Source organism: Dromiciops gliroides, chromosome 2 (assembly GCF_019393635.1).
Source record: "Dromiciops gliroides isolate mDroGli1 chromosome 2, mDroGli1.pri, whole genome shotgun sequence".
NCBI classification, from domain to species: Eukaryota; Metazoa; Chordata; class Mammalia; order Microbiotheria; family Microbiotheriidae; genus Dromiciops; species Dromiciops gliroides.
Window position 1 is genome coordinate 22,968,353 of NC_057862.1, and position 288,358 is coordinate 23,256,710.

The window sequence follows — 288,358 nt, forward strand, 5'->3', positions numbered from 1 at the left end:
TCAGCACTCTCCAAACAAGCTGATGATCTGGGTCCGTAAAAACAATCATATTTATTTCATGTTTCATTATCCCCGCTAATGGAGGAAAGCAGTGATATGGTTAATTCAACAGGGAACAGCCCTGAAATTACTTACATTAGCACATATTACGTGTTTGCCCCTGCTTTTGATTGCCGATTTCTTTTTCATAACCAAAACCATAGGGTGTTGGAGCTTGAGGGAACTCTAGAAATTCTTCTGGGGGCAGCTAGGTGGCACAATGGATAAAGCACTGGCCTTGGATTCAGAAGTACCTGAGTTCAAATCCGACCTCAGACACTTGACAGTTACTAGCTGTGTGACCCTGGGCAAGTCACTTAACCCCAATTGCCTCACTCAAAAAAAAAAAATGGGGGCAGCTAGGTGGCACAGTGGATAGAGCACCGGTTCTGGAGTCAAGAGGACCTGAGTTCAAATCCAGCCTCAGACACTTAATACTTACTTACTAGCTGTGTGACCTTAGGCAAGTCACTTAACCCCAATTGCCTCGCCAAAAAAAAAAAAGAAAGAAAGAAAAAAAAGAAAAAAAATTCTCAAGATCCCTCGGACAAATAAATACATTTAAATAGGTATGGTTTTGAGAAAGAAGGGAGCACAGGCTGCATCCCTTAGAGAGGTCAAGGGAGCTGTTGGAATCACAAAAGCTGAGGATTTTAGAATTTGAATGATTAAGGATTTTGCTGCCTTAGGTGGCTTGGTCATAACAATCATGGAAGCTTGTTTGTCCTGCCACTTGGCACCAAATGCAATGATGATGGGGTGGGGTGTCAGGGATTACGTCATGCCCCAGCTGGTCAAAGACTCTCTCTGACTTAGCCTAAAACTTAATGTGGACCTTAGGCTCTTTGCCTACTCCAGTTTGTCCTTCGTTCTCAAAGAGGACCATGACATCGGGAGGTGATGTCATGACTTATAGTGATTTGAATTCAAGTGAGGCAGGACTTGCAAGGTCATTAACCTCACGCTCTCCTCTAGGGTCATCTGAGTCCAGTGGCAAGACACATTAGGATGACTGGAGATGGCCCTGATGTTTAAAGCAATTGGGGTTAAGTGACTTGCCCAGGGTCACACAGCTAGAGTCTGAGGTGAGATTTGAACTCAAGTCCTCCCAACTTCAGGGCCAGTGCTGTATCCAATGCATCATGACCTAGTTGCCTCCCTATTCTAGTTTGTCACATACCAAGGATGGGAAGGGACAAAATCTTCTCCATCAGGTTCACATCAGATTCAACAAATTAAGGGTCTTCTTTGTACAGGGCCCTGTGTTAGGTACTTGGAGATATAAAGGGTAATGGGAAGTAGTTACCATTCTCACAGAGCTTATCTGACAGGCAAGATGAGAGGTACAAAGCCTCAGACCTATGCAGAAAAAGTGCTTTGAGGCTTCAGAGGGATAAGCAATCGTTTCTGGCTGAGGAGATAAGTGTCATGGAAGAGTTGGCATTTGATAATATCTCATTCCATAATGCTTTATAGCCCATGAAATATGTCATTTGATACTTATTACCTTATGAAATGGGTAGCTACATGGTGTTATGAATGGAACGTCAGGCCTGGAGTCAGGGAGATACGTCTTCAAGTTCAAATCTGGCCTCAGACACTTCCTAGCTGTATGACCCTGGGCAAGCCATTTTACCCTGTTTACCTCAGTTTCCTCATCTGTAAAATGAGATGGAGAAGGAAATGGCAGACCGCTCCAGTATCTGTGCCAAGTGCATGACTGAAAAATGACAACAAAACCCTTATGAAATAGTAAACCCATTTTACCAATGTTGAAAGCCTTGGGTTCATTTTTAAGTAACTTCCCCAAGACCACACAGCTAACAAATATCCTAGCTTTAGAACCAGAAGAATTCTTCGAGGTCATTTAGTTGAACCCCCTCATTTTCCAGAGGTGTGTGTGTGTGGGGAAACTGAGGTCTGGAGCCTTTAAGCAACTTTCCCTGGAGAGCCTGGGAGCAAGGTGCAGATCCAGGATTTGAAGGTAGGTTCTTTGACTCCAAGCCCACACTGCTCTGCATGCACCCCTGTGTCTGCAGAACTGCCAGGCACATGACTCAAAGTTCAGTCGCTGCAATCCACTGTTGATTTCTGCCTTTTGCTCTGATTCTGGTTGGCAGCTTGGAAACAATGACTGAACACAGTAATTGGATGGTTTGGGGGTAAAACAAAACCAGCTTGCCTCTTTCTGAGTTTGTATTTCCATTATTCCTGATTCTTTCTCTGGTCTCCCTCCCTTCCCCTGACATGCAGGTTTGAGGCTCTTTCCCCAGTTAATACAGACACCTTGTGAATGGCCTCAGTCAATTAAACAGTTAATCCCCCACCCTGTAACTTCTCTGATGCTGCAGGTAGCATAGATCCCACTTGACTCCCATGTGCCCCCCTCCTCCCCATCTGGAGCTGTGCACTCTGGACTAAGTCTCCAGAGACCACCGCCCCTGACACCTTCCATAGTAGCCTCAGAGTACCTGGCATAGATTAGCCCCTCTCTCACTCATTAGTGAAACTTGGATAATGAAGAAACATTCCAATCTGTTCTTCACTCCCCCAGCCAATAACTGTACCCCAAGTGTATGTCAAAACAAAGGTGAGAAAGAACGGCTCATTCCCCACCCCTCATTCTGGAAGCCCTAGAAAGGAGAGGACATCTTGATACACATGAGAGATGGGCCTTTTTCATGTATATAAAAAGGAAAATCTGGGAATCCACTGGAGTTGTCATATCGCCCCCATCTGGGGAACCGCCCATATGACCACCCCAAGCTGGTTGCAGATTTGGAAGTCTACAGCACTCCATCTTTTGGGGGCATCTACATCTTTTCCCCTCTCATGCAGACACTTGGGTTACCACATAATCACTTAATTGGAGTCATCTGCCACCACATGAAGGAACTGAAATGGGCAAGATAAATGGATCAGGGAGTCCTTATTCCAATTGCTGCAGAGTGGCCCATTATTAACACTCCCCTCAGATATTGTCTTCCTTGAGTTACTAGAGATTCTAAGGGTTAAAATGGAATAACAACCCCCAAATTTTACAAAAACCAGTAAGTTTTGTGAATTCTGGGCATTGGGAATGCTAGCTGAAAGATGGAGAGCGTTTTTCAGCTCCCTTCCTTTTAAATGATAACCTTGTGGTTTTCCTCAGATGCCTCAGATATTTTTAGGCAGCTGTATTCTAAAAGACTCTAACCAACTGAAATTTAATTAAAAGTACGCTACTGTATAATAGAGCATCCGATTACAGCTGACATCACATATTCATAATGTCTATGGCATAGAAATGTCAAATCCGTGTGTAGCGAGTGGGAAAAGAGAGGAAGACCAACCTCACCTCTTATCCTTTCTTCAAGAGAAAGCTCTCGTGTGTTGTGGCAACGTTTTGGAATATTTTACAGCACAGTAGAAAAGCACGGAATAAACACACCCATAATTCAACGTGCCTGATGGCAAAAAACGAAAGGCTTACTCAGAAGCAGAGGAAAAAATTGGACTCTCCTAGCAGATGTTTATTTAAATACAAATAACAACTCCTACTTTTCCCGTTATCTCCAATTATGTGGTGCAACATTTTTTACCAGAAGAAGGGCTTTTAAAAAGAGCTTTCCAGGGAGTGGATAAACAATAACTCTATTTGGCCAACAGCTGCCTTTTGAAAAGGAAATGTCAGCAAAGCTGACTGTTGTTTAAAGAAACTTAATTATCCAGCCACCTTTACCTTGGATGGGGAGAAGTAGGGCATTCTTCTATTTGCACCCAAGTGTTAGTGTAGCGTTTAAGTCAGGGATTGCACCCCTTCCATCATCCACCATGTATACGGATAAGATTGGATGGACTGGGGAATTCTGAGCCCATTCAGAGGCACTGCCAGCTCTCCGAAGTAGTCTGAAGCCAGACATTATGATTGTTCCTTTGCTCAGTTTTCACCACTGACCACTTACTATGGGATCATAAATCTCTCAGAGACCATGTAGTTCAAGCCTCTCATTTTGTAGATGAGGAAATGGGTCCAGAGATGAGTGACTTGTCCAGGTTCACGTTTCCTGTGATGGAAAGAGCCAACATTTCAAACCAGGTCCCCTGGTTTCAGATCCTACAGAGAATCCATTGTACTACACTGCCCTGTGATATCAAATGAGATTCATTTATAATGTACATATGTCTTGTGTGAATATGGGACATGACTAGTGAGGCAGCATGGTACTGGGGAAATGACACCAGGAGACTAGAAACCAATCACTTTCTTTTCTTTAAGATTGTTTCTTTTTCTGTTAAATGGGATTTTTATCTAATTTTCTTCCTAGAAAATGATACTGCAGTGACAGAAAGGAAAAGGAACAGAACACAGGAATCAGGCGACCTGGGTACTAACTAGTTGATAATTAAGGAATTCATAATATTGGGGGTGTCTAAGGAGGGAGAAACGAGAAGCGAGCCCTTATTTCTGGGATCTAGCGCTGGAAGGGACTGAAACCTAGGAAGATTAGATGATTATAAGCCAAAGATCAGGGATGGGATGCAAATGAATGCACATAAGTCAGGTGAGTGCTGACAAATGTTTAATAACCAGCTCTCCAGAAAAAAACAAAACAAAACAAAACAAACAAACCAAAACCAACCCAATGTCCTTGTGATACACTTTAAAGTTTGATCGGCATTCTTTACATTTTCCCATCACTTTCTTACATCTTGAAAATCAACAAAACAATAAGTCGATCCCCATTTTGTAACACTTTTGATTTTTCAGGTGTAAATGCTCACACTGAAAATTTAATATTTGGCTCTTGTAAGAGTTAGCTCCAGGATACCCCTGAAAGTACCTACAATATTGGGGTTGGGGGAGATGAAGAGGAGGCTTCTATGGGGGCTTTATGATTTACAAGGCACTTCTACATGTTATCTCATTTACTGAAGAATCTTCATTAAGCACCAAGTCCCTCACAACAGTCCCATGGGAAAGGTAGATTGTCTGAACATAGTTTTGTGGCCTCTTTCCAAATCCCTAAAAAAAATTTTGGTCTAGATAATGTCGCTGAGGTCTTTACCATCTCTAACTCTCAGACTTCTATTGTTCTCCAAGTTCCTCCCAGTTCTAAATTTTGTGAGATTATGATGATGGTAACTGGTCCACCAGCTTCAAGAAGTGTCCTTGGATTCAGGACTAGCTGTCTCTCAGGAGAAGGTGCTATGTACAAAATGGAAGAGATATGGGTAAGAAATGTCTTTGTTCTGTTATTGTTGTTGAGTTCAGACCTATAAGTTTTGTAGTGGGAAAGAATCCCACCATTATGTCAATCACATATTGTCTTAGCTTTCTGCAGCACCCAGAGTTTAGGTGACCAGACCAGGGTCACACGGCCTCTATGTTTCAGAGACAGAGAACTTGAATTCAGGTCTTCCTGACTCCATGGCTGCCTTTCTGTCCACTGCTCTGCTCATGGAACTGCCCTGTACTTGGATATGTGAGTTGACATCATGTTGGTTGCCAATTTTATATGTGGTGTAAGAGCCAGTATCCCTGAACAAAGAGAAGGAGGTTTTAAAATTTTGGCTTAAATATTTCTCATGAATTAGCCTTGACCTGATGACAGTTGATTTTTAGCAGTAAAACTTAAAAGAGTTGTAAGGAAAAGGTGAGAAGAAAGGTTTTCTGAGTTTAAAATGGCATACACCCCAACTGCTCAAGAAATTCTAGGGGCTCCTTGATGTCTCTAGGATAAAAGAAAACCCCTCAACTTGGCATTTAAAGCCTTTCACAATTTGTTCGAACCTGTCTTTCCAGACTGGGTCATATCACTTCTCACTGTACAAAAAAGCTACTTGCAAGTCCCCAAACATGAAATTTCATCTCTTACCTTAGTGCCTTTAGTCAAACTTTCCCCATCCTACTAATGCTTAGAATGCACTCCCTCCCCACCTCTTCTTGGAAAATCTGGCTCCATTTATCTCCCTCCTGCATGGATCCTTTGCCAGCTACCCCTGTTGCCTCTCCACTCCTTTATATTCGCTCTGTATTCATATTTTATCATCTATCTATCCATCCATCCATCCACTTACCCACCAACCTAACTCACCATATTTTATCATTCATCTATCTATCTATCTATCTATCTATCTATCTATCTATCTATCTATCTATCTATCTTATACCTTTTATTTATTTATTTATTCATTCATTCATTTACTTATTCATTTTTTTATTTATTAATTTGGTGAGGCAATTGGGGTTAAGTGACTTGACCAGGGTCACACAGCTAGTAAGTGTTAAGTGCCTGACGCCGGATTTGAACTCAGGTCCTCCTGACTCCAGGGCTGGTGCTCTATCCACTGCTCCACCTAGCGGCCCCATACCTATCATTTATTTACAAGAAGAATATAAGTCCGTTGACTGACAGGACTAATGCCTGTTGATTAACTGATTTGTAAAAAATGTTATTGATATTTTTGTTTTTATATCATCCACATTCCCCTTTCATCATTTGACATGTAGTAGTACTTTTCAGATAATTGCTGGATCTTGATAAGCAAAAAAGAAAGAAAAATGAAATGGAGTACAAGCCAACTGAGCTGAAAGGGTTTTCTTATCTTTTGTTGGTTGTTGTTAAAGATAAATCAAATTTCCTTTAATTTAATGAGAAGAGATTCTTCAGGAGGAGGAGTCATCAATTCTCTCTACCTTAGCCAAGGTAATGATTCCAGGCACCAAGTCCATTGTAGCTACTTGAGATCAGGAGTCAGTCTTTCCTATAATCAGTGTCTTCTCACAGAATCTACTTCAGAACTGTGCACAAAAAAAAAAAAAAAGCTTAATCCATGTTGTTGTTCGGTTTGATGTTTTCATTAACTACCTTCTGTTCAGAAAGCTATCTTTTGTTGGGAATGCGTATCCTTGAATGGAAGGTGTTCTAAGAACATGAATATTAATTTAATGTACATTTGTGTCTCATCTGGTACCAAACAAAAGCAATCTGGTGTCATCTGGGACATAGAGTTCAATTCAACAGGTACTTAACGAAGGTTTCCTATGGGCTTAATGTTGTTCTAGGTCCCACAAGGCTACACGAGTGTGATCCAGCCCTTGACTTCATAGAAATTTCAGTCTTCCTGGGGAGAAAAGATAACTGACACCTCTATAGTCCAAGAATTCACGGTTTTCATGGTGTGGGTGGTCTCTTCAACTTCTATAGTTAGATAGGCAGACTTTGTGATGAGTGGGCCAAAAAATTCAACCCTCTTGTGTCAAGCCCAGTGATGAACCTTCCCACACTTAGAAAGGCACCAGGTATGAATGATGGACATGCAGACAGCACATGGCTGGGACTAGGCTCAAGACCTTTCTAGGATAGGCCAGAATTTGAGAACCCAGGGTCACTTCTGTCTCCTGGGATAAAGGATCAGAAGAAATCTTTAGAGGTGACAACAGTAGTAATTTACTGAGTCATTGATGAGCCATGATAAAAAATTTTTTTTAAATGACATGTACTTTTATATACACACATACTCTGTTAGAAGGAATGGAGGTGAGGGTGGGTCACAAAAAAGAGAATTATAAGGGAGAATATTCTCTGATACAAGAAAGGCAACATGGCATAGGAGATAAAAAGACATCCTTGGCGTCAGTAAAATTTGAATTTAAGTCCTGCCTTTAACATACAGTGGTGTAGTGACCCCAGGCAAGTCACTGATCTTGTCAGTGACTTAGCAACTTGCTACAATGTTTGACTTTCCAAGCAGTTGCTAACCCAAACCAGGAGTGGGATTTTATCATGTAGTTTGTCCTTCAACTTTTCTGAAACATGTCCTCACACTATGCCCACATATCCAGTTGCAAATCAGGGGCAGGTGACTGTTCTTGTAGGTTGTGCTTATTCAGATGTTTCACAGGCAGGGGCCATCTCCAGGTCTTGGCTGGTGGAAGAGAGACATCTGAAGCATAGTGAAAAGAGCCTGTAGCCAATACAAGGTCCACTTCTAACTGTCCGTGTAACCTGGGAAAAGCCAGCTTGTTACTGTGGTCCTCGTCTTCCTTAAAATAAATGAGTTGCTCATCCTAAGTTATCATATTTATTTCAACTATATCTTCCCACTGGAGACTGGACTTTTGCTCTAACTCTTGCTCAGCCCAGAGCAGATAATTCCAAAATGCCCGGTCTAGTGCCACTCCTCGGGCTCAAAATCAACCGAAGACTTGTTTTCATTTCATTTCACAAGGGAGTCTGGGTCTGAAGTGCCAGAAAGAAGGTATGCTCTTCTTTCCCTGAGGTCTTTATTGAAGCAGTTATCATGAAAGTCATTTTTCTACTCATTGGTACCTTTAGGAATCTGGTTGGTGATTTGTTCTTAGAGGGTTTGATGTTTGTATTATTGAATAATCAGTAAAGTTTGATTGGCAGCCAGGTGGCATTGCAGTAGAACTGAAGTCAGGAAAACTCATCTTCCTGAATTCAAATCCATCCTCAGACACTGGCTGTGTGACCCTGGGCAAGTCACTTCACCCTGTTTGCCTCAGTTTCCTCATCTGTAAAATGAGCTGAAGAAGGAAATGGCAAATCACTCCAATATCTTTGCCAAGAAAACTGTATATGGATTTACAGAGTTGGGCATGACTGGAAAAAAAAATGACTGAATTACAACAACAACAACAAAGCTTGATTGAATGTAATGGTGATTATAAATTATATTAGCATACCATCATCTTCAATAAGCACACTAATGGTAGTTTTAAAAAATACTTTATTTTTAACATTTTTTAAAAGTTGATCCCAAATTATCTCCCTTTCTCCTGCCTGTCCCTCATCCATTAGGAAGACAAGCAATATGTCAATTATACATGTGAAATCATAAAAAAACCATTTCAATATTAGCCATATGGGGGGGGGGGGAAGCAAGAAAAATAGATCGGAAAAAATGATAAGCATAGTAAGGATAAATTGGTTTTACCCTCCCATGCTACCTCACATAAGAGGATGGGTTGAGGCAGGGACCCAAAGGAAGGTCACACCTGATGAGACTTCCTAGTGGGAGAAGAGAAGAATCAACTCCCCTTTTTCCTCTTTGAAGGTGAGTAAAAAGAATGTGTGTCCAGTCAACTTTGCTCCACAGTGACACCTGCTGGTCACAACTATGACATCTCATTTGTTTATGGGATACCCAACAACCTACTAGGGGTAGGGGTTGCAGGTATTTTTCTCTATCATTTAAGATATGGAAATTGATGCCAAGAGGCGAAGGGACTGACCCCCAATCACAAAGCTCCGGAGTGTCCGAGGGGAGATTTGAACCTTGGTTTCTTCTAACTGTTGTTCAGGGCTCTTTGCCCTGAGCCACATCGATGACTCCATCATTGTCTAAGCACAGAACACATTTCCCTATTGAACTAAAGATTTTCAGAAGATCAGGGAATGTGCACACTCAGAGAGCAGGCAGAGGCCTCTCATCAGCTATTATAAATATTAGCATAAGTCATATTTCCTGTGCTTCATGAGCCATTTCTTTTCTGTGAACACCTTAAAAAAGCCAATCCACAGATAGCCTCCCTTTAACTTGAAGCCAGGAAAATTCAGGTCTTTGTAAATAAAACGGTTCTTCCTAGCATCACATTCCTCGCTATCTCAGAGGATACAGGGAGCTCCTTTAGCCAAGAGGGAATCAACAACCTCTCTCTAATACAGGCCAAAGAACAACCTGAGCCACTGGGGAGAGAGTTTTCAGTGCGATGTTTTGAGGAAGCCCCACAGTGTTCATTTCAGTGTGACTGAAGTCCCTGAGATAAAAGCATTTCATAATCTCATTGCCTAATGACCACACCATCTGAAGACTCCCATTTACAGGGTCTGGCCCTTCATGGGGAACATGCCTTGATTAAGTTCCAAGAACTGACCATCAGTTTGCACCAGGCAAGCCAAAAGCAGATACAAAAGGTGTACTGAGTCTCCATTGAGAATAATGAGGGTTGGGATTGGGGGTGGGGGGAGAGGGGTGCACTGGGCAAGACTTTGTACATAGCTTTGGTTCTCTCCGCCAACTGTTCATTTGACTTCTCTTACTTCTAATTCAATCCTTTTTAAAATTGAGGTCATCTTGACACTGACCAAAGAGACAGCAGCCTAAGACAGGTTAAGTAACTTGCCCAAATTCACACAGTAAAAGGACCAGCCCAAATCCTTGAACTCCAAATATGGTATGATTTTTCCCTTTAAAAATACGTTTCTGGGGGCAGCTAGGTGGTGCAATGGCTAGAGCACCGGCCCTGGAGTCAGGAGGACCTGAATTCAAATCCAACCTCAGACCCTTGACACTTACTAGCTGTGTGACCCTGGGTAAGTCACTTAACCCCAATTGCCTCACCAAAAAAAAACCAAACAAACAAAAAAAACAACCCCCAAAATAAGTTTCTGTTTTTTATTTTTGCATCACCTTAATTGCTCAATGTAACCCTCTCTTAAATGACCAAGAAAGTCATCCCTTATAAAAAGAAGGAAAAAGGAAAGGGAAAAAACCAAGCTGTTCAGCAAAACAAAATGGCATCTTAGGGAAGTGCAAAAGTATACGTGGTATTCCACAGCTGTAGTTCCCCACCTCAGCAAAAAAAAAAAAAAGTTTATTTTTTTTCCTCTTCTTCAGGATCCTACTTGGTCATGAGATAAAGTATTTGTTCAATGGAATGTAAACTCCCTGAAGGCTGAAATGCTTATTTGCTTTTTTTTTTTTTTTTTGTCCTGGTAACCACAGTGCCTGCACATAGGAGTTTAATAAATTGAATTGAATTGTTCCCAGAAGGTTGGGTTCCAACAGTGTGGCTTTGAACATTTGGACAGATTAAACCATCAGATATTCTCCCAAGAGCTTGCCTCCAGTTGGAATGACAATGCCCTGATGTCATCTCAAGGCACAATTTCAACTTGGCTTCCTGTCTCCTTGTTATTTTGTGGGTTTCATTTTTTTTTTCCTGTTAGGATTTCATAGTGATTTGAGAAATCATAATGAAAGATGATGAAAGACTTCTTTCTTTCCCACTCTCAGCCATGCAAGACACAGATCTCTGGTGGATCAAGTGAGCTCATGTCTATAAAGGACTTCACAACTATTAAAGTGCTATAGAAATGTGTGCTGTTGTTATAATTGTTATTGTTATTTTTATTGGGAAAGGGAACTCTCAGTGAGATCACTACTCATGACAATGCAGATCACAAATGTTTTGCTGTTTATAGTCTTCCAGAGCTACCTGGGGTTACTGAGAGTGTATATGACTTGTCCAGGGTCACACTGCAGATATGTGTCACAGGAAGATGTCGAAAGCAGGACTCCCTGGAGTAGTCTGGCTCCTTTCTCACATCTCCTTCCTGCCTTTCATTAAGATCAGTCATCGTGATCAATGAGTCAATCAAACAAGCATTCTTTCAATTATCACCACATGCCAGAGGCTGGGGGCAGAAAGACAAAGAAGATTGTTGGCCTCAAGGAGCTTGCATTCTATCCGAAGAGACAACATGCACATAAACAAGTGTATGTCATCCAGGGGTAGGGATTGGCCCTATGATTTCATTGCTACAGGGGACCATTGACTGAGGAGCCTCTATCAAGGCAGGGCAGCACCTTCTAATCCTAGAGGGTGTCATTCAGTAACCTCATCAGCTCTCATGGGTTTAATGATTGTCTCTGGACAGATGATTCTCAGATCTATTTGTCCAGCCCCAACTTCTCTCTTGACTTCGGGTCTTGCTTCTCTAATTATATATTGAGAATCTCAAACTCAACCTATCCAAAACGGAACTCATAATCTTTCTTCCCAAGGCGTCCCCTCTTCCCAACTTCCTTATTACTCTTGAGGCTACCACCATTTCCCAACCCAGTCATCATCCTCAACCTGAGCACCCTCTTGCACCCACCACGTCCAATCAGTTTCCAAGTCTAGTTGATTGTCTGTCCTCATAATATGTCTCATTCCATCCTGCTCCTTTCCCCACACACACTTTGCTCTGGTCACCGCCACTATCTTGGGATAGGACCACATTACCTCAGGCAATAGTCTGCTGGTCAGTCTCCATACCACAGGTCCATCAGTGGAGGGCCAGGATAGACACTTACATTTATATAATAATTTAAGGTTTGCAAAGTATTTTATAAGCATCTAATTTTATTCTTATAACACAGGGATGGACTGTTATTATTCCTTCTTTTTTTTTTTTTTTTTTTTTTTTTTTTGCAGGGCAATGGGGCTTAAGTGACTTGCCCAAGGTCACACAGCTAGTAAGTGTCAATTGTCTGAGGCCGGATTTGAACTCAGGAACTCCTGAATCCAGGGCCGGTGCTTTATCCACTGCGCCACCTAGCCGCCCCTATTATTCCTTCTTTACAGATGAGAAAACTGAGACAGAGGGTAAGTGACTTGCTCAGGGACACATAGCTAAAAAGTATCTAAGGCCGGAGTTGATCTCATGTCTTCCTGAATCCAGATTTAGCACTCCATCTGCTGGGCCTTTGACTAGCACCTGGTTTCTATTGTGCTTCATTCTGGAAAAAGTCCTCCACTGCTTAGTGGCCCATCTAGATCCCCACATCTACGTTGATTTCTAAGTCCAACGACCTTTCTTTCTGAGGCAAAGGCTTTTAAACTGATGTTTTAGAAGAAAGAGTTGCAACTAGGAATTCTGGTTTCTCAAGCAAGCATGGTAGGAAGTAGGAGGAGCCCTCAGGGAGATACCAATAATCTACTTTTAGGGAGTTTGCCACCAGGGAAGAACTCCCATGGAGCATGAGAAGGGTTCAGGATCCTACCTTTGGCCTAGGCTATGCTGATGGGACCTTTACTGCAGAACAGGTAGGTTTTCAGCCAGCCACTTAGATTCACATGCTCAGGGAGGGACCTTCCTAATATCTGAGAGAAAGAAGACAGTGGAGGGTGGATTGGAGAGAGGGCTGGTGGAGGCATAATTGTATTAGTAAGCCTTAACCCTGGGTGATGGGACAATGATGATGGAAAGGTGGGGGGAGGGGTAGGGAGGAACCAGAAGACATCAGGACTACCATGGAGGAAGCATGACTAAGCTTTGTTTCAGTAGGACAAACCTCTAGTTACTACACCCCAGTAATGGCTCTGATGAGCACCGGTTCACCTATAAGTACAAAGAGTATCATTATTTTTTGAAGTCATAAATACGAAAGATTGTCCCTATATTTGGGTGGTTGGGGGAGGAGCTTAGGGAGAATGGGGTTATGTGATTTTGCTCCTGTCTACTTGAGAGCCTGGAAGAAAAATCAATCAAGTAAGCTTTGCATTGTTTTCCGAAATCTTCGGAACTAGAGAGATCCCCAGATGAACTGAAGAGCCAATTTTTAAAATGTCCCCTTTAGATGTTTCCATATTTAAGAGTTGAGGGATTTACTGTGCCAAGTTGTGTAGCAATGATGTTTTTAATACTGGTCAAACAAATTAAAAAAAAAAAACAACTGAAAGTCATGTCCTCTGCTTCCTTCCCAGAACACATCTTGTTTATCACCCAGTGGGTCAGAGTTTAAATTTCTCCCCTAAAACAAAAACAACCTGAAAACCTGGAGTTATTTCCAACTAGTAAATAAAAGGCAAAGCAAAGTAAATGAAGAAATAATTGTGGTGCAATGAATCATCCTCGCCCCTCCTCCCCATCCCCTTCATATTATTGCCACAATGGAGTTTTTGTTGTGTTTCGGGTCGGTGACCACAAGATGTCGCCATGACATCTCTAACTCTCCCCATCACCTAGAGGTGGGGGCTGGGGGAGGAGGCGAACAATCTGGCTGTTCTATGCAAAACCAAATGGTATTTTTTCTGGCCAGCAGCCAGACTAATATAAATTTTATTTTATTTTTTTGAAAAAAAAATTCAATTTGAATTGAAAAGGCTTTCAAGAAACATCTGCACAGTGAAACCGTTAAGCCCAAAGAAGTCCAACATCATATTTATACTGTCTAAATTGGAAGCAAGAAAGCTTTTAGGCCAATGTGCAAAATCTCCAAAGCTCGAGAGAAAAACGCTTTGGAACTGCAGAGCCATTTGCAGAATGAGGACATCAGATGCTGTGGCTGCAACAACTGAAAATGTTATTCAATCACAATACAGTGAAACCTCAATTAGACCAAACCGACTGAAAGGGGAAATCTACTGAATTCCACCCCCTCCATCCTCCCAGCCCCTTCTCCTTTCCTTGTTGGACTTGGGATCAGGTAAGGCTAGGTTCAAATCCTGCCTTTGCCCCTTACTGGGTCTGGACCACTGGCAAGTCGTTGAATCTCCCTGAGCCTCAGTGTCTTTGTGTGTAAAAAGAAGATCATAATGGCACCTACCACATAGGTTGTTGTGAGTCTCAAAAGAGGTGAGTGTGAGGTACTTTGCAGCTCTATATAGATATGAGCGATGATGATGGTGGTGGTGGTGGTGATGATGTTAACCACCTTCTTTCCCTTCCTCTTACATGTTCTTTCTTCCTCTTTCTTCCTTTCTTTCCTTTTCTTCCTTCCTTTTCTTCCTTCCTTCCTTCCTTCCTTCCTTCCTTCCTTCCTTCCTTCCTTCCTTCCTTCCTTCCTTCCTTCCTTCCTTCCTTCCTTCCTTCCTTCCTTCCTTCCTTCCTTCCTTCCTTCCTTCCTTCCTTCCTTCCTTCCTTCTTTCCCTCCCTCCCTTGCTTCTCAATGCACCAAACTTTTTTTTTGGTAGAGCAATGAGGATTAAGTGACTTGCCCGGAGTCATACAGCTAGTAAGTGTCAAGTGTCTGAGGCCAGATTTGAACTCAGGTCCTCCTGAATCCAAGACTGGTGCTTTATCCACTGCACCACCTAGCTGCCCCAGCACCAAACTTTTAAGTGCCAAAGACAAAGAGCTAGAAAAATTAATTCACATCAGGGGGTCAAAAAGTTGCACTTTGGGGTCTGTTCCCTTTCATCTTCAATCTCCTCTTCCTTTGACATCCACAGCTACAGTCCGTATGAGGAGAACCAGTGTTCTGAATGATGCCCCTCTAAGGCTTTCCCAATTGTTTAGTCAAGAAAGATTGAATAGTGTCTACTCTGCTTATTAAGGGAAAAAAACAGACTGAGGCAGGGGGTGGGGGGAGGACAGGAAGATTCATATGTTCTGACATTAAGAACAGTATTCTGACTGCTACATCATAGTGCTTCTCTGTGCCTATTTCCTCAATTACAAAATGAGGAAATTGGATTGTGCTGCCTGTAAGACTCCTTTCAGCTTTCCACAGTTCTGATTCTACAATGTTCTTAGAAGACCTTAGTCTCCTTCTGGACCGATCAGAGAAAGGAACCCTGTAGGGATCCAGGAGATACCAACTTTTGCAGAACTGTATAAATAAACCACTAGAGGGAGGCCGGGCAGCTACAGCTGCTGAACAAAAATATGAAAGGGTGGAGACTAGCTCTTTGAAAAATAATCAAATCACTAAGGGGTTATCAGGGATATGAGGTGCCTTTAGTCTTATCGAGCATCAGGTGCTTTTAATGTGACTTGGACAAAGACAAAGGGTGGATAGAGGGGAGGGGGGGGAGGAGAGGAAGAGAGAGAGAGAGAGAGAGAGAAACAGAGAGATAGACACAGAGACAGCCAGTTATAGACAGAGACAGCAGAGAGAGGGAGGGAGACAGAATCTCTAGACCAGAAGAGACCTCTGTCAGAATTTATCCCTCATTCCACAATGCTCTCACCAGGAGGTCCCAAGCCTCTGCTTGGTGATATCCCATGAGGGCCAGGGGTGCCACAGTATAAAGAACACTGATTCTGGAATCCAGGAACCTGCACCCAAATCTCACATCTGACATTTGCTACCCGTGTGACCTGGGGCAAGTCACTTCACCTCAGTTTTCTCATCTGTAAAATGAGAGACTTGGGTGAGATGCCTCAGATCTCCTTCCCATTGCAGAGCTTTGATCCTCAAAGACTGCCCACTTTCACTTTGGGATCCTTCAAATGAGCCTGGGAGTTTGGTCTAAGTCTGCATCTTGACAACTTCCAAATGTCACTTCCAGCTCTGGGAATGCAGAGGCTTTCTCATCCTAGAACTAGGGTTAGAAGCCACCTTAGAGATCTGCCCATTTTATAGATGGAGAAATGAAAGCCCCAAACATTGATCATAGATTTCGAGCTAGAATAGATCTTTGAAACCAGTGAGGCCAACCCCCTCATTGTGCAGATGATGAAACAGGCCCAGAGAGGGGAGACAATTTCCCCAAGGTCACATGTAAACCCCATCATAGGTGGAGTTCAAACTCAATCCTTGGATTCCAAGCCCATTTTACCATGAAGTCAACCCATTCCTGAACAATACCCCCTTCCCTTTCTATGTGTCCCCCAACAACTTCATTTCCTTAGCTTTCAACCTAAAAAGTGAGAAATTGTGAGGCTTGGGAGGTTGGGTGTAGTCCCTAATAGAACTACCCTTTTTGGGTATCAAAGTGTTTGATTTGAGATGTTTTATGCTCCCTCTCTTCTCCCTTCCTCCCCTCCTCCTTCTCTCTCTCTCTCTCTCTCTCTCTCTCTCTCTCTCTCTCTCTCTCTCTCTCTCTCTCTCTCTCTCTCTCTCTCTCTCAGTGCAATGCAAGGGATTTTGGGTCTGAAGTCAGAAGACCTGGGTTCAAACCTTATTTCTTCTACTTACTACCTGTGCGACCATGGCAATTCAATTCCCCTTTTTGGGCCTTGGTTTCTTTGGGCCCAGAGATTAGGACAGCATCTGACACATAGTAGGCTCTTACAAAATGCTCATTGACTGACTGGTTTCCTCATCTTCAAAATAAAGGGTTGGACTGGATGACATGCAAGATCACTTCCAACTCAATTTCTGACCCTTCTTTCTATTAGGTTCTTTGTGCAATTCCCATTCCAAATTCTGACAAGTAGCATTTGTGATTATAAATTTTTGCCTTATCCATTGTTCTATCAGAATTAGAAGTAGATGAATAAAGAAGACACAAATAGAGCAGTTTTGTTATTACCTTGTGAAACTTAATATACATATGTATTTCTTTAAAAAACAAAACAAAACTCTATACAATAGAAACTCAGGGTTTTTTTTATTCAAACTTCTTCCTTAGTGTTTGTATTTTGAAATGTTTGTGTTTATTAATGATTAAGCTTACAATAAAAATGGGGAAAAAAATTAAAAGTGGGTAAATCCCATACTTCCTCCTAAAAGGAGGAGGTTTTGGGTTAACCCTGCCTTAACCAGAGAAATCTATTAGCCAGGCTCTTGCATCCTTTCCCTTCTGTTCCCTTCTGTTCCCTTCGCTTCCCTTCCCTTTCCCTTTTCTTTTTTCTTTTCTTCCTTCCTTCCTTCCTTCCTTCCTTCCTTCCTTCCTTCCTTCCTTCCTTCCTTCCTTCCTTCCTTCCTTCCTTCCTTCCTTCCTTCCTTCCTTCCTTTCTTTTTTCTTTTTCTTTCTTTCCTTCTTTCTTTTGCAAAAAGTCTTTTTTTTTCTTTAGAGAAGAGAAAATTCCCAAAGGAACTAACTTTTGAAGGAACTTGTAGGCAAAGTAATGAATACTATTTTTGTAACCACAGCTTCAATAGCCTCTCTGACAGAGATCATAGATATTGTTACTATAGCTTTAAGAAGTAATGAAATCTTGAGAGACTGTTAAGTATTTTTTGGAAAGGTTATTTTCCTTTTGTGGATGAAGAGAAACTGAGTGAAGGTACAGAGAAAAAAGGATGAAGGGAACTTCTTTCCTGAGAGAACTGTTTAAACTTTTTATCTTGTAAAGACACGTTGTAAAGAGAATTATTTAAAGAGTTTGTCTGCTATTCTGTGAGAGCTGGATGGTGGGACTGAATCTGAGATTGGAAAACCAGCAGTTGTAGTCATGGTTAAAAGTTACTTTGGCTGTAATCTTTCTCATAATTGATATATTATAAATAATCATTTCTTTGTTTTTACTGATTTTTACTGTTTTAATTGATTATATTGTTAACAAATAGTATAATAGATACAATATATATTTTAAAATATCATGTTACATAAACTATAATAATCCAGGACCTTTAATGTTCATTTAAACAAGAGACAAGGGGACTTGAGATAAATGATGATATAATCAAACACTGGAAGAAAAAAGAGGCTTCTTTAGTTTATTAAATTTAATAAACTAGTGTGGGGACTCAGAGCCAATTGTTTACTTAATGTGAGAAATGTTGAAAATGTTGATATTAATATGGGAATAACAGAACATACACCTTTATTACCTTAGAATTCTAGATGAGAGTGAATAAGAAAAATATGCCAGTAGCGATAGAGAGAGATGACTTCTCTATCTGGGATGCACATGGAATGATTTAACTCTAAACCTGCTAGATTTGTAAATATAATGATTCTTGACTGAAGTCTTCATTCAGTGTTATCATGACACAGCGGTGACACTGAATTCCTGAAGGCTCCCTCAACAAAGTGTCAGATCTAACTGGTTATACCAGTTTGGGAAGGCTTCAAGTACTGCCTCATGACCCACTATGTGTCTTTCAACCAAGGACTAGCCTAGTTTACTGTTAACTTTAGAACCTCATCACCAGAAAATGAGCTTAGACATTTCATATTGACTGATTCAACTTTTGAAAATAGCAACAAAGACAACTTTTATTTCTGTTGTGCTTTAACATTTGCAAGTCACCTTATTTATGATAACCCTGTTAGGTAAGTAATATACATTTTAAATTCTTTATTTATTTTATTACATTCTGAGTTCCAAGCAGTCTCCTACCTTCCCAACCCCATACTAGATAGGGCCAACATTTGACACAGATAAATATGTGAAACTATACAATACATATTTCCAATTATCAGTTCTTTCTCTGGAGGTAGATGGCATCTTCCTTCATAGGTTCTTTGTTGTTTATTTGAACATTCATCTTGCTTAGAATAATTTAGTTGTTCACAATTTTAAACAATACTGCCGTTACTATATACAACTTTCTTTTGGTTCTGCTCCTTTCACTCTTCATTATTTCATGTAAGTCTTTCCATAGTTTTCTAAAATCAAGCACAGTATCATTTCTTATAGAACAGTTGTATTCCATCACAATCATATACCACAATTTGTTTAACCAATTCCCAATTGATGGACATCCCTTCAATTTCCAGTTCTTTGCCACCACAAAGAGAGCTGCTTTAACTATTTTAGAATATGAGTTCTTTTCATTTTTCCTTAATTACTATGGGAAAGAGACTACAGAAAAGTGGTATTGCTGGGTCAAATGGTATACACAATTTTATAAAAAAACAAAACAAAACAAAACAAAAACAAAACTCCTTGGGCATAATTTGAGATTGCTCTCCAAAATATTTGGATCAGTTCACAGTCCTACCAACAGTGTATTAGTGTCCCAATTTTTTCCACATCCCCTACAACATTTGTCATTGTCCCCTTTTATCATTTTTTTTTCTATGTGGTGCAGAGGCTGGAATGCCTGAAATCAGGAAGACTCATCTTCTTCATGAGTTCAAATTTGGCCTCAAACACTTATTAGCTATGTGACCCTGTTTGCCTCAGTTCCTCATCTGTAAAATGAGCTGGATAATGAAATAGCAAATTACTCCCATAACTTTATCTAGAAAATCCCAAATGGGCTCATGAAGAGTAGGACCTAATTGAAAAATTACTAAACAAAAGTAATTTTGGCCAATCTGATAGTTATGAAATGGTATCTCAAAGTTGTTTTAATTCACATTTCTCGAATCAATACTGGTTTACAGCATTTTTTTCATATAACTATAGATAGCTTTTATTTCTTCTTCTAAAAACTGCCTACTCATATCCCTTGACTATTTATCAGTTAGATAATGATTCACATTCTTATAAATTTAATGAAGTTGTCTATATATTTGAGACATGAGGCCTTTATCTGAGAAATTGTCTATAAATTTTCCCTCCAATTTTCTGTTTTCTTTCTAATATTAGGGATATTGGTTTTATTTGTACAAACCTTTTAAAAAATTTAATGTAATCAAAATGATCCATTTTACATCTTGCAATGCTTTCTTTTTAATTCTTTTTTTAAAATTTTAATTTTTTTTTTTTGCAGGACACTGGGGGTTAAGTGACTTGCCCAGGGTCACACAGCCAGTTAAGTGTCAAGTGTCTGAGGCCGGATTTGAACTCAGGTACTCCTGAATCCAGGGCTGGTGCTTTATCCACTGCACCAACTAGCTGCCCCCTTGCAATGCTTTCTATCTCTTATTTATTTATTCATTCATTCATTCATTTATTTATTTTTTGGGTGAGACAACTGATCAAGTGATTTGCCCAGGGTCACACACCTAGTAAGTGTCAAGTGTCTGAGGCTGGATTTGAACTCAGGTACTCCTGACTCCAGGGCCGGTGCTCTACCCACTGCACCACCTAGCTGTCCCTCTTGTTTATTTATAAATTCTCCTATCCACAAATCTGATTGGTAATATATTCCATGTTCTTCTAATTTACCTAGATCTTTCTTTAATAATAAATAATAAATTCTGCTTCAGCCCCTTACCTTTACTCTGTCTGTGTCTCTCCAAGTGTATTTCTTGTAAACAACATACTGTAAAATTCTGGGGTTTTTTTTTAATCCACTTTGCTATCTGCTTCCATTTTATAGGTGAGTTAATCCCATTCACATTCACAGTTATAATTATGAGTTGTGTATTTTTCTCTATCCTATTTCCCCTCTTTCCGCTTTCTTTTCTTTTCTCTCTTTTCACCCTGTCCCTTCTCACCAGTGTTTTGCTTCTGATAACCAGCCCCCTCAATCTGCTCTTCTTTCTATCAGTTCCTCCCTCCCTCTTTTCTTGTTTCCCTCCCCTGCAACTTTCCTATAGGGTAAGATAGATTGTTGTAAAACTGAGTGTATATGTTATTCCTTCTTTGAGCTAACTCTGATGAGAGTAAGGTTCAAGTGATGCCCACTGCCTCCCCATCTTTTCCTCCACTATAATAAGTCTTTTGCTTCTTATCATGTGAAATAATTTACCTCCCCCCACCCCTTTCCTTTCTCTCTTCTCATAGAGCAATCCTCTTTCTCACCCTTAATTTTTTTTGGGGAGGGGGTGGATGTCATTCCATCAAAGTCAACATATCCACACCCTCTGTTTATGTATACTGCTGTAAGAAATTGTTATTTGGGGTTTCCATAACAACAACAACAAAAAGGCAGTTTGGAAGGGAGGAAACTTTGGACCTAGAGGTCTCTCATTATTTTCTGAACCCCAATATTATGGTGAACTGCCCAATTAAAAATTTGGCCCTTCCACTGCCCTAATAGTGATATAGTTCTTAAGAGTTACAGATATTTTCCCATGTAGGGATGTAAACAATTTAACCTTATTGAATCCTTTACGCTTTTTCTTTCCTGTTGACCTTTTTATGCCTTTCTTGAGTCTTATATTTGAAAATCAAATTTTCCTTTCAGCTTTGGTCTTTATTGAATATCTCTTTTTTCTCTGAAGAATTATGCTCAGTTTCACTGGGTGGGTAATTCTTGGTTGTAATCATAGCTCCTTTGTCTTTTGGAATATATATGTATATATTTTGTAATTTAAATTTCTAATTGTAGGTTCTAATCTGTCCCCCCAGTTTTGGGGGGGAAACTGACTAAAAACACTGATAAACAAGTTTAAGATTTTTAAGGGTTTATTGAAAGATAGTAAAAGAAAGAGAAAGATTGAGAACAGAATTCCTACAACTTGGCAATCCTATCTTTTCTCAACTCCTCCGTGTAGTCCTCTGCTGCCGCCACGATGTCAGGAACCAAAAGAGACAGAGCTCCCTGTGCAGCCTCTCCTTCCTCCTTCCTCCTTCCTGTCCCCTCCCAGAAATGGGAGGTTCTTCAAGCTGGTTGGTTGACTGGGCCAGAAGTTCAAAGTTTGTTAGCTTCTGAGAATCATGCTTTCTTAAGTACTCTCAAGTACCAGCCAGATATGCTTAGAATCTATTCAACTAGTAATCCAGTCAAATCAGCCAGTAATCCACTCAGGTGGGCTCCTGAGTATCTGCCAAATCTCATCTATCACATTCCATTATCTTGACAATATACATATAAGAATTCACACTATTCAGAATTATGATTGGGTGAAATATGGTAACTGGTTCTAGCTTGGTGGAAATATGCAATTTATTTTGTACTATACACAGGAAATTCAGATTTTAGTAGTAAACATGGAGGGAAATAGAAAGTATTTTTTTAATGTTCAAGCTTATGTATCCAAATACATGATTAGTAAAAAGGACCTAGAAAAGTACTATCTGGCAAAAGAAATGATTAAAAGGACAGTTTCCAAGAACCCTGGGAAAACTCATAAGAACCAATGAAGAATAGAATGAGCAAAACCAGGGTAATTTATACAATAACCACAATATTATAATAACAGACATCTTTGAAAGTTCCTAAAGAACCCTGATCAATGTAGCTACTAACCAAAATTCCAGAGGATTGATAATGAAGCATGCTACCTATTTCCTAACAGAGGTGATAGACTTAAGATGTAGAATGTGACATATTTTGGATATGTGCTATGTGGAAATGTGTTTTGTTTGACTCTGCATATTATTTTTCAAGGGCAACTCACTTTTTCCCTGTACAAGAGTAGGGGGTGGAAAAAGAGAGAGAGAATAAGTTCTTATTAATTGAAAATTTTTTTCAATAAAAAAATTATCTAGAAATGCTAGTTCACCTGTCTTCTTGGTACCTAAAAAGCAAATAAAGTATTGTGCTTTAAATAAAAAAGAAAAAGAAAAAGAAAAGATTTAGGAGATTTCATTTACTAGAAATGTCCTTTTTTTTTTTTTTTGTAGGGCAATGAGGGTTAAGTGACTTGCCCAGGGTCACACAGCTAGTTAAGTGTCAAGTGTCTGAGGCTGGATTTGAACTGAAGTCCTCTTGAATCCAAGACCAGTGCTTTATCCACTGCACCACCTAGCTGCCCCCAGCAATGTCTTTCTGATGCTGAATGATTAAACTACAAAGGCCTGAATTCTGAATGAGGAAATAGAAAAAGGGAAAAATCTTAATCTCAATAATTGGTTATTAATATGAGATAAATATTCATTTCTCTCATCATAATCTTCTGCTTGTCCAATTCTAATTTTTAAGGAAATATTTTTTTCAGATAGCTTTTTAACCTCCTTTACTATTTGACCCATTCTACTTTTTAAGGAATTGTTTTCTTCTGTGAATTTTTATACATCTTTTCTTATTTTTGTACTTTACCAAGCTGTTGACCCCTTTTTTAATGAATCTTTTGCATAACTTGTTTATTTTCCCATTTTTCTACCTCTCTTATTTTATTTTTAAATCCTTTTTGAGCTCTTTCATGAGTTCTTTTTGGGCCTGAGACCAATACACATTTTTTTTTTTTTTTTAGGTTTTGCATGTAGGTGTTTTAACATTGTTGTCCTCTTCTGAGTTTGTGTTTTGATCTTCTCTGTTACCATAGTAACTTTCTATAGTCAGGTTCTTTTTATCTTTTCATTTTTTTCCAGCCTATTTCATACTTTTTAAAGTTGAGCTCTACTCCTGGAGTGAAGGGGGTATTGTCCCAAACTTCTTGCACCAGGGGGGCTGTGGGCCTGGTGGCTCAACTGCTCCTATGATGGGACTGTGGGAGGCCTCAGTTACTAACCTTCCTTTGGGGTCCAGACCTCCTTCTGGTTTGCTGGGATATGGCCTGTTGTTGGCTTGTCAGGACACTGCCTGTACTGGACTGTACTCTCCTTTTACCTAAGTGAGACAAAGCTTTCCTCTCAATCTTCTAAGTTGTCTCGGGCTGGAAAATTGTTTCACCCCATCTTTTTGTTGGGTCTGCCACTCCAGAATTTGTTTTGAGGTGTTATTTTATAGTTGTTTGGAGGTGGATTTTGGAAAGTTCAGATGTTCCTATTTTATTCTATCACCTTGGCTCCTAGAAGTCATTCTATCCATTTTAAAGGATGAGGACAATGGCCATCAGAGCATGAATTGTTTTAGGCCATGTCAGTATTTAAACTCATTTACTAGAATATTGAATGCAAGGGGCAGGTGTGATCAGACTCAATGGAAGGGTACCTCCACAGATGAAATCACGACTTTTTGAATGTCTTGGATTATAAATCTAATGACACTAAGCATTGGTAATACTTCTTTTTGTCCCCTCCTTATGATCCTAATGCTTTGGCCCAAATCCTTATGGAGCTTAGAAAGGGGAAAGAAAGGGATTCTTTAAGGTGAGGGGCCCAAGGAACCAATAGGGAACTGATGGAATATTGTTATACCATCCCCTGTAGTCATTTATGCACCAAACCCGGGTTTGGCTGAGTTGCTTCTAGGAAGAGAAGATTAATTTTCCCTTTTTGAATTTCTTAGTAGAAGAGGGAATTTAAAACTACACATTTTAGAATCTGGGAACAATCCCAGCCCCATATTAAGAGATATTTTGCAATTACAATTTGAGTTTTGTAGACACCAGGGGTTCCACTTGTTGAGATATTGCCAAAAAAAAAAATATGGTTCCAACTCTTGCCTAGTAACACACATTTGACTTTATTACAAATAAACTTGGGCTCTGTCTTTCCTGATTTCTTCATTTGGTAAGGACTTTTAAGTTTAGAGCTGGAAGAGAACTTACAGATCATTTAGTATGACCCCTTCATTTTTATTGTAGAAGAAAGTGAAGTGTAGATTGGTTAAAGGATTTGCCTAAGGTCCCCTAAGCAAGAAATGATGGAGTGAGGCTCTGAGCCCAGTCCTTTGAGTGAGCAGCCAGTATTCTTTCCACTCTATTGTATTTCCTGCTTTTTAAAAGGCCAAATAGAAAAGAGATGAACTCTATTATTGGATCACTATTAGGACCAACATCAAGTTTCACAACCAGAATGTTAAATGAACAAAAGACTTTCAATATCTATTCCATCACTCATTTTTTCCTATTAAAACGTTATTTTTCCTATTAAAATATTTGTTTTTGTAGTCACCTTCATTTTCCAGTATATCTTTCACTTTTCTCTCAAAGTTTTGAGAAAATAATTATTAATAATGGATTTATTGGAGGTACCCAGAGACCCAGTTTTAGCCTTTCTACCTCCCACTTCTGGAAAGCCCAGTGTTTAAAAAAAATCTAATCTCTTTCAGGGCTTAATCCTGTTCTAGGGGAGTACAATGGAAATGGAGAATAGAACCTTTTGACTGGCTCAGTGAGTTTATGGATTATACCACACCCATCTGAATGCACTTTGCCCCTCTTGGGGTCTCTCCCATTAAACATCACAGTAGAGCTCATTTTAATATGGGCCACTCTCAAGTCAAGTCAACCAATGGAATTGAATGACTCTAACCAACTAGCTTTGATCACTGTGTAGTGTCACACCTCTATCAAAAGAGCATAAAAGTCAAGAACACATGAGGCTCCTAGCCAGTGCCATCTTGAAACACGCTTGGTCTGGATCCCCTGTCGGTTGGTGAGCACTCCCCTCTTAGGAGAGGGTAGGCGGTTAGGACATGTGCTCTCTTAAGAGAAAATATGGCACTGGGGGTTTCTCAGCTTGTGTTAAAAGCCATTAATGATATGTAATGTTAATTAATAATAAATGCTTAGTGCCAAAAATAGTGCAATAGCCATTATTATATAAATAGCAATTAATATTTAAGTAGCAAATAATTTAGAAAACCCAGCTTAGTCACCCAATAATTTAGAAAACACGATTAGATGGAACCACAAAAAAGAGTTAACAACCAAATAATTTAAGTAAAACAAAGTGAAAAAAGGAGTCCGGCAGAACCAACCAACACATCAACCAAATGTGACAGCATAAGCATTATTCCACATCTGTTGGTGTGTTTTAGAGCTGGTTTGAACCGGCTAGCGAGAAAAGATTTTTAAATTTTTAGTGTGAGTATTTACACCTCAGAAATTGGCAAACATTATAAATCAGGGCTTGATTTTTTTTTAATTCATTGTTATTAAAGTTTTCTGTACCAAAGTATCTCATGTATCCCACCACCTTCCCCACCCCAAAAGCCATCTTATATAACAAACAGTATTTTTTTAGAGAGAAAAAAAATGCAAAAGCATTCAATACTGTAATTATATCTGACAATGGACAGCATTCTTTCTTAGTATTGCCCCACCTATTTGCTATAAGGAAGGTGATATCTTGCCCTAACTTTTCTCTAGGACCATCACTGGAATTTCAAATACTCAGTTTGGATTCATGTATTGGTCTTTGGGTTCTCTTTGTTTCACTCTTTATCAGTTCATCCGAATCTTCTCATTTTGGGGGGAACATTTCATATTCTTCATTTCTTATTTTGTTACACAATAATATTTTATCATATGGAATTTTATTTCATGTCTATGAAGGCAGACAATTTTATATAAACACCATTCTCCCTGTGAGTTTTTTGCCCTTCAGCGATGTAGGCTCCATATTGTTGGAAAAGAATAATGAAGGGTAAACACACTGTGGGGCGGGGGTGGGGTGGGGTGGGGGTGGTGGGGGTGGGGTGGTGGTGGTGGTGGTGGTGGAGGAAGGGAATAAGCATTTATACAGCACCTATTACATGCCAGGTACTTCACAAATACTATCTCATGTGATCCTCACTATAACCCTTCAAGACAGGGGCTATTATTATCCTTATTTTACAATTGAGGAAACGGACAAAGAGGTTAAGTGACTTGACCAGGGTCACACAACTAGTAAGTGTCTGAGGGTAGGATTTAACCTTTCTTATTTTTGTTTGTTTGTTTTTTTGTTTTGTGGGGCAATGAGGGTTAACTGACTTGCCCAAGGTCACACAGCTAATAAGTGTCAAGTGTCTGAGGCCGGATTTGAACTCAGGTCCTCCTGAATCCAGGTTCGATGCTTAATCCACTGCACCACCTAGCTGCCCCCATGAGGGTAGGATTTAAACTCAGATCTTCCTGACTCCAGGCGCTGTGCTCTAACCACTGCACCACCTAATCGTCCCATTGGATTTGCAGAAACAAAACTGGATTTGGAGTTAAATGAGAAAAGGATTTGGGGGCAGCTAGGTGGCACAATGAATAAGGCACCAGCCCTGGATTCAGGAGGTCCTGAGTTCAAATATGGCCTCAGACACTTGCCACTTACTAGCTATGTGACCCTGGGTAAATCACTTAACCCTCACTGCCCTGCAAAAAACAAAACAAAACAAAACAAAGAAAAAAAAAAGGATTTGGATCCTCCCTCTGACATTTAGTAACTAGATGTATGACCAGGGCAAGTCTCATTACCTCTAAGAATCTTAGCTTCAAGTGGATGGAGTGAGGAACGAGCAAAATAGTATCTATAATTGGACACCTGTAAGCCCTACAAACTCATAGGTTATTACTATTATTATTTGGAGACAGAAAACATGGATTTGACAAATCCCATCTACTTATTATTTATTACCCATGTGACCCTGGTCTGAGACTCCTCATTTATAAAACAAGGACATTGGACCAGAGTCCTTTTCTGCTCATAATCTGCTGTTTGTAAGATGAACTCTGGTCGTCAAAACCTCAGATGGATTCTGTGATACCAGATCTGTTTACAAGGCCACAAAGGCAAGGTCAGAGCCATCACCACCAGGAAGCACAGTCCTTGGTCAGGAGCTTTTCTTGCTGATTCTCTAGCAAATTGGGCAGACAATTTTGGTGGTAAGAGGGGAAGTACCTCATTCTTGGAAGTGTTCATTTTAACCAATCTGAAATTTACTAAGAGCTGTGTTTAAAGTCCTGGGAGGTGACATGTGGTTTGGGCCTCAGTCTCTTGGAAATTCAAATATTCATTGTGCTGATGGTATGTTTCCAAAGAAGGTTCTGAGCCATGATAAGCAGAGAGAAGCACAGAGCTCCCTGCCAGCCTGTGGTGAAAGGATGAAACCCCCCGGAAGCTGTGCTTGTCCAGAATGAATATAGTTTATGATTTTCTGGTAGTTTGGAATGATTAAAACCTATTAAAAAACTGGTGGTCATTTATTTTCTCTTCCAAAGCTGTGACTCTCTTGTGTGGCATTGCTTGTTAGTTTTTTGTTTTTTTCTGCGCCTTTATTTAATCCTTCTTACATTCTTTTCCAGTTATGGAATTTCATAAATTCAATTTCTCTGTGTTGGTCTCAACTTGAATTCCAGACATACTCTTAGAATGCTTGGATTCTTTTTTTAATTTCCTTATTCTCTGAGAGCTGAGCACCTGAGCTGGCATTGCAGACAAGGTTGGGAATGTATTTAAAATGCCCTTTCTCCAATTTCCATTTTCTAAGATTCAGCAGACTAGATTTGTGTAATAAGGTAACAGATGTGACAGTGCCTTGAAAATGTAAAGGTACTGTGAAGAGAAATTTACTCAGACACTCGTCAACTTAGCACTGCACTCATTCAATACTCATTCACTCATTCATTCATCACATTTACTCATTCAACATAGAATGTAAGTGAACTGGTTTGTAGTGGTCATTACCTGAAAAGTGTACAAATACTCCCTTCCTGGTTCATTGTGGACAAACTTGGAGGGAGCCTGATTCAGGTTATGTAGGACTCAGGGCTTGAAGTTATTGATGAGACAGAGTCCCTTAATTGACTACTGAGTTAGAAGAGCTGATGACTCAAGGGCACTTTAAAATGGAGACAGTTTCCAACTGGGCTCTCTCGCCTGTGGCTATTAACCAAACAACAAGCATTTATCAAACACCTATTATGTGTCAGGTACTAAGGCCAGTGGTAAGATGTAACTCCAATGAGTGGTGGGGAAGGATGTGGTCCTTTTCTGTCCCATGTGATGGTGATCCTACCCCCTGTGGCAGCCAGGGCCAGAGAGAATGGCATGTCCCCTACTACTGCAGTCATTCCCCGATGCTGTGCCACTGGGTATCCAGACCTTATTCATGCAGTTCATCTCTCCAGATACCAAAGTCTAAGAACACAGAAAGGGACTCCAAGAGGCAAAGGGACCACCTCCAGAATTCTTTGTTAAGATTTAGACTACCTCCCCATCCATGGGGAAATTCAATCTCTTCAACCATCTGTTACAAACAAATATTTATTGAATTCATTCACTCATTCAGCCAAAATTGAGCTAATACTACTTAAAGTACCTCTGCTAGGGGTGGTGAGGCTTCTAAAGATGAATAAGGCACAGGATCTTGCCTTCCTAGTAGAGAAGAAAAAAGACTGTTTAAGAATAATAATACAAGAGAGAAAAAGAGGGAACAGTGCTATATGCCATTCAATAGGAGAGATCATGTCTGACAAAGGTGTGTAGGGCAGGCTTCCTAGAGGAGCTGGCATTTAACCTGAACTTTGAAGGATGTGTTGGCTCTCCCTAGCAAAGGGGAGAAGCAAGAGGGAGTCATGCCAGTCCAAGATTTCAGGTTGAGCAAAAGAATGGTGTTTCGTTATTATCGCTAATGAAAGTAGTTTGTGAAAGAAGACTGTATCTCCCTGGAGAAGGCACCGCGGCCTCTTAGACAAACCCACCAATTTCATAGAAAAGGATTGTTTTATTCTATTCTCTTTAGTTTGTTCTCTTGCTGAATGTAGAGGAACAAATTGATGTGAGTTGTGGTCCATCCTTCATTTTTAAAGAGGAGAAATTGCCTGCGATAGATAGGCAATGCCTTGACTTGCTCATGAATTACATCTAAGTGAGGCAGGGTCACACAAAGTCATCAGATTCACTCTCTCTTCCAGGGCCATCAGAGTCCAGTGGTGAGACAAGAGCCAAAATGACTGGCAATGGCCCAGGATGCAGTGGATGACCTTGGAGTCTTAGATGCCCGACTGAGCTCCAGGTGCTTGTTCTTATCTGCCCATTTCTCTGGGAGAAGTCTTCACTTGCTTGGGGTAGACATCCCCCTAATTCATCGATGGGTTTAGCCTGTCTGTTGAGAGAGTTTGCTGGGAGTGTGGCTTCTGTGCAAGCTATAGCTTCTTGAAGCCACAGGTGAGAGTAGGGTACCAGGTAGACACCAAAGGTGGATGAGTTGCCCTGGAAAGAGCTTGCCAAGCCCTCACCCCAGAGGTGCTACTCCTCTCCAAATGCCTTGAATTCAGCTATTCTACCAAAGTGACAAAACAGAGCTTTGAAGAGACCAAATTCCTTCTAACAGGTGGTCCAGTTCATCTAGACAACTGCCCTGTCAACTGAAAGTTTGGATGGAGGAGTGAGTGATTTCAGGAAAGCAATGTGAGAAATTTTGAAACCTCCCAGTTGTCCTTCCTCTCTATTGTGGTCTTTGGTCACCATAATTAATGGATTCAAAGGTCCATGACAACATTGACTGGCTTGAGAAGTCTCCCAGGTTTGCAGAGGGCCTCTAGGGTGGCTTATTCCATTGATAAACATTGATTTAATGCCTGCTTAATCCTATTATGAATAAACTGTAGACAAGGTAGTAAATGCAAAGCATATACAGAATAATTTTAAGAGGGAGAGTGAGTTTGAACATGGGTCCAGAGCAGGGGTCCCAGTGGGAGATTAGGGAACATGGGTCTATAAAGTGGGATCTGAGATCTCTCTTAAAAAAAAAAAAAGCTAAGGATTCTATGAGGCACAGGTGAGGATGGAGTTCATTCTAAAAAGAGGGGCACTTGTACAAAGACATAGAGATAGAATATCTTATCCAGACTTAAACAAAAGGCAATTAATCATATTAAAAGACCATATTTTGAAGTAGAAATAAGACAAATTATCAAAAAATGCTCTGGGTAAAGTCTTCTAAAATTTCTAAGAAAGATTAATCTTTCTATAATAAAATCTATTCCTAAATATAATAGATGGTAGCATTCTAGATTGTCTCCCTGTCTTGTCTTTCTCTTCTTTTCCTAGTCTTATCTACCCTCCACTCAGTTGCCAAAATGATTTTCTTAAAATGCAAGCTTGACCATGTCTTTCCTCCTCTCACAACTTTGGTGGCTCCCTATTGCCTCCAGGATCAAATATAAGCTCCTCTGTTTTACATTTAAAGCCCTTCGTTCAACATCTCCCCCCTTACTGCCTTTCCATTGTAATGCCTTACTTCCCTCCACACACTCTAGTATCTTGCTATGCTGGTTTTCTTGTTTTTCCTCCCACAAAATATTCCAACTCCTGACTGTCTTTCATTGGCATGTCTCCCACATCTGGAATGAACTTCTTCCTCACCTCTGCCTCTAGGTTTCCTTAGCTCCCCTCGGCTCAGCTCCAAACAATTTGGATCTAAACTCAAAGGTCTATTAAACTATGCATACCCTTTGACTCAGAAATACCACAACTTGGAATATATCCCAAAAGATTTTTTAAAAAGGAAAAGGATGTATATATAAAAAAATATTTATAGCTGCTCTTTTAGTGGTGGCAAAGAATTGGAAACTGAGGGGATGCCCATACATTGGGAAATGGCTGAACAAGTTGTTGTATATGGTTGTAATGGAATACTATTTTGCTATGAGAAATCATGAGCAGGATGATTTCAGAAAAACTTCGAAAGACTTACATGAACTGATGTAAAGTGAAGTGAGCAGAATCAGGAGAATAGCATACATAGTAACAGCAACACTGTATGATGACCAACCATGAATGACTTAGGTATTATCATAAATACAATGATACAGTTCTGAAGGACATATGATGAAAAATGCTATCCATCTCCAAAGTGTGGGTGGGGTGGGGGAACTGAATGCAAATCGAAGCATACTTTTTTTGACTTTCTTTATTTTTCTTGTTCTTGTTCTTTTTTGTATGTGTGTTTTCTTTCAAAACAAGACTAATATGGAAATATGTTTTGCATGACTGCACAGGTATATCCTATATCAAATTGCTTGCTTTCTCAAGGAGGGAGGAGGAAGGGAGGGAGGGAGAGAATTTGGGACTCAAAATAAAAAAATACAAATGTTAAAAATTGTTTTTATATGTAATTAGGAAAAAAGAAAATATTAAATTAAAAAAGAAAAAAAATAGCTCAATTCCCAAGAGGACTTTCTTGGTTCCTTTCCTCCCATCCCACTCTGAGATTGCCTTCAATTTACACTGTATATATTGAGTATGTACAAAGTCATTTGTATGCTATTTCTCCACGAAAATGTGAGTTCCTCAAGTGCAGAAACAATGTTTTTCCCTTTCTCTCTCTCCCTAGCACAGTGTCTGGCTCAAAATGAGCATTTAATGAACACTTCTTAAGTGCCTTACTGAACCCTACTCAATAGCTTTTATGAAGAAAATAGGATGTTGATTTAGAAGTACAGATTGGCTAATATTAAAAAAATAAAGATGACTTTTCTTAGTGAATATTTCAACTTCAGGTGAATTGAAGCTGCAAAAATATTAAATAACAATACAGCAATGAACTTAAAAATTACTCACCATGACTAGGCAGGGTTTATATGAGTTATGCAAGACTATTTCAATGTCAGGAAAAATCAGTATAATACAATATATAAACTAAAAGAATAAAAGGAATATGATTATGTAAATAGATGCAAAAATCTTTTAATAAAACCCAATGTTAATTCGTGATAAAAACACTAAATATAGGACTATAAGGATTTATCTTAAATACTATAAAACTTTGCAAATATGTAGCCAACAAAGGAGATATGTTAAAAGGTCTTGCTAAAAATAGGAGCAAAAATTCATTATTTTATGTAAATATGTATTTTATTCCATAAATAAAAAATAAAATTAAAAAAACATTAAAAACAATAGAAGCAAAACCAAGGTGTCCATTAAATAAAAGGCATCTCTCAGTCTTCAGTGGACCCACAGTCAAAAGATATGAACAGGTAGCTTCCAAAGAAGGAAAGACAGATTATTAATAATCACTTGAAAAATACTCAACCTCATTAATGATCATTTTCCAGATGAGAACAAGGAAAAGGTTGTTGTTTTTTTCCCTTGTGCCTCTGAGATCCTTTTCTACCATGTATACATTTCCAGTTTGGTTGATTTCCCCCCTGTCCTTACATATAATATTCTATTTAAAAAATTCTTTCTGATCCTTCAGCTTATTAGTCAATATGTTGGTGAACTTCTAATCTCCTCCTCATTAGAATCATCACCTGTTACCTGCCTCTTTCAAGGTCTGTTTCAAGGCTCCTACTTTCTCTGTCAATGCATTCCCAAGTTGGAGAGCCAAAGAATTCACCGTCCAGCCTGACAGCCCTTAGAGGAAGGAAGAGAGCCACGTGGGAGGCAGATAGGGTTGGCTTGGGAATCCTATCATATGATTGCTAGTAGGCATGTTCCTAGTCTTGGTCCAGACTCAGCAACAGCCCTCCAGAAATGTTTTGGCTTCCTGGTCCCAATGCAGCTTGGATCTGTATTCCTCCTGCCCCTCATGACCTGGGTAGCTCCAGGAAATATGGTCATCCACAAGGTTCAGGGAACAACAGCAGGTGAGTGTGACTGACCTGTAACTGGAATTAAAAAAAATGTGGATGTGATATATGATTGTGATGGAATACTACTGTACTGTAAGAAATGATGAGCATGTTGATTTTAGAAAAATATGGAAAGACTTGCATGAAATAATAAAAAATGAAGTAAGCAGAACCAAGAGAACATTGTATATGTAACAACAATATTGTTCAAAAAATAATTATGAACAGCCAAGCAATTTTGAGTACTATAAAGACTCAAATACACTATTAAGGACCTATGAAGGAAGATGCTAGCCACTTTTTTTTGTTTAAAATTTTTTTTTGCTATCCACTTCTAAAGAAAGAACTGATAAATAGAAGTATTCCTGGTATGGTTGTATGTGTATTTATAAATCTGTGTCAAATGGTGGCCTTTTGTAGTGCAGGGGAGGGATAGAGGGAGGGAGGAAGACTATTCAGAACTTAAGATGAAACAACAAAATTAAATATTTAAAAAAGAAAAAAGGCAGATGGATTTAGGGAATCTTTTCCTACTCAATCAATTAAACATTTATTAAACCCCTACTATGCACCCAACAATGTGCTAAGTGATGAAGGTACAAAAGAGACAATGATATCATAAGCTGAAAGTTCTAGAATGGGAAGGGATGTCAAGTTCAGATCCACTCTAGCTTTGCTTCTGAGAATGGATGTCAGTTTATTCTCCTCCATCCTTCTTGAAATCTTCTCAACTTTCTGACCTACCATGCCCCTCCCTGTCCACCATTCCCATCTGTGGGTTGTCTCTCACTATCAGGATATGAACTCCTTGAGGGGAGGCATTGTTTTTGCTTTTAAAGTATGTCCCTAGTCTCAGCATGGGACTTGGCCCATAGTCAGTACTTAATGAATGTTTTTTCATTCATTCAGAGAATAACAGATGACACAGTCCGAGCAAGAAGAGACCTTAAAGGGCATCCTGTCCAACTGCCCCATTTTAAAGATGAGAAAATTGAGACCCAGAGAACAAAGCAACTTAGCCAAGGTCACCCAGGGAGCGGGTGCCAGAGCTGGAGGTCAAGCTCAGATCCTTTCCAGGGCACCTCATTGCAGTGGTCATGTCATCATCAAGTATCGATGCTGGAACTTGAACCCACATCTTCTGACTTCCAGTCTTCACCTATAAAACAAGCCCCTTGGCTAGATCCCTGGATGATCTGAGGAATCCCGGGGGAAGTGGAGAATCAGGAAGACTGTGGATTAATTCTTGCTTCAGAAACTTACTAGCTATAGAATTTTTGGAAAGTGGGTTACCCTTTCTGAATCTCAGGTTTTTCATCAGTGAATTCAGGATTATAATAGGGCCTGTCTTGGAATGGTTGTGAGGATAGAATTACATAAATATAAATAAAATGAATATTGATAAAATAAATGAGATAAAGTTTCCTTTGCAAACTTTAAAGTGCTCTATACATGTGAGTTATTATTCTTTTGATCTTTGATTTCAGGAGCTGTCCAACTATAGCCTACCAGCCCAAACCAGCCCCTTTCCTGTTGTCATAGGGCCCTAAGAATGGTTTTTACATTTTTGTTGTATTTTAAAATGTAAAATACATTCTTAGCTCACTGGCCTTGCAAAAACAGGCAATGGGCTGGATTGGGCCTTTGGGCTATAGATTATCAACCTTTATTATATTAGATTGGGTACCGAGGTGGCCCAGTGCATAGATTAACTGACCTGGAGTCTGGCCTCAGACACTTACTAGCTGTGTGACCCTGGGCAAGTCACTTAGCCCTATTTCCTCACTTTCCTCATCTGTGAAAATAAGCTGTGAAAATAAATGGCAAACTGAACCTGTATCTCTGCCAAGAAAAACCCAAATGGAGTCAGGAAGAATGTCATCCTAGTACAAATTACTATTCTGCTACTGTTTTTCTTATTTGGGGGAGAGGGTAGCATAATAATAGCTAGTTAGTTTTTATATAACCTTACTAAGTGCCAGACACCATACCAAGTGCTTTACAATTATTATTTCATTTGATCCTTGCAACAACCCTGGGATGTGGGTGCTAGTGTTATCATTCCCATTTTATAGATGAGGTAAGTGAGGCATATAGAGGTGAATGACTTACACAGGGTCAGCTCTCCCTGACTCCAAGTCTGGTGCTCTATCTATTGCTCTGTCTAGCTATTCTTCTTTTTTTTTGGGGGGGGGCAATGGGGGTTAAGTGACTTGCCCAGGGTCACACAGCTCGTAAGTGTCATGTGTCTGAGGCCATATTTGAACTCAGGTACTCCTGAATCCAGGGCTGGTGCTTTATCCACTTCGCCCCCTAGCCGCCCCCTATTATTCTTAATTATAGTTCTTCTAGCTGCCCACATCTGATGCATAGACGGTTTGGGGCACAGTGGATTATTGTTATTGTTATTATTCCTTCAGATCTAAACCCTATGACTTTACTTCTAGAAGTGCCATTAGATGCTTAAAATGAGTTTGATTTGGCTGTTTGGAGGCAGCAGGATGGAGTGAATGACCTCTCCATGGACCTGGGGCCGCAGGGCCACATGGAGCAGCTTGGGAGATCAGTCATGCCCTTCCTAGAGGGGGCCATCTACACCTGAGAGCAGCTTTCCAGTTGGTCATCAGGCACCACACGCATTTCTTTCCACTGGGCACTCTGGGGGGTCCCCACACTGGGGGCTCAAAAGGAAGCTTCGTGGTAATCAGAAGACTGGCCCAGAAAGATAACCCTCAATGGAATGTGACCTACTTAGGCAGCCAGGACCCAGCCCTGAGAGGAGAGGAAATGTAGGCATCATCTCACACACGAGGGCACAAACCACTCTACCAAATCATTCTGGTCCCTCTGGCCAAAAAGCTGAGCATTAAGGAAATTGGAAAACTTCATAAATAATGAAGATTCCACTCAAGAGCCAGGGAAGAAACAGGGCCCTGCATGAGACCCACTTTATCATCCAGGCAAAAGATAAGGGAAGGATGGAAACTACTGGCCAATAAGCCCATGCAGATGACAGACAGAAAGGGACTGGAGGCAGACGAAGGGACAACATGTTGGTGACTTGGTGCCACCTCAGGCTCTCCTGGGGAGAAAAGCATTTTCTTGAAGAATTTAGAACTTGGGGGTGGGGTTGGGATCTTAGAAATCACTTAGCTCAGTCCCTTATCTTAAAAGTAAATGATTTATAAATGTATTTTATTTTTACATAACATTCATAACATATCCCTTCCCTTTCCCAGGGAGACATCTCTTGCTTGTAACAAGAAATAAAACATGAAAGGGAGGAAAAAGCTATGCAGCAAAACTAATCAGACACATCTCCTGAGTTGAACTGTGTAAGTAGTGATTCCCACCCATAGTCCACCACCTCTGTAAGGACATGAGGGAGGTGCATTTTCTCAACTCAATTGCCTAGTTTGGTGTGGTGCTCACCCCTTAGATCACAGATGTTTTGGTCCCAGGACCCCTTTAACTCTGAAAAATGATTGAGGATCCCCTAAAGAGTGTTTGTTTGCCTGGGTTTTATCTATTGATGTTTACTGTACTAGAAATCAAAACATCTTAGTGTTATTATGAAAATAATTTTGACCTAATGAGGCATCCCCAGACCACATTCTGATGGATGCTATACTGGAGGATGGTTCTGGGATGAAAGCCTGTGTGTGGTGTAGCATTCCAGGGAGGACAATTTGCTAACAGAAGAATGAACAAAACTAGAGCCACCTGAGTAGGCATGGAGTAGACCACCTCCTAAGAGAATGCACTCTCTTTCATCAGGGACAGTCAAAGACAAGCCCAAGCATTTGGGCTGTAAGAGGTGCTGCAATAATACTGATGATAACTGGCATTTTATAGAGTATTTCAAGGATGTCAAAGCACTTTATAAATATCTCCTTTGATCCTCACAACAGCCCCCGTGAGGTCAGTATGGCAGATAGTACTATCTCTATTGTCCAAAGGAGGAAAATGAGGCACAGGAACTTAAATGACTTGCCCAGGGTCACACAGCTACTAAGTGTCTGAGGAAGAATTTGCACTCATGTCTTCCTGGCTCCAAACCTAGTTTTCTATTTGCCATACTACACTATTACACACATGTAACAAGAGAAGAATTTTAATTAGTAGAGAAGAGGAAGGAATATGAATTCATTCAATGTGTATTGACAAGGTGAGACAAATGGGGCTTTGACCCAGGATGCTGAGACTAGGCTAATATGGGGGAAGTGAGCTGATGATCTTTAACATTCTTTCCAGCTTCAAGTCTATGTCTATGATCCTACAAATGCCCCCAACCAGGGAGGATTGTCTTCTCTCCCACAAAGGATTTTGCCCAGCTACCAAAATTCCAAGTTCCTGCTCTGAAGAACATGGTGTTGGGTTTGGGGAGAGGCATGGAGTTTGGCTAAAACAGGGCTGCTGCCTCATGGAGCTCACACTTCAGTAGATAACCAAGATACTATACAAATATAATCATTTATTAACGATCTAATATATGCAGAGTGCTGGCTAAACACTGGGGCAGATGCAAAGCTTGAGTCCGACCTTCATGCAGCTTAAACTTTAGTTTTTCTGAAATGACCCACCCCTCTATGGAGAGAGATGGCATCATCGTTTGGCCACAATGAATCAGAACATTTGAGTGGCAAAATGTTAACCTGCTACTCAGTGTAGAAATTTCTTCTCTATTACTGTGGCAGGATGGGCAGCTGGGTGGTGCAATGGAAAGAGTCCTGGGCCTGGACCCAGGAAGACTTCTCTTCATGAGTTCAAATTCGGCCTTAGACACTTAACAGCTGTGTGACCTTGGGCAAGTCACCTTACCTTACCCTGCTTGCCTCAGTTTCCTCATCTGTAAAATAAGTTGAAGAAGGAAATGGCAAACCCCTCCAGTATCTTGGCCAAGAAAACTCCAAATGGGGTCATAACTGAAAAAGGACTGAACCAGAACCAGTGGGGCCTGGTGAGTAGAGTGTTAGACCTGGAGCCAGGAAGATCTGAGTGCAAATGCTGCTTTATACATGGAGAAGCTGTGTGACCCTGGACAAGTCATTTAAAGTAACTGGACCTCAGTTTTTCCATCTATAATATAAGGTTATTGAAGTAGATAACCATTGAGGCATCCATGGGTCCTGTTCATCTCTAAATCTCTGATCCATTCCCTATAATCCACTTTGGGCCCCAGTTTTCTCCTCTATTAGATGATGAGTTTTGATAAGATGGCCTCCAAGGTCCTACAAAAGTGGATCCTTGTGACAATACTATGGATTCGGCCGTGCCAATACCACCAGCCCCGTTTTATGGACAAGGAAACTGGTCTTGAGGGGTTAAGTATGGGGTTTGAGGCTATACTTGAACCCAAGGCTCTTGACTCCAAGTCCAATGCTGTGACATCAAGCTGTGTGTCTTGGTCTCTAGAACAGGAAAGCATTCAGTTGATGAGGGAGGGGGTGCAGGGGGAGATACCTTTGACCCTGCCATCCCTTCTGCCTCCCCAGGGGCAGACATCTCACATCTCATGACCAGGCCCTTCTTATACACCACTGGGTCAGATGGCCTACCAGGGTGCTCTGAGATTGCTCTATTGGCTCCCACTGCAGACAGATGCCCGGTGTCCTTTGGACCCCAGCAGAATAACTTTGCCTGTTAAACTTTAGCCAGCAAGTGAAATGATAAGAATATGGCCATGCCATGAAAGAGCCGGAGGCTGCGGGAAGCTTGGAAACCATCAATGGGACCTCGAGATAGCAACCATTCAGACTGTAGGAACATGGCTTGATGCTGGTGGGGTTGAATGGGATTGAGAGAGTCTACAGTGGGGCTTCTCTCATCCCAACCCAGGATCTCAGTCAATCCGAGTCAATAAACATTCATTAAGGGCCTGCTATGTGCCAGGCACTGTGCTGAGGATCGACACAGAAGCAGACAGTCCCTGAGAGCTCACAATCTAATGGAGGAGACCACAAGCAAACATATATACAGACAAGTGATCTACAGGATAAATAGGGCATGATGAGGAGAGGGAAGGCACTAGAATAAATGGGAGTGGGGAAAGGCTTCCTATGGATGAGATTTTGGTTGGCACTTGAAGGAACCCAGGGAGGCAAATAGGCAAAAAGGAGGAGGAAAAGCCTTCCATCGAGGACAGCCAGGGAAAATGCCAGGGAAGAGAGATGGAGTTTTGTTCATAGGACAGCAGGGAGGCTGGTGTCCCTGGACAGAAGAGTATGTGGCAGGATGTAAGAGATAAGACTAGAAAGGTAGGAGAGGGCTGGGTTGGGAAGGTCTTTGAATGCCATAAAATTTTCTATTTGATTTTGGAGGCAACAGGGAGGCACAGGAGTGACAAGATCAGACCCTCACTTTAGGAAAATCATGTTGGTGGCTGAATGGAGGATGGATTGGAGTGGGGAGAGACTTGAGGCAGGAAGACCCACCAGGGGCTATTTAATAGTCCAGGTAGGAGGTGACGGGGGCCTGCATCCGAATGGTGACAAATGGTGGGAGTGACACAGGACTAAGGCTTGACTGAGCACAATCGGTAATATGATAAGGGGGTTAGAAACTCAAGAGAAAAGAAGAGTGTAGAGTTTAACTGGTTCACCAAGGAATCAAGATGGGGGCAAGGGGAGAGAGAGGCTAATCAGGAGTGATGACCTGAGAGAGAACTGACGGGTCAAGGGATTCCAGGTCACAGTGTGGACAAAGGATTTGGTGAGAGAAAGCAGAGGAGGGGTGGCAAGTCCATAGAGTAGGGTCAGATAAGGGGATTGTGGAGTCTCTCCGTGCTTAGACTTTCCCATTGGAACTAAGGAAAGAGAATATTTGCATTTTAGAAATTCAAGTATAGCTTTAGAGCTAAAAGGGACTTTTAGGATTATTTTGTCCAGCTCCCCAATTTTACAAATGAGGAAACTGAGGGCCTCAGAGGGTAAAAGACTTTCCCAAGGCCTCATGGGTGACGAACCTTAAAGCTAGGGGTCAAACCCAGGTGTTTTGACCCTGACTCTTTTTCTATTATATTCAAGCTTTTAAAATTCTCCACCATGGGGCAGCTAGGTGACACAATAGAGTGCTGAGCCTAAAGTCAGAAAGACTCGTCTTCATGAGTTCAAATCTGGCCTCAGACACTGACTAGCTGTGTGACTCTGGACAAGCACTTAACCCTGTTTGCTTCAGTTTACTCATCTGTAAAATGATGTGGAAAAGGAAGCAGCAAACTGCTCCAGTATCTTTGCCAAGAAAACCCCAAATGGGATCACAAAGAACCAGCACTAACTGAAACAACAACGATACAATAACATTTTGTTTAAAAATATAAAAAACTTTCTCAGGTCAGGGACTATGTAAAAACTAGTATTGGACTGGATTTGACCTATAAGCAATAGTTTGCCAATGTCTGTTATATAGGAAGAAGCACAGACTTTGCCTCAAAGGACTGGATTTTGTATAATGGCTCTGTCATCTTGGGCAATTTATTTCACTTCTCTTGTCTTTCGTTTCCTCATATGTAAAACGAGGGGGTCAGATTCCTAGACCTCTGAGTACTATGAAATAATCACTTAAATGAGCACTGCAGCCAATGATTTCTTGTTTGTTTGTTTGTTTGTTTTGCAGGGCAATGGGGGTTAAGTGACTTGCCCAGGGTCACACAGCTAGTAAGTGTCAAGTGTCTGAGGCCGGATTTGAACTCAGGTCCTCCTGAATCCAGGGCCAGTGCTCTATCCACTGTGCCACCTAGCTGCCCCCAGCCCAGTGATTTCTGAACTCAGTTCCTTGGTCCATAGCAGGGCCGTAGTACTAGCACTTTAAAGTTCACAAATCGTACAAACTGATTTTTAATCTGATTTTTACAGTTATCTTTTGTTTTTTATCCCCTCCATTTCCCAGCATTTCCCTCCCTCTCCCCTCCCCATCTCTTGTAACAAAGATGATGAAAGAAAGAGAAAAAAGTTCAGATATGCCAAACAACACAACAGCAGCATCTGATAATGTAGACAATGTACTACACCAATAGGATCCCACCTTTAAAATTCTGGTTAATTTAATAATTTTATTAATAAGGCTAGCTCATTTATTAATATAAGGATGGTCATTTGGCCATATCTCTTAGACCAGAGACCTCTTATGGTGGTGGGCTCACAGTTTATATGCCCTTTGAAGAGTAGGTGTTCTGAGGGTGGCAATCAACTCTGATTGGCTAACAATTTTTTTCCTCTTACCCCTTAACTTAATTTAAAGATGACATCATGGGTCAGCTAGGTGACACAGTGGACAAAGGACCAGCCCTGGACCCAGGAATCCCCGAGCCCAAATTTGGTCCCAGACATAAGCCACCCTACCCTGCCTGCCCCAGAAAAAACAAGGTAAAACAAATAAATGCTTTACAAACATCATCCCTTCATATTCACACCTGTGCCCTCTAAGTATATTCCTTTCAGCTGCCCTAATACTGAGAAAATTCTTATGAGTTAGAAGTATTATCTTCCCATGTAGGAATATAAACAGTTTAACCTTTTAATATCCCTCATGAATTCTTTTTTCCGGTTTACCTTTTTAGGCTTCTTTAAGGTCTTGTATTTGAAAATCAAATTTTCTATTGAGTTCAGGTCTTTTCATCATAAATACCTGAAAGTCCTATTTTTCATTGAGGTCCCATTTTTTCCCCTGAAATATTATACAAAGTTTTGCTGGGCAGGTGATTTTTTAATTGCAATCCCAGTTCCTTTGCACTCTGGAATATCATATTCCATGCCCTATGGTCCTTTAATGTAGAAGCTGCTAGATCTTGTGTTTTCCTGACTGTAGTTCCACAGTATTTGAATTTCTTTTTTTTCTAGCTGTTTGCAATATTTTCTCATTGACCTGGGATCTCTGGAATGTGGCTATAATATTCCTGGAAGTTTTCCTTTTGGGATCTCTTTCTGGAGGTGAGTGGTGGATTCTTTCCATTTCTATTTTATCTTCTGCTTCTAGAATATCAGGGCAATTTTTCCTGACAATTTCTTGGAAGATGATGTCTAAACTCTTATTTTGGTCACAGTTTTCAGGTAGTCCAATGATTTTCAAATTATCTCTCTGGTAGGGGCTTTAACTTTGTTATCTTCCTCTGAGTGTGTATTTTGATCTACCTTGCCACCAAAGAAGTTTTTAATTGTCTGCTGCTTTCTCTGACTAATCATCTTGACTGCCTATTTCTTAGCTTTTAATTCCTTCTTAATGTGTAGTGCTGCTTTTAGGATGCACTGTCCCAAGCTACAGGGGGTCCCAGGTGGTACAATTAAGCTCATTCTCAGCCTGCCTGGCCTGTAAGTCACCACAGCCAGCTTTCTCTTTAACCCACAAGCAGAAGTCTGATTGACATCTGATTCTCTATGGTTGGAAGCTTGGTGTGCCTATGCCCCTCCCCCACTGGGCCACTGCCACTCAAGTCTGCTTGTTCAGAATATGAATGCTTAGCCTTAGCTCCAGCAGAGACCACAGCTATTTCCTCTGGCCAACCGCTGGATCCCCTCACTGGTCCATGAACTGAGTTTCAGAAGAAGTCATTGACACTGAAGATCCTGAGGCTCCAGAGGTGTGGCCATGAACTGAATTCCTCTCTCACCCCATATAGCAGATGACCCCAGATACCTATTTAAGCCATCTTTGGCTGAAAAATAGTTTCATTCTGTTCTTTTATGGGTTATGCTGCTCCAGGAATTATCTTATGGCATTTTTTGGAGGTATGTGGATGGATTTTCTCCACCTCTACAAAGAATGGAGAAAGGTGTACTTCTCAACTCTTCTCAGCAATTGGCCGTGGTCATTATATATACATAATGATATTTATTGATATTTTATTTTTACATTGCTGAGATTTCCTCTTGTATCCCTCCTCCCAGAGAGCCATCCCTTGAAACATGGTTTATTTTTTAAAGAAAAAATAATAATAATAAAAGGAAGGAGGAAATTTCAGAAAAATCCAACAGTATACTGGAAAAATGACATTATGTACATTATTTAGAATCAGTGGAATCTACTAGTAATATTGAGTGTGTCTTTTCCCACTGGCTGGTCTTGTCATTGTCCCTACTTATGCCCTAAGGTTTTAGTGCCAGCCAAAATGGTAGATTATAAGCTCCTTGAAGGAAAGACTATTAGCTTTGTATCCTCAACGCCTGGCACAGTTCCTGAAATATATGGAAATGAAACCCGTTCCTCTTTTAAACTTTCCTGTTTCTGTTGAGTGTGCCATCATCACCAGTTATGGAGGCATAAAACCCCATTTCATTCTGAACTCCTCCCTCTTTGCAACTCCCCAGTCCAATCAATTGCCAAGGCTTGTCTGGAACCTTGATTAAATTCTTCCCTTTCTCTCCACTCACTCATTTACCCAATCAATAAGCACTTATTAAGTACTTCTTCTGGGATGGGCATTATTCTGAGTATAATAGTCCCTGCCCTCAAGGAGCTGATATAATTTTTAAAATAATAAACATTTTTATTTAAAGTTTTGAGTTTGAAATTCTATCCCTCCTCCCCTCCCTCCCATTCTCCCTCCCTGAGGTGGTAAGCAATCAGATATGTTATACCTGTATGATTATGTAAAACATTACCATATTAGTAATTTTATATATGAAACTTAAATAAAAGAAAAAATTAGGGAATGTGAAAAATAGCGTGCTTCAGTCTGTGTTCAGTCAACATCAGCTCTTTCTTTGGAGGTGGATAGTATGTTTCATCAATAGTCCTTTGAGATTGTCTTAGATCATTGTATTGCTGATGTGTAATTTAAGATTCTAAATGTGGATTCTAATCTGTTCCCCCAGTTTTGGGGGAAACTGACTAAAATCACTGATAAAACAAGTTTAGGTTTTTAAGGGTTTATTGGAAAATAGAAAGAAAAAGATTGAGAACAGAATTCCAACAGCCTGGCATTCCTATCTTTCCTCAAATTTCCTGTGAAGTCCTCTGCCGCCACCACCATCCAGTCAGGAGCCCAAAAAGCCCCAGAGCTCTCCGCGCAGGCTCCCTTTCCTCCTTCCTGTCTCCTCCCAGACCATAGGAGGCCCCTCAAGTTGATTGGCTGGTAGCCTTGATAGACAGCACCCATGAGCAAATGTCATTTCCTGACACCAAGGAAAAGCCACAATGCCTCTGAGGCATTTTCCTCATGGTGGAGCTTTCCCACAGCAAGTCTCCAGTAGGTGGCATCATTCCAATTATTACACTGAGAATAGTTAAGTCTGTCTGTGCTCACTTCATTATAAGTCTTCACTACAAGTTCATACAAGTCTTTCCAGGCCTTTCTGAAATTATCCTGCTTGTCATTTCTTATAGCACAATAATATCCCATCACAATCATGTACTACAGCTTGTTTAGCCATTTCCCAATTGATGGGCATCCCTTTGATTTCCAATTCCTAGCCCCCACAAAATGATCTGCTGCCATAAATATTTTTGTACAAATAGGTCTTTTACCCTTTTTTGGGATGTCTTTGGGATATAAACCTAGCAGTGGTATTGCTGGATTAAAGGGTATGCAGTTTTATAGGAACTAACATCTTAATAGAAGACACAGGATATGTTTCAGTAGGTATACACAAGATGAATAAGAGAGTAAATACCAGGCAACCTTAGAGGGGAAAGCACTAGATGGGAATTTTGTAGAATGTGGCTGTTGAACTAAGTCTTAGTGGAATGCAAGCTCCCAGAGGGCAGTAATAATCTTGCTTGTGCATCAGTCTTCCCAGAACCTTGCATAGTGCCTGGCACACAGCTCTTGAGTTAACTTGAATCGAATGTCTTCTACATATAGAAACCATTTTTGGTGCATTTCCAGGCTCTTTTGTTCTCTGTTAGAGTCCTCCTATGGCTCATCATGATGTGGTGGTGATCATGAGTTCTTCATGGATAGCTCAGTGGAATACAAGCTCCTGTCAGGTCTTACTAAGCTGAAAAAGCTTTCAGTGTGGGCTCAGTGATGATCATTCGAACGAGGTAAGCTCAGAGAGCCCCATCACCTAGTTGGTCAGTTGGCAATCAATGATTTGTCCACAGGAGCTCTCAGAAACCATCGACTCAAACATGCAATGGCTGGGGTCTGTGGTGGTAGAGTAAACACCCACACTGAAGGAATCATGGATCCTGGAAATATGACACAGCTTTACTGAGCTAGAAATTTCCCCAAAAGTCCATATGCTTACAAGTCCTCATTAAATATTTCACATCCTCCTTCTACACCTCCAAGAACATAGTCCTTTCAAAACCTCCTTCCTCCATCTGGCCATGCTCCCTCACTGTGGCAAAGACCCAAAGCTTTGCTAATTTAATTCTGTAGGTTGAGCACCAATCCAAACAGACGAGTCCTGCAAATTTTCTTCTCTTTTTCTAGGGCATTTCCAAAAACATTCATTGAGCATCTACCTGGTCCTACCTGGTCAATTCCTTAGGGGAAACCCTCCTTGGGTCAAAACCCTCAAGGTGTTTACTATCTTAAAGGATAGATGAGGATTATACACAGGAAAGAAAAGGAGACAAGCATAAAATCTTTTTTCTTTCAGATGCTATAATGAATATTGTCAAGATTCAGTATGTAGGGCAGCTAGGTGGTGCTGTGGATAAAATACCAGCCCTGGATTCAGGAGGACCTGAGTTCAAATCTGGCCTCAGACACTTGACACTTACTTAGCTGTGTGACCCTGGGAAAGTCACTTAACCCTCATTGCCTTGGGAAAAAAAAGAAAAAGAAAAAAAAGAATTAGTATGTAAGGACAGAAAGTGTAGCAGGTAGTTTGTAAAAGGAGAAATGAGTGTTCAACCCACCAAGGGTTTATTAATCGCTTATTATGTGCCAATTAGCATCATGCTTCATAGCAAGGTACAAATATAAAGACAAAATAGTCTCTGCCCTCAAGGGACTTACATATTATGGACGGAAAATAGAAAATACAGATACACCAATATAATATATGCATATAATATATGCATATTATATATGCATATATAAGGGTGTGTGTGTGTGTGTGTGTGTGTGTGTGTGTGTGTGTGTGTAAGTTGAACTCTGAAGTACCAGAAGTAGGAATTAGGGTAATTTGTTTTGACCCAACAAAGAAAACAAAGACTGGGCAATTACTTTCCATCTAACTATATCATTGGGCACTAACATGAACTATAAAGGGAGCAAATAATTAGTATGATCCCTATCTCAATCAACCCCTGGTCTCATCATGGCTTGCAAAGTGAATGGCATGTTAGACTTGGAATTAGGAAGAATTGGGTTCCTATCCTGCTTCAGACATGCATTGGCTGTGTGACCTTGGCCAAGTCACTTTCTGAGCCTCTGTTTTCCCCTTTGTAAAGAAGGGCTAATAGTAACCTCCTACCTCCAAGGGTTTTTGTGAGGCTCAGTGACAGAGGATCATAAATTTGGAGCTTAGAGGTCATCAAATCCACCCCCCTTATTTTATAGATCAGGAAATTGTGGGTCAGAGAGGTTAAGCATGTACAAGATTTCACAGCTGCTAAGTGTCTGATGCCAGATTTGGGGCCTATGCCGGCAGAGTGAATGCCTTCACGGAAGGAGGAAGGATCCTGGATATATAGTCTATCTTCAAATTAGAAACAAATTAGAAAAATAACCTCTCAGATCCATAAAGAAAGGGGAAACTCATGAGAAATAAGGAAGAGAGAGTATCTTAGAAGACAAACTGGCTAATTGTAGTGACAAAATTAAAAAGCTATTCCACAGATAAATCCAATAAAGCTAAGATTAAAAGGAAAACAGTTAATTTGGAAGATAGCTAAAGCAAGTTTTTCTAATAAAAATCTCATTTCCAAGATATACAGTGTATCCCTAAAAGTCTTAATGTGGGTTTAAGCTTTAATATACTATCGAGGTTCAACATCTTAGAACTGTACTAAGACTTTTGGGACACTCTGTGTAAGGGACTTATTCAAATTTGTAAGAGTAAGAGCCATTTCCCAATTGATAAATACTGTAAGGATATGAATAGGCAGTACTCAAAGGAAGAAAATGAAGCTATCTATAGCCATATGAAAAACACTCCAAGTCCGTACTAACTAGAGAAATGTAAATTGAAGTAATTCTGGGATTCCATTTCGCACCTAACAGATGGGCAAAGTTGACAAAAACTGAAAATGACAGATGCTGGCGAAACTATGGGAAAGTAGGCACTTTGATGCATTTGCTGTTGGTGGAGCTGTAGATGGGTCCAACCCTTCTGGAAAGCAGTTTGGGATTATTCACAAAAAGTTTCTCAACAGTACATGCCCTTTGACCTAGTTGTACCAGTGCTAGGCCTACACCCTAGTAAACTCAGGTCTTTCTTTTTCAAATCCAGTGTTCTATCCACTGCACCACCTAGCTGCCCCCTTCAGAATCTTTCTAAACCAAAAAAGTGAGCCAAGGGTGAAGAACTACCCATAAAATATAAGTGATGAGGTGGTTGTGCAATTGACCACAGAGAAGAGGACATAGAGTCATAGACTTAGAGCAGAAGAAACCATGGAGGTAATTTAGTCCAATTCTCTCATTTTTTAGAGGAAGAAAATGAATGAACCCCAGGGTGGGAGAGTGACTTGGCTAAGGTCATAAACCTTGGCCAGCAAAATATTTTATTAAATCAGTCTGGGGGTTCTGATGGTGAAAGTCTAGGTGTTATGCAAAATGAATTCCCAAGATAGGAACATTCTCTGATCCCAGAATCAAGGCATGTTAGGGATTGTGGAGAGGTTCCAGTCACAAAGCAAGTCAGTGTTAAAGTTGGGATTTGAAGTTACCTCTGCCTGACTCCATCTATCACTCTATCTCCTTCACCACATCTACAATCATAACCCATCTCATCCTATGTGAATCTTGTCTATATTTTTCCTTTAAAAATTAAAAAATAATTATGAATTTAATACTTTCATGTGTTTCCATGAGATCCCTAGAGGATCCCCCTAAGACACTGGAGGTCTCTTCATATTTCATGAATATTAGTTTAACCTGAGGGCTGTCCTCTGTCTCCTGTTTTTTCCTGGGCTCTTCCCACAAGATTGGCCCATCTCATTCTCTGATTCCACATTCCACTGATGATATCTCTTTCAGTTCTCATATTGCAAGTCATTATGGGAAATATATTGCCTACCAGGAGAGAGTGTGCTTAGATTCATAGCAACAACTTTTGTCAGAAGAGCTCTTTGGAGGTGGAATTCCTAGATGTCTTGTTTTTTAAGATGACTAGAGCTTTAATTTTTATAAAGACACAATGTAGAAGGACAACTGCTTTCTGAGCCTAGGACTGGTGTGGCCTGGGCTTTTCAGAGTACATAGTCACATTTCTCCATCCATCCATTCACCCATCCATCCATCCATCCATCCATCCATCCATCCATCCATCCATCCATCCATCCATCCATTCCAACATTTACTAAACACCTTCTAGTGTATAGAGCATTATACTTGGAGCTGAGAATTGGGACATTAATTTCAGACAAGATGCAATACCTGACCTCATGGAGCTTACAATCTAGTAGAAAGTCAAGTTAGAAATCCTGTAGTCAGATATTACAGAGATGTAGCTATAATAATAGCTCCTTGGGCATAGGGATTGTTTTATTTCTCGCATCTGTATCTCCAGTACCTAGGACAGCTCCCAGCACATAGTAAATGCTTAATAAATACTTGTGTATAACTGGCCTTTTATGGGGTGTCCCAAAAGTCTTAGTGCTGCCTTAAGGTTTAATAGCGCTGTAAGGTTTACAAAGTGCTCAGCATATATTCTCTCATTTGAGACTCACAACAATCTCGTGATCTAGGAGGCACCAGGCATTACTATCTCTTTTTTATGGAAGAGGAAACTGAAGCATTCAATCTACTTCTAAGTGGCTTCTAACACTCCACCTTCCTAGCTAAACTGGACTATTGGGGTATCACATAAAGGACATTCTGTCTTTCCACAGTCTCATTCCACCATGACTAGAACTCTCTCTCTCTCCTTTCTTCTGCCTGTTGGAATTTCCAGCTCCCTCTAGATTCTATTGCCACCTACTATGAGAGGTCTTTCCCAACTCCCTCCTTCCTCTTGTTAAAGCCCTACCCGCCCCTCCCCACTTCCAAGAACTTGTAGATATTTTGTTTCCTTATCTGCATCCATGTTGTTTCCACAAGTAGAATGATCCTTGAATTCAGGTGTTATTTCATTACAGTAATAGGTGCTTGCTGAATTGAAATGAATAACATTTTAAAAGGTAGTTAATGTTACAGTCTCTCCTGGGGTTATTGCTGGTAACCCATATGACAAAACTTTATGGTCCATGGAAGCAAGGTGTTTCTGTGGAATAGCACTATCCCTGATGTCGGGAACACTTGAACTAACATCGACATCTGCTTCTTACAAGTTCTGTATCTCTGGAAAAGTAATTCTCCCTTTAGAGCTTTCAGTTTCCTCATCAGAAAAATGGGAAAACTACTACTTATAATACTTTCATCAATTTTGCACAAATTCCTTGTACTACAGTACTTAGCACAGTGCCTGTCACATAGTGGATGCCTAATGGATGCTTGCGGATTTGACTATGGGAGTAAGAGTTGCGGTCCATGACAAGGGCATGAAGATATTTTGGAAGTAACTCATAGGATCAGTGGTTTGGAAGTGAAAGCTTATTAGAGGACAATGAATCCAACCCTCCCTTTTACGGATAAGGAAAGTGAGACCCAGAAAAGTTAATTAGCTTGCTCAGGGTCACAGTGTTATAGAGTGTCAGAGGCAGGGTTGAAATTCAGCTCTTCCTGACTCCATGTCCAGCACTCTATCCACTATGGACATTTGCCATATCTTCTACACCCTCTGTAGTTGCTCAGCTATGTGACCCTGTTTGCTTCCCCCTAGTAGGATGTGAGTCCATTGACAGCAGGGGCTATCTTGATTTTTAATTTGTACCCCCAATGCTTTGCACATAGCAAGCACTTAAATCTTTTCATTCATTCATTGAGTCTCAGTTTCTTTACCTATAAAATGGGGCTAACACTATCAGTGGCACTTCCCCTCACTGGGCTGTTGTAAGGCTAAATAATAAATGAATAAATGTTTGTTCTGGTGAGTCAAATGAGAGAAGGTGTGCAAAGTGTACAAACAAAGCCTTAGAAGTCAGCTAAGGCCAGGGCTGGCACATTGTCACCCACCCCCTCCTCCTTCAATGCGCTCGTGGCGGCTTCTTCTCCCTGTCTGGGGGACCCACAGCCTTGCTTGGCATCCTCCTGGTGTCATCCATTTCTGAATCACTTCCATCATTTCCATATTTTGTAGACAGTCACCTGTAAATATGTGTCTGATGTGCCACCCGCACTGGACTTGTTCTAAAAGACCAGGAGCCTAAATAACCTGGAGGAATGACAGGAACAGTTTCTGGGGACATCTTGGGATTTTAAAAGTCAGATCCATGGAAGAGCATTTTTTTTTTCTTTCCTCTGGCAATTTTCTTGGGGAGGGAGGCTGGTCCCATGGCTATATTCAAGAGTTTCTTTCCAAGGTCAAACCTTTTGGGTGCCAGGATTCCAATGGGAAATGTACAAAATCAGAAGCTGACCCCTCTCCCCCCCCCCCCAGGAACGAAATGAGCGAGTTATGGGACAATCTCGTTAATGAGCATGTATGTGTGAGGTTTAGAGGGCTTACTTCAGTCAGCTTCCTTGGTGCACTGGCCATGAGCTGCTGGTGAGTGTTTTTTTAAAGCTTTGTTAGTACTTAAACACGCGCGCGCACACACACACACACACACACACACACACACATGCTAGAAATGAGGCCAACTCCATAGCTCTGAATCACATTTTTAGGACTGCTAAATTCCTGAGGTTTAAAAAAAAAAAAAGCCAACCCCAAACCAATGTGAAATTGCTGTTGCTTGGCCCCTGGGCTTGTATGTAGGGTATCCAATCTATGTTGGAATATTCATAGGGATATATCCCCAAGTATCCTCAAGGGATGGTGATGCCGGCAGAATGAGGGTTGGATTCAATTACAAGCACTCATTAGGCATTTTGTATGTTGCAGGCAGTAAGTGTGGGGAACAGAGAGACACAAGTCAAACCGTCTTTGCCCCTGAGGGGCAGGGAAAGGAATAAAATCTACAGACTAGGGAATTTTAAAAAAATGTTATTGTTCAGTTGTTTCAGTCATGTCTGACTCTTGGTGTCCCCATTTGGGGTTTTCTTGGTAGAGATAACAGAATGGTTTGCCATTTCCTTCTCCAACTCATTTTAGAGGAAGAAACTGAGGCAAACAGGGTTAAGTTACTTTCCCAGAGTCACACAGCTAGTAAGTGTCTGAGGCCAGATTTGAACTCAGGTCCTCCTGACTCCAGGCCCAGTGTTTTATTCACTGCATCACATAGCTGCCCCCTCCCATCCCTTACCCCTCAAATGCAAAAAGCAATTTGGGGAAGGTGAGGCAGCACTAACAGGCAAGACCTCGAAGAAAAAATCTGAAGCTGGATTTGAACTTAAGCATCTCTTTGCTTTTGCTTAGAGGTCCAATCGATTAGATATGGAATTAGTTAGGACCTCGGATCTATCCAGCACTGTATCAACACTTAGCACAATGCCTCTCCCATAGGCTCGGGATAATTGCTTATTGACTGACTGATCTAAGCCAAGCCACCATCCAAAGTTCCTCTCACAAAGAATTGCCTTGAAGCCATCTCCTTGATTTCCTAGGGCTCAGCCCAGACCCCCAAACTACTTAGCATGTATCTTGTATCTGCTTATGTATGTCTAATAGAATATACACTCCCTGAAGGCAAGTGATGTTTTTGTTTTTGTTCATTTTTGCATTTGTTTCCCCAAGGGCAGCAAACCCTTCATAAATGCTTGTTGAATGAAGGAACTCTGAAAAGCATTCTCTAATCCCCGGGGCCCAGGATCAAGGCTTCTAGAAGGCCAAGCCATATTAGTCTCTAATCCAACCCCCTCAGATGAAGAAACTGGAGAAGAAGGTGACTGGCCTTATTTCTGGGATGAAAGGCTATCTTCGTGGCTCCTCCCCAGCAGCATTTCATACTGACACTTGTGGAGATTTCCATACATGTTGTTTCTCCGTATGAAATATAAGTGCCTTGAGGACAGGCACCACATCATTTTGGGCAATCTATTCCCAGCCTCTTGCCCTTCATAAATTTGTGTTGATTACCTGGATCAAACCCCTTTCACAGGATTGTAGAATTGGAGAGCTGATGAGGCCATCATATCCAACTCCCTCACTTTATAGATGCTGAAATTGAGGCCAAGGGAGGCTAAATGACTTGCTCTGGGTCACAGAGCTATGTGTCTGAGGCAGGATTTGAACTCAGATCTTCCTGATTGTACCATGTATTTGGAGTCAAAACACTGGAGTTTTCAGTCGGCCTTTTGCCACTGACTCCCGGTGCAAAGACCTTTCAGCTTGGGCCTCATATTTCTCATCTGTAAAGTGAAGGGGTTTGTATTAAGTAGCCTCAGAAGAACCCTCCATCTCTGGATCTGTGATGCTCTACTCACATGACCCAAGGTTCAGTCTCAACTCTGTAACTAACTCTCCTGCATCAAGTCACCAGGTGCGAACCAGAACCCCATCCCAAAGGCTGCTCCCGGAAGACCCTCACTTGGAGGGGAGCTGGGACTTCCTGCATGCCACAATGCCCTTTATCCAGAGTCGCCTTTTACAACCGATACCTCTGCTACCCTCACAGGCACAAGGTAGGGTCCCCCCTTGGCAAACCAAACAGCCAGAGTCAATATGTTATAGCTAAACAATTTTATTGGCTTTTTGTGAAATAAAAAACATAAAATAAAACCACCAAGGGTAAAGGCCATAGCCAGCATTAACCAAATGAACCAGCCACTTGGTTTCAGCAGCTGAGAACAAAGTCGAGTGGAGATTATTGCATATACCCCAGGGCCACCGGAATCCAACCATTGTTTTTGTTTTTGTTTTTTTTTGGCAAGATTACATTCATACAAGAGCTTTGATTGTACAAAACCGACTAGCAATTTTTGTTAAAAACCCAACTGGCTATCATTTCGGGATAGAAGAGATGTTAATTTTTTGCTCATCTTGGCATTTCTCCTCATCTTTACTCCCCTCTTGCCCACCCCACCTACCAAGCAATGATTTATAAGCTACTGTGCAGGTAGTCATTCTTTTTCTATAGACCTCCTTCATCCAGGGATGATGCAAACTGCCAGAGTGGGGGGCACCACACACTCCTCTCGTTTTCTTTTGGGGAGTCTCTCCTAGAAGCTTGAGCCCCTACAAGCATGTCATCCAATGCTTAGTAGTTTCCATTGCCCTGGGGTGCTGCTACAGCCAGGAATAAATATCCATCTCTAACCTGAATATATATATTTTTAAAATGCATATGGCGGCCATCTGGAAATTCTTTCCCAATCTGCAGCACTGGGGTTTGTGTTCACCTGCCTCTTCTTCTAACCCTAGGATGAAAATAAAATAAAAAGTCCTTTCATGTAAGCATCCCAAGCAACCGATGGGATCCAGCCCTGACCCGCTGTGCCCAGGGCCATCATGGGTGTGCAGCTGGGTCCTTGGGATCCCGTTCCACAGCGGCTGGTCAATTCTGTTATGGGATGCCAATGGGAGGCTGCTCAGCTGGAAAGCTTCCTGACCCCCCTGCTCCATCAAGGGAAGCTAAGACTGGCAAACAGGCAGGCCCCTCATGAAGGACCTACTTCCAAACCTGGGGAGTTCTCAGTGAGTCTTCAGCTCCCCCAGTCTCCAAGAAGATGCCCCCTTTCCCAGTTGCCTTCTGCCTTTGGAAGAGAAGCCAGGCTTCCTGATACTAAGAGGCAGCTGAATGAATATTCCTTGGAAAGAATGAAAAAGAGGAACCAAATTCCGCACGGGGAAGGTCAATTCAGAGCAACCCAGCTCAGGAGGGTAAGATGGGAGCACGCTGCACCAATGAACCAAGGGCCAGGAATGCTGCCTGTCCATCCCCTATGTCTAGTTCCAGTCAACAGAGAAAGTACATATGCAGAAACTCTGCAAAGATCAAGGAAGACCCCACCCCACCCACCATGACATCCACCCAAGTAATACCAACAGCACAATTCTCTTTCTTTGTATTCAGGTCCACCAGTGAGTGGGCCCTGGATGATGCTGAGATTTAATAAGCCCTTCTAATGATTATGAAGATTATCCTCTCGAATCTAGACACTTTCAACAACAGAATATTGGATATCACTATATTTTACATGGCACACATAATCATAATTACTACCACTTACACAGCAAATACCGTAAATACCCGCTCCTGGAGTTGACTTGTTAATTATACCAACATTGCTCAGAAGGACAAAGATGAAATACTCCCTAACTCACAGTTTGGGAAATTTTATTCTGACTCTTTCCTTCCAACTGTGGGAATAACCATCTCATTATGTAATGATGCCTCAGTGATCTTGTCCGTCTGTGGGCCAATAGTTACAACTTAATTATGGGGCTGGCTCCTCGTGGTTAATTTGTGGCCTGTAAAATTAAGCAATACATAGTATTTTTGTCTCGACAAAATACACAAGACCATATAAAAATATTTTTTTTCCAATTTGGAATTTGAAATGTGAATGCTGGATTTTCTGTATAAAAAGAAATCGTCATAATGGACTAAGTTTATCACGCTCCCTAATCAAAAATATACATATTAGTCGAAGGAATGCAGTTTAAGCATCAGCGTCGGTCGTCCAGGCTCATTTCTAGGGAGATTGTGCTTTGATATTTCTGGAAGGGAAATGCACAGATAGAAAGTCAAATCAGTGCCTGAAACCTGACCTTTATCTCATCTCTAAGACGACGACTCATTTTACAGTATTGTTGTGGTTGTTGCTGTTGTTTGGGGGAATGGGCGGGTCTTTCCTGGGGTTCTCTCCTTGCTCACTCAGGCGACTGTGGCCATTGAGTGCCAGAAGCACCATTTCCGTCGGGAGTGGTGCTTATTCAGTGCGAGGTCTTCTTTCTCTCTCTCTTTCTTCACTCGCTGGTAATGATCTTCTTCCTTCAAGTACCAAACAGGTGGCCAGCGGTGCCTCTCGAAATATTCCTGATTGTCTGGTGGAGAGAGAAGCAGGCAGTGAGAAGAAGTTAGACTGTGAGCTGGATGAACCCAAGAAAGAGGGGGACATGGCAGATCTAGAAAAAAATGCCAGGTCGTGAATCTAGAAAGAGAGTCAGGCCAAGAGCTGAGACAAAGGGTTAGGTGGGTAAGTCTAGAGAGAGTATTAGGGCATGAGCCTAGGCAAAGTGAAAGCCGGTTGATAAGGCATGAATCCTGAAAAAATATTAGTCTAAAAAGAGTGTTAGGAAGAGTTCTGTGCTGTGAATCTAGAAAAAAAGTAGTATCCAGCTGAGAGCCTATAAAAAGTCTTGGGCAATGATTTTAGAAAATTGAGAGGTCATGAGTCTAGAAAAATGCTAGGACTGTGAATCTAGAATAAATGCCAGGTCTAGAAATATATTTGGGTAACACGTCTAGGAAAATTTAGAGGCCTCAAAAAGAAAGTGGGCTGAGGTTTTAAAAAAAGTATTAGGGATTTTCTGGGGTGGAGCCAAGATGGTGGAGGAAAGGCAGTGAGCTCCCGAACTCATGACATGATCGCTCCAAAAAACATCTAAATAACACCATAGGAAAATGCCCGGAGCAGCAAAACTCACAGAAGAATGTGCTGAAATCATCTTCTAACCAAGAATGGCTTGGAAGGTCAGAAGGAGGGAGCTGTTGTGCTGATACAGGAGTTGAGCCGAACCCCACAGTCACCCTGATACAGATCCAGTCTCAGGAAGGTCTCACTGGAAAGCAGACCCCCAGACCTCTGAATCAGCTGAAGTGCTAGTGTCATCTGGAACTAAGCTCACAGTCTGGTGAGTGGGCTGAGCCCTGGGCAGGGGGGAGACTACAGGGGTCTATGCTGGTGCTAAGGCAGAACTTGGATTTTACACCCCTGCTAAGAACCAGAAGGTAGGCTCAAGTAGCAGTGGCCCAGGTAGGGGAGGGGCACAGGCTCGTCGGAGCTAACAACCACAACACACAAAGCTGGTTGATTAGCAAATTGGTCTGGTGTCATCTAAGGACCAGGGAACAGGCCGGGCGAGGGAAGAACCTGATCTTCCTTAAATCATACCACCTGGGACTTCTGAAGCTTGGGATAGTGCAGCCTGGAAACAGTGCCCCAATTTAAGGAGATAAAAATCTAGTAAAAGAAAGGCAAGATGAACCGACAGAGAAAGGTGAGGCGCATAGAAAGTTTCTTCAGTAACAAGGAAGACCAAGGGGCACCCTCAGAGGAAGATGTCAACATCAGGGCTCCTATATCTAAAGCTTCCAAGAAAAATACGAATTGGTCTCAGGCCACAGAGGCACTCAAAAAGGACTTTGAAGATAAAGTTAGAGAGGTAGAGGAAAAAATGGAAAGAGAAATGAGGGTGATGCAGGAAAGACATGAGAAAAAAGTCAACAGCTTGAAAAGTCAAATTGGCCAAATGGAAAAGGAGGTACAAAAGCTCTCTGATGAAAATAATTGCCTAAAAATTAGGATTGAACAAATGGAAGCCAGTGACTTGATGAGAAACCAAGACACAATAAAGCAAATCCAAATGAATAAAAAAATAGAGGGCAATGTGAAATATCTTCTGGGGAAAACTGCTGACCTAGAAAATAGGTCCAGGAGAGATAACTTGAAAATTATTGGTCTACCTGAAAACCATGATCAAGGAAAGAGCTTAGACACCATCTTCCAAGATATTCTCAGGGAAAATTGCCCTGAAATTCTAGAAGAAGAAGCTAAAATAGAAATTGAAAGAATCCATCGATTACCTCTAGAAAGAGATCCCAAAAGGAAAACTCCTAGGAATATTATAGCCAAATTCCAGAGCTCTCAGGTCAAGGAGAAAATATTGCAAGCTGCCAAAAAGAAAGAATTCAAGTACTGTGGAGCCCCAGTCAGGAAAGCACAAGATCTAGCAGCTTCTACATTAAAGGACTGGAGGACATGGCATATGATATTCCAATGGGCAAAGGAAATGGGATTACAACCAAGAATCACCAACCCAGCAAAACTCAGCATAATCTTTCAGTGGAAAAAATGGGACTTTAATGAAAAAGAAGACTTTCAGATATTTGTCATGAAAAGACCTGAACTGAATGTCAAATTTGACTTTCAAATGCAAGACCCTAGAGAACCATAAAAAATTGGAGCTGGGGAACATACCTGGGGTTGTACAGTGGGTGACTGTCTTGTGTCTGAGGCTGGGTTTTGGCTGGGATCCCCCTGGCTCCAGGGGTGATACTTTGTCCACTGTGTCACTTAGCTAGATGATAACATCTTTAGGGTTAAATTGAGGGGTGAAGGGAATTCATTGGGGGAGGGGGAAGGGCAGAAGTGAAATCCTACATGAAAGTAACAGGAAAACACTTATGGAGTGGGGGAAGAGATGGGAGAGGAGCAGGGCAGTAAATGAATTTTACACTCATCAGAAAAGGCTCAAAGACCTTAAACTCATCAGAGCTGCCTCAAGGAGGGACTAACAGACACACCCAACTGGGTGGAGTAATCTGTTTAATCTGGGCAGTAAAAGAGCCTAACACTCATCAGAATTGGCTCAAGGAGGAAATAATGTACACACTCAATTGGGTGGAGTAATCTCTCTAACCCCGCAGGAAAATAGGAGGGGAAGGGGATAAAGAGAGAGGGGCAAAAGAAGGAAGGGCAGAGTGGGGGAGGGGACAGACAGAAGCAAATCCCTTTTGAAGAGTGATAGGATGAAAGAAGAAGGATAATAGAATAAATATCATGGGGAAGGGAATAGGATGGAAGGGAAACAGTTAACAATAGTAATCATGAAAAAGAGAAAAAGGAGAAAAATTGTACAAAAAATATTTATAGCAACTTTTGGTGGAGGCTAAGAATTGAGAATCAAAGGAATGTCCATCAATTGAGGAATGATGGAAAAAGCTGTGTTATATGATTGTAGTGGAATGGTCTTGTGCTACAGGAAATGACAAACAGGATGATCCCCGAAAAACCTGGAAAGACTAATGAACATCAGTGTATAGTGAAGTGAGCAGAACTGAGAGGACATTGTGCATAGTGACAGCAGTATTGTTCAATGAGTAATTGCGAATGACTTAACTACTCTCAGCAGTGCAATGATCCAAGACAATCCCAAGGAACTAACGAGGAAGCTCACTATGCACCCCATAGAAAGAACTGATAAAAAGAGCACTTGTGGGTTGTACATATGTAACCCGATTGCGATCTTTTGGAACGGGGAGGAAAGGGAGGGAGGGAGGGAGAAAAATTTGGAACTCTAAATCTTATGGAAATGAATGTTGAAGACTACCCTTATGTGTAACTGGAAAATAAAATAAATGTTTGTTGCTAAAAAAAAAAGTATTAGGCCATGAGTCAAGAAAAAGAATTAGACTTGGAATTAGGGTAAGGATTATGAATCTAGAAAAAAAAGCATTAGGTTGAGTCTAGAAAACATCCTGGGCCTAAAAGTGGAAAATATCAGTTGTTAATCTAGAAAGAGTGCTAGACAAAGAGCCTAGGAAAGCTGCCAGGCTGTGATCCTAGAAAACGTGCCCACTCACAAGTCTAGAAAACCCCCCAACTAAGTCACAAGTTCAAATAAAGTCTTGTCATGGGAGGATTATGGGCCCCAGTTACCCCAACAGTTCTCTAGGGAGTTCAAGGAACTTTTTCCTTGAAACCTCAGGGGTTTTCCCTTGAAATCAAGTAGGCCTCTCCTTGAACTCAATCAAGGACATACACACACCCAAAAGAGATAAGCGGCACCGGATTGAACTGAGCATGCTCCAGGACCACCACCCTACATTCCAGTCTTGAGCACCTGGATGAGGTAATCCAGGAGAAGACCACCTGGAACCGCCCATCAGCAGACTGCTTAGACCCATCCAGACAAAGTTGACACCCACCACACCGGATCGCTCAGGAGGGATTCCTCCTACTCCAGTGCAATGCAGGAGGACCCCCAGCCCCTCACCCAATAAGAGACTCTTACCCACCCCATCTAAACCCTATAAAATGGTGCTCCCTGAGCTAGTCGGGGAGGAAAGTGTTTTGTTCATGCAAAACCTTCCTCCCAGCCAGTTTCTCTTGTACCCCAATAAACCTGTTCTTTTATTCTGGATTAGGTCTTGTGCGAGAGTGTAATTCTTTACAGAGGAATCCTAAGGACCCGTGCTTTCTCCTCCCGGTTTTTTCCCCCCATATCATTCTTTTTTTTTTTTTTTTTGTGGGGCAATGGGGGTTAAGTGACTTGCCCAGGGTCACACAGTTAGTGTCAAGTGTCTGAGGCTGGATTTGAACTCAGGTACTCCTGAGTCCAGGGCCAGTGCTTTATCCACTGCACCACCTAGCTGCCCCCTCCCCCATATCATTCTTATGCTAGATGTGGGTTGGGGCGGGGGAGGAGGTGTTGAATTATGAGCCTAGAAAAGGCCTTAGGTGGTGAGACTGAAAATAGCATGGATCCAAGAGCCAATTGAAAGTATGAGGTCATGGGGCAGCTAGGTGGTGCAGTGGATAGAGCACCAGCCCTGGATTCAGGAGGACCTGAGTTCAAATCTGACCTCAGACACTTAATACTTACTAGCTGTGTGACCCTGGGCAAGTCACTTAACCCCAATTGCCTCACCAAAAAAACCCCAAACAAACAAACAAAAAAAGAAAGTATGAGGTCTTGAGATTTTTTTAAAAAGTACCACGCTAATCTAGAAAAACTATTAGGTGGTGACCCTAGAAAAGGTATTCTATTGAGAGGCTCAAAAAGATGCCAGGCCAAGGGCCTAGAAAGTCTTAGAGTCTATAGAAAAATAAGGCAATAAGACGACAAAAGGTCCAAACCCTGAATCTGGAAAAAGTATCATGTTTTGAGTCCAAAAAATGCACCAGGCCACAAATATGTGTGGATGGATAGAGAAATATAGACACACACATACATATATACATTTATACACACACGTATTCTTGGTTGTGAGTCTAGAGGGTTAAAGACTAAGTGTAGAGAAAGAATCTGATTGTGAATCTAGGAAATGGATGTTGGTCTGTGATTCTAGAGGACGTTAGACTGATCCTAGAACAGTGGCTCCTTCCTTGTGGGCTGCCAGAGATCCATGACAGCTTGCCAGGTGCTTATCATGGGAACTTTATTTAGCACCTCTATACTATGCAGTATGACTCTTCCCCTTAGAGAAGAACACACAGCTTCTGGAGAATGAAAAATAAAGCTCCTGTATCTCAGTGCATGGTGATTTTTCAAATATATATAAAGTTGTGATTTATGCTCCTGGGAGGCTGCTATTTCTGGTCAATATCATGTCCTCCTACCAGAAGGGAGGGAGGGAGGGAGAAAGGAAAGAAGGAAGGAAGGAAGGAAGGAAGGAAGGAAGGAAGGAAGGAAGGAAGGAAGGAAGGAAGGAAGGAAGGAAGGAAGGCGGGACAGAGAGAGGAAGAAATCAAGAAAGGAAATGAGGAAGGAAGGAATGGAGGGAGAGAGGAAGAAAGGAAGAAAGGAGAGGGAGGGAAGGAGGAGAGGTAGAAAAGAAAGAAGGAGGAAGGGAGGGAGGAGAAGGAGGAAGGAAGAGAAGAAGGAAGGAAAGAAAGAGAGAGGGAGGGAAGGGCATCTTGATTCCGAGAGTTTTCAGCCAGCCCCCAGCAATCTCCCTCTATTTTCTCTGCTGCCTTTCCAAGGACACTGAGTACCATGGGCACCATCAAGGAGTCTGGGGCTCCTTGGACAATCATTTCTCTCACCTGGAGATTTTGCTTTGATTTCCTTGCGAAACTTGGCGCAAACACTGTTGTAGTTGGTGCAGATGTAATGAAGGCACCATGCTGCCAACTGATGGGCATTGTGAAACTGCAGGGGGGAGAGGATCAAAGGTCATTCAGTGTCCTAAACTCTGAGCACAAAGAAAGAAGAGGAAAGTGGGGGGAGTGGAGAAAAGGGAACATTCAATTCATCAATCTTTCAACTATCCCATAACAGGCCACCACTAAGCTCTGAGGATTCAGATGCCTGCCCTATTAGACCTTTTTACTAAGGAGATCAAGTAAAAAAAAATGTAACCATAAAGTCTCTGTATGTGGGGATGGCATTGTCAGGATGGGGGCCCCATGTTCAGAGGAACACCTGAGCTGAGCCTTGGGTACATGCAGTTTGGAGGTTCAGTGACATTACTTGGTGTCAGAAAAATGAGAGTTCAAATTTCCCCTCAGGTGTTATTGTTCAGTCATGTCCAACTCTTCATGCAGGGTATTCTAGGTAGAGATAACGGAGTGGTTTGGCATTTCCTCTCCAGTTCATTTTACAGATGAGGAAACTGAGGCAAACAGGGTGAAGTGAGTTGCCCAGGGTCACCCAGCTCAGATATGTGTTGCAGATGAAGGGTGCCACCCTCTGGGACTGACTGGTGACATCATTCTGTGGATGCATGCAGGGATGGGCTGTTGGAAGCGTATCACAACCACTGGGGAAATGCACAGCAAGTGGGAAAAGCCACTGATGACAAACCTGGGCCACCTCCAAGTAGGACAGCACTTCCCCATCGATGCCGATCCCACTCATGGCTGCTTTGGTCAGCTCCTGCACCGCATGCTGCTCTGAGGGAGAAAGAGGAGGCAGGGACAGGTGAGCGCTATTCAAAGCTCTAGAAAAAGAATTATCCATCACAACCTCTCTAGAAAACTTTCAAGGTTTGCGAAGCACACTACACACTCGGCCACTAGGTGGCGCATCGGGCACAGTGCTGGACCAGTGAGAATCCACTTACTAGCTGGGTGACCCTGGCCAAGTCACTTAACCTGTTTACCTGTTTCTTCAATAGGGATCATACTTCAAGTGTATAATAGGCATCATATTTCTTGTCTTCTCAATGGATGGAGGAGGGAGAGATTTGGAAATTTTTAAAAAGTTCCCAAAGCAAAACCAAATCTTAACAATAATAAATCCTTGGTGTGGTTGTAAAAATCAAATGAGATAATAATTGGAGAACGTTTAGCACATTGCCTGACACACAGTAGGTGCCTTATTAGTATGATTAGGATTATATTAGTGCCTCCTTGAGGCAGGGGTGGTTAAGTTGCAATTCTTTGTCCTTGTGTCCTCAGCACCTAAAACAGAGCAAGTGCCTCCTAAATGGTTTGGATATGGTGGATTCTTCCAGCCATCCTGTGAAGCATGTGTCCAGGTGGGGAAACTGAGTCTCATAGAGGCAAATGGACTTGTTGACAGGCACCCAGCCAGAGCATTAAAAGTGAAGATTCAAACTCGGCTCTACCAACTCCAAGCCCACTTGATTGCCCATGACCCACAGGGATCTTAGGCCTCTTCTGAGTAGCACCAATTGACATGTGGTAGGCTGTTCCTCACATCTGGGTGATGGGCAACAGCTGGAGGCACCCTCTGCTGCCAGTCACGTGCCTTTCTACACCCTTGGCACCAGACAAGTTGACCATGTTGTTCCCCCTTCCCCCATGGGACGTGCGACTTCAGTTTGGGCAGCTCCCAATGAGGAATTTCATCTACCGACATAGATTGGCGTCTTCAATTTCAGGATCTTAGAAAGTTCTCAGGTCCACAATAAACAATCAGGCACAGGATCATGGGGTCATAAATTTTAGCCTGAAAGGGACCCCAGAGGTCATTGGGTCCAGTCTCCTCATTTTACAGATAAGGAAACTGAGGCTGAGAAAACATAAGTGACTTCCTCAGGGTCACAGAGCTAGTAAGTATAGAAGGTAGATTTGAATTCAGGTCTTCCTGAGTCCAAGTCTCACACCAAGCTCTAATCAATCTAAAAATATTTATCATTTTTGTTGATATCTTTTGTTTTTCCATCACCTAACTCTTCCTCTTCAGCGAGCATTGACTAAGGGCCCCCTGTTTGTCAGGTGCTGGTGATACAAACGCAAAAGTAAGACACAAAAGAAGTTTGCTTTATGGCAGTGGAAGACAATATGGTCACAAGGAAAAATAGAAATGAGGTAAATGCGAAGTAAATCGACCATGATTGGGCAGGGTGTGATCCACCCAGGGGATGAAGAGAGGCATCTTCCTAAGCTGAGTTTTAAGGGAACTAGGGAGTCCAAGAGGCAGTGTTGAGGAGGGATAGCATTCTGGACACTGGGCCCAGACTAAGCAAAGTCATGGAGGTGGGAGATGGGAAGTCAGGGATGGTGAGCAGCAAGTCTGCCAGCTTGGCTGGAGTACAAAGTCCTGAGGAGGAATGATGTTGAACTGATGTGGAAAAACAGTCTGGAGCCAGATGGAAAAGGGCTTTAAATGCCAAATTTGGGAGTTTATCTTTTACCCAAAAGGCCACTGGAAACCACTGAAGCTTCTTGGGCACAGGGATGACAAGGTCTGACTTGCAGAGGAGAAAGATTGGTTTGACATCTGTGTGCAGAGAAGGGAGACTGGAGATCAGTTGGGGGGGCTACTTTAGTAGTCTCAGCAAAAGGTGAGGAGGGCCCCAAGCAGAGTGGTTATAGTGAATTTTTTAAAATGGCAACTTACTAGATGGGAGGAGGGGACGGGTAATGAGCAAAGATACAAGGGTGACTCTTAAGTGGCAAATAGGTAAAGGGAAGAATGGCTGGGCCCTCGACAGGAGGCGGGTATTGGGAGGTAACACGTTGAGGGATAGGACAATCTCTCCCAAAGGCTAGAAAAATAGATTAACCCAATATAAAGACTCTTGTTCCATAAAGATCAGTGAGATCTTCAGTCGCCTGGAAGAGAAATCTGAGGGGCTAAATGAATGCTCCCTAGGACCATTCATTCAGGAACAGAATTTACATTTTGTTGCTAAAAATTATAGGACATAACAAAACAAAACTGGAGTCTTGCCTGAGTCTTTGCCCCACTTTGGCTTGGAATAGCTCATCTCTCTCCATCTCTTTATTTATCTATCTATTTATCCATCTACCTATTTCTTTCTTTCTTTCTTTGTTCACTAATTAATTAATCTATTTATTTAGTCATTCATTCATTTATTTGTTTATTTATTTGCAGGGCAATGAGGGTTAAGTGACTTGCCCAGAGTCACACAGCTAGCAAGTGTCAAGTGTCTGAGGCTGGATTTGAACGCAGATCCTCCTGTATCCAGGGCTGGTGCTTTATCCATTGTGCCATCTAGCTGCCCCTCTATATGTCTTTAAATCAAGGATTCTTAACTTGGGAAACTTAAAAAAAAAGTGTTTGTTGTTTTGTTTTGTTTTGGTACTTTTGCTGATTGTATTTCAATATTTCCTTTGTAATCCCAGTTACTTTATTGTATGCATTGAAAAGCCCGACTCTGAGAAGAGGCTCCATGGGTGTCAGGGACAGTCAAAGGGCCCGGGCACAGGAGAAGGTTAAGAATCTCTGCCTTATAGCCTGGGATTTTCTTGGCTCTGGATTTCCCTCTCTTATCCGTGGAGTGAATTTCCCTCTATCCAGGTATTACAGTCTCTTCTCTTCCAGATCATCAGGCTTTCTCATCCTGAGCCTCAACACACATTGGCTGACCTTGTTGACAGAGATGAAGGTATTTATGGCCCCCTATAGACAATACAGATACAAGGAGGGTTCAGCCACAGCAGAGCTGGGAAGTGGGCCTGGGAGGCAGGTGGGAGGCTCCTGGCCACCTCTTCATCCTTTTTACTTTATGATCTGGCTACTTCCCTATTGGAAGAAGCAAAGTCCAATGACAAGACCACTAGTTTTTTTGTTTTTTGGGTTTTTTTGGTGAGGCAATTGGGGTTAAGTGACTTGCCCAGGGTCACACAGCTAGTAAGTGTTAAGTGTCTGAGGCTGGATTTGAACTCAGGTCCTCCTGATTCCAGGGCTGGTGCTCTATCCACGGTACCACCTAGCTGCCCCAAGACCACTAGTTTTGATCCTACCTCTGGTACCACTTTGGGCAAGTCTTGAATTCCCCGTGCCTCAGTTTCCTCATCTGTAAAATGAGATAGTTGGGCTAGACAGCCTCTGAGGTCCTTGCCAGGTTCACACTCCTATGCCTGGTGTTCACCACTGGTCTCCAACCCCAGAAAAAACCCCTTGGCTGCCCTGAATGTGAACCTCCTTCCTCCCTATGCCACCCCCACAGCTTTGTTCACAATGTTTCTTTCCTTTCTGGAATGCTCAGGGTCTTGCCTTGCTGAAAGCTCCTGAATCCCCCCGGGGCTCATTTCCTCCCTTACTCAGAAGTTCCTCCCCCAGTGGGTAATGAATGACCTCCCTCAACACCTCATTTTACAACTCTCTAATGCAGGTCTATAATCTGGGGCTTTACAGCATCTTGGGAGAGGTAGTGCAGCCTAAAGTGCAGAGCGCTGGTGAAGAAGCAGGAGGGCCTGGGTTCAGGGTCTACCTCTGACATGCTGGCTACGTGACCCTGGCCAAATCTAAATTTCTTAGTGTTGCAAGGCAATTCTTTCTATTGTAAGTTTCAGAGCAGGAGGTGATGGTCTGCACTGGTGGAGGGAATTTATTCTGGGTGAATTCCTTCTATCAGTGGAATCACTGGTCCAAAAAAAGAAATTACCCTCACTTGTTCTAAGTTCCAGGAGAGCCGAGGCCATGCCTTATCTTATTTTCACCTAGAATCTATTTTAGAGCTATGTACACAATAAATGCCTAATATCCGTTTACTCAATTTGATGGTATAATGCTTTCTCATTCATCCTCAAATCATCTCATATTTACTTAACTGGGAACACATAACTCCCAAGTAGACTTCAGGGCAGGGAGGCTGCTGAGATACCCTACCCTGCCCCACCCCACCCCACCCCTAGGAGATGGGAAGCTCACCTGCAAGAGCAACCAAGTGTGGCAGGCAGAATCTGTTGGCCAAGGCGATTAATTCAAGTGTGTCCAGGTCCAAGCAAGATGCCAACTGCTTGGTGTACAGGTAATCCAGCACGGCCTGCATCGACAGCTTGTTGATGTTGGGCAGGGCTACCTGGAAAAAAAAATGCAGAAGCTGAGAGTCTTTCTGCTGAATGGGGCCCGGTTCAGCTGGCAGCAGCAAGGGCCAGCCAGCCGAGGGCAAGGCCCTGAAGTCTTAAATGATCATTATTTTTCCTCTGGTTTTTAAAAACGAGATGCCTCTCGTACCTATGGAGGGCGACTCCCATGGCCCAATGGACGGGTGCTAGGACTGGAGCAGCGTCAGATTTAAGCCCCTTCATTTTACAGGGGAGGAAAGAGATCCCAGAAGGAATCACACAGTGGAAAATGGGCTGAATTTTCAGGTGACCTACGTTCAGATCTCATTTCCAATGCAGGACCTTGGATTTCTTCTTTTATAAGATGAGGGGGGTGGTGGGTCCTTGCTAACTCCAGATCTAAGATTCTATGAATGCTGGATTTGGAGTCTGAATATCTGGGTTCAAATCTTCATTCTTTTACTTGCTATCTGTGTGACCTTGGACAAGTCACTTCACATCTCTCAGCCTCGATTTTCTCATCTGAAAAATGGGGGGGGGGTGAGCTAGCTGGCATAGGGGTTCCCTTCCAGCTCTAAAAATCTATGAGCCTCAATGAGTCATTAAACATTTATTATTATTTATTATGTACCAGCTCTGGGGATACAAAATGAATTGATTTCATCAAACTTAACCTGCAAAAAATGTTCCCCATGAAATTTAGCTATGATTTTGTGTCCAAAATAGGAACTGGACTAAACTTTGAGCTGCAAGAGGCTTGAGAGGTCCACTTAACCCCAATCTCCAGGGCTAAACAGAGGGAAAGGACTTGCCTGAGAACACATAGGCAGAAAGAGCTGGGATTCGAACCCAGACCCTCCCCTCCCCATCTGGTGTTCTTTCCACTACCACACTGCTGCAGCTGTCCTGCAGGCCAGCAGAATCAGCCACCCCCCAGGGCAACCCAGCTGGGGAAGCAACCTTTCAAATGTTGTGTCTTCAGCCCCCTTTTGTATGTTTTTGTTATGAGTGTATCCTGGGACATTTCTCCAAGAAAAATAAAGCAAATGTGTCCATCACAAAGAACATGCTAAAATGACATCAGTCCGCTCTCCCTTCTCCCCCACCTCACAGACTAAAACAAATCATCCCAGGCAGCACGTGATGACAGACACCAGCAGGCGGTGGTGCCCCGTGCTCCCCCATTCCCCGCTGGGCGCTGACGTCTGTCCGCCTGGGCCTGTGACCTGCTGTTTCCTTCAGGCTCTGCACGAATCTATCATCCTTGGTAAGTTACAGTTTCTGCCACGGTGAGCTAAGCACCTCAGCTACAGCAAGCAGGATGTGTGGCTGCTATTGCAAGGGAGAAAAAACTGAATTCACTGTGGAATCCATTTCCTTCCCAAGATTGATTTTTTTTCAAGGTGCTTGCTCTGGTTCCAAACTTTAGAATTAACTTTAAAAGCCCCAAGAAGCTATTTTTAACACCTTTTAGGGGGAAAGAATGTTGAGAGGGAGTTAAATACTTATCTAGGAATTGGATTTTTTAAATGTGCATTCTACTGAATGAAGGGAACATTTAAAAAAAAAAAAGATGAATGGATTCCAGGATACACTTCCCTTCTTTCCTTGGTTTGCTGGGGGACTGTGGGTGTACTATGACATATAAGCTGTGTGTTACTTGACTTTTTTTTTAAATAAGAGAAAGGTCACAGGGAAAATGATTAAAGGCATTAAAAACCTTAAAACCACAAAGAAGACTCTATTACATGTCAAGCTTGCACCACGTTTTGCATATTCAAGTTTTGTTGGTTTATAATTTTAAAATTGCAAAGATCAGTTCGGACTATGAGACTCATGATCAGAAATGGTCTCATGTGAGTGAGCAAGCATGAGCCTTGCTTACTCCAATCTGGGGATGTATTTTTAATGAACCCCTTGCTGAGTGCTTCTGGGGAGAGAATTATGCTTACTGCTACATTAAAAGTAATGGGAAAGATATACGTGAAATACAGCAGCTTCCAAGGTACTAAACGAAAAAAATAAAAAACCCCAAAACGCTAAAAGCATTACCAACAAGGGCATTCTTTTTCCCTTTACTGTTAGGTTAACCTGATACCATTTGCAATAATGCTATGGAAAAATAGACTCTTAATTGTTTTTAAAAACTAGAGCCTCTCCAGGAAATTCTGAAATAAAAATGATCTGGGACAAAGGACAAGTCCACAGCTTGACTTACTCCCCTCAATCAATCAGTGAGTGAGCCCTGACGTGACTGCTTTGCCCTCTCCTCCTTCTCTGAAAATAGAAGCCTCACCTTTAACACACATACCTGCTCTTTCCCAGGGAATGAAGGCAATGATTCATAGTATGAAATCTAGGCCTAGCAAATATTTCCTTCATAGTTTGGTTGGTACAGCACTAAATTTGTAAATGATTGAGGACTGCCATTTTAACTCTTTTGGTATGGCCCAACAATACACACTAAATAGCTCTCCGTTTATGTCTCTCTCTTTCAGTGAAGTATCTTTGGTAGTTTTAATTATGTGAGTGTCTTGTCCTTGATTTTTTATTCATTTTACAATGATTTTGAATGGAATTTCTCATTTTATCACTTACTCCTGGTTTTTGTTAGCTCTGTATAGAAACCCTCATGATTTTTTCTGTGGATTTATTTTGTATGTTGCTATTCAACTGAATCAACCAATTGATTAATTGATCAATAAGCATTTACTAAGGGTCTCTTATGTGTTGGGAGCAGCTAGGTGGCACAGTGGATACAGCATCAACAAGGAGTCAGGAGGACCTGAGTTCAATTCTGACCTCAGACACTTACTAGCTGTGTGACCCTGGACAAGTCACTTAACCCTGTTTACTTAAAAAGAAGACAATAATAGGAATTAGACCTAAGATTTTGAGGGCAGCTAGGTGGTGCAGTAGATAGAGCGCTGCCTCTGAAGCTGGGAGAAAGTGAGTTCAAATCCAGCCTCAGACACTTGATACTACTAGCTATGTATGACCCTTGGCAAGTCACTTAACCCAATTGCCTCAAACATCCAGGGCCATCTCTACTCATTCTGATGTATATCTTGCCACTGAACCCAGATGGCTCTGGAGGAGAGAATGAGGTTGCATAGCCCTCCCTCACTTAAATCCAACTCAGTGCAAGTCATGACATCACCTCTTGAAGTCATGATCCTCTTCCAGAATGAAGGACAAACAACAACCACCCAGGTACCAGGCATCTGGGATACAAAGAAAGCAATAAAACAATCCCTAATCCTTGGGGAACATGCATTCCATTGGGGGACACAACTTGTACATAGAAACAAAAGTATGTACAAAATGGAAACAAGGTGATTGTTACTGACTGAATCTATGGGTGGTCTGAATTAGTTCCTTTACTGATTCTCTGAAGTTTTCTAACTAAACTGTTATATCATTAGCAAAGGCCTATAATTTTTTGGAAGCAAGATATTCCAGGTAGGACATGACTGAGAAGATTCTCCTTCCTCTGCTCTCAACGCTACCACCCTCACAACCTTAAATTTGGCCCAGGGGGGTGGAGTCAATGGGACCACGAAAGGGGAAGCAGGAAGGAAGAAGGGAGGAGGAGATCTACAAAGTAAGAGAGGTTAATGAAATGTGGACTTTTTTTTTTTTTTAGTGAGGCAATTGGGGTTAAGTGACTTGCCCAGGGTCACACAGCTAGTAAGTGTTAAGTGTGTGAGGCCAGATTGAACTCAGGTCCTCCTGAATCCAGGGATGGTGCTCTATCCACTGTGCCACCTAGCGGCCCCTAAATGTGGACATTCTTAATAAGCCAGAGTTTTCCAAAGTGTGAAACATGAATCCGTAGAGGACACGGGACTCTAAGGGAAGGAGGGAACAGAACAAAGTGATGCCAAAGTTACCAGATATTGCCTGACCCAACTCCCACATAGAAGACCTGCTTTTTTTCACAAGAAAACAAAGTTCTAATCAAAAGTCAACAAGAATGACTCTGAAAGTGATGATGTGGGAGTGAGGTTAAATGTGTGTGTGTGGGGGGGGAGGGGGCTCCATCACCTGTATGGACTGAGTTATAAAAAGTATGAGTTGTCTATGTGTCTATGTGCACATGTGTATATGTGGGGTGGGGATGGCACAATTTTTTGATAAAAAGGGGGGGGGAGCCTTGCTATATAAAGTTTAGAAACCCCTGCAGTAAGCAAAGCAAATGCACCACAGTCACAGAACACAACTAATTGGACCAGCCTTGCCTTCGAGGTGAGAAGGCGAATGAGTGTCTATTACATAACTGAATGCTAGCTGTAGCGGTCTGGGGGTTTTATCGAGAGTCAAGAAAACCCTGAGCTTGAATCTTACCTCTGATACTTCCTAATTGGGTGACCAGAAGCAGGCCACTTTACTCTATGCCTCAGTTTCCCTATCTATAAAATGTGGATAATACTGTGCAAAGGATTGTTATGCGCCTCAGAGAAGAAAAGAGACATAAAACACTCTGCAAAGGTTAAAACACTCTATAAATGTCAGTTATATTATTATTGTTGTTTTGTTAACATTATTTTGTGGAGGAAAACACTAATTAGTCAACTGACAGCTACATTTGGGCTCCTTCTCCTTGGATGGATTTTTGTTTTGGTCCTATCTTGTATCATCTTAATCTAGGGACTATCTGGGTCTGTTCTGGGAAGGGATAAAAAGGATTAGCATTTGTGAAGTCAGCTCTGACAGCATTCCTTCCTGACTACGTGCTTGACCTTGACAATTGTGGGCCCCTGCTTAGTCTCCCTGGCAGCCTTTGGAGGCCAGCCGGCCACTCTTAGCTTTCAGCCCACTGGCAGGCCCCGGCCTTCCAATAACGGAAGGACAGGAGCAATCTCTGTTCTGTGTGGTGCTTTCTTATTTTGCGGTAAATGAAACTGTTCACAAATTCAGGGTTCAGAGATTTAGGGCTGGATGGAGTCTCAGAGCTCCTTCCCTTCTGCCCCTGGCCCTCAGCTTAGTCAAAGAGGCCTGTGCACAAGTGCCTGCTTTCTACTGACTTTGAAAAGTTTGTTATTTTTTTGGGGGGGAGGTGAGGCGGACACTTTCTATTTGAAGTCAAGCTGTCAGGTCAACAAGCATTTGTGCTGAGCACTATGCAAAATGATGCAAAGAAAGGCAGAAAATGGTCCTTGCTTTTGTTGCAGGGCATGGGGGAGACTCATATTCTAAAGGGGGAGAAAACATGCAAGCAATCATATATATAAACAATCATATATAAAAACAAATGATGGAAATATGTTTCCCATGATATCAAATTGCCTACCATTTTAGGAAGAGGGGAGGGGAGGGAGGAAGAAAAAATTTGGAACTCAAAATCTTGTAAAAATGAATGCTAAAAATTGTCTTGACATGGAATTGGGGAAAAGACTATTTAAAAAAAAAAGCATTTTGCAATATCATGACCACCAGCACTAAAAAGCAGACAATACAAACCAAAACAAAAAAGTTTATGAACAGGCTGAATGGGATGTCATCTCAGGGGGAGGGCAAGAGCTAGCAGGAAGACAGAATGAATGGTAGCAACCCAAGGGACGGATAAGGAGCCTCTCACATGTGCTGCTCTTGTCTTTGGGCCATAGATGGGAGAGCTGGCACCCCCCAGCCTCAGTGTGACAGAACAGCTTTCTGTGCCACCAGACCCTCTCTGTCCCAGACCCCCTTTGGGTCAAGATGAGGAACTCTTCCTCAGAATCAGGTTTCCAAATGCATAAAATAAGCCAATTATATTGAAATACAGTGAAAATATTTATAGTTTCCAGACCCCGGATTAAGAACCTGCTCCATAGAACATCTGCCCCTGCCCCACTCAGCTACTAAGAGGTTTTACAAAGACTTAGGCAGATACTCAGGGCCTTAAGCTAAGGAGGCTTCCTGCTTCTGGTCACATACACTTCATGGCCACCTCTAGGCATCTCCTGAATATTTACTGAGAGGTGCGGTGCACTCAGGAGCCAGAGGGCTGGGGCTCACTCTGAACCTTATTCCTAGGACAGCCTCACTTTCCTGATGGGGGTGGGGCTTGGGGGGTTGGGGGAGGGGGCTGGTGTCTATAATCCCAGATCTGTGGGGTTTCTTCCTGTTCTCTAGACCCAGCTTTTGGAGGGCAGGGTTCTTTCATTTTTCTCTTCATAATATGTGTCTAGCACATAGTAGGTGCTTGTGCTTAGAATGACCAAGTGATGGGCACTTGGGTGAGTTGGGGAGGAGAATTTATAATCTACAAACAAATGTGTGCTGCTATAATGTGGAGATGTATGAGATATAACAGTGGGTTAAACAAAATGTTCAGTCAAGAGTAGTTCATAGCCTTGTGGGATAATCCCAAACTGGAAAGAAGACATGATAAACTGGGAATGTTTGTTTAAAAGAATGTTTCCTGGGCTATCTATCACTGAAAGAGTAAGCTTGGTAAATGCCACCTGGTCAGGCATTTCCAGACTTCTGTCCTTCACATTCAGATACTACAGGCTGCTATCAACCCAGCCCCAGGATTCCTCAGGAAGGCCAGGCCTACAGCCTTGCTCTCAGTTCTAATCCCTGCCTTCCTCATTGGCAACTGGGAGATACATGTTGGTATCCCCTCAAAACACTAGGTCCCTGGTTCATCAGTCCCCTTCAACTTCAAATACCCTGGGGGTTTGGCCTTCAACTGTGGCACAGTGGATAGAGCACCGGGCCTGGAGTCAGGACTCTTCTTCCTGAGTTTAAATCTGGCCTCAGAAACTTACTCGCCATGTGACCCTGGGCAAGTCATTTCACTCTGTTTGCCTTGGTTTCCTCATATGTAAAAATAACCAGAGAAGGAAATGGCAAACCGCTCCAAGAAAACCCCCAATGGGGTCACAAGGAGTCGGACACAACTGAAATGATAACAACCACAACCATCTTGGTCAAATCCTAGGATGGCTATGTCCTTGGTCTGACTGGCTGAAAGAACTATGGGAGGGTCAATTCATAGGGTCATGAATTTAGATCAATAATCCACCTCAGGGGCAGCCAGGGGTCGCAGTAGATAGAGCATTGGCCCTGGATTCAGAAAGACCTGAGTTCAAATCCCGCCTCAGACACTTGATACTTACTAGCTGTGTGACCCTGGGCAGGTCACTTAACCCTCATTGCCTGCAAAAAAAAAAAGCGACCTCAGAGGTCACCAAATCCAACCTTCGTTCACTTTACAGATACGGAAACTGAGGCCCATAAGAGAAGGGACTTGGCCTAGGGCACACAGGTAAGAAGTGGTCAAGACTCCTGCCCGCAAATCCATAGGTTGCTCATTGTACTGTGTGGCTTCTATAATCACTTTGTGGCCTCGTGACCCTGGCCCCTCCTCATTCCTTACACAAGACGCCCCATATCCTGCTTGAGCATTTTCCCTGGCTGGCTGCCTGCTCCCAGGCCTGGAATTCTCTCCCTCCTCATTTCCATTTTCTGGCCTCCCTGGCTTCCTCTAAGTCTCAGGTCCCAACCTTCTGTAAGGACCTTTCCTAGTCCTTCTGAACCCTGGTCCTCCAAGACGACTTCCTGAGTTATCTTGTAACTATCTTCTTTGTACTAAGTTGTTTGTATGTTGCATCCCTCCTTGCATTGTAAACTCCCTGAGGGCAGGGATTATTGTTTTTGGCTTTGCATCCCTAGTGTTTCTCACTGTACCTGCCACACAGTAGGTGATTAATAAATGCTGACCAGCGGAGCTAAGGTGCAAATCATCAGTCCCAGTATGGGAGAGAGTATTAGAGAGCTCAGAGAGGTCCAGAACTGCAGGGCATCCAGGCCAACACCAGCATTTTCCAGAGGGACGAAACTCAGGCTTCTCAGAGGGGAAAAGTTTCTTGTCCATTCACACAGATCATGAGGAGCAGAGCCGGGGCTTGAACTGAAACTCACTGACTCAGGCACTGCTGCTGCTTCTCAATTTGGGGTTCAATGAGCACTAAGTAGTAACTGAGGCAGAAATGAGGGGTAAGTGCTTATCAACACTGTTTGGTGGTGGTGATGATGGAGAGGAATGTTGGTGAAGGATGATGGTGGTGGTGGGACTGGTGGTGAGGATAAAGAAGAAGAAAACCTGGAAGGTTGGGGAAGCTCTGATGCCACAGTGCTGCCCAAAGCGCTGCTTCAACGAACCACCTCGAGAAGTCTAAGTCACAGTTACCTAGAATCTTAGTTGGAAGGTGCTCTGGAAACCATCTTGTCCAACCCATCCTAGAGCAAGAATTCCCTCAACCATTTACCTTATCCTCTAGGGTGTACTCAAAGAACTCGATCGAGGGGGAACCCAGACTTTCCCAGGGAGTCCCTTCCACTCTGGGGCAATTTTTATGGCTAGAAAGTTTCTCCTTGCATCGAGACTAAGTCAATTTATCCCCAACGTTCTTTGTTTTGTTCTCTGGGGCCAAGCCAAAGCCTATTCTCTCTTCCACATGACATAAAAGCAGTGTCCTCCCCACCACCCTTCACTCAAGTCTTTTTTTCTCTCAGTTAAACACCCCCTGTTCCTTTGACCAATCCTAGTATGGCATGATGAACAGTCCTCTCATCCTCTGACAACTTGTAAAGAAATTATAATAAAATTTTTCTTTTAAAATATTGATGTACCTCACTGTTGGCGCTTTCCACAAATGATCCTCCAAACATGGCGGCCATCCAATCACAGCTACAGATAAGCAGTGGTTTGTGGGCATTTATGACCCCATCATCCAACTTAAACGTCACATCTGCTTCGGGAATGAAGAAACAGAGTCCTAAGTCCACCTTATAGATTGAGAGCTTAAATAAGAAGTGCTGGGTCCAACAACCCTTTCCCCAACCTCTGATGGCTTTGCTACCACTACTGTAGGATCAGAGATCCAGAGGATTAGATCTGGGAATGATCTTCAATTCAAAGTCATCTAGACAAATCCCCTCATTCTGTAGATGAGGTAACTGAGACTCTAGAGGGTAAAGTCTTGCATTAGGTCACAGAGGGAGTAAGTGGCAAGGCCAGGACTTATTGTCTTCTATTTCTAAATCCAGCCCTTTGAACACCAGTCCACATTGCTTGCCACATTTACTGATTCTTTTCTGAGTTCTCTATTACCCAGACCCATTCTATCCTGTTACTTTTGAAAGACAAAAATGCTAGGAGGGCCAAGTGATCAACTGGTCAAAAATATAATTGGGCTTTGCCTGTGAATACAGAGTTCCATCTGGACCAAAAGCATGAACAGAAAATAAGGGAACATGTTCAATCCATTTGATTTATTTCCACTGAGTGTTTTATTTTTTTTCTTTAAGGCTATCAGCCCATGTTAGTAACTTGGGAGGCCATGGTACTCTGGTCACCAAGGATTGGAATGCATTGTTCAATAATCTATAATACTTGTCAAAAGTAAAATTCATTCAACAAACACTTCCTAATTTATATCATGAGGAGAGGTAGTGAAGGAAGACATAAAAGAGAAAGCTTTGACCCCTGCCCTAAGAGGGTGGGTACCAAAATCTCTCTGTCAAACAGCAGTATGAAAACAATAATGAAGTAAAAATATAAAATTCCACATCCTCCAGGGGCCAACAAGATCACTGAATACCACCAGAAGGGTTAGGCAATACCTAAAGGTACCACACTACCAATGGTGGATCTAAGGAATAAGAAGGGGATGGAAAAAAGTGAGAGGAAGAGGAAAGAGAGAGTTGGGCCAGGGAGAGAAGGAAAACTAGACCTCAGATGGAATGAAGAAGGAGTGAGGGATGTAAGGTAGGGAGTAGTAGTGATACCATCAGCTTTGTTGAGTGCCCCCTCAATAGCACCAATGGCTTTTCCATTCCTGGTGAAGGTAAGTAGTGAGAGGGTAGAGAAATAGTTGAAGTAGAGGGAACATTTCAGGGAAGGCTTTTTGGGGGTGAATTTTGAGTAATAGCCTTGATGAGTATAGATGCCTTCCATCAAAGGTTCCCATTTTCTAATTCTCTTTCTTGTCTAAACCACTGTTTCATGATAACGTAAAAGGAACCAATGGGATGACCACCCGGATTACCACTGGAGCCACTCACCTGAAAATGTTCCCTTGCTGAGGCATTCCTTTATCCGGTTGGCTTTCCTGACGTGAAATGCCTTGGTGATCTCCTGATTCATGAAGGCCTCTTTGTTCATGATGTTTTCCACCATCATTCGCAAATCAAACACTTCTAGAATCTCTGCAATCTGAGCCAGTCTCATCAGATCCTTTTCCTTTTCATCCAGTTGCCCCGTATAAAGGAATTGAAGCAGGGTCCTGAAAGGTCCCAACTGAAGAGAAGAGTCCATTCTGACCACAGTCATGGAACCTACTCTATTTGAGACAGGGTTGACTAGCATTTCTTTGTGCATGTCAATGAACCCTTTGCTCCATGCAGACAAGTCTCTGGTGGTTGGAGGGAGGTCCCCAGCTCCCAGTTCTGGCTCTTTCAACACACCCTCACTTTGGGATGTCTGGCCTTCAGAAGCTAAGGGGACGGAGGCAGCCTCCTCACTTTCTTCATCAGCATCAAGACTCAAAGTTCTTGTTGGAAAGTCCCGACTGGGCTTTTCTTTTTGACTAGTGCCCTCAACGGAACTGGGAGACTCTTCACATTCCATTAAAAAAAGATCATAAAATTTGGAAGAGGAGGTAGCAAGGTAAATCTTGTGTGCAAAAATATGCTTCTCATCCTGAAGGACAAACATGACGTCGGCACACAGTGGATTGTCCAATAAATAGGCAGCTTCGTTCATACCCGTGGTGGGACACTCTGGGATTTTGATAACTGGTGGAGGTGCTTTCGGAGGTAGGAATGGTGCTTGAAGCAAAGGTTTTTGGACCTTCTTCAAGTGGGATTTCCAGAACTGCAGGTGTCTTCGGGAAATCAGTGCAGCTCGGATTGCGTTATCGAACACATCCTTGATCCCGAACTGGTCAAACACACTCGTTTCATAGTATGGGATTCCAAGCTCCTTGGCAACTTCTCTGCCTCTTTCTGGTGGCAAAATATCTCCTCGCTTTATAGGCCTGGAACAGAAAGTTGAAATGGTGTAAGTGATCTCATTATAAAAAGGAAAAAAGGGGCAGCTAGGTGGTGCAGTGGATAAAGCACAGGCCCTGGATTCAGGAGGACCTGGGTTCAAATCTGGCCTCAGACACATTCTAGCTGTGTGACCCTGGGCAAGTCACTTAATTAACCCTCATTGACCCACCCCCAAAAACATCACACACAAAAAAAGAAAAAAAGAAAAAGGAGTAACTGGGGTAACTCAAGTATTATGCTGTGCAATGATGAAATCATATATGTATATATATACATATGTGTATATATGTTTATATATGTGTATATATATGTGTATGTATAGTCTGAATTTTGATGAAGTTAGCATATTAAGTCAACAGGAATTTATAACTAGGCCCTGATTAGTATAAAAAATAGATCCTGTGAAATGGTTGTATTATTTGAATTCTCACTGCATATTTCCATTGGACTGGAAGCAATGATCATATGTTACCTATAATTTTAACTTTGAATAGTGAATTTGAATAATGTGACCCTTTCATGGGATTCATAGTCACATTAATCAGGACCTGGTTTTATTATATGTCAGACAAAAGGAAAGAGTCAGTGAATGTGTCTCTATTGATTGTGGCACTAACTGTCCCCGGTAACACTGTTTTACCCAACTTCCTGTTTTTAAGTGAGCAGCTGGGGCATGTTCACACCATCCAGAAACATTGCTGGTTTGACTAAAATTACATCAAGAGATGAGTGAAAAAATGTTAAGTCCCTACTATGTGCTAAGCCAGATAGTACTTGCTTCCAAGGAGCAATTAATTCATTAAGAGAGCACATAAAAGTTCAGTCACAGGTCAGATGGACAGGACTTACAGCAGAGAAGGTCAAGGATCCTTAGAGTCTCTCATTAAGTCACATGCTGGGGCCTCTGTCCCACAAAGTAAGCACATGGTAATTCCTGGCAATCCTCCATCTATCTCACTGGACAGAACAGCGCTGTTGGTCAAGGTGTCTGGATAGGTTTGGGGCGGGAGGGGGGGGGCTGTTTGGGAGGGGTCATAGAGGGGAGCCAAGTATTTATACCTTGACTCCCCAATTTGCTTGCAGGTAAAGACTTGCCTGGCATTATTTTTTTTCCCTTCAATGGATTCTCAATAAATATTTATTGATTGAGGTTTGTGATACCTGCACATATCTAAAATTATATAGCTACACACGCATACACATACTACACATATGTATGGGGAGTCTAAAAAAGTCAATGCACTTTTAAGCTGTGAATGTTGTATATCCCTTTATGATACACTAGTGTTTTCTTTTTTGTTGGGAATTGGAATACATGGCTGCTGAGGTCCCTTCATTCTCCAAAATTTAAAGACTCTCTGGCTGCTGTGCTTTATAGCTTGTAAACATCCCTTCCATACCCTATCTCATCTAATCTTTATAAAAATTCTGTAGGACAGGTAAGAGAAGTATTATTATGATGATTATTTCCATTTTCTGGAAATTGGAAATTAAAACTCAGAAAGGTGATGGGAGTTGCCCAACGTCACACAATAAGTGGCAGAGCTGTAACTCGAATCTGGGTCCTATAATGCCAGATCCATTGCTTTTTCTCCCACAATGCCATAATGCTTCCTGTAGACAAATTATTTAATCTCCCCAAGTCAAAATTTCCTCATTTGTAATTACATTTTTTATTTATATAGTTTGTTTTTACATCACCTCAATCTCTCCCCTTCCTCTTCCCAGAAAGCTATCCCAAACAAGAAAGAATATATTTTAAAGAAAAAGAGGAAGAGAAGATAATGGTCAAAACTGATCAATACATCAAAAAAGTCTGAAAAGACTTTTTGCATACTCCCAGCTTCCAGCCCCTGCCCTATCCATTGTCCCGGATCTCCCAGCTCTGCGAAGGAGTGGGTTAAGGCCACCTCCTCACGTCTCTTGTTGGGTACATAGTTTTACTTTGTAATTTTGTAACATTTGCTTTCAATTGTTTTGTGATAGTTGGTCTTTCCATTTAAATTGTTGATATCATCATTGTGAATATTGCAGTTTGAGGATGAACAGAGGATCACACAACTAGAAAGTGGCCGCCTAGCCCAACGCGTGTCAGGAAGTAATAGCTGCTTCAACACATCAAACCAATGTTTATCCAGCTTCCCCTTAAAGACAGAGGAACCTGCTCCTTTACGACGTAGCCCCCATTCCACCTTGGGAGAGTTCTCATCACAAGGAAGTCTCAATTGCCTCAGCATTTTCAAACACTGTTCTATTTCTGTTCGTTGAGGCCTAAGAGGACAAAGCTAAGCCTTCTCCATGCGACATCTTTCCAACTACCTAAAGACAGGTTGATATTATTCCCCTATCGGAATCTTCTCTTCTCCAGGCCACATATCCCCATTCCTTCAATGGATGCTCATGATCTGGGGACTGCTCATTATCCTCAGTGCCCTCCTGTGAACTTGTGAACTCCCCCCAGCTTGCCTATGTCCAGATTGGTCTGACCAAGGTGAAGTATGTACAGCGTCTTCTTTTATTCACCTGCCTGTGGTGAGAACCACAGGAGATCGCCCATGTCAGTAGACTTTCAAGGGCATAAAATATGAGAATGTAAAGCATCAGATTTGTTATTAAAACATTTTGTTAGCATGGTTATGTTTCTGAGAGCTCTCAAGGACATGGGCAGAGTACCAAGAATCTTTTCAATCCTTCACAGTATTGTCCTATTAGACTTAAGCTCTTTGAGGTCAGAGACCCTGTTTTTGGTCTTCCTTCTCTTTCCCTGGCTTAGCCCCCTGCCTGGCAAACAGCAGGCTCTTAATAAAGGCTTGTTGACTGTTGACTGTGAAGACATGTTTCTTGATTGTTGATCAACTTATAAGAGGAGCCATAAATGTCGACCAACCTAGTACCTTCCAGTTCTAAGCCATCACATGAAATGGTGATATTTTGCCTTTCTCAAGTCAGAAGCGTGTGCAATTGGTAAATGTAATATTTTACATACATTTTGGCACATTTTGAAAATGTCAAATGAAAACTATTCATAGTTATAAGATCAGAATTCATATTTGATTCAATTTATCATTGAGGTATCTGGGTGTTTTTTATACAGTCAAGCTTAGAATAAATGATGTGTGAAACCATATGGAAGCAAGGAGCGGTGTGTATGCACGTGTGTGTATGTGGCGTGTTGTCTGTCTATGTTCCCTTGAATCAGTTTCATCCAAAGAGTTTCCAGAAAGAAAAAAATACCAGAAGAACTTACTAAATAATTTTCCACTAATGTTTGATGCACATAGAGCCTTCAGTTGATGTTTGGGATTATTACTAGACATTTGCCTACAGTTGCAAAAACACAACAACTATTTACAAAGATCCTAAAGGGCAAAGAAAAGACCTGAAACATCATTAATATTGACCTTTGAAAAAATGGCAGTCTTTGTCTTGAAAGATGTGAAGCTGTTTTTCTATAAATTATGAAAAAACTGGGGGGGGGAATGATTTTTAAACTCCCTCTCTCATCATCTGCTTTTTGAAATTTTTTTACTTTATTCTGAACTTTATAAATACCAAATAAAATAAGCATTTCTTAATTCATTGTAGAACAGAAAAAGAGGATTGTCTATGACACTCAGTTATGCATGGCTTGCCTTTCTTTAAAAATATACAATAAATTCGGTATGTCACTGTCAAAGTTATCCTGTTCATCATTGTTCCCTTTTGGCCTGATCTCTTGAATGACCCTCTTTTCATTCTTTTTTTGCTTCTTTCTCTTTCCCCTTTCAAAATTTTTAATATAAATAAAACTGAAGCATATTTCCAAGACATTTGGGATGTCATCATATTTATACCCAATGAGGAAAAATCTCATCAAAAATTCTCATTTTGTAGTATTTTCATAACTAGCCCCTAGATGATTTTTTTAGTTAGCATTCCCATTCACCCCCTCCCCAGTTATAGAAATAAAGAAATTTAGGGTCGCAGCCAGGTAATATTAGCCTGACAGCTAACTAGGTGTTTTTTTGTTTGTTTTGGGGGAGGGGCAATGAGGGTTAAGTGACTTGCCCAAGGTCACACAGCTAGTAAATGTCAAGTGTCTGAGGCCAGATTTGAACTCAGGTCCTCCTGAATCCAGGGCCAGTGCTTTATCCACTGCGCCACCTAGCTGCCCCCCTGACAGTTAACTAGTGACAATAACCACATGCACAGAAATCAGATGCCTCTAACAAAGTATCTAGGTTTCTTTTGATACATAGAGATTTCTGGGATCTCTTATCTGGACTGGTTAGTCAGTTACATGATTGTGCTAAGAAGACAAAAGCCTCAGGGTCCTCCAGGGGATCCCATTATATTTTTATAGGAGTACAACAGTATAGATCCCAAGTTCTACTGCTTGAGTTCACTTGGCAAGCCACTTCGTGAAGAGGCCACTAGGTGGCCCAATGGATAGAGTACCAGGCCCAGGGTCAGAAAGAACTGAATTCAAGTATCACCTTAGACACTGACTAGCTGTGTCCCTGAGAAAGTCACTTAACCTGTTTGCCTCAGTTTCTTCATCTGTAAAATGGGTTGAATAATAGTATTTGCGTTTCAGGGTTGAGGATCAAGTGCGATAATGTTTGTATAGTACTTATCATAGTGTCTGGCACATAGTAGGTACTATATAAAATGCTTGCTATAGTAATGGTAGTAATGATGATGATATGTGGGCCACTATTATAAGAGATGTGGCAGGAGTTTGGATAATTCACTGAACACCCCTTGCTTGCTTAAAGCCTGCATCCAACTAATGAAAGGAGAGGTCATACCATTGTATTCTCCAAGGATGAGAAGCCTTGGCTGCTGGACACACTGGGCCTTACCTGGCTAATGGGCGTCGGGCTCGGTTGACAGCTTCCAGATCAGCATAGCGAAGGTCTAGTTGGCAGCCAACTAGAATGACTGGGGTGCGAGGGCAGAAGTGCTTGATCTCTTGGTACCACATGGTTTTCACATGATTTAGGGAGTTGGGATTAGCAATCGAAAAGCAGAGAACCACAACATCAGACCTATGAGGAAACCACACAAGAAATCCCCATGACATTTGCTTCATACGAGCATTTTGATCACTCCATTGGGGGTTTCGCAGACACTTTCCACACACCTCATGCCACATGAAAGATTGATTTTTTTAAAAAGTAAAGGGAATGTGGAGGGGAGAGAGACCTTTTGGAATCATGCAAACATACACGTTGTGATGATCCCCCCACGTCCCCCGTCACAGAAGCTCAAGGCCTCATTTCCATACTGCCCTGGAGAGTCCACAGGCATCAACAGGCTTAGAGTAATGGGATAGACAACAGAGAGTGATTTAGACTTAGCCACATCATAACATGCTAAACTATTTCTGTTCACAAGAAAGTTTCATCATATCTTCTGTCCCACAAAACAAAACCCTCCGCAACAGTAACATCCAACCCCCCATGAACTTCCACCAGCTGAAACATAAATATGAGAGGGAATAAACCAATCAGATAAAGCAAATGGCCTGAAATGTTGCTGACAATATCTGTTCTCTGTGACATCAGGAAGAAAACAGAAAGATTTACAACCCTACTCCTACCCCTGCCCCACCCCTGCCACCAGACACACACAGAAGGAGACCATACATCTTTTTTTTTTTTTTTTTTTTTTTTGCGGGGGCAATGGGGATTAAATGACTTGCCCAGGGTCACGCAGCTAGTAAGTGTCCACTGTGCCACCTAGCTGCCCCCCATAATCTTTTATAAATGAAAAAAAATAAACGTACATTTTAGAAAAGCTAATTCCCAGATGAATGCAGGACAAAGGGAATCCTATTTGAAAGACAACTAAACAGGAGAAGGGTTGATGGGTAAGACAGAAAGTAGAATGTTGTTTTGTGACCAGAGAGACTTGCATTCAAATCCTGCCTATCACCAGCTGTGAGGTCATGGGCAGGGGATTTAACCTATCTGTGCCTCAGTTTCCTCATCTGTAAAATGGCAACAATAAACCTACTTCACCAGGGTGCTGTGGGCTCAAATGATATGTTGCTTGTGATGCACTCTGCAGATCATAAAACACTGTCGAAATGACACCTATTTTCATTTTTTAAGAACGCAATGCATGCAGGTTTCCTGGCTACCTTTATCAATAAAAAAGCCTTGCTAGCAGGATGATTTCAGAAAGGCCTGGAAAAACTTGTATGAACTGATGGATAGTGAAGTGAGCAGAACCAGGAGAGCATTGTGCAGAGACAGCAATATTGTTTGATGAAGAACTGTGAATGACTTGACTATTCTCAACAATACAATGATCCAAGACAATCCCAAAGGACTATTGATACATACTCTCCACCTCCAAAGAAAGAACTGATATTGATGGAACAGATGAAGCAGGCTATTTTCTACTTTCTTTCAATTTTTTCCTTTTATTCAAGTTTTCTTGTACAAAATGACTAATATGGTAATGTTTTACATAATCATATATGTATAACCCATATCTGATTACTTGCCTCCTCTGGGAGGGGGGAGGGGAGAGAGGGAAGGAGAAATAAAAATTGAAACCCATAACTATAAATAAAAATGTTTATTACTTTTAAAAAAGCCTTGCTAGTCAGCACTGGGAATGAAAAAAAGTAACAATTGGCCAACAATCCTGATATGAAACTAACTCTCTCTTTCTCTCTCTCATATCTTTATACAATAAATTGCTATCTTCGTAGAGGAAAGAGCATTGTTATAAAACAGTCTCCCATTATACCATCAGAAATGCATATAGGCATTCTGATTGTGACTATATTTGCAAGATACCTATGGAAAAGGTTACTGATAAATGGGGGCGTTTAAAAGTCATGGAGGCAGAAGAGATAAGGGGAAGGCTTTGGATCATCTACAAAAATTAGCCCTTAGGGGCACAAATAGCAAGGGGTTAAAGTCACAATAAATAGCTCATGTCTGTTTTATCCACTTTTAATTTTCTGATAGATTACTCAGTTTCCAAGGGACAGAATACTGGAATAGATAGTGTATTGAACTTAGGAGTCAGGAAGACTTGAGTTTGAATTCCATCTGAAATATTGAGTGTCCCTGGACAAGTCATTTAAACTTCTTTTAATCTGCTTCCCCATATGAAAATGGGGATAATAGCAGCCCCTACCTCACAATGTTTTATGAGGATTAGATGAGACAGAGTATGCCAACCTTAAATTGATGAATCAATGCCAATTACTACTACTAATGTAGCAAATAGAATCCCATGCAGGAATCCAAATACTGTTCTTTTGAGTCACAAATGAGGTATCCTCTCTCCAAGTCTGTGGAGACAAACACATTTAGACACTGCCTCCTTCAAAGCCCCATCATCTTTGAGGAATTATTAACTTCCTCACTCCCCCTTGAAATTACTTGGCATTTACTTGTCCTATTCATTTCATCTGCCTGGTACAATGTTAACTCCCTGAGGGCAGGCACTGAATAGTGTCTGGCACAGAGTAGGTGCTTAGGAAACGTTGAATTATTGAACATATATAGGAGGACATGAAATGACTAAAAGTATTCACACGGGAAGAAGAAACTACTAGGGGCCTTGCATTAAATGTAGTATATGATGTCTGCCTCTCACTTAAGAACAAAGAAAAATGACATCAATTCATAGCAAGTATACAGAAAAAAATCTCTTTTATATTAAAATAGTTCGGATTTTAATGAAACTATTAGCCTGCCAGTGTTGGGATAGCCTTGAAAGTGAGGCTCAAATATGGGTGGTCTGTGATAGTACCATGAGAATAGACAGAAGCTTCAAGGTTACTAGAAATCAGCAAAGGACGGGAGTGAAGCCAAAAAGCCCAGGGGAAGACATGTTCTTTAGGCACTTGGATTGATCGAATAGCACCTTATGATTCAGCCATTTGGTAGTCAATTTTTCTACCCAACAGCATCAATATTTCCTGGAACGCAGCCCAAAGCACTCTCTACTAATCACTCATTAGTCCCTGAGTTTTTCTATGGCCCCAGGCTCTATTTATATCAGCTAGCCAGGCCTCTGCAGGTTGAATTTTGACCAGAGCATCGTATAAAAGGTCTGGGGCTTTAAGACAAATTCTCTGCTTCTGCACTAAAGGAAAGTGATGAGGAAGGTGCCTGGCTCTGCCGTGTGGCTCTCTCTAATTGGCACTCCCAGGAGCCTGGGTAAGACACGTCAATGGCACCCATAAAGGAAAACATTCTCAGTGCTGTAATCCACCTCCCTGACGTGGAGCTAAGAGTTCAGTGCCGTGATCAAATGATGCGAATGCATGTGAGGACTAGAAATCAGTGATGGACCAGTTGTCAAGGCAACCAGAGGCCTGCTTGTGTCACCAAACACACACTCAGTCTTCTCCAGATGACCAACAGTGGCAAGACCTTGAGGACAGAGAGAATGCCATCTACGTATAATCCCAGCACAATGTCCGCACACTAGGTCAGGTCGTCACGAAATGATCATTTTTAAATCTTTTATTTCTATGGCACAAAAACTTGAGTGTGAGACATGTTTTAGATGAAATGATTTGACTCAACGTTAAACACTCTGTAGGAAATGGTGGTCAAAGATTCATCCTGAACAGCACAGCTTTCTCAAAATTAAAATAGCTTATTGATTCAAAGATCCACTGGTGTCTTCCGAAAGGTCTGTCCATTTCCCCTTTTCACATTATGGTACTCAGTGGATAGGCCCCCTGGAACCGTCACCAAGCCTACTAGCTTACTCCTTTTCTGTTCCCCCACCCCACCCCCCATTTCTGTTTTACAGAGCCCAGTGAGGACCTTATTTATTTTTAATTTTTTTTTTAGTGAGGCAATTGGGGTTAAGTGACTTGCCCAGGGTCACACAGCTAGTAAGTGTTAAGTGTCTGAGGCCGGATTTGAACTCAGGTACTCCTGACTCTAGGGCCAGTGCTCTATCCGCTGCGCCACCTAGCTGCCCCGGACCTTATTTTTTTTTAAGGTTATGTACTTGTTATTCTAAATCCTGTATTTGTTATATAAATAAGGATACAAGGCTATTGCTACAGGAACAGGCCAGCAGAGAGCTGGTGCTCTGGCAAAAGCACCTCTGTCTTCACATCTCTCTCTAAATCCCCGTCCTCATTCTGTTGGCATCAACGCCCATCTATACAAGCTATTTTGGGAACGCCAGTCTGGATTCCAAGCCAGTTTTTCTATCTCTAGTCCAAGAAAGCACAGGACCTGCAGCTAAGAATATCTCTAGGCAGAACTCCAAGGAACGAGTGATATTCAATAACTTTTAATCAAAACACACATTCCGTGCAGAGATTGCTCAGTGTCTGACGCCAGGCTGTCTTAGAAATGCTGGTCCTGGGAATAAGAAAAGGGCATTTGCTATTATTCTCTCTTCCTCCTGCAGTGCAGGAGGGTGGATATGGAGCTGGGCTCAATGGGGAAAACCTACCCCTCATCTTGATTGCTTGGGTGATCCAGAGAAAGTTGCTATAGCTCTCTGAGCCTCAGTTTCTTCATCTGTAAAATGAGAATGATAACAGACCCAACCTCACAGGGTTATTGTGACAATTATATGTGAGATGATGTGTGCAAAGCACATTGAAAAAATCAAAAGTGATACAAAAATGACAATTATTATTTTAATAAATTATTAATTATCCTCCCAACTTAGATGCATTTTTAATTTAGAGCTTATTTAAAAACCAGGGGCAGACAGGGCAGGAAGTGGGGGGAATGAGAAAAAAACTGCTCAAATATTAGGCAGAGGAACTGATCTAGAAACAGTACAAGGACCCAAGGACAGTCTTACGTGGGAAGCTTTTCAAAGGTTTCTTAACTATCATATCTGTGTTTTGAGGGAGGCAAAATTCTGTCTGAGATAGTAAAATGCACTCTGTTCAGTTGTGTCAATTGTGTCTGACTCTTTGTGACCCCATTTTGGGTTTTCATGGCAAAAATACTGAATCGGTTTGCCATTTCCTTCTCCAGATCAATTTACAGTTAAAGAAACAGAGGCAAACAGGGTTAAGTGACTTGCCCAGAGTCACACAGCTAGTATCTGAGGCCGGTTTTGAAATAAGGTCTTCCTGACTCCAAGACCAGAGCTCTATCCAGTGTTCCACCTAGCTTCCCAATGTACTTCAGTCCTAGCCAATCCAACAAAAATTGATTAAATGCCTACTGTGTGTCAGATACAGGCATAAAAGACAGACTGGAATTCCTGCTACTGTATTGGGAGGAGGCAAATGAGCCGAGATAAAGCTCTCTAAGACATGCTCTTACCCCGGGGCTCAGAGCTGTTGTTATGCCAAAGCCAACTCAAAACCTCTGGAGTTCGTAGGCCTGGAATTGGAAAAGGTCTCGGAGGTTGTCTTGTCCCACCTGCATCTGAACAAGACATCATGTCTCTGGGTATTTGCACTGGGTGTCCCTTATACCTGGATTCTATCCCTCCTTGCCTTGGCCTTCTCTTTTCCCTGACTTCCTTTAAGTCTCAGAAGGCTTCCCCAGGCTCCCCCCCTCCATACCTTTAACATGAGAGACTTCTCTCTGTTCATTATCTCTGATTTATCCTGACTAGGTGTGGTTTATCCATAGTAGTTTCCATGTTTCTCCCCCATTAGACTGGGAATTCCTTGAGGACAGGGACAGGTTTTGTTTTTAACTTCGATAGTTCCCAGCACTTAACATAGTGCCAAGCACACAGGGTGTGCTTAATAAGTGCTTCATACCTGACAAAAACATGCCTTACAACATCTCCAACAAATGCTTGCCCTTTTGCTTGGGGTAAAACAGGGTTTTTCTGTTCCGGGGGGACGTGGGAGATGTTCCTATAATAGGTTTAACAGGGACACTTTCCCATCTAAGAAATCTCTGAGAATAAAGTTTAGGTCGGTTAAATCTGAATCAATTCGAATCTGAGTGAAAGAATATAGGGGGGTGAGTGGGAAGAAAAGAATAGGGTAGTTTCTCTTATGGTTGTTGAGTCAGTGAGAAACAAGACAATTTCAAAAAGACATTCAAAAAACTGGCTTCATTTGCATCCACTTTTCTTTAGGGGTGAAACCTTAAAACCCTCTCAAAGCTGAAGCATTCCTGTCTCTTTAACTGCTCTGCACCATGGACCACCAGGGCAGAGTTCATATGGGAAAGACTGGCAAAGGAAGGGGGAGACCACAAGGCCTAAACGGGTCTGCAGGGAGAGCTGGGCCCAAATGCTGTTGGACGTGGGGAAAAGTGACAAAAACTTCATCTTACCCACGTTTCTTGGCCCGAGGCAGACTCTGAGCAGCAAATGCCACAAACCCACAAAAAATTGTCTTTAGAATGTCTCCAGCCAAATTTAGCAAACTGGGTAGGGAAGAGTTCATGGAGGGAGCCAAATGCAGAGTTGTATCTCCCGTCTAGAACATCCAATCTGGCCTTTGAAGAAGCGTTTGGGAAAATGAATTAGAAAATCACCCGTCAGGAGCCGAACTAGGTGAGAAGGATACGTTTTCCTCAGTTTGTCTTTGCCTCCAGAATGTTCTTCATCCTGCCCAGCCCAGCCCTATTTCCCTTTTCTGTAGCAGAGAAGAGATCTCCGTTTTCTCATCTGAAAAATGAGAGGAGGGGCTAATGATCCCTATGGGCCCTTTTAGTTCTAAAATCATATGACTCTGTCCTCAATTAGGGCAAGTTACTACATGTATGATCTTGGGCAAGCTTCTTGACCTCAGTGGGTCTTCATTCCCTCATCTGTAAATGAAGGAGCCAGATTAGATGACCCCCTAGGACCCCTTCCAGTCCTAATTCTACAACTTATGACCAACATGGGTGAATCATCATCTGCTTGGAGATACCAGAAGGGATGGAGAATTGCATGAGGGAGAATGGGGAATGGGCCAGCCCAGCTGGAAGGTTAACAAGGGTTGATTTAACCCAAGAGGGCAAACCTTACACCCTCTTTTAGCCCTACCGCAGAGGGCTTTGATTTAAGGCCAGAGCATCCCATCCCATCCCTCTAAATAGTGGCTACTCAATCCACTGTTTAACAGTGGAGCCAAATGGCCATATCAAGAGCTTACTGGGTCTGTTGCTAGAGCAAAGTGCAGCTAGCAAGGTGAGAGGACAGCTATCCAGAAATGTGTCCTTTGCTAATTAATTTGTCTTTGTTCCCTCATCCCTTCTGCACAGCAGACAGTACCCCACCTCACTTTTCACCTCAGTGAGGCTATAATACCGTGGCTTCCCAGCTGAAGAATAACAGGGCTGAGTCCTCATCATTAATCCCATTCCAAGAAAGCCTGAATTGCAAGGATTGGTTGACATTGCCCTTCAGCTTTGGCACCCTTTCCTCCTCTGCCCCAACACTGGCTGTGGAATGCTTTAGACAGTGCTCAGAACCCTTTCTAGTTCTGTCACCCCTTCCATGCACCCTTTCCAATAGCGTGAGACCGAACGAACAAATCCACACAGCGCAGAACAGCACAGAGCAAGGCACAGGAGGGGCATGTGTTACATGAGAGCTTGGCTTTGGGTTGTTGTTGGCTTTTTAGTAGGGAGCAGCCAGTGTTGGATGAGATGGGAAGGGTTTTGGTCAGTAAGGACAAGCATAACAAGTAACCTGCAGATGGATGGCTGGGTCAATCCACACTCATGACAGATGAAAAGCCCTGTTGGGGACAGGCTGGCAGGGGGCACCGCAGGGGATCTGAGTAAGGCAGGGTAAGACCATGCAGCGCCCTGGATGTGGGCAGGAGAAAACATGTCCATACATTACCAAGAGCAGGGAGGCTTCTTAAGTACAGATGTTAAGTGGGGGAAACTGTCAAAACACCCTGAAATATATCCAGATTGGGGAGCAATTAGCATGCAGAACCTTTTCTTTCCCCCCAGGTCCCTAACTACATGTTTAGTAAGAAGCAACATTTTAAAATGCGGATTAAATCATCATCTTTCCTCCCCAAACATGGGATGGGGGCACTGTTAAAAAATGAAAGAAGGGACATTCATCAACTACATCGCTCTTTATCAGGGATTCTTAACCTTGGGCATCTATGAACGTAGACACATAGATAGATAGATAGATAGACAGACAGACAGACAGACAGACAGATAGACAGACAGACAGACAGACAGACAGACAGACAGACAGACAGATAGATAGATAGATAGATAGATAGATAGATAGATAGATAGATAGATAGATAGATAGAAGGATGGATGGATGGATGGATGGATGGATGGATGGATGGATGGATGGACGGATGAGTGGATGAGTAGATGGGTGGGTGGATGGATGGGTGGGCAAATGGAGTGGATGCATGAATGGATGAATGGATGAATGGATGGATGGATGGACAGACAGATTCCTGATAACTATTTCAATATAAATGTTTTCATTATTTTAAGATGGGATCCATTGGTTTCAAGTTGTCAGAGGGCTTCATGACAGAAAGAAAGTTAAGAACCCCTGCCTTTGAGGTTTTTCCAGTTATAGAAAAAAAAACCTTTTCAATGAAACAGCCCACATCAAGAGAGTCTTAGCCCGAACAGAGAGGGCTGATGGGAAAATCCCAAAGAAAATCAGCCGTGACTCATTTTGTAGGCCAAAGGTCAAGTGAGGAAATATGTGGGCTCCTTCATGTACTTTTCTGACACTATCCCTGGTCTGCTGTTCTTGACTAAGGAGAGCAAAGCACATGTCCTTTGAACACAAACATGGGCAACCTAATCAAACATCCAATTGTCAGTCAAAGCGTCAGAGAATGTCATCATTTAGAAGGCACTCAGTCACCATCCAATCCAACCCAGACCTGCAAAAGGCCCTCCATGCCGGCCCAGCTGATGCATGGGCATCCAGTCTTGCTTGAAGACTTCCTGAAGGCACCCCCTGGCTCCCAAGCCTGCCAATTTCAGAAAATAAATTTTCTTTCACACCTCACTTCCCTCCCTGCTGGATACCTGCTAGTTTCCCCAAAGCAGTATATGCAATGATGTTTCATTTAAAGTCGGTAACAATATCTTCTTGAGCGGGAGGCCCCAGCTGTATTAGAGACTCAACTAAAATAAAGACTGAGGTGCTTTGCCTGCTACTGTACACAAGTCTCCCAGCTGACTTCCAAAAACAAGGGTGGGACTAAATTTCACCAGGGAGTACGGCCCAGCCCTCTCAACCAATGCTTTTACCTCTGGAAGACAGTTAAGTGATTTGCTCAATATTACTCAATGCACCTGAGCACAAACTAAACTTAACCAGTATCATATGCTACAAAGACAGACACAAGAATGATGAAACCCTCAACTCAGAGGCAAGAGAGGGTGGACGCATAAACATAGAGACCATTAAGGTGAAGACTAAAACAAACCAGTCAGGTATAACTTTGCCTTTTGGACTTTTTCCCCCTCTCTCAGAAGTGGGAGGGGGAGAGGAGACATGTGATTTTGGTGGCATGGAAAGTCCCTCTGCTGATGTCGACTCAGCTCTAAGTGATAGTCTGAGAGCGCTTTCCTGGGCACTGAGATGGTGAAGCAACATCCATTTCCTTAGGGCAAATGTGTCAAAGGCACATCTTGAACCTGGGTCCTACTACCTCCAAGGCTGGCCCTCTGTCTACTGTCATGTGGCTTCTCAAGAATGCACTAAAGACCAAAAAGGCAGCCCACAGGAATCGGAGGGTATTTCTCCAGGTTCTGTCGTCTGCTAAGTGACATATGAGAAGGGATGGATGCTCAACATTTTAGCAAGCTGCTAATGTTTTGGAAACTGACTTGGAGGGTGGATTAACCCACTTGATTAGATGCTTCCGTGACACCAGAATGAGACTGACTTAATTTTCTGGGACTGAATGGTCCCTAGATGCCAAGGCAGCATGTATCAGAGTGTCGTAGACTCTTGGAGAGAGTCACTCTAAGCCACAACAGGATTAAAGCTTGGAGGGATCATCTAGTGTGAGGAACAAATGAAGAGACTGTTCTGATTTGTATTTATTTGGGATTTTCTTAGGAGTGTACAGTGGGATGTAAGTTGCTCAAGGGTGGGGCTTGTTGCCTTTTCTTCGTTTTGGCCAACCCAGTGACTGCCCCCACTGCCAGGCACAAAGCAGGTGATTAATAAATGCTTATTGAATTGAACTCTCTCAGCAGCTTAGGACAGTGAGTTGGGGCTTGTACCTGAAAGGGAACTACTCCTGGGTTTCGCCCCCAAACCACAGTACTTCCTTGTGCTGGACAAGGTCTGGCTGCCTAATGAGCATTCAGGAACTCAAGTTCTTTTTTTTGGAAACAATGGAAGTTAAGTTACTTGCTCAGGGTCACATAGCTATTAAGTGTTTGAGGCCAGATTTGAACTAGGTCCTCCTGACTCCAGGGCAGGTACTCTATACACCTAGCTGGTCCTAGGAACTCAATTAAAAATATGACCTCCAACACTTACTACCTGTGTGACCCTGGGCAAGTCACTTCAATGACGCTCAGTTTCTTCATCTGGAAAATGGGGGTAATAATAAAAATAGCAGCTACTTTCAAAGGCTGTTCTGAGGATAAAGCATAAAGCGCTTTGTAAACATAAAAGTACAACATAATTGCTATCTATCATCATACTGACAATTAAATAATTAATGTTGATTTTTACTAAATAATTACTTTCATCTTATTTCTAGAGAGAAAGACCATATGAAGGGGAATAATATGAAACAAGCCTAGGAAAGCAGACTAGGATAGATAGATAGATAGATAGATAGATAGATAGATAGATAGATAGATAGATAGATAGATAGATAGATAGAGATAGAGATAGAGAGATAGAGAGATAGATAAACAGACAGACATACAAATAGCTAGCCAGCTAAAGCCTGTTACTTTTTCACTGTGTGATCAGGGGCAAATCACTTCTTTTTTCTGGGTCTCCAGCTTCCTCATGTATAAAATGAGGGGGTTGAACTAGATCAGAGGTCTTTAATCTGGAGTCTGTTAATTAGTTTTCAAAAAATATTTTGGGGGCAGCTAAGTGGTGCAGTGGATAAAGCACCTGCCCTGGGTTCAGGAGGACCTGAGTTCAAATCTGGCCTCAGACACTTGACACTTACTAGCTGTGTGAGCCTGGGCAAGTCACTTAACCCTCATTGGTACCCCTCCCCCCTCGCCAAATATCTTGACAACTGTAGTTCAACATAATTGGTAATAATTTTCCGTGTAATGATGTTCCTTTTATGGTGTACATTTACATTATTCTGAGGAGGGGTCCATAGGCATGCCAAAGGGCTACAGAACGCGCAAGCCCATGAACTTTGCAATGTGACACTTGAAGGTAAAAAGCTTGGTGAATGTCACCCATCCCCATGGCCCTGTCACTGACCCCCTGGGCTCTTGCCTGCTCCCACTGCTGTTTCTCTGGGATTACACACCTTGGGCTCTCTCCTTCTCAACAGCAGGGCCTAGTGAGGGACCCCCACAGAATCTGTAGCCCTTAGGGCCTTGGAATCTGTGAAAGGTGAGGCACTGAGCAGTTAATGCTTCTCTCCCCTGACCCCCACTGTGGAGCCCACCCTTTGTCATTCAGCTATAGAGAGGTTGGGAAGAGGCCCAACCAGACTGAAGAGGAGCCTTGTCTTTATGTTTTGGCTTCAGGGGATGCCTGTTCCTGGCTGTCACACAGACCCCTTTCCTTTGCCTCTGCTTCCACTCTGGCCTCTCACCTCACACCTGGACTAGCTGCTAGTGGGCCTGTGGGCCTCAGGTCCCTCCCTTCTCCCATCTATCCTCCCCTTGTCCCTCCCTGCCCCCCTTTGGAGCCTGGAGATTCAGAAAAGTCCATCAGTATGCCAGGCAAAGATAGCAGCCCCAGGGGCAGCTAGGTGATGCAGTGGGTAAAGCACCAGCCCTGGATTCAGAAGGACCCAAGTTCAAATCCAGCCTCAGACACTTGACACTTATTAGCTGTGTGACCCTGGGCAAGTCACTTAACCTTCATTTCCCTGGAAAGAAAGAAAGAAAGAAAGAAAGAAAGAAAGAAAGAAAGAAAGGAAGGAAGGAAGGAAGGAAGGAAGGAAGGAAGGAAGGAAGGAAGGAAGGAAGGAAGGAAGGAAGGAAGGAAGGAAGGAAGAAAGAAAGAAAGAAAGAAAGAAAGAAAGAAAGAAAGAAAGAAAGAAAGAAAGAAAGAAAGAAAGAAAGAAAGAAAGAAAAGGTAGCAGCCCTGGTCCGGGATGTTTCCGCCAATTGCAAGCCTGTTTCGCGTCCCCCACAGCCCCACCTCAGTCCTGGGGTGGTTCATTTCCTGACTGTGTGGTCAGTGTGGTTCTCTGTAGCTTGTCCCAGAAGGCTGCAGGCAGACCTGAGCCCTCCCAGGGGGAGGTCTCCTTTCCTTGAGCCTCTAAGCTAAATAAACAGAAGAGGGAGTTGTTCATTGTTTGATGGAGAATGCGAGAGGCTTAAGAGAATGTCGTTTTCTGCGGTCTGCTTTCACCAAGCCCCTGATCACATGGGCTTATTTGGAAAACTATTAAAGAACTTCCCGTAGAACTTCAGCAAGGCTGTCCTGCACAGACCAATGGGGCCAGGCTGCTTCCTGTTCCTGTGCTTTCTGAGAGCCTGAGATAGCACGGTTTGGTGGAAGGGCCTGGGGGCTAAAGAGTCCTCTGGGATCACTTCCTCAAATGCTCCCATTTTACAGATGAGTCAAACAAGGCCGAGAGAGCTTCATTTAAAGCGTGCCATCACTTTAAAGTAACTTGTCTAAGATCTCACAGGTAATGAATGAATAGCAGTGTCAGAATGTGAACTCAAACCTCTGGACTCCCTGTTCTGTACTCTAGCCATTCTACCTGTTGCCTCCTCGTCATTCTCCATGATGTCCCTTCAGGGCAGAGATGTGTTCCCAGACACCCTCATTTCCTTTCATAACCTGTTCAGGAACCTACCTCCATGAACACATAACCTGAGCCTTGAAGAATCCTCCAGAAAAGGATTTCTGTTTGAAAGTTCAGTTACGCCATTAAGCAACACATTCAAAGGGTATTAACTAGTGTGTCCACTTGTCCCGAAATGTCTGAAGCTCCATTGCTTAGCTTGCGCCTATGCAGAGGTTGGCTACCCACCGTTCTTGGAGAGTGAGCAGCCTTCTTCATCAAAGCTCAGGCCAGACAACACCTCCTACATGAGGCTGCCTCTGGTCCCTGTAGCTGTCCACTCTTCCCTCTCCTCCTCCTTCTCCCCCACCCAATTACTTGTATTTACTGGGTCTATATTTGGCATATACTTACTACACGCATCCATGTTGTATCTCTCCCCCCACCAAAAAAAAAAAAAAAAGAATGGAAACTCCCGGAGAGCAGGGACTCGTTTTTTTTTGGAGGCCTCATGCTGAGTAAGTGCCAGCTGATCATTAATCTGCCAGTTCAATTCAATTTAGTGGAGATATTCGGAGCTTAGTGTTGGGAAAACAAAGCCAGAACAAAGTTCTTACTTTCAAGCCATTGGGATTCTGGTTCTTCTCTGACATCCATTTTTTTCTCCTCCCTGGCTCCGCTCCAGCCTCTGAACCAGCAGCCCTCCCTCTCCTCTGATTGGCTGAGTTCCTGTCCCGGACCATCACTACAGGAAGTGCCCTGGACTGTCCTGGCTCCACTTCCTGGTTCTCGAATCTTTTCCACTTGGCTCCTACATGGATACCCTGACCCCGGAACTCTTTCCAGATTCCTTTATGTGTTGCCTTCATTAGAGTGTAAGCCGCCTGAGGTTAGGGGTTACAGACACCCCCCTACACACAAATGCATATGTGTGTGCATATATTTACATACATGCATGTGTGTGTGAATGTATACATGTTTGTGTATTTTAATTTATAGACGTGTATAATGTGTGTGTATTACACACGCATATATACATACATAATTTTTGGCTTATACTGGTATTCCCAGTGTTTAGCACAATGCCTGGTATGTAGCAAACATTTAATAAATGTGTGCTTTTGGGGCAGCTAGATGGTGCAGTGATAAAACACCAGCCCTGGATTCAGGAGGACCTGAGTTCAAATCCGGCCTTGGACACTTGGCACTCACTAGCTGTGTGACCCTGGGCAAGTCACTTAACCCTCATTGCCTGGCAAAAAGAAAGAAAGAAAGAAACAAATAAATAAATAAATGTGTGCTCTCACACATGCACACACACACTCTCTCTCAATTCCTCTCCCTCTCTCCTTCCCTTAATATCTCCACAGATAAGTAAATGTCAAGTCATGTTTGTTTGTTTGTTTATTTTTTTGAGGGGGGAGAAAGAGTTGTAACAACTAAGTGGGATTAGGAAATGACTTAGGGAAAAAGTGGTCCCTCAGCTAAGTCTTGCAGGGAACCTGGAATTCTAGGAGGTGGCAGGGAGAAAGAATCATCCCGGGGATGATGGATGACCTGGAAAAGGCTTGGAGGTAGGAAATGGGGTCAAGCAGAACAGGCTTAATCCTTATTCCATATAACAACAGACTTTCAAGTAGCAGAAGACACCAATTGTGTGTCTCTCTCCTTTCCTCCTTGCTCTCTGACTTGGGGCTTCTCCAGGCCAGCTGGAGAAGTTCCTTCTGCTCGGTGGTAGTGCATGCAGTGCTGGGCCTGGAGTCAGGTGTCAGGTTCAAATCCAGCCTCAGACATTTCCTAGCTGTGTGACCCTGAGTAAGTCTCTTCACCTCTTTCTGTCTTAGTTTCCTCGACTCCAAAATGGGGATAATAATAGCACCTGCCTCTCAGGTTGTGGGGACCAAATAAGAGAATCTCTATATGGTGCTTAGCCTAGTGCCTGGCACATAGTAGGTGCTTAATAATGCTTCTTCCATTCTCTTCTTGCTAGAGCCCATCCTCATAAGGCAGAGCCTTAAGGCCCTGTACTAGCCTCACCACACACACACACACACACACACAATCTCTCTCTCTCTTATTTTTCTTGCCATTCCTGGTCAATATGGTCAATATCACCGGCTGTTACATCAGTGTAGAACAAATCTAGCAGACCCTCATTAGAATACACTCTCCAAACTGGTATATCCTGGCGCTACCTGGCGTCAGGGTAGAAGCAAAGTGGGCTCCAGAATCACCGGCATTTGCTCCCGGATGGATTTCTGAGCTTCAGGAGGCAGGGACAGAAGACACTTTCCACCCAGGACACAAACACCAGACCTGCAGAGTCCTGAATTTTTCAAAGGTCTTTAATGGAACCTCTACAATAGAAGGGCAGAGTGACTTCTGTCTACAATTACCTGTGCCCTCTATGGAGGAAACTTAACCCACCTTGCCTGAAAAGCACCCATGGGGACTTGGAGGGGGGGGCGCAACATTTATGGTTATTAGGAGCGGGAAGATTATCTGTCTGGAGAATTGAAGAATGCATCTCCGAAAAGCTTTATTTGCAGAAACGCGCCCTGAAACTTGGGCAGCTTTTTATTGCAGGAACTTTGAATACTAGCTACCTTTGTGGACTGAGGGAAGGCAGCTTCGAGTCATTCACCTATCACAGGTAAATGGTGCCTGGGAAAACGAGAACTAAGCCCACTGACTGCTTGCCTCCCTCCCATTTCTGTTGTTACTGGACACCTGAACTAGACTTTTCTTCCTGAGTGTTTGAGAGGTTTCGAAAAAAAAATGTGACTGAGGGCCGCAGGATAATGACTTGATGGGAGTCTGGCATTGTGCAGGCAAGCTGGGATTTAAAGGAGCAAGCTCCTGGAAGTGGGACAAAGGAGAGGGGGCACCCCAGCAATCTGTGCAGAGTGGCCCGTTAGTAGAAAGAGCAACATGTTTGGAGGGACAGGATCTGGCTCTGAATCCCTGCTCAGCCACTGACTAGCACTTGGACCTGGGCCCACTCCAGGAGGGAAGAAAAGTGGTGGGAAGAACATTGAATTTGAACTTCGTGGACTTGGGTTCAAATCCTGTCTCTGTCATTTGCAATCAGCATGAACTTAGCTGGGTCACTCAGTTTTTTCATCCATAAAAGGAATTGGTGGGCTAGATGAGCCCAAGATCACTTTCAGCTCGAAACTCACCATCCTACAACAGTATTTGCTGAGGGGGAGGAGGTAAAGGGAACCACATGATTCAGCACTTCCTGCCTGGGTGTTGACAGCTCCCTCCCCCCATCAGCTCTGTGAAACTTGCTTACTAGTTGTCTTATCTTATTTTGTGGAGAGACTTTTTCCATTTTTCATTGCTACAAAGTAGCTTTATCTGGTTACAGGTCCCATGAAGAGGTAGCAATAACACTGTACCTGACATATAGTAAATGCTAAATAAACTCTCTCTGTCTCTCTCTTCCTCCCTCTCTCCCATCCATCTATCCAGCCAACTACTATCTATATATCTATCCATTCATCTGCCTATCTATCCCACTCTATATCCACTTGTCCATCCATCCATTTACATATATATACATATATATTTATATAGCCATCCATCTACCTATCTCTACCACTCTATATCCATTTAGCTATCCATCTGTCTACCCACCCATCCATTCATCCATCTGCCCCATTGTTTTTGTTGTTGTTTTTGTGGGGCAATGAGGGTTAAGTGACTTACCCAGGGTCACACAGCTAGTAAGTGTCAAGTGTCTGAGGCTAGATTTGAACTCAGGTCCTCCTGAATCCAGGGCCAGTGCCTTATCCTCTGAGCCACTGAGCTGCCCCCATCTGTCCTATTGGTACTGAGCCCACTTCCAGCCCTGGATTTTTAAAGAAACTACAGAGATCCGGAGCAGAATAAGAAAAGCCATTGAAAAGATAGAAACAGGTGGCAGGAGAAAGGGTTAAAAGCAGGATGGTCGGCTAGCTGGGAGAAGAGAAGGCTCTCAGGGTAGGTGTGGAGGAGGCTTTGCAACACCCGTTTTCAGGAGAGAGCAATCATGATTCAGTAAATAAAATGCTAAATATCATAGTCAGGACATATAGCAGCTCCACTTACTAATCATATGATCTTAGGCAAGTCTTTTCACCTCTGTGGGCTGGCCTTAGTTTGCTCATTTGTAAAATAAAAGGGCCAGACTCAATGCCTTCCAGAAGTAGCATTCTATGATTTCATGGTCTGTAGTGAGCAGAGGCAGTATTCGAACCTGGCTCAGCCAAATCTAGGATCTTTCCACTCTCCTTTGGCTGGGGTTAGATCATTCAAAAATGAGGGGAAGGCCTAACTTGTTGAATCTCCCTGTCACTTGGTTGGTTCTGGGGTTCCTCTTCACAGAGGATGGATGAGACAGCCTGGGGGGGGGTGACAGAAGGGCAAGTAGGGGCTTCAGTTCAGCCAAAGGTTTTGGCCCCTTTTTTTATTTGTGCCTTACTTTAAAAAATCAGATTTGCTGGGAAAGCAGGTGGCTGAGCCCCGGCAGCCAGGGAGAAGGTGCTCCCCATGGAGGGCATCATTCCATAACTCTGAGGAAAATGGCAGGAGCTCTTTGAGTGTTGGCCCACTCCTGGTATCTCCATGAACCAGGAAGGACACACTCAGCAGATCGCAGGCTGGAATTCCAATTCCATGTATTACAAGGGACAACTTCTTACCCTTCATCTTTGTGACTTGGGGAAGGGGGGCTGGAGACAGAGTTCTGCATTCCACTAAGAATCTGGATTCTCCAACAGTCTTTACAGGAATACAATGAATGATTAACAAGGGTCCAGATGCACTTATTCAATAGTCCCAAGAGGGGCTGAGAGCAACACTGGATCAGTCATTCTTGTGGACAGCCCCAAAGAAGGCTGTGAACCCAATGGTGACAGAAAGTATAATAAGGATTCTGTCTTCTCTCCCAAATGATAAGTCATTAAAAGTCAAAATGAGTGGGGAATTGAGGAGCCTCCCTACAGCAAAATAATAATGATGGGGACGGTGATGATGATGCTAGTAATAATACTGTTTTTAAGGATTCCCAAAATAAATATGATTATTGAGTTAGGGTTCTTAACTAAAGAACATTGTATCCAAACCAAGTCTTTTGAAAGACATTGGGTTTTTAGTCCTATCAGCAAAGATGGCACAGTATTTGAAAGAGCAGTGGGTCTGGAGTCCCAAGACTTGGGTTCAAATCCTGCCTCTGACATGCTGGGTCTAATCTCAGGTAAGTCATGTAACATCCCTAGGCCTCAAGTTCCTCTTCGGTAAAATAAGAGGACTTCTAAGCACCCTTCTGGTTCTAGGTGTGTGGGTCCAATTTATTCTGTGATTTCTGTTCTCTCTGAGATATTTGGTACTAGAATGCTTCCCTGGGAGAAACAAATCAAAAACCAGCTTATTAGAGTAGGCCAAAGAGAAACAAAAAGCAGGGAATGAAAAGAACTAGGGGCAGCCAGGTAAAGATAGTGCATAGATGTCTAGTCTGAAGTCAGGTGTCTTCCTGAGTTCAAATCCCACGTCAGACACATACTAGCTGTGTGACCCTAAGCAAGTTGCTTTACTCTGTTTGCCTCAGTTTAATCATCTATAAAATGAACTGGAAGAGGAAATGGCAAACTCCACTCCAGTATCTCTGCCAAGAAAACCCCAAATGGGTGATGTAGGAGGCAAAAAAGGGGTTAATAGAAAAACCCAAGACACAAGCTTTAATTCAGATATTAGCTCTAAAAGGGAGTCAGACCCCAGTTAATGGATAACTTATACTAGGTTCTTGTACCCACAGAAATCAGTGTCCATAACGGGAACAGAGGGAGAAAGGCCATGATGACCTTAGACAAAATGACAAGGCTATAGAAACTCTAAAGAAAAATGATTATATTTTGAAACTAGCCACGGGAAGCAGAAAGAGACATGTGCCGAAAGGCACATGTCCCCAGATTAACCTTATGACGTGTAAACCCCAAAACACACCTCCACTGAAAGAGGTCCCCACCTCAGGGGTTGGCTTAGGACCCCAGGAACTCCAAATTAGGATGAGCCCTCCCCTGAAACACCCCTAGGTGGAGAATAGTATAATGAGAAGGACAGGCCCTCCCTTGTACCTCCCCAAGGTGGAGATTATTATAATGAGATTGATCATCAATTTATCCATAATATAAATATAACTGTCTTTCCTTTCCTTATTGGAGAGATACCTTTTCTCTTTTCTGGTTCTCTCCCTGTCCTGTGGTCACAAATAGCATTGCAAGAAAACTTGGGAGACTGAGTCACGGAGTCTTGTAATTCTTTTGGGATGACTCATGAGTAATTTGACCCTAAATTCTAGCCCACATCACCGTGACTGAAAATGACTGAATCACAACAGCACAGAACCCAAAGAATGATACACACTCTTTCAGGAGATACATGTTCTATCATCTATAGCCTATCAGAGCAATAATCAATAATGAAGAGGAAAAGTTGACTGAATCTGATCAATTGCAATGAAGACCTAGGATGAAGGAATGATCAAACACACAGCTAACCTCAGGAGAGACATGGGGGACTACAGGTGCAGAATGTGGTATATACCATCAGATGGGGATGCTCAGTCAGTTCCACTTGCTGATCTGTTTTTCTTTGTTACAGGGGAAGGGGAGGTAGATATAGGAGTTGGAAGAGTATAGTGGGAAACCTGGGGTATCTGTCTCACAAAACAATCAGGCTTTGCTGTTTTATTTGGATCTCACAGAAGAACCTCAGTCTTCCTACAGCTATAAGGTAAAAATCGTACTAAAGGCAGCAAGAAAGGATTCATGGATGCTTAAAACCAAACCAAGCCAAACCAAAAAGTGAGTGTATGGGAGCTTTGCTGAGGCATGTGACTGAGAGGGAAACTTGACTTTGAAACAATCCTCCCTCAGTGCAGAAGGGATCTCTTGCTCCTAAGAGAACTGACCCTCTCAGAGGGCAATAGAAGACAATGGACTTTGTGCAGTCACATGATGGAGCAGTTTGTAAATGTTGGGTGAGAGGCACAGGGATGACAGGACAGAATTTCTAATGCAATGAAGTGGAAAAACCCAGGGCCCTCCCAGCCCCTCCCCCACCACTTGGCAGTTCTCAGTCAGTATTTATTAAGTGCTTATGATGGGCCAGGCACTATGCTAAGATGTTGGAGATACAAAGACAGGCAAAGATATTTTGTTGTTGTTGTTATTGTTGAGTTCTTTCAGTAGCATCTTGACTCTCTGTGACCCCATTTGGGGTTTTCTTAGCAGAGATACTGGAGTGGTTGCCATTTCCTTCTCTAGCTCATTTTACAGATGGGAAAACTGAGGCAAACAGGGTGAAATGGCTTTCCCAGGGTCACACAGCTAGTAAGTGTCTGAGTCTGGATTTGAACTCAGGTCTTCCCGACTCCAGGCTCTGTGCTTTGTCCACTGTGCCATCTAGATGTCCCCCTCCTCAGCAACCCCCAACAAAATAAGAGTCCTTGCTCTCAAGTAGTACACATTCTAACTGGGGAGATGACATATGAATATCCAGGGCTAGAGTTCATTAAGTGACCTCTTGGCCTCGGTTTCCTTAGATGAAAATTGAGGTGGTTGTCTAGATGATCTTGAAGGTGCTATTTGATTCTATCAATCAAGAGGGGCAATAATGAAGCTATAGAGCTGGACAAGAGGATTCTGAGTCCCCTCTTCAGTATTTAGATCTGTGACACCTGGCCCGTGGCTTCACGGTACTCAGAGTCAGGCCTAGTTTAGGAGTCTGACCAGCAAGAGAGTCACAGCGTTGCAAGTTCATCTTTCCCCAGGGTCTGCACACTCCCTGACCTGTGGATCATGGGCTCATTAATTTAAAACTGGCAGAATCCTAAGAGATCACAGACTTAGCACTGAAAAGAGACAGTGCCTGCCACGTAGGAGGCCTTTAATAAATGCTTGTTCACTTGACCTGGCGACCAACCGGTGCAACTCCTACCTGAAGAAGCTCGTGGACAACATCCCCAACCAGTGGTCCCCCAGCCCCTCACTGAGGATCTCCCCCTATTCTTGTTCTGGGTCAGACGAGATGGCTGAAGTCCAGCCCAGCCTACCATTGGTCAGTTCTCATGGTTGGAAAGGTTATGTTTGCAAAAAGTAGTGATGTGCCTCTCTGAAAATCCCTTCCAGCCACTCCCTAGTTTTGTTCTCTTGGGCCAGACTGAGCCTTCCTCTGCAAGACAGGACTATTCAGTGGCTCCTAGCCAGGACTCTTGTGTTAAAACAAAACAATGTCATAACAACGATAGCAAGTGATCATTTATCTGGCGATTTAACACTTTACATGCACCCCTTGATCCTCACCACCCTAGGACAGAGGTACTATTATTATCCCCATTTTACAGATGAGGAAAAGGAGGCAGACACTGGTTAAATGACTCATCCAGGGTCACCGAGCAAGGAAAGTGTCTGAGCAGGACCCAAGTCAGGTCTTCCTGACTCCAGGACTGGTGCTCTATCTACTGCTGCCTAAGTATGCAGTAGGTACTTAATGAGGCTTGTTGAATGGGACTGAAATGTTGGTTTCCAGATGCCTAACTTATCTTCCTTCTTTTGCAGAGGTGAGATGCTTTGGCAAAGGAGAGAGCAGTGTCAGACGGTATGTGGCACATCCACATTTATATCCACTGACTGTTGATGCGTGTGGTCCTTATGGCTTTGCTATCTCCTCCCTTATTTTGTATTTTTCTGTTTGTTCCAAAGAATGGCTCTTGGGGGAGGGGAATAAGAAGGGACACACTGGGAAATGAAGATGGTATAGAAAGAAAATATAGCCAAGTTTTTTTTTTTTAAGTCAAACCTTAGCTCCTTTGAGTAACTCTCAAAGATTTTTACTGCTATCTTTTGTTTTTCCGTCACATGCATTTCGCAGAGTATCTTCTGAGTCACTTTCAATAAACTTCTTTTAAGTTGAAGATTCTCCTCCAGAGATCAGGGACCATCTCACTTTTTTTTTTTTTTTTGGTGAGGCAATTGGGGTTAAGTGACTTGCCTAGGGTCACACAGCTAGTAAGTGTTAAGTGTCTGAGGCCGGATTTGAACTCAGGTACTCCTGAATTCAGGGCTGGTGCTTTATCCACTGTGCCATCTAGCTGCCCCCCAAAAAGGCCACTAGATTTTTTTTTTTTTGGTGAGGCAATTGGGGTTAAGTGACTTGCCCAGGGTCACACAGCTAGTACATGCCAAGTGTCAGAGGCTGGATTTGAACTCAGGTACTCCTGAATCCAGGGCCGGTGCTTTATCCACTGCACCGCCTACCTGCCCCCCATCTCACTTTTGTATTTCCAAACTCAGGGCCTAGCACAATCCGAGTCATTTAGTAGGTTCTTACACACACACACATGTACACACACATACATATATGTAAATGTACACATGCACACATGTATGCACACACATATATGTAGGTGTAGATTTACACATATGTGTATGCATGCATGCAATATACACGCATACACACATATGTAGGTATATATCTACACATATGCATGCATACACATGCACATATATACATATATGTAGGCGCACATACACACATGTATGCACACACACATACACATATATGCATGTAGGTGTGTGCACATATACACACATACACATGTACACACATAACACATATGTAGATGTATATATACACATACACTTATATATTCATGCACAAATGCACACATATGTATGCATACATGCACATATAGATATATGTAGATATATACACATATACACATATGTATGCATACATACACATACACATATATGCTTGTGTGCATGTTATCCAGCCCATTAGATTGTGGGCTCCCTGAGGGCAGGGCCTGGTTTTTCTCTCTTTTTCATATCTCTAGTGCTTAGTACAGCCCTTGGCACATAGTAGGTTCTTTAAAAATGTTTGTTGATTGGCTTCCTTCAAGTCCTAGTTAAAATCTTTGTCTGCAAGAAGACACATTCCTGGTTCTCCTTACCACTAGCACCCGCCCTCTGGGGCTATCTCCAATTCATCCAATCTATATCTTGTTTATACCTAGTAGTTTTACACTCCCAGTATGGTAATGCCCTCCTCTGACTTAGGAGATAGATACTCGGAAGGCTCCAGAGGCAGAGAGAGACATGAGGTGACTTATCCAGGGCCTCACAGCCAGTAAGTATTGGAGGTAGATTTGAACCCAAGTCTCCAAGGCTCTAAGCCTAGCACTCAATCCCCCATGTAGGCTTTTTCTGGTTGTATTTATTTGGAGCTGGGGATTTGGTCCAGAACTGTGATTTTTTTCCATATGCAGAATACCTGGTAAGGGATACCACCCTCAACCCTTCTGCCAATGGAGACTGGCACCTCACCTGGTACTTCTAACCTTCAGTAGCTTGCCTGGGGCATGGAGAAGGTAAGTGACTTACCAGAGATCTCAGGATCACTGACTCAGCTGGGAGGCGTCTCAGAGATCATCTAAGACAAGAGTTCTTTTTTTTTTTTGGGGGGGGTGAGGCAATTGGGGTTAAGTGACTTGCCCAGGGTCACACAGTTAGTACATGTCAAGTGTCTGAGGCTGGACTTGAACTCAGGTCCTCCTGAATCCAGGGCCAGTGCTCTATCCACTGCGCCATCTAGCTGCCCCAAGACAAGACTTCTTAACCTTTTTTGTATCGTGTACCTTTTGGGCCAGCGTGGCAGAGTCTAGGGAGGCCTCGGAATTCTATTTTTAAATGCTTAAATATGTAGAATTGCAAAGGAAACTAATCAAAATTAAAGAATCATAAAACTACATATTTCTAAAAACAAGTTCATGGATCCTGGGTGAGGAAGCCCTACTCAGGTCCAATCCACTCCTTTGACAGATGAGGAAAATGAGCCATGGGAGGTGATAAAGGACTTTCCCACAGTCGCACAGTTGGCCTATGTCAGAGGTGGGCCTACAACCAAGGTCTCCTCAAATCCAAGGTGAGATAGGCCACACGGTTGAGATCTGTAGCCCCCTTAAAAATCTGCCCCCCACAGAGAGCTTCTGCTCAGAGCTGCCCTCGAAGACAGCGCCTCTCCTCCCTTACGCTCTCTCTGTGCATCGTGCTCTGATGCCCATTCCCCTTCTCTACCACACATCCTCTTTCCCCTCCCCCAGGCCAGACCATGTCTGGAATACAGAAATGGAGACACCTCTGTATTCCACCCCAGCGAGCGCCCTATCACCCAGCCAGTAAAGAAACATTATTAAGTCCACAGGAAGGGCTCCATTATTTTTTGCTTAGCATAGAGTAAAAAGAGCTTAATAAATGATTTTTTACTTCATTCATTCATTCATTTACTCATATAGTTACTGAACTGAATGTGAGGACATGGCGGTTTACGCCCATCTTCCTGTAAGAAAGGGGCCCCACTTTCCTCCTTTACGATTCACTTTTTCATTGCCATGTCTTTTTTTGTGGGGGGAGAAAAAAAGTATCTGGTACCAGTGCTGGTTTGGTATTTTGGAACTCCATCTAAAGCAAAGCCTTTCAGAGGAAAGGGAGGTCCCAATGGACTTGATAGGGTGTTCTGGATGTCACGAAGGTCCCAGGAAACCGGAGCGGCCTAATGTTGCCACAAAAAGGCTGGGACAGCAGATGGAGCCCAGAAATGGGGCTGCCCAGTCTCAGAATGCTTGGAAACAGTCTGGCAGAAGGCAAGGGAAGTGTTATTTAGACCCATGAGACAGGCAGCAGAAGGGGGAGGCTAGGGAACATCATGAGATGTGCCCCACCCACGGCTTCCTCTACCTCTTCAATGAAGGAGGAAGTTTAACCAAGAGAATAGAATGGTGACCTGTGGCTTCTGTGGACACAGGGGTCATAGCTTGTGTGGACTCGGCCGACATCTCACAGCTCTGCAGAATTCCCTGCTGCCTTATGTGGGTCAGGCTGCCCTGGGTTACAGCATGTTGGATTCCGAGCAGGGAAGTGCCCTGAGGCAGTGTGGGATAATACAAAGCATGCTCCATCTCCTGTTACTCACTACCTGGGTGACCGCTCTTGGCCTCAGTTCTTCATCAGTAAAATGAGATGGCCCCCGAGGGCCCTTTCAGCTCCAACACTGAGTGACCCATGATCCAGTTAGCAGATGAACACCAAAAATATGGAGTTGACTTTACCAAGGTCACACACATCAGCAGGGAGTGGAGCAGAATTTTAACTCAGGCTCAGGGCTCCAACCTTAGCACTCTGGCTGCTACCCTACAACCTCCTGGCAACGTTGTGGGACCACAGAATGAGAAAACCGTTATCATGGATGCCCACATTGGGGAGGGCCTGCAGAGGGCCTATGGAGGACACAGGACAAAAAGCCCTGGGGTTGAAATCAAAGAACCTGGGAGGTCAAATCCAGCTCCAGCCCTACTTACCCACGTGACCTTAGTCAAGTCTCTCACCCATCCGAGGCCTCACTCTCCTCATCCATAAAAGAGAGGCTTGTACTAGGTGATCCTGAAGGACCCCCAAGTCTATGATTCATTAACAAAATCCCCCCAACTGGCCAGCCAGAGTCCACCAGAACTCATCCCAGGAGGCTTCTACCTCTTTCCTTTCTTGCTCTCTCCAGTGCTTAGCATGGTGCCCTCACACACTAAGTGCTCAATAAATGCTTGTGGATTGAGAAGGATCCCACTGCCATCCACAACCTTCCATCTTGCTTTTGGGTGGCTCTGTTAAGAGGATTTTCCTTACATAGACTTGAAATCGGTTCTTTCTCCCCTGGTGCTGCATTTAATAAATGCTTATTGATTGACATACTGCTCTTCGTGTGGGATGATCCCCTACTTACCACTATGGAAACTGCCCAGCCTCTCAATGACCTTTCTAAAAAGTAGTGCCCAGACCAGAATATAATCCTGCAGATGTGTTCTAACCAGGAGGGAGAGTAAAGATGACCTCTCCCCTCCTTTTTCTCACATGCCATTGCTCTCCAATCTGCTTGGATCACTGCGGCACACTGGTCACTCATCTCAAGTTTGCAGGTGCACTAAGACCCCTCAGATCTTTTTCATATCACATGCTTTCCACATTGCCTTTACTCAGTTTTTGGTTAGGTGCTTTTGCAAACCCAAGTGTTGCATTTTTAATTAGACTAGATTTGCTTTACCTTCCATAAGCAAAACGCCTGTCTTTGTGGTGGTCACCAAAGGTATCCCAAAGCCTGAGAGAAACACTCACTTCATCGACAACATCTCGAGAACGTTCCAGGACCTGCAAGACAGACAGTGCAGGAAAGGTCACTTCTGCTCAGGAGGTCACCAGGCCTTAATGGGAACCTGACAGATTTGATGCTGGGTTTCCTTATTCTAAGAGGTTTAGCTCCAAGGACTTAGTCTATCTTGGACCTACTAATCTACAGTTTGTATCTACGCATCTGGTCCCTGAGGCCAGGGACCGCATTTTTGTCTTTCTTTGTATTCATTCCCATTGCTTAACACAGCAGGGCTTGGTACACAGCAAGTGCTTAATAAATGCCTGTTGGCAGTCTTAAAGGCTGTGGGACCCTGGGCAAGTCACTTCATTTCTTAGTGCCCAGAAAATTTTCCAAGACTATAAATGGCAACATAGTTACCAGCCTACATGGGTAGAGGGAGTTTAACTGGGAGCTCCCTTTACTATAAAATCATAGGGGGCGGCTAGGTGGCGCAGTGGATAAAGCACTGGCCCTGAATTCAGGAGTACCTGAGTTCAAATCCGGCCTTAGACACTTGACACTTACTAGCTGTGTGACCCTGGGCAAGTCACTTAACCCCCCATTGCCCTGAAAAAAAAAATCATAGGAATCGCTCCCCAAAGTGAGCCATTATTATTATTGCTCCCGATATGGCTTGACCTATGAAATAACTTTCTCCTATGAATGCTCTGAGAAAAGTGAGAGAGCCCAGGCATTCTTAGGTCATTTTTGTTTCCTGCTTTGCTTCCTTCCTCAACCACTCCATTCAGCATATTCAGGGGGTCAGTCTCACTTGGAAGGTGCCCAGGCCTTTGGCTTGGCAGGATGGCAGGTCCCCTCTTACCTCCTGGCAAACTCGGTACTGGTCAATGGCCCACACTGTGGGAACATGAGTGGCCAGCAACTGGTACTGGGTCAGGGTGGTGTTACAAGCCCTGGCACAGATCAATCGGGTCTTCCCCACAGCATTGTCTCCGACCACGACACACTTGATGGTTTCAACGTTGGGCCGTTCGTAATCCATATCAGTGTCCATTTATCCAAATCTGCAACAAGAGGATGATTACACAACTCCCCAGGGGATCCCTCCTCACTTCTGAGTCCCCAGATGGAATAGTCTCCCCCCTCCTTGGACAGGTCTTCAAAGCCACAGAAAGCTCCAAGTTCACCCCCCAGCTTGGCTGAGATCGGGGAAAGCCTTATCTGTACCCATGTTAGGACAAAAAAAAAAAAAAAAGATAAGGACACAGTTGTTTTGACCCCACTTGTTTTGGATTCCACTTAACATATTATTTTCTTTTCAGTTTTCTGTAAATACTAACCTGCCGAATGGTGGTGAATCTGGGTAGAGGTGGGGCGGCCACCACTAACTCCTGCTCATGTCTAAGAGCAGACGAGACTGGACTGCTATTGGCTTCACACCAACACTCTAGCCCAAACTGCCCAGGCATGGTCAGTCAGGCACGGTCATCGGCCTGACCTTGGAGATTTTATCTAATAGCAAATTATGAAAATGAGTCCTGGAGAGTTCTCCACAATGATGGGGGCAGGTTCAGCCAGGCGGCAACAAATGAAAAGGCAAAGTCTCATCTTAAAGGAACGCCAAGTGAACAGACCAGATGAATGAGCAAAACGCAGAGGCAGAGACCAAGGGGTTAGGGGGTGGGGGGGAGGAACAACTCAGTTTGTCTGTGGCAGTATAGCCACGGGATCATTCTCCAACAGCAATATTAGTGTTCTTTTTCCCCTTACTCTCTCTTCATCGAGAAACTGGGAAAATCTGATTATTGACCAAGGGGCAATAGAAAGACCGGGACCTAGAGGGACAGCAGTAGGTTCTGAGTTTGAATTCTGGCTTTATCATTTACAAGCTATGAGACTTCTTGCAGATCACTTCAACACTCAATCAATAGAAAGCCCTTCCCCCACCAAAGTCATTGGCCCTGTCAAATGGTTCAACATCAGAAACCGAAATCATTTCGCCAGCTGAAATGATAGTAGAGAAGAGGCATCATTAAGTGCTTTGCAGCTGCCACAACCCCAGGACTATGGGATGCTTCCATCTGACTCAGAACTGAAGCCTGCCATGTGTATGGTCTCCCCCACTAGAAGGGGGCTCATTGAGAGCACCTTAACCTTTCTATTTACTTCCCCACCATAGTGGATTGCGCATAGTAAGTGCTTAAAAAAGATTTCATTTGTTCATACATTAACAGGCACCGATTAAATGCTTACTACTGTACCAAGAACCTTTTCTCCATAAAAATAAAGACGCTAGAATAGAGGACCTTTAAATCAATCTGATCTCATTTCAACAAGGATTTATTAGTCACCTACATGATCAGGATCATGGCAGAATATATCCAGGGTCAGGACTAAGGTTTTCATCCTGTCTGACACTTATTCCCTGTATGACCTTGGGAAAGTCATTTCCCCCTCTCTTGGTGCCTCAGTTTCTTCATCTGTAAAATGACGAAATGGCCTGTAAGCACTACTTAGCTCTTGATCTATGACCTGTGGTCCTTCCCAGAGGTCATGGTGTCTACGAGAAGAGAGTAGGGAGAGGGCTGAGGGGCCAGGCCCTCTGCACCAAGTCTCTTTAACCCACCCCAGTTATGGGGACCAAAGGAAAAATAAGAGGTTGCTGAGTTGTTCACATCCTTTGGCCAGAACTATAAGGTGGCCAATCAATGCACATGCCTGTCCCTATCAGGCACAAGGACCAGTAAATACAAGTGGGGTGTATGGAGGTCTAGAAGAGGCTGCGGTGCCCCATGCGGCACAAAACCTATTCTGCAAGTGGTGGTTTCCCTCCTGTCTGTCAGTGTCCATCACATCACCAAGGCAAATGCCATTTTTTCTTCTCTAAGGATCATTGCCTTTTCATTAAAGGCCTGTTCTGAAGGTTCAGTGATGCCTTGGGACCATGTAGAGAGGGACTACCTGGAATCCTGTTTTTGCCTATTAAGCTGATGTGGCCTGGTATAAACAGTGGGCACTTAATAAATGCTTGCTGATTAACAGTTTGGAATTGGAGTCAGAAAATACCTAAGTCTAATGCTTGTCCCAATTCACCCTGTGACTAAAAGAACCCACCCTCTGAGCCTTGGTTTCTATGTACAACAGGATGGATCATAACACCTGTTATCACCTTCACAGAGTCATTGTGAGCAGTGCTGTAAGTAGCAATTTTGGAGCGTGGGGCCAGTGGCCTGGAGCAAGCAATTCATCATGTGAAAAAAAATACAATAAGCAATGTAGACAAGTCCAGTCAATGGGAAGAAGAATTAGAAACTATAGTGGCATCTAACTGCTAAAAGAGCCCATGTGTTAAATTTTTATACCCTTTAATTTTTGATTCCTTGAGGCAAAGATCCAGTTACCCTGACCTAGTTTTAACTGGCCATAAAGATCAAATGAGCCAATCAAGTAAAACACTAAAGAAATATACCAGTCTATCATTCATTCCACTGTTCCCCATTATCTGTATCCACTATAATGATTAAGCTAGGTGGTACAGTGGATAGAGTGCAGAACCCAGAGTCAGGAAGACCTGAATTCAAGTTTGGCACTTAATAGTTATGTGAGTGTAAGTCTCTTCACCTCCTGCCTCCCTCAGTTTCTTCATATGTAAAATGGAGATAATAGTAACACATACTTCCCATAGGCTGTAACAATAAAAGAGATAATGTTTGTAAAAAAACTTTTTATAACCTTAAACTGTATTATTATTATTATTATTAATTAATGAATGGACTATGGTAGGGGTCCTGAAGGAGATCAGGATTATAAATCATCACTCCCTGCCCTCAAGAAGTTTACAATACAAGAAGGCCCAGTCACACACATGAAATGAGAGGAAATGGACAAGCAAATGAATGAACAAATGAATACACGAACAAAAAGGCATTTATTAAATGCTTATTATGCAGCGAGCCTTGTGCTAAGTGTTGGGATAGAAAGAAAAAAAATGAAGGCAGCCTCTGCCCTCGAGGACAGGGGAAGAAGTATCTAGAAGGGAGTGGGGGCCACCTTGAAGGACATACAGGAATGATTTTTTATTTTGCAGATGGGGAAAATGCATCTCAAAAAGACAAAGTGACTGGCTGAGGGTCACCCAGTTAATATATATGGGAGCTCTGATTTGAACTCACAACTCACATCCACATCCTTCTCTTTTTCTACAACTTCATCTTCTGGCCTGATAAGAAGTATGGTTAAGTAGCTTGTTACTGCCTACCCTGAAGCTAAGAATGGTTTTACATTGATAGATAAAATTATTTTAAATCCTTGGTCATACAAAAACAGGCTCTAGGCTGTTATTTATTTGCTGACCCCTGGCATGACTCCCTAAATGAACTCAGCTCCTGTGTGGCAAAGGGGTGAAGCAGCCAGGAGATTTCTAGGACTGCCAGGCTCTCTCTGCCTTCCTTCCCCTTTCCTGGTGGTGGGTTATTTTTCCCCCAGTAAAAAGGGACTCACAGAAAGTGTCCTACAAACTCATTCACACTGAAGGCTGTTTTTAAAATGAAGAAAAGGCCCTTTAAAATGATTGTTGAATGAACTGATGCACAGTGAAGTGAGCAGGACCAAGAGAACATTGTGCACAGAGACAGGAATACTATTTGATTGACTTAACTATTCTCAGCAATACAATGATCCAAGAAAATCCCAAAGGACTATTGATGAAACATACTATCCACCTCCAAAGAAAGAACTGATATTGACTGAACACAGACTGAAGCAGGCTATTTTCCACTTTCTTTTTTTTTTCTTTTATTCAAGTTTTCTTATACAAAATGACTAATAAGGTAATGTTTTACATACTTGTACATGTATAATCCACATCTGATTGCTTACCACCTCAGGGAGGGAGGAAGGAAGGGAGAGAAGGAGGAATAAATTTTGGAACCCAAAACTATAAATAAAAAGATGAAATTATTTAAGATTTGGTGGAGAGGTGGGAAAGGAGACCCTGGACTTGCGATTTCATTGAGTTAGGGAGCTAACAATGAGGTATCTTACTCTTGGAGAGTTCTCTGAGTCACTGAGAGGGTCACATAGGCCAAGATTTACAAATAGCAGCAGCTGTTCAATAAATGTTCAATGAATCAAAATCAACCAATGACATTTATTTATTTATTTATCGGTGAGGCAATTGGGGTTAAGTGACTTGCCTAGGGTCACACAGCTAATAAGTATCAAGGGTCTGAGGCCGGATTTGAACTCAGATCCTCCTGAATCCAGGGCTGGTGCTCTATCCATTGTGCCACCTAGCTGCCCCAATCAATAATATTTATACCGATCCAACAATGTGTCAGGCATTGGGCTAGGTAGGCACTGTGCATAGAGGCAACAAAAATTGCAATGACCCCCACTCTGGAGAGGAGTGTACATTCTGATAGGGAGACAATATGCACACAGAGGTATGTAATGAATAAATAGGAGAAGAAATACACAGAAGAGAGCTAAGTATAAGAAAGGGGATTATCAGTGGGAGAATAGGAAAGATTTCAGGTAGAAGGTGGTTCTTGACTACTAAAATGAATCACGCTAGAGTTGAAACAAAATTATAATTTTGGTTTAAATTTCAAAAATATACCCCCAAATGGCTTAGAAATAGTTGACCAATAGGATACTACTTAGCAGAATTTTGAGTTAGAAATCAGAATTCTTGAATTTCAGGATTATTATAGAGTTTCCAAGCTTTGTTTAAGGTCCTTGTTTTCTTGGTAACAAAGATGAAATGAACAGTAGGAAGTCACTTAGTCTTCAAAAACATGGATAAAATAACAAGGGATGGATACAAAGCATAAACTGAGTAAAGGGAATTGACAAACGTTCTCTTATTGGCAGACTCCATGCATAACCAAACCTGGAAGGTTTTTATTGAACAATGGCCCTGCAGCGGATGGGAAGGGAGGGTGGTGTACCCATTTGGTTTCTTAATGACTGGGTTTAGCTCCACAGGAATTGGGAGAAATGGTCTCATATTTTATTCATGCCCATGTCAGGAAGCTCAGAAGGCCTAGAAATAGTTCCAGAGCAGAAAAGGAACCGGGTGGGATGGGCTAGCTGAGGGGAAAACAATTGCCTCTCACCAGCACAGAGGAGCAAACAACTCTTGGAGGAAGAGCCTTGCAGGTATCCAAGTCCAAAGAACAGAGCTGGTAAAAACCACTTAAGTGCCACCTTTTCTGAGGAAAAAAAGGAGTTCTGCAAAGGAGGACAAAAAGGTGGGAGAAATAGCTGGGACTTAAACTCAGGAGTCTCTTTTACCCACGGAGGAGCTGAGAGGACTTCATTTGTAATACCTCATTATCGAAGGATTATGAATGATAATAAAAATGGACTGAGAATTCTTTTGGAAAAGAGAGAGGGAAATGATACTGAGGCAGGGGTTCATAGTTGGTTAATGGGCTGCTAGGAAGACCTGAGTTCAAGTCTAGATTTTGACAAATACTGGCTAAGTGACCCAGAGCAAGTCATTGAACCAGGCAATTCTTCAAGACACTGAGTTGTCAGAAAAGGGGCTAATCAGCATTTATAGAGTTCCAACTTTGTACCTGGGAGCCTGGGCTCTGGTGAGCTTTGATGTGATCCTGTCTAGATTTGGGTCTCCTCACTAACGCCCATGTGGGAGCCCTGTTCTTTCCCTTTTCCAACTTTTGTTGTTCAGTTATTCAGTCATGGCCAACTCTCTAAGACCCTATTTAGGGTTTTCTTGGCAAAGATACTAGAATGGTTTGCCATTTCCTTCTCTAGTTCATATTACAGATGAGGAAACTGAGGCAAATAGGGTTAAGTGACTTGCCCAGGGTCATACAGCTAATAAGTGGCTAAGGCTGGATTTGAACTCAGGTCTTTCTGACTCCAGTGCTGGTGCTCTATCCACTATGCCACCTAGCTGCCTCAATTTTAGTTTCCCTTTCTGTGCTGTTTTCCTTTATTAAAACACAAGCCCGGGGGTGGCTAGGTGGTACAGTGGATAAAGCACCAGCCCTGGATTCAGGAGTACCTGAGTTCAAATCCGGCCTCAGACACTTGATACTTACTAGCTGTGTGACCCTGGGCAAGTCACTTAACCCCCATTGCCCCGCAAAAAAACAAAACAAAACAAAACAAAACAAAACAAAACAAAACAAACATAAGCCCTTTAGAGGCAAGGTACTATTTTGCTTGCTTATGCCTGGCAAACAGTAGGTATTTTTTAGTAATTTATTAGGTGCCTAAGGAAACTTTCTAAGACTATAAATTACAAGGAAATAGAGATTATACAAATGTGGAAAGCTCTGTTCCATTTCACGTATCTTTGTCATCCCCCTTCCTGTTTCATATTAGACTTAGAGCTGGAGAAGACTTCTGATGTTATCTCTTCAAAGTGTCCAGAAGTGGGCATTCAGCCTGACTCTAAGTGACACCAGCAATTTTAGCTCAGGGCAGCTAGATGATATCAATGGATAGAGTTCCGGACCTGGAATTAGAAAGACCTGAGTTCAAATAAGGACTTGGACACTTATTAGCTGTGTGACCTTGGGAAAATCACCTTACCCTGTTTACCTCAGTTTCCTCATCTGTAATATGAGCTGGAGAAGGAAACAGCAAACCATTCCAGCAGCTTTGCCAAGAAAATACCAAAATGGGTCACAAAGTGTCAGACAAGAGTAAACAAAAATTTTAGTTTATGCCTTTTGAGATCCCTTTGCTCCATTAACTAGCTCTGCTTTTTAGGAAGTTCTTCTTTACAGCAAGCCAAAATTTGCTTCCTGTAACTTAATGGATGAGAGATTTTAAAATTTAGAGTGAGAAAGGACTTTATAAATCTTTTCGCGCAACCCTCTTCATTTTGTAAGTGAAGACTCATGCTCAGAGAGACAAGTGACTTAACGTGGGTTATACAGGTAGACCTAGGTCTTCAAACCCAGCTCCTGATTCCAAAGCCATTGTTCTTAAAGACAATACAGCACCACCACACGGGTAGTCTCGGATTACATCAAGTCTCTTTCCCTCCTGGCTGCCCTTTAAAAATCCAAAGGCAGCTAAAGCACAAAGGTTCATACTGGATGGGTACTCAATACATACCTGGATTTGGCTAAATTCAACCGAAACATTCCACTTGCTATGACTGATCTTGAAATAGACATGGTTTCAAGTTCCAACTCCATACTGGCCAAATGCCTCTGAAACTGCCCCCATTAAGTCAGTTTCCCTGAAAAGCATGGCACTCACCACAGAACCCCATACTCCAGATGGGATTGACCAGCATAGTGGGACTATCAGCTCCTTCATTATTCTTTTAATAATACAGACTGAGAGTGTCGATGTATGGTCTTCTTATTTCTATCACTCTGGCGAGGTCCTCGTTTCTTCACTTCTTTTGGATGGCCTCCTGAAGTCTGTCATGAGCCAAGGTCAAGGATCCCCTTCCACAGGTGTGTCAATACCCTCTACATACTGCCCCCTTGTGGACTATTGGGTCACTTCACTTCTATGGTGCTGTCTTCCTCTGATTCTTTTTGCTGGTAAGAACACATGTGCTGTCCAGGGTCCCTTCTGTCATGGATTACATCTGTGCTTCATAAAATCCGTGTATGTTAATACATTTTTAGTAACTTAGGTAAGGGGTCTCTAGCCTTCCCTTGGGTCAGATGACTGCTGAGAGTTTGTGAGTGGTAGTATAGGCAACAAGTCCCCATCTCAGCTCTGAGGAAGGGAGTTACCACAAGGAAGACCTCAAATGTTGAGGTGCAAGGAGGGTCCTATGGTATAAGCTCCATAGTAATTTCCTCTCCACCCCCCAAACATTGTCTGAAAGGCTAGAAAGTCACAAGGAAAAGGGTATGTGCTTTCGGCATAAGCAGCCAAGAAGAGCTTCTCCATCAACTGGGTGGGGATTTCTGACTGTGTTTCTATTATACCTACCACCTAGGTATGCAGCATTTCATTAATTACTTTAAAATTATTAAAGGGGCCTGTTCTTGTCCTCTGTTATTTAACACCTACAACAGCTTGAATGAAGGCAGAGACTTATGCTTATCAAATACCCTGATGACAACGGGGCTGGGAGGGATAACTAATATGCTACTTATCAAATCGACAAATATTTATTAAGTACTTATTATGTGTTAGGTACTTGGCTAGGCACTGAGGAAGCAAAGATAGCACAAACAGTTTATACTCTCAACATATCTGAATGCCACATTGGATAACCGAGTCAAGATCCAAAGAGACTTCACAGTAGTCCTCTTGGTAAGAAATCGATGCAACAAAATCTATAGGGATAAAGTCTTATTATACTTGGGTTTAAAAAAATCACCTTCACACTTAGAAGATGGGGGATGGCTGGACAGCAATTCATATGAAAAAGAGGTGGAGATCTTCATGGCCCCAAGCTCAATGAGTCAACAACAGAACAAAGCTAAAAGCTACACTAAATGATCCAGTCTCCAGTGATCCATTACCCCAGACAGAAGGAAGTGGTAGCCCCATGATGGTCGGACCCGATCAGAAGTGTTGAGATCAGTGCTGGATGCCACGTTAGGGAAGCGCGCTAAGTAACTGGACAACATCTGGAGGTGAGCAACCAGGATGACTGAGGCGTGGAATCATGAGATTTAAAAGTTGTTGGAAGGAACTGGGGATCTCGATCCTGGAGAAGAGAAGACTTAAGGAAGCATAACAACTCCCCTCAAGTACTTGAAAGACAGTCCTATTTCTGCTTGTCTCCAGAGGGTAGAACCAAGAACAATGAGTGGAAGTTGCCAGGAGGCAGACTAAGAATTGAGATGAGCTACAAGTTTCTAGTAACGAAAGCTATCCAGGAGGGGAAGGCATCGCTTCAGAAAGAAGTGGGATTCCTTTCACTGGTGGTCCCCATACTAAGGCTGAATGGCTGACCACTGGTTTGGTACTTTTATAAAGGGGATTCTCCTTCAGATCTGGTTTCTGAGGTCCCTTTCATGGTTGGGAACCTGTGACTCTATCACATTTAAAATTATGACATTAGACGTCATTCAACATTTGTTCTGATTTCAGAATCTACAAGAAAGGGACACGGTGACCTATGTAGATAATACGATAACTTCCAAATGGATGGCACAATGGGAGCCCACAGCAGGAGGGGAAAAACATTCTCTCCACCCTCAAGTCAGTCCTTCAGAGACTTTTATTCACTGCTCTGACAATCTCAGGTGTTAGTTAAAAACTGTATGAGGACTTAATGAAGACCTCCAGGTTTTATGTGTTCCCAGTCTATCTTGTCTGTCTCTCCTCACCTTTATCCAGATCAGCATGCCCTGCACCTAAGGCACAATTCTGGCCTCCCAGAGGCCTTTGTAGTCTTGTCTAAATTGTTCTGTTCTGTGCCCAATACATTATGCTCAATGAGGCATTTAAGAAATATTCCCCAATGAGGAGGAAATCTTTTAAAAGCATAAATTCACAAAGTTCAGTCCATTCACCAAACCTGCTTTTCAAAAACTTAGTCGCACACATCTAAGTCAGGCCCTTCCCACAGGACTCAATTTTCTATTTTTGCTATTTAGAGATAGCTCCCAAGAGCTCTGAGGAAAATATACATTATTCTATCTACTTGAGGAGAATCCACATAGAAGTGGGGATTTAAAGTCTTATCCCAGAATCCCAGAGTTGGAAGGACCTTCAGAGGACAACTGATACAATCCTTACCTGAAGAAAACAGCAAACAAAGGGTCAGAGAATTTAACCTCTGTGTCCCCCCCCCCCACCTCCACCGCTTCTCCCCACCGATTTAGTGCTGGAAAGGAATGTAAAGGCTATCTCGTACAAGCCTTTCATCATATAGTTAAATCTGAGAGTTAGAGAGAAATAAATGAGTTACCCAAGGTCACACAGGTAGAAAGTAATAGAAGTGAGATCTTAACTCAGATGCAATATCTCTAATTCTTAGGATTTAAAAAAAATTTTCCCTCCATATATTTGGTCTGAATTTGTCTCTGCAGTTACTCGCAACCCTGGTTTGCCCAAATTAAATGATTTTCGTGACTGAATAGTGCTAACTACAGCCCTGTTTGGACCCAAAGTCTCTGAGTATATTACAAAGACCAATGGTTGTCAACTAAAAATATTTTGACTCAATATTATACAATTCAGTTTTAAGGACATCAATAAGGGGAAAAACAAGGCCAGAAAGGATTGTAGAAATGTCCAATAGACCACTGTAAGAAACCTTTGTCCCCTCCTGTCTTCCCATCCCAGCCCTAACCTATACCTTGTCTACCAGGAGAGAGAGACCACCAGATTTCCTCTTTCCAACCATGTTCCCTAAGAACTATTGGGGGGGGGGGCGGCTAGGTGGCGCAGTGGATAAAGCACCGGCCCTGGATTCAGGAGTTCCTGAGTTCAAATCCGGCCTCAGACACTTGACACTTACTAGCTGTGTGACCTTGGGCAAGTCACTTAACCCCCATTGCCCCGCAAAAAAACCCAAACAAAACCAACCAAAAAAAAAAATTAAAAAAAAAAGAACTATTGGACTGGTCCTGTCTGATGTCCCTGTTGCTGCACCTTCACATTCCCTCGGCCTCACCAGTCACTCTGTTGCTGGACTTCCTGAGATAGGCCATCGCCCCCACTCAGAACATGAGCTCTCTGAGAGCAGGGACTGGTGTTACTTTAGTTTTTGCATGCCCAGTGCACACTTGAGCAGAATTCTTGGAACACAGTGATTCATAAATGCTTCTCCAATGCATTCCATCCCGTTCTTGACTGTATGAAAGGGAGATAGATTCCTTTAGCTCTTATGGTTATAATGTGCGAGTTATGATCAATGTTGAGAGGAGATAACTGACATAACATAAGGAATTTCAACGAGATATCAAAAGGTATAGATGAAGTAAAGCTCCCGTGGGAAATATCCCAAGATCTGAAATGTGCTTTTTTTCCCCTAGAGATGAGCATAAATTGGTTAAGGGCTGGATTGGAAAGGACCGTCAAGAGGTCACAGGTTCATAGAGGTTAAGCTGGAAGAACTTCAAAGGTTATATAATCCAAACCCTCATTTTACAGATGAAGAAACTAAGGACCGGGGGAGAAATAAACTGCCCAAGGTAACACAAGTAGTGAGCATCAGAGGAGGGATCCGATGACAAGACCACTGGCACACACTCTCCGTCTCTCTGTCTCTGTCTCTTTGCCAATCACACACCAGCATCCAAAGCACTACAATTTATTAAGAACAGGTGAGTTGATAAATCAAATAGCAAAAATTTGAAACTGTCAGTTTTCCCCTGGGAGTCACTGAATCTCAGGATTTAACACGCGAGATTATCTAGTTACTTAAACATCCTTATTTTAAAGGGGAGAAAACGGACCAACCCATCACACTACGTGATTCCACATGACTCCCCCTAAGACACCCTATATGTTAACCAAACGACTTGCTGTTCCTCTTCCTCGTATCCCACTTGCACCCCCACTCACCTCCGCCTCCTGGGTTCTCCTCCTGGGTCCTCAGCTCCATGGGGACCACGTGCATGAGGTCCCTCCTGATCTGCCTAGTTAATACTCCCTGTCTACTGTAGAGAGTGTATGTATTGCATTTACTTCTCCATTTACATACTGTTTCTCCCCAGTAGAATAAAAGCTCCTTAAATAGTCTGACCGTCTGTCTGTCTCCCTCTCCCCTCTGTCTCTCCCCTCTGTCTCTTCCTTTTTGCATACTGCCTGGTACACAGTACACACTTCATAAGTATTTCTTGAATGAATAAAACATCCAAGACCATCCAGGCTTTAAAAAGCAGAAGTCGAATTGGAAGCGAGGCTAAGTCCAATGTTCTTTCCATTATTCTAAGTTAATATTAACCTAGCAATGGTACATATCGATGAGACAGGCTTAGAAAATCCATACCTGGAAAATAAATCTACAGAACGTTGGAGAACTGGCCTTGGAGATGGTCCCTGGTGACGTCCACTAGACTGGCTTCTCGAGCCTCAGAGAGACCCCCTGGTGAAAATGAGGTTCCGGCCCAATGACCATCAAATGATCCAGTTTAAAGATTTACCAGTTATGCAACGTGAGCATTAGAGTGCAGTATCTGGCTCAGTCAAGGGATCTGCCATCTCCAGATTTCTCAGCCAAGTGAAGGGGATGGCTGTGAGTGAGAAAGTATCTCTGGACAAGAGGGCAGACAAAGGAGGCAGAGTCTCAGCTTTTAGCAGAACTGTTGGAAAAGATGAAGAAATGGTCTCAGGATGGGAAAACCTCTTTTCCCCTGAGACTTAGGGAAAAACAACACCTGGGAGACCACAGTTGTTTGTTTGTTTGTTTGTTTGTTTGTTTAAGGGTGAGCTAGAGGAGGAAAAGAGAACTCAGGGATTGAACTTTAACTCTGAAGAAGTGTTTTGTTTTGTTTTATTCTGTTGGTCTCCATACAATGGGAAGGGCAACCAGAAGAGTCCACAAACTGAAATGAGGACTGAGCAACAGCAAGAAGAAGAAATTAGGTGCCTCCTTTTCGGTTCCACTGTTCATCAGAGTACTAATAGTTATCTCCGATAACGGCTCTTTTAAAGTCTGCCAAGAGTTTTATTTGTGTTCTTTTCATTGGCTTCTCCAAACAGCCCTACAAGGTAGACAAGACTATTATTCCCACGTTGGACCTACTCCCTCTTGCAGCAGGCTGCCTCTCCTCTAGATCAGCCTCCTCCCTCTTGTCTGTCAACCTTATCCTTTAATTTCCAGAAATTTCCATGTTTCTGGTTCCTATACCAGTCAGTTCCCTGCATCTCCCTCCCTATGACTTCAGAGATGGCAAACCAATGAGAAGTTTAATAAATGCTTCCTCTGTACAATGCCTTCTGCCAGGAGCTAGGAGTGTGACTGTTCCCAAGGTGGTTGCCATGCATGCGGTAGGATTCAGAGATTTGAACACAAATTTAGAACACAGGTGAACCTCCCATTCTAACTAGAAGGCTCTGTGGCAAAAATCAACTCATTCTAAGGCAATATAATGGCCCTTAAGGTCCCTCTGTCTTTCTCTTCTATCAGTTTTAGGAAGTTTATTTGATTTGATTTTTTAAGTTTATTTTTTAAAAAATAATAAACATTTGTATTGAAAGTTTTGAGTTCCAAATTCTATCCCTTCTTCCCTTCCCTCCCCCTTCCCTGAGGCAGTAAGCCATCAGATATAGGTTATACATGTGCGATTATGTAAAACATGACCATATTAGTCATTTTGTATAAGAAGACTCAAATGAAAAAAAAAAGGAAAGTGAAAACTAGCACGCTTCAGTCTGTGTCCCATCAATATCAGTTCTTTCTTTGGGGGTAGATATTAGTCCTTTGGGATTGTCTTGGATCATTGTATTGCTGACAATAGTTAAGTCATTCACAGTTCTTCATCAAACAGTATTGCTGTCACTGTGCACAATGTTCTCCTGGTTCTGCTCATTTCACTATACATCAGTTCATACAAGTCTTTCCAGGCCTTTCTGAAATCATCCTGCTTGTTATTTCTTATAACACAATAATATCCCATTACAATCACATACCACAGTTTGTTTAGCCATTCCCCAATTGATGGGTATCCCTTTGATGGGAAGTTTATTTTAGATAAATAGTTTTGAGTTTGCAAGTGCTCTAAACCTGCATTTAAATTTTTTTCTTATACCTAAGTAGAGTTTGGGCTCATTGCCCAACCTTACATTTATAACTATCTCTGGTAAGTCCCTGGCCCCTTTGTGGTGGAGTCGAAAGACAGTTACTAGAAATGTTTGGCTAATGAAACAGCAGATGAAATTATATCGTCTGTGGAAGTTGGGAAAAAAACTGAGGTCAGTTCTTGAGACTTCCCTTTCTTCTCTGAACCAATGACTCTGCTCACTCAATATTTCCCTTCTCCCTCCAGGATATTCTTGGCCACTGCTCAGTCATCTCCTTGGTCCTTTCTTGCCCCAACCTTTTGGATCCATTTGGAATCTCATGCCTGTTCTGATATAGCTGCTTTCCTCAACAGTTTCTCTGGGTATGAGCTGGTCTTTCACCCAATGGCTTTGACTCAAGGAGATTTACAATCCCTGTTTACACTTAGTTCTGATAGACTCACTTCCAAAAATTTTTCATCTCCTTACAGTATCAAAGCTAAGATGGTATGATTTTAAGACATTACAAGATATTCAGTTGTCTTCTAATTTATATTAGAACCTCTCCAGCCTTACTAGATGGTAAGCAGCTGGAGGGCAGGTAACACTCTCATCTCCCCATAGCCCCATAGCATTTACTAAATAACTATTGGATGTGCTGAATGATTTAGAGAAGATGAGATAGAAAGGCTTTTACCAAGAGCTTAGAATTTTCTTTGTGAATTTAGATCTATCAATGGATTATTTTTAGTTTTGTTTTTTTAAAATAAATAATTGTTACATTGTATTTGCCATAATAACTGCATTGAGCATTTCTTCCACTTTTCTAAGTTGGGACTAATTATATTTTATTCCCTTTAACCAAAGAATGTTGAATAATTGTGAACTATTTGAGTTGAAATTACATATGCAGTCAGTTCTGCTATAACCCAACACAAAAGCACCATACAATGCAAAATTGAGCAATAAAAACCATAGGATTTATGGGGGAAATGGGGTTAGGAGCACAATGCTCAAAAATTTCATCAGCGACGCATAAAAAAAGACAGCAACCTAATTAAAACAGTAGGACAGTTTTATGCATTTTAAATAGTCAAGAAATAAATAAATACTATAATAAAGGCTGCTGTTGAGCTAACACCCTGCTTCCCATGAGCTGAACCGGAGGCTAGAGGCTCAATGGCCTACAAGTCCCAGAAGAAGGTGGGGGAAGGGATCGGCTCAGCCCAGCCCCCTTCCAACCACAGCTCCTAGTGCCGCAGAAGACAGACAATAAATGTGGTATTTTTTCCTGTGTTCTCTCTCTTGTTTCTCTCAAAAGAAATAGTTTAAGTATAAGCAAACTCAAAATTTGAGTTATGCTCAAAATGTTCCTTAATGAATCTGTTGCATTTGTGTTTTGGAAATAAGAATTATAGTAGTACCATACATGTGTGTACACAGACATAGACACAGAAGAGAAAGTAAAGGCTCGAGACTGGGGTATGTATGTTATATATGCAGGAATAAATATGTATGTACACATGTATTTCCATACACCCCCCCCCCCGCCACAAAACCTCTAACGGGGTCCTTTATACCATTTTTTTCCCTTTCTAAAGGTGTTGCTTTGGGAACCTCATTCATCATCATGGCTTCATTGACCATATCCATGCAGACAACTCCCTCACTTTGTCTCTAGTCCTGACCTTTCTCTTCTAACCTTCAGGTCCCCAGGGCTAACCCCCTCAGTCCCACTGGTAGTTGAAATTCCCTCAGGTCCCAAATGGAATTCATTTGCTGAATTTCAGCTGAAATCTCTGTCCTCCTTCAGACACTGCAGTGTTGGTCTATGGTGCCATCAAATCACACTACGATCATCACTGCCCTTTTCTGATCTGGTCTTCATTTTGTTGTAAGTATAAACTTTATTATTTATTCAATTCAATTTGAAAAATATTTATTAAAAAAAGAAACCATGCCATTCATTTTCAGAAATCTCCAGTGGCTCTCTATGGTCTCCTATGTAAAGTACCAACTCCCCTATTTGACATCTAAGGCCTTCCATTGCCACAGTGCACAGAGCACCGGGACTGGAGTCGAGAAGATCTGAGTTCAAATCCAGCCTCAGATACTTCCTAACTGGGTGGCGCTGGGCAAGTCAGTTAAACCTCTGCCAGCTTCACTTATCTTATTTTTAAAACGGGGATAATAATAATAATAATAATAATAATAATAATAATAATAATAATAGCATCTCCCTTCTAGGGTTGTCAGGAGCCTCAAAGGAGATAATATATATAAAGTGCTTTTCAAACTTTAAGAGAAATGCCAATTATTATTGTTATTATTGTTGTTGTTCCACAAACCTGGTACCATCCTACCTTTCCAACCTCCTATTCCGCCCCTCCCCCCCCACTTGCATTACGCTTCAGCCAGGCTAGCGTCCTCTTTGTCCACTGACCAGGCTGTGCTCTCATGCCTCACTGACTTTGACCAGCCTTTACCCTGAGTCTAGAGTGTCCTCTCTGGATCCCTCTGCCCATTGAACTCTGACTCATTGCTGGATGTGCAACTCAGGGACCATCCTCTCTATGAACTTCTCCCGGATCCTCCCCCACCCCCCTCCACCCCCATTGGTAATGACTTTTCCCGTCAGACCTCATGGTGCTTTGCTTTGTCTCTAATGAATGTATCATGGGACAATGGGTAATGTAGACACAGCTCATAACCCTGCAAAGTAAGCTCCTTGAGAGCAGGGGCCTTGTCTTATGTAAACTATGGCTGCCCCCTAACACCTTCCACAATGCTCTAGGCCTTCAGCAGGGACGTGGAAAATGTCTGTTGAGGTGTCGCTATCTTTGTGCACATAAGAATATGAAATGCTATGAAATCAGAGGATGGAGAAATCCCTTTCATTTGGGGACATTAAGGAAGGCTTCCCAGAGCTGTTGTTGGGCATCTGTGCTGGACCTTGAAGGATCAGAGGGTGTCAATAGGCAAAAATTGGGAAGTAAAGGGGAGTGAAGGGGAGGACAGATTGGATGGACAATTGGGCTCCAAAATCACTTTCTAGACTTATCTCACAGAATAAAAGAATCTCAGACTTGGAAGAGAGTATCTCGTCCTATCCATACCTGAAAAGGATTCCTTTTCCAGCCTTTGCTTGGAGACTTCATTACCTTCTCCAAAGGCAGCCCATTCCACACGGGGGTAGCTCTCATGATTAGGAACATCTTCTTCACCATAGGCCACAATCTAACTTTTTACCCATTACTCCCATTCCTGCCATGTGGGGCCATTCCTCGACTCCCAGGATTCTCTACTCTCTGTCTACAATATTGGCCCAGAGAGGCAACGACAATTGCTCCAAAGCCTCCCCAAAACCAGGGTCCCCTGACCCCTCAGCCAGTACTCCTATGATTACCGTAAGCCACCCACAAGAGGTCCCTATTTGAACCCATGAAGAAATGTGCAAGAATCCCTTTAGAAAAACAGACATGGAGTCATCTTTCAAGGCTAGTGTTCCCATTCTGAGGGAATCTACATGGCTTCCTGAATCGAGTGCTGGGCCTGGAATCAGGAAGCTGAGTGATCCTGGGCAAGTCACTTTACCCTGTTTGCCTCAGTTTCCTCATCTGTAAGATGAGCTGGAGAAGGAAATGGCAAGCCACTCTGGTCCCTTTGTCAAGAAAACCCCAAATGGGTTCACAAAAACTTGGACACGGCTTAAATGACTGAACAATGACAATTATTCACATTCTTCTGAATGGGAAGAATGACTAGCTCTCTATCCATTTATTGATTACATCTCTATTTCACAGAGCATGTGGAATTAATAATGAAGAGAGTTCACATTTACATAAACAGAACTGCTGTGATTGGAATTGAAATCAGAATCGATTTGATTTTCTCAGAACCATAATCAGAATCATCAACTTACAACATTAGGAGACCTTACAGGTCATGTGGTCCAGCCTCTTCATTTTGCAAAGGAGGAAAGTGAAGCCTAGAAAGAAGGGAAGTGACTTGCCTAAGAGCACAGTTAATGAATGACAGAGACCAAATCGACCCCAGATCCTCTGACTCAGAGTCTGGTCCTCTTTTTAATGCAATGTGCTTCCTTGGGAGGCAGGATGGGTCAGTGGAGAGAAAGCCTATGGGACCCAGAGTCAGAAAGATGTGGGTTCAAATCTTGTCTTAGACAACTGCAAAGAAGCAGGGGAAATACTGAATAAAATAAACTGGAAAACTTGGCTCTCGAGAGAAACAACCTCTAAGTTTGCTAGTGGTTGCACATTTTCCAAATAGACTCGAGCTTTGGTTTCAGGACATCTGAATCCAGAGGACAGACCATGGAGCGAGATGGAGGCCAGAAGGCATTCCAGCCCAATATTCTGTCCTTTTATGAGGAAGAAGGTGGGGCTACAGAGAGAGATGATAAAGTTAGCATGTAATAGAAATGGGATTTGTACTTGTTTCCTTGAACGCCAACTCTGGATTTTAAGGATACATTGAAGATATGTAAAGCCTCCTCCCTGATTTCTGTGCTTATATGAAGCAGCTGGGCGGTGGACTGGATGGGGCACTGGATTGGGCCAAGGAAGACCCGAGTGTGAATATTGCATTGGCAAATCACTTAACCTAATCTTGGTCTGCTTCAGTTTCCTCATTTGTAAATTGGGGATAATAATAACAACAAATAATTCATAAACTGGGGATAACTTACCTTCCATGTCTCTAAATTGAGACAATATATGTAAAGGTCTTTGCCAACCTTAAAGCACTATAGAAATGCTAGTGGAAAAGCTCCCCTCAAAAGAGGCCCCTTTCTGATAGCATTAAGGACTGGCTGCCAAATGCAGCTCTTGGCTCTGGGTCTACAATGCCTGCTGTGACCTGGACCTGCTAAGGAGATGCTAAAGTCATTTGCTATTTACAATGGGTCCGAGGACAACCCCTTGATGGAGAGAGCCAAGGCTGGTGGTACCCAAGGAGCCAAGGATGCCAGGTCCACCTGCTTTCATTGTATAGGGTAAATAGAAAATTGGGAGGTGGGGAATTGAGAGCTGGATCTTCTTGTCCAACTCACTCAATTTACAGGGGAAGAAACATATGCAGAGAAAGCCTTGGAATGACCATCATGGGGTCTCCTTTGGTGTATGAGGTCAGTGGCTAGCCATTCGGGTCCCTGCAAGAACTGGTAGCCTGTGATGCTCTATTATGTTTTGAACTGTCCTTTGAAAAGTGGTGGGGAAGAAAAAGCCCAGTAAACTGTAAAGCCCCAAACACTGTGCCTCCTTTAATTGTGATTTGTGTCTTACGTGCTGTAGCAGGCATCCCCCTTGGGTTGGGTTATATGGTACAGTGGAAAGGGCACTGGATTAACAGTGAAAGGTCCTGGGCTGGAATCCTCACTGCACTGTGGACCCCTGTGATCTTGGGTGAGTACTTTCACCCCTATCAATATCCATCCATCCATCCATCCATCCATCCATCCAGTGATCCATACGTTTCTTGATTTGTGGTAGTGTGGCACAATGGATGGAGGGCAGAAGACCTAAGCTCAAATCTTCCTTCTAACAGTTACAACCTGTGTTAGGATGCTAGATTTGGTTTCTGCCACTTAATGTATGACACTGGGCCATCATCAGGTCATTAGCAGACACTGACCATTGGCCAGGCACTCCACTGAACAGTGAATTTACCACTGTGAAAATCAGCAATGAAAGCGAACCTTCACTTTTCCACACAGCAGTACTGGCTTGTGGTCATGAGAGAAGTCCACCGAAGCCTGCAGCCTGCTCTCATGTTTCTCAGCAGAGTAAGAGGCAGGAGAAAGTAAAGGAGGCCCAGCTGCCTTCTTTGGTGTAGCTGATGACAGACACCCAGAGCCAGCGGGCAGATTCAAAAATTCCCAGGCTGGGCACTGAGAGCTGGAGTGAGGGCAGCAGCTGGTGAGAAGAAAACATTTCCCAGGGACAGAAATGAGGGGGGCAGGCAAGTTATCAGATGACAGAGGGCGAAAGGGGAAAGTGTTACAAGTTTATACTAGCACTGATGCAAGGGACGGCACTGCCTGGAACAGGGAAGGGCTCAGCCGCACCCAGGGCTGGCTCTGAGTGGACAGCAACCAGGGAGGCTTCTCACGCTGGATTCTGGTGCTTCCAGATCAAGGCAGGGATGGCACAGAATTCAAGAAGAAAGTGAAAAAATGAAGGGAAACCTTGTCTACTGCTATTTTCTAGGAACTATTATTGTCATTATTATTTTTTAGTGCCTAAGGAGGATAATAATAACACACTTCAACAGCATTTGAGTTTTACAAAGTGCTCTCTATAAACCCGGTCAGGTAATATGAGCATTATTACTCTCATTTTACAGATGAGGAAACTGGGGCTTCAAGAAGGGAGAGAGGACTTAGCCAAAATCACACAACTGCTGAGTATTGTCGCTTGATCTCTCCCAGCTCCAAGTCCAGAGCCCCTACTAGGAGGGCAGATGATAGCTCTTCTGAGATGAAAAAAAAAAGACAGAACATTTCTATTTTGCTATAGTTTGGCACATTTCTTGTGTAACATTATTCATCCTCATCCCTGTAGCTGACCTTTATAGAGCCCTCTCCATTGGTCAGCAAAGTGCTTTGCATGCATTTGACAACAACCTGGTGAAGGCAGCAGTATTATGATGATTTCCATTTTACAGAACAGGAAACAGAGGCTCTGAGTGTTTAAGGGATTTGCACGAGGTCATCTGGATAATAAGTGATCGACAGGGAATTTGAACCCAAGTCTTCCCTATTCTAAGCCCAGCTCTCTTGAGGTTCAGTTTGGTTCTCTGTAAAATGGGAATATTAACACTTAACAGTATCTCCCTCCCCAGACTATGGCAAGGAAAATGCTTTCTAGATGAAACTTGTGACTGACATGAGAAATTGTTATTAGTTCACTACCACAGGATATTGTCAGAATTCTTAGGTTCATAGATTTAGAGCCGTGAGGTCCCTTGGAAGTCACCTCATCCAAGACCCTCACTTTACAGATGAGAAAACTGAGGCCTAGGGAGCTTAAGGGACTTGCTCAAAGTTAAGCCGGTAAAAAGGGGCCAGGCTGGGACTGGAACCTAGATGCTTCATCCCAAGCACCCACATCCAGCCTAATTTCTGCCTCTCTACCGGCATAAAGGACTTGCAAAGCCCTCTAGAGACACTCTGCCACGTGAGCCTCAGGACCTGGTGAGGGAAATCACCCACAGGCCCTATTAGACTATTTTATAGACGGAGAAACTGAGGTGTGAAGAGGTGGTTGTCAAATAGTCTTATCCTCTTGCCACTACATCCCTTGGCATCTTCCACAGTCTTGTGCTGCCTACTGCAGGACTCCAAGCTTCACGGGGGTAGCACGAATAAGAGCCTCAGGAGAGGCCCCTTGGGTAGGATTGTGGGCGGTGACACATTCACTCCCAAGAAAAGCAGCAAGATCAGCTCTGGACAAATGACAACAAAGGCTTCTGCATGTGGAGGGCCATCTCTGAACACCAATGGGATCCTAGGATTACTCATTTCTGCCTGGTCCTTAGAAGCCCTCAAATCCAACATGGGATCCAATGCCCATCTGGACTCCAAAGGCCATAATTCTGGAATAAGTTGTGAGTAACTGGAGCCTCTGCTGATCCACAAGGATCAGCCTGGGCTTGGCAAAGGAAGAACAGAAGGAAGAGCAGGGCATGGATCATCTGAAGACTAAAACAGCTCATTTCCACAAGGCATCTGACCAGTCTGGCTGCATGGGGACGAGTTTTTTGACCATGGCAGCTCTGGACGTCGTCAAAACAAAAAGCACGGATAAATCACCTACTATGCGTCAGTCACTGTGCCGGGCTCTAATACTATAACAATAGGTCCCTGCCCCAGCACTGTCCTAAGTGGCTGCCCTTCTGATCTCCTCAGAGCTAAACACAGACACCAGCAATGCCGCACATTTCCATCCCGCCTTCTGGTTTTGGGCATAGATGCATTCTTAGTGAGCCCCCTTGGAAAGATGAACAAAGATGGTGGTTCAGAAGGGGTCACACAATAACAGATATTGGAGGTGGGATTAAATCCTGGTCTCTTGAGTCCATATTCAATGTTCTTTGTAGAATAATAATAAATAATAATAATTAGAATTTCTATAACATTTTAAGTTTTGCAAAGCATGTTAGGACTACTATCTCATTTGACCCTCACAACAAATGTGGGAGGTAGGTGCTATTTATTATTATCTGCATTTTACAGATGAGGAAACTGAGGCAAGGCCTTTCCCAGGATCACCGAGTTATGTATACGTGTGAAATCAGGTCTTCCTGACTCCTAGTTCTGCATTTTAGCCACTGTGCCACCTCACCGCGTAAGGATATCCTGCCTCTAAAGTCACACAATTATAGGATCTCAGAGCTAAAAGTGACCTCGGTAGGCTTTAGTCCACCCCAGACCCAGTGGAGAGTCTAGGTTCTGCTTACAGATGTGCAATGAGGAGAGGCCCCAGCTCCTCCACTCTGGGATGGCTCTCATTGTTGGGAAGCTGTTTGTGGCACTGACCCTCCTTTGCCATTCTGTAACTCCCCGACCCTGGGTGGCTCCTGGTTCTGCCCTCCCGGGTCAAGGAGGATCAGCCTCTTCTCTCTCCCACATGCCTGCCCATACAGTACCTGAAGAGAATGACCACAATGCCTTCCGGCTAACCAGCTTCAAGTTCTCCAGATGATTCTTCTTAACCACATTCCCTTCCATAGGTCATGTACTGAAGGCACCACCATCTTTCAAGTTTCCCAGGTTCGACTCTCCACTCCTAAGGTGAGACTCTCCCTCTCCCCACATCGCTGCATCTCATCATGCTGACCTGTCCAACATCCCCAGGACTTAGGCCCTTCTTTCTACTTACATAGTCACTGACTCTGGTGCAGGCCCTCCCTGCCTCTTATCTGGACTATTGCAAAGCCCTTCCTGCCTTAAATCATTGTCCACACAGCTGCCGATCTGACTTTCCTAAAGCATAGGTCTGACCCCATCACTCCTACGCTCGATGACTCCCAATGGTGCCCTGGGTCAAATCCAAACTCCTCTGTTTGGCGCTTGAAGGCCTTGGCAATCTGTCCCCAACCTGCCCTTCCAGTCTAAGCATGGTCTACTCCCCCAGTTCAGCCACATTGGTCTTCTCATTGCTCCTCACACAAGAGAAGGTTAGAGCAGGCTGTGGCCTGTCTCTGTGACTTTATACTTGCTGGTACTCCTACTTCCCTTCAAAGCTCAGCTTAAGCACCGACTTCTTTGCCCATGAGCTTTACTGATCCCCACTCCCAAATGCCTAGTGGGCCCCTCTCCAATTTCCTTCTATTTTAAAAACATTATTTTCCCTATATTTATTTACATACAGATTCTCTCCCCTGATGTGTTCTATGCCCCTGGAGGGCAGGCGGGGATGGTTCCGTTTGTTTGGCTTCTCCAGGCCCCATCACAGGCCTGCGGTAGAGAAGGTGTTTACTATGTGCCTGTTTGTTGATTTAAAACTATGTACGCCAATGATTATCATCACCTTCTCATAATGCGTGTCCTCAAATATGCAGCCACTCCAGAGGTAATCTGTTACGTGAATAATCAGAGGATGGGATTCGGAGAGTTTTTGCTCACTAAAGGGCATTTCCTCAGAAAAAGGCCATCAGAACGTCCAAACGTCCTGGGTGAGCTATCCTAGAGAGCCTAGGTCAGGCAAGCGGAGCGGAGGCTTGGAGGTTAGGAGAAAGGCAGAGGCCCAGGAGTAGAAGATTCTGACGGTGACTCAGGCCCTTCTTGGCTCTTGCTCCTGGAGCAGCCGGGAGGTCAGTGTCACTAGATCAAAGACTGTGTGGTGGGGAGTATGGTGTAAGAAGACTGGAAAGGTAGGAGGGAGGGAGGTTATGAAGGCTTTGAATGCCAAGTAGAGCATTTTGTATTTGCTTGTAGAGGCTACAGGGAGGGGAAAAAGAGTTATTGAGTAGGGGAAGGAAGTGACATGGGAAGACCTGCACTTTGGAAAAGTCACTTTGGTGGCTGGAGGGGGAAGGGACTTGAGGCCGGTAGACCCCTCCCCCCCAGGCATGAGGTAATGAGGGCTTGGACCAGGAGGATGGAGGTGTCAGAGGGCAAGAGTGATATTGGAGAGAATGGAAGGTATCCAAGAGATGCTGCAAAGGTGAAATGGGCAGGCCTTGGTAACAGCTTCAAGATGGGGTGGGCGTGGGGGTAAGGGAAAGTGAGGAGTCCAGGATGACTCCTAGTTTGGGAGCCTGAGGGTCTGAGAGATGCTGTTGTGCTCAATGGTAAAAAAGAAGATGGGATGGGAAAGGGGGAGAGGGTTTAGGGGGAAAGACAGTGAGTTCCATTTTGGATATGTTGAACTTAAGCTGTCTACAGGACATCCAGTTTAAAATGTCTAAAGGTAGTTGGAGATGTGAGATTAGAGGCCAGCTGAGAGGTTGGGGCAAGACGCATAGACTGGAGAAACACCTGAATCTGGGGAGCTGAAGAGATCACCAAAGGAAGAGCAGAGAGCCCAGGACAAATCCTTGAGGGACATCTTTGGTTAGAGGTGACAGAGAAGGAGCAGTAAGAGAGGGAGGAGAACCAGGTGAGAGAGAGAAGTGTTCCTCTCTGACCTTCAGTTTTTTCATCTATAAAATGGGAATATTGATACTGTCACCTCTCACAGAGCTGTTTTGAGGGTTAAATGAGAGCAAGCCTGTAAAGTACTTGGCAAAATTTAAAGTGTAACAGAAATGTGAGCTATTCTTATGATGGGAAATGGTAGTGGCTACTATTTATTTCCTTTAAAAAGCACATATAGATTGCAAAAATATGGCCTCAGTTACAACCCAAAGCTAAGAAGGTGCTACTCCATCTTTGGATGGGACCTAGAAGTTTAATTAAGACACAGACACACACATATGCACATTTCAAAGGAAATTATGGTTTCTAATAGAAATTTGGCCCTCACATTCGTTGATGCCAGGCTGTTGTTTAAGGGGATATCTCTGGCTTCTATGGTAATACAAGGGAGCAGAAATGTGGTTATAAGAGGCCTCTTCAGTCCTCTTTGGTCTGGGATGACCAGAATAGTGCTTTATCAATAATAATAATAATAATAATAATAATAATACACCTATACTTCCAGAACTTGGCTCACACCACTGGATGTTGTAAAAAGTGGCTTACCTCTGGATGGAGACTGTGAAGATCTAAGTGTGGTCCTCTGTGGGTGATAGCCATTAGCTTAACTAACAGTATGTTGACAGAGAAACATTAAGCAAATGGCTGAATCACAGAGACTTATTTATAGGGAAGGTAGAGTTTATGATGTTGATCCAGGTCCAGGTCATCACCACCAGGAATTATCAATGGACTTGGACTAATGTGGAACACATTCCTGCAAAAATTAAGCGCCTTCCCAATACCTAGAGAGCCCTCTACCCAGTGGCTAGAATTATAGTCAGAAGGCTGCCATTCTTCCAAGATGGATTTATCCCTGAGAGTCCAACCAAAGGCTATCTTGGAACTGGGCCGTGATTATAGTCAAAACTGTTACTCTCTACCATGTCCACCGTGTAACACTGACCCATAGAAAAAACTTTTTAATCAATGTCGCCCCCACCAAAGACTCAGAATCTCTTAGCTACAGAGAAACATAGAGACCTAACAGAAGAAATCAAAACCACCTGCTAATACGATGGTATATAATATACATATAAGGTGATATATATATATATATACACATACGAGGTATGTATGTATATATTATATACATATATGAGGTATGTATGTGTATATATGTGAGGTATATGTGTGTATATATACACACATATATAATCATACATATATATATCCCACCACACACATATATATCATTTTATACACACACACACACACACACAATTCCCATCATTGGATTGTCTATGCGTGCTCTACAGAGGATATTTTCAATGAGCCAATAGAAGGTTGGTTCATACCCAGTCACTTTTGTTCAATTACCAACAGAAGCGGTGATTTTACCCACTAAGCAGTAAATATACAATAATACCCTGGCTATGATGGTCCCAGTACTGTTTCTATCTGAATGCCAGTGTATATAAAGATGAGAATGAAATCTTCTTCCTCCTCTTCATCACAATGTTTGCAAAACACTTTATACACAAGATCTCATTTGCATCATTCATACAAGTTCTATGACACAGGTCACTGGAGGGTTTAATATTCTCTTGGTCCACATGAACAAATTTAGGGTCAAGAAAGGTAAAGGACTACTTGCTTTGGGTCCCATAGGGCATTCTGAGCCCTTTCCAATCTTCTTTCGCCCTATTCCCTATCAAGTACTCGGTAATTCAGTGACACTGATCTCCTGGCTGCTCCACCAACAACACACTCTACCTCTCAGCTCTGGGCATTTTCTCTGGCTGTCCTCCATCCTGAAAGCCGCCCCCTACCCTACCTCCCATCTCAGCCTACTGCCTCCCCTGGTTTCCTTTAAGTACCATCTTTACAGAAGCCTTTCCCACCCCTTCTTCATTCTAAGGCCTTCTTTCTCTTAATTATCTCCTATAATATAAGAGATCGTTTGTATATACTTGTATGTTGTCCCATTAGATTGTGAGCTCCTTGGGGACAAGGACTGGCTTTTGCCTCCTTTTGTATCCTCAGTGTGCTCAGCATAGTCCCTAGCACACGAGAGGAAGTGAATAAATGTTGATAGATTGATTGGAAATGTCAAAGACAGGATTTGAACTCATATTTGTCCTAATTCCAAATCCAGTACTGCCACTGCTCCCATGCATCAACATTACCTGTTTATAGCTGAGGAAACTGAGGTGCACGGGCACAAAGGTAACTTGGCCATGGTCACACACAGCAAATAAGTGCTAAGGGTGGTGTTTGAACAGAGAGGTGATGGATTGAGCATGAACATATCTATTTTGTATATAGTCAATGAGGAAATCTGTTTGGCTAGATTAGGCATACTTGTCACAAGTCAGGCGCTCTGCCCACTCCATTACATGGCCTACATGGGAATGAAGGTCAAAGGTAGGATTTGAACCCAGATTTCTCCTGACAGGCCAGGCTATATGAGCTTCAGCTGGTCAGAAGCAGACTCTCCTTGTCTGGCTGTAAGCCAGAAATGGGTAACCCCATTCTCCCCTAAATGTTTACTCAGATGATATATAAGAGAATCCACATTGACACTCATTGTTTGGCATTTTCCCATGTCCATCCATGGGATACCACCAAAGTGCAACAGAATAGAACACTCTGACATCCTCCGGTATTTCTTATCTCTGCTGCACAACAGAGGATTGCATTATCTGCCCCAGGAACCTTTGGCACTGCCCCCGCTCATTGTTCTATTTCATTTTCATTGGCTCCATCTCCTTCCAAGACTGTAGGCACCCCAGGACCAGAGAACAAAGAGTACAGGGTCATGGTGTAGGGCTGGCAGGAGTGTCAGAAGCCATCTAGTCCAACCTCTTAATTTTACAGATGAGGAAAACTGAGGCTGGGGGCGGGGGAACATGACTTTCCCAAGATCACATGTAGAGTAAAAAATGTCAAAGAAGGGATTCAGACCCAGGTCCTCCTACTTTAAACACTAGATTCCACTATCTCACTATTCTGGTTTATTCTTTCCTCATCCTTCTTATCCTGTGCTTAGCCAGGGGTTGGGTCCTCCCTGAACAGTTATTAACTGACTTAATGTCCTACACAAACCAAGACTAGAATTTTTCTCCTTCATTGTTGAATTACTGGTGTGTAGAATGGAACCAAAATGAATGCAGTCAAACTATGGAATAAATCTTAATTCTCCAGCACTCAGTTTTCAGGTAGCTGCAAATATCTATTCCTGAAGTGAACAAAGAAGGCTTCCAGAGGTGTGACTGCCCCAAAACCAGGTAAGAAGAAAGATTTTTGGCCCAGAGATTGATTTCGAGGGTCTTAAGTGGCCACCTCAGAAGAATGAAATAGCTCTCTTTCCCCATGAAAGAGGATATGTGGAAGGAGATGTGATACTTTCCAGGGCAAGAAGGCAATGAAAGCTGATAGGGATAGTTATGGGGCTGGCTTCTGATGATAAAATGAAGTCCATTTTAAAATAGTGTTGATATGTCAAAAACAGCGATGAAAATGACAGGCAAGGGAATTTCACTGAGGTAGAGAAAACAACTTAGGAGAAGGCTGCTCCAAACTCAAACATCCTGTTATGCTGAAGCTTGGTCTTTATTTCATTTATGTTTTTGGGTTTCTTTTCATACCAGAAGGTAAGCTGATACTTTTCCAGTACATCGAGTTCCAGGGCATTTGATCTGGGGGTGAGTACAGGTTAAGCTTAATGCACCTCACCACCTATGGAGAAATGAAGTACATTGGCCAGTCACAATGGTTACCTTAGGCTAAGGTGGTTACATTCAAGTTAATTGCAGTGAGGCTTAACAGCGGATAGAGTGCTCCAGCTAGGAGACAGAATGATTCATTTTCCTGATGAATCTGGTCTCAGACTCTTACGAGCTGTGTGATCCTGAGCAAGTCACTTAAGCCTGTTTGCCTCACTTTCCTCATCTGTAAAATGAGCTGGAGAAGGAAGTGGCAAACTACTCCAATATCTCTGCCAAGAAAATCCCAAATGGGGTCATGAAGAGTCAGACATGACTGAAAAATGACTGAGCAACAATAAACATTTAGTTTATGTCTATTTACAAAGACAGGAAAGGTTATTAATTCCAGGCTTTAATGACCCATAGAGTTTATCCAGTCTAATCTGTTCACTTTGCAAAGGAAGAAACTGAGGCCTAGAGAAGTAGCAAGTTGCCTAGGGTCACCTAGTTAACAAATTGCAGAGCAAAGGTTCAAACCCAGGTCCATAGAATCAAAGTTCAGTGGTCTTTACCCAGGTCTGGGTCAATGTGTTGGGATGATAGAAAATTCAGAGGGTCCTGGGGGGCACCTAGGCCAAGCCCCTTCATTTTACAGATAAGGAAAGTGAGGCCTTGACCTCAGGGAGGTTAAATGACTTGGTCCAAGGTCACAGTCAGTAAGCATCAAAAAATAGCCTGCTTCTTAAGCTTTGACCTTAACTCTTGGGTAAAGAGGCTCATTCTCTCTTGCATGCCAGATATCTGAATTGGGCAACCTCAACCAGACTTGAAGTGGAAAAGAATCCTTCTTGGACACATGTGCATCAGCACGCCAGACAGAAACAGGCACTGAAATTTGTAGCTAATGTATTAAGTTAGGATGAGGCAGCTAGGTGGCGGATAGAGCACTGGGCCTGGAGTCAGGAAGACTCATCTTATTGAGTTCAAATCTGGCCCCAGACACTTACTAGCTGTGTGATCCTAGCAAGTCACTTAACTCCTGTTTGCCTCAATTTCCTCATCTGGAAAATGAGCTGGAAAAGGAAATGGCAAAACACTCCAGTATCTTCGCCAATAAAATCCCAAATGGGGTCACCAAAGAGTTGGCCATGATTCAACAACAAAGTCCTTCAGTTTCCTCATCAGTCAAACGAGAGGGCTGAATACATGGCATCCAAGGTCCCTTTTTCCCCTCTGACTACATGACCTGTTATCTTGGCCTTCTGAATATAGGTCTGACCTATATCTGCGTGTTTCAGACAAGGCCCAGGATGGGAAACAAAATCATAAAAAGCCAAATCTCTCAGGGCAGCGGTTTGCTTGGAAATACTGACCTGCTCTGCCTAGAGCAAAGGACTAAACACTGTTCCCAGCTGGCATTGCCTACATCAAAGCCAAGGTACTCTCCCAAGCCCATTGCCCACAGAGAGCACCCAGGGAGCTCAAAGTAGGGGCCCCGCCTCCCCCAAAGGGCAGAAGCTCTCCTCTCCTTTGAGGAGTGCCCCAGCTGAAGCTGCCTTTATTCCTCTTTTTTTTTGGGGGGGGGCATCAACTCTCTGACTTGATAGGTGTCAGAGAATCTGGGTATTTTTTAATTTTGTTGATAGTGTTTGGCGACTGCCCCACAGCTAAGTCTCTGAGAGTGACCTCCCCAAACATGAGACTTGCCTAGGGTCACAAAGCCAGTATGAGTCAGGGGTAGGACTTGAACCTAGATCTTCCTAACCACAAAGTCAGCTCTCTCCATCCACCAGTCCATGTTGCCTTTGTTTGGCTTTTGTCTGGTATATTCAGAAGTTGCTGCATAATATGCACATGTTTATTCTATATACCTTGGAGCTATTAAGAAAAATAAACACTTGGGAAACAGCAAGTACAAAGAGAGGGATGGGTATTAGGATCACGGATACGCACTGGAAGGCATCTCAGTGCTTATCCAGGCCAAGCCATGTACAGATAAGAAAACTGAGGCCTAGGGAGGGAAAGTGACTTGTCTAAGGTCACAGAAGTGATGAGGGTGGTGGGGCTAGGCCTAGAATCTAGGGATTCCAAGCTCCCACAGTGAATGTTGGCTGAGATGAGGGAGTCAGAGTGCTGGATATTTGTTCCTGCTTGGGTCCAGACCTGTGATCTCACCATATAGAGAAATCACCTCCACTGATGGAGACTGGCATATCCTCTCTATTTCCTCTTAGGGATGACCAATGCACGGAAGAGCTTTAGACTTGCCCAGGGCCAGTGAAAGAGTGTGTCAATATTCCACACTGACCCTCCCCACTGGATTTACTGTTTAAAACATCTGTTTTGCCTAGAAAATGGGATCAGTAGGTGGCAGGCAGGGCATTTTATCATGCAGATGATGGGGGCTTCCCAGAGTTACAGGAGAAGCACTGCTCCAAAGGTGATCTGTTACACTCTGAAGGAGCCCTTGGAAACACGTGCCCTGGGAGTCCTACCACACTCAATACACTGATGTCCTCCTTTACACATCTGCTCCATCACCCAAGACTGTCTGTGCTCCAAAATGCTCCCTTTAAATCAGAGGGAAAAAGCCATGGAATGAGAGAAGGGCCTTTGGATGCAAAACCCTGACAAAGTACAAGCAGAGCTCAGCACAGTGCAAAGCAATGGATTTGGAATCGGAGGGAGTGAGTTTGAATCTCTAACTCTCTTCTTTATTTGCTATGTTACTTTGACTCCAAATGTGGCTTCAGATACTTACTAGCTATGTGTCCCTAGGCTGGTCATGTCACCCTGTTTGCCTCAGTTTTCTCATCTGTCAAATAATCTGGAGAATGAAATGACAAAGCACTCCAGTATCTCTGCCAAGAAAACCCCAAATGAGGTCATGAAGAGTCAGACCCAACTGAAAAATGACTGAACAACAACAATTTGAGAAGTCACATCACCTATCTGGGGCTGTTTCTGCTACTAAAAAAGTTAGGGATTAGGGCAACTAGGTGGCACAGTGGATAGACCACCGACCCTGGATTCAGGAGGACCTGAGTTCAAATCTGACCTCAGACACTTGACACTTACTTAGCTGTGTGACCCTGGGCAAATCACTTAACCCCAATTGCCTCACCAAAAAAAAAAAAATAGCTGGGGATTAGACTACATAACTTCTAAGGTCTCTTTGGGAGGCAGCTGGATAGCTTAATGGATAGCTGGGCCTGGAGTGAGGAATATCTGAGTTTAAATCTGGTCTCAGATACTCACTAGCTGTGTGACCATGTGTATCTTTAACCTCTGTTTGCCCTAATCCACTTGAGAAAGAAATGGCCAACCCCACCACTATCTTTGACAAGAAAACCCACAAGTGAACAACAAGGTCTCTCTAAGTGCCAAACCCAGTATGTTTTATTGTCTGACATACACTAGGTACTTAATGTATGCAAGTTGATTGAGTTCCTGGTATCACATCCTGGACAAGAACTCTAATAAAAACATCCTTTTAAAGTGTGTCAAATGAACAAGAGTGCTTTGAGAGATATCCCACCAATGGCCTATTTTTCAGAGGAATGGAAGGATCAGAGGGTGATTTGCCTACAACTCTGTCTTCCTGATTTTAAGCCACCTTGCCCAGCTTGCCTCTGAATCTCTGCAGACTTCATTCCACATTATTTGAGCAGGAAGATTGTTAGATTTGCAATCAGAGAATCTGGTTTGAATCCTACCTCTATCATCTTCATGAACTTGGACAAGTTATTTCATCTCTCTGGGGCTCAGTTTCCCCCTCTGTAAACCAAAGGGGATGGGTTAGACAATCCCCAGGAGCAGGGGCAGGGGTGGGGGGGGGGTGACTTACAGAAAAGTTTCCTGATGTCACAACACAGCACGTTAGCAAACTCAGCATGCATTTCAGCTGTCCAGCTTTCAGAAAAGAAGCAGTTTGCTTTCTTTTGGAGCTATCAGTGGCCCAACTCATTCATTCATTCATTCATTCATTCATTCATTCATTCATTCATTCATTCATTCACCTATGGAGGTGTGTGCCTGGCCTGCTGTCTCTGTTTACATTGAAAATGCTCAGTTCTGTTTACAGTCTGGTAGCTACCGGTTCCCATAGGCCTCTGAGAAGTTTTAGGAGGAGTTAGAAGCAACTCCCTGATTCTGACAAGTGTTTGTAAACACAGTGTCTCCATGAGCCAGAAACTTGCCCAGAGGAAATCCAAGGAATCTACTTTGGCTCCCTCTCCCCTAACTGGGGGCAGGCAGGTGGATGCTAGTTGACCAGAAATGAAGCAGCTTGATCTTTTCCAGAACAGATAAGCGTCAGAAGTAAAAGCAAGAACAAAATTGAAAGGAAGCAGTGAAAGCATGAGTGGGGGAGCTCAGGGGGAGGAGCAGGAGTGCTGAGTGAGCCAGCCAGCCAGTTCAGGCTGACTATCTCCCCTGTATATCTTGTACCTAGAGAGGTCTTTGCACTGTTATCTCCCCCACTGCATTGGGAATGCCTTAAAAGCAGTGGCTGCTTTTGCCTTTCTTTGTCTTTCCACAGATGATTAGCACAGTGCCTGGCACATGGCACCAGCTGAATGCTTGCTGACTGACATTTAATTGGGGGCCCCAGGAGAGTCCTCCGGGAGGGGCGGGGGAGGAGGAGGAAGAGGAGGAGGAGGAGTCCCATGGCAGGACCATTCTCCGGGCCTCCCTTCCTAGATCTGCCCTGGACAGTGGCTGGATCAAACTTGGGCCGATGTGTACAGTCAGCTCCAAATGCACAGCTTGGGTTCGCCTGAGCCAAGCCAAGTCCAGGACCCTTTGCCTGACTCTCCTGCTCCAACTTTCTGGCTCGCTCAAGTCCAAATATTGACATTTCTCAGCACTGAGATGTTTGATATCGCAAGGGATAGAGACAGCCCAGCCAACAGAGCAATTTATTGGAATGCTTAAAATTCCTCCCCTCCCCCTTCCTCCCGGGTCTCCTGCGGTGGAAATCCCGTTCATCCCCGTACCTTTCCCTGGCGAGCCCCCTCGGAGAGTTCTGAGGACCGGGGTGAGGTTCCGTGGGATCTCCAAGCCCCTCATGCATGGCATCGGCCCTCAGCTGTTGTCACAGCGATCCACAACAGACTCCACAGGCACGGGCAGGAGTGGGGGGTGGGGGAGCACCAAACTCCGGGCTGATCGGTAAACTATCCCGAGGGTGCCAAGTGCAATCAGAGATGGTTTCTCCTGCATCCATGCCTCCCGAGTGCTCGGGGCGTGCCAGAGCGCAGCCCTTTGTCATGCGGGGCACTGGGAGGAACCAGCCCCATTTCGGAGGGTTCGGGGAAGCCCCGTCTTTGAAGAACCGGGGCATGTGGGGGGCAGGGAAGGGGGCGGTGCAACCTGTTGGGGGGGTGTCCTCTTGGAGCCCAGTGGCCCCCTGCTGGGGGAGGGGGTGGGGGCGCAGCTGTCACTTCCCTTTGTCTGCAGGGGCACGGTCAGCCGCACCGAAGACGCCTCTGCCCCTAAGGAAGGGCGGTAGGGGTACCGGCCAGCGAGGAAGCCGCGGCTGCTCCGGAAGTTTGGGACAATAACGGACCCACAAAACAGAACCTACCCTGGAGCCCTGGAGCCCGGGAGCCCTGGAGCCGGGGGCGGCGCTCGGTGGTCTGCAGGCTGCGGGTCACAGGCAGGGCCAGCTGGCTGGCAGGCCGGGGCCGGGGCCGGGGGCGTGCGCTCTAGCAGCCACAGCTCGGAGCCCGGGGGCGCACGGGGCGCCGCGCGCTGCCGCCGCCCGCCAGCCGCTGCCCAACTTTGCACAAAGGAGGCGGCGGCAGCGGCAGCAGCAGCAGCATGGCACGCCCGCCCCTCCCCTGCCCGCCGGCCCGCCCGGCTGGCTTCCTGCCGCCCGCCCGCCCGCCCGCACGGCCGGCCGGCCAGCCGGCCTGCCTGCCTGCCGTCCGCTGCTGGGCGCACGCTCACCCGCTCGCTCGACGCGCCCGGTCCCGTCCCGTCCTGTGCAGTCCCGAGGGGCTCCGGGCCCGGCCCTGCTGCCCTCCCGCCCCGCCCGGGCGGCTGCGCTGGCTGGGGGTGGGGAGGGGGCGGAGGAGGGGGAGGTGGTGGAGGAGGGGGCGGGGAGGAGAGAGAGGAGGGGGAGAGGAGGAGGAGGGAGGAGGGAGTGGGCGGCGGCGGCGGCGGCCACGGCCACGGCTCCCACTGTGACGTGAGCAGCCTTCGCGGCTATTTATAGGCACGCATTGGATTTCATTCATGAAAATAGGGCCTGGTGACCGGGCCCGGCCTGGGGCTGCGTGCGCGCCGAGAGGCCCCCCCGCCCCCCAACATTGACATGTGCCCCGAACGTCCGAGGTCCCCGAGATCCCCGCCCCCCCAGCCCTGCCCCCAGGCTCGGGGCATGCTCCACCCCTCCCCCAGGGCTGGACTGCCGGTCTTCCTGTTCTGTTCCACGGGGGCTCCAGCCCCGTGGCCGGGCCCAGAAAAGTTCGCCCACGCCCTTCCCGCCTGGCACCTTGGGACGAAGCTGCCTCTCTGCATCCAGTTCCTGGCTTTTTACTGCTTTGCCTACAAGCCCCCTTATTGGGGCGCGGTGGGGGAAGGGCGAGATGGGGCAACCCGTCCTCCAACCCTCTTCTAGTTCTCCCTCTTCTAACCCCTGGTCTCCAGGGCCTCTCCCGCCTTCTCGATCAAGGGAAGGGAGTGGAGGTGGAGGCAGTCTTTGTTGCTATTCGGAACCCATCTTTGCTTCCCTGGGCCTGGGTCTTCCCTTTTGGAAGAAGAGGAGGAGACTTCTGGCCCATAAAGTCCCTTCCTTTTCTCAATCCCATTCCATCCCGAGGCTTTCTAACTTTCTGAACACTTGTCATTTGATGCAAAGAGCTACACAAACATATCAAACTTTGTCAGTGGTTTAATTTTCCCAACTACTCATTGCTCCTCATGCTGGAAAGGGTCATTTACAGTGGGTAACCCCATTCCTTCCTGAAGGCCATGATATTGTTAAGAGACCAGACTGTAAGATATCTGTTACTTTTCTCTTGGAAACCCATGATAATGCCTTATGAAGCTTTGTTAGAAAGTAACAGCACACAGAGCCAGCCCATGCTGATCAGGCAGTTACAGTTGGCTTTGCACATCTGTTCTATCAGGGCTCTCTGTGAAGGGCATTTTGGGTGAGGAAGCCCAAAACGGACCACACTGGTTTCTCTGGCTCTCTGTAGCCTTTCTCAGATCACCAAGCCTTGGGAGCCTTTGGTTTCTTCATCTGCAAAATGAAGGGCCTTGCTAGGATTTGATCTGGGCTGCTCTGAGGTCTGATATTTCAAGCCCTCTAGAACCTCGACCCTTCCTGTCTTCCTAGTCTTCTTAGATTTTATTCCCCTCCACCTCCTCTAAGATCCAGGCACATGGGCCTACTGGTTGTTTCACACAGGAGGTTAGCCCACATTTCTGCCCTGCCCCACCACCCCCTGGAAGATACAGGGCTGTTCTTCCATGCCTAGGAAAACCTTCTTTTTCAACAAATCCCTGATTTCCTTCATATCAAACACTACCTTCTATGAAGCATCTTACCTGACCCAAGTACACTAGAACTTTCCCCTCAAAGCTACTTTGCATTTAGTATGTATTCATAATGCCGTATCCCCCATTAGGATGTAACCTCTTTGTGGGAAGAGATGGCTTTACTTTTCTCACACACATATTTATCTATATCTGTTTTTGTTTGTCCTTTGTTTTCAATGAGGACCAATGGCATCACTTGTTTGTGAACTGTATTTAAGTGGGGCTGAGTTACACAAAGTCATCAGGCTCGTTCTCTTTGCCAGAGTCATCAAAGTCCAGTGGCAGGACAAAAGTCGAAAGGACTGGTGATGACGGACCTTGGGATCTTCAAAATCTGACCAAGCTCCAACAACTCTACAGTGCCTGCTTCAGCTGCCTTCATGGCCATTGGGACAAATTGTTCTCATCTCATCTGTCACTGAGGGGGAAGTTGTGTCTGTGTCTGTGTCTGTGTCTGTGTCTGTGTCTGTGTCTGTGTCTGTGTCTGTGTCAATCATGTTTCTTGCTGCTTGTGTGGTATTCCCTGGTTCTATCACTTCCATTCTAATATGAAAGTGTATATATGTGTAACTTTGGGGGAGGGAGGGCAGGGAGGTACATGGAAAAATATTCACAGAATCTATCTAATCAAATCCAAGAATCCTCCCCAACAATGGTAGCATTCATCCTTAGCATAAAGACTTGTAATGAAATGGAATCCACAAGCTCTTGGGGCTACACCCTTTCCATACCTTGGATATTTCAAATTGAAAAAAAGTTTTCCCTTACATTTATCTTGCCTGATATATTACTCTACAAACTCTTCAAACAATTGTTGCTGCTTCTATATCAATCTCTTGAGAAAGCAAAGTATTTCTTAGTATTCTTATTGCTAGCCTAATGTACATCATAAAGTCAGGGATATTATGGATCCCAAGATTGGTTGGAGGGTTAATTCTACTACCTGGAATTTTTTAGTTCTTGCTTATTCTCTTTTTCCTTTCATTTGCATCAGAGTATTCAATTCAAGACATATTTAACATTAATCTCTCCCCCTCCCCTCTCCCATATGTGTGTGTGTGTCTGTCCCTGTCTCCTTCCATGTATCTGCTTAGACATTGCACTCCTCAGAAGCACTGGAGTTACAAATATAAAGGATCAAACAATCCCTATTCACAAGGTCAGGATCTTGGAGGCAGGATAGTGTTGTTGATCAAATTGGGGGACCAACATATCTTATAAGTGTTTTTTAAAGCAGATCTTCCCATACTCATGAAATGGGATTCAAAAACAAAGAATACACATTTACAGGGTTATGTCAGAGCTAGAAGTTATTTCTAACCCTAAGTCAGAGATAATTGTCTGGGACTTTGAGACAAGGCCACCAAACACAGTAGCTTAAAAGACAGATTAAAACAGGCTCTTACATAATTGATTGGTGTTCTGTGTTCTAAAAAGCTTGGCCAGGGGGCAGCTAGGTGGCACAGTGGATAAAGCACCAGCCTTGGATTCAGGAGGACCTGAGTTCAAATCCAGCCTCAGACACTTGACACTTACTAGCTGTGTGACCTGGGCAAGTCACTTAACCCTCATTGCCTCCCCCCCCCCAAATAAAATAAAATTTAAAAAAGTAAATAAAAAGCTTGGCCTCTGGAGGCAAGAATCCTCTTTCTGGAGGGGGAAAAGCTGAATAGTCAAAACCTGTCAGTTTCTAGGTTTTCCTCTCTTTATGAAAAGTGAAAAGCTAAGTGTTTCTCCTTAATCTAACTACAGTACTCTCACTAAAATAGTTAATGCCTACAATGTCTTAGGCCAATGGTACTCAAAGGTATTTTTTTAAAAAACCCAACAAAACAAAAGCAAACAAACAAAACCAGAGCAGCTAAGGTGGTGTAGTGGATAAAGCACCGAAACTGGATTCAGGAGGACCTGAATTCAACTCCAACCTCAGACACTTGACACTTATTAGCTGTGTGACCCTGTGCAAGTCACTTAACCCTCATTGCCCTGCAAAAAAACACAAAAACAAAAACAAAGGTATTTTGGTCATGGAGCCACACCCTTTTAGACTCTAAAAAAATTAATGAAGTCCTCTTTGTTTATGTGGAATTATAACTATATTTTCTGTTTTAGAAATTAAACCATCTTAGTATTGTTATTAAAGTAATTTTTAGTTCAAAACCCTCCAAAAAGGAGTCTTGGGGCATGTCCAGGGGTTCCCTAGACCACACTTTCAAGCACCATTGTTAGAAAACACACACACACATCTATCATTTGCATGGATGAAGAATGATGTTTCATATATGTGCTTACTATACAGTAGTATAGGTACTCTTCAGTGTATTTCCTAGGTTGGTCCACTATTTCCATTGATGAAGTGTGATTTGTGGGAAAAATTCGCTCAGATTGATGGGGGACATTTGATTGGTACTTTTCTCTTGCTATGCACTGTTTTATTAAATAAGTGCTTCTGTTTTGCACTAATTACAATTCTCTGGCTGAAAAGTAAATGTAACATCTGCGTACGGGACTTGTGATCTATGATTTTCTATCAAATGAGGTATATTTTTTGTTAGGTTCCACTTGTAAAAGGGATGTTTTGGGTACTTCTATTATATATACTGTCATCAAACTCTTGCTTCCCTAAGACTTCTTTTTTATAGGCTGAAACCTCAGCCCTAATTTCACAGATTTAGAGGTGGAAGAAATCCTTCAGTTTAAGCCACTCTATTTATAATAAGGAAACTGAAGGTCAAAGAGGTTAAGGGATTTGGCAAAAGTCTTCATAGGTTAGTAGTAAGAAGCAGAAATCTGGATTTAAAATTCAGTACTCTTTTTCACTGTGTGGTTATGACCGTGTGTGTGTGTGTGTGTGTGTGTGTGTGTGTGTGTGTGTGTGTGTGTGTGTGTGTGTGTATGGGGTTGGGGGAAGCAGCTAGGTAGTACAGTGGATAGAGCACTGGTCCAGAGGTTGGGAGGACCCGACTTCAAATTTTACCTCAAACATTTATGTGGCCCTGGGCAAGTCACTTAATCCGTATTGCCTAAAAGCTCCAGTAGTTCTAATGTATATCTTGCCACTGGACCCACATGGCTCCAGAGGAGAGAATGAGGCTGGTGACTTTGCACAGCCCTCCCTCACAAATCCAATTCACTGAGAGTCATGACATCACTTCCCAATGTCATGGTTCTCTTTGAGAATGAAGGACAAACAACAGCAACAAATGTCGTGAGAGGATTGTTTGTGTGGGTTGAGTGAAGGTTGCTTTTATTTTTGTCATTTTCCAATGACTTCAAAATTTCTCAAAAAAAAAAAATCCTTATTTTCCCCATTCTACCATCATTCGGTCTTGATCATCTAAGCAGGAAGTGTTTCCTCCAATATACTGCTGGGCACCACTTCTAGGGAAGGAAGCAGGCTAGACCCCTGCCTTTGATCCTTCTCCTCCACCCCCAAGAAGGGAGGTCAAGACAAAATCTTTCAAGAGCACATGTGTACCTACTTAAAAGAAATCCTGGAGCATCAGAAGTTGACCTTACAAAATAGAGGTATCCGTAAAGGGAAATGATTTCGAAAGGATTCTTTGTTTTACTGGAGGAAGTCCCCTGGAAACATTCAGCTTCTCCCTTTTCGTGCATTTAGCATTCAATTTGGGGGAAAAAACAGTTTTAGAGATGGCCTTTCAGGAATATGTTTTAGGCAAAATGGAGCATGCATAGCCCAGTGTCTATTGTAGGCTCCAGCCCTGTTGCTTACCAAGATCATAGGCTCCCTTGGCAGGCATTTAAAATGTCTTCCCCATGGGTTGGGGAGTGGCGGTGGGGGTGGTAGGGACTAGCAGGAGCAGAAACTCTGAGTCGGGTATTTTAATCCTTGTTCTGACACTAAGCTGCTGTTTGGCCATGTGTGACTTACTAAATCTTTTTGTGCCTCTGTTTCCTCAGCCATAAATCAGAGAGTGGCGCCGTTATAGGCATCAGGCACTATATAAATAGCCAGAATCTAGATTCTTGCTCCAGGAAATTTTCAGACTAGTGAGTGGTAATCATACCCTGTAATTTAATCTTTCCTTGCCAGGGGTAAAGGTCTTCCAGATCTAACATGAGAATCTTAGTCAAAATAACCAATCGACTTTGGCAAATAGAACTGTGTGCTGTTTATTACCCATCAGCTTACATTATTTGTAGAATTTAAGTTCATTGAAAGCAGGAACTGTCTCCCTTTTGTATGTTTCCCCAGTAGATCTAGGAACAAGCACACACCCAAACCCACACCCACACCCACACCCACACTCCCACAGAGTAATGTAATGCACACAATGATGACCTAATGAGTCTAAAGCAGAGATCCAGATAGTGTCCTAAGAACATCTGAGGAGGGAGAGATCACTTTCACTGGCTGTTAGGGAAAAATGATGGTAGGATTTTGATCTGGGATGGAGGAGGAAGAAGTGACAAGCTGAGGAGTGGCTGGGAGCAATTGCAGCCACGGACGGAGGGTGGAGGTGGTCAGTTAACAAGCGCTTAGTAAGGGCTTACTTACTATGTGCCAGGAACATAGCACAGATTATATGGAGGTGAAGAATATAAGAACATCAGCCAGAAAGCGGGGCACAAAAGGGGGAATAGCTACACGAGTTAGGTAGAACCAGTCCGGAGAGGCCCGTGTGTGAAATGCCCACAAGAGAAGTAGTTCTTAGTTAAAAGGGAGCCACTGAAGATTTTTCAGCCAGGGAGGGAGTCAGTGAGATCAGACAAGCGCCTTAGGGAGTTTACTTGATCGAGGACCAGAGAACAATCAGCAGAGTAGTAGAGTGACCTAGGTGAGAGATAAAGAGGACCTGAAGGATAAGTGTGGCTGGTGGATGGAGGGAAGAGGACAGAGGGATTGAAGAGATCCTAGAGGAAGAACCTGTCCACTGATTGAAAAAAAAAAGCCGGATGACCCAGTATAAATATCTGTGAATGGCCCAACTTAGAGACATCTGCACGCTGTAAGGAAAGTGTGGTTATAGAGGAAAGCCTGGAGAGCTAGGAGAGGACACAGACTTCCTGTCATTGGTTCCCTCCCCCATAATTCCTCTGCCAACCGCATGATTCTTTCTTTCTAGGTAGTGACAAGACCAGAGTACTTGGTTCTGACACTGGCTTGCAGTCACATCAATTTCCAATACACACATACATGCAGGTATCACTTTCAAGTCTGCAAAGCCCTCATGATGATCCTGAGAGGCAAGTGCTAGTATATTATGTCCATTTAAAGGGTCGGTAAACTGGAACTTCCACAGAGTCAGTTTTCCCATCTGTACAATGAGGGAGATTGGCTCTGCCTGACCCTTGAGGTTCCTTCAAGCAACAGTCTATGGTCCTATGCTCTCCTGGTTTTCAATTAAGACATCTTTCAAGCTTCAGCCATTTGATTGGGCCCCTAAGCTATGAGTCATAATTATCCATTAGTTATAATTTACTATACCTGGTCCTTTGCTGTATAAAGGTTTATTTAAAAACAAATAGGCCTGCTCTAGCAACACCGTCAGATTAGGTTGCTAAGGCCCTAATGAGAGTTGATTTCCTTCCTGGGAGGCTGCACAGGACTTGGTCCCCACAAGGAAGATAAGTTTGGAGGCTTCATTTTAATTGGCACCATGCCTTCCACAATGGCTCCTTGCCTTCAAAGCCATTAAGGGCTGACTTCCTTTTTTGAGCATTGAGCTGTGGCCACAGGGTCATTCATTGCCTCTGTTAATATTTGGGCAAACAGGAATGTTTTAGATGATAGGAAACCACCCCAGTGGTAAACTTGCCCGCCCGTGCCATTAGTTAAGTTCAGAAACAGCTAGTCACACATGAGTGGCATCAGTAGCTAAACTACTTTGGATCAACCATAAAAGAGTGTCTAAATCCCTCTGCTTCAAGGCATAAGCCAGTGACTATAGGAGGTCAGGGGCCCAGTTCCACTTCATGCTACCCAGTAAACATTATTGAGAGTCAGCATTCTCTGCAGTCAGCACTGGCCAGGCTTGAATTAATTTCAGTTTCTGAAACTCCAAGAATGATGATGAGAACAATGTCTCATCAATTATTCTTCCACAAGAGTGCTCTCCCCTTTCCATTTTGACGACTCACATGGCTCCCACAGCCTGCCAAAAGTCCTTCTTCCCAGGAGATTTGCAGGAGCCTGTAGGTTGATTTTGTATCTAGCTGGTTTCATTCCTTTTCAATACACCATCCACACAGTTGCCTACATAGGACTCTTTCCCTCATGCATTCTCCATTCAAGTCAAACTGTCTTCTTTGGTGTTCTCCATGCATAGAATGTCATTTAGTTCTTACTTGCTTTTGCACGGGCAGTGCCTCCTGCTGTCTTCAATGGTAGCCTCCTTTCACCTCTGTCTGCTGGAACATCTTCTAGCATCCTCCAAGATTTTGCTCAAGAGCTGCCTACTTCACAAGCCTGATTTCTTTATGTTCCTGCTGTTCCTTCATCCCCAAATTGCTTTGAATAACCTTGCATTTTCCTATCTGTATATGTGTGTATATATATATATACACATATACATACACACATATATGTGTATATATGTATACACACACACACACACACACACACATATATATATATTTATTTATTTATTTCCCCAGTGTAACATAAGCTCCTTGAGGTTAGGGGCTCTTGGATTGGGAGCCCAAGGGTCAGAGTTCAAGGCCTGCTGCTGCCATTTCCAACCACTTTGGGCTTGACCAAGTCATCTGACCTCTCTGAGCCTCAGTTTCCACATTCAGAATAAAATAAGGGGATTAGGGAAGAGCAGCTCAGGGCTGAGGTGTGTCTGGGGATGAACAAGACTTTCCTTCTTATTCTGCTTGGCCCCAGAGTAGAGATGTAGGAGCAATGAATGGCAGGACCAGAGAGGCAGCTTCAGGCTTGATGCCAGGAAGAGCTTCCTAAGAAGGGGAGCCATCCAAAGGCAGTGTGCCTGGAGAGATAGCAGCTTCCCCATCTCAAAAGGTCTTTGATCAGAGACTGAACAAGAGTGCAAAATAACTAGCGTAGAGGATGGATGAAGACAGGAGGGTCTCTAGACCATGGTACAGACCCCCTGCCCATGAACTTAAGTGAGGACATGGCCCAAAGTTGCATGGGATGGACAGGGTTGGATGGCTTGTGATTTGTGCTATTTGGAAAGAACATTCGTGATGAAGAGATCACAGTACTTGATATTTCAATTTCCTCTGAATGAACCTCCTGAAAATGAGGGGAAGGTGGGCTTTGGGGTCAACATGAGGAATAAACGTTAACACCGAAGGCAGCTTCCAAAGGATGGAAACTTTCTACCAAAGACAATCTGAGAGACAAGAAAAGAGAATTCACAAGAAAATATGTGCATTCCCACAAGTGTGGGCATCAATACCCAAGGACATTTCTTGTTGTTTTTTTTTTGAGAGGCAATGGGGGTTAAGTGACTTGCCCAGGGTCACACAGCTAGTAAGTGTTAAGTGTGGGGCTGGATTTGAACTCAGGTCCTAATGAATCCAGGGCCGGTGCTTTATCCACTGCGCCACGTAGCTGCCCTTGAATTTTTTTTTTTTTAAGAGTGGCTACTTTAGGTAGAATAGAAGCAAAAGAAAAGAAAAGTGGGCAATCAGATTCATGATGATGGGGAAGAATTAACCCTACACCAGGAGTTAGTAGATCCCTTTCTAATCCCAACTCCTCTGTCAATTAACTTGTCGACCTCTGGTCAATGGACAACCTTTCTTTATATTGTTTTCCTCAACTATAAAACAAATTGTTGTTGAGTGATTTCAGTGGTGTTTGATTCTTTGTGACCACATTTGGGTTTTCTTGGCAAGATCCTGGAGCGGTTGCCATTTCCTTCTCCAGCTCATTTACAGATAAGGCCGGATTGAACTCAGGTACTCCTGATTCCAGGGCCGGTGCTCTATCCACTGCGCCACCTAGCTGCCCCATGGTTAATATCTTAACATTGATGCAGTTCACCCATGAGTTATGCCTTTAGGCTAACCTTAAAAGCAAGACTGCTGAGACAGAAATCTCTTTGAGTGTTCAGTCAAACTAAATAAAATCTGTCTTATATTTGGTCTTGTTAGCCCTAGTGCTTGCAAAGGAGTAGAGGGGCCTTTCCCTTTGTTGGGGAAATTTAGACAGGACCCAGATTCTGAGATTCTCCGAAGAAATGGGAGATGGGGAAGGGAGCCCAAGACATCTTAAAGGAGATGTACCCTAAGATTTAACCCCATCTATGTAAACCCAGAGCATCAGTAAATAAATGACTTCTGACCCAGCTCCATTACTCTTCCCATGACACCATCCTCAGTAGCCATGAATAAAGAGGATCATGGGATTGTAAATATAGAGTTAGAGGGGACCTTAGGGCCCCAAGAAATCCAAACAAGGTCCAGAGAAGTGATCTGTCCAATATCAAACAGGGAATAAGCAGCAAAGTCAGAACTCATTTCATCATACTGTGCAGATCAACCACTGAAACGGTTCTTAATTTGATTAAAAGGGGTTAATATAGACAATGTTTCTATGGTTAATAGAATTAACAACCAACTAAGTTCAGGGAACAAAAAGCTGATCTCACTCTGACTGAGCTAAGAGCCCAGAAAGTTCTGCATTTCTGAGTGAGAAGTTGCTAGAAACTTGAGTTGATTCAGTCTCTTACCACAGGTAAGATAAGCAGCCTCAAAGGCTTTCTGATTTTGTATGGGGTATGTTTGAAAGGAAGATGGCAGGGCCCCAAGTTTTCCCCAAATTGGTCTCGTTGAACACAGATGGTCTTTCATTTCTGACATAAAACAAGGGGCTTTTGAGGTCCTTCTCCTTTAAGTCTGAGCCCTGGGTCTCTCTTTGTAAGAGTTGGGGCCTGTGGATCCTTGGGTCAGAGATGTGGGAAGAGTCTCAGTGTTTTGTAAAGCCTTGAACTAAAGGATGACAATCCATGATTGGGTCTCAAAGTGGATTGACAGGAATAAATACATCTCAGAACATGCAGATTAATAAAAGATCTTAAATCCTTCCCCTGTAGCCCCCTCCACAGGAATAGAAGATTTTAAAAAGATTCAAACCCCCACCCCATCCACACACATAAATACCTTCCCTATACTGAATTTAGCGGCAGATTGCAATGTTTGCTAGTGTATCGAATTTGTTAGACTTGGGTTTGAATCCTGCCTTAGAGGCCCTGGCCAAGACAAGCAGCCTCTTAATGCTCTCAAGTAACTCTCTAAGATGATACCTCAAAGAGGACATGTTCATTTTCATCCTTGGTGGAGGAAGTCTCCCCCTTCCCAGTGCCAGTGAAATCATAGGTTTAGTCCCAGAATAAAAACAATGGGTATAAGAAGAGCCTACCTCACAGGCCTGCTGTGGGAATCAAATGAGATAATGTCTCAAAATTTAGCCTCCCTAAAGTGCTATGTAAATGAGGCTTTTATCCAGCAGAATGTAAATTGCATGAGGACAGGGAGCCTTGATTTTTTAGTTCCATTTTTTATTAAAATAAATGTTTATTGATAGTTTGTTTTTTAACATCACCAGAATTTCTCTTGATGTCCCTCTCCTCCCCCACCTAGAGAAACATGCGATATAACAAATTTATAAAAAAAAGAAAAAAAGGAGAAAAAATTTAGGAAAACCAATCAATATACTGAAAATATCTGAAAAATACATGCAAGGTCCCAAACTCAGGGCCCTTACATTACTGCAAAGCAGTGGGAATGTCTTCTCATAGCTTTTTTGGAGCCATTTTTTGGTATCATTAGAGCCTAGCATTGTGCCTGCTGCCTGCCATACACTTAATCAATTCCTATTACATAGAATTGGGCAGGTGAGCTTATGTTCTGAAGGCTCTGGTCCAGCTAGAGGAAAGTCACTATTATCTAGCTAAAGGTCTAAGCATCCATTTTTATGCTTCTTCCAAGAAGAACATGACCTTTAGACCCTTGCAATCAATTAGGATGAAAAAAAGAAAGGCGAGGCAAGGGTTCATTCAGGCAAGGGCTCTGGTCTCAAATTCAGTATCTTCAAATCAGAAGGTTCTTTGGTCAGCAGTAAGCAATGGATGATAGTGCCCTATAAGAGACTTTGATCTAACTATCTACTAGGAAAAACAAAGTGGATGAAAAATGCCTCTTGTGTCCTATGAAGTTAGATGGACAACCTATAACCAGAAGTATATGTACCTCAAATGAACAATGAATAAGGGCAGGTTGGGTTGCCCTCTGGAAAATAGTAAAGTTTGTATATAGGCAGCTAGGTGGTGCTATGGAGTTAGGAAGGTCTGGGTTCAAATGCAGCTTCAGAAACTTACTAGCTCTGTAAAGGTGAGCACATCATTTAATCTCCAAGAGATTTAGTTTCCTCAGTAGAGAGAATACCCATACATAGAAACAAAATGAAGTGATGACCAAGGTACCTTTTAATTTTATTTATTTTTTTTTAAGTGAGGCAATTGGGGTTAAGTGACTTGCCCAGGGTCACACAGCTAGTAAGTGTTAAGTGTCTGAGGCCAGATTTGAACTCAGGTCCTCCTGACTCCAGGGCCAGTGCTCTATCCACTGCGCCACCTAGCTGCCCCGCCCCTTTTAGTTTTAAACCCTAGGAACTTAAGCTTGAAAAAATTACTCAGAGAGAAGTAAGATGAGATAGTTAATAGAAAGCTGTTTGCAGAATTGGAAATTAAGGAAATTCCCATCAATAGGGGAATGGCTAAACAAGTTGTGGTATATGAATGTAATGGAATACTATTGTGCTGTAAGAAACGATGAGCAGGAGGAGTTCAGAGAAACCTGGAAGGACTTACATGAACTGATGCTGACTGAGAGGAGCAGAATCAGGAGAACATTGTGCACAGTAACAGCAACATTGCATGATGAACAATGGAGATAGACTTGGCTCTTCTCAGCAGTGCAATGATACAAAACAGTTTCAAAGAACTCGCGATAGAAAATGTTCTCAACATCCAGAAAAAAACTGTGAATTATGAATGCAGATTGAACCATACTGTTTCTATTTTGGACTGTTTTTTTTTCTTCTTGTTTGAGGTTTTTCCTTTTTGCTCTGATTCTTCTTTCATAAGATGACTAATGTAGAAATATGTTTAATGTGACTGTACATATACAACCTATATCAGACTGCTTTCCCTCTTGCGGAGGAGGGAGGGAAGGGAAGGGGCGGAAAATTTGGAACTAAAAATCCTGTGAAAACAAATGTTGAAAACTATCCTTATATGTAATATGTAACTGGAAAATAATAAAATACTTAAAACCAACCAACTAAACAAACAAATAAATGAATGAATAAATAGATACCTAGATAAATAGATAGATAGATAGATAAATAGGGGGGGAAAGAAAGCTGTTTGCAAAGGCAGGAAGACCTGGGTTCAGGTCCCGATTCATATTTATGTGATACTGGGCAAGACAGTTAAATTCTCAGTGACCTCTAAGACTAAAAGTTGAGAATAAGGCGCTAATTGATAGTCCATGGAAGAGGACTTCCTATGACAAAGAAATCACAGATTTTGCAAATAAACAAACTGAATGAATGAATGAATGAATGAATGAATGAATGAATGAATGAATGGATGGATTAATATGGCCACAATTAACCAACAAAGAAGACAATTTGCAATCTCTATTTCCTCCTAAAGTCTGTTGCTGGAGCTGACATTATTAAGCTGTCCTGATACACAACCATTTGGTGGTAATAAAACACAAAATCATAGAACCTTAGAGTGAGAAAGGACTTCAGACATCATCATTTAATCTAACCCGAGCAGGAATCCCTTTAGACTATGTTTGACAAGTCAGATGTATCATGGACTCAGGACTAGAAGGGATTCAGATGACTAAGTCCTTGGTCAACTCTGGCTAGAAGACCTCTAGCCATGGGGAACTTACTACTTTCTGAAACAGCCCATGTCGTTATTGGATACTTTTGTTAGGAAATTTGTTTGTTTGTTTGTTTGTTTTTTAGTGAGGCAATTGGGGTTAAGTGACTTGCCCAGGGTCACACAGCTAGTAAGTGTTAAGTGTCTGAGGCCGGATTTGAACTCAGGTACTCCTGATTCCAGGGCGGGTGCTCTATCCACCGCACCACATAGCTGCCCCTTGTTAGGAAATTTTTGTTTCTATTGACCCTAAATCTGCCTCTTTTCCACTTTTGCTCATTGTTTTTGCCCCTCTAGGGCCAACCAGAATAAGTCTAATTTCTCTTTTATGGAGGGTTCTTCAAATAATTGAAGGCAGCTATCATCATCTTGCCTTGACCCTCTCCCCCAAACCAATCTTATCTTCTTTACTCTCAACATTTCCTTAAGGTTCCAGGCTTCTCACTGTTAGCCTGGTTGTCCTCCAGCATCTCCATTTACTTCCTTACATGTTGTGCCAAGAACTGTATCCAGGACTCCCAATATGGCCTGATAAGGGCAAGGTGCTGAGAGGCTATCATTTCCATCTATGATCAAGGAGCTTTTCTTTTCTTTTCTTTTCTTTTTCTTTTTTGCAGGGCAATGAGGTTTAAGTGACTTTCCCAGGGTCACACAGCTAGTAAGTGTTAAGTGACTGAGGCTGGATTTGAACTCAGGACCTTCTGACTCCAGGGCTGGTGCTCTATCCACTGCACCACCTAGCCGCCCCATCAAGAAGCTTTTGTTGGGTGTCATATTGTGCCGCTGACTCAGGTTGACTCTGAAGTCCACTGAAACTCCAGGTCTTTTGTACATGAATAGTTGTGTGGCCATGTCTCCTTCATCACCTATACTTCCAGTATTTTTTTAAAAATCCATTTTCCTTAGTAAGCTTCATCATCTTATGAGTTGGCTTTTCTGGCTTGCTGAGGTCTTTTGGGATCCTGAGGTGGCTATGGTATCCATAATGTCCAGGATGGTATCATTGGCAAATTCAGTAACTGTTCTACTAGACAGAACACTGGACAGGAAGTCCATGTTCTTCAGGAAGACTTGAATTCAAACATGGCCTCTGACACTGTGTGACCCTGGGCAAGTCACTTAACTGCTGTTTTCCTCAGATTTCTCTACTATAAACTGGTAAGAATAATAGCACATACCTCCCGGGGTGGTTGTGAGGGTCGGACAAGATAATATTTGTAAAGTGCTTAGCTCAGGGCCTGGCACATAGTAGGTGCTTAATAAATGCTGCCCTTCCCCATGTTCTCAGTGTTTTCATTCAAGTCACCGATGGCTATCAGAGCAGGGCTAATGGCTATTCCACAGGAAATGATAGTGTCTTTCAGGATGACACTAACCTTTTCATTGAGTCTGGTCTTTCCCTATGTGAAGTCTTCTCTGATCTCCCCAGCAACTAGAGCATACTCTCCACAAACATCCTCCCCTTGAATATATTCTGGGGGTCCTTATCCCCTAACTCTCAGTGGTGATTCAAATCAATCAGCTGTTACACTAGTCTGGGCATGGCCAATTCAGGATAAACCACTTCTGCCTCTGAGAGATCATTGCTACCCTTTTAAAATGCTAACAACACACTCTAATAAGATATTTCAGAATTTCACCAGGAATGGATGGCAAACTTAAAAGCCAGTTTTAAGAATCTACTTCCTTCTACTCTTTGAAAATAGGGATTATATTTGCCATCTCTCTTTTCTTTAAAAAAATTTTTTTGGGTGGGGCAATGAGGGTTAAGTGACTTGCCCGGGGTCACACAGCTAACAAGTGTCCAGTGTCTGAGGCCGGATTTGAACTCAGGTCCTCCTGACTCCAGGTCTGGTGCTTTATCCACTGTACCACCTAGCTGCCCCCTAATATATTTGCCATCTTTATCCCCTCTCTAGCAGCTTTACGATGATCCCATCAGGGCTCAGGAATCACAAATCCACCAATTCACCTAGGTCTGATGACCTGAATTCATTGAAGGCATTGAGGAGCTCTCTGGCTCTCTCTCTCTCTTTCTCTCCATAAAAATGTTTTTTTGGATACCTTGTGATTTCTACATCACAGTCACTTCCCAATATCCCCTTCCTCGATTTTACTCTCCCTTTTACCAGTTGAGCAAAACCAACAATATGATTTTATCTGCCAATGCATGTAACACTCTGCACCCAGGGCTCTCCACTTCCCTGTAGTGTGTGCTATCTTAACCCTTTCTTCATGAATATGGAGTTCTGAGTCACCACTAATCATTTATTTCCTTGAAACAATCCACTTTATAAAGTCAATGACGCTCATACCATAGATTGTCATTTCTGGTTTATGTAATATAGATCAAAATGCACAGCATAACAGCTGCTATTGTTGTTGCTGCTGTTCTTTGTTTGACTTCTGATGTCATCAATAGAGTAAACGCCTTACTAACGCTAATTGGTGCCTGCTCTGTGACTCACTGTCTCTGAGAGTTGCTTTGGATGCTGGGAGGTTCAGGGACTTGTCTGGCTGGGGTCAGAAAGCCGGCATGTGTCAGAGATGGCACTTGAACCCAGGTTGTGACTCCAGGGCCTTCTCTCTATCCAGTAAGTCAAACAACCTCTCTGAAAATAGTACTTGTCTGAGGAGCACTCTGCTATGCACTACTAGCTCTATTTTCATAATGACCATATCTGGCAATAGTCATTTCATTCGTAGGTTCACAACAACTATAAATGTGTGTGTATGGAGGTGTGAGCTGCCAATGTTCAGTGATGCAGATGACCCTTAACTGGGCTGCCCTTGTGGGATTCTCCATAATCAAAGAATTTGAATCTAAAGAAATAAACTCATCGGTGGTCTGAAGGAATTCACTGAATGCAATTTTTTCTTTTTAAACTAACTTTATTTTCCTCTCTGGGCTTTATCTGAGAAACAGACCAGCTACTAAAAATTTCTTAAGAAGATTTACTGCTGTCTAGAGAATAACAGCTGGTCCAGTTATCTGAGGTAACTAGACATATTAATAACTGCTATGGTACCTGACCGGGCTGTGCTTTCCTTAAAAAGAGCCTTAGGATTGGCAGAACCCTAAGAGCCCTTCAGTGCAACAAGCATTTATTTACCTTTTTCCCAGAATCTGTTTATACTATTATATTTTTCCATCTCACCTCCACATCCCAGTATAGGGAGTCATTCCTTATAATGAAGTAAAAATAGAGGGGAAAAGAAACAGTTCAACAAAACTAAACAGAACATCAACCAAGTGTAATATTATATATACTGTTCCACACCCATAATGCTCCATCTCTACAAAGAATGTATCCTCATATCTCACCCTTCAACAATATTAGCTATCCACTATGGAAATGGCACTGGGTACACAAAGACAAAAAACATTTGAAATAATGTCTGCCCTCAGGAAGCTTATATTCTACTTAGGAGAAATAACGTTTAAATAGAAAAGAAAACAAAATATGTACAAAGTAATTATGTGTGTGCACATATGTGACAGACACAGAGAAACAGAAAGATACACAGAGACAGAGAAACACAGAGACAGAAACATAAAGGGGCATAGAAAGAGATAGAGAGACAGAGAGATGAGGTGCACACAGAGACAAAGAAAACATACTGAGAAACAGAAGCATCAGGAAAGGCCCTGTTTAAGAGGAAGCACTTGAGCTGAGCCCAAAGGGACCTGGAGAGTCCAAGGGGCAGAGGTGAGGCGGGATGGCATTCCAGGCATCGGGGAGAGCCTGTGCATAGGCACAGGGATGAGAGATGGATTACTGTGTGTGGGGAATAGTTCTATGATTTTCCTCATTTATCTAATTAAGAATCACTGCTTTGAACAAATAAACAAATCTTGTTCCTAGTATAGTTCCAGGAAAGGAGGGCATAGAGGTTCTTCTCATATGACTTTTGGAGCCATAACTAAACTACAATAGCTAATTTCTCCATCAGCTCAAGAGATTATTGTCACCTCTCAAATGATGGTTGTTAAGATAGGGGACTGTGATTCCTGCCCCTTAACCAGGACATGTTCAGTGATGCTTGTCCCAGGAGCTAATTTGGTCTTTGCAGGTCTGCTAGCTACACTAATTAAAAGCATTCCTTCCCCCCACCCCCCAAGAAGTCTTAACTGGAATAGAGGTATTCATTTCCATGAACAGTAGCAGGTGATTCTGATAACCATGGCAAAACACACACAAATCATGTGAAGTTGGTGAAGTCACATGTCAGCCCCAATCAGTGGGTCTAGCTGAAAGCTGTCATATGAACAGGTTTTTAGGACTTTTCTGTTGATGGTAGGGGATGGGGGTGCAGCTAGATGGTGCAGGGGATAGACTGCTGGCATTGAGTCAGAAAGACCTGAGTTCATATTTGGCTTCAGGCAGTCACTAGTGATATGACTCTGGGCAAGTCACTTCACCCTGTTTGCCTCAGTTTCCTCATCTTCAACCAAAAATTAATAAAGCACAGTACACTTATGGATACCACTTCACCCTGTGTGCCTTGGTTTCCTTATATGTAAAATGAACCAGAGAAGGAAATTACACACTACTCCAGGATCTCTGCCCCGAAAACCCTAACCCAGGGTCACAATGAGTTAGTCATGACTGAAAAATGACTCAACAATGAGTTGATATGGTGAAGAAAGCGTTTCATCATGACCCCTTCACTACATGCTAATCTGAACCTAGTGACTGATAAAGACATCTATCGTCATTTTATACCATATACCCTGCCCCTCCTCCCTCATTTCCTATGATCCAGTAACACTGGCCTCCTCTCTGTTCCTCAAACAAGAAATCCCATCTCCTGACCCTTAGTATCTTCAATGGCTGCTCCACATGCCTGGAATTCTCTCCCTCCTCATCCTCACCTTCTGGCTTCCTTTGAGTCTCAGCCAAAATTCTTTTCTCTTCAGGAAGGCTTTCCCAATTCCCCTTAATTCCATTGTCTTCTCTCTGTTGATTATTTCCAATTCATTGTCTACTGATTGCTTGGACACTATTGTTTGCTTGCTGTTGGTTTTGTTAGACCGAAAGCTCCCTGAATACCTTTGCCCTGACTGTCTCCCCCCGCCCCACCAGCTTGGACTTCTGTGACCCTTAACCTCTGCCTCCTGCCTCTTCCATGACTCAGCTCCAGTTTTATCTTAGGCTGAACACTGTTCCTAGCCATCGTCTCCTCCCTCTGAGACTACCTTCCATTTATACTGTGTGTGCTAGAGGTATTTTTACACGTCATCTTCCCCATTAGAACGAGCTCCTCCAGGGCAGGGAATACTTTTTCCTTTCTTTGTAGCTCTAGAACTTGGCACAAGAAAGGCCCTTAATAAATATTGATTGATTGATTCTGTGTCATTCTGACTCAAATTCAATCATCCCAAATAGGTTGGAATACAAACCCATTGCCTTTAGAGACCACTCTAGGGTAGCCTGGTGAACATGTGGCATTCAAATGGCATCTTTTGGATAAAACATCTCCAAATGGAATTGGAATGAAATTTGATGGCCGTATGGACTTAAAGGCCATGTGGAGAGGGTGGGGAAATGCTCTAGTGTTTGTTTCAAAATATATCTAGGCACCTCCATTTTGGAAAAAGTAGGTCTCCCAATAAAGTTATAACAACATCTTTAAAAGGAACAGGGCACTCCCTTTGTCCACCTCATAGTTCTTAAATGTCAGCTATTGATAAGCTAGAGAGAGCACTGTTTAGAACTTTGAGCCTGGAGTCAGGAAGGTTTGAGTTAAAATCTGCCTCAGACATTTACTAGCTGTGTGACCTTGACCAATGCATGTGAGCTTTTTCAGCCTTGGTTTCCTCATCTGAAAAAAAGGAGGGAATTGTACACTCTGGCAATCCAGGAGATACTCAGCATATGCACTATTTTCCTATTTTAAGCTAGTACTTAATTATGTAGATTATATATTTTTTTGTATTTAAAAAGAATTTAAATTGCTTCCAGTTTTACATCCTCAGAATTTCTTCTAGTATCCTTCACCTTCCCCGTTCCAGAGAACCACCCAATATAAGGAATGATATGTACAAAAGAAAAAGAGAAAAATCAGCAAAACAAATCCATTATAGACAAAATTTGAAAATATATACAACATTCTGCACCTGTGGCCTTCTCACTTAAGCAAAGAATGATATTTCCAGTTCTTTCATGTGTTGGTTTTAGTTCCCCAACTATAAAAGTAGTATTTATAATTTGCTCATCTTCTTTATGTCCCATAGGGCAAAGCTTCTTCAACTGTGGTCACAACACCATATGGGGTCATGTAACTTAAAGTGGGGGTTGAGAAAAAATTGGCAACAGTAAAAGGTTATGTATACCTATTTTATCTACCTATATACTAGGGGTTGTGTAAAAATTTATTGGGTGAAAAAGTTTTTTAGGGCAATGGGGTTTAAGTGACTTGCCCAGGGTCACACAGCTAGTAAGTGTCTGAGGCTGGATTTGAACTCAGGTCCTCCTGAATCCAAGGCTAGTGCCTTATCCACTGCGCCACCTAGCTGCCCCCTGCAAGTGGAAAAAGTTTAAGGAGCCCTGACATAATGTCTAACACAAAGATCAGGTTATCACTGAAGCCTGGAAGAGACTGAGGTGTCATATTGGCTTGCACATGGTCTGCTCCTTTAGATTGTAAGTCCCTTGGAGACAGTGGTTGGTTGTCTTTTGACTTTTTGTATCCCCAGTGCTTAGCACAATGCCTGGCTCATAACAGGTGCCAAATAAATGTTTGATGTCTGCCTGATACTGACTGCTGCATGTTGAGTCAAAGGACCTGGATTCAAATCCTGGCTTTTCCACTTATTTATTTTGTGTGACCTTCTTTTGGGTGTCAGTAGTTTCCTCTGTAAAACAAGGGCATTGGACAGAATACCTTCTAAGACCTGTTCTGCTCTAGATGGGTGACTGTGATCTGCTCCATGTAACAAGGTGTGATGATCCAGCTCTGTACGATCTGGATTCACCATTTAAATGGATGTACTGCTTGTATCCTCAGAACCTGTGATGTCATTGGCACTAAGCTTAAAAAAAAAGAATCCGGGTGTTGCCCCATCCACTCAATGGAAAGATCTGTGAGCTTCACAGTACAATATGGAAGAGGAAGTCTGTTGGCCCCAGATGAGACAGTCAAACCTTTTTATGTGTTTGAGCCTGTGCTGCCCTCTAGGGGACACCTGAGAGATAATGTGAGAATGGATGCTTGTGGGAAACAAAGTCAGTTCCACAAACCTTATCCACAGTGTTCTGTGAGCAGAGATCAGGCATGGTCCTTGCCCTCATGGACTGTGTGAATGGTGGAAAGAGTTCTGGACTCTATGAGAGCCAGAACTGTCTTATTATTACCCTTGTATTCCTAAACACAGCACTCTTCAAAGAATGCCAGTAAAGAGCAGGTTTTTAAAAAAATGCTTGGTTTTTTTTTAGGGGGGGCAGGGCAATGAGGGTTAAGTGACTTGTCCAGGGTCACACAGCTAGTAAGTGTCAAGTGTCTGAGTCTGGATTTGAACTCAGACCCTCCTGAATCCAGGGCCGGTACTTTATCCACTATGCCACCTAGCTGCCCCCCCAAATGCTTGTTAATTGACTAAATGATTGGCTGTGGATTCATGAGAGAATTCGGTTTGAAAGCTGCTTCTGACCCTTATTAGCTGCATGACTATGGGCCAATCATTTAACCTTTGTAGCCTCAGTTTCCCCATTTCTTCTAAATCTCAGAACCTACGATCAGGTTGGCTCACAGGGCTGTAGGGAGGATCCCTACCTTCTGCAGACCTTTCCTGCCCATTCACGCCATCTCCCCATTCTCCTTCTCCTTCCTCCAGGAAGTACCTTCCATTTACACTGTGTGTATCTCATATGTATATAGTTATTTATATCTTAGAATGTGAATTCCCTGAGGTCTTTCTTCCTATTCTTAGGATGTTGTACGGTGTCTGATATACAGTAAGTGCTTAATGAATGCTTGTTGACTGACTAGCCTTGGAGGATAAAACTGTGAACCTCAAAAACCAGCATGAGCACAGCACCGACAAAGGGCTGGGAGATTAGAAAGATTTGTGTGACAGAGGATACCCCGGAACCCTTGGGAAGCAAAAGAATTTCCCTCCAACAGTGAGAACGTTCCCCTTCTCTCAACTGCAGGACTTGAGATCAAAGGTCCTGGGTTTGACGACTGCCTCTCCTACTGCCTAGTTACAGGCTCTTAGGGAGGTGACCCTCTTCTCTAGGTCTTAGTTGCCATAACTGGAGAATGAGGGGATGGGTTTAACTCCTCAGGTCCCGTCTAGCTCTAACTGCTAGAACAGAAGTGGATGCAGCATGAGGAGGAAAGAGGTGGCCTTGGACCTAGGCAGTCCTGGGTTCGAGCTTGCCTCTGATGCATACGGGCTGAGCAAGTCACTTCATCCTCTCAATGGCCTGGGCAAATCTCTCAGATGACAAATTGAAGAAAAGGTACCAATCTGCATTGTATCCTTATCTAGGAACTTTCTGCCCTCATGGATCCTAGGTCCTGATTCTTTTATTATCTTGCCAAATTGTTGAGCCCTGCATGCAGTGTGGTTGTTTATGGAGGGCTCTCATTCTTGCTATTGATTCCCAATGGGGTGGAGGGGCTTCTTGCTGAAACTCCAATACGGGATGGTAGTAAGTCAATAACCATTGATTTAGTACCAACTGTATACCAAACACTGTTCTCTGTGCTGGAAAGTCAGAGATGAAAAAAAATCCCTGCCTTCTAGAAACTTACAGTCTATGGAAGAAATGATATACAGCAAAATATATTGGACCTGGAGTCAGGAGACCTGACTGTCTCTTACTTACTACCTGTGTGAGCTTGGATAGATCATTTCACCTGAGTGGGCCTCGACTTCCCCACAAGCCAGGCGCTCTCAATCCCTCTGGCAGTTTGCTAAAACCTACTGGGTTCTTCTCAGGATAATACTTTTAAATACAAAAAAAAAATAAAAAGGAAACAAGTTGTATCGAATGTGATTATCAATGTAAAAAATGTTCCTAGATTTTAGGTTAAACTTTGTGATAGGTTAACTTTTTTAAAGACCTCAAAATCATTCAGAGCCAAGCCTGGTATAGACGGTGCACCCTCCAGGTGAATATGGTTGTTTGGAGTTGGCAAAAAATAGACAGATCCCTGAATATCTCAAAAAGCTGGGCTCTGAAGCTAAATCTGAGGACCTTCTAACCATGCCATTTCTTTCTTAAGGGGTCATAGACCTTAGTATATGAATATAAGTCCTTAGCAGGATTACTTGTAGGGCAACAACACTCATTTAAATGCAAAAACTCCAGTATGTTTGCTGAAGGAATGAATGAACAGAGTAGAAATGTGATTGTTGAATAAAAAACATTAAGTGCCCACTGTGTGCAGAACTCAGCATTTGGTACTGAGGAAGATGCAAAGGGTCAATAGTGTGTATTGGAAGAGAGTTGAGAGGACCTGGCTCCAGATATGCTGTAAGTGACTAGCTGTGTGACCTGGGACAAGTTGCTTCCTTTCTCTAGACCTCAATTTCTTTAGCTGCAAATGGAGGGTATTGAACTATGACCATGAGGGTTTTTCCCAGCTCTAAAACTATAATAAAAGTTTATATAAGACATAGTCCTTGACTTCATAGAGCTTATTGTCTAGTGGGGGCAGGGAAACAAAGATCCCAACAGAGATAACTGTAATACAAAATATTTTAGGAAAACTGCATGACCAGGTTTCTCTAAGTTATAACTTCTACAAAGCGCTATATGATGTCCTAGGGGCAAGAAGGCTAGTCTCAATGGATGGATGGGGTGGTGTAGTGTGGTGGAGGATAACAAAGGTTTCATAGAGGAGTTGATGATTGAGTTAGACTTTATTATTTATTTTTTGGTGGGACAATTGGGGTTAAGTGACTTGCCCAGGGTCACACAGCTAGTAAGTGTCAAGGGTCTGAGGCTAGATTTGAACTCAGCTCCTCCTGAATCCAGGGCCAGTGCTCTATCCACTTCTCAACCTAGCTGCCCCTTAAGTTAGACTTTAAAAGTAAACAGGAATGCTTCTTTAGGACTCAGAATGAGATGCTGCTTGTGTGACTCTGCCACCCTCACTCATGCACTCATTCATTTCCCCATTACCTCATTTTCAACCCTCTTCCCTCCTCAGTCAAGTTGTATATACAACCAGGTGCTAGGGATAATGCTCACTGGTAAGAAGAAAACCTTAGCATCTCCCTATTTAGTCCCCTGGGAATCTGACTGAAGAGGCTGAGGTGACTCCTAGCCCCATCCTCCCAGCCTAACAGAAGTAAGCAGCTTGGTGAAGCCTGGGGGAGGAGGGGCAACCTGTGAAGTAGGAGTGGACAACTAGGAGAACATTTGCCACTGAAGTGGGAGAAGAGCTGCTTTGAGGAGGCTGCCAGTGAAGAACCTCAGGGCCATGATAAGTGACTGGGTGGAGCCTGTTTTGGTTCCGATTACCCACAAGGGCAAACCCAAGACTGGTGGTTTCTCACTTCCCTTGTCCCTGTTCCCTCCCTCTCCTTTACTAGGAGAGACATTTCAGGTTCCTAAAATCTCCATGTCTTTCTTTCTTTCTTTCTTTCTTTCTTTCTTTCTTTCTTTCTTTCTTTCTTTCTTTCTTTCTTTCTTTCTTTCTTTCTTTCTTTCTTCTTCTTTCTTTCTTTCTTTCTTTCTTTCTTTCTTTCTTTCTTTCTTTCTTTCTTTCTTTCTTTCTTTCTTTCTTTCTCTCTCTCTCTCTCTCTCTCTCTTTCTTTCTTTCTTTCTTTCTTTTCTTTCTTTTCTTTCTTTCCTTCCTTCCTTCCTTCCTTCCTTCCTTCCTTCCTTCCTTCCTTCCTTCCTTCCTTCCTTCCTTCCTTCTCTCTCTCTCTCTCTCTCTCTCTCTCTCTCTCTCTCTCTCTCTCTCTCTCTCTCTCTCTCTCTCTTTCTTTCTGTTTAGCACGGTGGATTACTGCAGTAACTAGCCAATGAGTGTCAGTGTAAAATGTTACAGAGAGAGGGAGGGGGATGACACCCAAGTGGGAAGAGCAATAGATTTTGACAACTGCAGTGGATATTTCAACAGAGAAATTCTCTGCCTGGGGGCTCAAGCTGTAACAATGGAATTATGTATTCATTTTTACAGCTTCTCTGGGCAGAGGAAGATATGTAGACTTGTATCTTTCTAGGTGAATGAGGAAGCAATATAAGCTGAGGGAGGCTATGATGAAGTGGGACTGGCATAGGAAATGAGACTTTGGTCCCTTTCCTTTCCCACTGTTTTTCTGTAGCTGATTTCAAAAGCAAAACCTCTCCTCCTGAGGAGTGGCTAGGAAGGAGAAGCCTAATCCACAAGAGGTTAGAGGCAATTGAGAGGGACAATAGATCCCTGGCAACTATCTCACCAACCTGGCACAGGTCAATACCTCCACCATATCATTCTGCTGCTAGACGCTCCGAGGTCATTTCTATGTATTATAAAGATCTGAGTTCCTTCCACCCATGGCTTCTATTTCTGGTACCTGTGTCCAAATAGAAAAAGCCATGTTGACCATGGATCTTCATGGTTCTCTATTCACTGTATTGTTTTGTTTTGTTTTGGGTTTTTTTGGTGAGGCAATTGGGGTTAAGTGACTTGCCCAGAGTCACACAGCTAGTAAGTGTCTGAGTCCAGGTTTGAACTCAGGTCCTCCTGAATCCAGGGCCGGTGCTCCATCTACTGTGCCATCTAGCTGCCCCCTATTCTCTGTATTGTTAATGGCGGAGGAAGTCAGCATCCCATGGGCATCCACGGCAATTTATATCTTTGATGTGAGCTTATTTGCATGTTGATCAATTTTTCCTTCCTTCCTTCCTTCCTTCCTTCCTTCCTTCCTTCCTTCCTTCCTTCCTTCCTTCCTTCCTTCCTTCCTTCCTTCCTTCCTTCCTTCCTTCTTCTTTTTTAAAATAATTGAGTCTTTTCCCCATATCTTACTTTTGAACTTTTTTCCTATCTAGATTTCAAATAAATAAAATTTGGTGTAGAAAATTTCCTCCAAAATTTATTACTTCTCCCTACCTCCCAATTTGCACTAAGGATACTGCCATTCTCCTAGTCACTCAGGTAAATAGTCTTGAGTATCTCCTGTTCCCCTCACTCCCCCTATGCACTTATTTGTCAGGGTCTTTTCAATTCTATCAATTGTTCATTCATCACCTTTACACCCACATAGCCTCCCAATTATTTTCAGGCTCCCACCAACTCTATCTGGACTAGTATAATGCCTCTTAATTGGGGCTCCCTGATTTCAGTTTTCCCTCTCTCTAATTTATCCTCCACGCAGTTACCAAATTAGTATTCCTAAATTTGATCATGTGTGGTAGTAGGGGATAGAGAGCTAGCCTCAGATTTAGGAAGACCAGCTACATGATCCTGAGTAAGTCCCAGTTAACATTCTAAGATTATACATTGCAGGGGAGGTGCTAGTCATTGGCAGGATTTTTCCTCCTAGGAGTACCTTACAGCAATTAAATCTTAAGTACAGTCTGGGGGGAAATATCTAATCATGTCTCTCCTGTACTCAGAAATCTTTAGTTGCTCTCTACTTGTTTCTAGGATAAAATACAAATGACCCAACCACATATTTAAAAGTTCTCCCCAATCTGGCTCCCACCTACCTTTCTAGACTTCTTCTGCATGGCTCTTCTTCATGTCCATCACATCTCAGCTAAACCAAGTCAGTGGTTTTTCCAAGATTTGACATAAGATGCTCGGAATTTATTTTCCTCCTCACCTCAAACTCTCAACTTCCTTCAAGGCTCAGCTCAGGTTTGATGGGCTACATGAGGTCATTCTTGATTCTCCTATTTGTTCATATTCTCTCCTTGAAATTGCTTAGTTGTGTTCTTGTAGCTATCTGAGGGCAGGGACTATATCTCCAACAAATATTTCAATTGAATTGACCTATAGCAACACTAGGCTTGATGTGTTCTTTAGGTATTGGTGAAGTACATGCCATCTATATCTGCTAAAGTAATCAGCACATAGGATCCTCAGGGAGCCAAGAGAAAACCATCCTATCTAGCATGATTTCTTAGGAATATTTCTTTTTTTTTAGAAAGGAAACATTGGGTTCTTGAAATTAAAGGGTGACTGTATATTTTGGTATTTTATTATCCATTATAATTAGTTGACTAATTAAAAGGGTAGATTATAATTCAGTGGAAATTTCCCCAGGTAAGAGAAAACAGTGGGGGGTTTGAGTAGGAGCTGTCCTGGTACATCTTGACTCCTTTTTTCTAATCCAATTTGTTCCAAGATTTAGTTCTGCCATTTCTCTAGGGTCATTATCTCATAACTTAATCATTTTGCCTTACTATGGAGGCTGAGTAGTAATTCTACATTTTCCTTTCATCAATTATATCCCATTTTTCTGTATTCCCCTGAAACATGCCCACCCATTCTTTGGTAGCTCGAGCTTCCAAATATTTCCAGGGAAGCAAACCCTGACAATTAAGCCAAAGTCAGATTCTGCTGCCTTTGTTAAGTAGTTTTACATTCTTCCTTGCCTTTAACTACTTACACCCATTGAGAAGCAAAGAATTGAAAGGAATCAGAAGACACCAATTAGTCCATCATTCATTTCCTAAATAAATCATATTTAAGTCATCCTAAATATATTCCTGGTAGTATGACTAAAATCTCATACTCCCGAGACTCAGAATAAATAATGCCAAGAAAACTGGTTGCTTTTGTTAAAACAAAGGCAAACAAGCTATCTGGTACCTTTTGAAATGCAAGTGGTGATCACCAGGAGCCCCCAAGGGTTCATCCAGAGTGGGCCATGCCAGACTGAACTTATTTCATTTTTGGACAGTTACTAGATTCTCTGATCAGAGAAAGGCTGATGCTGTAGTATGCTTGGGTTTTTGCAAGGCACCTAAGTCATCAAGTGGAGAGAGCACTTGATCAGGAGTCAGAAAGACCTAAATTCACATCTCCAATTCAAATCTAGCCTCAGACACTTGCTAGCTATATGACCCTAGACAAGTCATTTAACCTAAAATGGATGTAATAATAGCACCTCTCTTCCAGGGTTGTTGTGAGGATAAAATGAGATATCTGTGAAGTGCTTTGCAAACCTTAAAATGTTATATAAATATTAGTCATTTTGGTGGTCATGATGTTGTTATTGTTACTTACAAAGTCTCATGATACCTTTGGTTCTATTTACTTCATATTTTCTACTTTCAGGTAACAGGGGCAGAGCAGGAAGGGACCTCAAAGGGCATCTTATACAAGCCCCTCATTTTACAGATGAGGAAACAGTCCAGAGCAGTTAGAATGATAAACTCACAATCATAAAAGTGGTAAATACCAGAGAAGGGATTTGAATCCAAGTCTTTTGACTCCTCCCACAATCCAGCCCATTGATGTTCAGCTGAATCATCCACACAGGAAGAAACAAGTGAATGACAATGATGTGCAGTTGTATGGGCAACAGCTAAAGCCAATCCATGAACTGTTATTTATTGGGCTGTGGATGGATAATAACCTGGGTCCAGAATTGAATAAGAGGAAGAAGAGGACAGCACACTGCTTAGTGCTTTTGATGACTCCAAGGTTCTCACACACAAAATGGGTCAGCTTTTGATCACCAGTCTTCTTCCTATGACTATGTGACTCATGGAACACCACAGACTCTGGACAACTAGAGTTGAGGGTCACCCAGAGGACAAAGTAAAGCTCCCATATATCACCAACAGAAACTTGTACAGCAGTGGGGATGTTGGGGAAGTCAGTTGAGAGAGAAACATGATCAGAGAGGAGGTGGTCCTGTCACATAGCAAGGACCAGGGATAACCATTGGATAGCTTGTTGGTGTAGCCACATTGCATCAAGAGATCTAGAAGAAAGTCCTCAGCAAAGTTGCTCTGTATGAGTCTCACAAGAGGAGGAGAGGCTCCCATTTACAACTGGAAGTTCATAGCACCATTAGTGAGACAAGAGCTTTACCAAAGCAGCAGATAGACACAGTCTCTGTCATTGCTGATTTTGTTTTATTCCATCAATTTATTCTGAAGTCCCTCTTGTAGGAGAGCATTGTAGTGCTTGCTTTATTGGTGGGAAACTTGTGGGGGTAAAGAGGGTTCAGTTTGGTTAAACCCATGTTTCATTGGAAAACCCTAAACTTGGCCTGTGGGGAATAGATTTATCTTATGAGAGTGAGCAGGGATCCCAATTCATGTAATTTTCCTTTATTGATATTCTTTGTCAATTTATAGAATTTTACTTATTGACTCTTCAGGCAACTAGGTGGAGCAGGGAATAGAGCACTTGGGCCTGGAGTTTGTAAGGGCTAAAATTCTAGCTACACTGTCTAAAATATCTAATGAGTGGTCGCCAATAAATTATAAGCTTTAGCAAGAGTTAGGCTTTTAAGCATTTATTAAGGAGAATAAGAATTTGGTTAAGAGAGAGAGAAGGGCCTAGATTCATCTATCTATTAAAGGGAGAGAGCATTCCTAGCTCCCTTCTCCACCACAGTCCTAAGGAAAGAGCGAGTGAACCAGTACGCCAGCCTCCCCCTTCTTCCCACAAGCAAACGTCACTTCCTGATGCCAAAGAAAAGACGCATGGTCCTGCCCTCAGAGGCCTTCTCCTCATGTTGGAGCTTTCCTACAGTAAGTCTCCAGCAGGTGGCATCATTTCAATCATTACAAATTAGTCAGGAAGACCTGAGTTTAAATCTAGCCTGCGATAATTACTAGCTGTATGACCCATGGCAAATCATTTGACCTCTGGATGCCCAAGTTTCCTCAACTATAAACTATAACTACCTCTCAGGGTTGTTGTGAGGATCAAATAAGAAAATACTTTGTTAAATGCTTAGAACAGAGCATGGCGCATAGTAGGTACTTACTACTTATTCACTTACCCCCTTCTCTCTTGGGTGATTGATTGTACATTACTCTCTCTAATGCATGATCCATGCCACCCAAACTGACTCACTTGTGGTTCTCCAAAGGCAACAATCTCATCTCCTACCTTTGTGCCTGTGTACAGGTTGGCCCTTTCTTTCCTTACTCCTTCAATTCTTTGAATATACCACCTTCATATTGTTGCTCTTAGAATCTCTTATTTCAAGGCTTACCTCATGGAGGTACAAAAAGTCCTTCCTAATCTGCCTTTCTTGATTGTGTCAGTTGTTAGTGCTTTTTCCTTCCTTCTTAAATGATCTTAAATTATCTGCTTACATTCGACATGCCATCCTCAACATTCTATGCATCTGGCCCCTTCTCTCTACTCACATAGCCACCAACCACATTCAGGTCCTCCTTATCGCTCACCCAGACTACTGTGATGGTCTCCTAGTTGGTCTCTTCTGCTTCAAATTTCTCCCTTCTCCAATCTGTTCTCCTCATGGCTGCCAAAGTGTAGGCAACAAGGTGGTTGACATGGAAGAGGCTGGGGAGCCTGCTTTTGGAAAGAGATAATTTGGAATGGAAGGGCTCTGCTCATTGATTTGGAGTAGGAACATACATTCTGTAAGTGGTTCTTGTCTATCAGCCCATGATGAGCCATACAATTCACTGGTTGTATGGCCAGAACTGGGGTGCATGTAAAAGTCACAGGCTATTCTGGGCTAATTTCTTAATCTCTGGTTCTTCCCAGATCATCAGGCAATGGAGAAGGCAAGGACTAAACCCTTGGTGGGAAGGAAGTCCTGTAACCTTAAGCCCTTATCTCTCCTCCAAGGCTGTCATATGAATCAGAGAGAATTTGAGGTCATGTGAGCTAAGGTCTTGCTATCGCTTTTGTCTTCTCTGTCTATTCCTTCTTGTTTTCAGTGAAGGAGCCTAGAGATGGATTCAACCTTGTGAGCTTCAAAAAGTCTGAATGGTGAGACACTAGATGTCTGGGAAGCAGAGACTTGATGGTGAGCAGAAAGGTCCCAAGCATCATACTCAACTTAGGCCAGAAGTACCTAAGATGCAGATTCATTCACCTATTGAGATGGTCTCTGGCACATGGTAAAGAGAGGAACAAATTCTTCTAAACTAACTGAAAGTGAACCTGATAGGACAATGATATATATATATATATATATATATATATATATATATATATATATATATATATATATATATATACACACACACACATATGTATATATATATGTATATATATATATGTATATATATATGTGTGTGTATATATATATATATAAATATATATATAAATAAAAATTGTATATGCCCAGGTTATGCTATGTTAGCATAGGGGAAAATGTGCTCCCAGGTGATGGGAATAAATGATTGTTCTTTCTCTGCTTGTTATATCTTTGGATTAAAGCTAGGTGATGTTAATTGGTTAGATGAGGTACTAATTATTGAAGATCAGTGGGGAAGGGGAAGGAACACCAGAATGCTGCTGGACCTGATACCACCAGAGAAAGGAAGGCTAACCCCTTAGAGGCACCCTGAAAACCCTGAATAGGAATTAGTGTCAGCCTCATTCTGGAAGGGCAAGCCCAGAAGATTGCTTCAGGTGGATCCCTACCCTGCTTGATGAACTCCAAGGCTCTCTATTACCTCCAGGATTAAATGTAAATGCCTTTCACAACCTGGCCCCGACCTAGCTTTCTGGACTCATTACACATTCCTCTTCTTTCTCTGCTCATGTAGCCAAAGTGGCCTTTTCTCTATTCCTCACCCCGATGCCTCATCTCCCCTCTCAGTAGAATGTAAGTCCCCTTGAAGCAAGGACTGGCTTTTCTGTTGGTTTTGTGTTCCTGGTACCCAACACAGTGCATGGCTAAAGGCTTCTTGAACATCTGATTGAAGCATTTCCTCTTGGTGAACCTTTAAAAGCCAGCCTACTTCCACACTGGTGGGGGAAGGAGGGGACTTGGATTTTATGGAAACTAACCCGCTGGTTTCCTTTCCCAGAACCATTGCTTTGCACAAGAGGTTAATTGTCTGATGTGGAATAATTGATCCTGAAACATACCAGATTGGGTCCAGCTGTTAAAGCCAAGCCATTTGGATAGATGGGGAAAAGGATGCTTGGCTCTGATTTCCTTATGGGAGCCCTACCCAACGGCTTAGTGTCAGAGCCTTGAATGGGGTTCAAGAAGCTCTTTCCTGTCTGTCTTCTCCTCAGTACAATTCAGGTCCATGGGCTCAGAATTAGAGTTAAGAAGGACCTTAGAAGCCATTAAATTCCACTCCCTCATTTTACTGAGGGAGAAACTGAGGTCCAGAGGTTAAGTGACCAGCCCAGAGTCACACGGGTAAGCAGCAAAGCCAGGATTGCTTCTCCCCATGTCACTACTTCAAAATTCTGCTATTTTGCCAGAAGGGAGCTCCCTCCTGTGCCACAAGTAACGCAAGTTAGTAGAATCCAAGTTCTAGCCTGAGTTGCCAGAGGTTCTGAGGGGTCAGTTCAATGTCAGAAGCATTTATTAAGGTCCAGCCATATGCCAGACTTTGTGGTAGGCAGACAAAGACAAAAAAAGAGTCTTGCTTTTCAACTAGTATAAGAAGGGAGAGTTTGCCCCCATATTCCTGACTCCAAGTGCTCTGATTTGCCCCTCATGTCACACGGCTTCTCCATTCTCCAACCAAATGTGAGAATAAATGGTGTCTCAACTCTATTGACAGCCAGTGACATCATCATTATCATTGATGCCACCACCACCAGCCTTTACAGGGCACCTAGTATGTGCTGGGAGCTGTGCTAAGTGCTTCCAAATATCCTATTTGATCCTCACAATGATCCTGGAGGGGTAAGTGCTAATATTCCCATTTTACAGTTGAGGAAACCAAGGCAGACCAAGGTTGAGTGACTTTGCCAAGGTCACATAGCTAGTGGCAGACAGAGCTGGCATAATTTCCACTCTCTCCAACCAACAAATCATCATGGTAAGGGTGAAGGAAGACACTTCTCAATATTCAGGATCTTTGTGGAGGAAAGTGACACAGGAAACTCGGGATAACTGTCATTGAGAGGCAAAAAGATGTGGACTGTGAGACAGCTCTTCCAACAGGGAGAAGTTCATTGAGGGGCAATGTCTTTTATGGTTGGGGCTTTCACATAAGACTCCAGTTCTCTTTTGTTTTAAACATAAGGTATGCTGTTTGTTGTAGGCTTTTATTTGTTTGTTTGAATTGCCTTTTAAAGAGATTTTTTCCAAAGGGATAAAGTTGTTCAAAGATAGAGGCATAAATGTTTCTGGAAGCTGGCTGAAAAACACACGTTGGCTCTCCTGTCGGGCTGAGTGTTTGGGCTCCCTGACACACAGATGCAGGGGGCTTGTTTCTGGACTTATGTTCAAATTCTGACTCTTAGGAAAGGCACATCACTCCTCTGGGCCTCAGTTTACTCATGTGTAAAATGAGAGATTTTGATGATGACTGACCTTTCTAAAGTCCTTTGCAGCTCTAGACCTGTGATCATACAATCTCAAGGGAGAGAACCAGTCTAATCTTTTCTTTCTTTCCAAATAAGGAAAGCGATTCCTAGCAAACAGAAGTGACTTGTCCAAGATCACACCAATATGAGAGAGATAACCCTGGATGTGACTGCAAACGGCCTGATGACTATCCAGACTGTTTCTGATACACTCTGCTTGGATTCTATATGCAGCCATTCTTCCAGATGACCAGTAACTGACACACTGCTTTCCAGGGTACTTTGAATGCCACGAAATACTGAAGACCTTCTAAGAGCAAAAAATAAAAAGCTCTCAATTGATTTTGTCTGTTTCAATAGGAACAAAGATCTATTTATTTATTTATTCATTCATTCATTTATTCATTCATTTATTTATTTATTTGTTTATTTATTTATTTATTTATTTATTTATTTATTTATTTATTTATTTATTTATTTATTTATTTATTTATTTATTTATTTATTTATTTATTTATTTATTTATTTTTAAGTGAGGCAATTGGGGTTAAGTGACTTGCCCAGGGTCACACAGCTAGTAAGTGTTAAGTGTCTGAGGCCGTATTTGAACTCAGGTCCTCCTGACTCCAGGGCCGGTGCTCTATCCACTGCGCCATTTAGCTGCCCCAACAAAGATCTATTTAATACAGCGAGTGCTGAATCAGAATTAGGACAAATATTATTAATTTCACATTCATGATGTACTTTTACATGATTGCTATGTCATTTATAACACATCTATTCATTTTTTCTCTTTTCAGCTCCCTGGTAAAAATCTATCAACGTCTTATTTTTTTTTCTATTTTATAGATGAGACAACCTTTAATAAGTGATCTATTTATTTCCTGTGCATATTGGCTAATGGGTAAATGATTAATTTATGTCTCCCTGAACCTCCTCATGCACTGTATTTATTTTACTGTGGGACGGTATTTATTTTCCCAGCAAAGCATTACTGTATCTAATTACATTTGCAGCTTTTAAAGGCAGTAAAGCAGCCACCAGCAGTTAATGCGGCATTAATTCAGAGGTGTTATACACCTGCTCAGTTCCAAGCAGTGGTGCCCCAAACCAACAGTCCATTGCGCATATGTATGTCAGGTCAAGTCTCTCTTTAATGGTCCCATGGGGGCTAAGCAATGCTTTGCAGCTAGCAGGCCATGAATAAATATTTGTGGGATTGAATTAAGCTAGAATGCAGAGATTCAGGAGGCAGATTACACTAGTCTTTTCCTCTCTTCCATTGTCAATGTAGGAAATCACATTTGGTGAAGAGAGAAGAGAAGAAACGGTCAATGTATCTTTGTATATGTAATAAGAGACCCAGAAACAAGGAGCTTTAGAGATGATCTATTCCAGTCTCCTTACTGTAGCAATGAGGAAACTGGGGCTAGGAGAAGTGAAATTAATTGTCTAAGATCACCTGGGTAATAAGAACCAGAGCAGGGCTTTGAAGGCAGGTCCTTTGAGTCAAGGGCTAGTTCCTCCAGTCAGCTAGAGGCAGCTGGATGGCTTGGTTCAGGAAGGCCTAAGTTCCAATCTGGCCTCAAACACTTACTAGCTTTGTAACCCTGAGTGGATCACTTTCTCTCTCTCAGTTTCCTCAACTGTAAAATGGGGGAGAGTAACAGTACCTACAGGACAGGGTAATTGCAAGGATCGAATGAGTTAACATCTGTAACAAGTGCTTACTTATCGCAGTCCCTGGCACATAGTAGGCACTATACAAATGCTTCTTCTTTTCCTACCTTCCTATTCTACGCTGCCTCTTTTTTTCTGAGTTGGTTGTGGCCTAAGTCCCTTTTATTAGTTTTAAAAACTTCATTGTTGCTTTGTTAAAATTTGAAATGCCAGTCATTTCTAAATATTTCCCACCCTACAATCAGACTAAGAAAACATTGAACAAAGCCAACCATCAATGACAGTGTGGGTGACTCTCCACACCCAGAGCTGTCTACTTTTTCCACAAGAGGTGAATTTCCTCAGTCCTTTTCTTAGCTATGACATAACAATAAACTTCAGTTTAACGTCCTTTTAATTTCCATCACTGTAGCTATACACATCCCCCCAACCCCTTGGCCTGGCTTACTTCCCTCTCTTTCAGTTCACACACATTTCCACATTTTTCTTTGAATTCCTTATTGTCCTCCTTTCTTATGTCAGAATAACGTTCCATTTCATTCACAGGCTGCAGTTGGTTCAGTCTTTCCTTAACGGACAGATGCCCACTTTGATTCCTATTCCTCAGCATCCCAGAGGTCATGCAGTGAATTTGGCGTCAGGCAATATGGGCAGAGATCTCAGCTCTGATAGTTACTGGTTGTGTGACCTGACGTATGTTACTTCATGTCTCTGGCTCTCAGATTTCTCATTTGTAAAACAAGAGGGTTGGTCTGACTACTTGATCTCTTAGTTTTAAATATATGATCTTAGGGACATGCTACCATCAATATTTTGATAAACAAGAGATTTTGATTTTTTCTGATTTTGACCTCCTTAGGGTATGTGGGTATGAGCCATCTTTTTGAACAGACTGAATTCTCAGGTCTTCCTTTGCTTTAAGCAAAGATTTGTTTTGGCTGTTTATTAGTCCGCTCTCGCTCTCGCTCTCGCTCTCTCTCTCTCTCTCACACACACACACACACACACACACACACACACACACACACACACCATGGGACATGAAGATAAGATAGTCCTTTAATGAGAAAATTCACTAAAATGGCAAGAAATCTTAATTACAACCAGATTTTTTCACAAATTTACAGGGAAAGAATTCCTGGAAGTTTTTCTTTGTTGGCTTCCCCTCTCCTCCCTAACCCCATCATATCTCTTGGTGCTTCAAACAAATAAGTTAGAGGTAAGGACAGAGTCATAACTAGGATGTGATCATTGGGGCTTTGTCCCAGGGTGCCTGATTTAGAGAATTTAGAGAAGGCATTTACAATCTTTCAGAGAATAGAAATAGAGCTTATAGGGGCAGCTAGGTGGTGTAACGATTGGAATGACGCCACCTGCTGGAGACTTACTGTAGAAGAGTTCCTCCCATGAAGCAAAGGTCTTTGAGGGCAAGACCAGGAGTCTTTTCTTTAGCGTCAGGAAGTGATGCGGGCTAGTGGGAGGAGGAAGGAAGAGACTGGCGCTCGGTCTCTCTTGCCTTTGGACTCTGGTGGAGAGCGGAGCTAGAAATGCGCTCTCCCTTTAATAGATAGGAATCTAGCCTTTCTCTCTCTACCAAATTCTTATTCTCCTTAATAAATGCTTAAAAGTCTAACTCTTGCTAAAGCTTATAATTTATTGGCGACTACTCATTAGATATTTTAGACAGACTAGCTAGAATTTTAGCCCTTAACAGTGGCACAGTGGATAGAGCACCGGCCCTAGAGTCAGGAGGACCTGAGTTCAAATCCGGTCTGAGACACTTGACACTTACTAGCTGTGTGACCCTGGGCAAGTCACTTAACCCCAATTGCCTCACCAAAAAAAAAAAAAAGAAAGAAATAGAGCTTATGTTTCTGGGTTTTGACTTCATCAGTATAGGGAGCTGGGGGCAGGTTGGCACTTTGCCTGCAATGTCTTTGAGAGTTTCTAGAGGCACTGGGAGAATAAGCGACTTGTTCAGAGTTATAGAGCTGGTATGTAGCAGAGGCAGGACTGGAACCCAGTTCTTTCTGCCTCTAAGACAGTTCTCCACTCTGCCAAGCTGCCTCCTGGTACCTAATTAGCAAGCATAATTGGATAAACAGAACATTTCTAGAGGGAGGGTCTGATGCCTGTCCTTCCTGGACTCCTACCATGGCTACTTCTGCATCAGTCTCATGCCAATGTCCTGCAGTCTATGTCTCCTTCCCTCCTCTGGCTCCATTGATGGAAGCCCTTCATGTCTCTTGCCCTAGGTGTGGTACTTGTCCTGGAAGAAAACCCTTAGTGATGGCTCTTAAACATTCCCTTCTCACACAGCTCTTTAAGGTCTATGGTTTTGAAATTATTTTCTAAGGGCTAACATATCTTTCCAAGCACTGACTCAGCAGATAGTCTTTTGACATCATTAAATGACTCAAATCCTGTGACTCAGAGTGAAGCCAAACCTGGTACAATAAAACTGCTAGTCCTGGTCCCACAGGCCAAGACTTTGAGCTTCTGGAATTCTTTTTTTAATAGCTAAATTAAATTCTATTTCTTTTTTTTTTTAAGTGAGGCAATTGGGGTTAAGTGACTTGCCCAGGGTCACACAGCTAGTAAGTGTCAAGTGTCTGAGGCCGGATTTGAACTCAGGTACTCCTGAATCCAGGGCCGGTGCTTATCCACTGAGCCACCTCGCCACCCCAATTCTATTTCTTTTAAAGGTATTTCTAATGAATTAGAATTCTTTGTTTAGAAATATTAAACTACTTAATTTACACAGGGAAACCAAGATGTAAAAATGAAAACAGACAGTGGAAGGCATTCAGAGACCCTAATTTCCCATGCAGATCTCACTGGTAAAGTCTAAATATTAGCCTGAAGATTGTCAAAACCAGATGACACAGAACATGCTGAGTGTTGGGTAGACTTTACCCTTCCTAGAATCCAGAAATGGTCTCTGCTTAAATTAAAATGCTTCATTGAGCACAAAAAATATCATCGGGATTTGGAGCTCTGATATGAATTTAATGAAAATATTTTTCTTCTTAAGAGCTAGCTGGAACTATGAAATACAAAAAGCCCATTATAGGAAAGCAGCCAGGGAGGCAGTCTTGGAGGCCATTCTAGTGTGTTGAGGATGCCACTGTAATCTGGAATGTTGGAAAGGTGAAAAGGAGGGGGGACTGTGGGACATAGACAACATGAATTTCATCCTCAGCTGTATCAAGAAAAACACAGTGGGGGCAGCTAGGTAGTGCAGTGGATAAAGCACCGGCCCTGGATACAGGAGGACTTAAGTTCAGATCAAGCCTCAGACACGACACTTATTAGCTGTGTGACCCTGGGCAAGTCACTTAACTCTCACTGCCTTGCAAATTTAAAACAGAAAAAGAGAAACACAGTATCTGGGAATAAGGAAGTGGAAGTCCATGACCCTGGTCTCTGCTGGGTATGTAATATTTGAGGAATGACCTTGGTAAGATAGAAAATGTCCACTAGAAGATGAGCAAGATGGTGGCGGATCTCACATTCATGCACATGAACACTGGTCGCAGGAAATGCCTTGCACATGGTAGGTGTTTATTTAATTGAAATGGATTGAGTTGGGAATGATTGGTCGATTGATTGGGATGATTGACCCAGAAAAGAGAAGCCTCAGATGGGAGCTCAAGTTGACAGCAAGTTCTTGAAGGGTTGCTATAACAACAATAACAACAATCAATCAGTCAATCAACATTTGTTAAGTGCTCATTCTTGCCAGGCACTGTGCTAAGCCCTGGGGAAACAAAAAGACAGTCCCTTCTCTCAAGGAGCTTATTGTAAAAGAATGGGGGAACAACAAGCAAACAAATCTGTACAAACAAGCTACATACCAGATACATAGGAAATAATTATTAGAGAGAAGGCATTAAAACTAAGAGGGATTGGGGAAGACTTCCTGAACAAGTCGTGACTTAAAGGAAGCCAGAGACATCCATAGAGCAGAGAAGGGAGAGTGTTCTTTCTAGGCATGAGGGATGGTCAGAGAAAATGCCCAGAGCTCAGAGATGGAGGAGTCTTGTTCATGGACCAGCCAAGAGACCAATGTCATTGGACTGAAGAGCACATGTCAGGGAGTAAGATGTAACAGGGCTGAAAAGTAGAAGGGGGCTGGGTTATGAATGACTTTGAGGGCCAGACAGAGCACTTTGTATTTGCTCCTGTTGGCAATGGAGTTTACTGGATGGTAACAGCTCACGTTGACAGAGTGTCTTAAGGTCTGCAAAGCACTTGATGTATATCATTTCATTTGATTCTCACAACCACCCGGAGAGGTAGATGCTGTTATTATCTCTATTTGACAGATGAGGGAACCAAGTCTCAGCAAAGTCAGGCATCTTGCCTAGTTCAGAGGCAGAATTCCTGACTCCCAGCCTGCCACTCTGCCTATTGCTTCTCTTAGGAGGAAGATGCATAAGCAATGCATGGAACTCACAAAGATGCTAATTTGGATTTGATATTGGAAAAAACAAACAAAAAATCTTCCTACTACTTAGAATTGTTCCAAAGCAGAAAGAGCTGATTCAAGAGGTCATGTGTTTCTTGTCATTGAGTGTCTTCAAATCAAGGCTGGAGGGTCACTTTTGTTGTTGGCACGGATGCTTTATTTGGGCACAAGTTGGGCTCTATCTCTTTAGATTTCACTGATTCTGTCTCACGAATCTTTGTCAATAGAGTAGCAGGAAGCTTAGAAAATGGAGAGCTTTTCTTATAATGTTCTGGGGTCTTCAGGGTCAAGGTCATAAAGTGGGTTCTAAGGAAGCCCTTCAGGTGTAGTCCCAGCTGGACTTCTGGGGTGGCCAGTGCTAAAGATTTCAGTCACGTGAATGGGGGAAGGGAATGAGTATTTCCAGGAGCCTTCTGTGTGCCAGGCGTGCTGTTAAGTGTTCTTTTCAAATATCTCATTTAAGTCGCTGCTATGTCAGTCTTCACAGTCACATTGTTTACAGAGTCAGCTAAGACACAGAATCTTCTTTGAGATTCAAAGTAAGCTTGGGGCATAACTTGTGTGGGTATTGTTAAACTCCCTGAATCTCAGCCCCCTTTGACATTTACGAGCTGTGTGACCTCAGGGAAATCACTAAGCCTGGCCAGCCCCATTTTCCTCATCTGTGAAATGAGGGGGTTGGCCTCAGGGATCTTCCAGATCCCTTCAACCTCTAGATCTATCATCACATGATCCCATGGCAAATGTGGAAACTAAGCAACTTGCCCCATATCACACAGCCTGGAATCAAGCCTCAGATCGGAGTCCAAGTCTTACAGACCACAGGACCACTGATTTGGAGCTGGGGGAGACCTTAGAGATGATAGAAGCCCCAAGCTGAAAAGGCCTTCATTGACCATCTGGGACCACCCATCCCTGACGAAGGACCAACAGGAAATTGACATTTCTTAGGAGACAAAGAGACAGAGAGGGACAGAGACAGAGAGAGAGACAGAGACAGAGATACAGAGAGAGAGAAACACACACACACAGACACACAGAGAGAGAGAGAGAGACAGAGAGAGACAGAGAGAGAGAGAGAGACAGACAGACAGACAGACAGAGACAGACAGAGAGACAGAGAAAAAGAGACAGAGAAGAGGTAGGGAGGCAAGGAGAGAGACAGAGATGCAGAAACAGACACAAAGACAAAGACAGAGGGTGTGTAAACATACATATGTGTATGAATGTATGTACAGGATAAATATAAAGAGAATACCAATAAATGGAGGGTAGTTGAGCAGGGCATCAGCAGTGGGGAGAAAATCAGAACAAGCTTTATGTTATAAGGTGGCACTTGAACTGCATCTTTTTTTTTTTTTTTTTTTTTTTTTTTTTAGTGAGGCAATTGGGGTCAAGTGACTTGCCCAGGGTCACACAGCTAGTAAGTGTTAAGTGTCTGAGGTTGGATTTGAACCCAGGTACTCCTGACTCCAGGGCCGGTGCTCTATCCACTGCGCCACCTAGCTGCCCCTTGAACTGCATCTTGAAGGTTGTAGGGGATTTTCTGAGCTATAGGCGAGGAGGGAGAGCGTTTACATTCGGGTCATGGGGGATGGCCACCTGGGAGATGGAAGGCCATGTGTGAGAAAGAGAAAAGCCTCCTTGGCTAGACTGCCGAGGGCAGGCTGGAGAGTCATGGCCACTGAGGCTGCAGAGGTGGGTTAAGGCTCTACAAGCTAATGGGGAGAGTTTTCATCTCATCCTAGAGGACATAGGAAGTTAGGAAGGACTGGAGGGTGAGAGACTCAGAGCAGGAGACCATTTAGGGGACTGCAGCAATAACCTGGGTGGGTGGGGGCTGATGAGGGCCCAAGCTCTGAGCTGGGACTGGAGAGAAGGGAGGGGCCTGCTGTAGGAATCCCCTTTTGCACCCCAGGGAGGAGCAGAACTGGGAATGCAGGCTGGAAGTGAGAGATGCTCACTCTGCCTTTACCTGAGGCCTCTAGCAGGGAGGGCATCCACTACTCCCAAGCAAGCACCTTTGAAGAGCTTCAATTCTTAGGAGATTTTCTCTGGCAGTTAAACCTCAAGTTGTCTTCTCTCCCCTTCCAGTATCTACCCATTGCTCCTTGCTCTGCCCACTGGGGCCAAGTCGACCAATTTCACTGATTTTCTAAGTGAAAGTCTTTCCACTCTCCTTATTGTACACATGAAGGCTCTGAGGTTCAGAGATAAAGGGACTTGACTGAGGTCACACAGGAAGTAAAATAAGTCTGGATTCAAACTCAAGTCTTCTGACTATAAATCAAACACGTTCTTTTCTGTTCTCCTAATGGCCTTTTCTCCTATGTCATGATGCCTGTACTTGAAAAATAGGAAAAAAAAATCCGATAAACACAAGAGAGAACTAAAAATAGAAATCACAATGCATTTTTTTTTTAACAAATTGAATGGCTGCCATTGAGCTATTTATGAAGACAGTAGTTTGGCAAATGTATTAAAAATCAGTCAAAAAGAGACCTTCAAAACACTGCAGAGAAGAATGCATTAAATGTAGGATCTAAAAATCTCCCCTTCTCCAAAGACTCTCTGAAGCAGCCAATAAAATCTCCCCGTGAGGCTCAGTTTTTTTCTCTCCCTCTGCAATAACTCCAATATTCTGACCCACAAGAAAAGCCGAAGGTGCACAGTGATTTGTTGGGTTTTGCTGCTGCTGCTGCTGCTGCTGCTACCCCGTCTTTGACCCACCTTGCAGGTTTGATATTTGAATGTGATGCTTCCTCTAGAGAATGGGGTGTCCTGATGTAGCCTTACAGGAGAATTTAGTGTTCCCAGCAGCATCCATCCCATGCTAGCTTGGATTCACGGCTGCACTACACGGTGAGGTCGTGTCCCTCACAAGGCTGCTTGTCCTATAGGCCCTACCTAAAGAGGAGAGGTCCAAGATTTAGAGAGAGCAGAAGCCTTAGTCATTTTCTACTTCATAAGCCTCATGTTATCAAGAAGGAACAAGGGCCTGGAGTGGGAGAGTCAGAAGGACCAAGGACACATGTGGAGTCAGCAGCAAAGCCAAGACTGGGACCTAACTTTCAGATCTAGAAATTTCTTTTTTTTTTTTTCTTTTCTTTTCTTTTTTTCTTTTTCTTTTTCTTTCTTTCTTTCTTTCTTTCTCTTTCTTTCTTTCTTTCTTTCTTTCTTTCTTTCTTTCTTTCTTTCTTTCTTTCTTTCTTTCTTTCTTTCTTTCTTTCAGGGCAATGAGAGTTAAGTGACTTGCCCAGGGTCACTCAGCTAGTAAGTGTCAAGGGTTTCAGTTCAGATTTGAACTCAGGTCCTCCTGAATCCAGGGCTGGTGCTTTATGTACTGTGCTACCTAGCTGCCCCCCAGAGATTTCTTTTTATTATACTCCATTATGCCATTGAGGCAGGAAAAACTGAACTGGGCTTATGTCTCAAGTTTTAAATAGCAAATTCTTAATACTTGCTGCTTATAGAGTAGAATTCCTATTCCCCTTCCCCTTCCCCACTGCCAAGGCCCTTCCTGTGCCCAAGTGATCTTTTATTTATTTTGCAAAAATATAATGTCTCCATAACGGAATGTAAGCTCCCTGAGAGCAGAGAGCAGTTCATTTTTGTCTTTGCCAGACCCATGGCACAGGGCCGAGCACAGGGCATGCATTTAATGAATGCTTGTGGACCCCCTGCTTTGTTCTGGAATTCAGTCATCCCGAGTTTCCCTTCTCTAATGTTTTATGGATGATCCAATTCAATGTACATTAATCTAAGGAGACAGGATGGTACAAAGCGAAGAGGAGCAGATGTTGGGGAGAGGCCTTGGCTTAAAATCCCAGCTCTGCTAATTATAGGTGTGGTCTTAGGGAAGTCCCTTAAATGATTCTCTGACCCGTTAAAAACATTGAAAGGTTGGACTCAGTGGCCTGCAGGGTTCCTTTTAGCTCTAAATCTGTGGCCTTAAATGCCTATTAGGCATCTGTCACTGTGCTAAACCTCACTTAAATCCAATTAAGGAGGAAATCGTCACCCTTGTGATATCATTGGTCTTCTTTAAGAATGAAGGCAGCTAGGTGGCACAGTGGATAAAGCACTGGCCCTGGGTTCAGGAGGACCTGAGTTCAAATCTGGCCTCAGACACTTGACACTTACTAGCAGTGTGACCCTGGGCAAGTCACTTAACCCTCATTGTACTGGAAAAAAATGAAGGATGAACAAATCCAATGCAATGGGAAAGTGCTAGCCTTAGAACTAGAGCACCTGAGTTCAAATTCTGGTTCTGTGAATAATTACCTGTGTCATCCCGGGGGAAGAGAGTCCTTGGTCTCTTTCTTCATCTGTAAAGTAAGTGAGGGGCTTGGGCCCATTGAGGTCCATTACAGTGAGAGAGCTATGACCCTATTATCACAAGTTGGTCCAATGGATTAATGTATTTTCCTATTATCTCACATTCCTCTAGTGCTGCAAGATGTTCTAGTACTTCATCCCAAACAATGAATGCTATGAGGTAGCTGATGTGAGGATTATTATACCCACTGTGCAGATTAACACAAGGTTTAGAATTTGAGATTTCCTTGAAGGACAATGGCAACTGACATAGTGCATTTTCTGTATGCATAAGGCAAAGGAAATAGAGATAGAGTATAAAAATGTTTTATTTCAAAGAAAAATTCCAATTTTTTTGTAACAACTGATATACCTGGTCTTTCTAGTATTGAGGCACTAAGGCCAAAGGAGGTATAGTGACTTGTCTAGAGTGATACAGCTGGTAAAATGTCGGAGCTGGGCTGGGGTTTGAACCAAAAAACAAATTACAAAAATAGTTGGTGTTTGTCTTGTGATTGAAGTTCTTACAAAGGGCTTTACAAAGTCTCCTGATGGTGCCCAGTCCTCTTTTGACCACACGATTTTGCCTGATGCCAGAGGACATGAAGAAGCAGGATGAACTTGTTCCAAAGTCAAGGTGGCATCTGCCTATAGTCACCACCTGGCATTTAAGTGCTCACTGATGCTGATTTTCATTAAAACTCTGTTTACCTTCCATACCATCGACTCACCAGTATGGAAGATTTTAGATGTTTAAAAATCCCTTCTTAGGGGGATTTTTCATCTTTTTAAAAAACAGGATAGAGTGTAAGCAGCTCTGGGTCATTCACACCCATGAACAGAGAAACCTTATGGAGCGCATGCTGATTCAGCATGCCTCACTGGACATAAACTGGTCAAAATCTAGCTTTCTATTATGTTTACTCTATACTGTGAAGGAGTCTGGCATAATGAGAGCTCAATTGGCCTCTTATTCCTTAAATTTTTGAAAGTGACAGTTCTGACAACATTTGCTAGTATTTATATAGTTCTTTGAAATTGGTGATCCAATGGACACATATTATCTCATTTGATCCCCACAACAACCCTGGGAAGTAGGTGCCATTATTGTCCCCATTTTTGAGATGACGAATCTGGGGATTACTGAAATTAAATAACTTACCCTGGTTCAGATAACCAGTAATGTCTGAGGCTATATTTGAAAACAGGTCCAACTAACAGTCACTTCTCACAAATTCAACAGTTGAATTAACTTGCTATGCTCAGGACTTCAGGCAAGTCTCTTCAATTCCCCTAGCCCCAAATTTTGGTCTGGATTTGTGGTAAGGGATTGCAGATGTAGACACTTCCTTTACTGATAAGAGACCGACCACCAGTCAGTAACTTATAGTGTTAGAGAGTTGACTAGGGCACCAAGAAATTAAGGGACTTGCTTGCCTAGGATCACTAGTATGAGTCAGAGGTAGGATTGGAACCCAGGTCATCTTGACTTCAAGGTCAACAATTTTTTGCCACAATGAAAGTTTTCAACTCACTGGCCAGAGTCATCTCTGAGATTCTGATAGAACACAGTGCTCAGTGTCCAAAGAAAGTAACAGTAGGACCCTAGAAGAACACAGATCAGCACCAACATTCCCTCTAGAAGTATAGGAGGCTTAGGCTTAACACAACACCCCAATTTAGATAGGCTTGAAGAATAAGTAAACACACTGCAAAATCCTACTTCCTTTAAAGGCATATTATAGATTCAGGGAAGCCTAGATCAATTACATATACAAGAAAAGGTTTAGAAAAAAAAACAAATAAACAAACAAAAAAGTTAACTAGAATTCTTGGAAGACAGGAAGCAAAAGTTTAAAACTGATATAATAAATGAAATGAGAGCTCTAGAGCAAACAATAGGAAAAGGAATGAATATTCTGTAATAAATCATTATAAAATAAATGGGAGATCTAGAGGAAAAAATGGGAAGGGAAATTAAGAACAATACAAAGAAGAACGAATGTAGAACTAACCCAAATAATGGCCCTGAAAATAAGAAACGTCCCAAATTAATTAGTCCACAAGACAACAAGAAATACTTGAAGAAAGTCAAGACTGACTACATCAAAGAAAATGTAAGATACCTCATAAAATAAAGGTAACAAAAAACAAATGACCCAGAAAACAGGTCAAAAAGAAAACAATCTTAGAATTACTGAACTACATATAAACCATGACCAATTTTTTTAAAGAAAAGCCTGCATACTGTATTTCAAGAAATCCTGAATAAAAAATGCTCAGCTCTCTTAAAACTACTTTGAGAGAAAAATGAATATAGGGAGAATCCACTACTCACCTTTCTAAAAGACCCCTACCCCTCCAAAATTAAAACTCCCAGGGACATTATAACCAACATCTAGAGCTTCCATGTCAATGAAAATATACTGAGAGCAACTAGAAAAAAACGTTCAAATACTTAGAAACCTCCATCTGGATCACACAAGATTCGGTTTTGTTGTTGTTAATTTGTTCAGTTGTCTGACTCTTAGTGACCTTATGGACCATAGCACACCCTCCATTCTACACTATCTCCCAAAGTCTGTCCAAGATCATGTTTGTTGCTTCCATGACACTATCCATCACATTCTCTGCCTTCCCCTTCTCCTTTTGCCATCAATCTTTCCCAATAGCAGAATGTTTTCCAGTGAGTCCTATTTTCTCATTATGTGGCCAAAGTATTTAAATTAAGCTTAAGATTCAACATTTGTCCTTCCAATGAGAAGTCTGAATTAATTTGATTAAGTATTGACTGATTTGATCTCCTTGCCATCCAAGGGACTCTTAAGTCTTCTCTGGCACCACGATTTGAAATTATTGACTCTGCAGTACTCAGCTTTCCTTGTAGTCCAACTCTCACAACTACATATTACTACTGGAAAAAACAACATAGCTTTGATGATACAGACCTTTGTTGACAAGGTTTTGTCTCCGCTTTTAGTATCCTGTCCAGATTTGCCATAGCTTTCCTTCACTATCAAGGAGAAAAGATCATCTTGGGATATAAATTTCAAAAGGCAAAATATATATTCTTGCAACCAAGAATTACCAATGTAAGTAGGGTGGGGTGTCTCAGTGACACTTCAGCAAAAGCTAAAGGTCTGCACACACTAAATGACAGAGAAATTGAAAAGTAAAGGGGAAAGTCATCAGATTAAAAATAGACATTTCCTACCCTAAAAACCAAAAGACACGAGCACTGGAATTGCATATGAAGAGAACAGCAACATAATGAAGCAATGATGTACCTTCACAGCCTGGGTACATTCACATCTTTGTTCCCAGCCACTAATTTATTTAAGATTTCTAAAGGAATATGGGAAGTGAAAGTTACTGCACTGAAATGAATAACTCCAAACCAACATGGAGTGGTTTATGGAGGGGAAGGGCTTTAAGCTGGAGAAGAAATCCTTCTCTCATTTCCTGGCTGGAGGTAATACCTCTAGGTTGAAGCTGTGAAGGAGTCAAAGGGAAGAAGCTTTTGCTGATCCTAAGCTAAGTCATTTCCCAAACAGAAAGAGCTGGCATAGTACCTCTGAGCCCAGAGAGTAAACTGCCCATTAAGAAGTGAGCCCAGGAGACAAATAGATTATTTCATCAAGCAGAGATGCCATGTGCTGAGAAGAAAGAACCCAACAGCTGAACAACCCACCTAGGTCAATCTGGCTGCAGCTGCTCATGCAGAATGGCCTGCCAAATCCCATGCAGCAGCAGATGCCCGGCCCTGACTTAGCAGCCCCGGTGAAGGGCCAGCACTGCCAGTGCTTGACCCAGTCCATTAGAAGATTGACCCATCCAGCTGAGATACTGCTCTGCAAGAAAAACATGTCCAGTAGAAGACCCCATGCCTTAAGAAGGGTCACTCCAGCTGCACAATGGAGTAACTTATAAAGAACTTCATGAGAACCTTTTGAAGAGAAGAAGGACATTGAAGACAATCACTTCAGGGCTGTAGCCATGTATGTCTTCTACATATTTCCACTATACTTTAAGCTTGTGCTCATCCTGTTTCTCTTGGAGAGAGTAAGAGGATTCCTATCCTGCTGACTTGGAAAATTCTTCATAACTGCTATTCTTGCTATACTATTTGAATAAATTCTTTGCTAAAGAATTGAGTCTACTGGTTTATTGTTAAAGGAAAGAACACTGGTAGGGGCTCATAAGCTAGTGTTTAGTAGGATAACTGCCCAGAGAGTTACTGCTAGAACCCTGGGAGTAGTAACAGCTATCTTTTTGGGGAGCCATCAGGTAAGGGGCATTGCGAGTTGGGTAAGTAAGTCAAAGAAGGCATTACATTTAGTCCAATTAAGTATAATCCCACAGGGGTAAAAAAGGATCTTCAATTAAATAGAAGACTTGTAAGCATTACTGATGAAAAGACTATATCTGAATTGAAACTTTGACATGCTCACACAGAAGTCAAAACAAACATAAAAAGGAAAATATGTTTGAGCAATGGGAAGTGGCTTAAAACAAGAAAAAGGTGTTTATATGCTAATAGAGAGAGAAGAAACAAGTGAACCCTTGGAACCTGAAGATCATTAAAGATATTAGAGAGATGTTAAATAAGACAGATGACCTTGGGATGGGTGTGTTCTTTTATGATGATCTTAAAAGAAGGAAAAAAGAAAGGGAAGAAGAAATGTACTCGAAAAGAAAGTGGAAGGAAGGAGGAAAATTTTCTATCTTCTCTTTTTTCCCATTGGTGAGTTCTTTCCAGGGATGGGCCCAGGCTGATCATGCTTCATCTCCCTTTCAATTGTGCTTCACTCTCTTTGGACTTTAACAACCATGTCCCGCTGTGGGTAACTTCCACCCCCACCCCCATAAACTGCTTTTCAGATCCTCTTTATTTCCTATTTTCTCCCCATTAGAATGTAAGCTCCTTGAGGGCAGGGACCATCTTTCTTTTTTCTGTATTTGTATCCCCAGTGTTTAGCACAATGCTTGGTACACAGTGAGTGCTTAATAAATGCTTATTGCCTGTCGGCCCATCATCTCCCATAATCTAGATACACAAATATTTGAAGAATGCAGAGTGGGATTGAGTATCACTTGAACTTCACTTTCATCTGAACAGATCAAAGGAGGATAGAACACGTACACCACCCCCGACCTTCCCCCACACAATCTGATGTAGAGGGTAAGCGACTTGCCTGAGGTTTCAAAGCCAGCATATGTCTGGGGCTGGACTGGAGCCTTGTTCTTGCTGACTCTGAGACCACTTCTGAAACCACCATATCTTGTCTCAAGAATTTCTTTGGCCAAAATACTTCAATACCGAGTCACCAACACCTTTTAAATTTTTTGGCCTTTTTGCCGTCACGCAGCCTGGGCCCCAGACAGATGGCACCCATCCCATCTCTAGGCCCAGAATGAAAATGTTCCCGGCTTGGTGGCACCTGACAAAGTATCTGCACCACTGGCTCTGTCTCAGCATCATAGTCACTCCCATGATGACCTCTAGGGGTAGATTTAACACTGAAAAATGCTCTTAAACTATCTCATGGTTCTCCTAAGGGCCTTTATCCAGAATAAGATGTCCAGCATCGTTGAGAGTATGTTGGTAACTTGCATGTGTCCATTTGTTAATGAATGCCCAGGTCTGTTTCCAAGTATACAATCACTCATGAGACCTATAACAACTTTGAACCGCCTCTGGAAAATATTTAGCAAGGACAAAAATCCTACAGTAGCTTGTAAACCCGAGTCATGCACAGGTTAAATAATTAGTACTTTAAACACTTTTGTCATTAAAAAAATTTTTTTTAAGTTTGTCCTTTTACGTCATGTATGAGGCCTTGAGTATGCTTGCCGAATGGTTTCTCTCTTTATGGGCAGAGGTTGGCAAGACCTTAGATAGGTTCAGAACCTTATAAAATGGTAGGAGTAAAAGGAACCAGATGCCCGCCACATCCTGCTGTTTCCATGTGGCTCCACTTGGCAATTGATGCAGTTAAATTGAAAACCTTGTAGGTAGATGTGCACCTCAGGGCCTCAGAACCTTTCCTGTTTCCAAACATTGGAATGAGTTACTACTCTTTCTTTCAAAAATTCTTCATCTCTCATTTAAATCTTTCCCAAATTGGGGGATAATCTGGGCCAGTCTCCTTCATTCTCTAGTCAGTGGAGATAATGAAGTGTCGATTACAATTGGCATCATAAATAAATATTTGCACCTGAAGACCTCAGTGCTCATTTCAGTTAACATACAGATGAGGAAATTAAGGCCCAAGTAGCTTCTGAATTCCAAACCCTTCAGACACTCTGAAAACAAACAGCTTACCCATATCCTTATTTTTCTCAACTAGATAATCCCTAGTCCTTCATATTTAATGATTTATTCTTCATTCTCAGAAGCTTCACTAGGACCTTCATGTTCCCTTAATCTATCTTGGCCCTTTGAATCCTATATCATATTTTCCTTAAGAGATGTTGTATCATTTCTCTAGCAACTTATCTTTAGTTCAAGGGGAAAAATATGAGTTATCCAAGAAAAGGCTTAAACTATATACTTCTCTGAGAGAAGCAGTATCATCAAACGGCTATCTTTCTGCGATAGCATGTACACAGTATTGAACGGAAGATGGGGTAAGGGTTGGAAGGATGGATGGAACCTTTTTGTCATTGTATCAGGTTGTAGGATGCTGGGATCATCTGACACAGGATGTATCATCTCACTTTTTAAAAAATTATAGGAATTGTGTCTGCTCATAAGAATCAACACCCAACTTTTCAGAGGAATATATTTTATATGCCAAAAAAATCGAGTTCTTTCTGAAGTCGTTTTCTTTAATTCTGGATGAATTGTTTTCCTTTTTCTGATTTTCTCTGGCTTTGAGAATTCAATCTGAGCACTCCCTAGATTTCAGTATATACTTTTTTTCATTTCTTTTGACCCATAGGCAGGGGATTTCATCACTGTGGAAATTTTGCTGGGTGGAAACTCCCTCCATGGATGCAAAAGGGAAATTCGTTTGTAATTATACCTTTAGAGAACTGTTTGGTAACATGAGAGGCTTGGCAATTTGCCCATGGTCACACAGGAGTGTCCATGTCAGAATTGAGATTTGAACCCAGGTCTTCCACCACCTCATGCTGCCTTTTCCAGCATGGTAAGTACAAATCATCTTCTTCCTCCTTTTTTCATTTCTTGTCCATCATCATCCTCACATTTCCATAGGTTTATAAAGATTTTTTCCAAGGTTTACGAAGATTTTTCCTCACAGCCCACCATATGAGGTAGGTAGTGAAAGGATGATTATTATCCCCATTTTACAGATGAGAAAACAAGGGCTCAGACTACATAGAAGAGTCTTAGATATATGTAGCTCTGGAAGTGAACTAACAGAACACTTTTAGTTCAGTCCTTTCAATTTATTGGAGAGGAAACAAGTTAGGGGAACTAACTTTCCCATGATTACTGAGCCTATGATTACATGTAATCATTATTATCATTATTATTATTATCCACGTATGATTAGTGCTTTGTATTGAATATAAATTGCACAAGTTACTTAGAATTAAGAACACATTCCCCTTCATTTTAAAGGATTCTTAATCTTCCTTTAAAAAAATTTAAAATAATGGAAAGGCTTCCAGAATTGGTGTCATTTAAGAAATGACAACTCTGTTCCCCAAAGTGGACATTTAACATGCATATGTATTTACTTGTTGAGCATGATTTCCATTGGGCACACAATATTTGATAAGACTGCTCTTGAAGACCAAGTGGTTAGATTGAGCACTCAGTTCAAACTACTAGTACCCATTCCTATTACCTGGAATAGTGCCTGGCATATAGCAAGCTCTTTAAATACATGATTGATGAATCAAATGGAATGGTATTTAGTAGCTTTTGATGATAAAATCCCCACCCCTCAAAGGAAAATGCTGTAGTGCGAGCAAAGAAAGGATTAAAACCAGGTCCTCAACATCTGACTGTGTAACTGCCATCAGAAATAGCTCAGTTGTTCAGATAACATCTCTAATCTCATACATGTGGTTATACTTTATCTAAAGATACAGAATGCAATCTATCCAATGAAAATTCACCAAAAACATCCACCTATATTTTATACCATGTCACGTGCAATTCTGCTCAGGATCACCATTCACTTCTGCATTGCCCCTTTGGGTGATCTTCCTGGTGAGCATAATGTTCTGTGACTTGTAGCCTGGCATCATTGCTGGCAGAACAAAATGGAGTTGAAAAGATGGGTGTTGATTTCATGAGGAAGCTTGGAGGTCATTGATGGAACTCATGAAATGGAACAAGTTTTTTTTAAAAGCACAACTGATAGAAATGTAGTCACTTCCTTTCTATAGACCATTTGTGTGATCCAAGGACACCCTGTGGTATGCCAGAAAGAAAACAATATTTAGTCAGAGGAGCGGAAGTTCAAATCCTGCCACTGGTATGGCCTGGGGTAAGTCATTTGCAACATCAGCCTGGGCTTCAGTTTCCTCACATCTGTAAAATGAGGGGGTTGGACCAGAAATGTCTATGGTCTCTTCCAGTTCTAAACCCATGAGCTAACAATCATCTCATAAAAAGGCATTATGAAGCACTAACAAGTAGGGGGCATATTTTGGGGGAAATCTCTAATCTCATTAGCAATCTTTGTCCTTGGAAAGAAACCCATATCTTTGTGGACAAAGTCTGGAACCCCTGAATTGGCACTGTGCTAGATATAATCATACCAAATGTACGTTAGAAACTTTGGCTAATCTTTGCTGCCATGATCAGCACACCCATGTTCCCAAGACTGTGTTGTACTCATCCCCACTACACACCTTAATAGAGGGGTATTATTGGTCACATTCCAAGTTGGATTGAAAATCTCATTGCTGACGCTGTTGCTCACATCATGAATTTGCTCCATAGAGTACAGAGAGGAATATTTGTACTCCTGATCACAGGCAAAATGTCACTCTGATCTCTTGCCAAGTCACAGACAATATGGTTCATCAGTTGCCTGGCATGGTCCCCTTAAGAGATGTGAAACCATCTGGTTGAAGGCCACATTCACCATTTGGTTATGGATGGTAGTTTTGCTAGATTGGCTCTTGTACGTAACAGAAGACGTATAACTCAGTGGGCCCCATCTGCCAGTTCCTTCTGTAGAAGATGGATGATTTGCAATCCCCAGCCTTCCCTTTTCCTAGACTCACAATCAGGAAGTCTCTAACACAGAGTTATCCCATTCAGTAAAAGCACAACCTAAAAGAGACTGTCAAAATCAACACTGTTTAGGTAGAAAGTTGATACACTACTAACTAGCCTAGCCTGTCTGGAATCCCAGATGTCATAGCACCAGTAGGTACATTGCATAAGAATGAGAGATACCACACAGAAGCCATAAGAGTGGTTTTTCAAAAGGCAAGGACCTTGGATATGGCCCAGGGAGCTCGCTGACTGATGGCTCTTCACCTGAATGTAAGTGTAAAAAGTACTGTTCCATTCTTACAATGAAGGAACCGCTGGATAATCAAATACATACTTCCTGCAGGAGGGTTGTCTGTTTAGTCATTTCAGTTATGTCCAACTCTTAGCATTCCCATTTCAGATTTTCTTGGCAAAGATATTGGAGTGGTTTGCCATTTTCTTCTCCACTCGATTTTACAGATGAAGAAACTGAGGCAAACAGGGTGAAGTGACATGCCTAGGGTCACACAGCTAGTAAGTGTCTAGGCCAGATTTGAACTCATGAAGATGAGTCTTCCTCTTTCCAAGCCCAGTGCTCCATCTACTGCACCGTCTAGCCATTCTCCAGGAGAAAATGACTTAAAGTAATTAGCAGTCAGTGTTAGCTGGAGTGGATGATGAAGTAATTAGAAGAGAGGTTTGGGGTGATTTGTTTAAGAAGATGGGCATTGATAAGCCAGAATATTCAAAGGAGGGCAACCAACATGGTGAAGGACCTGAGATGATGCCCTACGAGGATTAGTAAGAGGAATTAGTAGTATTTAGCCCAGAAAAAGAGACTTGGTTGAACACCATGGTATCCATCTTCAAGTATTTGAAAGGTCATCAGATAGAAAAGGGATTAATATTAGAAGAGTCTGCTCCTGTTCCCCCAAATCCAGACATCAGAGAAATGGGGGAGGAACAAGATTTTCAGAAAGAGACAGAGAGACAGAGAGACAGAAACAGAGAAAGACAGAGAGACACAGAGAGAGATTGTGTGTGTTTCTGTTTGTTTGTGTGTGTGCGCGCTCGAGAGAGAGAGAGAGAGAGAGAGAGAGAGAGAGAGAGAGAGAGAGAGAGAGAGAGAGAGAGAGAGAGAGAGTGTGTGTGTGTGTGTGTGTGTGTGTGTGTGTGTAGCTGGTGGCTACATCTGGAATGCTGCATCTGGAGTCAGGAAAATCTGAGTTCAAATCCAAGGTTCCCTCCAACCATAAATCTATAATCCAAAGATCCTGTCTTTCTGTCAATTCCCTGTCCCTGAAGTGTTCTTCTTCTCTTCTCTCTTTGAGTCTCAGATCAAATGCTCTTGTACATGAGGCCTTTCTTTACTAATGAGCTCAATAGATTAATGCTCCCCCAGCCTGAAATTTCCCAACCTAGACAGACATCTGAGTTCGTTAGTATAGAAAGCATTCAGTAAGGAAATTCCCCACATGAATACAGTTCAGCACCTTCCTGGCAACTTTAGACAGTTACCAAGAACACTGAAAAATTAAAATGACTTGCCCAGGGTCGCACAGACAGTAGGTATCAGAGGTAAGACTTGAGCCCAGGTCTTCCTGGCTCTGAGACAAACTTTCCACCTATTATCCCATGCTGTCTTTCATTCAAAATTAGCAATAAGGATAGGAACTGTACTTTGCTGGTAGAGTGAACTCCCAGGTGAGGGCACTCTCTCTACCAATGCAGGTTGCCATCTTTTCTCAAAATTATAGTCTTACAATTACGTAGAGGACAGAGAAGTTAAGTGTCTTACCAAGGCAAGACACTTAGAGGCAGTTATGTCCAAGTTAGAAGCAGTATATGTCAAAGGAAGAATTTGAACCCAGGTCTTTGTTGTATTGAAACTGATTTTCTAACCCATTATTTCTTGCCTCTCATACCAAATTATCTTATATATATTTTGTATTGATTTATGTCTATCCAAGTCTTTCTCAAGTAGAATGGAAGCACCCCAGGGGCAGTGACGCCTTTACTTTTGTCTCTGTATTTCTGGCACCTACCTAGAAGGCAGTTAATAAATGCTTGTTTAGTTTAATGACTTTAGAGGAAGCAGTGCCACAAACAGGGATGTTTCCCTTTTTCTCCCTTCCATTTTCCATTCTCTCCTCATCTAATCACTCTGGGGAGGCCTTTTTGCTTAGGGCTCTTATTTTCCCATAGTCTTTTATTTAATAGATTCATTTCATCTTAATCAAAATCCCAGAAACTAATGAAAAAAGTTACAAGTGTTAGATTCAAAACCCCTGAAAATAGCCCATCAGTTTGATTTAATTCTGCCCAATTAGCACATCAATGCGAGGGAATATTAGCTTAAGAATCAATGATACTAAACACTCATATTTTATTCTGCATTAAAAATTTATGCCAATGGTAACAGAGATGCTTCACATTGGCTCAGTCTAAATGAAAGGAGATGGGTCCTTAGGGTGGACCTGGATGCAAGGAAAATGGTACTTCCTGCTATGAAGTCCCCGGCTTCTTTTCACATAGATCATCATTTAAATGAATCATGAGGAGCAGCTGAGATGAAGCCAGTTTCCTTGCTTGAAAACTGGAGGAGTTTTGAAGTTACCACAAGAGCAAGCTGCCCCTTCCACAGTACGAAGACCTAGACTTTAGCATGGGGCCGTGTGTACACATTGTAGACACTCAGTTGTTGCATTGAATTCCTCCACAAAGATGTTAATAAGAGCATGTTGTTGTTCAGTCATGCCTGACGCTCCGTGACCCATTTGGGTTTTTTTTTTAAAAAGGTCCTGGAGTAGTTTGTCATTTCTTTCTTCAGCTCATTTTACAGATGAGGAAACTGAGGCAAACATCGTTAAGTGACTTATCCAGGGTCTCACAGCTAGGAAGTGTCTGAAGCCAGATTTGGACTCAGGAAAATGAGTCTTCCTAACTCTAGGCCTGGTGCTCTGTGCACTATGGTACCACCTAGCTGCCCCCAAAGAGGGAGGGGGAGTGGTAATATCTAACCACCTTAAAAGTCTTCCAAATGAAGAGTTCTTCTGAGTTTTGAAGCCATTGGTTAAAACTGTAAAAATGCAACACCTTATTGTTTTCAAAAATCTTTAACTGACACTAAGGAAGATGGAAATAAACTAGCTGAATTTCTACAAAAATCTTTCTGTATCATTGGTGAATGAGAGTAAAAAAATGGGCATAATGATTTTAGGAGCTCAATCCTGGATGCATTTCTTCCATTTGGATCCATGTTTGTGAGATTATCTCTGTCATCTACAAGAAGCATGAAGTCCAAGTTTTGAAATAAAATGAATTTAGAAACAGATCTTTGAGTCACTGTATCATAGAGTCATACCAGATTTTTAAAAATAATGAAACATATTCAATTACACTACTGTCACTAAGAATATCATTATTAATTATGCTATTTTGGTGAGAGCAAAAAGGCTTTTTGTGCCAACAGATAAAATATTTTCAAAATGTTATATTATCTATCTCATCCCTTTAAATTCATATTTGTGTCTAAGTTTTATAATGTACATAATTACTAGCATAGTAAAACATGTATATATATATATTTTATAAATGAGAAAATATGCATATATGGTGATGTGTACTTTTTTTTTACTCAGAAATTCATCACTAAAAAAGCAGTTTAGAAATCTACTCTGTTAATAATAACAGTAGCATTTATTTAGTGCTTTAGGGTTACTAAAACTCTATAACATTTATTCACTTGTATCTCATTTATTAATCATAAAAACTCTGGGAGGTAAGTGGTATTAATATTCCCATTTGACAGATGAGATAATTGAGGGTCACAGGAGTCAAATGATTTGCCCAGGGTCACACAGTTAGCAAGAACCCAAGGCAATATTTGACCTCAGGTCTTCCAGACTCTAAGGTCATCTCTCTCTTCCCCAGTGCCATGCTCCTTCTTAATAGAGTCTCTTCCAAGCTTCATGAGATGACTTTGCAATTTGATGAAGAAGTCTCTAACATTTATAATTTTATAGAGCCCTTCTTGAGTGGGGGTTAGTGGTGGGGATGGGGCATGGTCCTATGTGAGGCTTCCAGTAAAGTAGTAGATATAGTGCTGAGTCTGGAGTTAAGAAGAACAGAGTTCGGTCTAGAGGCAGGTGGAGCCAAGGTGGCAGAGAGAAACCATCGAGTTGCCTGAACTCTCCTTCTGTTCCCTCAAAAAGAACATTAAATCAAGCCTCTGGACAGATTCTGAAACTACAGAACCTGCAAAGAGACAGAGACACAGTCTTCCAACCAGAGATAATTTAGAAGACTTCAGGAAAGGTCAGTCTAACTAGAGCAAAAGGGTGGTGCAGCACACTCCTGAGCAGCATGGAGGGTGTTGGAGCAAGTCAGCAGGAAGCTGTGGGCCACAGCCGAGCAACTGAGGCCCCTGGATCCTGGCTCACCAAGCTGGTGGCACACCAGGACAGTGGTGAAACCCACCTGCACCAGCCAAGAGGGCAGGTTGCCAGCTAGAGGGCCACCCACAGGACAGGTGTGACCAGGCCTATCAATCCCAGTGCACGCCACCAGCAAGCCCAGGGTAGTGAGAAATCCATAAGCCATAGAGGCCTCAGTGTAGAAGGCCAGTGACACAGCACCTATACCCCAGCACAAAAAGCTTGAAACAGGGACCCTGGTGCTCCCAGAGCAGACCTCAACTTAAAAAAAATAAGCTGCAATATGAGTAAGAAACAAAAAAGAGCTGTTATCATTGAGAGCTTCTATTCAGACAGGGAAGAGGCAAACACAAACTCAGATGAGGACAATACTCTCAAATTGCCTACATGTGAATCCTCAAAAGGGAAGATGAATTGGTCTCAAGAACAAAAAGCCTTCTTGGAAGAGCTCAAAAAGGATTTAAAAAATCAATTGAGATAAATGAAAGCAACACAAGAAAATTATGAAAAAAGAATCAGCAGCTTGGAAAAGGAAGCACAAAAATTGACCGAAGAAAACAATTCCTTAAAAAATTCATTCGGCCAAATGGAAAAAAAGTGCATAATCTCACTGAAGAAAACAATACCTTAAAATTTAAAATTGGATAGTTGGAAGATAATTATTTGATGAGACACCAGGAATCAGTCAAGCAGAATCAAAAGAATGAAAAAAATGGAAGAAAATGTGAAATACCTTATTGGAAAGACAACTGACCTGGAAAACAGATCCAGGAGAGACAATTTGAGAATCATTGGACTGCCTGAAAATCATGATCAGAAAAAGAGTCTAAACACCATATTCCAGGAAATTATTAAGGAGAACTTCCCTGATATTATAGAATCAGAGGATAAAATCATCATTGAAAGAACCTACCAATCACCTCCTGAAAGAGGCCCCAAAAGGAAAACTCCAAGGAATATTGTAGCCAAATTTCAGAATTATCCGGTGAAGGAGAAAATATTCCAAGCAACCAGAAAGAAGCAATTTAAATATCATGGAGCCACAGTCAAGATTGCTCAGGACCCGGCAGCTTCAACATTAAAAGATCACATGTCTTGGAATATGCTATTCCAGAATGCAAAGGAGCTTGGATTGCAGCCAAGAATCTATTATGCAACAAAACTGATCATTCTCGTTCAGGGGGAAAGATGGACATTCAATGAAATTGGGGACTTTCAAGGTTTCCTGATGAAAAGACCATAACTGAATAGAAAATCCGATCTTAACATACTAGACTCAAGAGAAGTTTAAAAAGGTAAACAGAGGGAAAAAGTTTACATCCCTACATGGGAAAATAATACTTATAACTCTTGAGAACTGTATTTGTATTTGGGCAAACGGAAGGATTATACACAGAGAATATAACTATAAATTGTCTTTGATGTGATGATATAAAGAAAATTAAGGGGATAAAAAGGGAGTTTATGAGGAGAAGACGAAAGGGGAGGTGGAATGGGGTGAATTACATCATATGAAAAGGTGATAAAAACCTATTACAATAGAGGGAAAGAAGGGAGGGGTGAACATTTTTTCAACCCTACTCTCACTTGATTTGATTGAAAGAGGGAATACCATATACATTCATTTGGATGAAGAAACATAGCTTATTCTTTAGGGAAGTAAAAGGGTAAGGGGAAAGGTGGTGACTGATAGGAAGGAGAGCAGAATCAAGGGAGAAAAGGGTAAAGAAAAGGGAGGAGGTGATAAAAAGGGAGGGCAGGGGTAAGAAGCAAAACATTGGTGAGGAGGAATAGGGTGAAATAAGGCAGAGAAAGTACAAAAGGGATAAATAGAATGGAGGGGAATAGACAGCTAGTAATAATAATTGTGAATGTGAATGGGATGAACTCTTCCATAAAACAGAAGCAAATTGCAGAGTGGATTAAAAACCAGAATCCTACAATATGCTGTTTACAAGAAACACATTTGAAGCAGAGAGATACACACAGAGTGAAGGTAAAAGGCTGGAGCAGAATATATTATGCTTCAGCTAAAGTTAAAAAAGCAGGGGTAGCGATCCTTATCTCAGACAAAGCAAAGGCAAAAAGAGATCTCATTAAAAGAGATAAGGAAGGAAACTACATCTAGTTAAAAGATACTATAGATAATGAAGTAATATAAATATTAAACATGTATGCACCGAATGGTATAGCATCCAGATTCTTAGAAGAGAAGTTAAATGAGTTACAAGAGGAAATAGATAGTAACACTATACTAGTGGGGGAATCTGAATCTTCCCCTCTCAGAATTAGATAAATCTATACAGAAAATAAATAAGAAAGAAGTGAAGGTGAATAGAATACTAGAAAAGTTAGACATGATAGATGTCTAGAGAAAATTGAATGGGGATAGAAAGGAATATACCTTTTTCTCAGAAGTACCTGGCACATTTTCAAAAATTGAGCATGTATTAGGGCACAAAAACCTCATAGTCAAATGTAGAAAGGCAGAAATAGTAAATGCATCCTTCTCAGATAATGATGAAATAAAAATTACATGTAAGGGAGAGCCATGGAAAGGTAGACTGAAAATCACTTGGAAACTAATTTCATCCTAAAGAATGAGTGGGTGAAACAACAAATCATAGAAACAATGAATAACTTTATCTAAGAGAATGACAATAATGAGACAACATACCAAAATCTATGTGATGCAGCCAAAGCAGTGCTTAGGGGAAATTTTATATCTCTAACTGTTTACATGAATAAAAAAGAGAGAGGAGGTCGATGAATTGGCATGCAACTTAAAAAGCTAGAAAAAGAACAAATTAAAAATCCCCAATTAAATACTAAATAAGAAATCCTGAAAATTAAAGGAGAAATTAATAAAATTGAAAGCAAGAAAACTATAGAATTAATCAATAAAACTAAGAGCTGTTTTTATGAAAAACCAATCAAAAAACAGAGAAAGAACTTTATAGACCAATTTCCCTAATGAATATTGATGCAAAAATCTTAAATAAGACAGTAACAAGGAGATTACAGCAAGTGATCACCAAGATAATACACTATGACCAGGTGGGATTTATACCAGGGATGCAGGGCTGGTTCAACATTAGGAAAACTATTAACATAATCAACCACATCAATAAGAAAACTAACCAAAATCATATGATTATCTCAATAGATGCAGAGAAAGCTTTTGACAAAATACAGCACCCATTCCTAATAAAAACACTAGAGAGTTTAGGAATAGGTGGAGCTTTCCTTAAAATAGTAAGCAGTATCTACCTAAAACCATCAGCAAGCATTATATGTAATGGAGATAAGCTAGAGGCCTTCCCAATAAAATCAGGGGTGAAACAGGGATTTCCATTATCACCTCTATTATTTAATATTGTACTAGAAATGTTAGCTCTGGCAATCAGAGAAGAAAAAAATTAAAGGATTTAGAATAGGCAAGGAAGAAACAAAACTATCACTCTTTGCAGATGATATGATGGCATACTTAGAGAATCCTAAAGAATCAACTCAAAAATTACTTAAAAAAATTAACAACTTTAGCAAAGTAGCAGGATATAAAATAAATCCACATAAATCATCAGCATTTCTATACGTGACCAACAAAGTCCAGCAGCAAGAGATAGAAAGATAAATTCCATTTAAAGTAATGGTAGATAATATAAAATACTTGGGAGTCTACTTGCCAAGACAAACCCAGGAACTACAGGAACACAATTACCAAACACTTTTCACACAAATCAAATCAGATCTAAATAACTGGAAAAATATCAATTGCTCATGGATAGGCCAAACTAATATAATAAAAATTACAATTCTACCTAAATTAATTTACTTATTCAGTGCCATACCTATCAGACTACCTAAAATTATTTTATAGAGCTAGAAAAAATACTAACAAAAATTCATATGGAAAAACAAAAGGTCAAGAATATCAAGGGAAATAATGAAAAAAAATGCACAGAATGGTGGGTTAGCTGTACCAAATTTGAAGCTCTACTATAAAGCGGCAGTCATCAAAACTATCTGGTACTGGCTAAGAAATAGAGTGGAGGATCAATGGAATAGGTTAGGCACCAGAGACACTGTAGTAAATGACTTTAGTAATGTAGTGTTTGATAAACCCAAAGACTCCAGCTTCTGGGATAGGAATTCAGTATTTGACAAAAACTGCTGGGAAAAGTGGAAGAGAGTATGGCAGAAATTAGGCTTGGACCAACATCTTACAACTTATACTAAAATAAGGTCAAAATGGGTACATGATTTAAACATAAAAGGTGATACCATAGGTAAATTAGGAGAGGAAGGAATAGTTTACCTCTCAGATCTTTGGAAAGGAGAACAGTTTGTAACCAAACAAGAGATAGAGAATATTATGAAATGCAAAATGGATGATTTTGATTTTGATTACATTAAATTAAAAAGTTTTTGTACAAACAGAAGCAATGCATCCAAAATTAGAAGGGAGGCGGAAAGCTGGAAACAATTTTTATGGCCAGTACTTCTGATAAAAGCCTCATTTCTAAAATATATAGGGAAATAAGTCAAATTTATAAGAATCCATGTCATTCCCCAATTGAGAAATGGTCAAAGGATATTAACAGGATTTCTGATGAAGAAATCAAAGCTATTTATTGCCATATGAAAAAATGCTCTAAATTACTATTGATTCGACAGATGCAAATTTAAAAAATTCTGAGGTACCACCTGATACCTATCAGATTGGCTAATATGACAAAAAGGGAAAATAATAGATTTTGGAGAAACTGTGGGAAAATTAGAAAACTAATGTATTGTTGGTGGAGCTATGAACTGATCCAACCATTCTGGAGATCGATTTGGAATATTGCCCAAAGGGCTATAAAGCTGTGCATACCCTTTGACCCAGCAATACCACTTTTGGGTCTTTTTCCCAAAGAGATCATAAAAAAGGGAAAAGGACCCACATGTACAAAAATATTTATAGCTGCTCTTTTTCTGGTGGCAAGGAATTGGAAATTGAGGGAATGCCCATCAATTGGGGAATGGCTGGATAAGTTGTGGTATATGAATGTAATGCAGTTCTATTGTGCTGTATGAAACGATGAGTAGGAGGAGTTCAGAGGAACCTAGAAGGACTTGCATGAACTGATGATGAGTGAGATGAGCAGAACCAGAAGAACATTGTGCACAGTATCATCAACAATATGTGTTCAGCAACTGTGATAGACTAGATTCTTCTCACCAATCCAATGGTAGAAGAAAGTTCCAAAGGACTCATGATAGAAAAGGCTCTCCAAGTCCAGGAAAAAACAACAACTGTGGAATATGGATGCTGATTAAACCATACTATTTCTTTTGTTTTTGTTGTTGTTGGGGTTTTTTTTTGAAGTTTTTCCTTTTTGCTTTGATTCTTCTCTCATTACATGACTAATGCAGAAATATGTTTAATGTTATTATATGTATGTGTATATTATTATATGTATAATAATAATGTTTAATGTTATTATATGTATATGTATATATTGCCTGCTGTCTATGGAAGGGGCAGGGAGGGGAGGGATGAAGAAAAATTGGAGATTGGAAATCTTATAAAAACAAATGTTGAAAACTAAAAAAAAAACTGAAAGGGTAATAGGTGAGATGTATGCCTTTATTACTCTGCTTAAAGTAGTTACTTGGACCTTTAAATATATATATATATGAATAAGAAAAAAAAAGAAGATGACCAGAGTTCAAATCCTGCTTCATATACTAGCTGGGTGAGCAAGTCACTTAATCTCTGTCTCCCTCAGTTTCTTCAACTGTAAAATGGGGATAATTATAAGAGCACCCACCTCCTAGGGTTGTTGTAAGGAAGAAATGAGATAATAATTGTAAAAAGCACTTGTAGGAATAATAATATCATAATTAATTAATCAATCAATTCATTAATTAATTGATTGAGTGATTAATTAATTGATTGATATGTATTCCTTTACCTTTCCCCTTTAGTAACCTCTTTGAAACATCTTGTTGAGAATGCAATTCTTTACATTACTATCAGTCTAGGATAAAAGTAGAGAATCGGTATTACTGAATCATACCCTCTAGTACAACCTCTATCTACGTAAGAATCCCTCTACAACATACCCCATGCAAAGGATGGAGTCGGGGAGGAATCACTAGGCAGCCATCCATTTGGGGATAACCCCAATTGTTAGGAAGTTCTCCCCTAACTGCAGTTGAAGACTTTTCTTCAATGTCCACTTTGGGTTCCTGGTTCTGCCCTTTGGGCACAAGCGGGCTAAGTGTAATCCTTCTTCCACAAGGTCCTCTTCATAAAATCTTATAACACTGCTTTTCTAAAGCCATGGATCTCCTTCTAAGAGCTTGGCTTTCCAGTTGATTGTGACCCGGAAGCCAACTTTTCCAAGCCTATAGTCAAGAATGACCTTGGAATCAGAAGCAATTTCATTTTCATCAGTCTCACCTTCCAAGGAGAAAACAGTCACTGGGCAATAACAGGAAGGACTCACACTTTTCAAGTACCTTTTAATTCCTTAGGCTTACAAAGTGCTTTCTTCACAACCACCCTCAGAGGCAGGTCCAGGCAGACCTCCCTTTGTTGTGCTTTTGCATAGATAGTGTGTTGTTGTGGTGGTGGTTTTACAATTTGAGGGTTTGTGGCAACCCTTTGCTGAGCAAGTATATTGGTACCATTTTCCCAAGAGCACAGGCTCACATCACGTCGCTGTATTACATTTAGGTAATTCTTGCAATGTTTCAAACATTTTTCATTATTGTTATGTCTGTTATAGTGATCTTTGATGTTACTTGTAATTTTTTTTGCGGGGGGTGGCATGAACCACACCCCATAAGATGGAGAACTTAATAGATAGTGTTGTGTGTGTTCTGACTTCTTTTATTGACTGTCTCTCTCCCTCTCTTTATTTGTCCCTATTTCCTGAGACACAACAATATTGAAGAATATTACATAAACCTAAGTTGATAACCTCAGTTGATAAAGCAGTGGCAGAGTTTGAGAAGATTAACTCCAATCTTGAGAAAAGCTCTACCATGAGTAAAATGCTATCAAACAGCATCACACACTGCAGAGAAATCTTGCGTGAAAGGAAGAATCAATTGCAGGTGGCAAACTTCATTATTGCCTTATTTTAAGAAATTGTCACAGTCACCCCAATCTTCAGCAATCATCACCCTAATCAGTCAGTAGCCTCAACATCAAGGCAAGACCCTTCACCGGCAAAAAAGATTATGAATCACTGAAGGTTCAGATGATGGTTAACATTTTTTTAGCAATAAAGTATTTTTAAATTAAGGCATATGCTTTTTTTAGACATAATACTATCGCACATTTAGTAGACTATAGTATAGTGTAAATATAACTTTTATATGCACTAGGAAACCAAAAAATTCATGTGACTCATTTTATTGCAATATTCACTTTATTGTGGTGGTCTGGAATTGAACCCACAATATCTCCAGGGTCTGCCTATATTTCTAGCCTTCCTTTTACAGATTAGGTAACTGAATCTAGGGGAGGTTCAGCAATTTACCCATTGTCACTTGGTGTTAGAGCTAGCATTTGAAGCTGAACCTCTGACCCCAAATACTGTATTCTCTCTACTGGATAAGTACAAGAAAATTAAAAATAAAAGGTTTTAGCCTAGTAAGTTGCAAATCGGAAAATATATATACTAAAAAAAAAAAACTAATTCAAAAGGACTGTAAGGGAATTTGAACCATTTGAAATCTGTGTTTGTTCCAGGCCATGTGTTTCATTAAGAAGCATTCTTATGTCCATGTATTATGGATGGGCTGTTTTTAATGAGTGCCTTCTGTCTTTATGAGAGGTCCTACCCCTTTAATGTGCTTGAAAATGGCTTTCATTTACTATTTACTATACATATGTGAGTTTGGCTCCGTGTTCAGGAATTCAAGAGAAGTTCAAACTGCCTCATAAATCACACTCCTGCTTAGTTAAAAAAGAAATAACTAAAAAATAAACAATTACCTTTGGGAAAAGACATGAAAATAAGAGCCCAATTGATTAAGGTTGCAAATTATTCTTCCTTGGGGTGGGTACTGATATCTATCTTTTAGCATATGCATACACATACGCAGGCAATTTCAGTAATTCATAACCCACTGATTTGCAACATGGGACAGTTTAGCAGCAACCAGGACTGAGGGACAAATGCTCAGCAAAACCTTTCCTTCCCATAAAAAAGAAAAATATAAACAAAGTTAGCAAACATAGTGGTTTAGCTACTATATAACTATAAGTGACAGAAGTATATTTTTTTCTTCTAAACATTTGATAATCCAGAGTTATAACTAATTCCAACCAAATCACTCAGAAAGATAGCCTGAATTAATATTTTTGCTATGTCTTTAAGTGAATACGAAAAATGAATTTGAGTTTGCAGATGAAAAGAATACTTTATTACCAACTGCAATAAACCTTTGAAGAAGGTATGATTGCCTAATGAACATCGTGAGCATTCAGTAGACCCACAGAATTTCAGAGCTTGAAGGAACCATAAATATTTAATCCAGTGATTTTCAAAGTGTGGTTCAGCTCTTTTGGGAGATCTGTGAGGGCAAAACTATTTTCATAATAATACTAAGACATTTTAATTTCTCATACAGTAAATATGTATAAATGTAACCCATACAAACCCAAACAAAAGATCTTTGGGGTCCTTAGAGTGGAAAGGGTTCTTGAGACTAAAACATTTGAGAATGGCTGATCTAGTTCAACTCCCATCCTTCCACAGGTGAGAAAACCGAGGTCCAATGCCATACAGCAAGTAGCAGATCTGGGATTTGAATCCACACCTAACATTGTTATTTAAGGCAGTCACTGACAAAGGTTAGGTTCCCATGACCCTCCTGGTCAGTAGATGGGTTATTGTTAAGGTAAATAGTTGGTCCAGAAATATTATCAGGTTTTGTTAGAAAAGATCTGTCTCATTTTAAGAAGGAAATGAATGAGCTAGAAAGCCTTGGGGGGAGGGCAAACAGCATGGTGAAAGGTCTAGCTGTCATACCAAGTGAAGACTTCTTGAAGAAAATGTGAATGCCTGAAGCAGGTATATAGGGGGTATGATAATAGTTTCCAAGAATGTGAAGGGTGTTGTATGTATGAGAGAGAAGACTTAAAAAGGATTTAGAGGGTGGGCTGGTCCAAGCTGATGAAATTAACTCTTTACAGACCTATTCTGTTTGGCTTCCAAAAGGGTGGAAACTTGGGGATAAGTGGGGACAAGTGGCAGAAAGGCAAGTCCTGAGGGCAAGGAACCTTCCCAACAATCCAAGATATCCCAAAATAGAAAGGGCTAACACAACAGGCTACTCATAACTCAAAGTCCCCAAGCAGGGCCCAGATGATGACTCAAAGTATTCTGTAGAACAAATGTCCCATTGGTTCCTTGTGTTAAAACCAAACCAAAACAACACAGATGCCCCAATGAGAGAAACCAAAGATTAATACTATTACAAACACCTAATTGCACAAGAACTAGACCATTAATAATTCTACTTTGATAGTTTTCTAGACAAAACCATATTAAAATTGAACACTTTTGTAAAAGGCAGACGAAGGCACAAAGGAAAGTAAACTCTAATATTGCGATGAATCTCTACTTACCCAGCCAAAAGGGAAAAGGACCTTCATTTCCATTTTAATAACTTGTCCAAGCTTGCTTGTTAGAATGAGGAGTCTACCAGGTGTTTGTTGATTATAATCACACTAAGGAAAGAAATACAAACATAGAATATTTTATCATCATAAATAGAATTCTAATGCACTGTAAATGCTCTGCATTCATGTATCTGCAAATGAGTCCTGTCCCCTAATCCCATCCCTAACAGTGGAATATAAAATCCTAATGGGCAAGGACTGTTTTTTTGTCTCTAGGACTCATAATAGTGCTCTGCACATAATAGGGGCTTAATAAGTGCTGGTTGATTCATTAGCACATATTTATTGAAGTGAATTGACCATTAAAGAAGCTGACAATGTTTGGCCAATGAGAAGATAAATGAACCTACTCTACAGAGGCAAATATTTCTCACCTAGCCACATTTTGAGAAGTCAAGACAAATATTTTTCTGTTCATACATGTTTTGAAATAGAGAATGGACCATAGCCAGCTTCGGCCAGCACAAAAGATTTAAATTCAGGGAGTCACGCTGCTTGGAGAGAAAGGCTAGTTATTACTTGAACCCCTACTCAAGCCCAGCCATGACTCATGCCTTTCCTTCTTATCTTTCCCAACTACTTCCTTTGAGATAGTGGTGCAAGGTGGTCAACTCCTCAAAGCATTTTTTACCCTCTGGGAAGATAGGAACACTTGATGGGAATTGTAGCAACTGCTTGATTCTTCTCTGGGAAAAATGTTTTGAATTAGCACTAGGAAACTGAAAGGAAGTACTGAATGTATGAAACACTTGCAAACCACTTCACCCCAATCCCATCTGAGGCTACCACCAATGCCTCAGTCACCCAATTTCTTAAACTGAGTTATTTTAACTAAAACCCTTAATCAACTCGGATTCAATCAATTACCAAATCATGTCAATTCTATCTCCATGACACCTTTTGCGTCTACTCTTTTCTTTCCATTCAAATGTCCCCCTACTCTCATCCCCTCCAGTCTAGACTAATGCAAAAGCCTCCTGATTGGTCTTCTTGACTCCACCCACTTCCCTTCTTCAACCAGTTCATCACAGGCTGCCAAAATGATTTTTCTAGGGTACTGGGTTATTCTCTTTCTCAAGAACTCCCAGTACTTCCCCATTGCTTCAGGAATAAAATACAAACATCTCACTTTCACATATAAGATCCTCTATAGGTTGGCCCCCATCAATTCCTCCAGCTTTATTTCATATTACTCTGTTTTATGGACTACATAAACTATTCCCGAGACCCAACATTCCATCTTCTTTCTCTGTATTTTTGTACAGGATGGCTCCCATGCCTGGAATGCCTTCCCTTTCCTTGTCTACTTGGCAGAATTCTTATGACACTTCAGCTCAGATGTTTCTTCCCTCTGTGATGTCCCATATATATATTTTCTCTATAATATGTGTATTCTACAGACACACACATATACTTCTTTTTCTCTATCACTTTGCACTGTTCCTATTAGGATCAAATGGTGATAATGAATGTTTAATAAACATTTGTTGAAATGAACTATGATAAGCCTACTTCACTGGTCTCTCCTGCTATAGAAAAGGCAGCACAAGACAGAAGGAAAAGTACTATATTTGGAGTCTGAAGCCTCGGGTTTAAATTCCCCTCTTGTACTTACAAACTGTATGACCCTGGGTAAGTCACATCGCAGCCTGCAGTCTCCTTATCTGTAAAATAAGGGGATCACTAGATGGCTTCTGACGTTCTTCTAGCTCTTGACCCCATTATCTAGCATTGTTTACTTCTGAAATCGCTTTCTATGTAGAGAAGGTTTTCGTTCAGATTCCCCTGGAGTTACATAGGGATTGAAGGCATTTTTCTTTAGTAAATGGGAGGAGGGGTGTTGAAATTTAGAAAACAGTCAAAGGTTGTCAAGAATAGAAGCACACAAGGTACCGCATCCTCAATAATTCTCCCCCTTAGCCATTTTATATCTACACTTTATTAATAGGATGTAAGTTCCTTGATGGCAGGGACTGTTTTGCTTACTTGACCTTGTATCCTAATGCTTAGTACAGAGGTCGACACATAGTAAGCACTATCATTTATTCATCCATCCAGCTATCCATCCATCCATCCACCCACCTACCCACCCATTCCCTCATCCACTCATCTACCCACTCACCTACCCATCCATCCATCCATCCACCCACCCATCCATCCATCCATCCATCCATCCATCCATCCATCCATCCATCCATCCATCCATCCATTCATCCATCCATCCACCCATGCATCCATCTGATATCCATCTATTTTTATTTTACAGCATTGATCTATTATCTCTCTACTCATCTATCAATATCAATCATCTATTTATATCACCTATTGATTGATATCTTTCTCTATGTCCTTTCCTTTCAAAGAATAAAGATTAAACTTTTATCTCCATTTATCTTTATAAGTTCAATGAAACCAATGAAGGACTTCAATTTATGACCCAGGTGTATGTTAATTTCATCACTGTTTCTTACAGGCTGGGGTGGGTGTGGGGATAAGAAAGGAGTACTCCTCTCTTTGGACCCCACATCTCTCCTTCCATCCATGCTTTCTGCTCTTTGGCTCCCTCTCCTGGCTCACATGTCCATCTGACTTTCCAGGAGTATAATAAAAATGAGCTCTTTCTTCCCCTGGATACAGGTGACAAACACCTCTCTGCCATGGCTAAAATTCAGCTGATTCCCAGCCCGGAGTCACTGGCTATGACTGCAGGAATTCTGGTGCCAGCTTGGATATGTCTGCATCTGAAGGACATGGTGGACATCACAATCAGGTGGAAAAGGACACCTCTGGAAAGGTGACAGTTATTTATTCCAAGTCAAAACTGTTTGGACCCTGGTTTCATGAAACTCCATTGTGATGATACTGTTTCTCCTCCTGCCCCTTGGATTCTACTGCTGACTCCAATGCACTGCCTTTCCTGGGTTAGTTACTGGTATAGATAGTCAAAAGTATCAGATCAAAATATCACAGGATCCACCACCCCTTGCTCCTGGGTCTTTATAAATAACCGTATCCAGAGGAAGAAAGAGCTCATTCAACTAGAATTCATTGAGTACCAGCCATATATTCCTGGCATTGTGCTTGTACTGTTGCTGCTGTGAACTTTTGTGCTCAGATCAGCTCAATCTATTCTCACCTGAGCCTATGTCATGGACTAGTAGCCCTGGACAGGACTAGAGTAAGGGAGCAGGACTTTCTCTTCCTTGCCAGATATGCCTGTTAGAATTAGAGAGTAAGAATTCTTAATGACCTGAAGGGACCCAATGATAGATTTTAGGAAGTCTGTGAACTTGGATAGGAAATTTTAAAAAAATCTTCACTTTTCACTTACTTCCAAATAAAATTTGAACATTTCCTTCAATTATTTAAAACATTATTCTGTAAAGGAGTCCATGAAGCCAGAACCTTGGCTTCTCCAGATACATCAAAAAGATTAAGAACCACTGGACCAGAGGGATGTGGTGGCCCTACTGATGTCCATTAGGAAAACATACCAAGAAACCGCCAACTTCCAATCTTCACAAACAGGGCCCAACCTTTATCTCTGGTTTAATAATCCAATGCCCACACTAAGTATATTTCTACCTTCTGAATATTTTTGGAAATATTTAATGAATGATGGTTGATGATAAGCAAGCTGCTCTAATTTATTTAAGAGGCAGCAGAAAGCTAGGAATGGAAGAGAGAATAGGCTCCCTCCTCTTAAACCCAACCAACATAAAACCAAGGGGGCATTTTGGGGGTCACAGAAGTTGGGCTTGACTCATCTCTGTTACTTTCTCCCTGTGACTTGGGGCACTCATTTTTCCTCTCTGGACCTTCATTTCCACCTATTCCAGCTCCAGATTCTGTAATACTCTTGTATTTGCAATAGGGTATTTGCTCAAAATCTTCCCCATTGCTTCTAGTGGGGCGGGGAATGCATACTCTATAGCCTGGAATTTAAATCCTTCTCCATAAACTTTTCACAATGTCTGTCAAGATTCCAGGGCCTCCCTCCTGATCTGAACTTGCATTTAATTTTAAAATATATTTTATACACTTCCATGTGCACACATTGTTTTCCCCAATAGACCACAGGCTCTTTTAGGACAAAGTCGGCTCCATTTTCATTTCTCTGATTCCTAAACCAATGCTTGGCATATAGCAGACTTTTAACAAGCAAAAGAAGACTGGGATTGTGTCAGCAGAGGACCTAGGTTCAAATCCTGGATTTGCCACATGCTACTGGTGTGATTTGGACAAGTCAGGTCACCTTGTTGGGTCACTCAGTTTTTCTATCTGTGGAATGAGGAAGTTGGACCAGATGGCTTTTGATGTCCCTTCCAGCTCCAGAGCCATGATCCAGGGAGTAATTTGGGGATGGTTGTTCACAATTACAGCAGGAAGGCATTGCACAGTCTCCTTCATAGCCTGTACATGATGGGCAAGAAATGTTGGTAGTGATCAGTTGCTTGGGTTGGTGGTCTAATCTGTTCTCTCCAACTATACCTTCACCATGAGATCCTAGCAAAGTGAAGGTGAATAATTGATATATTTGGAGTCAGAGGAACTGGATTCATATCCTGATTCTGATATCTTAGTAGCCCTGTGAAGGGAAATAGTTTGCCCAGTCTGAACCTCAGTTTTAACATCTGTAAAATGGTAAAATAAGAGGGGATGTGTTATATTGGGTAGAGGGCTGGTTTTGGAGTCAGGAAAACCTAGAAGCCCTGCCTCTGACAGATAGGTTATGCAACCCTGTATAAGTCACTTAACTTCTCTAAGTTACACAAAGCATGCTGACCTGCCTTGGGCAGTTCCTTATACAGTTGCTGATCTTCCCAGGAGGTCAGAATAATTCGCTACATTGATAAAAATCACATGTGATATGATAGGGACCAATATTAGCCTGACATGACTTCTTTCCTCCTATCTGAAACTTGGCAAGACTTTACCTAGAAGACAATTATAGATTTTTGCCCCTGAGTTCTGATTGGCTCTGGCTTCTTTGACACAGCTTCCTGATCATCTCAGAGAGTAAATGACCAAGCCCCAGCCATGTGGAATCTAAGCCCCTCAGACTTGGTGAATCCCTGAAGACCAATCAGGTCACCATGTCCTTCACCATATCTTGCCCTGATAACCAAATGGAGACTATGGGGTGGTGGTGGTGGTGGTGAGGATGTCCAGAGAAACTAAGTATGATTGTATCCTTGTTGCATTTCCTTGCTGTTAAACCCCCTACTCTAGGGTGCCTTATTTCATCCCAACATTGAACTTGCACTTACGAGAGCTGTCTCAGACAAAGACCAATACAGATCTATACATACGTGTGTGCATCTGTGTTTGTGTATTTACATTATCTACCTCATGCTGTTTGTTACAACGAAAATGCTTTGTAACTCAAAAGGTGAGTTGTTAATAGCATGTGTTGGTTAAACCAATTCTGTACATTCTATGGACAATCCAAGGTTAGCCATGATTGTGATGAGAGGATGATAAGAAATGTCTTTAAAAGAATAAAAGAAAGCATCCAGTGGAATATATACACACAGCATCAAATACTTCAGAGATGTCTTTGTCTCCATATGGTGAGATATTTCAAGCGCACGTATTAGAATCTCAATAAACAGACAGACGTAGCAAATGCTGCAAACGTTGTTTTCCCTCAGTTATGTTACAGACACAGGGCCTCCTAAAAACAACCAACGGAAATCTTGAAAATGGAAACCATCGCAGGGTATTAGGTTGTGAATGTAATTTTGAAATTATGAAAATAAAACCATTCCACAAGGAAATGTGGAACGCCAGCCATCTGATTCTGATTTCAACGCAAAGGAAAGCAAGCCTTTGGCTTAAGAATGACGAATAGAGCTGTCAATGCCATCCATTTATAGCCCAGCGGAGAATACCACAAACCCACAAAATGTGCTTGGAAGGTGTGTATTGCATTTGGCACCTTCAAAGAAAAAGACAGAGAAGTCCCTGTGGCCACCTAGCTGAGGTAGCCTAGCCAAACTTGACTGGAATTAACTTATATTAGCCAACAGGGAAGGTATAAAGTTGCAGGAGAGACAACATTGGCACAACATTGGCACTGGAGATAGAGTGTTGGACTTGACCTGGGTTCAAATCCTGCCTAGGACACTTGCTAGCTGTGTGACTCTGGGCTAAATCTCTCTGTGCCTCCATCTCCTTATCTATAAAATGAGGTTAAGAATACCTGTAGGACTTAGCTCACAAGGTTGCTGTGAGGGCTTGATTAAATTAAGTACACAAAATGTTGTGCCAATTTTAAAGCCTTCTCTAGATTTCTGTTATTATTATTAGGGCCTAATTGAGTCCTGAGGCCTGGAGGAGAAAGGAGTGCATGGAAGGCATTTATTAAGCACTTTCTATGTGCCAAGAGGGCAGCTAGGGGGCACAATGGATAGAGTGCTGGGACTGGAGTCAGGAAGACCTGAGTTCAAATCCAGCCTTTGACACTTACTAGCTGTGTGACCCTGGGCAAGTCACTTTACCCTGTTTGCCTCAGTTTCCTCATCTGTAAAATTAGTAGTATCTTTGCCATGAAAACCCTCAAAGCAGTCATGAAGAGTCTGACATGGCTGAAAAATGACTAAAGAACATGTGCTAAGCACCCTGCTAATTTCTGCGGATGCAAAGGAAAGGTAAGGTAGTTCCTGCTCTTAGGAATTCTTATTCTGTTGGAGGAGAGAAGAGGATAACCATAAGTCTTCAAAACCAATGGTGATAGCCTTTTCTTTATCATCATTTTCTTTGGAAAAACACTATCTGAGGAATCATTCAATAATTGTTGTTCATCTTTCCTTTTCCAAGGAGACCAATGACATCATGAATGAGTGATTTGACAATGAGAAGGTCCCTGTTATGATAAGGATTAGACTTGTGATTTCAAAGATACCAGGAACTCCCAGGGGAGGATGGTTCCTCTGCCAACATATGTGGGTACATCTGTATCAGAGAGCTGCCTAGTGCACTTAGGTATGAAATGACTCACCCAGAGTCATATAGCCAGGATGCATCTGAGGCCAGACTTGAACACAATTCTTTCTGACTCTACCACACCAAGTTACATCTCTTGCCTCTACTGAATTCCTGAGATAGTTTACTATGATGGTGCCATGCCAAGAGTCATTTAATGGTGGAGAGGCAGACTCAACCCAATGGATGCAGGTCAAAACAGGGGCTCCAAAAAGAGCTAGCATTTATTCAGGATGCCCCAAGTCTTCAGTTTTAGAATACTAAAATCCAAGCCTGCACAGAGACCTTTGGAATAGCTCGTACAGCAACTTAAGGTTTGCAAAACACAGTTAGACATCTTATCTCATTTAACCTTCATAACAATCTGTGAATGAAGGGATTATTTTATCCTCATTTTTAAAGATGGATCAGCCAACACTCAAGTCAATGAGCACTTATTAGGTGCTTGCTATGGGCCAGGTACTGTGCTAAGAATATTTTTAATAAGGCAATGTTCCATTCCTGCCTTCAAGGAGCCTATGTAATGAGACTAATGGAGGTTAAGTGACTTGTTCAGGGTCACTCCGTTAGTCTGTGTCTGAGGAAGTGTTTGAACCCAGTTTTTTCTCTCTTCCTATTAGGTGCTCTAACCACTGCACCATGTAGCTCTCTCTAAATTTAGGGAATTCCTGGAGGCTCTGCTTTTACCCTGGGAAAATTCCCAAAGCTTTGTAAAGTCAATATCTCAATATTTCAAGAATCGATTATTTCAGCAATATTTCAACACTTCAAGAATCAATCATTTCCTCAATGTGGATGCTCCTGCTAGGGACATGTTACAGCCTCTCGGTGACACAGCAGGTCTTTGGACCATGCCTCTGATCAAAGTGGTGTTGAGCTACTCTACACTTGTCCAGAATGGCCCTTAGGGGACAGAAGCATCTTGGACTCTTCATTGTATCGAACCTTCCATAGCTTGGACTCTGGTGGCAGAGCCTTCAAATACCCAGAATCTTCCTCACCCCACTCTGAGCCAGCTGCAGCTCCAATGCCTACAAAAATTATAAGAAGTAACTGTAACCCCCAAGCTCTAGGCATTTTGGCAAGGATCCTACCAGTAACTCTGAGAAGGAAGAGCTGTGTTTTAAAGGGTTAGCATGGCACAGTGGGGTCAGAGATCCTGAGTTCAGATCCTCATCTTGCTATTTACCATTTGGGTTACATTGGAGAAGACATTTTTCTCCTCTGCTCCTCAGCTTCTTACTTGTAAAAGGAGGGTGATTTCTTTATCCCTTTTCAGCTCAAATGCCAAAATCCTAAGACAGAGTTCAGCCAAAACTCTATAGGCTAGAAGAGGGATGTGAAGTCCAACCCTCCTTCTTACTTCTGCATTCTAAACACTGGACCGATCAACCTTCTCTCAAGGAAGCCATTTTCCGGTGGGCACTAAAAATATGACTTATTTCACAGATGACAAGGGAATGGGGCCCTAAAGTTGTCCTGAGGCAGTACACACTACGGCCCCATAAATTTCATAATATCAAGTCATTTCTTCCTAGGTATTTAACGCCCTTAAAGACACAACTCCAGCAAAGTGGGTCGATTTCGACCCTGCAAGTTCAGGCCCAGATTGTAAACTAGAGTGTTCTGAAAATACCAAATTTTGATTTGTGGCTGTTAAGATATGCTATAAAATGCAAGCAGTAAAGCTTTACATTTATAGTCTTCCATTTTGTGGGTTGTGGAGCCTCTTAAACAAAAGTTCTGTGTCATCAGAATGACAGTTTGCATTTAAGCCCAACTTCTTCATGCAGTATTCCCTTGTGGAGGTGGAGGGGGTGGGGCAGCTTTATAAGTGGGGTATAAAACAATTGAAAATAATTACAAAAACTCAAATCATAACAAAGCAAGATAGCCAGTCTTCTGTGCTTGTAATAATTAGTGTTCTCTTTCTTTCTTTTTCCATAACACTATTCCCTGACCCTCAAAAAACAGAGATGTACATTCCCCAAAGAAATAATACTTTGCTATTGAGGTGAATAAAACCCAGACTAATCACTGCATGCTGCACGTAGCAGGCATTTGACAAATATTGGTTAAATGGATACGTTAATGAATGACAAAATTATGACCCTGGGGAGTCGCTGCTTTGTAAGGGTGTCAAGTTTCCTCATCTATAGAAGAGATTGGATGACAAAGTGTCAAGGTTCCTACTCATGCTTGATCTATCTATGAGCCTATGAATTCAATTCAACAAATATCTATTAAAGGTCTAATATGTAACACAACAAAGAGCAGCATGATGGCGGATGGGAGGTTGGTCTTAGAGTTAAGAAGACTGGGGCAGGGGGCAGCTAGGTGGTGCAGTAGATAAAGCACCAGCTCTGGATTCAGGAGGACCTGAGTTCAAATCCGGTCTGAGACACTTGACACTTACTAGCTGTGTGACCCTGGGCAAGTCACTTAACTCTCATTGCCCGAAAAAAAAGAAAAAAGAAAAAAAAGGAAGACTTGGGTTCAAATCTCACTTTGGTCAAATACTGGCTACATGACTCTGGGAAAGAAACTTCACCTCTTAGGGCTCCTGGCAATTCTGTAAGCCTGTAAGTTGGAAAGAAGGTGCTGACCAGCATTGCTGGACCTCTCGCCCTCCCAGCTCCACCCCTCACCCCCAATTAAAAAAAAGCGAAAAGCACTGAAGGTACAATGCTGTCTCCCCCAAAACAAATCCAGTAACAAAGCAGGCCTGAAAAACCCTTCCTTTCCAGACCTAAAGCCATATACAGTGTTATGAATGGAATACTGCAGTAGGAAGCTTCCATCTAGCTATTTAAAATAACTCATTATTGGTCTCAGAAAAGGTGTAGCAGGGGAATCATGAAGGAACCTGAAAAAGTAGCTTTCTTTCATTATACGTTAGGTCTCTTTGATTCGAAATTGCCTCCTCCCTTTATGAAAGGACCCTTTCCTTTCAGTAGCTCTCCAGTCAGCGGCTATAGCTGATGAGAATACTAGAATTGGATCTGGAGCTTAGGTTCAAGGACACTTGTTAGCTGCATGATAATCAACAAGCCACTCGATGCCTCTGAGTCTCAGTTTCCCTCTCTGTAAAATGGAGATAATAATGCTCACAACTACTTATCTAACAGGATCGTGGTGAGGGTCACCTGACATATAAGCACTTTATGTACCTCAAAATACTATAGAAATGTCAGCTACTAAGTTAAGTGCTTATTGGATGGAAGTGAGATCTTACCTTCTGCCTTCCCTGGGGGATGGCAGGAGAGGGAGTAGAGAAGGGGGTTTAGGGCAGGCTTCAGAGACTAACAAGGAAGAATATAAGATAGCATTACACCCTCAGAAGAATGCCAGGTTTGAAGCCAGAGGACCTAGGTTCAAATGCAGCCTCAAATACTTACTACCTGCATGACCTTGAGATAGTCACTTAATAGTCCCTGGGTCTCAGTTTCTTCCTCTATAAAATGATGAGACTTGAACTAGAGGAGGCAACATGGTGTGATGGAACGTGTGCTAAACTTCGAATCGTGGCACCTGAGTATGAAACTCCATTCCCCATTTGGATACCTATGTGACTTTGGGCAAGTGGCTTAATACTCCCTGGGCCTCAGTTTCCTTCTCTGTAAAATGGGGAGTGTTGAACTAGAGGATCTCTAAGGTCCCTTATCACTTCTTAAATCTATGATTCTGAATTAGAACGAGGAAGAAGAAAATTACACATGCCTGGACCAGAATTAGTGGAAAGGATGTAAGAACAGACTCTGTCTTCTCTTTCTCTGTCCCTTCCATGGTTCTCCCCCTCTGGCAGGGCTCAGTTCTCTCCTTCCACCTTTTCTAATGTTGGTTACTTTGAGGCAGGAATGCCTGCATGGATTTAGGTCAAGGTAGAGCTACCTGGACATAGGAAAAGCAATTGAATTCCATCTCTTTTAAAGGAATCTTTGTATGATCGTGTCTTGGGGATGACTCCTAAGACTCACATCCTCGACTTAACAAAGGTTGTTTTGATGGATTTGTATGTTTGTGCAGAGCCAGTAATTTCCTGTATGGTCATTATTGTTGCAAACCCTCATTTCAATAATCTCCTTTGACTAAGATCATCTGTTTACTCAGTGGGACTCATCCCACTGTGTACAACCATCTACTGGCTGTCTTCAGGACCTTAAGAGTTACTGACTCTGAAAAGTGTCAACAATCTTTTCCTTACATCCCTTCCCAGAACATTTTTAACAATGGTAATCTATTTTTCCCCAATCCACAATGCTATTTTGTACGAAGTATCATAAACCATAAGATTACACACCTAGAGGTGGAAGGGACCTTAGGGATCATTCTGAGAAGGGAAGAAACTGGGCCTTAGAGAGGTTAAGTGACTTGCCCACAATAGAGCCAGCTTAAGACCCAGAGTCCAAGGGCCCCAGGCATAGCAGCCCCACCCAATTGGTTCTATTTACAATCCTACCCCATTGGCCATCACTGAGAGGAGCAGTCTCCATGGAGAAGGGGTCAACCATACCTACCACATGCCAACCAACTGTCACCCACAGGGAAGGCAAGCCAGACTATAGAAAGAAAGAAGGCACCCTAAGGGTTAAATAGGAAATGGCATGTGCCAGGTGAATCAAACTGCCACCACCACTACCACCACCTTGATCACAACATCCCAATCAGACCATGATGGACACAGTTCAGGACCGGAAGTCTGAGCACTCCTAGAATAGCAACACCGCCTCCATACCCTGACTACTGCAAGGCAAGCAACCCCTCTAGAGGTGACCTGAATTTCTTTAAGACTCAGAAAATAAGGTTGTCAATGACAAAGTGATCGACAATATCTTATGGTTCAACATCAGAAATGGAAACAGTTTAATCAATTGAAATTACATTAAAGAAGAAGCATCCCTATATGCTTTGCTGTTGCATCCTAAAGACCTTTCCACATGATTTCCCCCTGAAACCTTCCACATGTGTTGTAACCCCAAATTAGTATGTGAGTCCCTTGAGAACAGGGAGAGTCTTTACTATTTGTATCTCCAGTGCTTAGCACAGTGCTTTGCGTATAGGAAGTACTTAATAAATGCCTTTTCATTTATTCATTCACTCATTCTTCAAGGGCATAATGATAAAGCCAAAATTGAATTTGGGTCTTGTGATTCCCAGTGATCTTTCCTCTACACCACAATGAAAAAGAAGTGTTTAAATCAGACTATGGGAAAGAAGCCTCAGATCTCTCAGAAAAGTTTCTTTCCTAAAGTTCTCATTCATCTTTATTACAAAAATGATAGATTGCTTTCCTGGATAGTATAAAGTTTTGTTTGTTTGTGTGTTTGTTTTTTGGGGGGGAGTATATAGAGCAAGTACTACAGATATTATTATCCTTATATCACAGATAAGGAGGCTCAGTGACTTTGAATGACTTGTCCATGCTCACGCATCTTGTAAGTGTCTGATGTGAGATTTGAACCTAGGTTTCTCCTGATTCAATGCCCAGACCACTATCTACTGCACCACATTGCCTCTCATTTGATTCCATATGTGTGTGTGTATATATATATATATATATATATACACACACATATATATACACATATATACACACACATACATATATACAGATATATGTGTGTGTATGTATGTATATATATATATATATATTTCTTTGTAAAACTCAAAGCCCTACAAAATTCTTCTTCCTCATCCTCCTCCTCTTCTTCTCCTTCTCCTCCTTTTTCTTCATATCCTATGCTTATTTATTTCATATAATAGCTATTTGGGCTGTTTTTTCCAGTCTTCCTATGAAAGGCTTTTGGGGAGCTAGACCTGAGTACTAGACATTTATGTAGAACAAGTAACCAGTACAGTGTCTGTATAAAGCAGGCACTTAATAGAGATTTATGGAATGAATGCATTGATAGTCAATTCAATTGAAAGAGTAAATAATGAACATTGGGATAATTATGCCCAGCAGGTTTTTATATTTTAATTTCAGATCGTTTTTCATAGGGTCTGAAATTTAGAGTTTGAAGGAACTTAAGAAACTATCTTAAAACTAAGCAGTTAGCCTGGGAGTGACAGGGTTCTTTCTCCTGCCCCCCAGACCATTGGTCCTGCCATCAGCCCAGCCCACACAGCCATCAACCAGGGAAACAACTCCAGTTGAAGAAAGGCCAGCCATCCTGACCAGCTGTCAACTAATTGCCACACCCAGGGTAGATACGACAGTCTGGCTGAAGCAATAAGCCTCCCAGAGGAAGAGATAGGAGGCAGAATGTGCCAGAAAAGTCAAACTGTCACCACCACCACCACTGCCATCTTCCCATAGACCTTGATGGTGAAAGCCCAGGACCCTGAACCCAGAGCTTTGGAACTAGCAGTGCTTCTAGCCCCATGCCCTTAGCCATCCTCCTGGGAAGTAGCCACTGTGGAGATGCAGCCTGGATCTGCTCCTGCAGGGACTGCATCTACAGCTACCAGAGACCCAGGAAAGGAACATCTTCCCCCCAAAGTCCTTGACCCTGTCTCATGGCTCAATATCACAAAAAGATACAATTTTATGGGTGGAAATAACACGAAAGAAGAGGCATTAGCCATCTGCTTTGCCTCTGCACCCTAAGAACCATGGAACCTTTCCATCTGATTTAGAGGTAAGCTTTCCAAAGATCACAGGATCTCTACTTTTGTACTCTTAAATCTTCAGAGCTCAGCTTGCCACAGGAGGCAATCTGTCACTGAAGATATAACCGGTAAGAATGGCTGGACTCAACCAGAAAAAAAAAAGTCACTGCTGAGTGTGGTACTAATATAAAGGTCCTTAAGGATCAGTATCTCAAAGAGGAGAAAGATGCTAGCTCTTGTTCACGTGCACATATGCACACAAACACACATGCACACATATTATTTCAGTGAACTTTACAACAACTCTGTAAGAAAGGTACTACAGGTATCATTTTTTTTTTTTACAAATGAGGAAACTGAGTTTCAGTGACTTCCCCAGGGTCATACAACTACTAAGCATCAGAGGTCACATTCAAACTCAGATCTGGCTGATTCGTGGATGTGTTATAGCAGAGTATGAATGATCACTTATTGGGAATTTTAAAATGAACATTCCTTTTGAGTATGGGTTGGACTAGGTGGCTGCCAAGGCCCCTTCCAACTTTCTAATTCTGAGCTAAAAGTTTATCTTCCACACAGTACTGGAGAATACAGTAAGTCTTCAATTTGAAAGAAGCAATTCAACACTGAGCTGGGCAAATTCATTCATCCATCTATTTATTTATTCATTTATTCATCTATTTATCTATTCATCTATTCATCCATCCATCCATTCATTTATTTATTTGTTTATTTCAGGGCAATGAGGGTTAAGTGACTTGCCCAGGGTCACACAGCTAGTAAGTGTCAAGTGTCTGAGGCGGGATTTGAACTCAGGCCCTCCTGAATACAGGGCCAGCACTTTATCCACTGGGCCACCTAGCTGCCCCTAAGGACAAATTAATTTTTTTAATTGCATTTAGAAAACTGCCGAAAACATTTTATTGTAAACAGAAGCAAAATCTTTTATCCTTACAAAATCTAAATTTAATTTTTTAAAATCTTTTGATCAGTGACAATAATTAAAGCCTTAAAATTATGTTGGCACTGTTTGCGAGCAGCAGCACAAAATGAACTCTGGCTTCAGAATTCCAAGATTCCTTCTCTGCTTCAGGAGCTATCTACTGCACAGACTCAGCAACCCAAGACTTGGAGAATGCTCCTGTTGGAAGAAAGACAACATCCCTCAGCCCATCCCCCTTATCTCATATGTGGGGAAGGTGCAGCTTCCCCCTGGATCCAATTCAAAGATCTGTTTGCTGAAACCTGGAATTTCAGAAATTCATGAGGTCTTTCCCCCTTTCCTCTCATATCATTGTAGAGAGTATCCATGTTAAAATATTGTCAGTCACTTTTCTTATGTAATCCCGCCTCTCCCCAAGGTGCAGGTTGGTTTTGCTGGGGGAAGGGGCTTTGTTACTTTCATTTGTATTCATGTGTTTTGTTTGGACATTACATGTACTCACAGATTACCTCTACATTGTGAGAGGTCTGTAAAACTCATAAGCTGGTGACTTCCTTATTACTGTCTAGGGGCAACACCATCCTCCTAGTATACCATGATAATAACATACTTCTCACTATTTCTCACCCCTGTAATTATTCTGTTGTCAAGACCTATCATCTTTGCAACATCTCCCCAATACACCCCTTCTCTTCTCTGACACTGCCAACATGCTAGTGAAGACTTTCATCACCTTGTACTGAGATTATTGCAATGGCTGATGCTGGGTATGCCTGCCTTAAGTCACTCCCCACTCCAATCCAACCTTCATTCAGCTATTGGAGTGATTTTTCCAAAGCACAGGTCGAACCAGTCACTTCCTCCCTACCACATCCACACATACAATATACTTCAGTAGATCCTAATCAAATAATATAAAATACCCTTTTTGACCTTCAAAGCCCTTCATAAACTAGCACCTTCCTACTTTTCCAGTCTTCTTAAACCTTACCCTCTGACACAAATTCTTTAATCTACTGATGGTGATCCCTGAACCAGACATTCTATCTCTTGACTCTGGTCATTTTTTCTGGCTGTCTTCCATGCCTGTAATTCTTTCCCTTTCATCTCCACCTACTGGCTTCCTTTAAATCCCAACTAAAATCCCACTTCCACAGGAAGCTTTTCCCAACCCCCTTAATTCTAGTACCTTTTCTCTGTTAATTATTTCTTATCTATTCCTGTATATAGCTTGTCTATACATTTTTGTTCATTTCTTGTATCCCCATTAGACTGTAAGCTCTTTAAAGGCATGGGCTGTCTTTTGCTTTTTTTTTTTTTTTTTTTTTTGTATCCCTAGTGCTTAGCACAGTGCCTGGCCCATAGTAGGTGCTTAATATTTATTGAATGACATTATCCATCCATTCACCCATCCATCCATCCATCTATCTATCTACATACATATATAAATGCCTGATTCTGTACCCTAAATCTGTAATGGATAGCATGTTTTATTATTGGTCCTCTGGAATTATGAACGGTCACTGTATCAATCATAGTTCTTGTAGTTTTCAAAGTGTTTTGTCTTTAGAATGTTGTTATTATTATATAAATTATTCTCCTGGTTCTTCTTATTTTTTCTTTATCAGTTTACTCCTGAGGGTCAGACCTGTGACCTATATTGAGCAACATAGGGGGAGAGGGACATGATTTTTGATTGACTGACAGAATCTGGACACGGAATACATCTGTTAGGAAGTTTGCTGGAGTCACTCAGAGAGATCAGAGAGAGAGAGATGGGTCAGGAGAAGTGAAACATGGATTTATGAACGGCTACAGGAGCGTCCGGAGCAGCAGATGAGATGGGAGCCATGTTCCTTAACTTCCTAGCACCATAGGGACAGGGCAGCTGAGAAAAGACTTGCCCAGTGGCATTGTTCCCTCTTTCAAGGTTTGAGTAGAGATCTTGATCCCAGTAGAAGAGTTCATTTACATTTCAATGCAGCGTATTCTTTGGGCATATTCTAATCTGTACCACATTTCCAATTTCTGTTTGCTAGTTTCTTTGATAAAGAAATTACTAGCAATTCATACTGGTCTTTTGTAGAACCAGTATTTGGTGTGAAGTGGGCTAAGTTGGCTGGAGTATTGGGTAAGGGCTACCTTTCCCTCTAGAAAGCAATTAGGGAAGCATTTTGGTTTATTCTGAACCTCAGGTACTCCTAAACTAGAGATATTTAAGTGGTGAGAGATAGATATGCATTTAATCCAATATCTCTTTTGGGGAGAGGAGAATTTGCCTAGCCTCAGCAGACTTGTATCCTACCTCTCTCCCCCTTCCTCACTCCTGACTAGGCAGTTAGTGGTAACAAGCATGACCTTCCTACTTTCAACATCAGTGGGCTAAACTCCAGATGTCTCTCTGTGCCACTCCTGGCCATATTTATATATTAACCCCACATAGGCATGTCTTACACTTTCATTATGTCACTTGATCCTCACTACCCAGTGCAGTAGTTACTCCATTAACCCATTTACAGATGAAGAAACTGAAGCTCAGGGCAGTAGTGACTAGCCCTGGACCACAGTTAGCTCTATATGATGAGATGTGATTCTAACCTGAGATCTTTGACTCCAAATCTCAGGTTCTATCAACAATTTGACAGGGTCACCTCTATTCTATGATGAGGCATCTTTATGGATCACTAATAATTATAGGATTCTTTACCAATGAACTTGAAGTTTGGCTGCCAGAAGTTTACATTGGTTTCAGTTTAATGCTATACATATTTATTAAGGGTATACTAGATATGATAGTCACTGTGACCCTTGGTGAGTTCCTTAACATATTTGCCTCAGTTTCCTCAACTGTAAAATGGGGATAATAGCACCTTCCTAGGGTTGTTGTGAGGTTTAAATGTGATAATATTTGGAAAGTGCTTAGCACAATACCTGGAATACAGTGGGTGCTATATAAATATTACCATCACTACCAATACTACCACCATCGCCACCACTGCCACACTACTACTACTGCTATTACTACTGCTGCTGCTGCTGCTACTACTACTACTACTACTACTACTGCTGCTGCTGCTGCTGCTGCTGTTATTGTTGCTATTGCTACTGCTGCTACTACTACTACTACTACTGGTACTGCTGCTGCTGCTGCTGCTACTACTACTACTACTACTACTACTACTACTACTACTACTACTACTACTACAGCTACTGCTTCAGTGCTAAGAAAACCGAGACAAAGACATCTAACAGCCCTAGCCATCAAGGAGGTTACATTCTACTGGCGGAAAGGGGAAAAACATTCCACATATGTAAACACATGCGATTTCAATAAGGTGAAAACATTTTCAAAACAACAAGAATTGAATAAGCCATGGTTAGGTTAGGCAAACAAAGCAATCCAAAGTAGAAACAAAACAACAACAACAACAACAACAACAAAGCAAGCCAAAGGAAGTTACCTACAAGGGACAACAGTTAAAGTTGTTGTTTTCGAGAAAAGTAGCTAACAATCAACTAGCTTTTGTTAAGTAAGACCACACTTCGAGAAGAAGGGTTTTAAAGGCTTTTAAAACAACAATAATAACAAACCAAACCTGAAGCAGCCCTAGCCCTCCAATGGCATCCAGGGGATGCCACATTTCTACAGATGATTAAAACCTATCTTGCCATACACACACTTATGTAGAGACATGTATTTAAAATGAAGAAAGCTTTAATAAGAGATCATCAGCAAGGAGCTTTCACGGGTCGCGGCAGCTGAGATATCCCTTCAGGGGGCTCCTCACCCCATCTCTCTGTCACCATCTCATGTCACAGCCAGGTAAGTCCTTGCTGTTGCAATGCTTTCAAGTTTAATTATACAGCCACGATTTGAAGAGGAATGTGTTCAGTCACAGAAACTTCATAAACAAGGGTAAGGACGACTTTAGTTTGTAACTAGTGAGTTTGCAAACTTTTTTTTTAAAGTCCTGAAACCTTAGTCCTCGTTCTTCTTCCAGGTCCCCAAAGGAGAGACCAAAGTCTTTCCTGAGCTTAAACCTTTTACAGCCTTGTTAGTTTCCAAAACTAACAAACGAAGGAGACACAAGTCAGCTCTTCAGTGGGGGGGGGGGGGGGTGGTGGAGTGCGCTGGGGTGGGGACTGGTGGCCAGAGCAGAGCAGGCAAAAACACTGCGTCCTAGGACTTGGAGGTGGAAGGGACCCTGGGAGACCCTCGATTCCAATCCTCTCACCATGACAAAGAAGAAAGAGCGGACTAAGGTTGGCAAACCTGAAGCCTCAGAAAGAACATCCGCTCTGATGTATTCCTGAGGGAATGACAGCCTGTCCGTTACTTTATCCGTGTGTGTGTGTGTGTGTGTGTGTGTGTGTGTGTGTGTGTGTGTGTGTGTGTGTGTGTGCGCGCGCCGAGATCTGGTCCCTCCCTATTCAGAGGCGCGCATCCACTTACCAAGAAGGTCAGAGCAAAGCTCCCAGGTCCGCTGCCTGTGTCCCGGGCTCAGAAGGCAGAGTTCCCAGTGGAGTCCGGGGTGCTCGTTTCCCAGGAGTTTTGTATCCCCGGGGGCTTAGGAGGGGTGAGGACTGTCCTCGTACCTCTGTCCTCTCCTCCAGTCACATGGGACACAAGCAACCCCCAGAACTCCCTGGTAACTCTCGCTCCGCCTGGGGCTACCCTGGCAAGGACACCTGGGGAAGAAGGTGCGAGCAACCTCGAACCCTACCCTCCCTCGGTCGCTGGGGTGCGAACCCAGCCTCCCCTCCGCGTCCCTTCTGGGGCAGTTGCGCTCACCTGGTCACGGTCCGGTGCGGGTTCGCACCTGAGCACCAGCGGGATGCTGAATGCGGGATGAAGGATGCGCTCCCAGGTAGGACCTCCCCGGCTGCCTCCGGGGCCGGCTACGCGGGCTGCTGCGAGGGCTTTGTAGGCGGTATCCAGAGAGGCCGCCCCGGGCCCCTCCTTCCCCAGTTCCCCCGCCCCTGCAGGCCCCGCCCCGGGTTCCACCCCTCCCCCGTGCGGGCCCCTCCTCCCCTTGCCGGGTGAGCCGAACCTGCACCTCCTTGGGAGCCGTTGCTGTTGAGGGCCGGGAGTCGCAGCCGCGGGCACGGGCACAGTCACAGTCACGTGAGCCCGACTGGTAGGGCCACTGCCGCGGCCCCCTCCCTCCCGAGGAGAGCCCAGTGGGCACCAAGACGTTCCAGTCTTCCAGCTTGGCTGTGGGGTCCTGGCTGCTGTTGGCCCACTTGGCGGGGAACCCCGCCCAAACCCAGGGACTTAGCCACGGGTGGGATGGTAGAGGGAGTGATGGGGGGGGGGCAGGGAGGGACAAGCGAGGCTGGGGGGGGGGGTGGCAGGGGAAGGAGGGCAGAGAGGGATGGGGGCGGGGAAGGAGTGGAGGACCGAGAGGGAGAAGAGGGATGGGAAGGAGAAGAGCAGGAATGGAAGAGGATCTAGCAGGGCGGGGGGGCGGGGAGAGAGAGAGAGCTAATAGAGTTAGTTCAGTTGCCTTGTTCTTAAGCCTCCTTGGACAGAGCTGTTTCTTTGACCCCTTGGGGGTTTTCTGGAGTTCTGGTTCAGTTTTCTTAAAGATCATTCCGCCTAGAAGATTTCCACGGATCACTTAACAGTGGGGGTCAGTGTCAAGGGTTGAGCTTTGTGGGCAGGTTCTGCACTCCAGGGATCCAAGGAATGATTTCATCTCTGGGCTCCAGTGACATCATTAACCACGTATCAGCTGAGTCCATCTTTGTAGATAACAACTCTAAACCATTAAGACAGACTCCTGGGTTAACCATCATCTTTAACTGCTCTTATCTGAAGTGCAATTGACCTCTCCCTAATTATCTTTGTAGTAAATAAGATAAATTGCAATTAACTTTTCATTTAAAAAAAATAAATGAAAAGCCAGCATGTTAATATTAAGTTAGCACCCAACTCCCAGTATTGTCAACTCTTGATTCCTCTGAGTCAATGTTAATTACATAGATCTTTCACTTGTCCTTAATTCAGGCATTTAGAGTTAGAAATGGACCTACTATAGGGATCAGGTTCTAAGAGGTGAGGCCCAGGGAAAGGAAGGAACTTGCTTGAGCTATGTACAGTGAACTCTTAGCAGCCAGAACTCAAATGGGAAGGGACCACAATCAGTGGTCCTCTCTCAACCTTGTACCTCATCTTTCTTTCTTTTTCTTTTTTTTTTTTTAATTTTGAACTTAACCAATATTAAATGCAATGATCACTTCCATTTGTATAGGAGAACAGAATAAGACTGAACATAAAATGGCGTGTCCCCTACAGCTTGCATTTTCTTTTGAAAATTTATAATAAATTGAACATGTAACATTCAAAACCAGCAGTCCTTCTTCCTTTTGCTGCAGGGATTTTGTTCCATTCATTAGCATTTTCATCCTGTGGACAGGAAGGGGGAAAATTGAAATTAAAAAAAAAATCTGTCTGACTTTCTTTTAAGAGCTTAGAGAAAAGCCTGGCAAGGGAGAAGATTGCAGTAATTAACACCCAAGGATAATTTTACACTCTCATTTTAGACAATCATCTGTTTTGCCTGGTTTTCATTATTTTGGAAAAAGGCACCAGAGGTATTTCTCAGTGTCTTCTTAATCATGTGGTCCATTTAATTTCAATGGAGACAGTATTTTCCTTGCAAATTATTTTGTCAATAAAATGATTTTTTTACATTGATTGAACATTAGAGTCCTTATTAATCAGGTAAAAAAAGAAACACCTTACTCTGAAGATGTTGGATGTGAATCATGTCTAAGTGTTGTTGAAATAGAAAGAATCTTCAAGAGTGGGCTTATAAAATCCTAGAGTTGGACAGGACCTTAAAGCTCATAGCATCCAACTTCCCACTGAATGAAGGCATCCTGACATTGAGAATCCAGCCCTTGATAAACTTGTTATTGTATCTACTTCAATATTCCAGCAATGGGAGCCCTAGTTGCTGAAGCAGCACTTTCTGCTGTTGGACAGCTCAACCTCTAAAGAGTTTTTTCTTTCATAGAGACAAAATCTGCCTTCCAGATATTACCATGTATTTGTACTAGTTCTGTCCACTGGAGTACCAGGCAGTGAAACCCAACCCCTTCCCCTTACCCCACTCCACCCTGATCCCCACACTTAGCCCTCCTATCTCCCCAGGATAATTCTCTAAGACAAACCATCATGCCTTCCCTACCTATGCCTAATTTCTTTCAGGCTAAACAAACAGCCCCAGTTCCTTGAGGAGTCATCAGTCCTGTTCATCACCTTCTAGATTCTCTCTAGTTTTTCACTGCCTTTAAAAATGGTGCTGGGAACTGAATGCAACATCCTAAATGTAGTCTGACTGTGGGATTCTTGGTTCCCTTGATGAGACACCCTTCATTCATGTGACAACAATTTACAAAACATCTTCAGTATTGTTTGCAGAGCATCGTGCTAAGGAGAGGTAATCTTCTATCAGTATTGCACAGATATTTTTCCTGGCCATGATTTTACAGAATAAACAACAAAGCAGGAGATTGGCCTTAACCTGGCATCATGGTTCCTGATTAGTTCAGTGGAATATTTTGAGTACGTGCCTAATGTGGCCGTTGGACTATGAATACCCACTCAGCAGTACTTCCTAGGACAAACAAGGATTGGAGACCTAGGAATTTAAATCCAAGTTTGTTTATGCAAAACACTTGTTCTTAGGCCAAATGTGGTTGTTGTTTTTTTGTTTTTTTTTCAAGACAAACGATTGAAGGAAGAAAGCATGGTTTTATATTCAGGCATCATAGTGAAAAATGCTCTTACAAGAAAGATTGCCTGTTGTGATGAGGAAAAACACTGGGCTATGAGGAGACAACAGGAGCAGCAAATGTTTATCAAGCACTTACTATATGCAGAACCTCATGTAAATGCAAGAAAAGATGAATAGCATATCTTTAAATTAAAATTATTTTTATTATGAACTTAACAACAAACAAGGATATTTCTTTTTTAAAATTTTTTTTAGTGAGCCAATTGGGGTTAAGTGAATTGCCCAGGGTCACACAGCTAGTAAGTGTTAAGTGTCTGAGGCCGGATTTGAACTCAGGTACTCCTGACTCCAGGGCCGGTGCTCTATCCACTGCACCACCTAGCTGCCCCAAAACAAGAATATTTCAATTTAAAAGGATTAGAAAAATCTTTATATAGTAAAATATGAAATTTTACATAGTTTTAAAGCATGTGTTAAATGTTTACTTTTTAAAAAATGTTGTTTATTTATTTAGAATTTTCCTCAAGTTACATGTAAAAATAAATTTTCCAAATTACATGTAAAAGCAAATTTTGACATCAAATTTTTTCAAAACTTTGTGATCCCACTTCTCTTCCTCCCTCCCCATTCCCTTCTTAAGAACTCAAGCAATTCCATATAAGTTATACATGTGCAGTCGTGTAAAACATATCCACATTAGAACAAAAAAAAAGTGTACTTCAATCTGTATTCAGATTCCATCAGTTCTTTCTCTGCAGATGTATTGCATTTTTCATAAGTCCTTCTGATAACGTCCTGCTCATCATTTCTTACAGCACAATAGTGTGCCATCCTAATCTCATCCCACAATTTGTTCATTCATTCCCCAATTGATGGGCATCAGCCAAATTTAGAATTCAACTTTTTTTAAAAAAATGTCTTTTAGGGTACCAACCTAGTAGTGGTATTGCTAGGTCGAAGAGTAGGCATTGTTTTATTGTCCTTTGGCCATAGTTCCCAATTGCTCTACAGCATGTTTGAATCAGTTCACAACTTTACCAAGAGTATATTATTGTCTCATTTGTCCCATATCCCCCACAACATTTGTCATTTCCTCTGCTTTCCTATTATTCAATCCATTAGGTATGAGGTAGTACCCAGAATTGTTTTGACCTGAATCTTTCCAATCAACAGTGAGTTAGAACATTTTATCATATGGCTACAGATGGCTTTGATTATTTCATCTGAAAACTTCATGTCTTTTGATAATCTATGAATTGGGGAATGGCTTTCTTTTTAACAAATTTGAGTAAGTTCTCTATGTGTTTGAGGACTAAGGCCTATCAGACAAACTTGCTTCAAATCTTTTTTTACCCACAGTTACTATTGCTAACTGTATTACCCTCCGTCCTATACCCTAACCCTTGATATTTACTCTATTTTCTACCTTGTTTCACCTTATCCCTCCTTTTATTGCCCCCTCCCCCAATTTGCCCTTCCTTCCTTCACCCCTCTCCCCTTATCCCATTCCCCTCCCACTCTCCCATATGACAAGATATATTACTATACCCACTTGAGTGTGTATGTTATCTCTTCTTTGGTCAATTCTGATGAGAGTAAGGCTCACTCACTCCCCTGCTCCTCCCCCATCTTCCCCTCCACTCCATAAACTTTTTCTTGTTTCTTTTATGTGAAATACTTTACCCCATTCCATCTCTCCCTTTATCTTTTTCCCAGTGCTCTCCTCTCACCCCTTAATTTTATTTTAAAGATGCCATCATGGGGCAGCTAGGTGATGCAGTGGAAAAAGCACCAGCCCTGGACCCAGGAGAAACTGAGCCCAAATCTGGCCTCAGACAAAAGACACCCACCAGCTGCGTGACCCTGGGCAAGTCACCCACTCCTGACTGCCCCACAAAAACAAAACAAAATGAAACAAAACCCCCTGATAAACAAAAAATAAATGCTTTACAGATATAATCCATTCATATTCAATTCACAACCAAAAGCATATATTAACTTTAACTCAATAATGACAAAACTACCCTTTTCTTTTTCAAACTTTTTTTCCTGTGAATTTTTCTAACAGTTTTCATTGATAACTCTTCTCTTTCCTTTCTCTTTTCCTTTATTCTTCCCTTCCCTTCTTTCATTAGTATCACTACTTGAGATTAGACTAGATAAGTAACTTTTCCTGCCCTCATGGAGTTTATGGTCTAGCAGGAAGAGAAGACATCAATAGATTAGTATATATTTTGTATATAACTATATATCAAACAGTTGTCTCCCTGATAGAATGGAAGCTCTTTGAGCATAAGGACAGTTTCTCTATTGCCTCATATCCCCAGAATCTAACATGGTGCCTGTCCTGTAGCAGGGACATAAGAAACACCTGCCGATTGATTGATTCTGCAATGTTATGTGGTAAGTCCATTCTAAGCACACTCTAGTACTACGCCTGCCACCTCCCACCACTTTTTAGTAGTACCCACCTCTTACAATTTCCTTGTATCACCAAAAATATATTTTGCCTTTTCCTTTCTATAAGCATGGTGTATACAGGTGACTTCAAATATTTTAATTCGGTTTTAGCTTTCCCACAGGGGAAATTAGGAGATGAAATTGATCAATCAGTTCTGCCAGGTATCACCAACTCTGGAAGTAAGTCTAGTGGATGAGGAGATTGGAACTGGTGACTTTTTCACTGTTTATACCTTTCTTGCCTTCCTCTTGTACCATTGATCAATGTCAGTCAAATTTTAATTGGTTAGTCCTCTTAATCAGATTTATTTTACTCATAGGCTCCTAGATTTATGGGTAGAGGAGAACACAGAGGGCACAGGGCATAGATCCATAGCTAGATGAGATGTAAGAGATCAGCAAGCCCAACCCCTTCATTTGACATATGAGGAAATTGAGGCAGAGGGAGAAGTGACTTGCCCAAGGTAAGCTAACAAGGGGGCTATGGTAGTATCTGAAAATACTTCTTCCTGACTCCAAGTCCAGGACCCTACATTCTATACCAAACGGCTTCATCTAGATCTATCTCTTTCTTTTACAGAGGAAAAATGAGGTTCACAGGGTTATATGCATATGGAAAGTGACAGAGATGAAATTTGAACTTGGGCCCTGTGACTCCAAGTTTGGCCCTTTCTCCCCCACCCTATGTTGTGTCCAGAATCTAGAAGGACAGAATCCAACACTGTCTTGTCGTGGGTTTGGCTTTAGAAGTTTTTGCTTTTCTTGGCAAATGCAAGTCAGAAAGGAGTTCATCCATGCTGGCATTTGTCTGCTCCCACACATACATGAACCAGCTGGTCCATAAATGTACATTTTGCCCAGGCTGTTCCTGCATTTACATGCCCTATGAAACAGGGGGACTGCCTGCTTGCTTTAAAATCTTGCTTAATTGCAAAATGAACAAATCTCCAGCAAAAGGCCAGTGGAGTCATTTCTGGATTTTGCTTTGGGGAGACAGGAAGGGATCTGAATCTAGACTAACCACCCAGCCAGTGCCATTGACTGTTATCCCAGCCAGAACCTCAACCAATATTCAGAGATTCTTTTGGTAATTAATGAAAAAATATTTAGTAAGAGCCAAGCCACAGGAAACAGCTATGGGGTGGGGGCATATTACAAAACAGTTATTGGGGATAATTGGTTACCATTTATAGATGATATCTCTTAAAAAAACCCTAACTTGCCTATAAAACCAATAGAAATAATGGAAGCATTTCTTAGAGTGCTCAAAATAATAGCAAATAAAATGCTAGAGTGTATTGTACCAATAATCTAGTTGCCCATATGGCTTTTCTCTGCTACAGCTTTTATGGTGCTCAACGTGTGTTCTTTATTCTTTTATGGGAGAATAAAGGTTTTCTTTTCCCCTGGGGCACAGAGTTACATTGCAATTTAGCTATGAAAATGGGCCAAATGTTTTTTCTATATTACCCCTAGGACACTCATTTATTCTGAAACACCCTCTTTCCCTTCACTCCCAGTAGAATATAAGACCCTTGAAGGGAGGGTCTGATTTTTGTCTTTATTTGGGTGGTCCTGGGGCCTATATCATTGTAAGTGCTTAGTGTTCATCTTCTTGAATTGAATTTCCCCTACATTTATTTTGTCTGCATTTTACATCTGCTTTCTCCTCAAAAGGTCCCTACCCTTGGACCATATTATTAATTTGCAAAGGGGCTGTAATTTCAGAAATACAGAAAATTCTTGGTGAGGGAGCTCTCTCCATCTATGCAAATTGCAACCTATCTTTGCTAATGCATAGACTCAGATTTAGGAGGAGCCTGAGGATCATAAATCATCTGTCTAGAGCTGAGAAAGTCCTTAGAGATTATCTAATCTAACCATTTCACTTTGGAGATGTAGACACTGGTGTTCAAGGTAATAAGGGGCACAAACAAGATTTGAACCCAAGTTCTTTGATTCTAAATCCAGCACTGTTTTACACCAAGTTATCCTCCACCATGCAACCTAGAGAGTTGAATGACTTACTCAAGGTTACATGGATAGCAACTGTCAGGGAGTAGATTTGAATGCAGAACTTCTAAGCCCAACCCTTTATCCATTATATCACACTGTCTCAATTGTTACTAGATTATTCCTTTGAGATGCTATTAAATAATGTATTAAGATTTAACTGCCATCATCTCTGTATCTTTGATGCATGGTTGGATTTAAAGTATATTTGAAGGACCATCATTTTAGAATTTAAAGAAACCTTCTCAGTCTTTCTTCCCCCTCTCCATTTTGTTTTTTAGTAAAGGAAACTGAGACTCAGTGAACTTAAAAGCTTTGTCCAAGGCTACAAAGATAGCCTTGGTAGAACTAGAATTCAAAGCCCACATTTCTGACCTTGAATTCTCTGCCTTGTGCTAGTAGATTTCTACATGGAATCTGGAAATCTTTGTTACTTCTATTAATGTCAGTGCAAGGTAACTTTATGATTGCTAAATAAATTTTCACCAGAGTGCATAGGAATCCAACCTGACTAAAATAAAACTTTACAAAGGAAATACTAACTCTAGGAATGTATAGATTCAATTTGAGATGCCTCTTCTAATAAAATGCTGAAGAACTAAAGGAGTCTTAAATATATTGAGAAAATAGTCAATAAAAATGTTGAATACCACATTAGGAATGATCCGGTTGCAATTTCTGCTAGTGGGTGCTCTTCCCCAATCCTTGCTTACCCTTAAGAAGCATACAACCTATTGGTCAGCCTATCTCTATACTGTGCCTAGCATACTGTGAGTTAGAATCAGATCATAGTTTGGTTCTAGGGGACAGCAAGGTGACACAGTGGTTAGAGTTCTGGTCCTAGAGTCAGGAAGACCTGAGTTCAAATCTGACCTCACACTAGCTATGTGACCCTGGGCAAGTCACTTAATCCCATTTGCCTCAGTTTCCTCATCTGTAAAATGAGTTGGAGAAGGAAATGGCAAACCACTCGTTTCTTTACTAAGAAAATGCCAAATGATGTCACTAAGAGTCAGACACATCTGAAATGACTGAACAAAAATAACAACAAAGTTTGTTTCTAATTTTTTGCTATGACTGTCCTGTTATGGATATTTATTTCCTTTTCTTTCTGTTAATAACCTTTTTTGGGGGTATAAGTGTCCTAATAATGGAATTGCTGGGTCAGGAGGCATGTCCAATTTTGTACAATTTACTGTAAAATTTCAAGTCCTTCAAGCTATCAATCCCTCTAGCTGTTAATGCCCTCTCCCCCTCTGAAAGTGCTTTGTCTATGTTTTATCCATGCATAAATGTGTGCCAATTATTTTCACCTCACAAGATGTAAAGCTCCCTGAGGACAGTGACTGTTCCCTCTTTGTTTTCAAATGCATTGTGATGGGCAAATAATAGGTGCTTAAAATATTTATTACTAAATAAGGGAAGGAGAGGTCAAGGAGACAGTGAGATCAGTGTGCTGGAATCTTAAATTTTGTGTGTAAGATTCCATTCCTTTACAGAAAATGGAATTAAAGGCACAGTTCCCTTTTTGTCTTAAGAATTCTTGAGACAAGTTTACATTTCTACACAAATCATCTCTTGAGCCCCCAACCCTCCCAAACCAACGAGCTTTGTCCCTGGCACAGAGTAAGCAGTTAAAAATGCTTGTTGATGGATAGTATCACCTCCTGTTTCAGTGTACATAGCAAGTATTTAGTAAGTGCTTGCTTATTTTTAACCATACAGCTCTACCAGGAGAACACTGGTGCTCAAATGATGGATATAGCTACTAGGGGGTCTTTAAGGTGTCATAGAAAACAATGAAGAGTTTTCCAGGTTTAAGGCACTCAATTTTCTGTTCAATTCAAAGCCCAGCTGTTTGTCCATCTGCTACATCTGTCCAAGATTTATGGACTGAAGCATTAAATCAATGTATCTCACATCCAGGTACTTAGCATTGTCTGCATAACAGACATTTTTCATCCATTTTATTTTTCTTGTATGAATTGCCAGGGCAATCTCTTCTAAGGCAATGGATCTCATTGAAGAAGCTCTGACATTTATTCTGGGGTTTGGTGAAAGAAGTATAATGTAATCCACAAATGGGGGGTATCTTTTTATTACAAATGTAATAACCATCAACAAAAACATTCAAACAAATAAAATAAATTCATAACAAAATGATACTCTAAAAAGTATTTATAGATGAATACTGGGAATAAATATAGGTAAACATATTTTAACAAAACAATATTGATAGCATTATAGTGGTTTGTGTTCCCTTCCTATTGTCTTTTCTTCCATAAAGATTTAATTGGTGTTATTTTCATATGATTATTTATAATTCCATTTTCTTCACTATACATCACTTGCTAGGTTTCTTTCCATATTTCTAACATTATTTATAGTTATAACGACTTATTTATACAGTGTTAATCCCATCACATTGATAGAACACAATTTATTTGGCCATTCTCAAATCATTGAACATAATAGATCATTTTTAGGTTTTCATTATTACAAATCTACATGATTTCTAAATGCTACTCTTTGCTTCTAAAGATCTAAAAAGTTGGTTACAAATCTTTTTGTATAAATCATTTTTTCTTTCTTTTAATAACATCCTGTTCAAAATATATGAATAGGGAGTTTTTTTCTTGTTTTGTTTTGTGGGGCAATGAGGGTTAAGTGACTTGCCACGGTCACACAGCTAGTAAGTGTCAAGTGTCTGAGGCTGGATTTGAACTAAGGTCATCCTGAATCCGTGAATAGGGAGCTTTTAGAAGAGATCAAAGCCATCTATAGTCATATGGAAAAAGGCCCCAAATCACTATTGATTAAAGAAATACACATCAAAACAACTCTGAAGTACCACCTCACACCTATCAGATTGGCTAAAGTGACAGAAGAGGAAAATGACAAATGTTGGAGAGGATGTGGAAAAAACAGGACACTAATGCATTGTTGGTAGAGTTGTGAACTGATCCATCCATTCTGGAGAGCATTTGGAACTATGCCCAAAAGGCAATCAAAGTATGAATACCTTTGACTCAGCAATATTATTACTAGATGCCAAAGAGATGAAAGGAAAACGACCTCCAGATACAAAAAATATTTATAGCAGCTCTTTTTGTGGTAGCAAAGAATTGGAAATTGAAAGGATACCCATCATTTGGGGAATGGCCGAACAAGTTGTGGTATATGATTGTGATGGCATGTTATTATACTATATAAAATGGTGAACAAATGGTTTCAGAAAAACCTAGGAAGACTTATATGAACTGATGTAAAGTGAAGTATACATAGGAACAGCAATATTGTATAATGATCAGCTATGAATGGCTTAGGACTTATGAGGAAAAATGCTATCCTTATCCAGAGAAAGAACTAATGGAGTTTGAATGGAGGTTCAAGCAGAAGTTTTGACTTTTTTTTCCTTTTTTGTAAAATGGCTAATATGGCTATATGTTTTGCATTATTTCCCCCACACCCACACACATGTATGTATGTATAATCAATATCACATTTCTTGCCTTTCACAATGGGTCGATGAGGAGTGGGAGGGAGGAAGATAATTTGGAACTAAAATAATTAAATAGAAAGTAACAAAAACACCACATACTATTTAAAAAAAATTTTTATAAATAAAAGTATTTTATTATTTTCTAGTTACATGTAGAAATAGTTTTCAACGTTTGTTTATATAAGATTTCCAATTTCAAATTTTTCTCCCTCCCTGCCCCCGGACAGCAGGTAATCTGATATAGGTTATATATACATAATAATATTAAACATATTTCTGCATTAGTAATGTTATAAGAGAACAATCAGAGCAAAAAGGAAAAACTTCAAAAAAGAAAACCAACAGCACCAAAAACCAAAGAAATAGCATGGTTCAATCAGCATCCATATTCCACAGTTCCTTTTTTTCCTGGATTTGGAGAGCCTTTTCCATCATGAGTACTTTGGAACTTTCTTGTACCATTGGATTGGTGAGAAGAATCTAGTCTATCACAGTTGATCAACAAATAATGTTGATGATATTGTATATAATGTTCTTCTGGTTCTTCTCATCTCACTCATCATCAGTTCATGCAAGTCCTTCCAGGTTTCTCTGAAACCTGCCTGCTAATCATTAGAATTCCATTACATTCATATACCACAACTTGTTCAGACATTCCCCAGTTGATGGACATCCCCATAATTTCCAATTCCTTGCCACCACAAAAAGAGCAGCTATAAATATTTTTGTACATGTGGGTCCTTTCCCCTTTTTTATGATCTCTTTGGGAAAAAGACCCAAAAGTGGTATTGCTGGGTCAAAGGGTATGCACAGCTTTATAGCCCTTTGGGCAATATTCCAAATTGCTCTCCAGAATGGTTGGATCAGTTCACAGCTCCACCAACAATGCATTAGTGTTCCAATTTTTCCACAGCTTCTCCAACATTTATTATTTTCCTTTTTTGTCATATTAGCCAATCTGATAAACACCACCTACTATTTAAAAATAGCTTCCCTAAGTTATTATCCTAAATGTGGGATAACTGGGTCAAAGGGTAGGATCAATTCTATGACTTGTATATTTCCAGATTGCTTTAGAAAACACACACACAAACACAAACACAAACACACACACATACATCTCTGTAGCTCCACTGACAATGCAAAGCCATGTCTTTCCTCAGTCCTAAAACATCAAATGTCAGTTTTCACTATCTTTGCCAATTTGATGGGTAGCATCTCAAAACTAGTTTAGCTTACTTTTCTCTAATTATTCTAGGGTATGAACAGTTTTTAATTTTTCTAACAGCTACCTATATTATTTAACCATTTATACATTGGGAAATGTTTATGTTGCTGAAAAGTAAACCTTGAATTAAAATCTGTTCTTTCTTGTTAAAAAATAAAATAGGATTTATTCCTGATGTTTAAATCTAGAATGATTATTACCAATAGCATACTATCTTGATGCCTTTTGTTGGACGATTTTTGAGGCTAGTTTAGAGTTCATATATATGGGTGTGTATGTATATATGTATGTGTGTATATATATATCTATTCTCAGACATTTAAAAGAAGTTTTATTGGGTTGTTCTGGAACAACATTATATTCACCAAGTTTATTACTCTAGTTGATTTCATTCAGCCACTGAAAGTTTGGACAAATTTCACTTGAATAGAGAGCTATCTAGCTCATTAGTCTTATATAGGGTATATTTGGGAAAGCAAGATCCAGACTTTTTATTTTCAATTTTTCAGAGTAATTTTATTTGATTCCACCCCAAATTACATGTAAAAACAATTTTCAGCATCTGTTTTTAAAACTTTGTTTTCCAAATTCTCTTCCTCCCTCCCTCCCCACCCCACTTAAGAATGCAAGCAATTCGATATAAGTTACACATGTGTAGTCATACAAGACATTTCCATATTAGTCAGGTTGTGAAAAAACACAGACAAAAAAAACTTAAGAAAAAGAAGCTAAAAAAAATTATGCTTTAATCTGTATTTAGACACCATCAGTTCTTTCTCTGGAGATGATTGCATTTTTTTATGTCAGAGTTGTCTTGAATCATTGTATTGCTGAGAATAGCTAAGTTATTCACATATTACTGTTACTTTGTATACAGTGCATTTCACTTTGCATCAGTTTATGAAAGTCCAGGTTTTTCTGAGAGCATCCTGTTCCTCATTTCTTATAGCATAGTAATGTTTCATCATAATCTCATCTCACAGTTTGTTCAGCCATTCCCCAATTGATGGGCATCTTCTCAATTTTGAATTCTTTGCACCAGAAAAGGGCTGCCATAATTTTTTTGTATATATATGTCCTTTAAATTTTTGGTTTTTATCTCTTTTTGGATACCAACCTAGTAGTGGTATTACTAGGTCGAAGAGTATGCATGTTTTTATAGCCCTTTGGCCATAGTTTCAAATTGCTCTACAGAATGTTTGAATCAGTTTACAACTCAACCAACAGTGCATCAATGTCTCATTTTCCCCATATCCCCTATGACATTTGTTGTTTCCCTCTGCTGTCCTATTACCCAATCCAACAGATATAAGGTAGTACCCCAAAATTGCCCTGAATTGCATCTTTGTAGTCAATACTGAGTCAGAACACTTTTTTACTCATATGGCTATAGACAGCTTTGATTATTTCATCTGAAAACTTCATATCTTTTGATCATTTATTAATTAGGGAATGACTCTCATCATAATATTTTTTATTCAGTTCTCTATGTCTTTGAGAAATAAGACCTTTGTCAGACAAATTTGCTTCAAAATTTTTTCAGAGTTACTATTGCTAACTGTATTTCCTTCCATTCTATTCCCTCCACATGACATTTACTGTATTCTCTATCTCCTTTCACCCTGTCTCTCCTCACAAGTGTTTTGCTTCTGATTGCCCCTCCCCCGATCTGCCCTCCTTTCTATCACCCCCACTCTCTATCCCATCGTCTCCTCCTACTTTCCTGCAGGGTAAGACAGATGACTATATCTAGTTGAATGTATATGTTATTCCCTCTTTGAACCAGTTCTGATGATAGTAAGGTTCTCTCACTACCCAGCACCTCCCCCATCTTCCCCTCCACTATATAGCTTTTCCATGTTTCTTTTATGTGAGATATTTTAATCGATTCCACTTTTCCCTTTTCCTTTTTCCCAGTGCGTTCCTCTAACCCCTTAATTTTATTTTTTTAAAGATATCATCCCTTCATATTCAACTCACACCTGTGCCCTCTGTCTAAATATATTCCACCCAGCTGACCTAATAATGAGAAAGTTATTATGAGTTACAAGTATAATCTTCCCACGGTGGGAACATAAACAGTTTAACCTTTTAATATCACTTATGATATCTTTTTCCTGTTTACCTTTTTATGCATCTCCACAGTCTTGTATTTAAAAGTTAAAATTTCTGTTCAGCAAAGGTCTTTTCATCAAGAATTCCTGAAAGTTCTCTCTTTCCTGAATTCCCATGTTTCCCCCTGAAGTATTATACACAGTTTTGCTGGGTAGGTAATTTTTGGTTGTAATCCCAGCTCCCTTGCCCTCTGAAATACCATATTCCAAGCCCTTTGATCCTTTAATATAGAAGTTGATAAATCTTGTGTTATCCTGACTGTGGTCCACAGTACTTGAATTGTTTCTTTCTGGCTGCTTGCAATATTTTCTCCTTGATCTGGGAGTTCTGGAATTTGGCTATAATATTCCTGGGAGGTTTCATTTTAGGCTCTCTTTCAGGAGGTGATTGGTGGATTCTTTCAATTTCTATTTTACCTTCTGCTTCTAGAATATCAGAACAATTTTCCCTGACAATTTCTTGGAAGATGATATCTAGCCTCTTTTTGTATCATGGCTTTCAGTTAGTCCAATAATTTTCAAATTATCTCCCCTGGGTCTATTTTCCAGATTATTTGTTTTTCCAATGAGATATTTGCCATTGCTTTCTATTTTTTCATTCTTTTGGTTTTGCTTTATTGTTTCTTGATTTCTCATAAAGTCATAAGTTTATGTAAGGGCCAAATTTAGTATGGGGAATTAATTGAGCAGCTCACCATAATATTGGAGTAAGGAAGGAGATTAACAGCCTCTTTCAGAAAAAAACAAAACAAGGTTTATTGGTGGGAACAAAGTTAAAACACAAGTAAGGTTAATAAAATAGGGACCAAGAAAAAAGAATAGGAGAAGGAAAATTATATGACCTACAATCACACCACCACCCAGACTCAGCAGTTCCCAAAGAGAAAACAGATGCATCCCGTCTCTCTCCCTCACACCAGAATGAATCCCTCTTCCCTTCTCCTTCCCAGAAAACCCCACTCCTGAAAGGAAAAGCCAGGCCATCTGCACTCAGCCCCAAGCTAATTGGCTGGCAGCCTTGATTGACAGAATTAACAGCTGGTTGTAGAACTGCCAGCCTCCCCAACTTCCAGATGCTGAAAGTCATTTGACTCCCCTCATAAGCCTTCTAGTCATGGTAATTTTGTCCAGGCCCATGTAGGCATCGATGAGTGGTGATGATGTGAGCTGAAGTGCCAGGGTGATGGCCACAGCCAGTGGGTAGAGCATCATGCCAGCACAAAGGCTACTGGGGCATGCACCAGGGCTTCAAATTTTAGCCAAAGATGGGGTCATAGAAACTTCAAATCACAATTGATTCTTTACACTTCCGTTTGCTCAATCTTAATTTTTAAGGAGTTATTTTCTTCAGAGAACTTTTGTACCTCCTCTTCCATTTGGCCAATTCAGCCTTTTAAGGCATTCTTTTCCTCATTGACTTTTTGTACCTCTGTTACCATTTGGCCTAGTCTGCTTTTTAAGGTGTTGTTTTCTTCAGTAAGTTTTTTGTGTCTCTTTTATCAAGCTGTTGACTTTTTCATGATTTTCTTGCATCACTCTAATTTTTCTTTCCATCTTTTTCCTCTACCTCTTTTACTTTATTTTCAAAGTCCTTCTTGAGCACTTCTATGACCTGAGACCAATTCATATCTTTCTTGGTAGCTTTGGATGTAGGAGCATTGACTTTGTTATCTTCTTTTGAGGGTGTATTTTGAGCTTCCTTGTCACCATAGAAACTTTCTAGGCTCAGAATTTTTTTCTGTTTGCTCATTTTCCCCATCCTATTTCTTGACTTTTTACTCTTTGTTAAAGTGGGGCACTGTTTTTGGGGTAGAAGGCACACTGTCCCAAGCTTCAGGGGGTTTGTGCAGCTGTTTTCAGAGATACTTCTAGGAATTTGTAAGTTTTTAGTTCTTTCAAGGTGGTATGATTTAAGGAGGAGTATGTTTACTACTTCTCTTGGTCTGTGATCTGTTCTGCGAGTAAGCACAAGCCTGCTTTTTTGCCCTGGAATTATGAACAAAGTGGCTGCAAGCTCCAGTGTGTTTGTGCTTCTCCCCCACCTGCTGTGACTGTGGTTGGGTCTGCACTGTGGTTGGGTCTGCACTGGTGTGGCCTGCACTGAGCTGTGCTCTACTCTCACTCCAGTACAACAGACCTTTACTACTGACCTTCTAAGTTGTCTTTGGCTGGAAGATTACTTCACCTTGTCTTTTTGTGGGTTCTGCTGCTCCAGGAATTATCTTATGGCATTATTTGGAAGTATTTGAAGGGGTCTTGGGGAGAGCTCAGGCAAGTCAATGTCTTTCCTCTGTCATCTTAGCTCTGCACCCAGATCTAGACTTTTTAGACCTCCATTTTTCTCATGTGAATTTTATTCATATATTATGTTTTTACATCATCTATATTTCCTCCTATATCCCTCCCCTTTCCCTCTAGACCTCAACTTTTTGTGTCTAATTCCTAGTTCTCAACCCCAGACCCAAGAATAATTTCTCACAGTTTCTCTCTTAGAGGGGAAATAAGAGAACCCTGCTATTGTAACCTTACTTATAAGAATGAGCACTTTCCAAAATTAAGGTTTTTTGTTTGTTTTAGCAAAGTGTATAAACTAGTACAAAATTCTTGTAATGGGATGCTATATATATATATATATATATATATATATAATCAAAAAGTAAATGAGATTACTGACTATGATGTTATTTATATAACTAAAAACTTGTAAACATCTTTTCTGGTAGATAGTGCTAAAGCTAAGAATAATGTCATTTTATTGGTCATCTATAACATCTTTGAGAGAATGGACTTTTGTCTCTACCAATCACAGATGCACAAAAAGAGTGGTAGATTAACTTTAAGATATGAAACCCTGACACAGACAGCATACTGTTGGGAGCTTACTTGTCCTACTTGGAAACAGCATAACTACCAGCTCAAGTCAAGTTGCCTTCTGGTGATTTGCAGTTGGGGGAGTGGGGGAAGGGATGTGATGGCTTACTCCTTTCCTACTCTTCAGAAGTTAGCAAAATAAATTTTAGGAATGTCATTCCCAGCATGAACCATGTGACTGGTTGGAGAAGGCAGCTTTAACAAGGCAAGATCTTCTTGATTCAAAACTCAAGTTTCTTGTAAAGGTATATCTCTAATGTCCTTCAGAATTAGTCCTCCTATGTAAGACATATGATTCTGGGCCCAATGTTCAAAAAGCTATAACCGAGTAGACCTAGATATTAGAAAGAACAAACATGAATAAAACCAAATGATCTGAACTGACTGAAAACAACAGCTGGGTGCCTCCAGACATAGATCTTTTGAAGAACATTGGGGTGGAGATGCTCTACTCACCACTAGAGCACCCAAATGGGTTTAGGCTGTGTTCTTTGTGGGTCAGGGATATTTTCTTGAATGAGCAATGGTACACTTAATAAACTGAACCACATGGTTATACACACAGTTTTGGATGAGAGAAAGGGAGGTATTTAAGAAGTACTTTGAAGCATAAGAGGGAGTATGCTCCATCTTCCCTTCCTTCTGGGTGGTGAACTGTTCTCCTTCTCTCCTAGGCACTTCTTCTTTGGGCCTCTCCTGCTTAGATTTTTTTTTTAATTTTTGTTTTGTTTTGTTTTGGTTTTTGCAGGGCAATGGGGGTTGTGACTTGCCCAGGGTCACACAGCTAGTGTCAAGTGTCTGAGGCCAGATTTGAACTCATGAACTCCTGAATCCAGGACCAGTGCTTTATCCACTGCAGCGCCACCTAGCTGCCCCCTCCTGCTTAGATTCTTGAAGGCTTTGCTGGTGAAGCACAATATCTACAACCAAGCTGCAAGATGATGCTGATGATGCTGATGATGAGGATGATGACATCGACGACAATGGTGGTAAAGAAGAAGAAAATGAAGAAACCCAAACCACAACACTTAATTATGTACCTGCTGTATACTATGCACTGACAATAAAGTAAGAGAACTGTATATTCAAGAGAACTTTCATGTTTCCCCATCTGTAAAATGGAGGTAATAATAGCACCTATTTCATAGAGTTATTATAATAATAAAATGAAAGGATAAATAAGGATAAAATGAAATATTTGCAAAAGCACTTTGAAAACCTTTTAATGCTAGATAAATGGTAGCTATTATTCCTGCTGTTAATACCTAATATAAATAATGGCTATTTAAAATAAATATTTTAAAATAGAATATAAATATTAAGAAATCATTATCATATTTTGACTTTTTCAATTTTTTCCACATAAGGAGTGCTCTCTTCTTTCCTTTTTCTCCCAACACACTCCCCCCCAACTCCCCAAGAAAGCTTTGATTGTAAGGCTTTGTGAAGTGATTTAGAAGCTACAGGTGTCTTTGGATGTCCTAAAGGTCTAAAAAGCTCTTCACTACTTCAAGGAAATGGAGGATAATGGTCCCAGGCTTGCTTTTGGGGGCACTCAACCTTTGGAATGGGAATCTTTCCAAGAAGGTTGCAGAAAATGGAAAGGCAAATACTGCAAATTGATTTATCGCTTTCTTTCTTCTTACTTCATAAAAGGAGTAAGCATGATACACTATCAAAACTCTATTGGACTGAGAGCCAAGCTGCTCCCCAGTCAATACAGCTGCCCATTCTGGGCTGCCACAGAGGTCTCCAAAGGTTTTGTTCTACATAGAACATCTGTGATTAATCTCAGGGAAAAGAAATTCCACACCACCCAGCCCTGGCACCGCCACAGATGTAAGCAGCAAAAGCACAAGGGGAATTGCTTCATTGGCTACAAGATTATCAGTCAACACAGGCACATTCAGTTATCCAGCTGGCCTGATAATTAGAGAATGGGGATATTATGGGCTGCCTTTGATTGGCTCTCTTTGATGATTTCTTGGTAATACAAGCCATGGAAAGGATCTGGATTGGCACTTCCTACGTACATCTCATTTTAAGACAGAGTTTAAAGATGAAACTCAGAAGAAAAGAGAACTAAGACTCTTTCCCCCTAAAGCCACCCTTCCTCCAGCTGTTCTATTGCTGTGGATGATCATGTCATCCTGTTAGACACCCAGGTTTGGATTCTTGGAGTCATTGTCCTTTACTCCTCAGTCTCACTCAACCCCAACTGCTCTTGACTGAACCTCTCATGTTCAGCCCTTTCTTTCTATGCCCTTGGCCATCTCTTTAGGTCAGGTATCATCAATTTCCATCTCACTGGCTGAAATAGTTTTCTTTTCTTTTACTTTCTTTCTTTCTTTTGTTTGTTTTGGTTTGTTTGTTTTTCAGGACAATGAGGGTTAAGTGACTTGCCCAGGGTCACACAGCTAGTAAGTGTCAAGTGTCTGAGGCCCAATTTGAACTCAGGTCCTCCTGAATCCAGGGCTGGTGCTTTATCCACTGCTCCACCTAGGTGCCCACTGAAATAGCTTTCTAATCAGTCTCCCAGTATCCACCTTCTCCTCTTCCCATTTCATCTTCCATGCAGTCACCAAATTAGTATCCCTAAAGGTCTGTCAGTTTAGTGACTCCCTATTGCCTTTGGGATATAATGCACACATCCCTTTATCTTTAAGACATTCTTCTCCTTCACATATTCTATTCTAGGCAAATCATCCAACTTGCTATTCCCTGTATATGACAATACATTTCCCACCTCTCTGTCTTTGCCTAGGCAGTAATATATACCTGAAATGGTCTCCCTCCTCACTTCCACTTCTTGACGTTCCTGGCTCCCTTCAATGCTTAGGTGGTACCTCCTAATGGACATCTTTTTTGATCTCCTAAATGCTTAATTACTCTATATGAAGTATGTGCCCCCTTGTCGTGGGCCCTCACAGCTTACTCTATCCCCAAGCTATAATTTATTGAAGAAAGGGGATATTTTGTTTGAGTCTCTGTATCTATAGTGCCTAGCAAGTCTTGGCACATCAAGGTGTTTGATATGAGTATTGCCTAACTGAATAAAATTGAAAAGGAAATGAATAAAATTGAAAAGGATATATTTAATTTGATGAGCACAAAAGGGTGGAGGTTATCTTTAAAATTAAGCAGATCTCGTCTTTAAAAATGTACCCAGGTTTCTTGGAATTATAATGCCATTGTTCTAGAGCAGAGATTCTTCGTGTGTGTGTGTGTGTGTGTGTGTGTGTGTGTATGTGTGTGTGTGTGTGTTTGACAATTGGGGTTAAGTGACTTGCCCAGGGTCACACAGCTAGTAAGTGTCAAGTGTCTGAGGCCAGATTTGAACTTAGGTCCTCCCAATTCTAGGGTCAGTGCTCTATCCCTTAGAGCAGAGATTCTTAATCTTGTGTCTGCAAACTTGTTTTAAAAATATTTTGACAATTGTATTTCAATCTCATTTGTTTTCTCTGCAATCCAATATATTTTATTTTATGTGTTAAATTAGAAAATTATGCTGAGAAGGGGTTTATGGGCTTTTCTAGATTATCATAGAATTTGATGACTCAAGAGATGAAGAAACTTTTCTTGAGACATCCTTGCTCTGAGGCTGTTGAGCTGAATGACATTGGGCAAGTCACATTCCTGAACTGAAGTTCAGTTTTCTCATTTCTAAAGAGGGGATACCATTTCTTATACTACTTGCTTCACAGGATGACAAAGAAGGGGGTATTGTAAGCCTCAAAGTACAGTAGAAATGGGAATTTTTATTATGGTAATCAATTCCTTGATTATTTTACAAAAACAGAGTTTAAATATAATGGTTAATTTAACATACATTTGCATTTTCTTACATTTGGGGCATAAAGATTGTTGCACATCCCATTAGAATGTGAGTTTCACAAAGGTGGATTTTTTTTCTTTGTATCCCTAGAGTTTAGCACAGTGCCGGAAAATAAAGTAGATATTTCATAAACACTGGCTTATTAAATGATTGCTTCATCAAAGGCATCTGTTATGATGTTCTTAGGATCAAAGTGAGTAGAGGCTTGTATTCAGGAATTTGTGTCTAATAATGCCCCTGATGCTTCTGAACCATATTACTGTGAATACTATGAGCCTCAGTTTCCTCACCTGTAAAATGGGGTTAATAATTCCAGCACTAATACCTAGTTCATCAGGCTGTTGTGTGGGGACAGCCGTCTGAAAACGTGGAAGAATTTATACATAGCCTATTGCACTGTAGCAATGAAAAAACTAAACAAAACAAAACCCCCAAAACAACCAACTCTGTGATATTTCCAATTTTCCATTTCAGTGACTTTATTGGATTGGCAATGCACATGCAAAAAGCCAAAGAGGTTGCATTAGATGTGGACATTTTAAAGAGCAATCTTAATGTGTGATACAACTGTTTCCCATCAGGCCTCGTTTTTGCTTCTGGCTGCTTTTCTTCCCAAGTCTAGAATATTTTCCTCTCCCTCACTTGTTGCCAAAAGGTCTTTTTACTTGTCTTATTGTTTGATTAAGTATTTTTCAGATAATCCTTCATTTTTTACTTAGTCAAAAAGCAGTAAATCACCATGAGATCCCTAATTTTTTCAGTGCCAAGTTTATTATAATGTCAATATTCCCTACATTTTTATTACATCTAGTTTCTATTTATGATCCATTTATGATCATGGATTCTGTCTTTTTTAAGTGGCTGCCTGTGTTTTTCCAATCTGGCGGAAGTGGTTTGCTTGCAGAATGTTTCAGTGGGGTCTGTCAATACATGAATTATTGTGATATCAGATTTCCAAGAAAGCAATAGATTCATTTTGAGAGAGTAATGCCATTTGATATAAAATACTTTATTCAGTTGCCAAAGACTGCTGAGGTTTTTTTTTTTTTTAATTTTTTTTTGTCCTTTCCTTTGGTTTCTCAGAGGCAGCTTGCTTCTTGAGGTAAATAGAACAATTGTTATTTTACAGATAGGGAAACTGAGACTTAGGGAGATGAAGTGACATGTCTCAGGTCAGAAGGCTAGTCCACAATGAAAGAGCAGATTTTGCTTCAGGACCCATGAAAAGCTCCAAGCTGCAGCGGGATCTTGTCCCTCTACGCTCCTCAGAGATCTCTTTGTCCCTGTCTGCTGAAACATTTCAATAGGTAACACCATGTATTAGTCTTCTATGCATGTGTATTAGCACCCTGTTAGATAGAAGTTCTATGAGAGCAGAGATATTGTCTTATTTCCTTTCTCCCTCAGCATTGGATACATAGTAAGTGCCTAATAAATGATGAGTCAATCCATGTTCACTTATTATGTCTCTGCTATGTACCAGGCCTTGGTCTGGTTCTTTTCATTTGAATTGTTGTAATTATTGTGTCCGTTGTTTTCTTCAATCTACTCTGCATCAGTTTATGTAGATTTTTCCATGTTTCTCTGTATTCATCAAACACATTGTTTCTTGCAACAGTAATATTCCATTATATTAACATATCACACTTTGTTCAGCCACTCCCCAATCTATAGGCATTTACTTTTTTTCCAATTCTTTGTTATCACAAAAAATGTTGCTATAAGTATTTTTGTGTATGTGGGGATTTTCTTCTTAATAATAACCTTTGAAATCTCTGGGTCAAAGAGTATAAACATTTTCGTCACTTCATTTGAACAATTCCAAATTGCTTTTCTTTTTTTTTTCTTTTTTCAGGGTAATGAGGGTTAAGTGACTTGCCCAGGGTCACACAGCTAGTAAGTGTCAAGTGTCTGAGGCTGGATTTGAACTCCAGTCCTCCTGAATCCAGGGCTGGTGCTTTATCCACTGCACCACCTAGCTGCCCCCCCCCCCATTACTTTTCAAAAGGGTTGTAGAAATTCACAGTTCCACCAACAATGTACTAGTGGGCCAATCTTCCCGCATCCTCTCTAACATTGACTACTCCCATTTTTTGTCATCTTTGCCAATTTGTAGAGTGTGGCAATTTTGGTTTATAATTATCCAGTAATTTGGAACATTCTTTCATATGGTTGTTAATAGTTTGGAATTCTTTTGAGATCTCTTTTGACTATTTACCTGTTGGAGAATGACTTCTGGTTACAACCATCCATCCAGGGGCAGCTAGATGGTGCAGTGGATAGAGCACCGGCCCTGGAGTCAGGAGGACCTGAGTTCAAATCCGGCCTCAGACACTTAACACTTACTGGCTGTGTGACCCTGGGCAAGTCACTTAACCCCAATTGCCTCTCTCACACACACACAAAACAACCATACATACATACATACATATTATAAAGGCTGTTTATATATCTTGAATATCCACTTGTTATCTGAGAAATTTGATGCAATTTTTCCACTTCACTGCTTTCCTTATCCTTATGTTATTCTTTGTGCAGAGTCTTTTTAGTTTAATGTAATCAAAGTTGTCTAAGTTATCTTTTTTAATTGCCTCTATCTCTTGTTTGGTTAAGAGTATGTCTTCTGGGGCAGCTAGATGGCGCAGTGGATAGAGCACCAGCCGTGGAGTCAGGAGGACCTGAGTTCAAATCCGGTATCAGACACTTAACAATTACTAGCTGTGTGACCCTGGGCAAGTCACTTAACCCCAATTACCTCACACACACACACACACACACACAATTTTTTTAAAAAGAGTATATCTTCTACTCATAACTATGAAACACATATGATTTGCTTCTGTTCTAATTTTTTTATAGTATAATTTTTAATATTACAGACACATATCCGTATAGAATATATTTTAGTATGGGATAGAATTTTGGTCTAAGCCTAATTTATATCAAAGTGCTTTCCATTTTTCTGACCAAATTTTTTATTAAATAGGGAGTTCTTTCCAAAGTAATTTATGTTTTCTAGTTTACCAAACACTGTGTTATTGAGTTTCATTATTTCTGTTTCTTTTTTGTCTAATGTATTACATTAATTTACTTCTCTTTTTCTTAACCAATACCACATGTCTTTGGTGACAGCTGCTTTAGAATATAGTTTGAGGTCTGTAAGTAATCTTCCTCCTTCCTCCCTTCCTTTTTCATTAGTTCCCTTGATATTCTAGATCTTTTATTTATCCAAATAAATTTTGATATTATTTTATCAAGATCTATAACCTACCCTGGATAATTTGATTAGTATAGCATTAAAGCTATAAATTAACTTTGTATGGTGTTTTTTTCTTAAACTATATTAGCATAGCCCAGCCATGACTGGACCGAATATTCCTATAGCAAAATAAGTTGCATTTAAAATTTTTTATTGAATTTTATATTTTTAAGGAACACTTTGTAATTGAACCTATAAAATATGTTTTGTGCTTTGGAAGAATGATCCCCAGATATTTTGTGAATTTTGTTGTTGTTTGGAAGGACATTTCCTTTTCTCCTATTGCATTTTTGGGTTTTGTTATGTAAAATACTGTTGATTTTTTTTTTCAGAAAAAAAACAAAACAGGGTTTATTGATGGGAAAAAAATTTAAAACACAAGTAAGGTTAATAAAATAAGGATGAAGAAAAAAGGAATAGGAGAATGAAAATTATACAACCTGCAATCACACCACCGCTGGGACTCAAAATGCTGTTTATTTTTGAGAGCTTATGTTGTAGCCTGCAACATTGCTGAATCTATTAATTAACACAATTAGGGTTTTTTTTTGTGAATTTCCTAGGATTTTCTCAGCAAAATCTGTAGGTTTGTAGAAATATACCTTTCTCTCTTCAGCAGTTTTAGTTTCATCCCCCAAAATTCAGTATGTTGTTCCACCATTATTATTTTTTTTCACTTAATTATTGTTTCTATGATTTATTCTTTGACCCAGTAAATCTCCATTTGGATCTTTTTCTTTTGTTTGTGATACCTTAACTGATTGCTACTTTTATTGTATTATGGTCTATAATGGATATGTTTACTATTTTTGCCTTTTCACATTTGTTATATCTCTGTGCCTTTAATACATAGTATTTTTTTGTAGAAGTTCCTTGTGGCACTGATACACACACACTCACACACTTTTTTGCAATCCAATTTAAAGGATACCACAAATCCTTTTACCTTTTAACTTTAGTTTCTCTAGCACTTTGTTCAGTTCTACATGTTTCTCTTTTGTTTACTTTTCTGTTAGTCTTATCCAAAATGGAGGAAGGGGCATTGAAGTTTCCTATCACTATTATATGATTAGCTATGTATTCTTGTAGCTCAGTTAATGTTTACTTTATGACTTTGGATGCTAAGACATTTGGAAAATAGGCATTCAATACTAATATTGATTTGTCACCTATGGTTGCTTCCAGCATAATGAATCTCTCTCTCTCTCTCTCTCTCTCTCTCTCTCTCTCTCTATATATATATATATATATATATGTATATATATATATATATACACATACACACACATATAAACACATATATGTTTTTCCTTTTTTTCTTTCTTTTTTATTTGGTGGGGCAATGAGGGTTAAGTGACTTCTCCAAGGTCACACAGCTAATAAGTGTCAAGTGTATGAATCCGGATTTGAACTCATGTCCTCCTGAATCCAGGGCCAGTGCTCTACCCACTGTGCCACCTAGCTGCCCCTCTTTATATATTTTTAATGTGTGTGTTTTTTTAAACTCACTTGACCCATGGTAAATCTTTCCCCCATCCCCTCATTTTTATTCTCTAAGTGTCTTTGTTTTTTTTTTTTGAAACTTGTTTCTTGGGGGCATTAATGAGTAGATTCAGGTTTGCAAAGTAAGTCCTTGGGTTTTATCTAGAGCTCCGTTGCTTTTTGGAACACATTATTCCATTATCTTCCATGGTTTCTTATTGGTACAGAATAATCTTGTGTTTTTCAATTTCTTTTCCTTTTTATTTTAAAGTCTTTTTCCTGGTTGCTTTCGGAATTTGTTATTGCCATTAGAATTCTTCAATTGAAACAATGCGTGTATTGAAGTTTTTTGCATAGGGATTTTTTCCTTGGATCTATGGATTCTTTTGATTGGCACTTTTTTGATTGGCATCTCTGTCCAGAAATTCTTTGCAGTTTTCTTGATTTTTTTAAAAATTGGATTTTAAGCTCCTAGAGCATAGGGTCTATCTTTTGTATCTGTTTTATCCCCAGTGCTTAGCATAGTGCTTAGCACATAGTAGATATTTAATAAATGTTTATTGATTGATTATAGTTTTCAGGTTTTTTGACTTGTTATATTCTTCAGGGGGATCTAAAATCCTTAAGTTTTTCCATGCATCCTATATTCAAGATCAATATGTTTTGCCAATGTGAAGATCATGTTTTCTTTTAATGTTATTGCCTTTTGCATCTCTTCTTCAAGATTATCATTCACTTTTGTGCATTTCTATTCCCAATCAGGTATTCTCTTTTTAAAATTTATTTAATGAAATGCCACTGTAAATTCATTTTTATCTTTTGCCAATTATTTCTGCTGTGTAGGACATAGATTTTCCTTTCAAAATTTAGATTTCTCCTTTTTTTTTTTTTTTTTTTTTTTTTTAGTGAGGCAATTGGGGTTAAGTGACTTGCCCAGCTAGTAAGTGTTAAGTGTCTGAGGCCGGATTTGAACTCAGGTACTCCTGACTCCAGGGCCGGTGCTCTATCCACTGCGCCATCTAGCTGCCCCTAGATTTCTCTTTTAAAGCATTTAGGAATATCCACCTGTGATTCTATGTTCTCTTGGGAATTGACAGGGTTTTCTACCTCATAAGGTGTTGAATTATTTTCTTTTGTCCTCCGATATCTAGTCACAGATGTCCAGACTTATTTAGCTGATCTGGAGGCTTCTTCTTCTTGTTCTTCTTGTTCTTGATCTTCTTCCCCTTCTTCCTCTTTTTCCTCTTTGTCTTCTTCCTCTTCCTCCTCTTCCTCCATCTCCTTCTTCTTTCTTCTTCTTCATTATCACCATCATCATGATAAACATTTATCAAGCACCTTCTATGTCACAAATACTGTGCTAAGTTAAGGGCATATGAAAAGAGAAAAAAGGGAATCCTCGCTCTCAAAAAAACTTACAACCTAGTGTATTCCCTTCTGTCAATGAGAGCTTATACATAAGGCCTAAGTTTTACTGAGTTTAATTGAGTTTTCTTCCTTTCTTCATATTCCCTTAGTGCTCACTTTCTAACTTTTCCCCCTTTGATGGCAGTTTTACTTGGGGCTGAACCTTAAAGCCGTCTCAGACTCTCATCATTCTGGGCAATTCATGTTTCGCTGTCCTCAATATCTTCCCCAAATGACTTCTGGGGCTATGGAACTGGCCCCAGCTGGATGATGGACTCTTTCTCTCACATTTAATGGAGTGTCACATAGTCCCAGACATGTGTCCTGTTCCAGATCCCTCTATTTCTTCATTCCCTGGTTGAGCTTCCTTGCAGCACAGAGGGCTACCAGGCTTTTGGCCTAGGTAGGACAAGCTCCTGCCTTTTTGTTAATGAGGCACTGCAGGGAGGGGTGGTGTGGGTGAGTTGAGTTCTTTTGCAAGCTTGTGGATGAACTGGTTCAGTTCAACTTGAGTTTGGTAGGTGGTAGGGGAGGTGGTGCTGAGTGTGTATATCTGAAGTTAGACATGAACTACTTCTGCTGTTCATTCATCAGCTTTTAGGATTCTTGATATCCTAGACCATGAAATCAGTTGAAATGGCATTCAATCTCGGCATAATTCCTATTTTGGGAAAGTTTTAGATATCAGAAACAGAGAAAATGTCTAGTCTTCCATGTTCTTTTTCATATGTCCTGGAAGCAATGATCAAACGTCTATGAATTGAGACTGTGTGGGATAGTGGGTAAAGAACTAGCCTTCAACACAAATACCTGGAGTCAAGTCCCACTGCTGGTAAATACTGGTTCCATGACCCAGTCATTTTATTTCTAATCTAGAAGGCTTCCTGGAACACTGCTCAAATTTCCATGAAAGTTTCTTCACTTGCTAGTTCCCTGTACTATTGAAACTATAGTTTAAGTGCTTTCTTCTCTCAGGATAACAGAGTGATATGAATTTCAACCCTAGTAGTTCTAATCCTGTGGCCTTGGGAAAGTCATTTGATCTCTAGGCCTCAGTTTTCTCATATGTAAAATAATTCAACCAAAATAATTTCTTTGAACTCAGTGGCATCAGTTGTGTCTTTTAGCTTCAAATTCATGACCCTGTGAGGCCCAATGACTGGTCTCAAATCCAGGTCTTTTAACTTCAGACCTACTACCGAGTTTAGTAAACCGTGTCACATTAGTCAAATGGATCCTAAGTTCTGAACAAGGTTCGCCAAGCCTGAAACCAGCTATCAAACAATATTTAGTATAATCAATCTTATAGCCTTAAAGCTTTAGAGCTGGGAGGACCTTAGGCGCCATCTTGTCCACCACCCCTCTTATAGAGATGAGGAAACCATGGCCACAGCTAGGACTGGAATCCAAGTGCTCAGATTCCCAACACACATTCTGCCCATCAGGGCACATGCCCTTCCTCCTTCAGTCTCCCTAGTCCAGCTTTCCCAAGAATAAGGCCATCACAAGGCAGCTAGGTGGCACAGTGGATAGAGCACCAGCCCTGGATTCAGGAGGACCTGAATTCAAATCCGCCCTCAGACATTTGACACTTACTAGCTGTGTGACCCTGGGCAAGTCACTTAAGCCTCATTGCCCCTGAAAAAAATAAAAATAAAAATAAAATAAGAATAAGGTCTTTAGTGAAAATCCTAATTAGTGACATGACATTGAAAGCCGACACTGAATGTCTGTCCAGTGTGCAGAAAAAGGAAATCAAATAACAAAGATCTCTTAGCCAAGGTAGGAAAGAATGTTAGCAGTTAGGAGAGAAATATTTGAATGGATATTATCCCATCACAATCCCCTTTGTACCCATTTGGGGACATGGTGCTTCATTCATTCCGTCCTAATTACCACTGATTAATTATCAGCAGGGCTCCATGAAAGTTCACTTTTACCAGCAAATTGATTCACCTGACTGAGAATTGGTATTTAACTACTGTGCACCATCTGATAACAATTCTATTTTCCATTTGCTCTTGTATCAGAACTTGCTCTTTCCCCATGATTAGAATGACTTAGATACTTTCCAATGGAGGAAGGAGAAAAAAAAAAAAAACCTTCTACCAAATCTACTATGGGAAAGAATTTCTTCAGTGTCTTTCTTAAAATGTCATCTTTGCTGGTACTTGCTAGTTAAATATAGTTATAACCATGTTGGATAAAAGCTCTTGAAAATAAAAATACCAAGGACAGTGGGTTTTTTTTTGCAATAGGATGTAATGATACAGCAATTTTCCAGTTTCTTAAATCCAATCAATGCCAAGGGTCCATGCTGATCCAAAGGAATTGCTGTACCTAAGGTGGATTGACTTGGGTTTTGTTCCAAGGGCATTGATATTTTGAGGGTGTTGACGGAACTAGTGGTCCTTCAGCAAGTAATTATTTTGGAGTTCAGCACCCAAGTTAGGCAGAATGATTAAGCAAGAAGCTACAAATGGTGGTGCTTCTCTCTCCTACCCCAGAGCACACCCATTGTGAGCTCAGGGTGTATCTTGTTTACATAGCTTGTCACCAATATTTTTAGCTACTACTTTCTAAAATGAACTAGCCTGTTCATTGAGTTCCAACAAGTGTTACTGGGCAGGATTTAAAAAAACAAAACAAAACACTTTTTTTAATGATAAACTTTGTAATTGTCTTTAAAAACAAATGATTTAAAGAACATCTAAAAGAAGGGTGAAATCTTACCTTAAACCCTTGGTTTTAAACAAGGCAGAGACAACTAGACAAAGAAAGCACCCTTGTTTTGGGTCCTCTTCTTCAGTCAGTCATTTTTCAGTTGGCTCTGACTCTTTGTGACCCCATTCAGGGTTTTCTTGGCAAAGATCCTGGAGTGGTTTGTCATTTCCTTCTCCAGCTCATTGTACACATGAGGAAACTGAGGCAAACAGAGTTAAGTGACTTTCTCAGACTCACACTCAGTAAGAGCTACCCTACAGATCTACTCCTTCATTCCCCTTCCTTTTACTCCCTTTCCCCCTTATTTTTCCCCTCACCTTCTCTTTTTTCCCTTTCTCCCCTCTCCTCCCTATATAAATAATACTGCCTCTCCTGGTGATTTCACTCCAGATCATCTCATATACATATTTCCCTATTTCCTCATATACTTCCTATTTATTGTTTTTATGGCTGCATAATATTACATTAATATATCATAATTTACTGGACCATTTTCCAGCAGTTGGGTAAGTCTCATTTGGAGAACTGAAGTATGATCAATAATGCAACTGTTAATAGTTTGAGGCAGAAAGGCTCCTTTTAATGGTGTTTTCTAGAGAAGGTCCCAGCAACAGCCTCCCAGGTTACGCATGTACTACCAGTTTGGGGACTCATCACCCACATGACCATATTGTTTTCCAAGATGTCAGCACTCATGTGCAATGTATTCATAGAACAGATGGGATTTTAAAAGGAAGCTTTATCATCAGGCCAATGAACTGACTGTCTCAAAAGTCCTGCTCTGGTGTCTCATTGTATTATGGAGGTGACCCAGGGTCCCCCTAGGCTGTGCAGACTGACATGGTTCCTTAAGAGGATAGCACGTACTCAGTAGCTGCTGAAATGAACTTCTGTGAACAGAATAATTGAATAACAATAAATGAAGAAGGAAATATTTCTCATTATTCTAGGGAGGACCATTTTCGAAGCAGAAGGAACCAGTAGAAAAAGCAATGGACCTTGAGGCAGCAAGATCTGAGTTCAAATCTTGCCTGTGACCACCGGACAATCACTTCACCTTTCTAAGCTTCAGTTTCCTCATAAGTAAAATGGTGATTGTAATACCTATGTCATAAGATTATTTTGAGGTTCAGCTGAGACCCTGTACATAAAGTACTTTATAAACTTTAAAGCACTGTGTACATTTATGTTTGTTATTATTATTATTAAGGGGTCTAGTATGAAGTTTTTCTATTTATACAAGTGTGAGGTATTCCCTATGTGGATACTCCCTCTACCCTTGCAAGTTAACAACTTATTTATAACTTAAACATCTTAGAAATGTGCATGAAACCATTAAAGGTCAAGTGACTTGCCTAAAGTTAGACAGTTTGTATATGTCAGTAATAAGACTTGAAGCTAAATTTTCTTGGTTCCAAGGCCAGTTTCTTTCTTTCTTTCTTTCTTCCTTTCTTCCTTTCTTCTTCTTCTTCTTCTTCTTCTTCTTCTTCTTCTTCTTCTTCTTCTTCTTCTTCTTCTTCTTCTTCTTCTTCTTCTTCTTCTCCTCCTCCTCCTCCTCCTCCTTTTCCTCATTCCTCCTCCTTCTCCTTTTCCTTATTCCTCCTCCTTCTCCTTTTCGTCATTACTCCTCCTCTTCTTCTTCTTCTCCTCCTCCTCCTTCTTCTTCTCATCCTCTTTCTTCTTCCTCTTCTTCCTCTTTCTCCTCTCCTCCTCCTCCCCTTCTCCTCCTTTTCTCCTTCCTTCTCCTCCTTTTCTCCTTCCTTCTCCCCCTTTTCCTCCTTTCTCCTCTTCCTCCTCTACTTCTTCCTCCTCTACTTCTTCTTCTTCTTCTTCTTCTTCTTCTTCTTCTTCTTCTTCTTCTCTTCCTCCTCCTACTTCTTCATATTCTTCATCATCATCTTCATCTTCCTCCTATCAATAAATCAATAAACATTTATTAAGTGCCTACTATGTACCAGGAACTGTGATAATCCCTAGGGATACAAGAGAGACAAAAGACAGTCTCTGCTCTTGAGGAGCTTATAATTTAATGGGGGAGACAATGAACAAATGAATATATGTGAACAAGCTCTATACAGGATAAATAGGTAATAATTAACAGATAGGAGGCAATAAAATTAAAAGGGGTTGGGGAAGGCTTCTTGTTGGGACTCAAAGGAAGCCAGGAAGGTCAGTAGTGGGAGCAGAAGAGGGACAGAATTCCAGGCATTGGGAAGGAGCAACCAGAGACAATGTTGAGCCCAGAGATGGAGGGTATTATTTGTGGAATAGGCAGAAGGGCGTGTCCCTGGATCAGAGAGTACATGTTGGGATCAAAGTGAAAGCTTTGCCTCCCACTCACTTACACCTGCCCATCCTGTGTAACTACTATACAAGTCCTCCAAATTCCTCCAGGCCTGGGGAGAGAATCAGCAAGCATTAATGGCTTCCTTGTGAGTGAGTGAGAGTGACCCTCGGCTCTTCCCATTTCCTATTCACGGTCTCTCCTCCTTATTGCTCTGGAGTGATTGCTGGGATGTAATTAAGACATTAGCAGTATCCCAATCTTGAGTTCTCTTTGGAAAACCATCAAGTATTTATTGATGCTTTATGGGATTTTAGACCCAGTGGAAGCCAGTGAGCACCCCCAACCCTAATGACAGAGTTTCCTTTTCTCCCTATTGCTACAAAACAGCAGGGAAAGTTTTATTCCACTACAGAATCCTAGAGCAAGTTAGCAATAAATGAGCACTTCCTAACAACAATTTCAGTGTAATTACTTCATTTATCTTTCTCTTAATTCCCTTTATGATGATCACACAATAAGAAAAAATCTCCCAGAAAGATGCAGGCGGTTCTGACTTGAAGGTGGTGGCACTTGCAGGCGGAGAGAATGCCATCTGTCAGCTATCACTTTACAATCCTGGGACCCGCCTGTCATGGCTTCTGCTTATCTTAGCTATGTATTCAGACTTCTAATACTCAAGTTTCGTCATTGGTTGTCATTGCCAAAAATATCTAACATTTATATTGAACTTTAAGGTTTGCAAAGTACTCTGAATATTATTTCATTTGATCTACTTGACCCTAGAACCTTTTTTTCAGTAGGGGGGGTCATCCCTACTTTACAAATATGGGAAATGAGGTGAAAAGATGTTAAATGACTACCCCAGGTAGTCATTTAACTATCCAAGGTAGTATTCAAATTGATGGCTTTTTGATTTGTCATTACATTTTAGTTCAATTCAACAACCATTTTTTCAAATGTCTGCTGTGGGCAAAGAATTGTGCTAGAGAGACAAAAATAAAACACCTGTCTTCAAGGAGATTGCCTTCTCACTAGGAAGTTAACATAACCACAGATAATGAAGTACAATATCTATACATAGGAAGAGAATGCAGTTGAAGAATTAATTCTTTAGTATTAATTAACACTTTAGGAAGAATGAATGCTTTAGAATTAATAACAAGAGAAATCAGAAAAGGACTTGTGCCTCCCCCCAAAAAATTCTGGAGTTTTGTTTTAATCAGGGGTTCTTAATCTGGGATCCATGTTTTGTGTTTTTGTTTTGGACACTTTGATAACTGTATTATAATGCAATTGTTTTGGGGACAGCTGGGTGGCGCAGTGGATAAAGCACCGGCCCTGGAGTATCTGCGTTCAAATCCAGCCTCAGACACTTGACACTTACTAGCTGTGTGACCCTGGGCAAGTCATTTAACCCCCATAGCCCCACAAAAAAATTTAACAATTAAAATAATGCAATTGTTTTCCCTAGCACTCCTATCTTTTTTTATTTTAGCTATTTTAAAATATTATTCTGAGAAAGAGTCTAGAGGAGACTGGAATGACAAATAGATCCATGGCATAGAGAAGGTTAAAAAACCCAGCTGAAAGGGAGACAGTCATTTTTCAAATGGAAGTGAAGGTGAACATTCTAGACTTGAGGCTGCCTAGAAACATGGAATGTGGATCCAGGGATAGACGAGACTTCAGAGGTCATTTTGCTTATTCTCTTCTTCTTACAAATGAGGAAACTGAGGCTAACCAAGATGGTGACTTGCCCAAGTTCACATGGTAGTAAGTATCAGAAGTGGGATTCAGCCCAGGTCCTTTTGGCTCCAAGTTGAGTGATCTTCCTGCTAGGTGGTGCTGCCTCTAACTATATTTACAGAATATCCATCAATGCAAAGAACAAATTTACTAAAAAGCAGAGGATGTAGAGCTGGAAGTGAGCTTAGAGATCATCTAATCTAGCCTGCTTATTTTACTGATGAAGAAACTGAGGTTCATTTATTGTAAGTCACTGTCCAAGTGTAGAAGGAACAGCATTCTGACATTTTCGATGGGAAGCAATGAATTTTGGATATTGGATAATCTCCTCTCAAATTCTTCAGAAGTCTTTTCAATTTGACCCTTTTTCATAAGGTAAAGATATTCTCAATTGAGCCTTTCTTAGAGTGGGTCTTGTGATAAAATAATGGACTTTGGCAGACACCCAGGGCTTCCACCTCATTAGTATTGTTTGAGAAACTGACTAAGTAACTACTTGGGATGATTAGATATAGGCCACACCTGGCCTGCCCTGGGTGATGTATATTGCTGACATCAGTGGGGGATCACTCTCAGCTATGCAACTTGAAGGACCTCCCTTTTTGGGGAGGGAGAGAAAAGGTAGAAAAGAGAACACTGAGGCTGGGAGCTCTTTTGTTCCTGTTGGTGAGCTTCAGAGATCGGACTGGAGATGGGCTGCACAGCTGTCTCCTGTTGAAACTATGGACCCCAGATGTTGAGTTAATAGAAACAAGACCAGCTCTTTGAATTAGCTGAGCTGGAAGCTAGTTTGGGGATTGAGTCAGTCTTTGCTAGAGCCAGGGAGCCTATTCATTTTTCTCTTCCCCTATTCCCTTGTCACTGGCTTTATTAACTTCACCTTTGTTGTATATTTTATTCCCATTAAGAAAACCTGATTTGTTTGTGGAAAAGAGGCTGTTAATCTCCTTTCTTATTGGCCTCGGAGAAATAACTAAAAAAGGCAGTTTGAAAGAGAGGAAACTTTGGACCTAGAGGTCCCTCATTATTTTCTGAACCCTAATATTATGGTCAGCCACCCAATTAACTCTCTCCATATTAAATTTGGCCCCTGCAGTTTAAATCTAAAGTTATTATAGGGCTTAGCACAGTGCTTGGCACAAAGTGGATCTTGAATAAAACTGCTGACTTGGAAGATCCATATCATGGTAAGTTTAGGGAAAGAAACAAAGAATTCATGATCAGTATAGTAGCCCCCTAGCTACTCCTTGTTTGGTTATGAACTCTTCCCTAGCCATATATCAGGAAGTCAATTTCTTCTTCAATTGTCTAGCTTCTTTATGATAGGACCTTTGATAGCTAAATCGTATATCCATTTGAAAGTAATATTGGTATGTGGTGGGAGATGTTGGTCTAAACAGTTTCTGCTATATTTTGTTTCCAGTTATCCCAGCAGTTCTAGTGGACTAGGCAGTACTTTCTCCAGGAGCTTGGTTGGGCGCTGTGGACTATTATAGCCATTCTGGAAAGAAATTTGGAACTATGCCTAAAAGGCTACTTAGTATTTGACTAATTGATACCACTATTATGCTTATATACCAAAGAGATCAAAGAACAAGGTAAATAATATCTATATACAAAAATGTTTATAGTAGCCTTTTTTGGACCCAAAGGAACTGGAGACTAAGGAGATGTTCATAAACTCTTAAATTGGGAAAGGACTGAACTAATTATGGCATTAGAATGTAACAGACAAATTCTGTACCATAATGCCAAAATGGACTCAGAGGACTTTGGAATGACTTCTGTGAACTGATGCAGAGTGAAGTGAGCAGAGCCAGGAGAATTATACTAATAAATTTGTAAAAATGACCACATTTGAAAGACTTAAAAACTGATCAACCTGAAAAAATGACCAATCATGATTATAAAAGACCAATGATACAGTCTAAAGATACAGAAAGAGACTAACATTTTCAGACATGGACAAGGTGAAAATTTAGTTCGCTTAACTATGCATAATTTTTTTACAAGAGTATTCTTTTCTTTCTTCTTTTTTTAGTTGAGAGGGATGAGAAGAAAGATTGCTGCTTGTTATTTAAAAAAATAAAGCTCATGTAAAACATGGTTATTTACACTGGCCTTGGAGTCAGGAGGACCTGAGTTCAAATCCGACATCAGACACTTAACACTTACTAGCTGTGTGACCCTGGGCAAGTCACTTAACATCGCCCCCCCCCCAAAAAAAAAACCCAAGCCAAACAAACAAAAAAAAAACATGGTTATTTTAAAAAATCTTAAAGTTAGATGGGACCTCCTACATTATTTAACAGATGATGATCTAAAAGATATTAAGATCATAACATCATGAAGTTTGGTAAGCAGCAGAGCTGGGGCTAGCACCCACAGCTCCCTTCCTGAAATCCAAGGCTGTTTCTACCATCTTCTGCTTCCTCCTCATCTCAAAGTCTTGACTTTCTATTCCTCACAGACATGCCATAGCATCTTTTCTGTCCTTCTAGAGTGTCCCTCCTCCTATGCCTTTTCAATGTCACCATCTGTCCCAAAGACACCCACCGCTGTGAAATTGTCTCCATGGATGGGAGAGTCGGCTAAGTTGTGTAGGATGAGCTAGAAGGCTCTGAGGCTAAATCTGAAAACATGGAATCCTTGCTCAGATCCCCTTAGGGGTACTCTGTGTCCTGGCTTTCTCACTCTTTTACATACAGGAGATACTGCCGTCTGTAGTTCCTCCCTCACAAGGTTATTTATAATCTAATCTATTTATAATCTCTCTCTGTCTCTCTGTCTCTCTCTCTCTCTGTCTCTCTCTCTATCTATCTATCTATATGTATGTATGTATGAAATTTTGAAAGCCTTAAAGCTTAACTTTTAGTTATGCCCACCATCACTTTCTTCATCATTATAGTGAATGAATGAATGAAGCATCTATTCGGTACTTACTATGTGTAGTGTACTTTCATAAGTATTGGAAGAGAAGTAAGGTGGTCCTTTATCTTAAGGAGCTCACGTTCCAGTTAGGGAGATAAAATGGAAGGATATTTTAGTTGCAAGTCAGTTGCAGAGGTCCCATGGTCCTTGGGGTGTAGTGGCAAAGCAAATGGGCACGCCGCTTCTTTACTATCATTTCCACTGATTAAATCATATTGTTTCCTGTTGAACCATTGGGTTGTGCCAAAGATTTTGGTGCCAAAAATTTTCTTTTCTGGGTCTTCAGTAGGTGTGACTGTAGTGCCTACAGGAGCAGTTGCCAGGCTGTGTCTCCACTGGGGCTGTTTCCCAGGATGATGGCTGTGGGCATCTACTATGTCTCAGGCACTATACTAAGTCCAGTGACCCAGGTTGTCTCCACCAGGGTCTGAGGGCTGGCAGTTTGACTTGCTTGGCACTTGCTGCCTCCTGTAACTCTCTTGAGATGCCTTGTTGCTTCATCTAGGTTTGTTTGCCTACTGTGGGGGTGGAAAATTATAGGCAATTATAGGGGATCATTGGTTCCTTTTCCACAAGATTTGCTTCCCCAGCTAATGGCTGTGAGGCTGGGCTGGAAGCAAGAATTGTGCTTTGCAGGGTGCTTCCATTTCCATGGCTCTTGTGAGAATGACAGCAACTATTATGCCCATCCCCGTCCCCATCCCCATTCCCATCCCTCAGTGATAGCTGAGTTCCTCATAGTCCAGGAAATACTTCAATAAGTCAGAAGCTCTCCAGAGAAGGAGAGCCACCGTGATGAAAAGCCTTGAGTGTGTGCCACGAAAGGAAGTAGGATAGAAGGAAGCTTTGAGAAGAAAAGACTCTGAGGGAAGAACATTGTTGCTTTAAGAAGGCTTGGCACATTAGGTTTGTTCCACTGGGACACAGAGTGCAGAATCACTAGCAATGGGTAGAACTTACCAAGAAATCTATTTGGGCTGGACATCAAGAAAGACTTCCTAACAATGAGAACTGCCTCATAGTAGAAGAGGACAACTCAGAGCTTCCTGTGATTGGAGGTCTCTGAATGACCACTTGTAGGAGAGATTGCTTTTCAAGTCTGGGTTGTAGCAGTGGCCACTCAGGGGCCTTCCAGCTTCAAGATGTGATGTTTCTCTCAGTCCTGCTTATGTCAAACTTCAATGAATCTGTCATTTTGACAATGTAGGTACTCTCTTCAATGATCACTACCTCGTCATATGTTTCCATCCTGTGTGAGTCATGTTTGTATCCTCCTATGATTTCAACACATGTGGTCTACTTAACACACTGGATGCCTCCTCTCAATTTCTCTTGACATCACAAACTTATTGGTAAAATAGTCTTATACAAAGTAGGCATTAAATCAACCATTCTACTGAGTAAGTCTTTTATGTATCCAGCACTGAAGACCAAAGGTTTGTCATGCTGGGGTGGGAGTGGGGATAAGCTCCTACTCTCTATAAAATGCTCCAAGCATCTCAAATAGCCTCTGACAACCGAAGCCCAACTCCTGGCCTTCTTGTGGTGGAACTGTTTCCACTAACAGGAGAAGGGGCGAAGGCGAGTCACTGGCGCCTTAAAACCAGTCGCTTTGGGAAGGTGGGGCTGGTTAGCCTTGGCAGGCAACCCACCTGGGGAAAGGAAACCCTGATTTTAAAACTCCGCTGCCTTGCAGCTATACCCATATATGGGAAAGGCTTCGGGAGTTAACCCCAAGGAAAAGTCAGGAGTTGGAGTCCATTAGGCAGTTGGATGTTGGACATCACATCCCTCTGGCAACTCCTGCAGCGGCACTGGTGCCAAACTGTATTGGCTCTGCCTCTCCTTTGGATGCACCAATGTCTCCGAGAGGGAAAACCTGCTGCATGGACAACAGCTTGTTTTCCATATTGATCCACCCAGGCCAGTGCCCTGGAGAGGACACTCCAGCTATTCCTCATGGGGTAGATACAACACAGGATGCAGCAGTTACTGGTTAGAAGTCACTCAGGAATATGAATACAATGGAATACTATTGTGCTGTAAGAAACTATAAGCAGGAGGAGTTCAGAGAAACCTGGAGGGTCTTGCATGGGCTGATGATGAGTGAGATGAGCAGAACCAGAAAAACATTGTACACAGTATCATCAACATTGAGTGTTGATCTACTGTGATGGGCTATATTCTTCTCACGAATGCAATGGTACAGAAAAGTTCCAGGGAACTCATGCTAGAAGAGGATCTCCAAATTCAAGAAAAAAAAAAAGAACTGTGGAGTATAGATGCTGAACGAACCATACTATTTCTTTTGGTTTTGGTGCTGTTTTTTTCTATTTTGAGGTTTTTCATCATTGCTCTGATTTTTCTCTTATAACAGGACTAATTCAGAAATAGGATTAATGTTATTATGTGTGTGTGTGTGTGTGTGTGTGTATATATATATATATATATATATATAACCTATATCAGATTACCTGCTGTCTAGGGGAGGGGGAGGGAGGGGAGGGAGGGAGAAAAATCTGAAGTTGGAAAGCTTGTATAAACAAAAGTTGAGAACTATCTTTACATGTAACGGGAAAATAATTAATTAATTTAAAAAAAAAGAAGTGACTCAGGAGCTGCGGCTTCCTTGTGGGACTGCACAGCCACACTGTGGCCTGTGGCTCTTCAAGGCGCTGATCCATGGTCGCCTGTGACTGGTGGAGGCCTGCTACTATTACTTTCTACTGCTTCAGTGATTGAATGGTTGCCCTCGGCTGGTGGAGGCCTGCTACTGAGGACCAAAAACTAGAGTTTGCATTCTATTGGGAAGGCAGGCAAAGTTGTTAATCATAGCTAGAAGTTTCCATTAAAACAGCATTTATTGATAAGGGTTGATTGATGAGGAGGATAAAACGTATGGTACTTACTTTGCTGGACTATTGTGAAGAAAACTCTTCGTCAGGTATAAGGTACTATATGGATGTTATCTATTACTGTTGTTGCAATAATCAATCTCATGGGTTTATTGTAAGGAAATCTCTCTTTAAAGTGCTGTAGCAATGTAGCTTACTATTTTAAAAAATAATGAGCAGGAGGCTATCAGAAAAACCTGGAAAGACTTACATGAGCTAATGCAAAGTGAAATGTAGTATATACAAAATAACAACAATATTGTAAGATGATCTGTTGTGAATGAATGACTTAGGTATTTTCAGCAATACAATGATCCAGGACAACTCTGAAGGACTTACGAAAAATGCAATCCATTTACAGAGAAAGAACTGATGGTATCTGAATACAGATTGAAGCATACATTTTTTGTTAGTTCCTTTTTCTGAAGTTTTTTTGTCTGTTTTCTTCACAACCTGACTAACATGATTTGCATGGCTACACATGTATAACTTATATTGAATCTTTGAGTTCTTAAGGGGGGCTGGGGAGGGAGGGAGCAAAATAATTTGGAACACAAAGTTTTAAAAAATTGATATCAAAATTTGTTTTTACATGTAATTTGGGAAAATAAAATTCTAAATATAATGCAGATAAAGATTTTAAAAACAGCATTTATTGGGGGTAGCCAGGTGGTGCAGTGGATAAAGCGTCGGCCCTGGATTCAGGAGGACCTGAGTTCAAATCCGGCCTCAGATACTTGACACTTACTAGCTGTGTGACCCTGGGCAAGTCACTTAACCCCCATTGCCCCGCACAAAAAAACACCCCCCCCGAAAACCCCCCAGCATTTATTAAATTCCTACTATATATGAGTAGTTTAATTGTTTTTATTGGAAACTTTCCTTTCCTCCTTCCCTCTATCTTGCCTTTTCTCTCTTCTTTTTTCTTTTTCTTCATAGTTACTGAAGGAGAGATGGAAGGAACAGGGTCTTGATAATAAAGCTATTTGTGACTTTTTTTTTCTGCCTGTTAAGACATGGCTAAGAAGCCCTTGAGCCAATTAGGTAAATCTCAGGAGTAGCCATCACAACTCCTGATTTTCTCTGGATAAACCAGAAACTCATCAGAGACAGATGAAGCTGTTTGCTTAACCTCTTTCAATCTTAATTTTCCCATCTGTGAGACTAGAATAATCCTGCCTCACTCAAGAGAATGGCAGTAAAGCTAACTGGGGTTTATAAGTAGTGCTGAAACCCCAAAGCTGGCAGTGCTGAAACAAGATTGGGAGCAAATGGATTTGGGAAATTTTCATTGTTCAGAAATGGTATCAATGTAGGGATTCCTCTGAGATCACTGGACTGTAATATGGAGTACTCTTTATAAGGCTAAATTATCATTATTTTTGTTTAGTTCCCTCCCTCGCCAATAAAACTATTCTGAATTTAAACTTAAATTGACTTAATGTTGTCTTCCCCTCCTTAGATAAGAAGTGTGGTATTGTGGAATGAACACTTAATTTAGGGCAGAAGCATCTGAGTTTGAATTCTAATTTTGTTCAGTACCCTCTGTATGACCCCAAGGTCATATTCCTTCTCCCTTGGCCTCAGCATTCTTATTGTCCAAATGAAATTGATAGGGATTGTGTTGGGTGTTAGGTCACATGACCATTGAGCTTCCTTACCTTCAAAAGGCACCTACTAGGTGCCAGGCCCTGTCCAGGGTGCTGGGAATACAATGACAAAAAAGAAAAGCAGTCCTTGACCTCAGAGGTTAGAATCCATGGAGAAGAAGCGACATGTACCCAGATAAGATATATAAAATATATTGTTATTCTTCAGTCATTTCCAACTCTCAGTGACCACATTTTGGAGTTTTCTTGGCAAAGATCCTGGAGTGGTTTGCCATTTCCTTCTCCAAGTCATTTTACAGATGAGAAAATTGAGGCAAATAGCATGATGTGACTTGCCCAGGGTCACATACCTAGTAAGAATCTGAGGGTGTATTTGAACTCATGAAGATGTCTTCCTGATTCGAAGCCCAGTGCTCTATTTATTGTGCCACCTATCTGCACAATAAAATATGCACAAGATAAATTTTTGATGGAGGGTAATGATGGCAGTAGTTAGTGATCAAGAAAGGCTTCTTGAAGAATGACCCTTCATAGATCATAAATTTAGAATAGTACAACATCATTTTACAAATGGGAAACTGAGGCAGAGAGAGGTTAAGTGACTTGCTTAAAGTCACACAAGTAGTAAGTATCTGAGGCAGGATTTGAACCCAGGCCTTCTAATTTCAAATCCATGTGCTCTAGCTACTGTCTTGATTAATATAATCTCAAATTTCTCCTAATTTCCCTTACCTTCTCAGTACTGGGCTTCCTCTCCTCTGTAGTAAGTTACCATTATGGTCCCTGTTGCTCACTTGGCACTGCTGGCACCATAAAGATGAATTTTATTAGTAACTTCCCTGACTTTATCTTCAAATCTTCCCACTCAGTTGGCTTTCCATGCATTTTTGAGCTGCTGCCAATTTTTCTTTAATAAGCGTTAGAGTTTCTTAGTCAGTCCAAAACCACTACTTCTTTAGTGCTTTCCTGTAGAAAGATGCTTATCAATATTTCACGTCTTATGATCCCTGACTGGCCCAAGGATAACATCTATAGTGAAATTAACTAGGAGAAAATGACCATATCTATCCCTCTCCTCCACTCCTAACCCTCACCCCATCACAGCAACCAACTTCACAAATAAATATATTTGGGGAGAATTTACATACCATTATATTTTGGGCCAACTGGTAGGAACCCCTGATCAAAAGATTCCCAGGAAGCAATGAATATGTTCTTGTAAATTCTAAACAAATTTAATGTCCAGCCTCATCTTTTAAATTTAAAAAAGCACTTCTTTATCTAAAATTGCATTTGTCTGTATTTGTTTATTAATTGTTTATCTAAGGCAGTGGCTCTTCATCTGGGATTATAATAACTGTATTGCAACATAATTGGTTTCTTTTGTAATTCTATAATTTTTACTTTATGTATTTGAAAATATTATCGTGATAACAGATCATTAGCTTTCACTGGATTGCCAAAAGGGCCAATGACCCAGATGCAGTTAAGAACCTTTGTTCTAAGGAATCATTTTCCTACTATTGAGCCTTGTTGTAATTGCAATGTGTTGGCAAGACTTGCAAACATTGTGATAATTACATTAATCAATGTCAGATTTGTCTAAAGCTCTGTGTTCTCCCAAAGATTAAAGTAGGTCCTTAAACCCAATGATACAAGGTCTCTCTAGGGGCAGAGAAAATAGCACTGGTCAGAAGATCATAGACCTAGGGTTGGAAGGTATTATGGAGGCCATCTAGAGAGGGGGAAACTGAGGACCAGATGAGGGAAGTGACTTGTCTAATTTCATGCTGGGAGTGTCAGAGCTGGGATTTGAACCCAGGTCCACAGACTCCAGAGCCCAGTGGCTTTTTCCATCTCATTATAGATGTGAAGAAGAAAGAGAATTCTGTGCTCTGATATGTTTGGAGGGTGGCAGGTGCATTGCCAAAAGGAGCTCTCTAGGATTGAGGCCTATTCCCAATAGCCTACACCATTTCTGGCATGCTTCCTAGTGTGGGCAAGTCCTTTCTCAATGCTGGGCCTCACTTTTGTTTTCTGAAAAATGGGAGGGTTGGGCTAGATTTCTAAGGCACTTTCCAACTGATTCTGTGATATGGTACGGGAACAAAGCTTCTCTAGCACAATTGGGGAGCTGCTTTTACTGAGAGCTTACTTTCCTTTTTAATCTAGGCATGAGCCAGCCAGAGCAGAGAGGGCTGGAGCAGGCTCCCAGTGAGTGTGGGCAGCCAATTAAGTCAGTGTTTTTAGAAACCTCATTCCCACAAGGGAGAAGGGTGTCCCATATTACAGTGATGCCTTGCATGTAAGAAGAGGAATAACAATGTCATTCGGGACATTTATGAGCAGAAAAAGGGGGTGGGATGGTCATTTGGTGATAGAAGAAAGGAAATAAGTATTTATTAGACAGCACTGTGCTAGGCACTAGGGATACAAGCAAGCAAAGGGAGAGAGAGAGAGAGAGAGAGAGAGAGAGAGAGAGAGAGAGAGAGAGAGAGAGAGAGAGAGAGAGAGAGAGAGAGAGTTAGTTCCAACCTTTAGGAAGCTGATGGGAAAAGACAAAGCGGGAAAAGGACCTGGGGGAGGGGAAGATGAAGATAACCAATATAGGGGCATGACTCAGAAGGTCAGGAACAGGGTCTGGTGGGGAATGAGAACTAAAAGTAAGTAATGGACAAACTAAGTGCCTCCCTGGGACCCACAACATGCTCAAAGACCTGGAATGTGGCGTCTAGATGTTTCTGATCATGCACACCCCCTCCCCCCATGTGTATAACTTAGAAAGTTCAAACATGTAGTGGTAGTGATGGATGTTATGAAAATTTAAGAGGAATGAAATAAACATGAAATACTATTTGATCCCAGAGTTAATGGTAAACCCCCCACCCCCGCAAGTTTATTGAGCTGAGGAAAAACATGGTTGGATCCCTACTTTAAGGAAATCAGTTTGACAGCTGTGTTGGGGATGACTTGGGAAAGGGGAGAACTGAAGCTTGGAGAGTAATTAGCAGGCCATTGCAATAGTCCATATAAAGTGTGATGAGGGCCTGGATTAGAGTAATGACCCTGTGAGCAGAGTGAAGGGGACGGACATCGAAGGCATTTAAGAGGCGAAAAAGGCATGATTTAGCCACTGGGAAAGGAAAATTAGATTTTTAGGTTACAAATCTGGGTTACTGGAAAGATGGTGGTGACCTCAAGAAAAATAGGGAAGTTTGGGAAGGGGTTGGGTTTAGAGGGAAAGGTTAGGAATTCTATTTTCAACATGTGAAATTTCAGATTCCTATGGGATATCCAATTGGAAAATTTCAATAAGAATCTTGTGATGGGGCTTGGAGATGAGAAGAGAGAATAGGACTGCATATATAGAACCGAGAGTCATATGCATAGAAATTATTAGAAATACGGGATCTGATGGAGAGACACACAGAGACAGACAGAAACAGAGAGACAAAGAGGGAGACAGAGAGAGTGAGGCAGGACAGAAAGACAGAGACAGAGGCAGACAGAGAAAAGCCGAGAGAGAGAGAGAGAGAGAGAGAGAGAGAGAGAGAGAGAGAGAGAGAGAGAGAGAGAGAAGGAAGAGGAGGAGGAGGAGGAGGAGGAGGAGGAGGAGGAGGAGGAGAGCCACAGTTGGGGTCGGGGTAGACTCTGGATGATGCAGCAAAGAAGACTGAGAAGGAGAATCATATAGGTAGGAGGAGAACTCAGAGAGAAGTATTATAGTGGATCTTAAAGGAAAGAGTAAGTGTCCAAGAAGAAATGGGTGGTCATAATGTTGAGAGGTAAAGAGATTGAGAAAGAGAATCTAGAAGACGTCATGTGATTTGGTGAGTAGAAGATAATTGATCATGTTGAACAGCAGTTTCAGCTGAGTGAAGAATCATTGAAGTTGAAGAAAGATGTGGAGAACTTGAGATATTGGAAGGAGGGTGATCTGCCTAAGAAAACTAAGGCAGCTTTGAAGGGCAGGTTTCAGGAGAAAGGCAATTTAATCATGCCCCTTCTGTGTCTGCTCATCTTGGGCTACTCACTTTTTCCCCCATCCCAAGCTGGAAAATGTGTGTGTGTGTGTGTGTGTGTGTGTGTGTGTGTGTGTGTGTGTATTTGTGTACATGTGAGGGATTTGAGGAGGGGGGGTCAATAATCAGTCATTGCCCCAGAGCATAGTCAACTGCTATGGTGATGAGAGACAGGGGCCACCCTGGGACTCTATTTCCTCATTTGTAATGTAAGGGGTTGGAATAGGTAACATTGAGGAGCTTTCCATCTCCAAAATTATGATTCTACATTTAGTCAGTCATCTATGGTGGAATTATGAAAGGCCATGGACAAGAATCACCCAAGATGAGTAGGCATGGATAGGCTGTGCTCTGCATCAATGGAGCAGGTGCTTTCAGCAGTGAGATCCTGGATCCATCAGAATATGAAAGCCTTCCAAGAGTATTGGAGGAGGAGCCAGGAAGTCTGTGTTCTCCTTCAGGTTCCATTGGCCTGGGAAAGTCACTTAATGCCTCTGTTCATTGGGGAGAAGACTTGTCTTTCCTACATCAGATGTTTCTCTGCAAGATCGATTGAGATAATGGACATGGACGTGCTTTGGAAAGAATGCTAGTGCTCCAGAATGATTCAGAATGATACTAATAAGGATACTAATACTAATAAAATTTTAATTTGAATATTTATGATAGCAGAACTTTTGTGAATGGATTTTAGGATTTTTATCTGATGCCATTATACATGAATTCCAGTTATACAGCCCCAGAAAAAATGAATTACCAACACTTGGCTGATATCCATCCCCATCATGCTTTCTATGTGTATTCTAAATATTATTTATTTGGTGGAGGTGAGTGTCTTTTGAATTTAACTGGGCCCAGTGTCTATGTAAGGTACTGGATCAGGGTTACTTAACAATTTAGTTGTTGAGATATGCTAGAATTAATTTGCTAGGAGTTGATGGTCTATCTCATAATCAGAGGTGGATTAATTTGGTTGGCTTCTTTGTGTAATAGGAAAGGCTTCTAAGAGGAGGTACATATGAGCCCATGGTCTGACCAATATAGTGTAGTCAAGAGAGAGCATCTCAGATCCTCCCTTTGCCCACTGGCATGTCAGCACCATGGATGGGGAACAAAAATATCAGCACTCACACAAAAAGGAACAAAAAACAAAAAATCAGCACACACCATGAGAAAGCCTGAGACTTTGTGGAGACAGGTAGAACCAAACATATGGTCAGATTTAGGCAATCCCTGCATTTTCCCCAATACCTTGCATTTATTTTTATATATTTTGTAAATTCTTAAATATGTCCTAGTTGTCTCCCCCAAAAGAATGTAATCTCCTTGAGGCCAGGGACTCTTTCTTTCTTCTTTTCTTTTCTTTTCTTTTTATAACTACTACTAAGCAGAGTAACTGTTACATGGTGGTCACTAGAGAAACTTGCTGATTAATTCATCTAGTATTCCCTCCACCAGCCTAAATCCTTATTCCAGAAAGCAATCTTCCTGCTCATGTGGGTTCCTAGGATTTCATTCCAGTTTCCTGGCACAGGGGCAGTGTGTTATCTTAGAGAGAGTTCTCCACTTGGATTCTGGAAGTTCAGGGCTCAAAGCATGCTTCTCACATTCACCGGTTCTGTGACCTTGAGCAAGCCACTTCCCCTCTCTTCCTATTTCCTCATCTTTAAAATAGAGGTGGTGATAATACCTGGAGATGCCTCCTTCCCAGTGTAGTCATGAGGCTCAAGTGAGAGGATGTACAGAAATCACTTGGCAAACTTGGAAGGGGCAAATCAACATCGGCTATCCTCACCTGTCCAGCCTGCCTTTTCAGTTTAACTATATTGCCATCCTCCAGCTGTATGTACCAAGTGGCATGAGGTGACCCTCCCTTGGGTGAGGCAAGGGGAGAATTAGAATTCTAAAAGCTCTCAACATGCCATGGTCTTCAACTGGTCACTGGCCAATCTAGTACCATACCTTAGTGCTGTATCCAGTTAAATGGAATTAACTGAAATTCATACTTTGTTGGTCTAGGCAGATTCTCTATACACAGAGTTTTCTAAAGCAGTAATAGAGTTAAATCAATAGAAAGTTTGAAGGACCATAGGTTTAGAATTGAAAGAACCAACTAAGGCTAGCCATGGGAAATACAAAGATGAAAGATGTAGTCCTTGCCTTCATTCAATTTAAAATCCTTGATAAGGTGCATGGACAAGTCAATAGAAAGCTGGCCTCGGAGTCCACACACACACACACACACACACACACACACACACACACACACACACACACACACACACAGGATTACCTTGGGCAAGTTATTCGATCCCTCTCTGCCTCAGTGTTCTCATCTGTACAATGAGGGGTTTGGGTTGATTATCTTTAATAGTCCTTCCATATGATCCTATGACTCTAAGGCCATCTCTTCCAAGCCCTTTAATTCTTTCTATAAAGAAGGAGATTGGGAGAGTTTCAATGATTCAACTACCAAAGGTCCTATAAGTAAAAAAAAAAAATAGCAGAAATTGGAGGTAGCCTTGATTCTTTGTTTCAAAATCCAGGAAATTCCACCATATCATATGGCTTTATTTTCCTTGGGCACCTCACTATTCATATTTAATATTGAAATGTGACTTAACCTTTCATTCTGTTCTTTAAACACTCTAGATATGCAAATACTGCATTTATTGAAGCAAAAATGAAAAACCAAAGCAAGCTTCCCCCAAAGCAAACTATCATAATATAAAGGTTGATGCCATGTACATTTCCCCAGAAGCTTTGAGTGGACAGTGTCTGAAGTGCTATTGATTCTTTCAGTGAAGATATACTTGGTGCCACACAGATTTGGAGATGAAAGGTACCACAGAGGTCACTTAGTCCAATTCTTTCTTTTTAAGAGATGAGGAAATGATGCTGGGTTTTTTTTTTTATCCTGCCTTAATACCTCAACGAAAATTTCAAGCTATTTTTAGCTCTATGTGGGTATCTTTGTAAAAGAGCTAGAGGCTGAGTGTAACCTCGGGTAAGTGCTCACGTGAACATTAATGTTGACTCAGCTTTGTATAATGAACTCTTTAGAAGCACCAGTGATTCATGTATTTGGTTTAGTATCATAGATTTAGAATGCATAGAGACCTTTAAGGACATCCAGTCCAATGTCCTTATTAAACTTAAGGAGACACTGATGCCCAGAGAAGAGATGAGAAGAGATTTACCCAGGGTTACATAGGTGGGAAGTAGTAAAATGAATATCATAGATTTAGTGCTGGAAGGAATCTTAGAAATTATCGAGGCCAGCCCCTTTCATTTTAGAGATAAGGAAATTGAAATCTCAAGAGGTTAAGTGATTTGTCCATCATTGGCTCATACAATTACAAAGAATTTGCAGCACAATTTGAACCTAGGCCCTTTTGACTCTGAGTTCCATGCCCTCTCCATTGCACAATGCTGCCTGTCAGGTATTCAAACCATCATCCCCTGACCATCAATTTTCCCACTGTACTTATTGTTTCTCTCATATTTGCTGAGGCTCTTTTCAGTTTGAGAAGCATTATTTCTTCTCTGTCTCCTCTCACAAAACCAATTTGTAAGATGGTGAAGGAGACAGGAAATGGGGTGAGGAAGAGTATATCTTGAAGCTGTCTGCTCAAAAGCCTGCTTGTGCAGGATACCTTGACAGGAAGAAGTACTTTTCTGAAGCCTCTGCATGTGGCTGAAAGGCAGATTTTTTTTCCAACAAGTCTTTCCTTTTGTCTGGATATACTTTCTGCAGTCAACTTTTTTTTAAAGAAAAGACCATTATCACTGCAAAAATCACCCTTTGGAAGAGATTTTGGAGTTGGTGTATGCTCAGGCTGACTGCCCATTCCCAATTCAGATCTTGGGCTGTGTGGTTTAGATTAGGTATGACACCATTTCCTTACTTGGCAAGGAGCTCACATAAGGAGGCCATTGGACAAAAGAAAAAAAAATCCCATTGACATAAATATTCTTCAAACAATGCCTTTTTGCTGTGTTACATTTTGCTGTTACATTTTCAAGGTGCTCACTTAGCAATCTCTTCTAAAGATTTGTCATTTTCAGGAATATCATTGCTGCATTAGGAGTCAGAGCACCTGGGATGGAATCCTCATTCCTTTTCTTACTAGTTGTGTGTCCCTGGGCTCAAGTTTCTCCATCTTTTAAACAAAATATTGATATGTTTTATTTTTACATCACATATATTTACTTGCTTTGGTGGGGGGAGGGGAAGGACAATGAGGGTTAAGTGACTTGCCCAGGGTCACATAGCTAGTAAGTGTCAAGTGTCTGAGGTAGAATTTGAAGTCAGGTCCACCTGAATCCAGGGCCAGGGCTTTATCCACTGTGCCACCTAGCTGCCCCCACAACTTGCATTTCTTAAGAGGGGTCTTGTAACAAAGTAAAAGAGTTAAGCAAACCCATTGCATCTGAAAGTGAATGTTTTTCACAAATAAACTAATTTCTTTAATTTTTTAACTAATGGAAATCTATTTTCTCTCCCTTCTACAACCCACTCCACCAGAAAAAGAGAAAAAAATGTTGTAACAAATATGCTTAATCAAGCAAAAAAGTTATGTTCAAAATTCTATTTTTTTCTTCCAACCCTAAACCCATCATCTGTCATGGATAGCAGGTTTCATCATGTATTGATCTTCTGAATTCTTCAGTGATTATTTCATTGATTAGAGTTGTACAGCTTTCAAAGTTGTTTGTTTTTATGGTGTTGTCATCATTGTATAAATTGTTTTCTGGGTTCTGCAGATTTCATCTTTTGTCAGTTTATAAAAGTCCCCCAAATCATTCATTATTCATCATATAATCAGTGTCATAGTATAAATTATTCTTGTAGTTCTGTTCACTTCCGTCTACATCGGTTCTTATAAATCTTTCAATGTCTTTTTGTAATAATTTATTTCCTTATTTCTTATAGCACAATAGTACTCCATGAATTTTTTTATATGGCTATTCTCATGGAATACCCCTACCAGTGATGATCCATTCATGGACCACAATATTTTCAGACTTTCCTTCTTTGATGGGCATTATCTTAGTTTCCATTTCTTGTCACCATCAGAAGGAGTTGCAATCAATATTTTGGGCCAGAGTGGATAGAGTGCTGGCTCTTTAGTCAGGAGGTCCTCGGTTCAAATTCAGCCTTGGACACTTACTAGCTGTGTAACCCTGGGCAAGTCACTTAACACTCTGCCTCAGTTCCTCATCTGTAAAATGAGTTGGACAAAGAAGTGGTCAACCATCTTTGCCAAGAAAACTGAGAATGGGGTCACAAAGAGTTGGACATGATTGAACAACAAAAATAGATATTTTTATATATAAAACAACTTCCTCTTTCTCTGGTGTCTTGTGCGTATAGCCCTTACAATGTTATTGCCAGGTCAAAGGCATGCTCTGTTTAGTAACATTTTGTGTATAATTGCAAATTACTTTTCAGAATAGTTGTTCCCACTGGCAGGTCCCCTAACAGTACACCAATGTACCTGTTTTCCCACAGCCCCTCCAACACTTATTTTCCTTATTTTTCTTTGCCACTCTGATGGGTGTGAAGTAGAATCTCAGAATTGCTTTAATTTGCATTTCTCTAATTAGTAATGATTTAGAACATTTTTTTCCATATGGCTATACATAGACTGGGTATTTCTCCATCTTTACATGGGGTTTGGGCCAGCTTCTGAGGTCTCTTCTAGCTCAGAATCTATGAATCAGGAAAGAATTTCTCAGTCATACTTCTGGTGTGAATGTGAAATGTAGGGTTTTAGTAACTTGGTGCTTTCCAAGATTTAGACAAGCTTATTACCCCCATACAGATGCTCCCAGGACTTAATGGTCTAGTCTGATTAACAGATTGACTATTAATAGTACTTCTTAATGCCCCTTAATCTTATTCCCAGTCTCTGTCTGGCTAATGTTTCATTGCTGTTTACCATTGATATAAGATAGACAAATTGTAATCAGGTTTCCTTGGGATAGGAAAAGGCAACTGTACTTCTGCCCCATGCTCAGGAAAGTGATGTGAATGAGGGAAAAGGCAGGGAGTTTCTGCATTGTTACTGGATCTCTCTCCATCTACTCAGGTTTAAACTAATTTCCTTATAAATATTTTTTTATTTCCTCTTAAGAAGCCCCATGTGTTATTGACCCACATTCTTAGGCTTCAGAAACACACAGATGCTAATAGCATGATGACAGAGTTCTGCTTCTTCTGTCACCCACTCTTTATTCCTCTTCACCTTCTCCTCTTACCCCGTAAATGTCACAATCTTGGAGTTGTAGCCTGTTCTCTAAGGAGTTACCACCTTTCTTGACTGACTGATAGTTGATCCATTAGAATGAACCCCTAGAGGGGTATCACAGTGGATAAGATGGTTGAGATTAAATATGGAGCCTGGTTTTTAAAATATTTTTAATTCATGGAATAAAACATGTATATAACATAGTACAATAAAAAGATGACTGCACATGAAACTGCAGATCTATTATGTATAACTTGCTATTACTTTTAAATATACAACAAAATTATCATGTAAATTTCTTTTTGTCCTTTTTTCTTCCTTCCCCTCACCCTAGAGATGGCAACCATTAGACTCTACAAATAGGTGTGTGTATACACACACACATACGCACATGTGTGTATATATGTATGTATATGTATGTGTATATTTGTGCATATATGCACAAATATACATTTATGTGTATATATATCTATCCTATCTATCATCTCTCTATATATCTATCATCTCTATCGATCTCATCGATCTAATGTAAAATTATTGAGCCTGGCCTCAAGGTGCTGGATTAGTGTCATAGGGTTCGAAAGCAGTTAAGGGGAAGAACCCCTGGATGTGGCAAAAGGGGGTGATGGTCCCTTGGTCCAACTGTGGTGACCTTGTCCATTTGAAAGTGAGCTTGGCTTTGGGCTACCTGCCTTTGTTCCCTCTGTGTTTCTTTGTTCCTGGTCTTAGGCAAATGAATATTATCAGGATTGGAGAAGTGTGCCAGACTCTGTGCTAACCCTGATTTTACAAATGAGGAAACAAGCACAGGGAGATGTGACTTGCCCAAGGTCAGACAGGAACTAAAGAGAAGATCTGGGATTTGAACTCAGAACTTGTGACTTTACACTGTTAACATTTCTGTGGGAGATGGCATTAAGCAGGAGATGGCATATAGTATGTAGAATTGAGGAATGCTAGGTTCAAATTATACCTAATAGGTGACTATCACTGAGTTACTTTAACATTTCTATGCCTGTTTTCCCATCAGTAAAGTGAGAATAGTACCTACAATTTTTTTTCCACACAGAGTATTCCCCAAGATTTGATTAAGTTATGTAAAGCTTTCCTCAAACTTACAGAGCTAGAGAAAAAAAAAATGTCAGTCATTATGAGTAGTGCTCAAAAACCACTGCTAAGAAGATAAAAATCCACAACCTAGCCAGAGGCCAAGACTCATTCGTTTTCTTTCCAGGATATCACAGCATCTAGACATTAAGCATCCAGTCATCAGCCCCACATCTGCAGAGCAGAGAATGGGGCCGCCTTGTTCACATTTTCCACCTCTTGAATCATTGGAAAACAGACAGGCAGCTGCTTGTGAGATGGCCTAATATTGATTAACGTTGTCTACAGGAAATCAGCTAATAACAATGAATTTTTACAGCTGCATTTCTGCCTTTCCAAACCTTAAAATGATGCCTTGTTAATTGACACTACAAGGAATTAGAAGAAAAGATCAATTTGATTAAAAGAAGAAACAGACATATTTCTGTTGGCTTTTTAATCTAAGAATTCATTGAAAAGGGGAAAAAATGGTCCAGAGAGGTGGAATTGAAAACCTCTCAACAATGTGAACTTCCTCAAATAAAACTACTAATAGTTAATAACTCACATTTATATAGCACTTTACAATAGTATCCCATTAGATCCTCACAGGAGTCTTGGGAGATAGGTGCCATTATTATCCCCATTCTACAGATGAGGAAACTGAGGCAAACAGAGGTTAAGTGACTTGCTCAGGGTCATACAGGTAGTAAGTGTCTGAAGAAAGATTTGAATTCAGGTCTTCCTGACTCCATGCCCAGTGCTTCACTTTGCTTTGTAAAACATTCAGCACAGTACCTGGCCCATAGTAGATGCTTAATAAATGTTGGCTGATTGATTGATCTTGCTCATGGATGTTGGTGGATATGACAGCTGATCACAGACAAACCTTTTGGTCACCTAAATAAAAATGAAAACAATAATAACAGTTGGGATGTCTATTTCCCTTTGATGTTTGTAAAGTGCTTTGTGTAGTGTCATATTTGAACCTGACCACAATCCTGTGAGATAGATGAGGTGAAGAACTCGAGGTCCCACAGATTGGTTGTGATTTGCACCCAGTTCGTCATTATGAGCAGTGGGATTAGAACCCAGAGCCTCCTGTTTCCAAGCCCGGTCTTGTAGCTACCAAACTTCACATTGAAAGCAAACCAGATGTAATCCTGTGCTTGCCCCCCTATGATGCCTGAGTACAACAATCTTCTACCCATGGGCATGTTCATGCAAACACTGGAGTACAGCCCTCTGGTTTGTGAATTCTCTGTTCTCTCACATTCTCCTCTGGCAAGCCTTTGTTTGTCTCTACAGAGCCAGGAAGGACTTGGCCCAGCTCTGGGGAGCCTTGGGATAGAAGTGGGAGAGATATGTCAAGTTCAGACTGGGGTTTGTTGACAGAAGCTTTTTGCCCACATCTCCAGGGCCTTCCCTGGCATCCAGGAAGGGGCCCATTGGCAGGGGCTCTCAGGAAAACAAGTCGGTGCATTGGTTTCTATAATTTCTTTCTTCATATTTCCTCTCCTACCCATAATTTATAAGCCTCAAACCCTCCCTCTCCAAGGCCCCCAGTTACCCCATGTCTATCTACTAGGAGACAGGCAATCATCCTCAATGAAGAGGCAATGGGAGGTCAAGTGGATTTTGAGACAGAACTCCAAAAGTGGGGGTGGGGTTTGAAATGATAAGTTAGCAGAAGGTATTTTTCTCAGTGGTCCCCTTCTTCATCACTTTTCTTTATTAAGAACAAAACCAAATGTAATTGCTACAAGTGCTGTACCCAGACTGCCAAATATTTGGATGCAAAATTTGTCTCCCAGCTCCCTCTGAGAAGCATTAATGTAGGCTCTCTTATCAGAATTCTTTTTAAGTGAAAAACAACAAATCCTAACACCAAAGCCCCTTATTTTAGTAGTTTCAATTTGCTTTAATCCTTTAAGTAGCTACGGGGTTTTTCTGTGTGTTTGCTCTCTCCCTTGAAGCAGATTGTGACCCTTTTACAACTCAACAGATGATGTGGTCAAAACCCTCGTCTTCTATCCTCTGCCTCCCACCTGGCATCCTAACTCCCACCCTGATTGGTGGGAGTCTTCCCACTAGAACTCAGAGGAGTCATACAGGCCATATTCCCCTATACTACTCTCCAACTATCTTCATCTGCCTCTCTTCTCTTCCCACCCTTTCCCCATCTCTAACTCTAGGAAAAAGAACCCAATCAGCATGACTATTCCTAGAATGGTTGGATGCCAATCAATGGTTCCACTAATCAGCCTTTTCATGTTCAACATCAAAACCCCCTTCCCTGCCCCAACTTTCTATGTATATTTTCTTATCAAATCAAATGTAAGTTCATGATGCTGAGCATGGTAAGCAGAACCAAGAGAACACTGTATGCAGTAACAACATTGTGTGATGATCAACTGTAATAGACTTAGTTCTTCTCAGAAATACAACGATTCAAGACAATTCCAAAAGACTCATGATGGAAAATGCTCTTCACATCCAGAGAAAGAACCACAGAGTCCAAATGCAGATCGAAGCAGACAAATTTTACTATTTTTTTTGTGGCTTTCCCCTTTTGTTCTGATTCTTCTTTCACAACATGACTAATGTGGAAATATATTTGCCATGATTGTACTGTATAACCTATGTCGGATTGCTTGCCATCTTCAAGAGGGGGGTAAGAAGGGATGGAGGAAAAAATTTGAATCTCAAAATCTTACAAAAAATGAATGTTGAAAACTATCTTTACATGTAATTAGAAAAAGTAAAATTGGAGCAGCTAGGTGGCACAGTGGATAAAGCACTGGCCCTAGATTCAGGAGTTCCTAAGTTCAAATCTGGCTTCAGACACTTGACATTTACTAGCTGTGTGACCCTGGGCAAGTCACAACCCCCATTGCCCTGCAAAAAAAAAAAAATTAAAAAAAAAAGAAAAAGTAAAATTATAATATTATTAAGGGAAAAAAAGAATGTAAGTTCATAGAGGGCAAAGACTTTCTTGATTTTTGTATTTGTGTTCCCAGGACTTAGAAGAATTCCTGGCAAATAGTAAATTCTCATTTTTCATTCATTCATTCATTCATTCATTCATTCATTCATTCATTCATTCATTCATTCATTCATTCATTCATTTTCTGTGGCTTGCCAGTGAGCCTTTCTGTACTTTGTAAGGCTGATACTTGAACCATAGACATATGGTCCTTCCCTAGCAGAGCTAAAACTAGACATTTTTGAGCATGCGGTAAGGAGGGTCAGGGAGCAGGGAGGAGTTCACTTTGGGGCTAATAGGATGCTGTGAGACCTCTGTTTACTCCAGGACTGGTCAGCACTGGGGAGGGAAAGGGCATGGAGACTTGGGAGCTGGGCGTACTGGGTCTATGGAAGAAAGCTTACTCTAAGATGAAGCTGATGTGGATGAGTGTGGCTTACAGCAGGAAGGAGGCTCCTCTTGGTTTTCTTATAGAGTTACTGTGGTAGGGAGGTCAGGAGGAAGCATTCCTTGGCACTGAGCAGTCAGCACCCTTTAAGCTTCAGCACCCTGGGCCAAAGTGCCACCATAGTTAGGGTTCTATTCACCTGGCCCTTATCCAAGCTTCTCCAGCTTGAGGGCACCCATAAAAACTTGGCCCTCCCCTGACAGAGCCTGCAAATACCCAGACTCACGTCCATGCCTTGATGAGCCATTGCGAGAGGGCTTTAGGTCAGTTTTCTGCAAACAGGACGGAAGACGTGGATTAAAATCCTGTGTGTGGTTGTTGTCCTGGTCAATAGTTTGAATAGCTGGGTGTTAGCTCTTCTGGTCTGAAAGCCACAACTAGCCTGTTGATTTGTATTCATTCCTTGGTCAACATTTATTGAAGGAAGCAGCCTGCCCCACCCCCACCCCCATAGCCTCCAGGAAAGAGCAGAAAGAGGCAAAGGAGAAGCTGAACTAGGAAGGGACCTGGTAGGAAAGAGGGCTGTTGGGCCTAGTGAGTGGTGGACACACTGGTTGGGAGGCAGAGGGGCGGAGCTTGAATCCTGGCTCTGCTCCTCACTACCTGTGTGACATTGGGCAAGTCATTTCCTCTTTCTGAGCCTGTTTCCTCATGGATAAAATCCATATAAATCTATGGGGTCAGAATAGAATCTAGAACCCTAAACCTGATCTTTCCAACATCCCCCATTTCCTCCTAAGACTCTGGAGCTGCCCACACTAAAAACCAGCTCTGTGGGCTTATCTCCATAGGGAACCTCCAGGCAGGTACTTTTTGTATCTTCTTCCTTTTCAACAGAGAATTGCCTGGAACACTGAGAAAAATGACACAGTGTGATGTTTAAAATCTAAATTGTGGTCGCCTTAAATTAGAAGCTTCAGCACCCGTCTTTGGGCATTAAACATTTATTAAAGCATAGAGGTATTCACAAGGAGTTCAGAAAGTTAAGAAAAAGAAGTCCTACCTAGCTTAGAGTTCCAGCCTGGTTGGGTTCTTCCTGAAGTCCTCCACGAGGAGCCTGCTTTAATCAGGAACTGTCTAGCAAGCTGACTGTGGAAGCTTTTTATAGTTCCGGAACAGAGGCGGTCCTTACACACTGCTTCAAGCTGATTGGTTGGCATCATCCAAATCCATTGGTTCTGAAGGTGTTCTCAAGGTGTGATTACAATCCAGTTAACTTGAAGTAGGCTAATCAGCAGTTAATCACTCTCACTTGATTCAATCAGTCTAGATTAATCTCCAGGTGAGTCTTTGAATATCTGCTAAATCTCATTATTTCATCATATTAGACTGTGAGAAGCAGGACTTTGTCAGCTGGTGGCACAGTAGATAGAGCACTGGACCTGAAACCAGGAAGACTTGAGTTCAAATCTAGCCTTGGACACTTCCTAGCTGTGTGACCTTGGGGAAGTCTCTTAACTACTGCTTGTCTCAGTTTTCCCAACTGAAAATAGCGCTAATAACAACATTTTCCTTGCAGGGTTGTTGTGAGGGTCAAATGAGATATTATTTCTAAAGTACCAGGCATGTAGTGGGCATTATATAAGTACTTTCATTCTTCCCTGATTGACTTCAAATCAAGCTCTTTATACTCTTTACTGTAGCACCTCTCTTTCTCTGGTAACCTGATTCAAAACCTCAATTTCTCTTTCACTCTTCCCTTTCCTGCCCTCCATGCCCTGAGGAATCTCAGTTATAAAGGACCTGGGAAACTAATCCCTTCTAGCTTAATTTGCATCTCTATGGAAATCCTTCAGTCAGTTACAGAAGTCAGGAGGATGTAGCTTGCTCCATCTCTCACTAATCCATCTGATCTTTTCATTGCCACCATCTTATTTCAGGCCCTTACTATCTCATCTATTTTTACAGTCTCTTAATTGATCTCCCTGGCTCTAGTCTCTCCTCTCTCCAACTCATCTTCATTATTTCCCTGACCAAAACCTATCAGTGGCTCCCTATAGTCTATTGAATAAGATACAGATTTCTTAGCCTGATATTCAGGGCCCTCTTCCATCTACTTTTTTTTTTTGGTGAGACAATTGGGGTTAAGTGACTTGCCCAGGGTCACACAGCTAGTAAGTGTCAAGTGTCTGAGGCCGGATTTGAACTCAAGTGCTCCTGAATTGAGGGCTGGTGCTCTATCCACTGCACCACCTAGCTGCCCCCCATCTACTTTTCTGGTCTTATTTTGTAATTATTCCTCTTTACTCATCCTGTGATCTAGTCAGACTGGATCCCTTGCCTTAACCAGGCTTCATTCTGCCTTCTCCAGCCTCCATGCCTTCCTACATGACTTTCCTCCCTCAACAAATGTTCCTTAAAGACTTATTATATGTGAGAAATCTTATATGAGGGCTGGGGAAAAACAACAACAACAACAAGAAAAAACCCAGACATTGAAAGTGCAAGATGGGGGAGATGTGGTTAGGTAGCACTGCATAAGATCTCTTACCTTTAGTGGACCCTCAAAACAATGTAAGATGGTTATGTGAATGGAAGTGAGGTAAGTCGCCTACTGCAGTAGACAGCTCTGGACTTGGAAGGCAGGAAGATCTACTGAGTTGGAATCCTGTCTCAGATACCAGCTGGGGGGGCTTTGGGGCAAATTACTTAACCTCTGTCTGCCTCAGTTTCCTCAGCTGTTAAAGGGTAATAATAATACCACCTACCTCCCAGGGTAGTTGTGAAAATCAACTGAGCATAGTGTCTGGCACAAATTAGGTGTTTAATAAATGTACATACCTTTCCCTTTCTAACACAATCTTAAGAAAGGGAATGGTGAAGTGAAACATTCTGTTTTATCGTCTCACATCCTCTAGGATTTAGGGGCAATGATAGGATCACAACACAG

General features: G+C 41.7%; 1 protein-coding gene across 9 annotated transcripts; it reads right to left on the reverse strand.

The window, feature by feature from the left end:
- Window positions 1–53,145: 53,145 nt before the first annotated feature.
- Window positions 53,146–229,488, reverse strand: RHOBTB1 (Rho related BTB domain containing 1). 9 transcript variants are annotated; one of them, XM_043985833.1, is made up of 11 exons: window positions 229,357–229,488; window positions 209,969–210,070; window positions 109,277–109,478; window positions 108,367–108,470; window positions 82,259–82,444; window positions 76,425–77,398; window positions 74,991–75,109; window positions 66,229–66,379; window positions 61,945–62,033; window positions 61,185–61,290; window positions 53,146–55,458 (listed from the first exon to the last, which is right to left on the reverse strand). In XM_043985833.1, the coding sequence occupies exons 3-11, from the start codon at window positions 109,466–109,468 to the stop codon at window positions 55,289–55,291; spliced, it is 2,091 nt and encodes a 696-aa protein (XP_043841768.1). In that variant the 5' UTR covers window positions 109,469–109,478; window positions 209,969–210,070; window positions 229,357–229,488; the 3' UTR covers window positions 53,146–55,288. The 9 variants fall into 9 exon arrangements, with proteins under 9 accessions (XP_043841768.1, XP_043841771.1, XP_043841772.1 ...); XM_043985836.1 differs by lacking the exon at window positions 229,357–229,488 and adding an exon at window positions 211,638–211,653; XM_043985837.1 differs by lacking the exons at window positions 209,969–210,070; window positions 229,357–229,488 and adding exons at window positions 142,398–142,577; window positions 143,353–143,419.
- Between the last annotated feature and the right edge of the window lie 58,870 nt (window positions 229,489–288,358).

Bases quoted from the DNA above. Each gene is read 5' to 3' on its own strand.
- RHOBTB1 (XM_043985833.1), bottom strand. From the start codon at position 109,468: ATGGACACTGATATGGATTACGAACGGCCCAACGTTGAAACCATCAAG. The intron at 77,399-82,258 runs GTAAGGCCCAGT...TTTCTGTTCCAG, and splicing joins GCCCGACGCCCATTAGCCAG to GCCTATAAAGCGAGGAGATA. The intron at 55,459-61,184 runs GTGAGAGAAATG...TCTCTCCACCAG, and splicing joins AATCAAAGCAAAATCTCCAG to ACAATCAGGAATATTTCGAG.